Source organism: Oryza sativa, chromosome 1 (genome assembly GCF_034140825.1).
Source record: "Oryza sativa Japonica Group chromosome 1, ASM3414082v1".
Lineage (NCBI taxonomy): Eukaryota > Viridiplantae > Streptophyta > Magnoliopsida > Poales > Poaceae > Oryza > Oryza sativa.
This window is the reverse complement of record NC_089035.1, coordinates 31,178,634-31,417,083: the sequence shown is the minus strand read 5'-3', so window position 1 is coordinate 31,417,083 and position 238,450 is coordinate 31,178,634. Positions and strand designations below refer to the sequence as shown.

Here is a 238,450-nt window from a genome sequence, read left to right as displayed (position 1 = left end):
GGTTAAATTGGACAATAAGTGGATGATTGCATGATAGTAAATAACTAATTAAGTGTACTAGACAGCCAATTTAGCGATCGATTCGGCCGAGATTTACTACACTGAAGTAGTAATCTAATCGGATATGATATATTTTAATAATATAAATTTATATATGTGCCTTATTTAATATTAGATTGCTATATTTTAATATGAAAGTAGTAGTGTTTTCTCTCAAAGATTAAGAACCAAGAAAAACACTAGGATGCCACTTATTAAATGATGAGGAGTGGTTTAGAAGTGTGAGTATAGTTAGAGCAAGTTTAATATAGTTAACTACTAGTTACAAATCATATATAACTAATTTAATAGTCAATTCGTATAATAGTTATCTATAAATATATATATATACTACACTATTAATATATGGTCTTACCTTTTAGACACACAGCGTCTTGAAGTCCATGCATACTACATATGGCTATAAATTTGTAGCACACTTCTCTTCTCTTTTCTCTTCTCCACATGTACTTATAGCGGACTTATAGATTTGCTATTGTACTTGCTTTTAAGAGTAAGTTTGATAGTAGAGCTCACTCCTAACTATTAGTCCATATTAAAGCCAACATATATAATAATTAATTATAAGATTGGTTTTAGTTTTTCTTTTTTTTAAGGAAAAGCACCGTAGGGGAAGCCTTCATAGTTAAATAATCTTACTAAAAATTATCACTTGTGCATTTAATATATTTGTTTTGGAGTACGTATGTGTAGAGCTAGCTTTTGCATGAGAGTCAACACGTTTCTTTTTTGTTTTTTCTCTTCTTACATAAGCTTATAGTGGCTTATGTCGACGTCTGATGTCGCGGTTCTGGTATTTACATGGTATAGGGATCATCGGTGCTAGGGTATACGCGAGACTGAGGTAAAAGAGACGGAGACAGGGATTTTTATACAGGTTCGGGCCCCTGAACGGTCAAGTAATAACCCTACATCCTATTGGCCGAAGCCGGTATTGCTCTTATTCATGATAATCACACCAGTACAATATTTGGGATAGCCTATCTAACTGTTGTCGACATGGCGGTCTGACGATCTGACTCGTAGTCGACAACAGGGTAGCCTTCTACCTCGAATCCGTGCCCGGCGAGATCAGAGATAGCGCTTTCGTCTCTCCTGACAGGATCCGGAGACACCGTAGGGTACTAGCCGTGCTTATCCCTGAAGTCGATATCCGGCGGCGTGTCTTGGCGTATGTAGGCTTCTATGTTATGGCTTCTATGTCGATTGTGTTGGGTGTTGATTTAGGTGCTCGTGTGTTGATTGTCCGTGTCTATGTTCTCTCCCCTCTCCTCCTAGGGGGCCTTGTATTTATACCCATAGGTGTCCCCTTGTCCAAGTAGAATTAAGGAAACCAATATGGATACAATCCGAGCAGTTCTTGTCGTTTCCATGTAGAACTCAGGTTATCTTTCCTTATCCGGAACTCCCTCCATATCTGAAGTCAGTTTCCGTATAAGACATGGTATATGGTGGGTTCTGTCGAGATGTAGTCGCCTACTATTAGATATGTGGTATCCATAACCCTGACAGCTTATATCCTTCCTCTCTGAGAAACGCCCAGAGATCTTCCGACATGTGTAGAGCTATCTCTTGCATGAGAGCAAATATTTTTTTGGGTTGTTTTTTGTTTTTTATCTTTACATAAAATTTTTAATTTTTTCTCTTTTATTTGTGTTATATTAGGTCATTCCCTAATATTCACGTTTTTTTATAGTAAAGTCCATCACCGTTCCCTAAACTTGTAACAATGTGTCATCCTGGTCCCTAAACTCGCAAATCGACCATTCAGGTCCTCAAACTTGTTCGATTGTGTCATCTCGGTCCCTAAACTTGCAGATCACTCGTTTAGGTCCTCCAACTTATTCAGTTGTGTCACCCCGGTCCTTAAACAGGACGGTATAAAAACTTTATATCAAAAAATAATTCATAACGTTTTCACGTGAACTCTAATGATGACAAACTTTATGTCAAAATTGTAGCCCTCGACGCGACCTACAACTTTGTAGTTGAAAAGTTTTTGAATTAAAACTGTTTAGGGTCCCAAAATATTGTTGCATGTTTCTAGATTTTGATATTTTAATTTTAAAATTACATTTTGGGACAAAAAATGACTTAAAATAAAAAAATTCAACTACAAAGTTGTAGATCGTGTCGAGGGCTACAAGTTTGATATAAAGTTTATCTTCATTAGAGTTCACATGAAAAAGTTATGAATTATTTTTAAATATAAATTCTTTGGACCGTCCTACTTGACCCAGATGATATTTAAATCCAAGTTTAGGGACCAGGGTGACACAACTGAACAAATTGGAGGACCTAAACGAGTGGTCTGCAAGTTTAGGGACCGGGATGACACAGTCGAACAAGTTTGAGGAACTAAACGGTCGATTTGCGAGTTTAGGGACCAGGATGACACAACGGTACAAGTTTAGGGACCGGTGATGGATTTTACTCTTTTTTTTATTATCCTTACTCTAGGAGTAAAAGTAGATAAAAAAAATTAAATCATAGGTGGTTGGTGGAGAGAATATACTCTACCATCTTTATATTTTTAGAGAGAGTTTTAAACACTGGAAGTTATTATAATTCGGGAAAGAGAAAGTACACGGTAGTTAGGCTTGACTGCCATTATTTTCCCTCAAAGTATTTGAACAGTAATTTTGAAGAACTTTTGATGATAAATATATTTAGAAGAACTTTTTATGATAGCATCACTTCCTAAAATCCTATAATATTCAATCGCGACCCTTCTAGGATGATAAGTAAGGAGGAATGCGTTTTTACAACATTGCACCTTCTTGTTGAAATATATATGTCTGTGTCACTGTGTAGTTGCAAGCAATTTTTTGATACATGTACAATATGTTCTAGCTACTCCCTCTGTTTCACAATGTAAGTCATTCTAATATTTTCCACATTCATATTAATATTAATAAATTTAGACATATATATCTATATAGATTCATTAACATCTATATTAATGTAGAAAATACTAGAATGACTTAAATTGTGAAACGGAAGAATTACAACTTTAACCCGTCATGGCAGAAGTAGTTCAATAATCGGCCTGGAAAATGTATACTGCTGTAACTTTTTGAAGGCGAATATACTACTGTTACTATTTATCGGTCATATACCGGTTATTATTTTCGAAGGCCAGTATACTTACGAGTCCCAACTTCCAAACCTCTCGTGTAAGTGTGCGAGTGTTTTTGTCTACATTAACACGAGGTTAGGCAAGTCAAACCCTATAAGATAGTACTACCTGTAACAAAGATTCAATTGGAGTTTTGGTCAATGTCAATCAATTCAAGCTGGCCACTGTTAATTTACTCCACAATGCTAATCACAGTAGATTATAATCCCACAAGCATGTTGTAGTAGTTTTTTTTTTCTCTCCATAAGTTCACTTGCATAGGAGCATTACTACTTTCGCGACCGTACGGCATGGTGCGGTCTTAGAGCATTAATAGCTGTCGGCTCCATAATGTCTATAGTCAATTTAATAGCGAATTCATATAATAGTTACTAATAAACATATACTATATAATTAATATCTGGTCTCACCTATCATATACACATGTCTTGTAGTCTGTGCTGCAGCTGGTTACAAATCTGTAGTCCGATGCTCTTCTCTCTCATTTTTTATCTTCTCGAAATGTGTTTATAGCTAACTTATAGTCCGCTATTGTACTAGGCTATAAACCAGTTATAAACATATTTTGAAGAGATAAAGGAAGAAAAAGAAGAGCAACGGGCTACAGATTTATAGCCAAATGCAGCACGGGCTCCAAGACGTAATATGTGCATGACAGGTGGGACCAAATATTACTAGTATAGTAAACAATTATTATATAAATTGATTATTATATTGGCTATAAAAGATTTAGAGCTTGTAGTGAGCTATACTATTAAACTTTCTCTTATGGATCACTGTGCGTTTTCCACTTTCAGTATGTCCGGTGTGATTCGTCTCGTTATTGCGTTGTTCTTGCCCAAGAGGCACGCTTGGGGCTGAAATGGACGGTCTAATTAAAGTCTAATCCTACCGAATTCAAGCGACAAATCATCCACACGGCGCTGCTCTTTTTTTTTCCGCCGTCCAGTACACCATCACACCGTGCCGTGCGTCTCGGGGCACGCTGTGACGTGCACCCCTGCAGGCGAGTCTTCTGTCCGACTCTCCCTCCCTCTCTCGTGCTTGCAATCGTACTGCATCCATAATATAAAATCCATTATATTATGGGACGGAGAAGTACATACTACAGAAAACTCAGCCGACCTACAGAAGCTGCTTGAAGCAGTAACTTTTTCTGAATCATAGATTTCCTAAATAATCCAGCTTTTCGTTCAGATTTTGAGAAGTTGTAGTTGTAGAATCAGAAAATAAACTAAAAGTTAAAAGTTGGGTATTAATCAATAGTTTCTTATAATCTTAAGCTCTCAAAACATGCCCATAATATATCATGTGATCATAATTTATCTTATAAATGTCAATGGAATACTCTAAAAAATCATCTCCCCTAAATTAGAAAAATCATAAAAAATAAAGTAAAATTTTCAAAACTACATATCAATAAAATTATTTCAAAACTACATTACTTATAATCAATTTTGCTAACAAAATTATCATAAAACAAAAAGTATCATAAAACAATAGGTTTAGCACCAATTTAATCATAAAACTACAATGATTATCCCAAAATTATGGATTTAGTACTAAAATTATTATAGAACTACACATTTAGAAGCAAGTATCATAAAACTATAGGTTTACTAACAAAATTATCCCAAAACAATAAGTTTAGCATCAATTCAATCATAAAACTATAATGATTATAGCTCAAATATAATAGTAGTGCTAGAGATGTAAACTCTATAAACTATAGTTGTGTGCTAACTTTAGTATTAAATATGTAGATCTATAATAGTTGGCTTTAAATATGTAGTTTTATAGTTTTGTCATAAGTTTAGTGCTAAAATTATTGTTTTGTGATACAACGTTTTAAAACTGTAGTTTTAGATACTTTGGTTAAAATACCTATACTTTTATGAAATTTACTATAAAAACTATGAGAAAAGGCAAACACATATAACCATCGATTTTCATAAAATCGATGAACCCAATTAGATTATAAAAGCAAGTTTAATAGTATAGCTAACTACTAGCTCCAAATCATCTATAGCCAATGCAATAGCTAATTTATACAAAATAGTTGCTTACTATACTATTAATGCCTGGTCCTACCTGTCATACACACGTTACGTTTTGGAGTCCCTGCTATAGCCCACTGCTTTTCTCTCTCTTTCTTTATCTTTTTAAAATATGTTTATAGCTGGCTTATATCATACATGCTCTAAATAGTTTTATAAAGAAACACCCTGCTAGTTCTCCAATCTAGCGTACGCATGTACAATAGCTCTAGCAGCACACCGTCTTCCCATTAACCAACCAACATATTTTTTTTCTTAAAAAAAATACCGACTAATCTCTCCACTCCATGCTTGTCTACAAGGGCGGAACTGGGCCTAGGACAACTTGGGCCCGGGCCCTACTTGTGAAAAAAGATTTTAGTACCTATACCTTGTGATTTTTTTCGATTTTTCCATACATTCCTGGACTAGCCCCATCCATATGCAGGCCGGCCCTACACTCGGCCTTCCAAAAAAGGCCGGCGTGCCTCCGCTCTTCGTCTCCACCGAACAGCTCACGAAATAGCAAAACGCCGAAGCCCATTAGCCCACTAACCAGTGAAAACCCTAGCCTGCTTGACTGACTGAATCGTGCTCTCTGGCTCTCTCCGTATCTCGGTCTCTCTCCGACTCCGCAGCGGCATAGCTCTCTCTGACTCTCTCCGACTCTCCCTGCAAGCGGCGTGCGGCGCTCGATAGGGTGGCGGCCGGCGGGGAGGTGCGAGGCGGCGTGCGGCAGCGGGGGCGCAGCTGCACGAGGCGACAGCCTGCAGGCAACAGGCGTGCGGTCCGTGCGGGCGTGCGGTGGCAGTGGCGGTCGTGCGGGAGTGGAAGGTCAATAATTTTTTGTTCTCTTTCTTCTTCCTTTCTCACTTCTCAAATCTGAAATCTCAAACCTATAGCTTTAGTACATCATATTACTCAATTAGATTTGGTTTGAATTAGTAGATGAAGAGAAGTAGGACAATATAGTTCAGTCCTCAAATGAATCCACCCCGGCAACTTAGGAAACGGAAGAAACCAATGACTCCATCCCAGTGCCTAATTCAGTAGAAACCATGGCTAGTAACAATGAGCAAGATTGTATTGTGCTTAAACCAAATGTGGTTGTTGCCTAATTTTAGTTTACTCTTGTTTTTTTTCCATCCTGTACTATACTTTGCCGCACATTTGTCATGGCAAGTTTTAGCTTAATTTGGGCCCTAGGCGTACGAAGATCTTGGTTTCGTCACTGCTTGTCTATACGTACTGAAAAGAAAAGAACAACCTCACTTCCCTCCGTGCTTGCAATTGCATATGTGTGTACATATGCGTACTGCAAACCAACCAAAGTTGACCTAAAATATATCACGTCGAGCACAGTCTACCTTTAAAATATCATCAAAATACTCAATAAAAATCCTCTCACCTAAATTAGATTAATCCTAAAAACTTTGAAAAAAACATATATCCATATGTTTTCATTTAAATCGATGACTCCCGTTAAATTGTATTAGATTTATATATATAAAAAAACATACCCTGCTAACTCTCTCTCTAGCTTACATGAGTACCATGGCACCAACAACGCACCCTCTTCCCAACCAAGAGATTAGATTTAAAAAAACAGACAATGCCGTCTAATCTCTCCACTCCATACTTAGAAAACAACATCGCTTCCCTCCCATGCTTGCAATTGCACACGTACGTACGTGGTACTGCAAATGAAACAAAGGCAACCTATAATATATTGTTATCAACCTATAATATGTCGCGTGGAGCATAATCTTACCTTTTAGATGTCATAAAAATACTCAATAGATCCTCTCCCCTAAATTAGAAAAATCTTAAAAAAAATTCCGGGAAAAGGAAAAGCATGTAACCATGGTTTTCATTTAAATCAATAAACCCCGTTAGATTATATTAGATTTATAAAGAAAGATACCATGCTAATTCTCCTCTCTAATTTACGATGGCACTAGAAACACACTCTTTTCCCAACCAATCGATTAGATTTATATAGAAAAACAATCTTGTCTAATCTCTATGTCCCATGCTTGCGTACATACGTACTGAAAGAAAATAAAAACACAACCTCGCTCCCCTCCTATGCTAGCAATTGCATACTTACTTATGTACATCCGTACTATAAACGAAACAAAGTCTACCTATAATAATGTCGTGTAGAGCACAATCTCACCTTTTAAATGTTATCGAAATACTCAATAAAAACCCTCTCCCCTAAATTAGAAAAATCCTAAAACTTTTTTAGAAAAAGCAAAGCATGTAACCATCGAATTTGATTTTTTTCAATGAACCCCATTAGATAATATTAAATTTATAAATAAACAAACCATGCTAATTCTCCTCTCTAGCTTACGTACGTACGACAACACTAGTAGCTGAGTAGGGCCCAAGCCAGCGGCGGAGCCAGTGTGGGGGCGAAGGGGGCTCAAGCCCCCACTACCCCGCTGGACTCCATGGAGTTTGTGAGGGAGGAGAAGAGGGTAAAGAGGGAGAGGAAGAAGAAAAGGGGGGGGGGGGAGCCCCCCCCTCTCCTCCAAACCTAGCTCCACCAGTGGCCCAAGCAGGAGGGCGGTCTTAGCAAGCTGGCAACTTGGTGGTGATGGTGAAGCCAATGTGCATCGTGCTAGTCTGCAGGGGCACACCACGTCGATATATATCAGAGGTTGGGATTCATGGTATAAAAAGAAAAAAGAGGCGAGCCGATGCAGGTGCCCTGATGGCCCATGGGTGTGACTGGGAGGAGCTTGAGTAGGTATATGAGTGCAAGGAGGACATCCATGCTTGAACTCGGACTTCATGGTATTAGAGAAGAAAGCCTCGACAATTACAGCTTCACTTGGTGCATGATCATGTCAAATCTCAATGGCGTCATCCCATTAGGTGAAAAAAGTGGAGTTGCACAATATTTTTTGTACTGATTTAAACAAAAAGTGAGACATCGAAACTTGCCACATACAGAGTGGAGATAATATAGATGCAATTTTCTCTATTCAAAGGCACCCAAATTTCAAAATAATATATAATAATAAGTACTCTATTCGTCTCATAATGTAAGGCACACGTACTTTTAAGGAAAGTCAACATTTGTACCATATATATGTTTAGTCTCATGTACCATATCATTATATTCAAATTTAAAAGTAATTTTATAATATGTTAAATTTGTATTTTCCGATGATGTATTATAAGAGAAATTAATGGTTATAGTATAGCATTGAAAACCCGATAAATTCATAGATTATTCTATAATCCAAATTCATGGCCTATTTTACAGCATAGGCATAGCTACATTTTTACGATTATAATGAGGTTATTAGTAACAAAAATTTATAGACCTATTTCACGGTGTAGATTGTTATAAGAATAACAATTAATGATGCCCGCACATGTATGTGGGGTTCCTTCCTAGTTTCTTATAAAACTCATCTAATTTTTCTCTATTCCAATAAATGGTTTGTTGGATAATGAAGCTTAAGAAGACACCCAAAGTTTGACATATCCTACTTTTCATAATAGGAAGTACTAGGTATCACAAATTAACATTCCATTTCATTTTGTTTCATATTTTGAAAATAAAGCTTTTGCAATTCCATAACTTATTTCCCCTCTGGTGGTCTAATAGGTTTTTTCACGGTGCCTCGTCAAGAACCGAAACAATATTTATAATTTAATAGAAAACTAGGAAGTGGTATCAGTTCAATTGGATCCATGGCAGTAATATGCTAAACATATCGTTCTTTTGAGAAGCACCTTTGGTGTGGTTCAGATCTAGGGATGCATGGTTTTCTACAAGGGTTTAATTCCTGATGGCTTTACTTTAAATATGATGTTTATATTCATGGTTGGTGCAGACTCTAAAAGTTTATTTAAAAATATATTTTTTTTTGCCAAGTATAAGCCATATGTATCAAGACTTCTTTTTTTTCTGTATGTCAAGACATTATTCTTGAATTGGTTGTCTGCTAAGACAACACTTCGTCAAAATTTTTAAGCTTGATACTAATAGAAGTTCTGAAACTGTCACATAGCTAGCTAGCTAGGTTCTGAAGTATGAAGCTTAGTTAAAATTACTGCACAGTTTGAAAATATAACTTCTCTAATGGCATTTTAAAGCTGAGTTTAAAAGTGACGATTGTATTGCATACATTCTGTCCAAAAGACCCATCAAGAGCACCATTTCCAATACTTCGTACGCAAGAGAACAATATTCCCCATATCCATCCACGTAACATAACTTTTTCCTGAACTCAGTTCCCTGTCAATGAGCTTTACGCGATTCCTTCCATAAAATAGAACTGATTGAATCTTTACTCCCCTTTTCGCTCATTAGTTCCTTTAACTATGATCCAACAGCATACGAACAATCATGCATGCATGTATTGCTGCATGTGCAAAGTACCCCAGGCAGCAGAAGAGGGAGAGAATGCAGCATGCAGGTTGCAGGAGAGAGAGAGGATTAATTAGCAGCAAACAGCAAGTAGAACAAACTAAAGGAGAGAACAAAAGGTGGCGGATGGGCCGGTTTGTCTAGCTATTCGTCATGGCCGGAAGCAGGCTACCGCGTAGCGTGGTAGCCTAGTAGGCAGGACCTCCCGCGTAATAATATAGACAAATGCACCGCCCGGTCGGTCGGTGGAGGCGAGGTGCGTACGTGACGACCCGGTCGACGGCTACAGATTACAGAATACACATGATTGACACTGTAGCTTACGAAACGCCGAAACTACTTTGGGGAGTAGCTAACTTTTGAGAGTACGAAGAAAAAGAACCCAACTTCTGGTTTTTATTTTATTTTTTGGACTCTAAGAGGCTATTCAGATTGATGCAATTTTCAACCATACCATTTTTTCTTTAACAAAGTTAAAAAAAATCCACGTTTAGTTTATTGCCAAATTTAGTAAATATATAAGAAATTCTGCCAAAATTTCTTGTCAAAATTTGGTAAAATTTATTTTGGTTACAATCTAAACATGCCCCAAGTTTAAATGTAGAATGTACGAGGAGCTTCTAGCCGTTAGAGATTAATTAGCTACCAAAAGCTCCCCCAACAAGCGCTATATCATTTACCCTTCAACTTATAAGATGCGGCATAATTTAAATTTTAAAACCTAGTTTTAATTTAGAGTTGTTTTTTTTATCATAGTTTATTTTTCATCATTTGCTTTTAAATTATTAGGAATATGAAAGTTTTATAAAAAAATATTTTTAGTTATTGATTGGGCTTATAATCAGCGTAAGCAAAACGATGATCGGAAAGGCACACGATTGCCTGGGAATATGCTAGTGCCAAACAAATTGGGGTTAGCAACTAGCAAGCACAAGCTGACAAGCATGAGCACGGTTCTAGCTATGGTTAAAACGGAGAAGCAGCAGCCAATTAACCGAGAATGCACGCCAGCGCGAGACCGCGTCAGGGCGGGGGACAAACCGCCGAGGAAATCCAGCATTTCCGACCATTTTGGGCGTGGGGTGTTCCACTCTCGCGGTGTCACGCGCAGGAGGCTTGGCTAACCCCAACCCAACCACCGGCGGGCGGGCTGGGCGAGGCGACGGCTTGGATAGTGGAATCCGGCAATGCAGGCGGACAAACGGTGAGGTCAACCCCCAACATTATCGAGCACTCGTTCACGTATCATTTGCTCATGAGCGTCGTCAGCCATGCCCACGGGATTCTTTGCCCGCGCTAGCTCGCGCGCAGGCACCACGTTCTACCCACGCGTACCCAGTAATATCTTTATTGTTTTCTTGGCCACGGAGGCATGGACAGTTGGACACCATCGCACGGTGCCGAAACCATGGGCTTGTGGCTACCTGGAAACCGTGCCTGGCAACGATATGATCTTGGAACAATGGACAAGATATAAGAAGGCTTGCTTTTCTGAGAAGAAAAATTATATATTGGCCAACTTCAGTCTCGTTCATGCTAGATACCACTATCTTTATATGATCTCTTTTGGGTGGAGTTAGAGCACTGTTAATTAATGGTGCGTGACATCATCTACACATCGATCCATGCATTCAATTTTCATACTCCATACTAGTTTATTAAGTCGCTCATTTGCATGACTATAACCATCATGTTATGATGGTGTTGAAGAAAATATATTAATGGTAATATGAAATTAATAATTAATTAGTTATTCAAAACGTATAAAACATGTGAATTTGTTCGAAACCTAATTAGTTGATATAAATTAAATTAATCACATGAATATACACTTTATAGATACGCAATTTAAGTATTCTTAGGGTTAGGAATACTTATGTTTAATTAAATCTATATAATTTAGAGTACTATGTTTACACATTTTACTTTGTAATTATTTGAATTTGAAGGCATATTTGTAATATAAATATAAGCAAATGATTGATTTGTACATTATACTACAATTTACTAGTATATAACTAAGTGCAAAAATAAAATCACATCTCCTCTCTACACCAAGCTCCATGCATCTATATATAATTACTTAATCTCTTTATATATACTGTGCTTTGATTAGAGTAAGCAATTATATCTCTATTTATATATTATAATACCTTTCTACCATCTCAAACATGTAGTTATTCTTGCCTGCTAGAAGGGTCTGGAACACCCTGTGTTTTTCACTACACTTCAGTTTTTTTTCTATTAATAGTTAAAGTTAAAAATATTTGACTTGTCACTATGCTAAAAATGTTTATATTTTAGAACGGATGAAGTATTTATTTGATGATGTGGAATATTCTAGTTGTATGTTGGATTTCACTTTTTATTAGTTAGGATTAGATACACAGTAGTATTTCGAGGATGTAGACCATGTTGGTAGATATGAAACCGATCTCATTGGAGGACTGTTATATCTGAACTATAGAACATAAGCCGCTCGAATTCTTTACGAGAAGTTTTATGGGTGCGTAAAAAGGTACTGCGTATGCACCGGTATCTTCACTTTAAAGTGATCATTTAACAAATGATCGGTAACTTGAAACATCTATTTGGACAAATTCCATTATAATTAAGTTATAGACATGTGTCCTCATCTCACGGAACTCTGTTTAGCCATGTTCAAAACATGTCATTATACATATATATATGTTTATGTTTCTAAGCTCTAATATAGAACCCAACAGCTCGATCGATCGTCGAATGGAAAGGATCTGACATTTTATTTTTCGGAATTGCTAAACTTCAGTCGACAGAACACCTACTTCCAAATCTTGCAAAATTTTGTTCACTAGATGTGCTTCGTGATTCGTGCTCCAGTTACTTCTTCTCCAACTCCGACGAACTCCTCTCCTTCTCTGGCGCGGGCGACAACCCAAATTCTGGCGTAGGCCGACGAATTAGGGTCCTGGGGTGGGTGAGGTGGGAGGGGTAGGAGGGGGATAGGGGGGGGAAGAAGGGGGAGTTCGCTGGGCTTAGAGGGATGGTCATTGGAGACGGCGGCCCGGCGGTGGGAGGCGGAACAGGCGGGCGGTGAGGCGCCGGTGGCGGCGCCGAAGCCGCGGGGATGGAGGCAGGCGGTGGGCCGGTGTTGGTGGCGGGGGCATAGCGAGCTTGTGTCTTGTGGTGGCCGACGGTGGCGGATCTGGTGGCGAGGAGTTGCTAGAGACGAGGAAGACGACGGGACGGGAGCATCTATCTCGCCTTCTATGGCTCGAGGAGGGAGGGGGGAGGGGGAGGGGGGGCTCGCCGGCACCGTCACACCTTCCAGCCAGCCGGCGAGGCTGGGTGGTGGCGGCGCGCGCTAGGAGAGCGGCGGCGTGAGGAGGAATCGGAAGAGGAGGTGGTGTTTTAGAGTTTGGTTGCCTGCATGAATATTAAATCAATCGGATGGTTTAAAATTTGCAAGATTTATAAGGGGGTTTTCTGTCAAATGATCTGTAGACAATCCCTTTATTTTTACATTCTTTTAGCTAACGGATTTTAGATTATCATGGGCACACTTTCTAAGCTATTGAACAGTACTATTTTTGCAAAAAAAAAAACATCAGCATTAATCTGTCAATTCATCCTTTTCGCCAGCATTTCAAAAAACCCTATAAACTTTATATTTTTTCCTCGAATATTTGTTACAAATTCAGTTTCATTCATCGTCCTAATTAAAATGCAGCTATGCAAAAGAAGAGGGCCATTTAGAAATGAAGTTGACTAGCTCAGCGTGCCGCAAAGAAAATACACAAATTTCATCTCTCTCTTTCTCTCACCGGCAAATCGGCAATAGAAAATCGAACGTTTCGATCCGCCGTTTACCCTGGAAATTAAGTATGCAGTCAAATTAAAACAGATGCGCCGATCTGTAGGAACACATTCCAGCCCATCCCCAAAAGAAATGTCTTTGCGCGTTCTGACGTGATCCATGTTGATGTCCTGCCTGCTTAAACTAGTGACCATATGCATATGATAGCTTGAAAAAGTCAGCAGCTCAGCACTGCCCAGTGTGTGTACTCTGGGGGAAGAAGCCAACCAGGCAAAATTAAGGAGATCCAGTGTTAAGGTCGTCACTCGTCAGACGTCAGGCCAAATTGGACGCTCCAAGCACAGAATCTGCTTAAACTAGTGATAAAATGCAGTCTTACATGGTTACTACCTGCATGCATATTGCAAGCTGCCAACCTGCAGCCAGTTGCAGCAGCGAATTTTAGGTCGCACTCGCGGCCGGGACTGGAGCTCCACCTCCACGTTGCGTGTATGATATGTGCGTGTGCGTGGCGAGCCGCGCGCTGACCCGGCCGCCGGACGATCGATCCATCCATCAGCGACTGCGAGTCTGCGACTCCGCGAGCATGTGTACTGGTGCCTGGTGGTAGCTGGTAGCTAGCGGCGTAGCTTGGCTAGATGCAGCCACCAACTGTTAGGAACCCATGGGCTTCCTAAGGAGCAGCCGGCCCAGACTATTGATGAAGCCCAAGACCATATTCCAAGTAAAGCCTAAGAAAAAAAATTATAAAAGCAGCATAGTACTGGAAGGAGGGGCAGGAAGAGTCGAAGAGAATCCCAGAAGCTCGGCCTGGAGCCCTGGACAGCACAAGCTGTTATGAAAATAGAAGCACAACGGAGACACGAATTTTACGTGGAAAACCCTTACGGAAAAAAACCACGGGCGCCGACCGGCAATGATCATTATATAGGAATTGGATACAAACGCATGGGATATATTGGGCTGTCGCACCCTCCCCGTGCGGCTTACAAGGGATATATATAGGAGAAGACTAGGAGTCCTAATAGGAAACTAATCCTATAAAGTAGAGTCTTATTAGATAACTAATCCAAATATATTGTAGGCCTAAAATTCGGATCACATATTTAACAATCTCCACCTTGAGACGAATTTTCCTTGTAGCATAAAAATCTTCAACCTCTAAACAACCTCATGATGATAAAATCAATGTGCGTCAAATAGTCACTTGGACTATAATCCATAACACCCTTAATCCAGAAGAGGTAGACCATACTTCAAACTCGCCATTGGGAACAAATCCTGAATCTACTGGTATGACATTGTGGAACCCAGCAGAGACGCGAAACTGATGCACAAACTTCAAACTCGCCATGAGAATAAAATCCTAAATCTGTTGGCATTAATTTCTGGAATCCAAACAGAAACGCGAAAAATTATTGTGCACAAAACGAAGTACTTAGATCCCCTGATAACCTCCTGGTATGTTAGGTACAATGGAAGCAAAATTCGCCGGACAATTTGATCACCTTGTGATCTAGACAGGAGCGAGGCTCCCTCTCGACGACTTGAATGTGTTGCCTTTTTTTTTCTCTCCGGTGCACAGCAATACTTGCTTCTCCTCCTCGATGGCTACGCCAACTTGCATCTTCACTTGCCATAACGAGAATATTGCATCTCAATCCAGGAGCGGTAGATTAAACTTCAAACTCGTCTTGGGAATAAAATCCTGAATCTGCTGGTACAATTTATCAAACCCTAACAGAAACGCGAAACACTCTGGGTGCATAAAACGAAGTTGATCTCCGTGCAGAACCTACTGGTAGACTGGCTTGTGAATATAGCAATTTGGAACGTGAATTTGTGTTCCCCTGAACAGAACCAAAACAATGCAAGGCTTAAATCCCTGGTGCGAAGGGCGTGTGCACATAACAATTCCAACGTGAAATTTAATTCACATTAATAGAACCGAGAAGGCTGCTGAAGGCTTGGACTTTTCTCCTTCCTCGGGATGCGTGCGGAATAGATCAATGGCTTCAACCCTGCTGCTGCTCCTGATTTCTCCTGCATTGCTTGATGGACGTGATTCAGGGGCTGTTTGGTTTTCAGGACTTATTCCAAGTCCCTGTCACATCGGATGTTTGGACACTAATTTGGAGTATTAAACATACACTAATTACAAAACCCATTCCATAAGCTTGGACTAATTCGCGAGACAGATCTTTTGAGTCTAATTAAGCCATGATTTTGACAATGTGATGCTACAGTAAACTTTTGATAATTATGGATTAATTAGGCTTAAAAAAAATCGTCTCGCGGATTAGCTCTTATTTATGAAATTAGTTTTTTTATTAGTTTATATTTAATACTCTAAATTAGCGTCCAAACATCCGATATGACATGGGCTAAAAAGTTTTAACCCCATCTAAACACCCCCTGATCGATGTGTTGGAGCACCTGCTTAAATCGATCTGGTCGACACCACTTTACCGGTGATTCAATCTCACCGAATTGATTTCTGCGACGATGACGACGCGTTGCTGCTGCGGCCGATTCTCCGTGACGTGCGCTGCTGCTCCTTCCCCGGCGGCGTCGACGACGAGGCCAATCCGATCGATATATACTCCGATCCGAAAAATCACACCGGTGGCTGTGTGACGTAGATCGATCTCCAATGTTCTGATACCACTTGTTATAAAAATAGATGCACAACGGAGACACGAATTTTACGTGGAAAACCTTTACGGGAAAAAACCACGGGCTCCGATCGACAATGATCACTGTAGAGGAATTAGATACAAACGTAGGTGATACATTGGGCTGTCGCACCCTCCCCGTGCGGCTTACAAGGGATATATATAGGAGAAAACTAGGAGTCCTAATAGGAAACTAATCCTATAAAGTAGAGTCCTATTAGATAACCAATCCAAATATATTGTGGGCCCAAAATTCGGATCAAATATTTAACACAAGCAAACGGCGGTGGCGACCACAGCGACTTGGGTCCGGGCTTGGATCCTTGTCGAATACCTGTTTTCTTTTTCCACCTCTCTATTTTCTAACTGCTAGAACTTTTCTATCCACTTGTATCCTTGCCATCTCCATCCCACCCTCAATTGTTGCACTAGATATTGTTGTTTGAAAATATTGTGAATCGGGTTGTTAACACCAACCTGCGCTCTGCAAGACTGCAACTGCAACCACCACCATGTTAAGTCAGCGGCAGCGAGCTGAGTGCTAAGATGGGACCGACCGGCGGAGGGATGCGGGCCGGCTGGGTGGGCCGCCGTGAGTTTTTTGTGGAATAAGTTTGAGTCACATCCCTAAAAACCGGGTAGAACACATCCCTCATAATTTAAAACCGATGCAAGTGTAGTCCTAAAGCAGAATCAAAGGCGGTTTTGGGTGATGTGACGTTAACATGGCACAATAAGCAAAAATAAAATAAATAAATGAAACAACAATCTTCTTTCTTATCCCCCGTCACTTTGTTTTATTTGGTGGAGACTGGATGCAAACGGACAAAATGATAACAAAGAAGATTGATGTTTCACTTATATGTAGGTTTCATGTTTTTTTATTATTGTTTTGCTTATTGAGCCACGCCAGCATCACTTCACCCAAAATCGTTTTCAATAATGTTTGTCTCGGTTTTGTGTTTTCGTGATGTGATTTAAATTCGAGTACTCGACGTCAAGGTAAGGGATCTAATGTGGACTTACTCCGTTTTTTTGTTGGGAGTTTGTTTGTGATCGAGAAGTAAAAGCCCAAGCACGTGTTAATCCTGGGCAGCTGAGCTCCTGGCACTGAACAGCCCCTCCTTTTGGGATTCGATTTTGGCCTTTTATAATGTCCATGCTTTTCTGGGCCTGTTTGGCAAGTTGGTTATGACGACTGCGGCTGCGGTGTGGTTGGCACTGTTGGTGTCGGCTGAGCCCCAGCCACAAAACATGCAGCCAAATATATCCCATATAATTATATACTGATTGGAGGGCAAAGCAAATGACATGGAAGGAAAATGAAGGGTTCTGGATGATACTCCTATATAAAGTATTTTCTCTTCATAAGTGCTGGGGCGCAAATATACACGTATTTTCCTCCTGGGTTATTTTGCTCGCTGCTTATTACTATGTTACTGTTTGTGCATAGACAGTACATGAGTTGGGATCCTCTATATCACAGGTTGTAATGTAGAGGATCTATAATATCCAGCATTACGGGAAATGGAGACCGTCCGATAACTGTCAGATGGATCAAATCGTACGCTACAATAAATCTTCTATGGTACTCAACAATGTTCTACAATATTTTCGTTACTGCTGCTATAGTGGATCAATATTGTTCATTGCATTGATTTAATATGCTCCTTACATGAATAGAGCACCTTTGTATTACTGCGGACTATCCGGATCCACGGTTCATTCTTAGATGAATTCTTTAATTAGGCTCCATCTATGACAGAGGTTTTTTTTCCCATTTTCATGCAAGACTTAAAATGTCTCTATCTCTATTCAGCCTATCACGTAGTATCAAGATTATGACAAAAGAAGCCACCATATTTGGCATTAAGTCATAAATATACTACGGATTAACAAGGAAAAAATATATAAATATCGATGAATTTGCATCGTCTCATTATACTTATAATGGCTTGTCAGCTAAAAAATATAAGGGTAAAACTTTTATATATGCATCCTTAGTAATTAAAAATCAAATACTGACAAATAAGTTATGATAAGAAAACACTAAAATCAACTTAAAATTAAGTTTTTTTTTTCTATCTTTGTAAGCTAGATGATGAAGGGTAAACCTTAGACTCATTTGGTTCAGTGTCAAATTTTGCCCTATCAATATTTATTTTGATAGTGTCAAAACCTTGACAAGTTTTAATGCATTAAAATTGGTGGCATAGAGTTTATTATAGTGTGGACAAAATTTAGTTATGAACAAAACATGTATAAGATACCATTGGAGTTGCCAATAATTTAGCATGGGAAAATTAATCTCAATCCAAACATGCCCTTTATAATTACATTAGAAAAAATACCAGTGCATTGCAACGGGTGAATGCTATTTTAATTTTATTATTATTATATGTTTTAGTTAAAGTGAAATTCACTGTGGGAATTCGTTTGGATATATTATTTTTAGAAAATCATGAAATGTAGTTAGGAGATTGATCATATCAAGTTAGCATGCGGGTTTTTTTAAAGAAATTTCTTTTACGACTACTTCTGTATTTTCAAAAGCGAACGAACTAAAGAACTGACTCAAATACGGATACGTGTTTCCAAAAATGAACAAAGTTAAAAACCGTCTCGTACATAGATGACGTTCCAAAATATCGATAAAAATATCTTCAATTTTTATAATAGTAGAGATATGAACTAAAATTTTATTTATATATGGGTTGCTCTGTTAAGCGTATAGTAATACGCGACGTGAGCCGTCTGATGACTCTACGTCTATGGGTGAAGACACATGATATAAGAGCCTGTTTGAATATTTGATTGTTGCTTAGCAGTGCTCCAATTCAATTTGCCATAGCGTGGCATGACAAATAAATTATGGCCAATAATTTGTTTGGCAACATGTGTGGTAATATTTGGTTGGAGAATGAGTATATGACATGTAATCCCAAGAAGTAAAAAAGTGTAGTTTGTCACGACTAAAATAAGCAACTAAACACTAAGCTAATAAACCGTGACATGTCTAACATGTGGTGTGGCAATATGTGAAACTCAACCAAACAACTCCTAAATCTCTCGAGGGCTCCACTGGTCTAAGGGGTGGGGGAACCCAGCTACTCCCTCCGTCCCATAGAAAACCAAACTATACCGGATGTGACACATATTATTATTACGAATATAGATATACATCGGTTCAGATTCATAATACTATCCACAAAATTTGCTACAGGACACCTAAAAGTTATGTCTGATAGACATGGAAAAAACATGTCATAGTTAAAAGACATCCTAAAAATTGGTGATTTGTTAGAGGACACTTTTGACTCAATTGAAAAGAGAAATTCTTTAGAAAGACAAAAATGCTCGTAGAATCACATGCTTCAAACACAACGTAAGAGTAAAAAATTTAAAACTATGCAACTCTAAATTTACCATCACCTTAAGTACATCACTAGTATACACCTTTCGTCCCCAAAAAATTCAATCCTATCTATGAACCTGGACACACACGTGTCCAGATTCATAGCTAGAGTGTCTTTTTTTGGACAGAAAAGTACATCATATTTCATCTTCACTCTAATCTCAGCTCAAATCTTTTGACCATATAGGCAATCTCGTCTTTTTCAGCCAAAGTGTCCTACAACAAATTGCTACTAATTTTGTAGAGTGTCTTTTAACCGTGATACTTTTTACGATATCTATCAGCAAATTACACAGAATTTGAATATCCTAGAGTAAATTTTGCCTACTATATGTCATATTCAATTCGTTTGATGGAGGAGTATGTTAGCTCGTTTCTACTGTCTACTAGATTGGGCATAATTTTGAGGTGCCTATAAATCGGGCGTCTTTTTTTTTACTTGTTTTTTTAAAATCGGGCGCTGTTCTACCAAGTAGATCGGAATTGTTTCACTAAGTAGATAAAAAAAATGTTCCAATCGTTTAAAAAGCTGAAACACAACCAAATCACCTTATGGAACATTTTGCTACAACGTATAAACAAATGGTTTCCAGAAAATCGAGTGTTGTTTCACCATATATAAAAATAATGTTTCAGTAAATAGCGAAAGGATGTTTCAATTCACTGCAACATTTGGTCTATAAATAGTGAAACATCAGGAGTACACTTGCTTGAATATTGTTGGTGAAATAAAAATTGAAATGGATTTCCTTAATATAGTGTTTCCGTAATATGTGGGTGATTTGTTTCAACGGCGCATGTGGTGGGGATGGCCCAATCGCTGGCATTTTCCGCATCATTTACTATGTTTTGTGAGATTATTTTTTGTTAGTGATATTGATACATAAATGCATGAGTTATCTTGCCTTTATAGTAATAATTGATCTCTAGTTTAAATCTTTTCTTATATAGGTACACTAAATTATTACTACTATATGATTTGTAGAAAAATTTCATACTGCAATAATGTTCCGCCCTGACGCCCTCCCTCTTCCACCTCCGTCCTCTTCCACCGCCGGCCTCTCCTCCCCCACCCCTTCTCCGCCGCCGTCCCCTCCTCGAGCGACGTCGCCATCCCCTCCTCGACTCCTCGTCGCCGGAAGCCTCACCGACCTCTCCTCCCTCCGTTGTCCGTTCCTCGTCCTCACTGGAAGGGTCATATTGAAATTCTATACCAGCCTGACGCATTTATTATCGCGTGAAATTCGGAACCTTCCAAATTCCACCCCTTTTAACCTGACCCCCCTTCATTAACAGTTTAACTTTTTCACCCTGGCTGCATTTTACTGTGCGTGACTGGCGACGTCTCGAATTCCCCGACATCCATGTCTCCATCCCCACTACTCGCCATCCTCCTCACAAAACCCTCCTCTGTTCGCTCGATCGCCGGAAGCCTCCGCCGTGCGCCGCCGCGTGCCGGCGTCGATGGCCATGTCCGATGGGGCGATCCCCCTCGGCTGTAAACGGGCGATGGCCGCCAAATCCCAACCGGCGGAGGCGGCGGAGCTCGTGGGCTCATCCTCTCCGGCCGTGACGCCGCCGCCGCCTCCGACGGAGACGCGGGCCTCCGACGATGGCGATTCGGAGGGCGATGACGAGGCTGCGACCGACTTTGAGAGAATCACCGATCACCAGCTGCAGGAGTCGATCAAGCGGACGCGCCACTCGCTGGGGCTGTGCGCCAGGCTGCGTGACGGCGGTGTGAAGTTTTTGAGGAGAATCCGCCGCATGGAGAAGGAGCTTGATCGCCGCCGGGCCGCCGGGCTAAGGAAGGTGAGTGAAATGTGGGTTTTTAGCAATCGTTCTGGGTGGAGAAGGGAGGCTGAAGGTTTTTGGAACTATGTGTATCGCCTTTTTTTTATTATTATTTCTTCTAGGTTTCATGACCCGTGGATTTTTTTTTCTTGCGAGGCTATTGCTGTGTTTGGTTCACACCAAAATTAGAATTTTGATTGAAATTAGAACCATGTGACGGAAAATTTGGAAGTTTATGTGTGTAGAAAAGTTTTGATGTGATGGAAAAGTTGGAAGTATGAAGAAAAATATTGCAGCTAAACACGGCCTATGTGTGGGTTAGGAATTTTGAGGAATGAAGGAGCGTGCAGATTTATGATGTGTCATAAATTTATCTCGGATTTTAGATTTAGTGAGGTTCTGGGTAAAAATGAATTGTTTTCTACTACTACTGATTACTGAAAAAAAAAGTTCTCTTTGTTTAGAATGGGAAGAGTACGGCTAGCACGTTAATAAACGTATAAATTGAAATCCTATAAATGTCGAGCACTATGCTCCGAACCATTTCCATGAATTGTTACAGTCTGCTGCTAAATTAATTTGCTAGGATATTTGATCATATAGAAATGGGTGTTGCGGAGCCCGGTTATTTTAGCTGCCGACCCATGTTTATTTTTCTTTTCTGACTGGTACTTCTACTGGCTTTCAGTAATGAATTTCTGAATTTAAAAATTGATAGTTGTTAATAACTTTATGTGATGTGCAATGGAAGGGGTTGTCAAATAATTGTCAAATATAGGATGCCTTATATCGTGGGATGGAGGGAGATTATTCAATAGCGTTGATGAGTTCATGAGGGCCACTATATAAGTTGTCAAATAGTTACTCCCTCCTTTTCACAATGTAATGACTTACATCGTGAAACGGAGGAAGTATTTGTTAACGACTTGCAGATTTTCTCTCTTCTCTTTTGTATTCAATTAGAGAAATCATATAATTTTTGGCTTTTGACCTTGAGAAGCCAGAAGCGCCAAGTGATTAAGAATTAGTTCAATTTGTTCCTTGGAAAATTTTGCACAGCATCATTTCTTTGTAATGTGAGCTATTGTGTTTACAACAGGGATGGACAATACAGTAACAAGTAAAAAAAAGGAAACATTTTTCCACACTATTCTTTTCTTTCCTGTTGACAATATAGTAACAAGTAAAAAAAAAGAAACATTTTTCCACACTATTCTTTTCTTTCCTGTTCCCTAGAGTGCTATCACCCTAATGTATCATATTCATAAGCATATTTTGTCCATGTCCTGGGTTAAGTTTTTTTTCTTAAATTATTGTAGGGTGTCATAACTTGGAGGCCGACAGTGAAATCTCCTAGCCAGGATGATTCCCATGCCTTTAGTAAGCACTACATATTCATTTGTTGTTTATGCATAATCACATATCATTAGTCACGATTCACGGAATACACATCCTGATCTGCTTTCTTTTACTTATCAATCAGTTTGATTATTTATGGTCTTAGATGATAAATGTTGAAATCAGCACATAGCTTCGTCGTGAGTCTGATCTAGATGTATTGCACACAGAGAAATTAAGATTCATAGCAGTACGTAGGAGTTAAATGGTATTAAATTTCAAAACGAAGGTAGGAATTCTCATTGTAGAGCTCATGGAAAAGCTCCACTGGACAATGTACAGATGTATATCTTCCTACTGCCTCTTGAGGGAGAGCATAGGTGTTTCAGACTCTAGGCACTTAATTATTGAGACAGTTTCTGTGCATGATCAGCAAGCCACCCACTGAACCAAATGCATGAACTTCTGGCTTACTTTGTTTGGTCAATGACACGAGTTGCACATCACTGTTGGAGACTTGGATCTTATCTTTGTGTACCTGACTGTTAATCCTCTTTTGTAGAGGATGGTGACAAGCTCAACTGGGTAAATACTTCTAGCAAACACCACCAAAATGTACCTATTACTCCTACAACGAATTATGGACAGGTGTGCCTTTTTTATGTCCCTTTTTCTAATGGCACATTTTTTTGTGATTAAAATCTACGTGATATTGTGAATACTCTTCCTTGTTATATGCAGGCTGAGGATTCAGCATTTTTCAAAGAACTAAGTTATTTTGGCCGAGAAAAACACGCAAGCCTTAAGAAAGTTGAGCAAAGCTCAAGAACTACAGTGAGTCATCAACCGAAAAATCATGCAGTTTGTCCAAAGCGAGCTGATGATAAACAATTGCACATGGACAATAAGATTATTGTCAACAAAAGGAAGTTAGGTTCGAAGAGCTGTCTCAGAAAAAGACCGAAAAACAACTCTTTTGATTCAAACGGCATGTATGATAAACTACATACAAAAGATGTCACTTTGGGGAGATCAACTAAGAGGTATGCACTCCTTTTTGTTGATCTACTTGAATTTATTCCTTTTTCCTTTTTCTACTTTTAGTATGCCACCCCTTGTTTAGTAATCCATTTGCGTTGCTTTTCCAACTGCAGACTTTTTACATTGTCCTTGATGTACATCATTACAACTTATGCTGCGGTTTAGATTGTTGCATCTTTCATATTGTTGGTCATTTTGCAAATAACAAATTTTCTATCTGTTTGCTCCCATGGTTCCTGTCAGCTGCACAATTTTTGTTCCCATCTAGCAGGAAATTACTGAAAGATGTTGAAAACACTGTTTTCTCAAACTAACTATATCTCTATTGTCTAATACACACATGAAACTCTTGATAGAAATAATTTGCTATTCTTTCCATGTGCATGTCTTATGCTTTGATTCAGTAGATGACTAGATGTTGAGACTTTGTTTTGTCTGTCTTCGATGGGTATTGTCACTGGAGACTTCAACGTTACAGTCCATCTAGCTACACTAGTAGGCACATTAAGTGCATTCATATCTAATAATGTTTTATATTTTGTATTGTGCACGGTTTGTATTAACTGCTATTCGCCTAGTCAGGCAAATAGTTTGGCAGTGGTACTGTAAGTTATTACCTTACTTTCCTTGGTTTCCTCATAGCCAGTGATTTCAATCGGCTTGATGGAGTTTATAAAAGTATGACAGTAAGCCTGTCTTATCTTTTCTAATTTTTAGGAAGAATGAAATTGCATCTTGATAGTTCTTTGATCTATATCTTGTAGTGTCTGAAACCAATAAATGTAGTTATTGCTAACCATCTTTATTCTCATGAAGCTATATCATCTCAATTATTTAAAGCCAAGCCGCCTAGCTACTAAGCACCTCATGTTTTACATTTTGTCATGCAAATTTCCCCCAGTTCAAACCGATTTATGTTTCTCATACCGAAAATGGTTCTGATGTGCAGGTGGGAGCATACTAAGAATCACATCACTGAGTTCAGGGGCCTATTTGATTCTAAAGAAAGAAATAAAAAGAAGGTGAGCCACGGTGACGGTTATTATTACATTTTTTTCTTACATTGTTATGGTACTTTCCCATTTGTTCCATGTTAAATCTGTTATGTTGACATTGGATGTGATGATTCGTTCTACACGCCAGTCCCTCTTCCAACTGTTCACATAAAAATGTCCCATGTCAACATATGAAGTCCTAATCCTCTCCTTGGATATCTGATCCCCCCCCTCCCCCGGCAACCTACATGCACATACAAATCATATCTAATTTGGAAATACACATTGATTTCTCTTACAACATTATGTTTGTAACGAAATAACCATGATCACATGTAAATGCTTTCAAACATGAATCTAACAGTTCCAGGACTCATCATTGGTCATTAATCACCAAATTTGAATCTTGAAATACACATGAGACATATAAAAATCAACAGAGGGAGTACTCAACATGATCCAGTACAAATAATCAATTTCTTCTGCAGAGCCTCGGTACACTGCCAGTACAAACAAAAATTGCAACATGCACATTTGACTTAATAAGTTGTAGTCGTATTATTTTGTGCAAACAGGTTCTCTGTTATTTTACCTACCATTTTTATTTTATTGAACAAGAATTCAATGTTCTTAGATCCTTGAGGTTAATAAAATAAAATTAAAACCCTAGACATATCACATCTTGGGCACCAACTCATGTACGATTGATTGGAATTTAATTTTCTAAGATGATCTCCAAGATTTCCAGTGATGCAACGATTCTACATCATCACTAATTTTGTTGATATTGTCTATTCAAATTGTTGACACAAATAATTGCTCCATGCGTATTTCAATTATGTTCTTATATGTTTTTAGGATGTGGTTCTCTTGGATGATGAAGATATGGAACCTGCTAAATCAATTAATGTTGAAATGGCTCATAAATGGTAAGGCAATAGTGATGATGTCTTTTGCCTATTAAAGTTTCTTTGCCATTAATTTTTTAGACATGATCAATTATAGATATTATTTCATTAATCAAATCACACTTGTGTAGGGATGAGTCAAAGATTTACTATCCTTCAAGGTGAGAATCATGTATTGTCATTGAGGTACCGGGAGGAGAGAGAGATTTCTCCCTTCTAAGCTGATATCTTTGCTTCTGTCAACAGGACTGATCTCGAAACTTTTGAGCTGATCTGCTCTGATATAGAATGCCTTGAGCCTGAAGAATATTTGAAATCACCTGTTATAAACTTTTATATGCAGTAAGTAATATTTTTCTGCTCTGCAATCACTTTATCTCCATGTTCAACCTACAAGTGATTGCATAGGTCCCTGTAGCTGTTAAAAATAAATCTTCATGGATGTGATTGAGCTGCATTTATTTTAAGGTTTCAGTTCATTTCTAATATTGCTTGGACTAGTCAACTTTGAATTGCTACTTTAATGGTTCTGAGTATTATGTTAGAATAGAAAAGTATGCTTGCTCATGTATTCACAATATTAGTGGTCCTTATTGCTCATGAATGCATTGTCTGAGGCTGAAAGGAATATTTGGTGTGCAAAGGTGCAAAATTGTGTCCAGTAGACTGGTTCATGACTTGTCAATATATCTCACTTTTGCTATGGGGTGTATCATTGTAGATTTGTCAAAATTCAGTACTTTGTTGTAGGCTTGAACTGTCCACTCTGATTATGGTCATTTCAGGTACCTCAGGAAATCTAGAACATGTGGAGACTTGTACATTTTCAATACATATTTCTATAGCAAACTTGAAGAAGTACTATCCAGGATGGTATGCTCTTTAATCTTTCTGTGATATATTTGTGATGTTCAACACCACTTATCAATACCCTTCTGTGACCCGAATTTATACTTCAATTGGTGCATGAGTTTACATACCACATAAACACTTGTGAATTTCTTGGTATGGTGCGATGTGTTCTGCTGTTGAGCAGTTATGTCATAGTGTCGTTTAGTTCATATTTGTGTTATCTTGCCTTATAAATATAGAAGCTTCAATCTATTAATATTGTTAAGAGAGGGTGAAAAGGAGTCACCACATTATCTAATGGTCTGGTGCATGTTGAGCCTGGACGTATATTGTAGGATGAAGGGAGTAGTGAGCAAAATATTGAATATATTCACACAAATCATGTTGACCAAACAATTAACTTCTTTAATCATTATCTTCAGACATGAATCACGTTGACTGCACAATTTATTTCTTTGTTCATACTCTAGAGACATGGCTTTTCCTAATTGCCAAATAAAATCCTACTTTGAGTTTTGGATATATTGCATAATCACCATTTAGGTCCTTACTATATCTTTTAGGGGACGTTGAATGGGAAACTTGCAAATATTATGGGTTTATGTTCAATTTAATTGCTGTTTGTTACCTTTTGCATGGAGTACTAAAGTAATACCTTACCTTTACTCTTTTACATGCTGGGATTATCTCTTCTTCACCTGCAATGCTAATACCTTCCACTGCTGACTGATTACCTTTTCTAGGGTGACCATGATGATTCACAATTCAGCAAGTTAAGGAGGTGGTGGAAACATATAGATATATTTAGACAACCGTACATAATTCTGCCTATTCATGGAGAGTGAGTTTTTTCTTCTCTGGATAATACTTAGATGAAGCAGAATTTTTTTTTCCCATCTGCTCCTTAGGCAAATGGTTAGCACTTTACATGAGGTTATTTTATGGTTTGTAAGCAATATTCTGATGTATCTAGTTATCATATATGATGTTAATTAGCTTTTTTGTTGTAAATTAGGATGCACTGGAGCTTGATAATTATCTGCATGCCTGCAAAAGAAACAGAATCTGGGCCGATAATACTTCACTTGGACTCTCTAGGACTCCATTCCAGTCGTGAAGTTTTTTATGTTATTGAGAGGTACACAGTCACTCTTGATACATGCTAAGCATTTGGTTTTGATCCCAATCTTATAGGATTAGATAATTGATCCAGGACTGATGCCTGCCGTGCACTTTTCCTGTTGTTATTTTGTAGTTCTAAGTTTCCTACTATTAACCTACTTCAGCCTTCTCCATGAATTTCATTGCAGCTTCCTCATAGCAGAATGGCAACATCTACAGAATGATTCTTCTTATACTATCCCCTTTTCAGGGAGAATATGGAATCATCTATCAAAAAATATAAACAAGGAAAAAGTTCAGGTAAAAAACCTAGTTTTCTAGCAAATATTTGTTCAGAGGACAGCGGTTTGTTGTTTTACAATAATTGCTCTTTAGTCTTTACTGTGTTTCCTGATGTACTCACTCCGTCCCAAAATATAAGCATTTCTAGCTATGAATTTAGACTACTATATATCCAGATTTATAACTAAAAGTTATATTCTGGGACAGAGGTGGTGGTTTTCTAATGGTTGCTTGGCTGCCTTCTATTTTCACATATCCAGGTGCCAAGTCAGCGTAATAAGTATGACTGTGGTATCTTTATGCTTCATTACATTGAGAGGTTTATTCAAGAGGCACCAGAGAGGCTGACAAGAGAGAACCTTTGCATGGTATGTATCAATTTTCCTCCACTATCTTCAGACATGTCTTGAGTCCTGACAATTATGCTCTTGCTGGGTCTTAGTTTGGACGGAAATGGTTCGATCCCAAGGAAACTTCTGGGCTGCGGGACAGAATTCGGGCACTAATGTTTGATGCATTTGAGAGTGCTCGGATGGATGATGAATCGTCGCAGTCCGAGTCACATTCTGATGATCAATCTGGAGATGAAGATAAAGACAGGGATGGAGTCATGGTTGTGGTGATTGACTAACGATGGATGAATGGCACCTAGCTTTACATTATGTGATGGTACAGTTTCAGGCTTTCAGCAATATCGGCTCTCAAATGTCACGCTGTTTATTAGCTGAAAAATGTCTGTGCTGCTCTGGAGACTGTACTAGAAAAGGATGCGCCAGTGGTGCTTAGCGATGCAATTATAAAGTACTACACAACGCACATTTCTTGTAGCCTGGTAGTTTATGGGGTTTCAAGATGAAAGTTTAGCGTTTAGGAGATGTACTTTTGTGCATATTGATAGGAGGGGGATCGAAACCCCGTGCCTAAACGCCTTCTGTACATATGCCCCCCCCCCCCCCCCCTCCTAAACGCCTCAGTGCCTCACATTCTGACTGCATTTTTTTTTCTTGGCTTGATTTTGCAGACATAGCGTGTTTGGTGGAGGAAATTATTAGGGGGATGGGAGTTTGAGAGGTAGGGATTGTTAAGTCTATTCTTTGGTTGAAGGACGTGGAAGTTTTAGGAGAGTTTGGAAAGAAGAGAGTGAACTTCCATCTTTTCAATACCTTCGTAGGGGCATAACTGGATGGGGAATTCCCTTCTATCATCACTTAAAATTCAACTCCCATCCATACTTCACATGATTTCACTTAAAATTCAATTCCCATTCATATTCCCCGTGATTCTCATCTCTATTACCAAACCCATAAAACCAATCCCTTCACTAACTCCCTTTGCACACACCGTTTGATATGTTACCTTAAGGCGTCTTTTTCACCAAATAATACCAAATGTAAAATACCACTGGCAGGAGCATGGTGCATGTCACAATTACATGCCAAGCAAGTTTGCATCAACAGAAAAACTGACATGGTGTAGACTTTGCATTGCTGCTAGGCAATTGGCGTCATATACTCAAGGATACTGTAATCCTATGGCGTCATAAACAAAGATTCTTTTTTGAGGGGTCAAATTGGACGCAAAATGCCGTTAATCAACAGAAACAGGTAAATGCATAATATGTTGCAAAGTTGTGATGAATATGATCGCTTGGACAATCATCTGGCACATGAGGCCATCATAAGTTTTAAGCAGAGAAAAAATTTAGTACAGATTCCATCAGCAAAAATCCCGGGTATTATAGTCCACAAGTCTTGTAACTAATGTTATTGGAACCTGCTGGGGGAAAGGCTAACAGAAAAGTTTCTTGTGTGGTGACCAAAACACCACTCCTGTTATAGAGGTGTTGCAAACCCTGTGATAGCACACCAGGAAAAAAAAACACAACGGGTTAGAACAAAAACAACAGTATCAGATGGCAAAGAAAAGGGGTGCATGACAACATTAGACTGAGACAGACATAAGCAGGTGCTGTGTACCGAAGCTAATATAAGTGGTTTGGTCCAGAACAAAATTTTCTGCTAGCAAGCATATAAAAGACAGGGCTTACAGCAAGTCAGACAGGGGCTTACATAGTTGCACATGTTTCCAGCAGAAATAGTACTGAGAATTCAAGATACTCATACTATAGCATATAGTCCTATAAGATAAAATTGTGCAAGGCTTATGTAAGTGGCGAAATGTACTTAGGAGGACAATCAAGTAAGTGGCGAAATGTGAGAATGCACTGATAACTGTTCTCCAAAAGGAGAACTCTGTCATGAAATGCTCACCAACTGAAAACAAAGACCTTTCTGGTGCTTGAATGAAGATAAAACTTATTCAAGGCATGACAAATATAATGTTGGAAACCTCTGCTTAATCAAATGTTTTTATTGCAAGTAAAAGCAATAGCTGAAGCAAACATTTATCCGAATATATTATGCAATATAAAAAAAGACACGAATATTAGGAAATGGCCTAATATCAAATAATTAGAAGGGGTGAGGCTTCGAACCCAGGTCGTCTAGCCCACCACCTTGTGGAGCTAGCTGGAAGATCCTTGGGCATTTCTCTATACTATGCAATATACACCATGACTTATATTCATTAGAGTTGAAATACACACATGCATTCATAATCCAATTATGACAGCATATGACAGAAACGATGGTGGCATCACTGCATCAGTAACTAAAGATAGGAAAATATGTAAAAGTTGAACTACAATCTTTGACCCAATCTATCAAATAGATCACATAACAGGAGGCAGCAAATTGAACATATCAATTCGAAATTCTATAGATTAGCACATTACACATTCCAGCCAATACAAGAGTTCTGCCTCAGGCATAACCGGATGGTAGTATTATACCACTTTGGCTAATGTGGATTTAAGATGATGGATGGGTGCACCAAAATCAAACCCAACTGAAGGGAACAACATCATGTAATTTTTCAGTTCCTAAATGGACATCATTTTTTCTGATCTAATCCATTACAGCTCCTCTAACAATTTAGCACTGAGATTAAATTAGAAAACGAAGTTGCGCATGTTTACCTTCTGAGAGCCAACCCCAAGATCCGGGCTTAAGCCCGAGCATGGAGGTGAGCAAAGCCGACGCAGTGGCGCTGTGCAGCGGCATCAACCCATGCGCGCCGCCGAGCGCCTCCACCGGGACCCTGCATCGACGACCGCGCCGAATCTGAGCAAACCAAACCGTCCTAGGGGACTGACGGGGAACTAATCGACGGAATAGTAATACCTCGAGATCGCGGGGCGCCGGCGAGTGGAGCGAGGCAGAGAGAAGGCCGCGAGCTCAGGGGAACGAGCCGCCGCCGCAGCCGGCGCCGGCTGGGAGAAGGCCCTGGAAGAGGAAGCCGAGCGCAGCCCCGCGAGGGCCCGCCGCGCGCCGCCAGCCGCCGTCGCCATGGCTGGTTTGGAGTTTGGACGGGGCTCTAAACCTCTCTTGCCCTTCTTGGGCTTTCCTTGCTTGCGGATTGACGCTGGGTTCAGGTTATGTGGACTGGGTCTACAGGAGTAGCTGTGGACTACAGTGTCTATGTATTCTCTCATCTTTGAAGAATGAAACGAATAGAGAAATGTTTTGAGTTTCAATTAAACTCTTCGAAACATTTCATCAATCGGATTTGGTTCAACAGCTCATTCAGTCAACATTTATATTTTCGTTCGCATATTGTGAGATTAAATCCATCCTAAGGAAGTGTTTGAGAGAAGGGGAAAGGGAAAGATCGAGAAAATAAGTAAAACAAGATGATTTATTAGCGCATGATTAATTAAGTATTATAATTTAAAAATGGATTAATATAAGTTTTAAAACAACTTTTGCAATCTAAAAGTATGTGTGCGAAAAATGACGTAGACATTTTCTCTCCGTTTATTCCTTTCTATCATATCCTCCATCCACGAAATAGCGTGTGGTGAGAGAAAATGTAGCTCTAGAGGATACGCCATCCAAGCATGCAAAGATATCACATGCGCTATCCTAGAGAGATCCTTGCGCCATCCCACAACTGGCATCCCCATCCAGTTCTTTTCCCCTCCCCCCCCCCAATCGGGATCAATCCATGGAGGGTGAAGGTAGAGCGGAGAGAGGATGCACCAGTGGCCACCTTCGCTGGCCACTCCCGCCGTCGGCCACCTGTGCCCGCCGCCGCCACTTCACCCAGCTCGCTCGTGTCGCTCCTCCGCCAATGCAGCCCCATAGCCCGGCCGCTCGCTCTGTTGCTTCACCCGTGCCGCCCCTCTGCCCAACGCCGCCCCTCCACCCGCGTCGTCCCACTAGTCAGCCCTCCTCATCCTCCCCGCCCTCTCGGCAGTGGACATAGAAGAGAGAAAGAGAAAAGGTGAGGAAGTTTTTTTTAAGAGTGGTGAAAGGTGAGGAAGTTAATATAAATGCATGGTAGTTGAAAGATATCAATAAAATATAGGATATTGGCATATGGATGATCGTTTGGAATTTGTTGAGTGAAAAGTAATATGGAGTAGAAATCGTTTTAGATGACCATCTAAATTGGAATATGGAGGATAAAATTTGGATAAACTGCTAGGATGCTCTAAGGCCCATTCAATTCAGATTTTGGTTGCGGGGTTTTCATAAGTATGCTTTTTAAACTACTAAACCGATTTTAAGAAAATTTTCTATATAAAAGTTTTTTTAAAAGTAAACAAATCTATTTTTAAATTTATAATAATTAATATTTAATTATTTGTTCGCTAATTATAAGCTTCTCTCATAAGCCATGGGCTCATGATCCCAAACCCCACTATATAGAACGGGGCCAATTAGCTATTGAAGGTAGATTGCGCATCTAAAGTAATGAAAGAAACAATATTTCTTGAAAGGACATTGGGCCACGTAAGGTGAAAAACAATGACCATTGGATGAATGTTTCGATGAAAGATGGCCGTCTGATCATTAACATACATGCGGTAAAAAAATGCACTAGCCACTTCCCTCCGGATCCTTCTATGTCTCCCCTCAGACATGTGGCAAGCAAGGAAAAATTACTCCATGAAAAATAGAAAATGGGCTATTGGTTTGCATGGCAATTAATTGGCATAATTTAATGGACTGCACTAAGATCAATTTTGAGACATCAAATAAGTAAAATAAACATGAGCGGTTGTTGTGAAAAAATATATAGGAATACATATTACGGTAGTACTGTATGTAACTTATGGACTACTTTAACAATAAGGAAAAAGACCACTATAATTATAAGGAAAAAAACAATCTTAAGATATTTTAACAAAAATGGCATCTTACACGCGACTCTGAGTAGTGAAAGGATTAATCTTTCTCACCACCACAATTTGCCACGTCATCAAAATAATCAGAGCCGTTGGATGCAACATGTATTCAATAGATAACGTCGGATCTAGAGCGAGGATGGGACAGTAAAAGATGACTCATGTCAAGGTTCAGGATTCAGGAGTCTTCGGAAAGGATCTAGAGAAAGGAAGCAGACCTATAGTCAAATGGACAAAAAAAAAAGTCACGTACTAAGCTTCCTGGTATTAGATATAGACCATAGCTATTGGGATTACACATGATGTAATTAGATCAGCAAGGAAGTTAGTCAATTTAAGTGTTTTTAAGGCATTAGCTTGACACTGGTTATTTTATGATTGAGAGTAAAATATTTGAAAATATGAAAAAAAAACTATTGCAATGCAATAACATGATTAACAAAAATAGAATAGGACATATAAACAAAGATAAAAGATAGGAGGATCAAAATTATATTGAATAAAAGAAGAAACATATACATTCAAGCAAATTATGATTCAAGTGGAAAAACATGATTAAATTTGTAATCTGAATGCCCATTGAAAATTACCTACGGTAACAGATAATTTATATGCGAGTTTCTAAATTATGAAAGATTCACGCAATTACCACTCTAGACTGATTGCTTTTCTTAATACCACTTTCAATCATTTACCAAATAGAAAAAATGGTTTTAAGATATTAAACATGTCAACAGATGTATATTAATATTATTTCTCAATCATTTACAAACAAAAAAAATTGAAAACCCATTCATAATACATTCATGGCATTGTGGTACATTTCTTTCAATTGATTATAAATAACCTTAAACATGTGATTCTTTTGTAAAATTTATATACAATAAGTACAAAATTACCTATAAACAAACTCTTAGCTTTGGGGTTTGCAATAAGGTGAGTATAGTAAAAATAAATTTACTATAACAAATAAACTGGTAGGTTATACTAAATGTTGTAAAATTTATTCAACATATGAATGTAAAATTGACGGTAAATATAGAGGGTGTCATGGTCCTTCTTCTTAGTGGCATATGCCATAGTCCATGGATAGAGATTTAAAGAAGTCATGATGGTCGCGCAACGCGTGACAATGTGGCTAGTAGTAAATTGAAGCCGGTTGGAGCCTAGTAACTCTTCTGCTTCCTTCAGAAGTTTTGAAGCCAGTCTTTCTCCACCCAATGATATGCTTGGGCAGTCAGCTACTACTCCTTTTACCTATACACAGATATATCAAACCTCGAGAAAATGCTTTGATCCGAACAAGAGCGTAGACATACCAGCACCAACTCCACTTCCAGGATGGTACATGATTAAAAGTACACAATACAAAACCAAACGAAATTTATGTGTATAGTAATCTCCATCTCATACAACTAAAATCAAAAGTAGCATGTTTCAAAAAGAAAAATCAAAAGTAGCAGTTGTCGAATAACGCAGCTTGGACGTTCAGTGAAATAAAATCAAAAGTAGCAGTTGTCGAATAACGAACATTGGACGTTCAGTGAACTAATGAGTATATGAACCGATCAGAATGCTGTGTTTTCAGCTAAAGCACACACCAGTGTTATTTTTCCTGACAATTGGGATCAGCACAAAAGCATGTTTATAGAACCATTTTGCAGTGACACATACAGCGAATTTAGATGGCCTCCTAGAGAAGAAGTGCCACTGAAAGGCAGCATGTAAGATTGTTCAAGTTCAAACGCTTGATTTCCTGAATAATAAATCACCAAAAGAAAAGCAAAAGAGAATGAGCATTCAAAGAAAAAGCATACATGTGCCTGACATGAAACTAGTGGCTAGCTAAGTGTTAGGCAACAGCCTACCTTCTGGATTTACACAACCTATTGTGGTTTTGTACCTCAAAATTGAACAATGTAGGTTTGCTATATTGTGTTTACCAATAGTCTTTGCAAGAGCATACACCATTCTCAAAATGGTGAAATCTCTTTGCATCCCTTGCAATGATCAAACGACCAACGAGTTTAGAGATTATCTTCAAAGCTGTATGACAATCTCCACATGAGCGTAGATTCTTTATAACCCGAATAGGTGACCGAGCAGCACTAGTTATAAGACCATAACTGACAGCTAGCCTCTCACTATGAGCTAGTAAAGCATCCTCTTTAGTTTCTTGATCAACATCATGAAGCACAAATCGAGTATCTGCAATATAGCCAGCCTCTTTCATATGAGCTGCTAAGTATCTCAGCTCTTCATAGATCTTAAGATGTTCAGGATGGGACCTATCTCCTGCTCTGTATTCATGAACTTTGCTCCTAGCTTCAACAGCATTAGCCTTTTTTCTTTCTTTCTCCTTTGCAAGTTCTGAAGCATCAACAGGGAAAAGACCAATTTTAGACTGGTCATTTAGCCTAGAAGAATCCAATCGCTCTACAATTTGAGCACAGCGATTTCCTAGCTCCAAAAAGCCATTTAGTCGACACATATTCATCAAACTTTCCCAGACATCAATGCTCGGTTCCACAGGCATTTGTTCAACAAATTCACAAGCTTCATCAATATAGCCAGACTGCCCAAGCATATTAACAATGCTGACATAATGTTCCATGGTGGGAGTTACACCAAAGTCCTTTTGCATTGATTCAAAATGCAACATCCCCTCATCAACAGAACCCAAAATTCCACATGCCAAGAAAACATGTGTGAACATGGTTGAATCTGGCTTATTACCTGTCTGCTTAAACTGATCAAAAAAATCAGTTGCTTCGTCACCAAGACCATTATACACAAAACCTGAGATTATAGTGTTCCATGATGCCAAATTACGTTGAGCTATAGTATTGAATAGCTTCTTCGCATCTTCCATTGACCCACATTTAGCATACATCTCCAAAATTTTGTTGTTAATATCTGTGTCAACAGCAAGTGCTGATTGAGATATTTGATTATGTATTTTTCTTGCTTCTGCAAGAGAAGTTGCATCACCACATGCTTGCATCAATTTAAAATATTGAGGAGCATGCACTACAGTTCCTTCTTCCTGTAGCAAAGCCAGAAGTTCCACAGCTTCTTTTACTTTGCCATCTTCACATAACTTATCCATCTCTTCAACAGTAACTTTGGATTCTCCACTGGTTACATCAGATGCTCCAGAAGGTAACCCATCAATTGACGGGCTATCAGTTAGTGGATTGCGGTATATGCCATCTTGATACAGTGCAGGTGCATGAGTATTGTGTTGCACAGATCTGTTTACATTCATGGGTTGCCCTGGAAAATTACCTTGTGCATCAATTTTGCTACTGACGTAAGGGCTCTGAGGTGCATGTGAAACATTATGTCCAATACCACCATTGTAGCCTTGCTGAAAATTTGCAGCATGTTCCTTATTGAATCTACTTGGATTTGGATATTCTGAGGTAGAACCAGGCCTATTTGCATAATTGCCAGCAGATCTTTGATCAACTTCCTGTTGTTGAAAGACTTGCTGATCATTTCCAGTTGATTCTTGATATGATTGTCCTGAAGGGCCATATCCATACTGCCTACTATCATATGCCTGCTGGTTATTTTGGGTGTTGTAGCCAGATCTGTATGTGTCAGATCCATGATAATGATGCCCTGTACCATATCCAGAAACGCCACTATTATTACCTTGTCTGCGGCTATACTGGGAATTTGGTAGATCCCCATTAGCGATTTGCTGGTTGTATGTAGTACCACCACCATAAGGTTGCTTGTCATTGTATCCAGGTGCTTCATAATTCACTCTTGCACTAGTATATGGCTCATTACGATTCGCAAATCCATATGGTCCACCTGTTTGGGAAGGCTGCGCAGAATTGCTTCTGTACTGTGCATTGGCACTGCCATAGGGTTGCCTGTCATTATATCCAGATGCTCCATTATTCACCCTTGCACTACTGTACGGCTCATGACGATTTGGAAACTCCGGTTGCCCAGGATTGCGTCTGTAATTAGCATTGACACTTCCATCACCACTCACACCTCTAATTCTATCAGCTCCTACAGAGGAATCAGTTGAAGGGAGATTTGCCTGAACTTGGTGGCTGAGACTATCAGTTCGATGGGGCTCCCTGTAGTTCCCATCATTACGTGCTCCCCATTCGCGGTGATAGTCCCCATCGATCTGTTCTGATGCGAAATTGCCAGCGCCTCGATGTGGAACCAAAGGCCACAGACAACCTCTGTCAGCTGGAAGACTGCAGCACAGTAGTCAATGGAGAAAGTGAATTTACAGGAAAGAAACACACGATCATCAGGTTATCAACTTGGAAATCCAGAGAGTAAAACGAGTTTGTTCAGCTTTGTGGAGCTATGTATTCTGGACTTGTAAGTCGGGATTGATTATTGAACGAGTGGGAACATTTCAGCATAAAAAAGGAACAACAACTATCAAGTACCCTGTATCTGCGTTCGGCGCATGAGTGCCACAGCTTCCATTTCAAACCATGATTGGCCTCCATGAACAAGTAAGAAAAGGACAATTTCTTTCCTAAAAAAAAATCTCTCTCTAGAGAAAGGACTGCAAATCTGTGGCTTCGCTTCTAGCCTTCTAGCACAGAAGATCACAAGTTCTCTGAGAGAACTAAGACTAAACCAAACGAACGCTATTGAATACCCAAGATTGATGCAAGGAAACAGTGACTCGCCGTAGGGCTTAGTGGGGCGACGGTGCGGTACCTGGGCGGCGAATCCACGCGACGGACGGGCGAAGCGAGCGCGCCGCGAGGCGAGTAACGGGCAGCTAGGAGGGCCCTGCGTGCTCCAACCATGGCGGCCATCTCTCTCCTCCTCCTTCCTCCCTCCGACCTCGGCGCGCTCCTCCTCTCCTCCCCCTTCTCCGGCGGCTCCCTCCCCTAAAAACCTCGCGACGATGCGGCGGCCGTTCGTTCTCCAGTCCAGCCGCCAAGCAGAAGGAGCGACTGCCTCTCCTCGGCCGCGTTTTGCGTACGTGGCTGCACTTGAGTCGTCCGATGGGAATAGGCCCAAATAGGCAAAGGCCCAATGGGCCTTCTGGTTGTTGGCTTGACCGCTTTCCCCGTCTTCCGGGGCCCACAAGAGCACCGCGGCCACGGCTGCTGCCTCTCCGGCTCGCACATGGTTCGCCGCCTTTCGGTGAGATCCCCGCGGCTGCAGCGAGCTCGCAGGCCGCCGCCTTCCGCGCCGCCGACCACCGCGCCCATGGACCCCCCCTCGCCGCCGCCGCCGCCGCCATATCCTCCTGCTGCTGCTGAGGGCGGTCCGGCAGCGGATAGCCAGGCCGCTGAGCTGCCCCGGCTGACTGTGACGCAGGTGGAGCAGATGAAGGTGGAGGCGAAGGTGGGCGAAATCTACCGCGTCCTCTTCGGCAACGCGCCCAACGCCAATTCCCTCATGTAAGCGAACCCTTCGAGAGCGCTGTCGCTATCACTTTGCTTTAGTTACTCGCAGTGTTTGTGCATGTAGAGTGCTGTGGCGGATTGGGATGCGAGAGATGTGCTAGATGGGTGCGGGTATCATATCGTTGTTGCTAAATTTTAGCTTGACTTAGTTCCGTAATTAGTTCATCCTTATCAATTACACAGTGTAGATATAGCCTGGTTATGTTGTTCACAGTCACAGAAGCTTAATGTTACCAGTTAGGTTGAGAATTTAATGTTCCCCACCTCCTTATTACGAGATTTGGTTGTATGTTTACTGCTTCAGGTTAGAGCTGTGGCGTGAGCAGCATGTTGAGTATTTGACGAGAGGGCTGAAACATCTTGGACCAAGCTTCCATGTGCTCGATGCCAAGTAATGGTTCTCCGGTATTGAATTATATAGCAGAATATGGTTTTAAAATGAGATTATGCGAAGTTGATGTATATATTTGGTTTTAAAATTATGTTCTAGTCGACCTTGGCTGTGCTACTGGATTATTCATGCACTTGCTCTGTTGGATGAAATACCTGACGATGTTGAGGATGATATTGTGGACTTCTTATCTCGATGTCAGGTTTGTTAAACTGCTGGTATTATATAAAAAAATGTTACTCTTACTACATAAATATGCATTAGTTACCACTCTTCATGCGTCTGTAAAGAAACCAACTCAACAAGTCAATTTTTCAGTACTTTGTTCTTTCCTTTACTGAGGTGATAACAAAGTTCAATCGAAGAAATAGTTCCACTAGATTTCTAAGGTCTTGTGGAATTTTTAAAGTCTCAAGCTGGGTGTCTGAATGAATCTTCTGAACCCACATGTAACTTTTCATGCATATCAAGGATAGCACAACTATCTTTGTTCTGCTCCACTTAGTTAGTTCATGTTATCCCTTTCCTTTCTCATAAAGTGTTCGGTACAACATGAATTTGCTTATGGATACATAGCAAATAACTGAAGATATTGATTTGCACATACATGTGATTCTGAAGATTTCATTGCCATTATTATCATGATTCTTTCAGGACAAAGATGGTGGTTATGGCGGAGGACCTGGACAGGTTTTCTCTTAACCTCAAACTTTTGGGTTCCAAACTTGTGGCTGGGTAATATAGCTTTGAGTTGGTTAACATTTCACATTAGTTGTCGTTATCTTAGGCAATACAAAACTTCAACAAACCATGTGAACACTGATCTTTTGCTTCAAATGACTAGATGGGCCAGTCTAGGCTACTCAACATCTACCCTAACTAAATTGACCATCTCAAACAAGTTCGATGTGATGAAATATCTGAAGATCAATTTATCTTTGGGTATTTGATGGCCTAAAGTGTTTATATAACTACAGGTTCTCATTTTGATGGCAAAGTTAGTGCTTTGACTTGTGTTATCCAACTCGTGCAAACTTTAGAATAGTCAATCTTGACTGTTCTTTGATCTTCCTAATTTGAGTTCAGTTTTACGAACTCACTCGATAAGGTTAATTTAGTATGAGGCGAATTTTTTGATGTCAATTTCACTTCTTTGTGCTAGTTGCCTCATCTCGCTACAACTTATGCTGCTGTAAATACACTTGTAACTATAGGGAGTGAAAGGGCACTATCATCGGTAAACAGGTAATTCTTATGGCACTATGTTGACTAAATATGCTTCCATCTGTATCATATGGTTAACAATTTCTACGGTGTAAATCAGGGACAACCTGTACAAGTTCATGCTTCGGATGAAAGATACATCGGGAGCTTTCAGGTGTGCATTTTCTCAAGTAGTAAACAGTGGGGAGAAAATAGTTTCTTTCCATGTCGAGTTCCTTACACCTTATATCTGCCACTCATTTTATTATCCTTTGACCAGAATGCATGATGGTGGTGAAATAGATGTTCGTGCTAGCTATACTGCAATATCGGTGAGTTTCTTTGCTCCCTTAGTATTTTCTTTGCAATTCTTTGATTTTTTTTTCTTGTTTTGTTAGGTTGCCAGCCTTGTGAACATTCTTGATGGTGAACTAGCAAAAGGTGTTGGAAATTACATAACAAGGTTTGCTTTGGCTCTTGTCATTGTCAATTTTCCAGCTGTAAAATATAGAATGGCTGGTTAGTTCCTAAACTAAATGCCTCCAGGTGTCAAACCTATGAAGGTGGCATTGCTGGGGAACCGTATGCTGAAGCTCATGGTGGGTATGTTTCAACGGAGGATCTCTGTTTTTTTTTATTTTTCCTGTATGTATCTATTTGGATCTTTTAAGTAATAGTTGCTTTGGTTTGACAAGGTACACTTTTTGTGGGCTGGCTACGATGATCCTGCTTAACGAAGTGGACAAACTTGATTTGGCTAGCTTGATTGTAAGGAAACCTCTGTTGATTGATTCAGTTCTCTTTCTATTCCAACTTGTGTAGCGCTACTTCTAATTTCCATGGGTTTAGTGGTAGGCAATGTGAACTTTTAAGACCATGGTATTTGGATGTGGTCCTTCGGTTTCTAGTTGTACAATGCTGAGTAGATGTATTAGAAAACACCATATAGACACTAATAGTAGTTTGTGGCTGTCACAGCATTTACTTATTATAACACTGATAATTGCTTTGTGGATTATCTTCACAATTAAGGGCTGGGTGGCATTTCGCCAAGGAGTGGAATGTGGATTTCAAGGACGAACTAATAAATTGGTTGATGGTTGCTACTCCTTTTGGCAGGTTAATGCCATACCTGTTTTTTTTTTCCTGGCATCCTCCACTCTATCTGACAAACTTCTGGTGTATGACCAGGGAGCTGCTCTTGCTTTAACACAAAAACTAATGACAGTTGTTGATGAGCAATTAAAATCATCATATTCCAGCAAAAGGCCTCCAGGAGATGATGCTTGTGGTACGAGCTCTTCTACTGGTAAGAAACATCAATATGTTTCTCATGGAGAACTGAAATCTTCAGCTTAATGTTTATTTTAAAATTATATTGCTTCAAATATCTGGTGACACGCTTCATAGCGTGTGACCGCGCTTGTTCTGTTTGATTTGCTTGTGGGGATTAAGTGCAATTGTGCAAATATTACTTTTTACATATTTTATACCTTTCATTCTTCATCAACTAGGTTATCGTACTAGCTTCTTGTTGTATATGATGTTGGGTTGTTTATCCCCATGATCTTATATTTGGTTTTTTTTGGCAGAAGCAGCATATTATGCTAAGTTTGGATTTGATTTTATAGAGAAGAGCAACCAAATAGGCCCACTGTTCCACAACATCGCGCTGCAGCAATACATCCTGCTTTGCGCACAGGTAATAAAAGAACATCTAATTTCATGCTTAGCTGGATTTGTAGAAAATTTCTTGCTGTAACTTGGAAATTCTCTAGTGTTTACTTGACACTTGAATGGTAAATCTGATTCGTGTTCCAAATCACGCAGGTGCTGGATGGAGGGTTGAGGGATAAGCCTGGGAAGAACAGAGATCACTACCACTCGTGCTACTGCCTGAGTGGTCTGTCAGTTAGCCAGTACAGCGCCATGGTTGATTCTGATGCGTGCCCCTTGCCGCAGCACGTGCTTGGTCCTTACTCAAACTTGCTAGAGCCGATCCATCCGCTCTACAATGTTGTACTAGACAAATACCATACGGCCTATGAGTTCTTTTCAAGCTAGTGATACAACTGTCTAGGACATGTATGATATGTATGAGCTCTACAATGTTGCGCCTTACAAGTTACAACTGTCTAAGACATGTATGATATTTCATTCTTTTTTACACTGACTGAACGGCCCCAGATACCAAAAGTCCATATAAACTCGCAAACTGGCATTTGTTAATCTGGAATTACGCTTGTGTACATTAGCAAGGGCTCTTGGCCTTGGAGTTGGAGGCCACATCTCAATTATCTTGGTTACTGATGGGCCAATTGCTGACTTTTCCTAATCGGAGGTCCGAACATCACCATAATTCTAGCAAGAATCGTACTAGTCTACTACCCCTAAAATATTACTTCCTCCATATTTTAATGTATGATGTTGTTGAATTTTTAATCAACGTTTGACCATTTATTTTATTTAAAAAATTTATGTAATTATCATTTATTTTATTGTGGCTTGATTTATCATCAAATATTCTTTAAGTATGACATAAATATTTTTATATTTGCACAAAAAATTTGAATAAGACGAATGGTCAAACGTTGTTCGAAAAGTCAACGGTGTCATACATTAAAATACGGAGGGGATACTTCTTTCATAACTAAAAGTTAATATATAACTTCTTTCATAACTAAAAGTTGATATATGTTGATATATTCTTATGAAAATTGGTATATTTTGGAGGTAGTAAGAAATTCATGCTTAAATACTTATCCCTGTGAGACTGAAAAACTGTCATTGGGAACTTAATATGCATCAAGAAACTTCCATTGTTAGAAAGTTTGAAAGGCTATACTGATGTTAGATAGGGAAAGTATTTTTATCTCTCGAGGAAATATTCCCTTCATTTCTTACATGCCACCTAAATAGCCATAAAAATATTTAAAAAATTAACAACGTAGATTAATATGAAATATATTACTCTACAAACATAAAAGTTCAAATTATTCAGCTTTTACAAGTTGTAAAAGAATAACAAATATATTTGCGAGTGTACGTTAACTATTTTTAGTTAAATTTGTTCTTTGTATTACAACTAATAGAAGTCAAATTTAACCTTGCATATTTATGTAGTAATATATCTTGTATTATTAACCTATGTTGCTATTTTTTATAAAGAATTATGACTATCTACTTGATTTGCAAGAAACGAGGGGATGTTTATCTCCATATTACATATCCATCTGTATTGTAATCGCGAAAGACAAGCGAGAGAGTTATAGACTCATTGGCAAATACTAGTACTATGAAAAGAAAAGCATATAGCATGGATGACACCCAAAATGTGAACATAACATGCATGTTTGTACAACCATGTCTCACCACCACAAAGATCAAAGCACACGAAACGTGAGATGTTTTCTTGAAGAGTCAAGGTAAACAACACGACTTTAATAGGAATTTCACTCCCTTGAAAAGTTTTAGTTTGGGTTTTCCCCAAACCAAAAAAAAAGAGAATGGAAGAATTCTTCTTATTCATAAAAAAGGAATCCTAGAATTATGTTTGCATAAGGTATCCTACCCCATACAATCAAATATAAAATAGGGTATGGGACTATTAATGGCTTTGAAAATGCGAAATAGTTGATGAGAGAAGTTGCTGAGAAAAGAAACAAGAAAGTGGAATAAAATCCAATCTTAGTCATATATTTTCGAATGAGGATCCCCTGACTTTGTGCAGTTTGCAGTTGTGCCACTGACATGTGGCCCACACATGTCAGTGGCACAACTGCAAACTGCACAAAGTCAGGGGATCTGTTTCCTATATTTTCTATCTCTTCTTGTTCAAACATAAAGGTAAAGGAGAGAATTTGGGCTCTTAAAATCCAATCTTAGTCATATATTTTCTCTCTCTTCTTGTTCAAACATAAAGGAAAAGGAGAGAATTTGGGCTGAGCAAAAATATCTCTCTTATCCATTTGGAGCATAGGGATCGATTTATAAGAATTGAATGGATTTGTTTTTTTATGTTATTTTGTGAAGGAATATAGAATGATACAATTGATTGGGAACTATGCCTAGATACAGTATAAATAAAAATTTCATTGATAATACCTTCTCAATTGTCTAATATTTTATTGCTAATAATTCCGGAGAGTCAAGGTAAAGGACACGACTAGTAGTAATGTTGTTGGTAACCACAAAGATCAAAGCACACTAAACATGACACGATTTCTTAAAGAGTCAAGGTAAACGACACGACTTCTTGAAGAATCTAAGGTAAAGGACACGACTAGCAGTAATATTGTTGGCAGGTGGCATGCATGATGCATGGCACCGGCAGGCAACGGCGGCGGCGCTACTCGTAGTCGTCGTACAGACTCCGGCCGACCTCGAACGAGGCGAAGGCGTCGGCGCACGCGTACATCACCTGGTCCAGCGTCAGCTGCCTTGAGTCCCAGGCGCTCACCCGCACGTGGTGCGGCTTCTCCATCCACACGTCCATCACCTCCCACACCAACCCCTGCAGCCCGGTGCTCCGCAGCGCCGGCTTCCCGATCGTCTGCGCGGCGAGGTAGCGCAGGTCCACCGCGTTCTCCACCTCCAGGTCGTAATGCTCCCTCAGCTTGTCCACGTCGTCGTGGATCCCGACGCCGACGAAGGTGAAGCGGCCGTCGCCGAGGAAGTCGCCCAGCTGGTCCGGGACGTAGTCGGCGTGGATGATCTGGAAGACGAGGCAGCGGCGGCCGACGCAGATCTGGAGCACGGCGACGGGGCCCAGAGCGCAAAAGCCGCTTGCTGGGTTCCACTCGACGTCGAGCCCGACGATGAGGTGGTCGAGGCGGCGGTGGTGGATGCGGACGATCTCGTCCAGCCACTCCTCGACCTCCTCGCCGGAGTCCGTCACCGTCGTGTAGATTTTGTCCTCGTCGAACGCCACCGTGTAGGTGCCATCGCCGAAGTCGTTCACGATCGAGGTCGACAAATCTCTCTCTGCTTTTGGAGTTTTGAGGTTTAAACCTTCGAATTGGCCAAGATCAGATTGGCGATTCACTTCAGGGGTTTATATCGTGTGATTAATCCACACAGTCCGCAATTCCGCATAGATGACGATTGTGTTAATTTGTTCGCTGCGAACGAACGGCTGAGATTTGGTTGAGAGCGCTGACGTGTGCTTATCGGCGTCCGAGATATCTCTCTCGACGAGGATGGGATGACACGAAAAATACGCATTTTTTAGCGAGGTAAAGATAGAGCAGTTTTAAAGCACCAGAGTAATTTTCTCGTAGACTATCACTGATCACCGAGAGCCCACAAGTGTTTGGCCCGCTTGTCAGATACTGCGTAGCAAGGGATCCTGTGTCGCGGCGAACCTCCAAAACGGATGAAATGCGAAACCACCGGATAAAGGCAAAACATATATTCACAATCCTACCGTAGGATAGAAGTCACTGGTTCAATAGGACGACCGTGTGGTTCCGCTCGGGAGAGATCTTGCTTCGTGAACTATTTGGGCGCCCGGGATTCTCGGACAATTCTACGATTCAACGGGCCATCTAGTCAGTGATGTTATCCACGGTACCCGTCTGGAGTTTTTCATGTGCGACTCGTGATGTTTCACTATGTATGAATCAAATGTTTCAATAAATTTTTATACTATTTAATAATTTTATCTTGATGGACACGTGGTTTGTTGATGTACACGGGGTTCAAGTGTTGCAATGACTTTAAATTGTTTGCTGCATATGTTGAACCAAATTGTTTCATCTAGCGATTTGACTGTGTTTCACTTTTTTTAAGAATTGAAACATTCTTTCGCTATTTGCTGAAACATTGTTTTTTTATAGGGTGAAACAACGTCTGGTTTTTTTGGAACCGTTGTTTCATACGTTGTAGCAAAATGTTTCATAAGGTGATTTGGTTGCGCTTCAGTTTTTTTAAAAAAATTGAAACATTTTCGAACTACTTAGTGAAACATTAACGATCTACTTGGTGAAATAACGCCCGATTTTTGAAAAAAAAAATCGAGCGTCCGATTTATAGGCACCTCGAGATTTTCTTTAGAAAAAGAGTAGCATTGATTAGGATGACATAAATCTATACCCAAACGCATGGTTAAATTCAATCTACAATTACATAAACAAAAGTTGTACCAGTGTGCAACGCAAATAGAATTTGTGTTTATATCATCACAAAAGTTGTAAGTTAAATTTAGATTTGCATGTTTGTGCAGTTGTTTATATCATCACATCTTATCTAATTTTATAAAACATTTACATAATTATTAAGTTATATGCAAACAATGGGTGCATGCATCTAGGTGTATCACTACTGCACAAACAATTTTTGCGTATGCCCTTTATTTAAAGGCAGTCGAGCTAAAATAATGTCCGTATGTAAAAAAAAAGTTGGGTGGTGTTTGGTTATGGGCCACATGCGAAAATCTATTTTCACAGGTGGGCTTCTTGAGACGGCCCACAAGTGTGGGTTTCTCTCTTCTATGTGCATTTCGCGCAGTGTCACGTGTCCTCACCTTTTTCTCTCTTATCCCCTTTTCTGTCCTCACCTTTTTCTCTTTTATCCCCTTTTCTCTCCTCTCTATCCCTGCTTTTTTTTTCCTCCACCTCCTCTCTCTCCCCAATCATTTTAGGACACATTTTTCTCTCTTATCCCCTTTTCTCTCCTCTCTATCCCTGCTCTTTTTTTTTCACCTCCTCTCTCCCCAATCATTTTTCTACGATCACCACTCCTTTTCCTCTACCCTCCTCTCTCCCCCTTCCACTCCTGTCCAGCCTCCTCGAGCTTGGGGATAGACGGCAGGTGGGGGTGCGCTTGGGCGACGGCAGGAGTGAAGGCGAGGGCGACAGATGCGAAGGTAGTGGATTTGGGCCATCCTCAAGAAGGGCAGATCCATGGACTGTGGATCCGAGTGTCACCTTCTGAAGGGGCGGATCCGCCACCATCAGTCTTGGAGGAGCGGCAACTACTAGGGTGGATCCGTCGGGGATGGTGGACTAGGCACAGACTCATCAGTGGCGGTGGCCGCAAAGGGGATCTACCACCATCAGTCCCGGAGAGGGCGATAACTACTAGGGTGGATCCGTCGGGGATGGTGGACTAGGCATAGACTAATAAGTGGCGGTGGCCGCAAGGGGATCCACCACCATCAGTCCCGGAGGGGCGATAACTACTAGGGTGAATCCGTCGGGGATGGTGGACCTGGCACAGACTCATCAGTAGCGGTGGCCGCAAGGGCGGATCCATCGATGATGGTGACCTCAAGGGGCCGTAGAGGTTTATGCCCCGTAGAGGCTCAAAATCCGCAGCCGCCGACCGTAGAGAAATGACGACAATGATGGGATCATACTATGACAAGACGATGGGAATGGGAGCTAGGGTTTTTTTTTTTTTTTTTGCTAACAGGAGGCATAATGAGTCATTGACGAAAATTTTGTTTTTGCACACATCTAGGGACAAGCAGGTACATAAATAAAAATATAACAATTTCCGCATACATATATAGGGACAAGCGTGCCCGCCTGTGAAAATGCCTTTTGGCCTAATGTTAGTGTATATTATCACAACCTTCATGCGGGATCTATCTAGAAGTCATCATCATGCAAATATACTACGCATTGCACACAAGGATGAAAACGGTTTGGAAAGTTGTCATTATGCAAATATGCTACCTCCGTCCCAAATTAGTAGTCGCTTTGATTTTTTTCTTGTAACATTTGACCATTCATTTTATTTGAAAAATTAGTACAAAATAAAAAGGGAGAAGTCATACTTAAAATAGTTTTGATAATAAATCAAATTACAAACAAAATAAATAATAATTCTATAATTTTTTGAATAAGATGAAAGATCAAAAGTAACAAACAAAAACTCAAAGTGACAAGTATTCTGCGACGGAGGTAGTAGTGCGCATTGCACACAGGATGAAAACGGTTTGGAAAGTTTTCGATTTTCAAACTTGTTTTCGTATAAACCAAAAGTATCTGTCAAATTTTTTTCGGAAAGTTTTGAAAACGGATGAATTCGGAATGTTTTTTTTCTAAAAAATGAGAACGAATACGGTAATTCAAGGAATGCTGCATGTATCTGTACACGTCTAACCACCACAGGTCGATCCACAGCAAGTTTAACCAAAAAAAAAAATCAAAGCATGTGAAGCGTGAGATGAGATGACCTCTCAAAGACACAAAACAGTAAACGACACTTAGTGGCAGATGGCATCCATTGACACCGGCGGCGGTGCTAGTCGTAGTCGTAGTACAGACTCCGGCCAACCTCGAACGAGGCGAAGGCGTCCGCGCACGCGTACATCACCTGCTCCGGCGTCAGATTCCAAGAGTCCCAGGCGCTCACCCGCACGTGGTAAGGCTTGGGCGCCCACACGCCCATCACCTCTCGCACCAACCCCTGCAGCCCGGCGCTCCGCAGCGCCGGCTTCCCGATCGTCTGCGCGGCGAGGTAGCGAAGGTCCACCACGTTCTCCACCTCCAGCCCGTGATGGCTCCTCAGCTTGGCCACGTCGTCGTGGATCCCGACGCCGACGAAGGTGAAGCGGCCGTCGGCGAGGAAGTCGAACAGCGAGTCCGGGACGTAGTCCGCGTGGAGGATCTGGAAGATGAGGCAGCGGCGGCCGACGCAGATCTGGAGCACGGCGACGGGGCCCGGCCCGTGATAGTAGGTGGCGGGGCGCCACTCGACGTCGAGCCCGACGACGAGGTAGTTGAGGCGGCGGCGGTGGATGCGGAGGATCTCGTCCAGCCAATCGTCGACGTCATCGCCGGAGTAAGTCACCGTCGTGTGGATGTAGTCCTCGTCGAACGCCACCGTGTAGGTGCCGTCGCCGAAGTCGTCCACGATCGAAGTCGCCATCTCCTCCCTTCTCTCTTCAATCTCCTCTGCTTTGGAGTGTCGAGGTTTTAATAAACCATCGAGTTGGAGATCAGATTTGACGATGCGTTTCAGGGGTTTATATCAGGGTGATACATACACTACACGTACGATGACGATTGACGTACGAGTAGACGACGATCGTGTTTGTTCGCCGCCGTACGGACGGCTGAGATTTCGTTGGTGTGCGTATCAACGGCCTTGATATCCCTCAGATGACGGGGAAGATAACATGGTAAAGTACCGCATTTTTAGCAAGGCAAGATGACATGGTAACTTCCACCAAGATAGCGCTTGGATTGGGCATTTGGGCGAGATCATGGGACGTGGCCGTTTTGGACGCCCGAGAAGACGGACCATATGCCGCGTTTCCCACGTACGGCCCCGCCATATCAATGATGATTTTGTTTTTCGTCTAGCCTTCTCTTTTATGAAAGAATTTTTTTGTTCGCCTAGCTAATTAACTTGGCTGTCCCGTGGCCGTGACTAGCTTCAACGCATACCACTCTGCAAAAATACTTCCTCCGTTTCAAGTTAATTATAAGATATTTTAATTTTAGTCAAAGTCAAGTTCCTTCAAAGTTTCGTCAAATTTATAGAAAAAACAGTAATATTTTTGACCCAAGATAAACCTATTATAAAATATATTTAATAATTAATTTAATAAAATTAATTTGGTAATGTAAATATTATACTATATTTGTCTATAAACTTAGTCAAACTTGAAGCAGTTTGACTTTGATCAAAGCCAACTCATCTTATAACCTGAAACAGAGGGGTACATTTCTACTCGTACAAGATCCCTGGCGTGCACGAATAATGTAATATTTGAAAGGAGAAAAAAAAGATAAGATTAAGAAGATATAAAAAAAGAGGTGAGCTATTAGCATATGGTTAATTGAATATTAATTATTTAAACTTGAAAATAAATTAATATTAATAAGGATTTTTCAATTTATTTTTTAAAAAAATCTCGACAAACGTGACAAGAGATTTAGGCCTGGTTTAGTTCCAACTTTTTCTTCAAACTTTCAACTTTTCGATCATATTAAGGGTCCGTTTGGCACAGCTCCAACTCCAGCTCCACCTCTCCTAGAGCTGGAGCTCAGCCAAACAGTTTCAGCTCCAGCTAAAATGAGAGCGGAGCTGAGTGGAACTCTCTCACAAAATAAACTAGAGAGGTGGAGCTAGGTTTAGGTAGCTTCACAACTCCACTCTAGACTCAACTCCTGAAGCTAAATTTGGGAGTTGGAGCTCTACAAAATATGCCCTAAAACTTCCCTACACACATAAACTTCTTTTTTTTTCTTCAAATTTTCAATTTTATTCAAACTTCTAATTTTGGCGTGGAACTAAACACGGCCTTATACTCTCTATCAACTCCAAAAGAATGCATAAGCGACTGTTTGGATGGTTGCTTCACCTTCCAAAACTTTTAAACCAAAAGTATGGCATATGGCGTAGTTTTTCTAGCACCAATTGCAGATAGATAGGTAGCCAAACTTGTGCTTGTGGGTCATTTTGGCGAGAAGATGAGCTGGCAAATAGTACACTTGTCTTGTAAAGATTCTCTTCCATAAAAGTTCATGTCATGTACTCCAACTATCTCAGGCTATATGACGTTTTAACTTTGGTCAAAGTCAAATTGTTTAAATTTTGATCAAGTTTGTAGAGAAAAATAGTAACATTTTGAACACAAGAAATTTATTATAAAAATATATTCAATTATTAATTTAATGAAACTAATTTAATATTATAAATATTACTATATTTGTTTATAAACTTAGTCCGACTTTAAACAGTTTAATTTTGACTAAAGTCAATACGTTTTATAAGGAGTACTACATATGGAAATTGAACTGATCATTGTGAAAACAATCCTCTAATTAAAGTCCATGTAAAATACACGGTATTGGTTTAGCACGTTGATAAACGTGCTGGTGATACGTCCCAGATGGCCTGGTCAGGTAGCTAGTTTGATCGAGTCGCTTTCTTCCCTGAATTTTGCGAGCTTGGAGAGCTCGTCGACGGCATCCACGAGGTGGTCCAGCCGCGCCACGAACTCGAGCAGCAGCGACGCGAACGTGGCCAGCGACAGCGCCGCCGTGCTCTCCAGCGCGCGCACCCTCACCATCATCGCCGCGTATCCGCCGCCGGCCTCCGCCTCCTCCAGCTCGTCCGCCTCCCGCGACGGCCACGACAGCCTCTGCCGCCGCGCGCTCTCGCGCAGCCGCGAGCACGAGCGCTCGAGGCCGCCGCCGCTCGTGATCTCCTCCGCCACGGAGCCGGACGAGACGAGGAGGTGCGAGTTGAGCTCCAGCGCGAGCTGGAGGCGGTAGGCGGAGCCGTGCACGCTCTTGAGAAGGCTCAGCCTCTCGGCGCTGCGCGTCATGCCGTCGACGTCGCCGCCAAGGACACGGACGAGCTCGGCCGCCTGCGCCGTCGCGTCCTCGATCTCCGCACGGAACGCCTCCCTGACTCCGTCCGGCGCCTGCACCGAAGAAACAAACAGAATCTGACACCGATCGGCGGCGAGCTGTGTGCACTTGTGCGCTAAGCCATTGCATTGCTTCGGAACAGGATCGAGAAGAAATTAACTGGCCTGTATCTCGGAGTGCAGGCAGCCGTGCATGGCGACGACCTCGTAGGCGCAGTGGCGCAGCACGGCTCCGACGCGGGCGTAGTGCGACCACGGGAAGGAGAAGGAGCGGAACCGGCCGTGCGGCGGCTCCCATCTCGCCGATCTCGCCTGCGTACGCCCGCCATTACACGTTCAAGTCAAAGCTACGTAGTGTGTGTGACCGTGTGGTGTACAGTATATACACAGGCAAGCACGCGCGTATGGCAATCTTACCAAGGATTCGATCCTAGCGGATGCGTTCAGGATGGCGCGGCATTTCTCAATTGCTGGTTCGCCGCCGTCGACGGCCGTTTCGTCGCCTGACAGATAGCTCCTGACGCAGTCTGACAGATCAACGAGTGGATTCGTCAGACGGTGTGCTTTGTGGCGTCTTTCGCATTGCAATCGTGCAAAGGAGGATTGATTGATTGGTGTGTGTGTGTGTGTGTGTGTGTGTGTGTGAGAGAGAGAGAGAGAGAGAGAGAGAGAGAGAGAGAGAGAGAGAGAGAGAGAGAGAGAGAGAGAGAGAGAGAGAGAGAAGGAGTGATTTATTGCACCGTGGAGCGAGTCGGCGACGGCGGCGAAGCTGGCGACGAGCTCGCGGTGGAGCTGCTCGCCGGCCCACGCCGGGAAGATGAGCACGTTGACGAGGAGCGCCAGCACGGCGCCGATGGCGATGGCGTAAAGCCGGTCGAGGCCGGCGGCGACGGGCTCGCCGACGCGGTAGACCGACACCATGATGAGGCAGTAGGTGAAGAGGATCACCCGGAAGCCGTACTCATACGGCGCCAGCGCCGGCAGCTGCTTCACGAACGACGTCACGGCCCCTGCGACCGAAAAGCCAAGCCACATCACATGTTTTGTCGTGCGCCACATAGATAATGTGTTACTACCTCTATATTTCAGGTTATAAAACTTTTTAGTATTGATCATATTCATATAGATGTTAATTAATCTATGTACACATATATGTCTAAATTCATTAACATATATATAAATATAGACAATGCTAGAAAGTCTTATAACATGAACGGAGAAAGTACTAGTGTTTCGCCTTAATTTGCAACTTACCAACTAGGAAGATGCTTAGGCCAATCACGTACGGCTCGGCGACACTGCCGCATCTGAGCGAAATCCAGATCACCGCGATAGCAACAACTCCGGCCACCATGCTCCCCACGGCCCGGTTAAACCCTCGGTTGAAACTGGCGCCTGCAAGAACAGAAATCTAAACAGTTGGAATTAGAATTTCGCGGCATATGTATATCGATTAATTAGCGTAGAAATTAAACTAACAGTAGCTGCTACTTGTATGTGTACGGACCAACGGTGTACTCGAACATGATGCCGACGGTGAGGATGGACCAGATGATGTTGGTGCCGAACAGCCTGAAGGGCTCGCCGACGAGCACCAGCAGCGACGCCAGGAGCATCGCGAGGCCGGCCTTGAGGGCGAACGCCACCCTGCCGGCGTCCTCGCTGGCGAAAGCCCACGCCGCCGCGGCGGCCGCCCGGGCGCACCGAGGGAAGCCGCCACCGCAGCAGCTCGCTTCGGTCATCGCCTCGGGCCTCTTGGCGAAGCCCGGGAGCACGGCGTTCGGCGACAGTGTCACGTCGACGGTGACACCGCCCACGGCGCTGTCGCCCCTGCTCATTGTCACCGTGCGTACGTACACGGCGAATATGTCGTTTGATCAACAAGAGGAAACTAAGGCGGTTGCTACACTTGTGTTGTGTCCCTATTGTGTACAAGACTACTTTGTGATAATGGAAGTTATATTTATAGGTGGTAATGCGTGGCAACGCGCATGGGATAGATTGGGAATGTAGCAAAAGGATCATTCGGGAGTAATAATTGATGTGGAAGTTCATTCGGAGATGCGCTAGGCTTAATAATTCTCAGGCGCTCTAGACTTTTGCAGTGAAACTAAGGGTTTCTTCCTCCGTTTCCGTTCGAGCATGTGCCATCGTCGAGAATTTGAACCCGATGAGATGAGTAGATTACCGGCAGCAAGATGCCAGGAACATATTCTGCACGTTCAGGGACTTGGAATGTGGCCTTGGTTGTCTGATGGCCCCGACCCACTAGCAAAGGACTTATGGCTCGAGGAGCCAGGGACAAGAACCAGCATATCTCCCACTTCACATATTTCCATGGAAAAAATTGTGTGCTCAGGAAACATGATGACAATGGTCATGGACAAACATTTGACGCTGGTGGCAAATTGACAATTATGCCACCACTAGGCTCCTGCTGACGTAACAGTGCAGACAATCTAACACGTTATCTTCTCACGCATAGCTTAGTTGTGGAGCGAAAACTTTTCAGGATTGCATCAGAACAAGAATGGCCAAATTAGACAATATTCCAAGAAACCAAGTCCTTCACATAGAGCTCTCCCGCCGCTCTCACGCGGGCGGCTCGGGAGCGAAACCCTAGCCGCCCGCGCCGCCCCCTCCCAACGCCTCCAGCCACCTCGCCGCCTCCAGAACCCGCCGCCGGAAACCGTGCGGCCGGCCGGAAAGGCGGCGGCGGGGAAAACGTACCGGCGGCGGAGCATCCCCTCGGCGTGGGAGGCAGCGCGACGCACGCACGGCGGAAGGCGGCGGCCGGAGCGGCCGGTGGGGCGGATCCGGTCGTGCTGGACGCGGATCCGGCCTCCCCGGGGAGGATCTGGCCCCCCGGTGGCCAGATCGGGAGAGGGGCGGCGGCGGCGCGGCAAGACGGTGGGCGGCCTCGAGCTCGCGGCGACGGCGACGCGACAAGTCGGTGGGCGGCCCGAGCTCGTGGCGACGGCGGCGCGGCAAGACGGCGGGCGGCCTCGAGCTCCCGACAACGGCGGCGCGGCAAGACGGCGGGCGACCTCGTGCTTGCGGTGATGGCGGCGCGACCTCGAGCTCACGGCAGTGGGGGCGCGACTCGGCGGAACAGCTTGTGGCGGCGGCGGCCGCGACAGCGCGGCAGCGCGGCGCGGAGGAGCAGCCCGGCCGGCATGCAGCGGAGGCTGACCGGCCAGACGGCTGTTGGCGACGGCGGCGCGGTCGTGCCCGCCGTGGTGCTCGTGGCAGTTGGCGGCGGCGGCGGCTGGCAACAGCGGCGGAGGACATGGCGGCGGCGTCGAGCTGGCTGCTTGGTGGCGGAGGATGACGGCGCAGCGGTTTGCGGAGGCGGAGGCTGGCGTCGGTGGCAGCGGCGACGGCGGCCGTGGCTGTGGACAGTGGCGACGTTGGCGGATGCGGGTCGCTAGCGAGGTGGCTGGGCGTTCGGCAGCAGCGGCTGCGGTGGCGGTGGCGGTGACCGTGTCTGCGATCACCGGAGGCATGGCGGACTCGGATGGCTAGCCGAGGGCGTGGCAGACGGTTGCTTTTGGCCGGCACGACATCGTTTGGTGGAGGGGTCGGAGACCGGCTTGGCGCAGAGAGGCGCAGCCGATGGCAACGGAGGCCGGCTCGGCGCGAGAGGCGCGGGCGGCGGAGATGGATGCCGGCTTGGCGCGAGAGGTGCGGCCGATGGAGGGAGGTCGGAATGACGCGAGAGGCGCGTCCGGTGGAGGAGGTCGGTTTGGCGCGAGTGGCGCGGCCGGCGGTGGAGGAGGCGACCTAGGTGTGAGGAGGAGCTGCCGGTAGGAGTGGCGCGGTCTTTGGCGCACGAAGACTGTCCGACGGGGGACGCCGGTGCAGGGGTTCCACATGTCGGTAGAGCTTGTGTGGTGGTGGAGCATCGGTGTGTCAGCCGTGGATTCGCATGTGGTGAGCGGCGGGTGAAAACCTAGTCTGGCCTCGGCCGAACCGACAACGATGGTTCATTCCCCCTCTTGAGGGCGTTGTCGTGCTGTCTCACCCCTCAAGGGTGGTTGCCGGGCGAAAGCCCAGTCTTGGCTTCTTTGAGCTCCGACGGACGGCGGCGGCGGTTTGTCGCTTCTCTTCTTGAAGACGTTGTTTTGGCATCCCCTAGGGGGGCGATCTCGCCTGTGTTCCTTTGTTGGTCTAGTGGCGGTCGGTCACGCTTAGCGACAGCCGTTCTGGTGCTAGCCTTCTCCTGGGTTTATGTGTTGACGATGTCGGTGTGTGGGTGGTGGTTTTTTTCCTTTTTTCTGGTTACGACACTTCAGGGTTGTAATCTTGTAATTTTTTCCTGCTCTATCAATAGAACTTCGCATTCAAGTCGTTCAAAAAAAAAAGAATGGCCAAATTGGCCGTCCCTGCAGGCTCACGCCCCATGATCAAAGGACGCAAGTGGATCGGCTCACACCCCATGTATCCATCAACCCATGGTCCCTTACTAGCTACTTCATTTGATCAACAAATTTTCTACTTCTACTTCGTAAATGGAAGAAAAATGCAATTTCATTAGAATGGCATTGCACCAATCCAACTCTGCTCACAAACGCAACCTTAAATACTACGTTTTATATCCCGAAAGCAAGCATCACATGGAAGAAGCTTGAGAACACTCGTGGTCGTGCGAGGCATTAAACATTAATTCAATCCCGACCGTGAGTCCGTGACACCGCCAACTTGCTGATTCTGCCCGAGCATTAGCTGCTTTCGCAGAACAGAAGGGATGATCGTTTGATATGAACTCAGTCGCATAACGATCACCACGTGTCCGTGTCTGCTCGAGAATAGAACCAAGGCCTCGAAATGATTGCACAGGCACAACAATTTTTTACATACCGTGTCCCCAAATATAAGAGATTTTGACTGTTAGAAAGATTCTCACTAATAAGTACTGTTACTGTTATGAAAGAAGATAGTACTCCTACCTATTATAGATTTCAGTCATGCAGCGATTGCCCCATCGCACAAAAACTAGCGCCTTCTGCGAACGCAGGAAACGGCAAACGCAGAGTATTGGTCTACTACATTTCCACTTCAGAAAAAAACTAGATATTTGCAGCTTCGCCAAAGTATTCTTCAGGAACGTGAAACTTCAGACCAATGGCCTGCAATTGAAAATATCACCGTCAGCTGCTTTTACCCCAAATCAAGACGCGTCAAGAAAACAAAAAAAAACAACTAAACCAATAACATACCAAAGGAAAATGGTGGAACCAAAATTAAAAATAGAAGAGTTTCATATCATTACAGGAGCTCAATGCTTACTTGCTTCATCCCATTCCCACAATGTACCCTACAGATGTGCATTGCATATGCAAAAATAATCTATTTTTCTTGGAAACTAATCCATGTTATCTAGAATAATTACCCGCATCTAAATCCCAAATAACCAGATCTAAATCCCAAATAGAGTTGTAGAAAAAATATCGGGATCCAAAAGAAACTTAGCTCAACTCAAGCTCAAATTGATCAAGTATCCCAAGCTCGTACCAACTCTCAGTCCTCAAATAAGCCAAGCCCAAGCTATTCATCTAAAGCATGGAGGCATATTCCAAAGCTCAAGCCAAATTCCAGTGCTTAACGGTTGTCTGGACAGCACAAACGCCATTTCCCCATAGCCCAAAACCACAAGCAAATTCTTGTATATGTTTTACTCTCGTAATGAAATAAAGCACAATTCTCCTGTGTTTTCAAGGGGAAAAAAACATGAGCAAATTTCTAGCCCAGCCAAAAGGCCCAATGTAAGTGGCACAGACTGACACTGCATTCCTAATCAATCCCAAGGCACACCTAGATTTGATCACACTCCAGCTCCTTGTTTTTCAAAGAGACAAAACTAAAGCCACAGACCTTGGTGGGCTGCTCAGTCCCGCCAATATTGTCAGTTTGTGCCATTTACCCGTATCTGCCTATATCCCAGATCAGACTCCCTTCCGAACCACGCGCCAACAAATAGCAATCACTATAATTGTTTTAAGAGATCTTTTACGGTCATTGAGAGGTGGACTATCTCAATACCTGCTAAGGACCCTAAAATTCATGTTGAAATTGTCTATTGTGAACTGGGCAAATAAATGTTCATGGACTGCTCAAGGGGCAGCTCCACCAATACCTTAGCGAATTCTTTATCTGCATCACTATGATCATTCTCTCTCCCAGCGGCATCACCAACATAGAAAGATCTGAAATAACATGGCAATTATCAAAAGGGCAGCTTATATAATGCACACAAAACAGACTAAAACAGCAGATTGTGTTTAGTGTTTTTTTGCACCAATAAAACTGAACTAAACCAAAAGGCTATAATCTATGAGACAAATTGTGCAATTGTAGACATATTGGATCAGTACTCATGTCCAGGGCTTGATCAAGCCCAATATGTGGATATTACAATACCATGGAGCCCTTATTATTTCCATAGGATTAGCAGCAACTCGGATCCTACAGATCCTAGTATGGAGTTGCATATGCTGAGCAACTTGAGAAAGTGTAAAGCTATTATGTTAGGTGGTAAATATTACACAATTTGCAACAATATTTCCATGTATATATATGTCACATGGACACCCTTGTCAATGACATCAACAAATATATAACGTATATGTAAGTTCTATACCCTGTCAACTAAAACAACAGGGATGTGACAGCAAAGAAAATCAAATCAACGTCCTGTTTCCTATCTGCAACACCCACTGGGTTCCTTCACTCGTAAGCTAAGATCTATCACTTCTACGCTAGCTTATATGGAACACACAGGACAGCATCTGCTTAAAGAATAGGACACACACAACTTAGCTGTAGCCATAAGCGCAAACAGATAGAAGCACCTATTCTAAGACACACGCAGCTCAATAAAAAAAATAATAAAACATGTGTCTCAGTCAATGACTGTACGTACAAAATCCACCTGTGGCCCAACCACAAGTGTGCACAGCATACAGAGAGTAAAGGAATGCCAACGTTAGCGCACTGAAGCTTCAACCGACCTTACAAACCAGCTCAAAATAGTAAATCTGAAATAATCTAAAATAGAGTGGTTACTTACTTGTCCATGTCAACTGTAACTCCCGAATTGAAATGCTCTCTCATCAACCACCACATTCCAGTGTTTGGTTTTCGAAATGGATCATCTGGAAAGGTTTTTCCTTTCCCTAAACCACATGCTATGAAAACCTGCAGGTGCAAACAAAATTAAATATTTGAAAGGAAACTATAAGAGAAGGGGGCATACTCCAAATGATAAGTCTTTGGCAATTAAGAGATTTTATACAACAAGACCAGACCAGGCTTTTACAAGATTGAAAGACCAAAACAAGTCATGTATCGTAATTATCAAAAACTCCCCAAAAAATGTCAAGCAAGAATTTACAAGGTACCATGTTATGTGTCATGAAAAAGAGCATTTTACAACATTTAATTGATTGAGCAATAAACAAAGGCCCGGTTCAGTTACCAGGACTATCATTATAGATAGTATATTTCTTCAGTTTATGATTGTTAAAAATATACAGAAATTCCAGATACATAATGCATTTGAACAAATGTGTAGCATACCTGAATAGGGACTTTTACACGTTCAATGAACTTGTCAAGACGCCCAATTTTGGAGTCAACAGCTTGCTGCCGCTTTTTGTTCCATCGTTCAATGTTCGACTCATTGGTGAATATGACCTGACAACACCAAATAAAATAAGTTGGCAGTATGATTTTACATAGCCTACTGGATTCCAGAGAAAATAGAGCAATAATTAACTAATTAAGTTAAGTGATTAGTTACTCTCTCTAGTCACATATACTTGTCGTTTTGGACAGCACGGTCTCCAAAATACAACTTTGACCACTTATTGTGTTGGAGTATATTCGTAAAACCCAACAGAGCTATGTTTTTATGGTAGCACTTTTCGAGGCTTACTTATATAAATGGTTTCGATGTATCCAATCTAGATACTTAAAAATATATCGGTACATAAAATTTCAGAGAGAGAGAGAAGGCATGTTCAAAGTGACAAGTACTTGTGACCAGAGAGAGTTTCTTATAACTGTTCTGAGGTTCTTAAGAACATTCTATGTGCATACTTAATTCGATGCAACGTACAGAGAGACGTGATGGAACTACAGTTATAGGCCCAAAAGAACTTGTAAAGACTAAAAAGCAACTAACCAATTTATAGCCATCATTGTACAGGATTTGCAGCTTTTCTGGAATCGATTCATACAGTAAAGACCACTTGTCTGCACCAACACTGCACTTGAAGTAGGTTGGAGCTTAACGATTGCATTCTTAAAAAAAGCAACAACATGTATAAGAGGTAATATCGTGCATCATGAACTCATGTGTAACAAGTCAATATTCTGGGAAAATACTATCCCATAAGTTATCTCTAAATCTGGCAATTGTTATGCTCAAGTTCATCAAAAGGTCCAGCATAAAACTTTTCAGGACTCGCATGTAGTGAATACTTCCTTATGCTAATTGATACCTTTGCTTGTAAAGGAAAAAAAAACTCCATTGTTGGCCATAAAAAATGGTAAGATTACTTTAATGTGGATTGGACTACTTATGTCATGCTTCTTTACAGCTATAGAAGAACTAAGACAAAACTAACAAATAGATCACATAATATCACAAAGCCCTAACACAAAACTGCTCGATCAATTCATAAATTCTAACCAAATACCATCCATACAGCTACAGCATAGTAACTCAAAAGCATATAGTACTATTTAGTAAGTCAAATTAAATGTGCCTTTCTAGGGTGTTCAAGCAGGTGTTTGATGAGATAGTCTACTCATTAGTTGCATATGCAGTGTGTTCCCCTGCAACTGGCCAAAGCATAAGACAAATATGTTCACTCCATGTGGTTCTGAACAGTCTGCTCATTTCGTTTCTTAATTGCCCAAGTGCCCTTACAACAAAGTTATGAAAAATAGATATAGCACACAGAAGAAGCATGCAGGCTACTCTTATAACAAAATAAATATCATATTTCCGAAAAACAAAATGTGTATGTATACATACATCCTCACTGAGGTTTTGGCGAGGCATCCATCAAAATCAAATGCAGCAATCTTAGCTGAAGACTGAAGGCCATCATCCTGAACATTAGAATTGCAAGTTATCCAGCTATACTCTTATTAAAAAAAAAAGGCAATGGTGATGGCAGTGAATCTGCCACCCACCAACTCTATTGTATATCTTTTACCAACTAATTCTTTCATGTACTTTAATATTATAAAATAGTCCTTCTGCATGGGTATATTATGCAAACACGTCTACAGGGTAGAATTGTTCTTAAAAACCTCAGAATTGATTTGCTCCAAACAATAATAGCATGTCTATAATTTATATTTATCCGTAGCAAAGCACGGGTATAGCTAGTCTTCTGTGTGCATGGTTTAATTCATATAATAATTAGAAAATGAGGCTCAAGAACTGCTCCTTTCTTTTATAAATTTTGCTTAACACACCTGCTCACGAAATATAACTGTATTGAAAACCTTCCAATGCGCTGGAAGGGTAGCATCCTGCATCCACACATGACAGGAAAATGGAGATGTAGCATTTCAGTATAACAAAATGATAAACATAGGAAGCAGAGTGACTTGATAAGAACAATGGTATAAGAATACCTTATAATTTTGCTTTATATCAGAAACCGAAAAGGGTATCACTGGACCAGCTCTTTTGTCCCCTGCCAGCATCTGATAGGGAAAACAATACAAGATCTATAAATAATCATGCATGTTCAGCTTTGGAATCAAGCAAGACATTAAGGGGTTGTGTTATGGTTAAATAACATTCTTAGTACAGATATTTTGTCTTCTCTCTCCTTTCACGTTTCCCACTTACCACTCACAGGAGAGTAGTAGGGTCATGAATCAAGATCATTATGGGTAAACACCGCCAGAGGATAGCAGCATCGACTACTAGGAATGAGGAAAGGACTTAGATTGGGATGATAAACATTGTGTGTGGGTGGGGGTGGGGGTAGCTTAGACTAATTCTTCTTCGTTGCTTAAATCAATAGAGAAACATTCTCATCCTTGTATAGATGGATGGTATGACTTGACCCTTAAACTTAAGTAACTAACTAATTCTAGTTTATTATTATCTCCTAACACACTGCTACAGTACACACCGCTGTTTATTAGTCAGATGTTGTATCCATGGACCTCAGTCTCTCGGCTCAATGCCCATGAGGCCATGATATAGAGAGTAGAGATCTACAGGTTGGGGAAATGAATGGCAAATGTATAAACTATAGAGACAATTGTTACAGTCAATCATTGAAAGAACTCTCAAGGTAAAAGGATCGGCATTCAACATATCAAAGCCATGACTGCCAGCATTAACATGATGAAAATGCAAGTTGGATGCTAACAAATAATAAATGATGATACCTCTGCCTTATAAACAGACTATTCAAACAACAACAACAATTAAATGTCAGTAAGCAAAACTTTCAGGGAAACAAAGAACTAGAAATGTGCCATCTCTACAGACATTATAAGGGTTTAGGTATGGCTTCCAAAACTGAAAGAATACATGATTTCATCACCTTAACACCTTCGATATTATTTCCAGTGCCCTTAGAGTCTTCCATGCTGTGAACCTAGAAGGATCAAGGGTATAAAAGTTTGTATGTCATCACAAAGTTGAACTTGATGCTGGAGTGAACTGTAAGATGCTCATGTCTAATCAAAAGCTAACCACTTCCTTCTTCAGATTCTGTTCATTCAATTGATCAGTCACATTGCCATCTCTCTTACAATTCTGCAAATGAATATGGTGGATCAAAGTAAGTATTTCCTCCGGGTCGATAATACTTGTCGTTTTGGGAAAGGACACAGTCTCCAATAAACAACTTTGACCACTATTTTTTATTAGAATATATATAAAAACATCAATAAATATATTATTTTATTTAAGTACTTTTTAAGACACTACATATATGGTCACCTTATTTTTAAGACAAATATTTTAGATATTATTTATAGTCAATATTTTAAAAGTTTGATGATAACTTTGTCCAAAAAGACAAGTATTGTCAACCTAGAGGGAGTTCCACCAACTGAAAACTTGTTAGAAAGCAGTTAAGCAACAGTAACATTTAATAGAACACTTTCACAAACAACATAAAAAAAGCTTGTACTTCCTTTGTTCAGAAACAAATTAGCGACCTCTTTTCCTAATTTACAAGAGCTACAAACTGATGAGAAGAAAATTTCTAGGAATTCATATTGCCGCTTAATTTAAACTAGTTGTATGAGTGAGCAAATTGTTACCTCCAACTCCCGCAACTTATCACGGTCTTGATTCTGCGCCCACCCTCCAAAACCACAGTTAGTTTCCACAGAGAAGAAATAAAAGTATGAAACAGCTGAAAAAAAATCGAAGACCAAACCTCGATAGAATCAAACCCCTTAAGGTTCTCCACAGGGAATGCTGGGTAAGTTGATGAAGGGAAGCAGGCAATATGGTACCATTTTGTACTGTCAAAACCACGGGGATCACGAATAGAGGCGCCAAGACGGAGGGCACCTGCCGCAATACTCTCACTGCAACCCTTGCAGGTGGAGCGGCCAGACTTGGCATACTCAACTGAGATACTAACATTTTCTGCCACTCCTGGGCTGGCTTTTACTTTCTTTGGGCTTGACTCTTCAGTTGTCCCTACTGCAGTATGGTCTCTCTTACACGTCTGAAAATGAATAGTTTGGAATATTAAAGAGAAATAACCCAGTTGTATCCAAACTTTTGTAAAGATATCATTTGGTTTACTAATCCAAAATATGCATATGGCTTGCTAATCCAAAATAACTCCAAATGTAGCATTTTGGACAACAATCCAGATTACTTAAATTAATTTTCACCATAAGTTTATCAAGTATACTGAACATTACTCAAATGTACCATTACAAAAATTGAACAATATCATTTGGCAATCTACATTCCACTAGCATATAGTCATCCATCTGGTAGTCATAAAATATCGACCAGAAGCAGATTTGGCCACCTAACTGATAAGCCGTTTCAACAGGTAAGGAACAAATATCTGGTAGTCATAAAATATCGACCAGAAGCAGATTTGGCCACCTAACTGATAAGCCGTTTCAACAGGTAAGGAACAAATTACCTTGTTTAGCTCACGCACCTCCTCGCGATCCTCCTCCTGCACTCCCCCCAAAATCAACATATTAGCACCCGTAGGAAGCAAATGTAAACCGACTCAGAGCCCAAACCTTGATGGAGTCGAACCCCTTGACCTTCTCGACGGGGTCAATCGGGTGCGACGAGGAGGGGAAGCAAGCGACGTGGTACCACTTGGTGCTGTCGAAGCCGCGGGGGTCGCGGGCGGAGGCGCCCAGGCGGAGCGCGCCCTTGGCGATGCCCTCGCTGCATACTTTGCAGGAGGACCGACCGGACTTGGCGTACTCGACGGAGATGGTCGCCTTCGCGGCGGCGGACGCCGCCGGTGCGGTGGACATGGGGCCGCCGCGGGCGATGCGTGGGCGAGCGGCGGTAGAGACGAGGGGGCGGCTCGGGAGAGTTGGGCTCCTCCACCGGAGGAAGTAGACGAATGAGCGACGAGGAGCGGCCAGTGGCTACTAGGGTTTTGTGCCGTGGGGCGGGAATCGACGCCGCGACGGGAGTAGCGAGGGCACACGGCGCGGGAAGCAAAGAGGAGGATGGTGGGGCGGTGCGGTAGGGGGTGGGGGCGCGAGCCGCGGTGGTGGCTTCCTGCTTCGCTGCCGGCGTGGTGTTCTGGACTGCTGCTGGTGTTCGACGGTTTGTGGTGGGCTTAATAGCAGGCCAAATTTAAGGCCCATTAAGCTACTGCCTAATTCTGTGGCGTCGAAAAGTCACTAATTAAAGGCTTGTTCGGTTTGGAGTAAAAGTAAAGAGCTTTTCTTGCATAATGATTATAAAGATTAATTTCTATGGATGTTATTTAGTTTATACAAATAAAGTATAGAAAAACATAGAAAAATTTTCGTCCATTTAAACTTCTCGGGAATAATTGATGTGGATTGATGTGTACATACGTTCATATTTCTCCACTTTCATATTCCTACCTGTTGAAATTCCTTCAAATTGAATAAAGCCCAAAACCTTTTTTTTCCTACATGCTGCAGTGATTACTAGACTCTCCAAATATCCATTTGGTCAGCTTGTCAAATATTTACAGAATTAAATATGTCTTTCACTACAATAGACTCGCCATTGCACTCTCCAACCTGACAATCAGTCCTACTTGTCACTCTCTCTTTACTTCTTCCTCCCTCTATCCTTCCCCTCGCCACCATTTTCCCTCTCCACCCAACAGCAGCAGGCAGTGTGGGCAACAATAATGATGAGGTGCCAAGATGAGGAAGGGATTGGCGTGGGCTAGGCGTGTTGATGCTGCCATTGATGGAAATCGACGCAAGGAAGAGGAGGAAGAGGCAGCGATGCACACACGCACCAGCGACAGAGATGCAGACAATGGCGGTGCAGAGGAGGTCAGGGAAAGATGGTGGTGGTGACGAGTGGATAGGGGAAGGGTGGTGTCAGGCGACACCGACGACTTTCGGCAAAACCTATAGCAAAACTGTTTATGTATATGTTATAACACCATGATCTAAACATAAACATAATTAGTATACTATAACACCGATAGACATGTTATGACATCAACTAATCAATTTTTAGAATCCGTCGCTGCATGTCCGTTTCTTTTTTCTCGTGCATATGCTACTCACGGTAGCAACCACAGGTTACTGAACTCAAAGATCGCCTCCCCTTGCCAGTTCCAAGTCCTCTCGAGCCTAACAGTAACGTTGCCCTGTTCACTTATGGCCATTGATCAACACGTAACGACCAGGGGCGGATCCAGAAAAAAATAGTAGTGGGGGCTGAACAAATTACGCCAGCATAAATCGAAACATGTCTCACATGTAAATTGGCTAAATGTCAGTTCAAGGTACACATTGAATTAATGATATGTCGAGAATTTTGTCCATACCAAACCAATATCGAATAGATGACGTGTCACACCCAATCGTCTATTATTCTTCATGAGTAGTAATTTATACAAAGAAAAAGGCAAATTAACGAATAATCGAAACATACTTATTTTGGATTCAAATAATTTAGAGATTTAGGGAGGAATGGAGGCATAGAGCATACCACTAATTTCTGTTGAGGTACTAACATCTGACGCGCTTTCATATCTTCAAATTGTTGGATGATTTTTTCATCCGATTGAAAAAACCCTGACTTGGGTTTCTTTGGCTAACTTAAACACTCATTACTGGATGGAGGATCACTTTACTGGATGGAGGATCACTGCCATTTGTGTTGCTTAAACTAAAATAATACGTGAGCAATGTTCTTTTTGACATGTTGACAATCTAAAAATGTATAGAAAATAATTATAAGTTTCAAGCACAAGTGCACAACCTCATTAAGACACAATTTTAGACTATCTATTAGTATTAGAGGTTACTAGTTTACCGATTTCTAACTTCAAATCTTCAATCACAGTCACAGTAGGCTGCGACTGCGTCGTTGACTCGTTGCTGCCTTGCCGGCCACTGTGCCGCTGACCTGCTGCCTGCCTGCCTCAGCGCCTTGCGCCCTCGCGGCACCTCGCCAGCGAGCGGCTCGCCACCTTCCCGGCGGCGTGGCGGCGCAGGCGCTGGAGTGCTGGACCACCGCCTCCGCCTGGCCTGCCTCCTGTCTGGCCCATCGCCGGCTCACTGGATGCCGCCACGGCACCTTGCCGCTCGGCGCTCGCCAGCTTGCAGCTCACCGGAGGTCGCCACCTGCTCCGGGCATGCACTGGACCACCGAGGCACCGCCTGGCACGCCTCCCGTCTGGCCCCTCGCCGGACGCCACCGCCTGCTCGGCCGCCGCCCGCCGCCCGCGCCTATTCGCCTAGGGTTAGGGATTTAGGAGAGGAGGAGGTGGCCAGTGGGATTGGGGAATTGGGGAGGCGGGAGGCCGGGAGGGGGAGTAGCCAAATGGGCCGGCTGGAATCTGCCACCGTGGGCCTTTGCTTGGAGTGGGCTAGACAAAACTTGAAGACTGCGCTCGTGGTCGTGGGCTGCTCTTCGAAACAAGCCCAAATCGCGAAATAACATCGTCTTCAACCTCCAGCCTTCCCTCCAGCCAACCTGACGAAGCTCCAGCCACCACATCTCGTGAAAAATTTTAGTGGGGGCTTAGGGGGGTCTCCATAGACCCTGGGGCGGTAGTGGGGTCTCAAGACCCCCCCGCCCCCATGGCAAATCCGCCCCTGGTAACGACACAGGCATGCCGATGATGCATCCCCTCCCGTAAAAGAACAGAAGAAGAGCATATGCACCCCTTTGATAAGAAAACGGCCCCGGCTGCTGCAGGTGGCCCGTCGCCGTCGGTCAAAGCACTTTATGTTGCTTCCTCAAGCTCCCTATAACAGCCTAAGGCAGTGGTCTAAAAGAGAAAAACAATGACTTCTCTGAACGCGATCATCAAATAATCAAATGGATTAACGATCGGGCGTCGCGTGAGCGAGCAGGAGAAGACTGTCATGACTCATGAGAGCATCCTCACCGCCATGCTAATACAAATGTGCATAATATTATCCGTGTGGTGCGGGACGACGCGGCATTCTCTTGTTTTGGGAGCTTATCCGGATAAGTGACAGCTGGATTTTTTTACCTTTTTGAAAACTTATTCTATAGATAGATTATTGAAAAAAAAAGCTAATTGGTCTTTTTTTGCCAGAGTGGCTGGAGAGTGTCAGACATGCTGGTGCCCGCCCCTTCTCCAATATGGTTGGCACTCTCCTGGCACGTTAGCATCGGCTTGTCCCCGTGGTGCCACGGTGGCACGTGGACGATGCCAGTCACTCTAGCGCAACAAAAAGAGTCATTCCAAGAATTAGTGGTTGATGTGACATGAGTAGCACCCTAAGGTCTTGAGTTCAAATCTCTGTATGAGCGAATTTTAGATTGGGTTATTTGAGGGCTAAGTTTCTCATTTGATAGGTTAAGTTCCTAATTTAAAAAGATTACATATATCCTGTTGAATGTAAAAGGTCGGGTAAAAAATACCCTTCTCTAAAAAAAATTAGTTTTTTCAGGGATCTATTTGTATAATAAGTTTTTAAAAGAACTAAAATATAAAAAATCCATGTAAGTGAAGGGAGCCGAGCTCAATCAAATCACTCGGGGCTGTGGATTATGTGAGGGGAGAATGATCGGGACGGAGTCACTTCAGTGTTGTCGCTTGCAATGCTCTGGTAAAAGATCGTTTCGTTAGCCGTAGGCTTGCGTTGCTCGTAAGCTTCGACTTGGGCGTACGGCGTGCTGATTTTCAGTAACTGGCCGTCTGTCATGATCCATCGGTTTCTACTTTTCTAGCGATAAGTAAAACATTGTGTGTCAGTGTGTCTGTATATGCTCCGAATGTTATGCTTTCTTTTTTTTAGAACCGAGTCATGATCCACATGTTTATTTAGCTCAAAGCCAAAAGAGAAACCTGAACCGGCGATCCGGAAACAGAGTTCCGTTCTGAATTTCTGGTGAGTCATCTGCTGAAGCACGCACAAACTTCTGACAGACTGAAGAAATCCATGTCATTGGCATGTCGCCCCTGCCATCGCAATCTCTGCAACCCCACAATAGTTCCCATCTGTGGCCTTCCCTTTTTAAAATTCCTCCACTCTCCAGCGAGGCAGCGAATACGTATGCATCTGCTCCACTCCACACTCGCGCGCACGGCATGCTTGACGACGCTCCACAAAACCCCCCATCTTGGCCATTTGCCCCTTGCACACTGCACGGCTGCAGCGCCATGGATCACTCCAACTCGCCTCCCGTCCCTGACATTGGCAGCTTCTCCTACAGCTGGCCGACTAACAAGCCGCTCGCGCGCGCCGACGACGACACGCACGCGCGGGGATGCAGCTTCGACTTCTCGCCGCCGTCGTTCGAGTGCTCCAAGCAAGCCGCGGCGATGGCCCACGCCGACCAGATGTTCCGCGACGGCCTTCTCCTCCCACTGCGAGCCGTACGGCGTCAGGGAGGCGGCGGCGGCGGCGACGACGACGGCGGCGGCGGCGACGTCAGCGGCGCCCCCAAGCGGGACGCTATCCCGGTGCTCCTGCGGCCGCGCTATGTGGACTCGGCCCAGAGGATCACGACGACGATCCCCGCGAGCAAGCGCCACCTGCTGCCCCGGCTGGCGTCGCCAAGTTCCCCGCGTTCGTCTCTCCGCGTTGCGGCGGCTCCGGGGTGGTCGCCGAGCTCCGTCCTCGGACTCGGGGCGAGCAACAAGCTCAGGCTGCCGTCCTTGGGGAGGAGGTGCGGCCGCGTGCTGCCGAGGCGGCTCTCGTGCAAGTGTCTGACGTTCCTGGAACCGCTATATCAGAAGATGGCGAGCTGCTGTGTCGGGAGAAGGATCACGACGAGGCACGCTTATGGCCGTGCCGCCGCCGATGAGTCCCGCAATATTAAGGTGTGCGAGGATGCAATCAGGGACGCTATTCTGCACTGCAAAACATCACTCTAGATGATCACGCAGGGGGCACCTGGAATGCACGCAGGCTAGAGCTTGGGCCTTTTGGGCTGGAGCTTGCAATGTGTTACTATTGATCTTTATGCTTTGCCGTAGATAAGATTTGAAATCTTTTTTTTAATGGAATCAGCACGAGATTGTGCTTTTTCATTAAATATATAGCAAGAGAAAAATATAGCCCTAATTAAGATGGTATACTATACAAAGTACGGAATAAGCTCTCTAAGACACTTAACGCCTGCCAAGGCCCACATGCTAGCCTCTTTTTTTTTATCTTTGCAAGGAGGTGTGAAATTACGACCTCCTTATGCTCAAATATCCGCAGGTTTCGCTCCTTCCAAACTTCAAAGTCCCTTCTTGGGAACACTAAACACAGAGGCCGGTATTTCCCACCGTTCTTTGACCGATTGAGCTGCCCCCCAATGTCAGGGTTCCAGCTGATGAAAGCCTACCCACGTCGCTACGAGGCTCCAAATCCTTTTCGTGTATTTGCACTCAGCGATGAGGTGCAGAGCCGTTTCATCCTCTCCCTAGCACCTCCCGTTATTCTGCCCACCCCTGGTCGCAAGCCAATCAGAGGTCCAAACCCTGTTCTGTATGATAAGCCAAGCATGGAGTTTGCATTTTCTAGCTGCCCAGACTTTCCAAATCAACGAGTCAAATGTTGTATTAGGCGCGCTAATACACTGTGCTTTGTAGGCTGACGAAGCCTAGTACTACCCATGAGGAGTGAACTTCCATGAGATTTGGTCAAGCTCTTCTTCATCTAACTGCACATCACAAACTGTAGTCCATAGGGCCTCCAGTTGCTCCACAAGGGCCACTGTGATTACTGGGTTTGCTTCCAACGATAGATCTCCTACCCAGGCATAGTTCTCCTTTCCTTGGAGCATGGTCTTTTTCCTCTTCCCAGAGATTGCGTAGACTAGAGGCATGTGGTCATTTGGTCTTCTCCCATCTATCCATGTGGAGTCACGAATAGGCTCTTATCTACTTCATCCTAGGGGGTCTCGAAGCCAACCCATGGCTTGTTTGGGTCCTTCTATTCGTGCCACAGCCAACGTAGTCACAGAGCTCTCGTGAATTTTTCCAAGTTCAGGACCCCAAGACCTCCTTAAATTGACTTTGCATTTTCCTCCTGTGATGTCACCCGTGCCGGTCCAAAGGAAACGTCACCGCAAGATTTGAAATCTTTAGCATGACAATGAGACACTAAAATGTGTTTCCGCAAAGTTGCATGCACGGATATAAGATGACGTCTTCTTCGTTAAACAACAAATATTTTGATCATATTATCATAATATCACAAAACTATCTATACTATTATAAAAAACAATAGTGGTAGTTCCGTCACTATTTTTTACCTTTTGTAAATGTGTACTTTATATTTTCTAATATTATTTATACAATAGTATAATATTTCTATGACATCTTACTATAGATTTAAAAAATATAAAACACAATTACAGTTTAAGACTAAGTAGAGTTAAAAACATATTCAAGTTTATAATTAAATTGACGTCAAACTTATAGTTTTGTGATAACTTTATTACTAAATTCATGATACTCCACCTTAAATTTGGTTATGATGAATTTGGTGTCAAATTTATAGCTTATGATACATCATTTTAAATCTATAGCTTCACAATAATTTAGCAAAAATATCTTTATTTTGTAAAATGTACTCATCAAACTATCAAAACGTTCCAGCTGCTAATACAAAAATACAAAAATCATTGTTATAGCTCATGGCCTATTTGTCCAACAAGGGTAGCATAATCACCTTTCTTTTAACCAAAGTCAAGATGGATAGTGTACTGTTTCTGGCAAGGGAAGAAAATAAACAAGTACGCCACGCCCTCCGTTAAAAAAAATAAAATAATCTTCTGATAAGAGTAAAATACACCAGCGGTCCTTAACCTTGTTGTGAGGTTTCACTTAGGTCCACGAACTTGTAAAACGCACGTTGAGGTCACTAAACTTGGTTTATTGTATTATCCCGGTCCAAAATCTCATTTGACTGTGGTCTTGCCAACGTGGCACGCCACGCGGACGATGACATGAAATTTTTTTCTCCCTTCTTCTCTTTTTTTTCTCCCTTCTTCCTTTTTTTTTCTCTCCGGTGGCCGCTGCACCGCGAGCGCGCGACAGGAGGGAGGACAGTGGCGCTGATGGGAGGGAGGGAGACGGCGGCGATTCGGGGAGGAGGACGGTGACGCTAACGAGAGGGAGGGGCCGCCGACGCGTGCAACCCGGCCTGCCGCGCTCGGCCCCGTCGTCGCCGCTCGCTGGGGGGGGCGACCTCGGGAGGACCAGGCGTCAGTGACGGCACCGCCGGCCTGCTGCACGCGCTCCACTTCTCGCAGCAGAGGGCGACGCCGGGGATGCTGCCGGTGGTGGCCGCAGGGCTGGACGGCGTGCGGCAGCCGTCGGTAATGGAGATGGTGACCGCCGTGCTCGCCCGACAAGTCCTGGGCGACGACGCCGAAGCAACAAGGACCACCGGCTCCAACGAGATTCGGGCCAGAGAGAGAGGTAGAAGAAGGCGGTGCGTCGAAGGGATCCTCGCTGATGAAGGGATCATCGTAGGTGACCCATGAGCTTCACCTGGAGCTCCTCGATCCCACCGTCGAAGGGATCCTCGCTGATGATGACCTGCTTGGTGGCGGCGGCGTCGGCGCCACCCCTACGGAGAGACGACGAGCGTTGACAATCGCGTGTGGCGGCGTCCCCACCCGCCGGTAACACTACCACCAGGAGCACCGGCGGCAGCAAGCGGTGCGCGTGAATTGGCGGCGGTGGCTGCCCCCACGGCTCGAGGTGGTGCATCAATATCGCAGCGGGCGGCTTCGCCCGCGGATCTGCCGCTGCCGCCATGGCAGAGAGAGAGAGAGAAGGAGAGGAGATTTTGAGGCCACAGCGGGTCCAAAAAAAGAGGGAGAAAAAAAATTCCATGTCATCGTCCATGTGGCGTGCCACGTAGGCAAGGCCACGGTCAAACACGGCTTTGGATCGGGATGATACAATAAACCATGTTTAGGGTTCTCGATGTGCACTTTGCAAGTTCGTGGACCTAAGTGAAACCTCCTGACAAGTTTAAGGACCGCTGGTGCATTTTACTCTTATGATAACTAATGCGAAACCTCCTGACAGGTTTAAGGACCGCTGGTGCATTTTACTCTTCTGATAACTAATGCTTGTACAGATTCATCCTCGGAACATTCATCTGTAAAAGTTGTTTTTCGGGGACAAAGAGAATATGAAGTGATACTGCAGTAAAATTTCATTGTAACAATAACACTTCCACAGTTATTAGGACCGGACCGGACCGGTGATCGAACCGGAAAAAACCGGTGATACTGCAGTAAAATTTCATTGTAACAATAACACTTTACACTTCCACCCATCATGACAGGCTAACGGATCAACCCGACACGCTTGAAATATATTGAGTAAATTTCACAAAACTACAGATTTAAGAGCTTATTTCACATAACTACATATTCAATGTCTTTGTTATCACAAAATTACATGTACTTTGCACAATATATCACAAAAGTACGGATTTAAGAACTTGTTTCACAAAACTACGGATTTAGTGAATTCGTTTATCATAGAACTACAGGTTTAGTGTCTTCATTTATCACAAAACTACAAATTTAAATTGTAGTTTTGTGATAAATGAAGACACTAAACCTGTAGTTCTGTGATAAACGAATTCACTAAATCCGTAGTTTTGTGAAACAAGTTCTTAAATCCGTAATTTTGTGATATATTGTGCAAAGTACATGTAATTTTGTGATAATGAAAACATTGAATATGTAGTTCTGTGAAATAAGTTCTTAAATCTATAGTTTTGCGATAGATCATGTAAAGTATATGAGTTTTATGAAATTTACTCAAATATATTTGATCATCAAACGAAGCGAGCAGCATAGTTATGCCCGGGCAACCCAGAATAACTGCTAGCAATCGATATTTTTTTACATGTTAGGCTATTCCCAACCTAAGACACTAGACATAGTTTTTATAAACTTCACATCATCAACAAACTAGTACTAGATACTACTCTTTCAATGTAAACATCGCTATTCCATACTTCAATTTAATGCTACTTATCTCACATGATATCTTGGATATTGTATAGAAACCATTTCGCATGCAAGACATGGTGTCACGCCCGAAAATTCACTAGTAATTTCCGAACTTATTTGTGCATAAAATCCTCGTCCAGGAATCAGCCGAGGTACACAAACTGACAATTTAATATATAGATTCATCAAATTAACTAAAACGATAAATACTTACTTAAGAGGCACTTAGTCCTCACCATGAAGAAAACTGCAGCGGAAAATAAAATCTAACGAAGCTCCGGCTCCACTCCCACAGGCAGCTCAACTGGGGTATAAGCCAAACGTCTTCTCCTTCTGGATCCTTTTTCTTCAACTGAGGTTGATTGATTATTGCAAGGTGAGCATATGACATACTCAGCAAGCCACACAGCAAATATGCAAGTGCACAAGGATACCAAAGGATGGCATAATATAGGCTCATTTGCAAAAGCAGCTTTTAGCAAAACATTTAAGAGAAGTAAAACAGTGGAGTAATTAATCAGAAATTTTAATCAACACTGAACAACACACCCATGCTGCACAGGCCCAACCATCCTGAACAACCATACCCGGCTGTACAAATCTAACTCCAAACCAGGAGCTAAGCAAATTATTACCAGGTATAACATCCATAATTATTGTGAGAGGTGTGAGACTAATCACGAAAAACATTGCTCAACCCGCCCATAATCGCGGGCACGGCTATTCGAATAGTTTTACTCTGGCCAGAGGTGTACCACTGTACCCACAAGACACAGCCCCACAACATGTCACCATGTGCCTCAATACCACCACGGTACCTTGGAAAGGAGCTGTGACAATACCCCTTGCACAACACAATCCACCACAGCGCACCTTTCCTGGATCATAATCACCCCCTTATAAACAAGGCATGGACTCCCCAGCGACCCCCGTGGGCTTATCTCTGCCACTTCTCAGTCTGGTGCTCCGCAATGAATCATGCTATACAAAAGGTAAAGCCGTTGCCCACGCTGGCTTGTGGTTGGCACGGTTAATGTTTCACAACAGTAGCTCGCGAACCGGTCCTTAATTGTCATGAGCACGACTCTCAAAACCATGTGCTCACAACCCACCATTATCAAGTTTTAGTTGGCAAGTAATTAATTTACCAATCACGATTGACCATCGTGAACTATCATTAAATCATCATTAAGTAATAGTGAATCATAAGTTATCCCAATAATGTGCTAATGTTTCTAAGCATGGCTAAGCAATCATATCTAATATCTAGCTGAACCAATATATACATAGTCCAACTAGTCAAGTTATAATATCCCAAGGTATCAAGGAATAGAATAATCAATGCAAACAGGCCATAACAAAGGAATAGATTCACACCACCCAATGACATTCGAAAATAAATGCACAGTTGAAATAAATAGAGAATTTAAATATAGGATCAACATGCTCAAAGGATTGTGTTTAGGATCTGTGTGACTTGCCTTGCAATAATCGGTCTTCAATTAATCTTCTTGAACACTTCTGACGCACTCGCGAACCTTCGCAACGACGGAAACGACAAGCTAACACGCAAAACAAGGAAAAGACTAATAAAAACCAAATAAACAATACATAAAAAGTAAACAAACAAGTAGATCATAATTTTAGATGAATTATGAGACTTGAACGGCCTCATTCTGACTTCAAATGAATTTATTATGAATTTTACTATATTAAATCTAATTAAAGCCCATTTAAAAAGAATTAAATAAATTTAATTCAATTTATGGATAATTTTAATATGTAGATCTTTATTTTATACAACTTTTGCAACTTGAACCACATTAAACTGAGTTACAATGAATTAGTTATGAATTTTCAAAGATTAAATCGGATTAAAGCATTTATATGGATTTTAATTGAATTATGACGCAATAATGAATTATTTTTGAAAAGGAAAAGGAGGATTATTGCGTCATCAAAGGCGGTCCGGGTGCACGGGACGGTCTAAGGAAACGAACGGCCGAGATCGATTCTATCCAAAACGGGCGGCCGAGATCCATCGGTCCACGACCGGGCCACGGGGAACGGCAACGATGACGTCAGCGATGACGTCAGCACCGGCGGCGGTTCGGCAACGCATGCTCGCCGGCGAACGACGGCGCGACGACGCAAACGGAGGACACCAACGGGTAGAGGGCGACGCGGCGAACTCACCGGTGACCAAAACAACGGCGGAAGAGCAACGGACGGCGCCGACGACGAGGAAGAAGCGGCGACGGTCTTCGGCTTGACGATGACGGCGATGCTCCGGCGGTCTTCAGCGACGGCGAAGGGGCGGACGAGGACGGCGACGCGACGGCGACCACGATGGCGACCTTCCCGAGCGACGGCGACGACTGGAACAACGGCGAAGCACGGCTGGAGCGACGGCGACGACGACGGCACGAGGTTACACGGTGCTAGGGCGCTACCGACGGCAAGAGACGAAGGCGAGGGTGGCGACGGGTAGCGGCGGGCTTGGGGATCCTTTTATAGGGGTTGGAAGGCTGTGGCGAAGGCCCACGGCGACCGGCGACGAGAAGGAAAGGTTAGGGTTCGGAGGAGAGAGACCGATCCGAATCGAACTCGAATCCACGGATTTCCAAAGCGATTTAGAGGATGATTCCAAAAGAGAAAAGGTAGAGGAAATCTCGGGAAACATTTCCCCTCAAACGATTTCACCGGAAACGAAAAGGATCGACCGGATTGGAAAGTGGCGGCGGCTAGGGTTTCGGCCGGCAGCGGCGCGAGGAGGAAGACGGGCCTGACAGGTGGGGCCCACCTGTCAGCGACAGCGAGAGAGAGAGAGGAGAGCGGCGGCTCGGTTGCGGACTGGGCCGACTTGGGCCGGGGAGAGAGAGAAGGTTTTGGGCCGACTTTCGGCCCAAAGCCAAAAGGTGGATTTAAAAACATTTTTCTGTTTAAATTATTCATGAAATGCAATTCCATTGATTAAAAATACTTCCTTGGCTCAAATAAATCCCAGAAAAATCTAGGAATTATAGAATTAAGCAAAGTATTTAACAAAATTTTATCTAGCCCAATTTTATATTGAGATTTAACAAATTAAAATTAGATCTTCTCTTTTAAGATCATTTCTAATTATTCCTTTTAAACAACAATTTATAATTTAAGGATTTTTAAACAAGAAAAGCTCTTAACAATTATAATTAGATCATTATTGATCAAATAATTACTGAACTGTTTTTTGTATCATTTAGGAATTGAGCTCTGAAAAATCCGAGAAAATTTCAGAGAGTTGACTTAATCATGGAGAATTTAATAAAAATTAAATCCATCCATGCTTTATATTTGGGAAATTTTATTTCCCACATTTAACTTCACTTGTAAATTAAAGATCATTTAATATAAATTCTAATAATAATTTATTAAATAATTTATAAATCCTGAAACAAAAATCAGGATGTGACACATGGTTTCCTCTCTTTCCTCATTTATTCACTTGCCATCTCATTTTTTATTCTAGGTGACAGCTTATTTAATACTACTATGAACATCATTCTAGTTATTGGGTTGAGAATGCCCTTATCGAAGGAGGATAGTAGCCGTCGCTGTTCCTTCGTGTCGGTCTATTTCATTTTCTTGTTTTCAAATGAGATAGGCATATATTTGTAGTGCCCCTATTTCTTTTTCCAATGACATAAGCATATTTATTGTATCACACATTAAGACTTGAAATAAATAAGTTTGCCTTTTATTTTACAGTTCTAAATTAAATTGTTAACTAGCCCTTTCGTTTTACCGTGCTAAATTAAATTATTGACTAGAAACTGAGCAGTCGATTCAATTCTCGTTAGCTTGGTGACAAAACAAATACTAGGGAGAGTAGTTTTGAAGGGTGATAAAATATTCCCCTGCCAATAGTAATGCGGTTTCGCTATAAATCTTGCGACAGATTTCTTGTTACATATCATTCGATTTTTGGACCGTTTGATTGCATCAAGATTCGTGCTCACACGGGTGAGGTGGGAAAATAAAAGGTGAGTGTTCACGTGTAGGCGTGGAGTCGACCGCACGATCTCTTGTTGCCCAAGAGAAGGCATTTTACCAACTGAGCAAGCAACCAAATGTTATGTTATCTTTGTATCCAAATAACAAACTTACATACTAGTTACATATTAATTACAGTGTAATTACGAAAATTACAGTGTAACTTTTTAATGCATATGATTAATTACAGTGTAACTATACTAAAATTATACTAAAACAGTGCAAGTTTTTAATTCATATGTTGATGATATTTTTCTTTTTTTATTAAACCTCTTTAGACTTATAACTGTCAGATTGGACCCGTTGTTACGATTAAGCTAGCCCGTGGGGCACATCCATATGTTGAAAAATCCGAGTGAGATGGATGAAAAAAACATTCGAATGTTTGCTAGGCAATATTCCAACAAAACCTAATGAGATACACAGAAAGACCAGGAATACTCTCCCGAGTCCTGACGGCTCCCATCGCGAAGGACCCAAAATAGCTTCCCAGCCCAAAAACCAGTAGAGATTAGACAAGAACAGAGTTTACAAAACCAGTTTACAAAACCGTATAGTTATCACGCACGATAACCTTTTCGGTTTTCAAAACCAAAACCATAGTATACCTTACGGTAGCCGGACAGTATTCGCGTTTACCAGCATGCACAAAAGAAAGCGGTTTCCACGCCTGCATTATTCTTTATAACACTAGCACTCAAAAGTTCCTAAACGGCTTGAAAAGAGGAATTTAATCCACATATCAGAAGATCACAAATGATGCTAAGCTTCAAACCCAGATAGTATCAAGCGACAAAATGGGCTTTTTTATATCAATCATAACAACCGCACAAAATGCAAATGCAAAACTGGCCAACTTCAATTCATATGTTATAAGGAAAAACAACAGTTTCTCATCATAACAACGGCTGGGAATGGCCACAGAAGGCATTGACTCGTAATTGGAAGTACCACATTGACTATAATATCAAAATCTTATAGTAGGCATAATATGGAATCCCAAAAGAAACCAAACAATTAAGCCCATCAAGGTTAATTTTTGAGCTGCTTCATCCTAGAATATCAACCAGAGCCCTCAGCCCATGGATTAAAATGCTTTGAAATACAGACAATCATTCAAGCATTGTACGGCATGGCATAATGTATTTCTGAAGGTTATAATGTTAGAGTTTTCAACTTTATCGAATAACCCTCTGCTGGGACCTTCACTTTCAAGTTAATTCCAACATGACCTCTCTGAAGACGGACCAGATTACCAGATTTCATATCAGCAAACAAAGTAATACCATAATACATCCCACTAGCCTAAAACCGGTAAAAAACATAAAGCCATGAAACAATATATCACAAGGTTCACTTGGGGCATTGATAGTACCATAATACTTCTAGCATCCAGATATAGTAACTATGCTTAAAGTTGAACATGAAAGGGGGGAAAAGATCAGCAGATTTGAGCCAGCATTGCTCAACTCCACAAAAGATTGCACGCCACAACCATCTGCCACCACATAACAACTATCAGCCATGCTAGAAGGCTAGAACTGCCCATGCAAGTATATATTATCAACTAGACACACACACAAGGACTCATAACCATCCTCCAAAATAAAAGTCGAGCAATAGTGATTAACACGGCTGCTGATTCATTGCAGGTACCTTCTACTAATCTAGTGCTTCTTATCTTTCAAAGGACCCTTGGGAATCTTCGATAGGCATTTCTCTTCAAAGAGGGCATAGTACTTCTTAAATTCAATCTCAGCCTTCTCACCAAAAGCATCAACCTTGTCCTCATACTTCTCATACAGTACTGGCACAGTGTAGAGCGCCACAAAAACTGCATTCAGCCCCAAAAAAAGGTTGTTATAAACTTGTATCAAATAGTTTGCCAAACTTAAGCTTCGCAGCACTGGTATCATTACCTATGTAGAACAAAGTCAAAAAGTTACAGCTGCTACCAAGAACTGACAGAATCCAGAGTCCAGCGATCACCTGATGATAGAAAGATAACAAGGCACATCAGCAGGCAATCAACAAGTGCCTAATGTTATGCATCACCGAGGATAAAGAGTCAGTTAACATACAATGAGGAACTTCTTCAGATCACGGCCATGACCAATCTCCCTCAAGGTTGCAAAACCTCTATTGATCTCATATCTCAGAGAAAGGGCAATGTTTACTGTCAAGTCCTCTGGAATTTTCACCTCAGGAATGTTTGGAGGGGACCTAAAAAATCAGTATAATAAGTTATGGCCACATACATGATAAGGAAAAACTTGACAACAGGGCACCACAAATACCAGCTGCGGGTCTAAAGCGCATCAGAGTCAAAGTACTACAGAAGCTCACTTGTGGATGAAAGTGGAGGCATTGGACCAGAGGAAGAGGACAGCCAGGGAGAGAATGAGGCAGTGGCACACCAAGGTGAGGAGGTGGTACTCCATGATCTCGAAGAGTAGCCAGATGGCCGTGGCTCCGGCGAGCACCCCACCGGAGATCTTCTTGTTCCTCCATAGCACGAGATCAGCAGCTGCAAGCACGCATTTATGTACAAACAATCAATCAAATAACTCCAAACACCAGAATAAACAGATAGGTGAGTAAATATTCCAGATCTATTTCAAGATCGGGATCAAACAAAATCTTATTTAGGGTTTAAGAGTAACGACAAGCTGCGCCGCCGTTTCACCACATCACTAATCAAATCAAATCGAACAAAGCAAATCTTGAGGTTTTAGTAGAGTCTGGAGATATAGATCCCCAAATCTCGGATTTAAACACTTATTTGCATCGCATATAGCTGCTAAATAGGTGAAGTAACAGTCGCAGGTAGAACAAGCGAGCCAAAAAAAAAAAGCGATCGGATCGGATCTACAGCAAAATAGAAGCGATGCTTTCGAATCCAAGCTACCAAGCAAGGGGCTTACGCTTGCCGCCGCCGAGGACGGAGTGGACGGGCCTCTCGCGGCCGAAGAGGCGGTAGATCTTGGCCTTCATGGCCGCCGCCGCCGACGACGAGGAGGAACCCTTCTTGTCGTCGTCCGAGTCCGAGGAAGACGACGAGGAGTCGCCGTGCAGCTTCTCGGAGAGCTTCTCCATCACCGACTGCTCCTCCTTGTGCTCAGCCATGCTGCTCCTCCTCCTCCCCCCTCTTCTTCTTCTTCTTCTTCTTCTTCTCCCCTCACTCTTCGCTTCCAAGAAATCACCCAAGCTTTTTCTCCGTGGCTTCAAACAGAGAGAGTTTGCTCCGACGAAAGTATCGGGTGCGTGTAGCCAGGCAAAGGTCGCTTTATACGGCGCGTGATGCGATCTCAACCGTCCGTTTGAACGCAGACGCCGCGGAGGATATTTGAGCCCAAACCCGTCTGAAATCTAACGGACGGGTTTACTACTTTTTGTCAGCGTGGCAGGTATACCCCGGCGCTTACCCCCATGGCTTAACGGCGAATCAATGCCGCGAGTACGGGGTAGGGCCCACATGCCAGTGACAAGGGTGGGATTAATGGTAGACGGTGGAGGGTACTACTACTTCGTGGTTAAGTTCAACGACGTGGACAGGAAGACGTCGTCATCGCGGGCACGTCGTTGCGGGCCCACGAGTAAAGGAGATGGTGGAGATCGCGAGGACGGCGTGGTTCGTCTGACGACACGTGCCGTCCGATGGGTTCTGCTCCGGCATCCGTCGGTGGACAGCGGTCAGGAGACGGTAGCCGAAGGGAAAAGGAGGAGATGGTCTCGTCTTGGTCCGAAGTTTCTAGACGCGCATGAAACTTTGAATTGGACAAGCCAAACACACAAACAAAGGGTTGCTGGCTTTTGTTTTTTTTATAACTGTTGCTGGCTATACTTGCTAGCTAAGGTGCTTGCTTGGCTGTGTTGGCAATAGCCAGTTCCCAACCCTAAACAGTATTTACGAAAAACGGAGTGATATATTAGCACGTGATTAATTAAATATTTGCTACTTTAAGAAAAATGGATCAATATGATTTTTTAAGCAACTTTCGTATATAAACTTTTTAAAAAAAACGCATTGTTTAGCAGTTTGAAAAACATGTGCGCGGAAAACGAGGGTGGAGAAAACTGGCTACCGAACACGGCCTTAGGGGGTTGGACTAAAGTTTTGGAGAGAGGGACTAAACTTTAGTCCCTCACTCCCAAACACTCCCTTAATTGAGCAAATTCTCGATTCGTTAATTCTCCTAAAAATAAAATAGCCAGAAAAACCTTTATTTTGAACATATACCTTCTTCCCAGCGACAATATATGTTCCTAAGAAAAATCAATTTTTGCTATTCATTTGTCGACAAAATTTCTCTCAAAAATTTATCAAATATAAATATAGTGCGATCAACCTTATAGAGATGCCCATTAAGAGTAGGGTGTACGTATGTATAATTATATAGATGGGTAATTAAACACCTGCATTTGTATTGTATTTTAAAAAGGAAAATTTCCGATTTATCATGGTCATATGGTCAGAGACGTTTTACACTCTAGTCCCCCTGTCCATAAAAATTCAAATCTTGAAGATATGAATATGGATATAGTGTATATCCATATTCATCCACAAGATTTGTTTTTTATGCTTAGTCCAAATTCATCCCTATAATTTTCTTTTTTATAGCACAGAGGGAGTACTCTCCGAATAATTTACATAATTCTATGCAAAACGTCCGTGGCGTTAACCGTACTGGATATAGAGCTCTAAAACACCTTGAAATATCCTTAAACAAAGTTTTGTTTCCACACCAAACTTTCGACCCCCATATAAGGATTTTTGTTTTATACTAGTATCAACATCTATTTGTACTCATCACGAAAAACATGTTTGTACTTCCTAGTGCAAACTTCATATGCACATCACTCTAGTGAAAAACGCAATGTTTTGAACGCATACGCTCCATATGTATTTTTTTTAAAAAAAAAAGAAAAAAAACTACAATGTTCTGAATGGGCTAACCATTAGGCTCAATTGTAAGTCTTTATCCGGCCTGGAAGATTTCGACAGTCATACCTACCTCCAATTCTCCATGTGGGCCTTGGACCCTTGTACACCACATGTCCACATCAGCTACTGGACGTCCATACACAGCCCATCCACATATCGACACGTCCCGATGTTAAATTTGTGTATGGAATTCATAGACGTAGGTTGGTCGTGTTGGAATTAATAAATGGGGTAAGGCCTTAATTCTTTGAAAAATCACAGAAGCTCACCTCATGGGATGACATGCATATGGAGTTTAGTATCACCTTACTTATTCTAGGAGAGAGGGACCTCCTTAAAAGGGAGGATGTCCTCCTAGCCACTTGAAGCATGTGTGGTGGAGAGAAGAGGGGGAACACGCGCGTGCTCGCCTCGCCTGGCAGGCGTGCATCGAATGGTCCGCAAAATTGGCTCCTCACCCTTGCGCAAATGCAGCCTCCTTTTGCAGTTTTGTTTTGCTGCAGAAAAATTCGGATTTGTTTTGTTTTTGGAAACATTCCGAAAAATCCGGTGCGTGAAAATGGCGTGGAGACCGGATAAGTTACGCGCGACTTATCCGGTTCGGTTACGCGGAGTGGGGATTGTGCGGGCACCCTAATCAAGCGACCTATCTCTATATAAACCGAGCCGCCGCTTCTACACACACAAAATCAATCTACGGTTTGCCTCCTCCTATGTGCTGCACCGTCGCTCATAGACTACTCCATCCCGCTCGCCGGCGTGCACCTGCGAGATGGAGAGCAGGTCTCCGGAACCTCTGCCTTCGACGTCCTGCACCGGGAGAAGGCGGCAATAAGACTTTTGAGAAGCGCTTCGCGCGACTGCTCCCTGTTCGTCCGCGACGGCTCGCCTTCCTCTCCGCTCGCGTGCTGTGCAAATCTCCGTCGACGCCCGCAACCACGAGTAGTTCCTGCTGAGCAACCGGTCTTTCTGCCACCTCGGTACGTGTTCGACATGTTGCGCATATTTTATCTGTTTATATTTTACTGCTTAGTTTACATGTGTAGTGTAGATCTAATGATGCATTCAATCTATTTTACGTCTGCAATGTTATGATTTATTTATGAAATAAATTAAATTATCATGTGCTTATAATTTCAACAGGTCGATCGGTTGCTAAATCTGCAATAAACACATCTAGCACTTGCGTGCGGATTCCACTTCTCGCGTCGGCGACCAAAGCAGAGATGAGAAAAGGGGAACGGTTTATAAAGTACACATGTTCGCATCTAGTATCACACAATCGAAGAACCGGAGAACAATCATATCGTGCTTCAGCAAGAACAACGACAGCAAGAGCCTCGCAGAAAAAGAACAAGGGGACAAGAAGTAAGCCAGCAATTGGGATACACAGGTTACTAGGTTACTCACAGGTAAAGCCGTAATAAGTGGAGAGAGCCGACCCCCTCCGAGTTGTGGCGACGGAGACCCCGGTACATGGGCCATGGCGGAGGAAGGAAAGGAGCACCTCTGGGGCGGAGAAGAGCGGAGTGAGCTAATACTCGACCACGAGCTGAGCAACTGACGAAAGGCACGAAGGTGAGGCGTCAGGCGTCGAGCCAAAGAGAACACAAGATATACTGGGAACATGGGAATATGCTGCTTCGATGTGCCGATGCTCTAGCGGGCGATTCTGATGGCCGCCAGGGATATCCTATCATCGAATAAAATTTAAAAATTTAGAAATGTTGAGCGCAACAAAGTCGTTGTAGTATAGTGGTGAGTATTCCCGCCTGTCACGCGGGTGACCCGGGTTCGATCCCCGGCAACGGCGTAATAATTTACCTTTTTTGTCCACCTTTTTTTTGTCCAATATCTTTGTAATCCAACTCCTCCAATCATTTTGATGAAGCTTTAGGAACAGAATACTTGTAATCAACTCCTCCAGCCATTTTGAAGAAATGAAGCTTTATAAGATGCCTCACACAAGTAATTTTATTTTTTCCCCTAATATCCCTAGTAATCCAGCTTGAGATAGGAGGAAAAACAGCTCTCTTCCAGTCAATCATTTTGAAGCTTTTGGAAATCAGTTGAGATCCTCTGCGCTGCTGCATATTGCTCTGCAAGTGAGGAGTGTTACCCACTTACCTGTGAAGCACTGCAGAGGACATGTGTCCTTTGGAAATGCCTCAAATCAAATGAGTGCTTTGCTTAGCACAAATAGTCCTTTAGACGGTCGTCAGAAATAGAATTCGAGTTGGGACAAAAGCGGTGACGGAAATTTACAACCAACAGCGCATCGTTGTATAAAATATACCATTTTCGATTTTAGCTGTCCATAAAATTTGTTTTTTTCTAAAATTTCTTTCAGTGCCGTATTACAACCATCACTAAATAATTAAATTGGTAAATATAAAACCCTCAACCGGCCGATAATTGTTTCAGAATAAATGATATTGTTTAATTGTTTTCTCCTCTACTAAGCTGGAACAATGGGAGAGACCATTCTAAAGGCTTATTCGGTTTGAAGAAAAAGAAAAGGATTTGGATTCCTAAGAATTATTCCTACAAGCAGTATTCAGTTTGTAGGAATGATGTATAGAGAAACCAAATGAATTTTTTACTTTCCCTCCAAGTTGTAATAAAGAGAAAACATAGAAAAATTTCCATCCACTCAAATCTTATGAAAAAATTCTATTTATTGATATGTGCATACCTTCATATTCCTCCACTTTTCCTATACCTAGGAGCTGAAGTTCCTCTAAACTGAAGTTCTAAGGGTGTGTTCGGACCCAAGGGTTCCCAACACCTCTCCATCGTTTTCCGCGTACACGCTTTTCAAACTGCTAAACGGTGTGTTTTTTGCAAAAAGTTTCTATACAAAAATTGCTTAAAAAATCATATTGATTCATTTTTGAAAAAAAATTAGCTAATTTCTAATTAATCACGCGTTAATGGACCGCTCCGTTTTCCGTGCGAAGAAGATTTGTTCCCAACCTCCCCCAGCAAACACAGCCTAAGAGTGTGTTCATTCACCATCTTTCCCAACTTCTACTCTCTCATTTTAGTGAGGCTTTCAACTAGAAATCTCCCCTACTCCCTGACCTGCCAAATAAAATCGGGGAGAGACCACTAATTTTTCTAGTAGTAAGGCCTCAAGCTAGAGATCTCGTACTCAATTCGAATGGGCTAGATGAACTTGCTATGTAAGCGAAAAATGAAAGGATATGGGAATTTAACTGTTCGTTTATGCGTGTTTTTTTTCTCGTGACTCGTAAATGGTAAAAATGGTACAATTGTTAGCATCTTTTATGCATGTTTCTTCCTCGTGACTCATGAGTGATAACGATGGTAGCTAGATGATTAGCGCGAAAAGCAGTCGGAGTAGTCGGTTCACCAAGTAGTCAACGCAATATATGAAGGACATTGATATATGAAGGCGTAATTATATGGCGGTTTCATAAAAAGTAGAGATACATAGACATGCATATAAAGTATACATGCACCTGTTAACATCAAACTTGATAGCAAACCAAACACAATATATTTATTATTTTGGCAGTGCCAAAATTTATTACTCTAGTTCACAACAAACTGATGCCATTTTCCACCATACCATTTTTGGGTGAAGTTGCCAAAAAAAATATATACGTTTAGTTTGTTGCCAAATTTAGTAGATACATAAGAAATCCTGCCAAAATTTTGGCAATATTGTCATCTTGTCAAAATTTTAACATCGCCAAAATTTGATAAGGTTTATTTTGACTACAATCTAAACATGCCCCAAATATGATATAAGGTACTACCTGACCAAGCCAAAAGGCTGTTGTTGCCAATGCCTCGAGTAGTCAAAAGATATACGGACAACTATGCATAGACGGGTCCATCCTAAAAAAGCCAACCTAACATGAAATGTGACTCCTATACAATAAATCTGAGTCACGTTTCCTTCTAAGTTGTTTTTTTTACGGAGGGAGTATGTTTTCATTATGATTTAGGGCTTATTCGGAATAAAATAGAAAAACGTAGGAGTAGAAAAAAACACGAGAATATGATAAGATTTGCATGTGTACAGAGAGAATTGGAAAATAAAGGGATTTTTTGTTTTTTGTGCACAAGATTTTTACAAAGAGAATAGGTCAGGGTGGATTTTTTTTCATGTGAAAACATAAGTAGAGAATAGTGTTCCTCTTAAGAATCAAGGTAGCCAATCCTTTGAAAAGAATGAGTACCCCTCCATCTTTAAAAAAAAATCAAACCCTATATTAGAATGATTCAAATCTAGGGTATAATTTTTGTTTGACAGAGTAGCTAATTTAAAGGAAACCCTCCATTTATTCTTCGCATCTCCTGGAGATAAAGATGAAGATTAAGTGTTTCACGTAAAACGAGGTGGTAATAACATGTGATTAATTGAGTTTTAATTATTACAAACTTAAAAAATGGATAAATATGATATTTTAGAACAACTTTCTATAGTTTTCACACGAAATGTATCGTTTAGCACTTTAAAAAATATGCCATTTTAATAAAAAGTTTATCATCTAATTTTTCGATTAGAAAGGGTAAGGGTCATAATTTTTCGATTTATATATGTGGAGTGTGTGCTACAAGAGACGCTTGGGGTGTGTGTGAGTACGCTGGAGCGTGCGTACATCTTCCGTGCAATTGAAAAGGAGACAATGAAAGCAAGGCCTTGTATAGTTCCTAAATTTTTTTCCCACAAACATCACATATAATCTTTGAATATATATATAGAGCATTAAATATAGATAAAATAAAAAACTAATTGCACAGTTTGTATAGAAATCGCAAGACGAATCTTTTAAATCTAATTAGTCCATGATTAGTCATAAGCGCTACAGTAATTCACATATGCTAATGATAGATTAATTAGACTTAATAAATTCGTCTCACGGTTTACAGACGAGTCATGAAATTAGTTTTTTAATTTGTGTCCAAAAATCCCTTCCGACATCCAATCTAATACCAAATACTTTCTTTTCGCGAACTACACCAGAACCAAATACGTCTAATCCAACCGTGAGACAGGCCGTACTCCCCCCGTCGCTGGCGAGAGCTTGCCGTAGTCGGAAGGGAGGGGGCATGGAAAAGTCCACGATGATTACGTCCTGTCCTTCAGGACAGATCGTTCGAAACCAACGGCGCGCTGTTGCAAGTCCATCATCGAACGATCGACCCGTCCATCTCGGAGAAGGAACAACACCTCCAAAGACAGGCCATCTTCCGACGAATTGACCCCCTCCCCGCTCTTTCCAGAGGGCCGGGGGTAGCTAGCGGCGGGCGTAGCGCCAATTCGCAAACGTCAAACGAGTGAGATCCCACGTCGCAGCAAAAGCAAAATGAGTCCCTTTCTTTCCCTTTCCCTCCACCCTCGCGTCGTACTCGCGTCGTTCTCTTCTCCTTCCCTTCCCAGCAAAGCCGAGCCGCCGAGCAGGGCAGAGCAGAGCAAAACCCCCCATATCTCCCCGCCATTACTCCCCTCCCGTCCCGTCCCCGAGCGGAAATAAATGCAGCCGCTGGCGCCGCCCACCCACCAGTCCACCACCACCAGATCCAAGCCCCCGCGACGAGGCGAGGTGGGAGAGGGGGCAGAGGCAGAGCGAGATGAGCGTGGGGCGGAAAAATTCACCACGCCACCATACGCATTTACTCCGCTTCCGCCCCTACCCCCACGCGGCCTCGCCTCCGCCCAATGCCATTCCGCCGCTTCCCCGCTGAGAGATCGATCCCCACCGCGCCGCCGCCGCCGCAGCCGCAGCCGCAGCCGTCGCCATGTCCTCCTCATCCTCTTCGCTGCTCTCCTCGCTCGCCACGCTCGGCCTCGGGTACTCGATCGCCATCGCGCTGGGATTCCTCGTCCTGCTCGCGTCGCTCCTCCTCGCGTCATACTTCTGCTTCCGCCGCGGGGGCGGCGGCGGGCACTTCTCCGGCGTGCTCACCCCGAGCTCCAGCTCCAGCCACCTCTCCATCACCGTCCCGCGCGTGCTCTTCGTCGCGGAGGGGTCCGAGTCCCCCGACGCCTACTCCTCGGGCGTCGCGGCCGCGTCGTCCCCCGTGGGGCTCGACCCCGCGGCCATCGCGTCGTACCCGAAGGTCCCCTTCTACAGCGGCGCCGGCGCGGACGCCGACGCCATGTGCTCGATCTGCCTCAGCGAGTACGCGGACGGGGAGATGCTGCGCGTGATGCCCGACTGCAGGCACAGGTTCCACGTCTGCTGCCTCGACGCCTGGCTGCGCCGGAACGCGTCGTGCCCCGTGTGCAGGTCCTCGCCCATCCCCACGCCGGTGGCCACGCCGCTGGCGACGCCGCTGTCGGAGCTCGTCCCGCTCTCGCAGTACGCCGCCGATCGGAGGCGCAGCAGGTGACGGACACATTGGTGCAATTCGGTGCTCTTAAAAACTGGAGTACTACTATATTGCTCTTCTTTTTTTTATCCTTTTACGTTTATTAAGGATGTAAAGTTTATGTATTGCTTGATTGGTCAGGCGGGCTTTAGGGGAGGTTTGACTGTAGGGGGTTGTGCTTAGGTTATTTAGAGAAGGTAATTGTTTGTTTGATATTACTATATTACTTCGAGCAAATTTTGTCATCTAGAAGTACATGTCTTGAGTAAGGAATAGTTGTACATACATTGTGTTTGTTTCTGTGGCAGAGTTCCTCATGATATTCTAATGTATAATTTCCGTTGCTAGAGAATCATTTGCTGGATTAGAAATTAGAGAATTTGTTGCACAGCTTTGCTGTATTTTTTTTATGCCATGATGAGCTGTTTGTGAAGTTATGGGCTTTAATTGTTAGATTGGTGGCAGCATCAATATCTGATGATTACTTATGAATTTCATTGTTGCACCAGTTTTTCTTACTGCCACACTGTAATAAGGACAGCATTAGAAAATTTTCTGCATTTCATGTTGGCATTTGGTGTGTTAAGTAGTTGTACACCATACCTGCAAGTACATTACTATAACTAGCAAGCTCAGTGACATAATTCTTCATTAAAACTATTTATCAGTGTAGGAATTTTATGGGTCCCAATTTCCCAAAGACTTTTATCACTCTATGGTAGATGAGCTGGACCGTCGATGCCCAACAATTAAATGAAATGTTGATTGCTACATCAGAATTCAGTTCTCATAGTTCCCTAACTTGTTTGGCTGTGCAAACATATGGTTATGTGGTTTTTTTCAAGGTCATATGATCATGTTGCTATATATTTGCAATCATTTTTTTATTAAAAGGTCACAAAAGTTTATTTGTGTACGCCAACTCTTTCCCTCAGTTTACTATGTAGCAGTACCACATTTTAAAGCTTCTATCTAGATGTTCCTGTCTTGGTAATGATATCTACAGTGGTGGGGTCCTGGAAAGAGGAGTTTAGATATATAGACACTGTCAAAGTTTATAAAATGAACTTGATACTTGGGGGTCTACTGCTAATTAGTTATTAGTTCATAACTGAAGATTTGGAATATCTAACCATATAAAGTGAAACCAATGCAAATCATGAAGTGCCTGCTGACCATATATCTCTTCCCTCATATTAATCAGATTAAAATAGAAGTCATTTTGTGTAAATGTTAACCTACTGTGCTTGTTGTTTCTCTCCATGCAATAAATATGAAGTGTGATCTTTTTGGTACAAAACCAATTGATCCTTGCTATCCCCATCTCATATTGTACTTCTGTTGGCTAGCCAACATTTCTAGGTGCCATTAGAGGTACTCCACACGGTTTGCAGAAATTCCTAGCAAATTAAAACGGTGAAGAAAAACTTGAGTGTCTTTGTGGGGGTAGGCACAGGAAAACAATAATAATACATGGGAATGGAAACTATAAATCTAATATACCACATGCAAAATATTTGTGAAACTTTTGCTTTTCTTATTAGTGATGGACTACCTTGTGCAATCTTGCTATTCCTTGTAAGGTACAGTAGATTATTTAAGCTACTTTCTGCTGATTTTGATATCTAACAAGCTTCAGGATTGAAATCCTGTGGTAGATGGTTAGGAACTTAGGTGTTGTCCTTGATTCCCTAATTCAACTTTTGCAATCATTCCTTTTGACAATATGTTTGTCACTGTGAGCTATGAGGTGAATGTTTAGCATTCTTCTTTTATGGTCTTATGGCGAGGAAGTGTTGTAGCTTCATTTCTTCATTATATTCCTTTTTTGGCAAGGACTTCTTCTATTATTCTTGTGGGCTCGTGGTTACTGCAGTTATTTTTTGATTGATACCTCTTGCATTTTTTCCCTCAATACAACTTATGTTATATTTGTAACAGTACTTGATATTTTGATAACTGAATCATAACAAACTAAACCAGTATATATCCGACGGCTCCTATTTTTTAGAATGACGTGTGCCAATGAGATGTTGAGAAAGCTTACTGTTTCATTACTTTAGATTCTTGAGGCAATGTCTATTGGGATTTGAACCCTTGAACATAAGGGATCTATCTCCTGATCCGTATGTATGGTGCCGTTACAGTGACTTACGGCTCTCAGTTGTAATACGTACTGTTTAGTTGTAATCTGCAAACTTCCCTGGGCGTAAGAGAGAGTTCTAAGTATTGTAATCTGCACACTTCTATAGGCTACTATACTTGCCTATCTTCATCTATGGGTCTGCTCATGTTGATCTGTGAGTCGGTACGTTACATCTTCCGTACCCAAATTAATGAATTATGAGAGCGAAAGGTTACCTGCTTCAAGATTTGTGATAATACTATATAGTCTCCAGGCCTTGTGCTGTGGTACATGCTTGTACCAGAATACCGGATGGAATTATATTTGCTTTTGAAGGGTTGCAGGGCCAGCCAAGCCAAAAGCGTCGGTCAGTCAGTCTGAACTCTGAAGCCTGTAGCTTGTGTACACCGTTTCTTTTTGCTACTACTCCATTTGTCACTGATGCCACACTTGCCCCTTTTCTTTTCCAATGCTGCAGCCGCTTGAAATGAACTGTGCTGAATCGGCATTCGGCAAGCGACGGTGGAGCACGGGTGCATCGTGACGAGGATGACACTATCACGCCGGTGAGCACTGAGCAGGGTGACGATGTCGGCGATTCGTAGTACAGGCGTACTGCTACCGTATCCATCTACTGCTGCTTCCGGAATACGCGTCTGCCAGTTCCATCATGTGCGGCTTGGCTGGCTCCCACGCGGAGCTGGAAACGGTCGGCAGGAGGGGACAATGAGCTGGGTGGTTGCCGGTCGGGGGTGTGTACACTGTGCGCTGTACAAGTATACAGAGCTGCAGCAATTGCACGGCGTGGATTTTTCTTTAGTAATAAGAGAGCAAACTAGGAAATTTATAAGAGCAGTTGGGGTTGGGCCCTCAGCTAACACTGCGGTATTATAGCGTAGCCAAGTCGGGTAACTGTACGCGTAATAATGTCTTCTTTTTTTTTTGGAAAGACAGATACAGATGATATGGTAGTACTGCTAGTAGCTGCCACGGTGCAGTAGCGTTGTACTGGATTGGTACTTCACGCCCGACGAGCAAAGCTGCGACCATGGTAATGGTGCGGAGGATCGCGCTCCTCTGATGTAAAGTTAGCGGGACGTGCGCCACTTACGTTTGGGCCCAACCTTTATGGGTCCCACATGTCAGCGACAATGTCCTTCTGACGTTATGTTAGAGCAGACTCATCCCGATGCGGATTGAGATACTTTAACTTACTTCGTTTTAACTTGTGTCACTCTATCTAAGGGCATATACAACGATCCACTCTGCTATGTAGTCTCAAGCCTTTATGTCGGAGCTCAGCCGAGTTGGCAGCCAGTCGTGTGGTTCCACAGGACGTAACTGTGCTTGTAGAGGAAACAATTTCCTCTCCGTTCTTTAGTTCGGGAGGTGCAAAACCACTACTCGGGACCACGCATTGGGGGAGAACCGTAGCCTCGTGACGTGCTTAGGGAAAAGGAGAGGTCAAGGAGAACTTGCTGTGGTGATCGTCGCCGCCACCGAGGTCGCGTTGCCGCTCCATGTCGCCGATGAGGTCGTGTCGCCGCTCCAAGTCGCCACCGCTAAGGTCACCGCCGTTCACCACCGTCGCAGATCTAGCGAGGTCACCCTCGGATTCAGCTAGCTTGTGGCCAGATCCGCCGCTGCCAGTGGCCCCTCGACTGTCGCGAGAAGGGGGCGGGAGGGTAGAGGCCGACAGATGCGGCTAGATCTGCCGCCGTCGCCCAAAGAGAAGGAGAAAGGGAGAGCGACACGTCGGACGAAGAGGAGGAAAAGGGGAGAGCCGCCCTCAAAGCTCGCTGCGGTGGATGGGGAGGAGGATAATGGCGGTAGAAAAGGGAGGACTATGTAGCGGTGGATGGAGAGAGGGAGAGGCGGAGTACCTGATGGGGAGAGGCAACGCCAATTTGGTGGCGAAAGAGGAGGCGACGACGGCGAGACTCAGAGTCGGGGATTGGGTTCGGTGGCCGGTGGGGAATTGGGGAAGAGAGGAAGTGGGGTAGGTGAGAAAAAAAGAAAAGGAGGAGAGAATGATATTGGGTCCTTGTGTAGTTCAAGGGTATCTATCTATTTCTTTTTGTTGTTATAAGGTCCAAAATATAAAATTTCTAATTGATTCAATAACTAAGGACTGACGCATAAATAACCAGGAGCCGATAAAAAAAATATACTCGATAGTGATCTCCATTGTAGATTGTGTGACTTTCATGTGGTCTTATCCTATTTGGCACGTTGATACTATTGGTACAAGTGGCCTTCATTGTATATGCCCTAATGGGTTCACATATCAGTAACTTAAAATTAGAGAAAAATAAGTTAGAGGATTCTCGTCACTAACAATTTTGTGCAGCGATTATTTCTACACCCCCTCCTACCCTTGCGTCCTTGTCTCTTTTTCTGTACGAGTAAAGTGTGTGACATTCTTCAGCTCCCGTGAAGTGTCCGTGACTTGTATTTTGACCTTTTTTTTATTTTTATTTTGCGTTGGTAGTTCTTCTTTGACCTTCTGAGAAGTGTGACTGAGAAGGGGAAAATAAGTTATTAGACCTTCCGGCAGTCCAGGCTAATTTGAATACGGCCCATAAACCGGCCCAGTCTCAAGTGAAGTACCAAATGTCCAAGGTGCTAGTCCTTCGACCTTACAGAATGCAGACTTCCATTTCGTTGTGAACAATACTCTTAAAATTTTAAGAAGCCCATCGGTTTTCTTTTTTTTTTTTTGAAGAGAAGGCAAGAAGACGGAAAAAGTACACCGAAGGTCCCTCAACTTGTCATCGAGTTACAAAATCGTCCCTCAACCGCAAAACCAGATATCCGGCATCCCTTAACTAATCGAAACCGGTCACAAATTCACAATAGATCCCTCAGTGATTTTGACCCGGTTTTATCCTACGTGACGGCTAAGTCAGCGTGGGATCCACGTGGACCCCATATGTCAGGATGCCACGTCATCCCTCCCCTGCCTCTTCTCTTCCTCGGTTCCTCCTCTCTCTCTTCTCTCTTTTTTTCCGGCGAGAGAATGCCGCGGAAGCAGAGCACTAGCACCACGCCGATGGCCGAAGCTGGAGGAGCTCCTGCGGCTGCCCGCCTCGGTCAAGCGATTTGGAAGGGATGGAGGAGGCGACGGGCGCTGGAGATGTGGGGCCGTCTGATGGTGCTCCGCTGCCGGTGGTGAAGACGACGACATAAGGCGGGAATGCGGCGGCGGCGGCGGCGGCGGCGGAAGGAGCTCCTCCAGCTCCGGCCGGTGAAGCATCTAGGCCCCCGTTGTTAGTTTTGGTAATTAATGACAAGCACTAATTATGGACTAACCGTTGTCTTTGAGCTATATATTTTAAGTTAGGTCCACGCCATATGTGCGCATGAATGATTATCGATGGATTAAAATTGACGGCGCAAAGCAAAGAGAAAGAAGAAGGTAAAACTAGTGCTTTAATTTAGAATTGATCGAGGTGTAGGACGATCAAATTTGCTAGTTTATTTTTTAGTTTCACCGTACTATTAAGAGGGGTAATGACCTAGCAAAGAGATGATTTTAATTGCCACATTAGGTCATTATGCATTTAGACTTGTGCTCGCTTTTCATCACACACACACAATCACTTGGGATTTCACTAGGTTCGGCCTGACCAGGGGCGGTCAGACCGGCCACACAGTGGCGGTCTGACCAGCGTGCCCTGGCCGGTTTGACCGGCGCATAAGGCCGGTCTGACCGGCGGCACATGCGCGGTCAGACCAGCCCCCTGGAGGCCGGGATGGTGCTGCTAGGGATGGCCGATACAGAGCCGAGGGAGCCATATTCGGTCAGACCGAGCCGATGGCGGTCTGACCGAGCCAAGGCTGGTCTGACCGGCCACTCAACCTCGGTCTGACCGGCCAGGCCGATGGGGCCCTCTGACAGCGCTACAACGGCTAGTTTTCTAGCCGTTGCAGAGTAGCACGGTCTGACCGGCCACATACCTCCGGTCAGACCGGCAGAGCACAAAGTTGGGGGATTTCGCCCCCAACGGCTAGTTTTGGTTGGTGGGAGTATAAATACTCCCCCTCCAGTAGCAAGGGGGCTCTCTTGGCATCCAATTCAATTGCATACACCCCTTGCACCTCTCTCACACCCACTTGAGCTTTGTGTTCATCCATCTAGTGTGTTAGAGGGTTGATTAGCCAAGAGTCAAGTGCGTTGCTTCCATTTGTAGAGCTAGTGTGGCACTTGATTGATCATCTCCACGCCGGGTCATTGCTTGTTACTCTTGGAGGTTGCCGCCTCCTAGACGGCTTGTGGAGGAGTTGCCCGGTGACCTCTCCGAGAAGATTGTGGAGGAGGCCCGTCGCCGGTTTGTGAGTGGTTTGGAGTTCACCACCTTCGGAGTGAAGGAAGAACTACCCTAGTGATCGAGGCTTGGGTAGTCCTCTCTGTGGGCCGGCTCCCGCCTTGCCCACCCCTTGACGAAGGGGGCGTGCGGTGGCTTCGTGGTTGAGCGGTGGAGTTGGGCTCGCCTCAACGGGGAGTAGGAAACCGGCGAGTTTCTGAACCTCGGTGAAAAATCTCTTGTCTCCTTGTCTCATTTACTTGTTGCATTTACATTTGTGCAATTTACATTTCTAGAGACATACTAGAGATCTTTTCACCCTAGGTTTGCTAAACATTGACATAGGAGTGTGATTTACTTTCCTAGTGATATAATTGAGCCACTATCACCCTAGGTTTGCAAAACATAACTTAGTTACTTAGTTAGAGTTGACCCTCACCAAGCCTAGCAACTTAGTTTAGTTTTGATTAGGTGTCATTTAGTTTTAAATCGCCTATTCACCCCCTCTCTAGTCGACATCTCGATCCTACAGCCGGCCACCGGCGTGGTGCTCGTACCCGCACGCACCACCTGCACACATACCATCCGCGGTTAATCCCATCGACCATCGAACACCATCCCATGGCCATGCATGCATATGCTGATATGCACTTGTTCCAACATTATATATTCCATTAGATTGTGTCTTGCATTATGCATGATGATGCATTGCCGATTTACCGTGCAATGGTTGACACAATGCGATTCTAGAGGAAATGGAGTAGACGACGGCGACGTACCCATGGTGCCGGAGCCGTCGGCGCCGCCGTACAACGTGGCGGTGCCCGGGAACCAGTCCGACCTCGCCGGTGCAATGCAGAGTGCAAGAATGGCGAGCAGGTGCTGGACAATGTTCCCGACATGATCTAGTCCTGTAGCTAGCTTGGTCTCCTGTGCAGGTAGATGGGTCATGTATAGTCCGATGGGGAATAAAACACATTAAGGTTTGCGTCCAAACTTGCCGACTAAGAGCTCGTGGCGAATGCCCTTGGTGAAGGTGGCGATGATGACGTCATCGGTGATGTGGGAGATCTTGTTGCGTTGCTCGGAAAAACGTCGGATGTAATCTCGGACGGATTCTCCGGACTTCTGGACAACGTTATAGAGATCGAACTGAGTACCAGGGCATTCAAAGATGCCCTGGAAATTGGCGATGAAGTGGTCGCGAAGTTCCGCCCAAGATCCGATTGTGCCACGGGGTAGCTCGTGGAGCCAGGACTGGGCATAATCCGCTAATGCTACGGGCAGATAGTTTGCCATAGCTTTGCTGTCTCCTCCTGCTGCGCGAATTGCAAGACCGTAGACGGTGAGCCAAGACTCAGGGTTAGTGGTGCCGTCATACTTCTCGATTCCAGTCGGCTTGAAGCCGGCCGGCCAATCCACTCGACGCAGGTCGCTTGTGAAGGCAGCAATTCCATCCACATCGTTGTCGTAACGATCTGGTGAATGGGGGACGTAGCCTCTTTGCCGTGCGGCGCTGGTTGATAGTTTCGCGAAGATCGACGGGGCGCCTGCGATGTGGGGAGCGAGGTCGTTCAACCCGACGCTCCCTGTGTCGTTCGGGAGGCGAGTGAACAGATCGCTCGTCGTGACCCCTGCTCCTGCGACTGGATCCCGCGCCGACGACGCTGAGGCTTGGTTGGTGATAGTCTTGAGATCGAAGAGGGGGAACTCGGCTGCCAGTCGGCGTGCGGACGCTTGCAGAGTTAACCGGGACCGAGGCGGTGATCATGGTCTTGATCTGGTTCAAGATGTTGACGACGTGATTGGCTTGATTGAGTGCGTCTTCCTTGAGGAGGGTGTCGAGGAGGGTGATCGCTGCAACCGCGTTCTTTTGAGGGGTGCGAAAAACCGTCGTTCCCTCGACGTCTTGCTGCCCGATAAGTTCTCGTGCTAGTCGCCTGGCATCCAAGGCGTGCTGTCGCCGGTCCTCAGCCTCTTTTGCAGCCCGTTCGCGTTCCTGTTGCTCACGCTGCAGCCGTTCTCGCTCTTGTGCTTGGCGCTCCTCTTCCAGTCGGCGTCGTTCGGCTTCCTGTTGCACGCGTTGTTCTTCTACTTCTCGGGCTTTACGCTGTTCTTCCATCTCGTTGTCAGCCATGAAAATGCCAAAGTAGAGAGGCGTGTAGTTATCTTCAAAGTCTTCGTCGAAGTCGTCGAGGTTGCGGTAGTCGTAGCGGTAGCCGAAGTAGTCGTACTCAATGATCTCCGTTGGCCGTGAGTCGACGCCGGGGGAGCTGAGGTAGCCATCCAGTTGTTCCGTCGAAACCGTGCCGAGAGGATGGAGTATGATGCCGACTTCCCTGGAGCTAGGCTGGATCGGGGCCGAGGCCGGATCCGGCCTAGTCCTACGGGGAGAAGACGCCCTTGTGGTGAAGACAGCAGCCAAATCGTCGGGGAGTTTCATCAGGATTGGCGGATAGGCCCCATCGTCTTGATCGGGCCGTGTTAGAGTAGATTGGATCTCGTCCGAGTGGTTTGAAGCCAACTCGGGGGAGATGATCTTGGGGTAGATCTCGGCCAAGTTCGGGATACCGAACGGGGCGGAGATCTGGCCTCTTCCCGACTGGTTCGAATCCGAGTCGAGGAGAGAAATCTTGCCGAAGTCGTTGGTGATGAAGTCGAGGCTGCCGAACCAGAACGCCTGCCGGGAGGGAAGACGAAGTCGTCAACGCCGGAAACGAAACCCATCGCACTAGTCTGCGAAGAATTTGACGCTCCCCCTACCTGGTGCGCCATTATGTTTCTCAGAAGACCGGTGACAGCTGTATCGATGAATGGCGGGTGCAGGAAGCAGAGCACGAGCACCACCACCACGCTGGTGGCCGGAGCTAGCTGGAGGAGCTCCTGCGGCTTCCCGCCTCCGGTCAAGCGAGCTGGGAGGGATGGAGGAGGCGACGGGCGCCGAAGATGTAGCGCCGTCTAATGGTGCTCCGCCACCGGTGGTGAAGACGACGACGGAAGGCGGGAATGCAGCGGCGGCAGAAGGAGGATGAGGACCGGAGCTGTCGTCACTCCTTGCGACGATAAGGATGGCCTCGAGTCCGCCGAGAGCGGCGGCAAGGCTCGTGAGTCCACCTCTGCGCCCATTGCCGCAGCGCCCGGCCCGCCGCCGCTCGTCGCCGGCCTCCCAGCTCCTCCCCCACCGCCCGCGCGCCGCTCCTCCCCTGTCGCCCGCTGCCGCCACATTCCCGCCTTCCGTCGTCGTCTTCACCACCGCCGGAGCACCATCAACGGCGCCACATCTCCGGCACCCGTCGCCTCCTCCATCCTTCCCAGTTCGCTTGATTGGAGGCGAGCAGCCGCAGGAGCTCCTCCAGCTCCGGCCACCGGCGTGGTGCTCATGCTCCGCTTCCGCAGCATTCTCTCGCCGGAAAAAGAACCAAGGAAAGTAAGAGAGAGAGAGGAGGAACCAAGGAAGAGAAGATGGAGGGGAGAGATGACGTGGCATCCTGACATGTGGGGCCCACGTGGGTCCCACGCTGACTCAGTTGTCACGTAGGATAAAATCGGGGTCAAAACCACCGAGGGATCTATTGTGACTGGTTTTGATTAGCTAAGGGACACCGGATATCTGGTTTTGCGGTTGAGGGATGATTTTGTAACTCGATGACAAGTTCAGGGACCTTCGGTGTACTTTTTCCCAAGAAGATTGCCTTATATGGCACAATTCAGTTTTCAGCCCAATATGAATTTGGCACATAAATGAACGGGCCCATGTCTACGGGTGCGACACCAGAGAATTGGCAGTTAACTGGAAATTCCACCTGTACAGTGAGCACCGAAAAAATTAGAGAAGATTTAAAGCAAAGATCACAGACATTGAAATCGAATTCAAAGGAGGATCATCTGGCATAGTTGGGACTTGGGATTTGTTAGATGCTAGCATGCAGCGGGGGCATCGCTCCGTTTCAGAGTGAATAACTAGCAGAAGGCGAGCTATATAGAGCTGGATGCATCATCGGATCTTAAAAAATAAAAACCAGTTTCGGTTTATAATCCAACGTGGTGCCAAGCAAGCACACACGGAAGCAAGTGTGATTGTTAACCAACCAAATCTGCCAAGACAGAGATGATGCATTCTGGGTAACATCAGAAAAGGTTGTATAGATGCAAAACAATGGTTGTTAGCCTCTGTTATAGCCTACCGAACTTTCCAGTGTAACGAACTGGAGTGGTTGGTTCGTGATCATCCTATCTATAAACCGTTGTATGAAGATATAATTAATTAAGTTGCTCGTTTTTGCCATTTGAACTCATATAATAATAACTCAAAAAGTCAATCACACAAGAATCCAAGTTTAATTAATACAGAAAAAAAACCCCAAGTAATTAAATCTAAGTGACACGAAAATATCAGCCCACCAAGAGATTATAATTATAGAACACGATCGATGGATCCCCAAATCCCATCTCGCGAGCGAGCGAGCGATCAGCTGACGCTGGCGACACAGTTCGTGCTCTTGCTCTGCACGGTGGACAGGGCGCTGACCTCCAGCGTGATGGAGCAGTTCATCTTGATGTCGAGGTTCCTCTTGTAGATCCCCAGCACGTTCACCCTCCCGCTGATCTCCGTGTAGCTGGTGAGGTTGTAGCCCTGGCCGAAGATGAGGTCGGTGGCGTTGACGTTGGGGGAGATGCGGTCGGCGAGCACGTCGAGCGTGACGTTCATCCGCACGGTGCTGTCGGCGCCGACCTCGCCTTCGGGCGCGTACGCCACGCCGACGGTCTCCCCGGCGTAGTAGAAGTCCGTCTCGCTGCGGTCGAACCGGAACGACGCCACGTTGGGGTTCCGGAGGGAGACGTCGGCGTTGAGCGTGGCGTTCACGGACACCGGGTGCCTCGACGTGCCGAGGTCGCCGTCGAGGCCCTCCAGCGTGACGCGGTTCATGGTCAGCTCCGGGTCCTTCACCTTGAACACCGTGAGCGCCAGCACCAGGATGACGATGCCGACGACGACCGCCGAGGTGACGCAGCAGCCGCCGCACCAGATCACGCAGCGCCGCCTGCGGAGGTACTGCGGGGAGCGCGGGCGCTTGTTGGCGGCGGTGTCCCCCGCCGCCGCCGCCGCCGCGCGGGCGGCCTCCTCGTCGTCGTTGGCCGCCGGGTGGACGGACGGCGACGGGAGCGCGAGCGGCCTCGCCGGCTCGTTCTTCTCGGCCTCGCCGTACGGCCCGACGGTCGCCATGGCGCGGAAGCAAGCTTAGCTTAGCTTAGCTGATCTCAGGTAGTCAGGTGGGCGATGGCGCGCGGCGATGCTGGTTGATTCGTTTGGCGCCGCGTGTGGCGGTGGTCTTATACGGTGGATTTTTACGCCTGGTCTTTGTGGGCGGGCTAAGCTACGGTGCGTGTGGCGCGCGCGGTCGTGACGGAGCGGAGCGAGCAAACACGGGCGAATGCTTGACCTCGCCATCCGTGGGTTGCTGCTTAATAAAATTGGGGGTTTCGGCTGACACAAATTGACTTGCGGACTTCCAGGTCATCACTCTTGCAGTCTCGTTCGAACCTTTTTGCAAACACGATTTGTAGAAAACCAGTGGAGTTAGCGATACATACACGTCAGGTAGGGCACTAGCATATGGCTAAAAAAATACTTTTGTATTTATCTCCGTGCGAGCGAGGTTATATAAGTTTGCAATCTATGGTTACTCTTTTTGTTCAAGTGTTTGGTGCTGCTTTTTTTTTTAAGATAAATGATTTAGCTCTGCTTGGCGTAACGGAAATCAGAATTACCATTTGGTGTCTGGCTGGTAAATCTCCATGGAGCGATACGTACTAGAAGGTTGCGTTTAACAGTGACACCTGACACGTACTATGTTCTGCACGACGAAATTTGTGAACCGACAAGGTGAAGGGGACATGGGTGTAGCCCGCAGGGTAAACTGCGAGGCTGTTTGGTCGCAGAAAGGATGCGCTTTTCGTCAACAAACCCCAATTAGGAGGCTTATTTGTTTGACCTTAAGCACTTGACTTGGTACACTCTTATGAGCTATTTTGCTCTTCATGCTCCCATAATACGTACGCAATTTTTATCTGGTGTAATCTCCCAATCTCGTAGGCTCTCACAGAAGCCGGATCATTTTAGGTAGTCCCTTTTATAAATGATCATATTTCTTAACTCCCAAATCTCAGTGCGCGATACTCCGATAATATACGCATTTTCTTTCTCTAGCGTAATCTCCTCAATCTCAACTCGGGACAAGCCTTAACACTGCTGACTGCTGTACGCCGTTTTTCCCCCTACGGGCACATGGATGCTTTTTATTGAGCAGTGCAAGGTTACATGATTTATTCTCTGGCTCCACATTTCCACAGCTTAATTGTTGTGCTAGTCGGTCTGTAGGATGAGATTTATGTCGTGTAATCTTCAAACACGACGGGAAGGTAATATTAATCAGTCAATTTTCCGACTTAATTCTTTATAGATAGCAAAGATCATAAAATAATACTTTTAAATCCATTGACCCAACTTGTAGGGTATCAGGTAATCTTCAAACACGACGGGAAGGTAATATTATCAGTCAATTTTCCGACTTAATTCTTTATAGATAGCAAAGGTCATAAAATAATACTTTTTAAATTCCTTTACCCAACTTGTAGGGCATCAGGAGATCATATAAATTATGTTTCACATCGTGGTGATACAATCATACAAACATAAATAAATGGATATATGCAAATAATCGCGTCAACTAGAATCAACTTATCCCCTTTTCCTCATATCAACTAGCAGGGCATCAGATATTGAAACTGAATTCTCCGATGGACTTGCTTAAAGTTTTGACGCCATAACATATGTCTGCTCATCATGTTTGTCAGGAAGCCAGGGTGATAGTGCATCTACCAGCCTTTTGATGTCATCCAAGGAATGAGAAGCGCTTAGAGTTATTCGCAACCTGGCAAGAGATTGATGGAAACCAAAACATTTAAGCTTGGTTGATACAAGTCCTAGCTCGTTTACAATATTGATCAAAATAGGACTCATACAGTACAACAAAACCTAGCAGGGATACCATCTACAGAGAGCACAGTGCCGTAGTACAAGAAACCATATTAACTAAAGCAATGTATACCCTGAGCTCTACTTCAATTACTCAGTTTATGATCCCTAATCAACACCGGTTGTGATTTTTTTTTCTTTTTGTATAAATTGACACAGGGATGGAAAATGACAGGAAAAGAAATACTACAACCTGCACGAGTTTTGTGGTACTGTGGGTGGTCGAATTGGTGTAACATGAAATCCAGATCTTAGCATATGCCTGAAGATTTATACGAAAAGATTAGAAACTTTAAACAAATAAGACTAGCAATATACAAAAATGGAAGAAATGAGAACCTGCCAGCCCTAAGTGCTGCTTCTTCGCTTCCAACTACTATGGAAATTATGGGACTAGTTAAGTCGAGTTTGGTCAAAGAAGCAAAATACTGCACATGCCTCCAGATCACTGATCTCCGCCATCTCTCCTTCTTTGAGACATGGAGAGCAGCTGAAATAATTAGAAAAGATTTCAGTTACTTAACCATACCATACTCTACAATGAACTATTATCTTAATGATATGCACAGGTGTTTTTATTGAAATCTTCATTCTTACTAAGCGACTAATGTGAAATTAATATGGTAGCAATGCTTATGCCTTTTACCCTCAAATGAAATGTTGGTGCTATAATTTAATATTCGATGTGAGTATTACCATACACAGAGGCAACTACTGGAACTGGCAAAGCAGTTGAAAATATGAATGAGCGGCCACGCGATTGAATTAGCCTCTTCCATCGGTTGCTGCACAACAAATTTCAAATAATTGCTCATTAAGTCAGAAACTATCACAGGAGATTCTGCACCCAAAGTACAAAGAAGCGATGTGATGTTGAGCGTTCACAATCTATGTGGACAATACATTTTGACTGTGTATAAGGTTAAATATTTGCATGACAAGTTATAACCCAGTTACCCAGATGACGTCAGCAAAGAGCATGGTTGCAAAGCTCTCATAAATCAGAATGGCAACAGATACAGGTGTATCAAAGTGTTTGGAATTAAAAGATACACTCTGATCCAATGATCCAAGCGTATGCTCCCACACTCCTATTGGCTTTGATAATTTGATGGGCACATTGCTCAGTTCATATGTTTGCAGTAATATCTGTCCAACTGTCTCAGATATTCTGTGCATATGCACTCCTTTATTTGTAAGAACTAAGAACACATGCTTCACTCCCGGAGTATATATATATATATATATATATATATATATATATATATATATATATATATATATATATATATATATATATATATATATATATATATATAATACAATTATGCCAGCTCTTTCCTTGGTATATAATATGGATATGGCATGATAATAGATTACCTGCAAACTATAAAACCACCCTGGCAGCCAGCAGCCTTACTTAGGGTACCAACGCTTATGTCAATGTCATTTTCGCATCCAAACAGCTCGGGTGCACCACCACCATTCTCGCCACAAACAAGTGTTCCATGTGCCTTCAAAACAAAAATTGCAATATAACTTGATCACTATCAAGGCCTATAAAAATCTACTTGAGAGGAGATAAAATACTAACATCGTCGATGACCAACAAAAACCCATACTTTCTGCGTAATTTGACAAGTTCTGGTAATGGAGCAAAATCACCATCCATGCTAAACAGGCTGCATTTTTTATCAACAAAAATTAGCTTCAGAGTTCAGAATTTGATACTCTGATACTATGCACATGCAGACAAGTCAATTTACTTGGAAACGTTACTTGCCTATCTGTGACAACAACTTTCTTTTCAATTGAGCAACTGGACCTGCACATGTATTCATTGATATGGTTAATAGATAAATCAGTTGGTTGCTAATTTATGTATGTTATGGCAGGAAAGTGAAAAGCATACAGTAGGAAATCAAGATGATGCATGTCACAGTGCTTGTAGACAAATGCTACTACTTCTTGCTGTCGCTCAACAAGGCGAATTCCATCAATGATAGAAGCATGGTTGAGAGCATCCGAGAAAACTGCAATTCTCTCACCCTCTGCAGGTTTTCTCCCAACAGACAAAATAGAGCTCACACTTCCCAGAGCAGTCATCACAGCCATGTTGGCAGAAAATCCTGTTGGGCAAAGAAGGCAATCCTGTAGAAGAACTCTGTAGTAAGGATGCATAGCTTAAAAAATGATGGTCACTTCATATAATTTCTGCAAACACAGGTGTTCACGTAAAATAAAATATGATACTGGACCTCCTTTTTCTTCAACTCTGCCAAAGATTCCTCCACCAATTTGTGATAAGTAGTATAGCCACATATCAAGGCAGAGCCCCTAGGTCCCATGCCGTACTCTTGAGCTGCCTAGCAAAGAGACATGATGTTAGTAAAATCAAACAGAAATTATTTTCTTAAATATAGAAAATCAAACAGTAATGCAGTATGCAAGAAACTCGATAGACCAAACGATGGCTAGAGGTACAGAATTAGCACACCTTCACTGCAGCCTTGCGGATTGCCGGATGGGAGCTGAGGCCCATGTAATCATTCCCGGAGAATAGAATGAGTTTCTCATCCACCTCCTCTTCTTGGCCAGTCGCTTCACCACCTAATCAAACCAAACTTTGCCATGAGCAAAGTCACTGAAAACCCAAATTCACAACGAAACAAACCAATATTTTTCTTGGAAATACGCAAAAGACTTGAGTATCTCTGTATTAAAGATGAACAAACTATATTTCGATGGAAGAGGTAAATTCATGAGCAATTTGCCTTTTGGAGGTCTTGAGCCCACGAATAATACTAAGTTACACGGAATTAGTAGTAGAAAGGGGTGAAAAGGGAGCTGAATTTTGACATGCATCCCTGCAGGGAAGTAGTAGAAGAAAAAACAGTTGGCAAGTACCTTCGGCGAGCCATTGGTGGAGGGTTGCGCGATCGAGCTGGATCTCGACGGCGGCGCGGTCCCATGGGCCAGGGCCGGCGAAGGTTTCAGGCGGCGCTGGAGGTGGCGCGAGGGCGATGGGACGCGTGGCTCGCAGGAGGTTCCTCGACGCCAGCCTTGCAAGCGCGGCGTCCACGAGCGCGTCCCACTGTGCCATTCCGTCGAACAGGAGGCGGGCGCTGCTTGCGCGGGCGGGACGGAGAAGCCGAGGCGAGGCCGCGACGCAAATGGTGCGGTCACGCACACCGAAGTGGACGCACACGGAGTAAATATAGCCTTACCCAGCAAATTTCCCGCCTTCGTCACCGGGAGACGGAAATGGTTCCCGCCTTCGTAGCTGGAAGACGTAAATAGTTAGACCACCTGAAAAGAAAAAGGAATTAATGAAGCCGAAAGAATCACAAGGCAAGTGACCAACCAGTGACCACACCGCAACTGAGATCTCTCTTCCAAAGGACGATGAAAGTGAGAGCTCCTGAGTCCTGAGCTAATGGAGTCCAAGCCCAGCCGCAACGTCGTGCTATACGCCGCCATGGGCGCGGGTCACCTGCTCCCCATGGTCGAGCTCGCCAAGCTCTTCCTCACCCGCGGCCTCGACGTCACCATCGCCGTCCCGGCCACCCCCGGATCGGGCACCACGGGATCCCCCACCATCGCCGGCATCGCCGCCTCCAACCCCTCCATCACCTTCCACCACCTCCCGCCGCCGCCGTCCTGCGCCGACCCCGATCCGAACCCCCTCTTGCTCATGCTCGACGTGCTCCGCCGGTCGGTGCCCTCCCTCGCGTCGCTCCTCCGATCGATCCCCTCCGTCGCGGCGCTTGTCCTCGACATATTCTGCGCCGAGGCAGTCGACGCCGCGGCGGCGCTCCACGTCCCCGCCTACATATACTTCACCTCGGCCGCGGGCGCCTTTGCCGCCTCCCTAGGCCTGATGCACCACTACTCCACGACTACCACCAACCTCAGAGACATGGGCAAGGCGCTCCTCCGTTTCCCCGGCGTCCCGCCGATACCGGCATCGGACATGCCGTCCCTCGTGCAGGACAGAGAGGGTCGGTTTTACAAGGCGCGGGTCAAGCTGTACGCGCGCGCCATGGAGGCGAGCGGCGTGCTGCTCAACACGTACGAGTGGCTTGAAGCGAGGGCCATGGGTGCGCTCCGGGAGGGAGCTTGCTCCCCGGACCGCCCCACCCCGCCGGTGTACTGCGTCGGTCCGCTGGTGGCGTCAGGCGAGGAGGAGGGAGGAGGGGTGCGGCACGCGTGCCTCGCGTGGCTGGACGCGCAGCCGGCGCGGAGCGTGGTGTTCCTCTGCTTCGGCAGCATGGGCTCCTTCTCGGCGGCGCAGCTGAAGGAGATAGCGCGCGGGCTCGAGAGCTCCGGCCACCGGTTCCTGTGGGTGGTGCGGAGCCCGCGTCAGGATCCGGCCAATCTGCTCGAGCATCTGCCGGAGCCAGACCTGGCGGCGCTGCTCCCCGAGGGGTTCTTGGAGAGGACGGCGGACAAAGGAATGGTGGTCAAGTCATGGGCGCCGCAGGCCAAGGTGCTACGCCACGCGGCGACGGCCGCGTTCGTCACGCACTGCGGGTGGAACTCGACGCTGGAGGGGATCACGGCGGGGGTGCCGCTGCTGTGCTGGCCGCTGTACGCGGAGCAGAGGATGAACAAGGTGTTCATCGTGGAGGAGATGAAGGTGGGCGTGGTGATCGATGGCTACGACGAGGAGATGGTGAGCGCGGAGGAGGTGGAGGCGAAGGTGAGGCTGGTGATGGAGTCGGAGGAAGGGGGGAAGCTACTGGAGAGGCTGGCCGTGGCGAGGGCGAAGGCCGTGGAGGCGCTCGCGGAAGAAGGGCCCTCGCGTGTGGCGTTTGACGAGTTTATCGATCGTTTGGTGACGTCCGAGTGATCAATCACTCATCGTTCGGCATTTGGGCGCTTAGCTTACCTTGTTTCCTAGAGGACCTGAGAAGATGATGCGGTTCGTGTTAGCGGACGACCGTGTTGGACTTGCACTCTGTGTGCTCCTGCGCCTTCTGCCCCGTTCATTCACAAATAAAAAAAGTTAGTATCTGTGTTCGCTAAATTACTTGATGAAGGTTGATTCTAGACTCCAGATTTGATGCTATGAGTTCCGACACGAGCGCCATCCTTGATGAACACATATATCCGCCCATGCCGTGCTGCCTTCCCTCTGCATTTGAGACCAACGGCAAACTTTGCCGTTGCTTTCCTGTAGGCCACCTATCGTGGATCAAGGGCCGCACAGCTTGGCCTCACCAGTGATTAATTAGCACCTAATCAATAGACCATGTGTCAAACAAAATCAGCGGCGGCGGAGTGCGCGGTAGAACAAAATAGATCAACTGCTTTAACTGAACAATATGAACAAGAGCCTTGGTAAATCATCTATCTATTATCTATTATATTATTAAAGAAATAGAAAAAGGAGCCTCTACATTCGCTCTCGTGGCCTAGAAATTCTCACATTAATCAGAGAAAAAGAAAAAAAAAGTAATAGCTGAAATTCGGAATTAAAAAATAAGGAATATTAGAAGAGAAGACTAGAGTCCATATAGAAATACAATTTAGAAATAGCTTAAATTCGGAATTAAAAAATAAGAAATATTAGAAGAGGAGACTAGAGTCCATATAGAAATACAATTAGAAAATAACTGAAATTCGGAATTAAAAATAAGGAATATTAGAAGTAGAAGTATAGAGTCCATATAGAAATACAATTAGGAAATAATAGAAATTCGGAATTAAAAATAAGGAATATTAGAAGTAGAGTATAGAATCCATATGGAAATACAATAAATAAAAAAATAGAAATTCGGAATTAAAAATAAGGAATATTAGAAGAGGAGACTAAAATCCATATAGAAATACAATTAGGAAATAACTGAAATTCGGAATTAAAAATAAGAAATATTAGAAGTAAATTCGGAATTAAAAATAAGGAATATTAGAAGTAGAGTATAGAGTCCATATAGAAATACAAATACAATTAAGAAAAAAAATAGAAATTCAGAATTAAAAAAATAAGGAATATTAGAAGTAGAGTATAGAGTCCATATAGGAATTTAAAACTAACTAAGATTCGGAATAAAAAAGAGCCTCCATGTTCGCTCTTATGACCTAGAAATTCTCACATTAATCGGAGAAAAATAAAAAGCAGAGTCCATACAGAAATACAATTTAGAAATAGCTGAAATTCGGAATTATAAAATAAGGAATAATAGAAGAGGAGACTAGAGTCCATATAGAAATACAATTTAGAAATAGTTGAAATTCATAATTAAAAAATAAGGAATATTAGAAGAGGAGACTAGAGTCCATATAGAAATACAATTATGAAATAACTGAAATTTGGAATTTAAAATAAGGAATATTAGAAGTAGAGTATATAGTCCATATAGAAATGCAATTAGGAAATAATTGAAATTCGGAATTAAAAATAAGGAATATTAGTATAGAGTTCATATAGAAATACAATTAAGAAAAAAAAATAGAAATTCGGAATTAAAAATAAGGAATATTAGAAATAGAGTATAGAGTCCATATAGAAATTTAAAACTAACTAAAATTCGGAATAAACATAATAAAATTAAAAGTAGTGTTTAGAGTCCGTATAAAAATACAATTTACAAATAACTAAAATTCAAAATTAAGGAAAACATGGGAAGAAGAGTTTAAAGTCAATATAGGAATACAATTTAGAAGTAACTGAAATTTGAAATTAAAAATAAAAGAATATTGAAAGATGAGTCTAGAGTCCACATAGAAATACAATTAGAAAAAATAAAAATTCAGAATTAAAAAAATTAAAAGACGAGTCTAGAGTCCATATAGGAACATATATAATTTACAAATAACTAAATTTTGATATTAAAAATAATTAATAACTAACACGTATATAAAATACAATATGAATATTATACATTAGTAGTTTCGTAAAGTTACTACAAAATTTAAAATTATGTTGTCATTGTAATATATTTTAATAATATAATGAGAAAACATATATGCTATTATATGAGAGAAAATATAATGATACTAGCTACGCAATCTGCGCGGGCCACCATGCTAGTTATAATATTTAAGGAATAGAAAAAGGAGCCTCCACGTTCGCTCTCATGGCCTAGAAATTCCCAGATTAATCGGAGAAAAAGAAAAAACAGAGTCCATATAGAAATACAATTTAGAAATAGCTGAAATTTGGAATTAAAAAATAAGAAATATTAGAAGAGGAGACTAGAGTCCATATAGAAATACAATTTAGAAATAGTTGAAATTCGGAATTAAAAAATAAAGAATATTAGAAGAGGAGACTAGAGTACATATAGGAATTTAAAACTAACTAAAATTCGGAATAAACATAACAAAATTAAAAGTAGTGTTTAGAGTCCGTATAATTTACAAATAACTAAAATTTGAAATTAAGAAAAACATGGGAAGAAAAGTTTAAAGTTAGTATAGGAATACAATTTAGAAGTAACTGAAATTTGAAATTTAAAATTAAAGAATATTGAAAGATGAGTTTAGTGTCCACGTAGAAATACAATTAGAAATAATAAAAATTCAGAATTAAAAAAATATATTAAAAGATGAGTCTAGAGTCCATATAGGAATATATATAATTTACAAATAATTTCAATTTGATATTAAAAATAATTAATAACTAACACGTATATAAAATACAATATGAATATTACACATTAGTAGTTTCGTAAAGTTATTGCAAAATTTAAAATTATGTTGTCATTTTAATATATTTGAATAATACAATCAGAAATTATATGAGAGAAAATATAATGATGTTAGGTGCGCAATCTGCGCGAGCCACTATGCTAGTTTTTATATAAAAGAAGCTAGTAAAGGCATAGGAGTACTACTATCAAAATATGAACAACATCATAGGTAGCGAATATGTCTAGATAAAAGATAAAATTATAGGCTTAAAAAGAATAAAAGTGGAAGGTACAATATGGTGACAGATCAAATAAAGATAATTTGTCTTACATCATTTATCTGATATGACCGCAATCAAGATTATTTGGCTGCTCCATCGATGAAGGAAGAGATAAGTTCACTTTAGGTCTCTCAACTTGTCGCCGAATCTGAAATTCGTCTCTAGACCAAAATACCAGATATAATGATTCCTTCAATTTACAAAACCGGATCTTCGGAGGTCCTAGGCAGTATTATACCCGGTTTTCGGTGATGTGACAAGCCAAGTCAGGGTGGGGCCCACATATCAGTGGCCAGTATTTTCTTCCTCCTCTCTCTCTCCACCTTCTCTTCTCCTCTCTTTCCAATCCACAGGGCGTGCCTGACGGGGAGGACGGCGTGACGGGCGGAGGTGGCTCAGCAGCGGAGGATCCCCCCTCCCGCCGTCACCACTTTGATTGGCAGGATGGCCGACGATCAGACCGTCGGCGGCTGTGGCTCGTCCGGTGGCAAGGGCTCGTCCCACACGTCGTCACGACATCATCAATTTTCGCAACCTTGTCAACCGGATGGCAGAGAGGGGGAGACGGGGAAGCTGAGGGCGGCAGAGAGTCCCCGGCCTATCTGCCCCCTTCTTCGACCGACCTCCCCACCGATCGTCGAGCTTGGTGGAGCCCGAGCCCATGGCAGCAACCGTCGGCGACGTTGCTTGGACTGCTTGAGGTACGGCCTAGCCCATTGAAGACAGAGGCAGTGGCGGTGGCGTGGTGGTCACTTGTGTCTGTGCCTGTGGCGGTGAGCGATGGCGGCATCACGGTTGTTGACATGGGGTTGGTGGATGTGCACGTCGTTGTGGGCTTCTCGTGTTTGGTGATGTCTGGCTCGTCGGCGGGGACGAACTCACGGAGGAGCAGGAGGCTAAGTGATGGCTCTGGCTCTAGCTCCGGCGGGTCTGGCCCCTGGTGGGAGGCGATGCAGCGGCTTGGGCTCGGACAACGACACCCACCTACGAACTCCGCCATTGGTGTCGATGGGGCTTCGACGCCACCATAGGAGACATCCCTAGAGATCTTGTCAGCGCCGTCTCCTCTCCCTATCTATTGTTGTCATGAGTAGTGCTCCCTATCGTCATCGCTGGCTCCTTCGCTGGCCCTGCCATGGCAGTGGCAGCTTGAGCAGCGAAGCGAATCAGAGGTCGGAGGAGGAATATGGTGGCCGTCAACGTAGAAGATGATGACGGTGGCGGCGGGGAGGGGGGGTCAAGGGTATGGCATAGGAGTAGGCAGCGGTGGTAGGGTCGTTAAAGGGGATGAGGTAGCGTTCCTCACGCCCGCGAGCAGTGTTGGCGCCGCCTTCATCTCCACCCCTTCCCTAGCCGACGATGGGAATGGACGAGAGAGATAGGGAGAGAGAGAGGAGGTTGGAGGTGGAGAGAGATCTAACATGTGGGTCCCACTCACCATGTTGGCCAAAACTGTGTCCTATACTGCTTGGGAAGTTTAGTACACCGGTTTTGCTTACTGAGGGACTCGCTGTATTGTTGCGGGTTGAGGATGACATTCAAACTCGGCCACTTGAGGAACCGAAAATGAACTTATTTCCACTATTAGTAACCCCAGCAAACTCGGCGGCCCGTCTAATCCCAGACGAGCCCACGTACAAGACAAGCGCGTGGGTGGTGCAGGCAGGCGTCGTGGAGCACATGATTTACACATATCGTGGTCCATTCTCGGCAGACGTCAGATTTCTGAATGTTTTCGATGCCGTTGCCTCTCACTGCCTTACACATACATCAGTGCGAACTGGTGCTCTCACCAAAAAATGAAAAAGGGAAATTGGTCCAGTCGAGACTCGAGACACATTACAGGGCTGTTTGGTTCACATACTAACATTGTCTAGACTTGCCATACTTTCTTAGCTAAATTTCCCAAAGGTGAGGCCATCAAAATCCAAGCCATACTCTAGCCACCAAAATGAAACCATGCCACACTTTTTAGAGTCACTTACATGTGGGACCTAGATTACAAAAGAGGAATCTTACCACACTTGTGGGAGCTAACCAAACACTCACCTCACATGGTCAAACTTGCCTAACCTCAAGTGTGGCAAAGTGTGGTAACTTATGGCCATCAACCAAACAGCCTCTACAACTTACAAGAGCCATCAGAACTATGGCTCAGATGGCTTTGGAACGAATGGGTGGCGCCAGAAAAACCTTGGGCGTGGACTGCGCTGCCATGCAACTAGTTAGATAGATACCTCTTCGTGGCCGCAACAACAATAATGGTGGGCAATGGCAAAACTGCACGTTTTTGAGCTCGAAATGGCTGGAAGATCAAACTCTGCAACAGATTGCCCCGAATATTTTCATGGCCTCTAGAAGGAAGAACAGAACAGTGAACGATGCCATAACAGAAAACAATTGGATCCGAGACATTGAAATATCTCGTATCACGGAGGCGAGCCACCTCCAACAGTATGTCTGCCTCTGGACAATGATCAGAGACATGAGGCCGCTAAACGAAAATCAAGACAACATTTGATGGAACCTCACATCAAACGGGCAGTACTCTACAAAATCGGCCTATAGACTCTAGTTCCTTGGGGCTGCGCGATCCGTCTTCAACCAATCAATCTGGAAGGCCTGGGCGCCATCAAAGTGCAAATTCTTCTCCTGGTTGGTCACTCAAAACAGGGTATGGATGGCAGACAGACTGGAGAAAAGAGGATGGCAAAACCAAAAGATCTGCCCACTCTGCTGCACGGTGGATGAATCGGCCCTACACCTTGTTGGTATTTAATACGGTCACAGACAAAATCCGCAAGCGCACGGATATACCGATGTAGCACTTCCCCTATGGAGTATTCCAAGGGTATCGAATCCAAGAGAACGTGTGTGGTCAAATCTTCCTCCGGTTCATCCAAGGACACCAAGCAAAAGATAGGCCAGGATAGAGAGGATTTACTAGTGAGAAACAATGTCTAGGGAAAGCTTAATTTTAATCCTAATGCAATACTTCAGGCACTGGCAACCCGATGTTCCCAGATGTCACTCTACTACGTACCCGGACAGGGAGAACTTAAGTGATCTCGAGGGCTGTCACCACCTCTACACCTACCTCAAACGTACTGTGGGATACACAGCAATTATTGAATAATAATTACCTAAACACCACGTCTAAGGAATTACTATCTACTTTAGTGTTTATAACTACCAAAGCAATCACTATATTTTAGTTGATTATAGTGAACAATAATCCCGTATGCTATTTAGGAACTAACCAAGAGATAATTCTCACAAGATAAATCTAAATTACTCAAGAAGAATATTATATTGAATTCAGAGTAATAAACAGAATAAAAGAAATAGGAGAAGATTACCGACAACTCCGGAATTCTTCCGACTCCTTCTACTCTACTCTCTTCCTATTCTAGTATACAATATAGTACAATAGAGTCTCTTATAATTCAGCTCAAGCTTGGAAGTGTGTGTGAGAGTGAATTAAGTGAGGTCCTTTTATAGGGCAGTTATGACGATTGTGAGAAGGGGAAATATCCGAACTGCCCTGCAACCGTCATTGGGAGAACATCTGGAACGTCCACACCAAACCCCAGGATCAACGGCGATCAGGGGGGTTCGGCTGAACCTGGGCTGGGCCCTCCTGGCCTGGCCTTCGGTCGGTGGACTCCCTGGACCTTCCTCTATCCATTTCTTGGAGTTTTGGGTTGATTCACTAATGTTTTGATGAAGTTCACAACCCATCCTTGTATAGATACATATTTCTCCTCACTTTAGTCTAGATTTTCTCCGAATATCGGGGTTTATCATCTGCTTACAAATATACACCAACACTTGTGGAATATGTGAGATTAAGCACCTATTACTATGTTGGATGTTTTATTATCTGAACTTTATGCAGATGTTAGCGGTATGAGATTGGCTTTTAATAACCGCCAACACACCTCCTGGCCAAATGTAGACTAACAAAGAGAATATGGGCAGAAATCCAGAGATGGACAGGCACCGACCTTCAGATGGGCAATTGGGAAACTTGTCACTCGGTTGGGCAGTGGTGGACTCTCGTAACGGAATCCCCAAACACCCCCCGCAAGCCTCTCAGGACTATGATTATCCTAGTCTCATGGGAAATCTGGTGTGAACACAATGCAAGAATTTTCCGAAACTCTGCGTCACCAACGTCCTCAATCCTATCAAAGAACAAGGAGGAAGGAAGAGCATGGGTCAAAACGGGGGCAACAATCCTACAGGAGCTTGAAATTTTGGGAGATATCACTTAACTTCTTAACCCCCTTTTTTTTTTGCGGGCTAGTCGTTTTTCTTCAGCTAACCCTGTATATACCCTGTATAATTTTCTCCTACTCTATTAATATATACAAGACAAAGCTTTTGCCTTTCTTCAGAAAAACAACTTACAAGAGCCCAATACAGTCTCTAGTCTATACTGACAGAAATGAAACTTAATTACCATAGTCCCTAGCTCCAGTGTGATGATTTGTCAGTTGCTGGCCTCCGTTGACAGAAGTGTTGCAGAACGACTACGTCAACAGATCGCTCAAATCCTCTCAGTTCCATCTCACAACATTTGAGGCAATAAGAAGATATAGAAGCATATATTCCGTCCCAAACAATCTATCTATTAACTTATTAAACGAATAAAAAAGGAGCCTCCACGTTGACTCTCACGGCCTAGAAATTCTCATATTAATCAGATAAAAAGAAAAACAGAGTCCATATAAAAATACAATTTAGAAATAGTTGAATTTCGGAATTAAAAAATAAGGAATATTGGAAGAGGAGACTAGAGTCCATATAGAAATACAATTTATAAATAACTGAAATTCGGAATTAAAAAATAAAGAATATTAGAAGAAGAGTATAGAGTTTATATAGAAATACAATTAATAAATAATAGAAATTCGGAATTAAAAATAAGGAATATTAGAAGCAGAGTCAATATAGAAATACAATTAAGAAATAATAGAAACTCGGAATTAAAAATAAGTAATATTAGAAGTAGAGTATAGAGTCCATATAGGAATTTAAAATTAACTAAAATTCGGAATAAACATAATAAAATTAAAAGTAGAGTTTAGAGTCTGTATAAAAAATAAAATTTACAAATAACTAAAAATCGAATTAAAAAAACATGAGAAGAAGAGTCTAAAGTCAATATAAGAATACAATTTAGAAGTAACTAAAATTCGAAATTAAAAGTTAAAGAATATTTAAAGATGAGTTTATAGTCCACATAGAAATACAATTTTTAATAATAAAAATTCAGAAGTAAAAATAAATAATATTGGAAGAAGAACGTAGAGTCTATATAGAAATACAATTTACAGATAACGAAAATTCGGTATTATAAAAAAATATTGAAAGACGAGTTTAGAGTCGAATATAATTTACAGATAACTAAAAATTGATATTAAAAATACTACATCCGTCCCAAATTAGTTATCGCTTTGACTTTTTCCTTGCAACGTTTGACCATTCGTCTTATTTGAAAAATTAATGCAAATATAGAAAATGATAAGTCATACTTAAAATACTTTTGATAATAAATCAAATCACAAACAAAATAAATACTAATTTTATAATTTTTTAAATAAGACGAATGTCAATAGTTACAAACAAAAACTTAAAGCGACAAGTATTTTGGGACGGAGATAGTAATTAATAACTAAAATGTATATAAAATACAATATTCATATTACACATTAGTAGTTTCGTAAAGTTAGTACAAAATTTGAAATTATGGTGTCATTTTAATATATTTGAAAAATACATTGAGAAAATATATATGCTATTATATGAGAGAAAATATAATGATGCTAGCCGCGCAATCTGCGCGGACCACCATGCTAGTTACACCATAGAATGATAGAAATATACAATGAATACAAGATGTATGACTTAAACTCTCTCTTTGTTATCAACGATTCAAGCGTATAATGATAGATTGATAGGCACCCTTGTCACTCTATTTATTTATCTCTAATATCGATTTGGATTTACCCGCAATAAAGGAATTTATCAGTCGAAATAAAATTCCGTATCGAGAAGAAGGCACGGAAATGCTGTTTGGTGATCTCTTGCCCTGGGGAGGGGTAGCTGGGGAGGGGGTAGCGATCATATTCGCTCCCCACCTCCCCCTCCCTCCCTCTACCTGTTTTCTTTTTTGGCACCGCATTACTTTCCTATTTTAGTAAATTTATGCACCTAAAGTTTATACACCTCAAGTTTACACATCTAAAGTTTAGAGACCAAAATTTTATATATCCGATTCCAATTTAAATTTGAATTCAAATATTTTTTTATATAATATTTCTATACATCTAAAGTTTATACACCTAAAGTTTATACACCCGTTTCAAATTTGAATTTGAATTATATCCAATTCAAATTTGAATTTGAATTCAAATATCCTATTCAAATTTGAATTTGAATTCAAATATTTTTCATATATAGTCTTTCTATACATCTAAAGTTTATACACCTAAAGTTTATAGACCTAAAGTTTATATACCCGATTCAAATTTGAATTTGAATTCAAATATTTTCTATATACATCTAAAGTTTATACACCTAAAGTTTTTAGATCCAAAGTTTATAAGTTTATACACCGGGAGATAGCTTGAGCATATGGGTGCGGTTGAAAGGAGAGCGTGGGAATCTGGGTTTTATTCTCTGACCCCATTAACAACCGTTGGATTAGAGCAAGTTTAATAGTATAGCCCACTACTGGCTCTAATTTATCTATAGTCAATCTAATAGCCAATTCATACTATAGTTAATTACTATAATATTAATATATGATCCCACATGTCATACACACATTACGTCTTGGAGTCCGTGTTGCAGCTGGCTACAGATTTATAGCCCGCCGCTCTTCTCTCTATTCTTTTATCTCATTAAAATATGTTTGCAGCTGGCTAATAGTCTGCTATTGTATCTTCTCTTAAACGTGTGGTTAAGATTTAACATTTTTATACTGTGATGCCTGTCACGACCGGAAATAACCCAACAGGCGTTCCTTACGTGCGTGTATTATTCCTTGTCCCAGGAGGCAAGGTACACCAAAAGTTGATACAATTCAGAGTTTAACAAGCGGAAGCATAAATAGATAATTTATTACATGGGCGGCGAAGGCCCAGCACACAAGAAGACAAACGAAAAACAGCGGAAGACTAGGGCGACGACCACAGGCGCTTGACAGCAAGCACGAGCTAGACACCAAAGCCTTCATCTTCCAGGAACTCCTCTTCTGGGTTTGGAAAAATTGAGCAAGACTGAGTACAACCACCGTACTCAACAAGACACACCCACAAGTGCAGAATAAATGCAAGAGAGTACAAGGGAGCCATAATATAGGGGGTTAGGGTTTGCAGTAAATAGCATTGAAAGTCACTTAGTTGCTCAAAGCTACTTTGTAAATACGATCCTAGAGCTATGCAATATTATTAATCAAGGCCGTGAACCCACACGAACCTGCCTTAACCTAAGGCCTACGATGATTCAGACCGAACTAGCAACCCGACCTTGGGTCCTAGCTCGTCCCAAGCCAACCCAGGCCAACCATTCCACATTTTAGTTGTTAAGCAGGTTTTAAGAATTAAAACACTAACTTGGGTACATTGCTCGGCTTGCCCATAACCGAGGGCGCGGCTATTCGAATAGATTATACTCTGATCAGAGGTGTATATCTTTACCCACAAGACACATCTTCCTCACGTGTAACCACGTGCCACATACCACCACGGCATACGGACAAAAGACGTGACATAGTTTCCAACCCATCCTAGCCATAGACAAGAGTACCGACCCAACCCCACCTACGGCCGGAACCTCCCGGACAGGTAGGCAGGACTGAGCCCCTAGCAGCAGGACACCAGCCCTGTGCCATGACATCTCGACTACCGGGCCGCAGCTCGTGTAGCCTTCATTTTCCCTAGAGATGTCCATCGACCCCCGACTTCGTCCATCTCCATCCGTGTACTTTTGTTTATAACCAGACTGAGCCACAAACTAAGCCTTACCCACTAGACATGTGGAATTACGGTAGTGCTTTGCAACAGAGGCCCGAAGACCGGTCCTTATATGGCCGAGGTGCTACTATCAAAACCATGCACCCCGAGCCCAGCCTAAAACCATTTTGAGGATTTGGAATAGAGGGGGAGGTGTGAATCCAATTCCACAATAATCCAACCATTCCATAGTGTCCAGGTGATATGAATATTCCCAAAGTCTAGAGTTGTAAAACCACATAATGTTGCCTATTTAATCTAGCGAAGCATCTACCTAAATTCATACTAGTGGTACCATGAATAGAGTATCCACTAGTTGGGGTTTTGTTTATTCTAGGGTGAACAAGGTAATAATAACAATAGCAATAATAATAAGGTCATAACAAAGGTAAATAGGCATGGCTAAATAAAACAGTGATAACACGGGAATTTAAATAAAGCGATAATGCAATAATTTAAATCAAAATAATTTTATAAACTGGGATTCAATATGTTCAAGGATGATGTGACTTGCCTTGCTCGCTTTCCCAAACGTCGGCTTCAACCTCCACGTAGAGCGGATCTTCCGAAGTTGTAGCGTCTACACGACCAACGGAAAGGAAAAAAGCTTTTACTCTAATAAACTCCATATAACAAGCAGGAACAAAGCACAAAAATGAGTTCTCGACTTCTTAAGGAAAAATTAGAGACTTGAACGGTCCAATTCCGAGTTCAAATGGCCAAGTTATGGCCATTTGAAGTTTATATGCTCTTTAAATGAATATTTACGAATTTCTTCATTTAAATTTTAATTTAAAAAGGATTTATTGCATCAGCCGAGGGGAGGAGGGCGTGCTGACCGGGTCCACGGGAGTGGGGCCCACACGGTAGCCTCACGGTCCACGGTGGACCGGGTGCACCCGGGCTCACACTGGCCGGCGCCGTGGGCCCCACGTGTCAGCCGCACCTGAGGGCGCGAGCGGCTGACGGCCAGGCCCCACGCGGCAGCCACTCGGCGCGCCCGAAGGCGGCTACGTCGACGCGGCCGGCGGGAGGCGGCGCGCCCGCGCCCCTATGGTCGCCGGCAGCGGCCATAGGCACGGCGGAGCGGCGGCCGAGAGAGGGGAGGAAAAGGGGGAAACGAGGCGGCGGTCCACAGCTCACCCTAGGTCGACGGCAACGACGAAAAAGGCGGCCGGAGCGGAGGAAGGCGGCGGCGCGGCTCGGGTCGACGGGGACGGCGGCGCTCCGGCGGTCAGCGAGCTCGACGAGGGGGTGGACGGGGACGACGACGGTGCGGCGAAGCCGGAGGAGGCGACGCCGGGGCGGGAAACGGTCCCGGCGAGCGGAGAGAGCCGGCCAAAGGTCGTCGGCGACAGAGGAGAGAGAGGGCGACGGTGCGAGCTCGATTCCAGCGAGGAGACGGCGCGGCAAAGGTGGAAACGGGTGAGGTGCGGGGAGGGTTTAAATAGGGTTGGAAGGGGGAGAGGGCGGCCGGGGAAGGAAGGAAACCGGCCGGGAGGTCCGGCCGCCATCAATGGCGCCAACGAGATTTGCGGGAACAAATCCGCCCGTTTGAATGCGAGAGAGAGAGAGGAAAAAATGGGGAGAAAGGGAGAGGGGATCACGGGGAGTAATTCCCCCCTATTGATTTCACGCGGGGACGACGGGAGGCGGTGGGATTCGCGGCGGCGGCGGCGCTAGGCGCGGGCGAGGCGGCGGGAGCGGCGGGAGGAACGAGATGACGGGTGGGCCCCACCCGTCAGCGAGGGTGGCAGGCGGGCCCGCCCGTTAGCGGCGTGCGCGCGGGGAGGGGCCGAGTGGGCCACGGGGAAAGAGGAGAGAGGGGGAGGGAAGTGGGCCGAGCCGGCCCAAGAGAGGGAGGGAGGGTTTTTAGGGTTTTTCTTTTTATAAAACCTTTTCAACTTTGTTTATTTCTTAATAATTATTATTTGTGCTCTGAAAATTCCACTAAAATTTATTTACACATTTTAGGCTTTTAGGAAATATACAAAAATCCTCTAAGCCTTATTTGACTTTTACTTTGCATATTTTAATTTTTGGAGGCTTTCACACGAATTTTAATTATTCTAGTCATAATTTAAAGGATATATTTCAGGGTCGTTTTGGGACGTCACAACGCCCCACGATAAAAGTGGAGAAAAAGGAGGGGCTGTATAAAACCTATACATATGTTTTAGACGGGTGCAGACCCCTTGGAGTTGGTTCCAAATCCCGAGCAAGCCTTTTTCTCCTAATTAGACATTTTTATCTATTGTACAAACCATCACAATTAGACATTTTTTAAGCCAGCAAATATAAAACCACAAACAATCGATACACATTGTATATTCGTTCGCACAATATTAAGTACGGACAAAAATCCATAAATTCCACAATTACAAATTAGATAAGAAAATAAATGATTAAACATGACATGGCATAGCCAAGCCCACGCAAATGGTGGCGGTCGAACATTCAGCTGCTCTCCCTTCCACCTACCACTGGCACCCCTCTCCCCCTTCATTGCTCTCCCTACCACCCACCACCGATGCTGCACTTCCTCCCTATCTATGCCGCTCTCTCTCCTCCCCCAACTGTCGGTGTGGTCTCCCTCCACCTTGGGGCGTCGGTGCCGCCCCTCTTCTTGTAGAGCTTGTAAGTCACTAGATCTGATCTTGAAGGCGATGGCAATAGCTCAACGTTGGCAATGACAGCAACTTGATGTTGGCAGTGGCGGCGGCCACTCCTCACCGCCGAGCTTGCCAGATCCGATCTGAGCTCATCGGATCTGGCCTCGGGAGACGGCGACGGCGACGGCTCGACGGTGGCAGCGGGTAAAGTTTAGGATGGGGCCAGCTCAATGGGGCATGACCACCCCAACGTTGTTTCGACCGTCGCCGTGTGCCTTCCACCTGACCATCTGACAATTTATGACGAGGTTCGCGTGTCCAAATGACATTTCATGTTCTACGCTGGGGCACAACACACGTCGACCTGGCTCGGAATCTCTGAGCTTGCACGAACGTTAACCTACGACGCTGCGAATGGCCTTACATGGCAGTGTCACACTTTGGTTATAAAAAATTCTCATTTTCTTATTGGAAAGATAATATTCTGCAAAAAGCTTATTGTATCACATATTCTACCTCGGGCAATTTCACCGGAAAAGTGAACATGAATAATGAAAAAAAATCATCCTGAATGATAATTAACGAGAAGTTTTCACTTGTTAATTTTCACCAGCAGAAAAGGTATTACTAAGAGCAAGTTTAATAATATAGCCAACTACTATCTTCAAATTATATATAACCAATCTAATAGATAATTCATACAATAGTTAACTACAAATATATACTACAACATTAATAATTGATCCCGCATGTCATACACACATAGCGTTTTGGAATCCGTGCTGCAGTTGGATACAAATCCGCTTCTCTTCACTCCTCCACGTATGCTTATAGCTGACTTACAGTTTGTTATTGTACCTGTTCTAACATCATCTCAAGCGAGTACATTAAGATGATGTAAGCGGGTTATAAATGTTGTCACATCATATTTATACTTATATAGAAGAAATATGATAGGATAGAGGGGAAAAACATGCTACAGATTTATAGCCACTATAGCATGAGCTCCAATAAAACATGTAAGAGAGAAATACGAGTCATATATTAATGATTAGTATGTAGTATATAGTTAACTATTCTAGAGTATTAAGTTAATTAGTTATAGATGATATGTTAAGTTTTAGAGCTACAGTAGTTAGAGAGGTACTTCATTCGTCCTACTTCCTCCGTTTCATAATATAAGTCATTCTACCATTTTCCACATTCATATCGATGTTAATGAATCTAGATAGATATATATGTTTAGATTCATTAACATCGATATGAATGTGAAAAATGTTAGAATGACTTACATTGTGAAACGGAGGGAGTATAATATAAGAGATTTTGGGTGAATGTGACACACCCTAATACCATGAATCTAGATAACTTAACTTTGTCTAAATATATTGTATTAGATTATCTAGTAGTATGTATCACATTCATCTAAAATTTTTTATATTATGGGATGGACGGAGTAGCTAACTACTCTCTCGTGATGATCTACCTCTCTCTCGTCAGTCGCCTCTCGGAAAAAACCGCCGTTTTTCTGTGTGCAATACTAGAGCTCATGACCAGCGCGCACCGCCTTGTCAGCCTGTGTTTCCCGGTTTTGGACTTTGGCCTGGTCGTTCCGTCATGCATGGCATCATCACTCATCGATATACGTGAAATCGTGAACGCTCAACAGCCGTGCGTACAAACGCCCAGCTATACGGCGAAAACAGCGTGACCATTGTATGTCCGGCATGTGCTACACGGCTTTTGGTGTTATGCGCGACAGATGTAAGCCAACCGTCGGATCCAGCAATCGACGGTCGGGATAACTTCCTGCAGCTAGCTAATTCGGGAGACACCCACGTGCTGTTGCTGTGCTGTCTGCCTGTCTCGTGCGGCCGCCGGCCTGTGGCGTTTTGGGCTTTTCGCTGGCACAAAACCAGGAGCCACTGATTCCGTGGGCATTTTCACACGATTTTGCTATCCCGCAGTCCGCGCGCGCACCCGTTTCCTCCAACGACTGATCTGCTGCGAGAAGCGTGGCCATGGCCATGGTGGAGAAGACGGTGCTGCTCTACCCTTGCCCTGCGGTGGGCCATCTCAACCCCATGGTGCAGCTCGCCGAGGCCCTCGTCCGCCGCGGTGTCTCCGTCACCCTCGCCGTCGCCGACCCGCCTGACAAGGGCGCTGTGCTGGCCGGCGCGATCGCCCGCATCGCCGCCGTGTGCCCCTCCATCGGTGTCCGCCTCCTTCCCATCCCGTCCTGCGAGGGCAAGACGTACTCCCACCCCGTCATGTGGATCGTCGACGCGCTCCGCCTCGCCAACCCCGTGCTCCGGGAGCTCCTGCGCTCGTTCCCTGCTGCCGTCGACGCTCTCGTGGTCGACATGTTCTGCATCGACGCGCTCGACGTCGCCGCCGAGCTCGCCGTCCCGGCCTACATGTTCTACCCGTCTGCGGCCAGCGACCTAGCGATCTACCTCCAGGTTCCGCATGTCGCCCGCTCGGCTCCATCCTCTTTCAAGGACATGGCCGACACGGTGCTGAGCTTCTCCGGCGTGCCGACGATTCGCGCGCTGGACATGCCGGACACCATGCAAGACAGGGAGAGCGACGTGGGCACGACCCGGATTCACCACTGCTCCCGGATGGCTGAAGCGAGAGGCATTCTGGTGAACAGCTTCGATTGGTTGGAGACGAGGGCCCTGAAAGCGATCCGCGGCGGCCTCTGCCTGCCGTCCGGCCGCTCGGTGCCCGCGATCTACTGCGTTGGGCCGCTGGTCGATGGGGGCAAGCTCAAGGAGAACGACGCGCGGCACGAGTGCCTCGAGTGGCTGGACCGCCAACCGAAGCAGAGCGTGGTGTTCCTCTGCTTCGGGAGCAGGGGCACTTTCTCGGTGTCGCAGCTGAGCGAGATGGCTCGGGGGATAGAGAACTCCGGACACAGATTCCTGTGGGCTGTGCGTAGCAACCTCGGCGAGGTGGACTTGGAGGCGTTGTTTCCGGAAGGGTTCTTGGAGAGGACCCAAGGCAGGGGATTCGTCGTGAAGAACTGGGCGCCGCAGTCGGCGGTGCTGCAGCACGGCGCCGTCGGCGCGTTCGTGACGCACTGCGGGTGGAACTCGTCGCTGGAGGCGATCATGTCCGGCGTGCCGATGATCTGCTGGCCGCTGTACGCGGAGCAGAGGCTGAACAAAGCGCACCTGGTGGAGGAGATGAAGCTTGGGGTGTTGGTGGAGGGCTACGACGGCGAGCTTGTTAAGGCCGACGAGCTGGAGACCAAGGTTCGGCTGGTGATGGAGTCGGAGGAAGGGAAGAGGCTTAGGGAGAGGTCGGCGATGGCCAAGGAGATGGCTGCTGATGCCGTCAAAGATGGGGGTTCGTCTGACATGGCGTTCGCCGAATTCCTGAACAATTTGGGGACGAACAACGTGAAAAGCGGCCCGAGAGATACACCCGTGCATGACTGAAACACTGTAGCCGAGTTGGTTTTAGCAGGACCGAGAATAATGTTCTTCAGTATATTTAGATTTCGTCAGATTTTAGAGTTGTTCATGTCGTGATGTGGCCGAATCTGTATGAGACTACGGTGCAACTATGCTAGCGCATCTCATGCAAAGTCCGGGCATCCTTACAGAGAACACACTAATTTATTTCCCAGTTTTTTCTCCCTCATGCAACTATACTTTAGGTTGATACTTGAGAATTTGAACTTTGAAGCACCTTGCATTTATCATCTAAAAATACTAATCATAAATAAATTTCAAATAAAACAGACGGCCGAACTGACGGTCAAATTAGTATTTTTATTTTTATATTCATGCAAGACTTATTTTTTTTATAAATTTTTTAAATAAGATGGACGATCAAATGTTAGACAGACACAGAAACCCACAACTGCACTTAAAATAGGACAGAGGAGCATTTTTTAACCTGAGCCACCAAACTGTTGGTGTTATACATGGAATAATTAACTATTTGCCACTCTTACAAGTGATTCTAAAGGAATTTTCAATGTCCTCACAAAAAAAATGAATTGTCAATTGACCCATATATTATAGACATATGAGGACTCACATATTATAGACAGCAAGCAACAAATCCTTAATTGCCATATCTTAAATGTAGTAAATAGTTAAATGTCCCGTTACACAACCCAAAAAGTAACAATTATCTACATACTCCCTCCATCCAAAAAAACCAATCTATGAGCGGATGTGTCCCCTCCCAATATATCAAATCTGGATAACGTTATGTCTAGATTCGTTGTAATAGGTGTAGGAGAGAATGTGTCCAGATTCGTTGTACTAGGTGTAGGAGGGGATGTGTCCCATCCCAGTATATCGAGTCTGGACAACCTTATGTCCAGATTCGTTGTATTAGGTGTTCTCTTCTAGACTGGTTTTCATTGTATTAGGTGTTCTCTTCTAGGTTGGTTTTTTTGGACGGAGGGAGTAAATCGGTTGTATGGAGAAAAACTAACATGCTCAGAATCTGACAACAAAACCAAGGACAACAAAAGACACCAAAGCTACACGCTTACAGGGGGTGGTTTAGGAAAATAATCTCGCAAAATCTTAGCCTCCACACATGCTCCATAGATTGACCGTTTTCTAGATCTTGAGGATGTCAAAGATTCTAGAATTATCATGTCTTGACCGTGAATGCTGGTTTGGACAATATTTTGATTGTTACATTCAAATTTTGATAAACAAAATATTAGTTGGGTTTATTTTGCAACAAAGTAAAAACAGAAGTGCTATTAAGTGCACGTGCGGTAGAAACATGTAAGTAGCAGATTGATCCCACCGGCCACCGCGTCCCATCGCCTCCAACTATGTTTAATGACCCGCTACACCAATTGACACGGCAAACCCTAAACCCTTCGATCTTCCACCGTCGCCGCTGCTCCTGCAGCGTATGCTTACGAATTCCCCCTTGATTATTCGCCCTCGCAGTCGTCCTCATGGAGGTCTCCGTCGACCGGAGCCTCGTGACCTCGTCTTCCTCGCGGAGCCGAGCGGAGCGGTGGACCGAGCAGCGACGACACTGATGGAGTGGCGGCGGGATGGCCAGATCCGGCCTGGGCTCACCGGATCCGGCCTTGGGCGGCGATGGCGGCGGCTCGCTGGATCTCCCCTCTCTCCTGAGTTTGCCGACGCCAAATCCATTATTCCCTTCTCCTCGCTAGCGTTGGCTACGCATCGAGCTCCCCGGGGGGGGGGGGGGGGAGGGGGGGGCCAGATCGACCTCCACCGCTGCCGTCCCTTTCGCCTCAACCTCGAGCTCCTCTCCTTCTCCGTTGCTTTCCTCATCGAGCCTGCGAGCTTCAACGGCGAGGACAGCGCCCAGTCGCCCTCCTCCCATGGGTGACGAGCTCGGCGGCATGGAGCACGAGGATGACGACGCATCTGTCTCCTCTCCTCTCTCTCCCTCCATCCCTCCCTTGGCGGTATGGAGCACTAGTATGGGCCACACCTGCAAAAACTGACGAGGAACCAATGGCATACTTTGGCTACGCGGTCATGGCAAATATTTGGTTCCCTCTACTCAGGCCGGATGCCACATAAGCGCATTGTGAATGGTCATAGTAGATACAACGTTTCCGTGAAAATAAGATTTGAACTAATACATCTGGATTGGTGAGATCGTGGTGAATGGGGTGGGGTTTTTTTTTCAGTTTTTTCCTATGATGTAAAATTTGGGAAGTTTCTTTATTTAAGTGGGATGGTTATGTTGAACTATATTGTACTACCCCGTCCAAAAAAAAAGACAAACCCTAGTTAGGATTGGGTTTTTTTGGACGGAGGGGGTAGGCAACACTGGTTCTTGATTTTATCCTTGTCCAAATATTATGGAAACTAGGTTGTATCATTGATTTATTCAGGTTTGTAGATTCGGATTTAATTTGTAAATACTACTCCCTCCGTCAAATGATGCCGAATGGCCAATAAGATGCACAATGATCTCCAGCGGTTGAAAAAAAAAGGAAATGTACTTCAATGTCTCAGATTGACCGAACTGTTAATTCCCAACTGTTACAAATGCCCATGGTTCTTTAATATTTGTTTCCCGGTGGTGTACCTGATCCAGCTCACCAGTTCAGTTAAATGAATAATGAAGTAGTGCATACATAATTGAAGGTGTAATGTTGTTGATTTCCTAATACTCTATGTTTATTACCTAAAATGTCTGTTCTGAAGATGCATATGCCTGAAATGTCTTCAATATTCTTGCTAGACTACATGTTTGAAATGTTTGTTCTGAAGATGCATATGCCTGAAATGCTTTCACAACATACGCTGCGTGCCTGCGTGTGTATTACCGTTGTAGGGTTAGCACCGACAAATTTTAAAATGAGTTAGTGGAAGATGCACCTTTTTTTTTCCGTAAATACGTGAGTGGAAGATGTATATATTTTTTTGCGTGCGTCTTCTGAGGCTTTGGCTAACCTTAAATTTGTTAGTGGGATGGGGCAGATGGAGAGATTGTGGCCCGAGCAAAACTGAGACAATCTGGAGTGTACGTTGCTTCATCCAATGGTCTGGCTTATTTAAGATGACGTGGCTGCACCCCAACACAAGAAAATCAAGATTGATGTGGTTTCACCCCAACACAAGAAAATCATATTAAGGGCTTGTTTACTTTGCTACTATTTTTAACCTTATCTTTTTTAGTAAAGTTCCAAAAAAATGGTTACATTTAGTTTGTTGCTAAATTTTAGTAAGTACATATGAAATCTTACCAAAATTTAGCAACCTTACTATAGTGTAGGGATGAGATGACGTGGCTTCACCACAACACAAGAAAATCACATTAAAGACGTAGTATATAGAAATAGAATGAATTGTATAAGTATAAAAAAATAGAATACTATTTTAAAGACGTAGTACATTTAAAGGGTGTATTTAGTTCCCACGCTAAAATTAGAAGTTTGAAGAAAAAAGTTAGAAGTTTATGTGTGGAAAAGTTAAAAGTTTGAAGAAAAAGTTAGGATATGCGGGGTTTATTTTTTTAATATCTGCCTCCAAAGTTTCAAAGGAAAGCATGGTCTGGCACATTTTGTTATTAGAAAACATCATCTCATCACTAGGAATCAAATAATAGGATATAGCTCGTGGTTCCAACTTTGCCGGCTGCCGATGACTGCCAACAACTCGGCCGTCGGCAACATAGATTCCCATTTATATCCCCTTGTAGTACTCCATAAACACGCAGAAAACACGAGCCATAATCGAGCAATGAGGAGCAGGGTCGTGCTGTACACATGGATGGTCCGGGGGCACCTCCACCCCATGACGCAGCTCGCCGATCGCATCGCCAACCATGGCGTCCCCGTCACGGTCGCCGTCGCCGACGTTCCGTCGTCAGGCGAGTCCCGTAAGACCGTTGCCCGCCTCTCCGCCTACTACCCTTCCGTCTCCTTCCAGCTGCTACCACCGGCGGCACCGGCCCGTTCCGGCGCCGACACGGCCGACCCTGACGCTGACCCCTTCATCACCCTCCTCGCCGACCTCCGCGCCACCAACGCCGCGCTCACCGCCTTCGTCCGCTCCCTCCCGTCCGTGGAGGCCCTCGTCATCGACTTCTTCTGTGCGTATGGGCTCGACGCCGCCGCGGAGCTCGGCGTCCCGGCCTACCTGTTCTTCGTCTCCTGCGCTTCGGCCCTTGCTTCCTACCTGCACATCCCCGTCATGCGATCCGCCGTGTCCTTCGGGCAGATGGGGCGCTCCTTGCTGCGCATCCCGGGAGTCCATCCGATTCCGGCGTCCGACTTGCCGGAAGTGCTCCTGCTCGACCGCGACAAGGACCAGTACAAGGCAACCATCGCTTTCTTCGAGCAGCTGGCCAAAGCGAAGAGCGTACTGGTGAACACGTTCGAGTGGCTGGAGCCCCGCGCCGTGAAGGCAATACGAGACGGGATCCCCCGCCCTGGCGAGCCCGCGCCGAGATTATTCTGCGTCGGCCCATTGGTCGGCGAAGAGCGCGGAGGCGAAGAGGAGAAGCAGGAGTGCCTAAGGTGGCTGGACGCGCAGCCGCCGCGGAGCGTGGTCTTCCTCTGCTTCGGGAGCGCGAGCTCGGTGCCGGCGGAGCAGCTGAAGGAGATCGCCGTGGGGCTGGAGAGGAGCAAGCACTCGTTCCTCTGGGCCGTGCGCGCGCCGGTCGCGGCGGACGCGGACTCGACGAAACGGCTTGAGGGCCGCGGCGAGGCGGCGCTGGAGTCGCTGCTCCCGGAGGGGTTCTTGGACAGGACATGGGGGCGCGGGCTGGTGCTGCCGTCGTGGGCGCCGCAGGTGGAGGTGCTGCGACACCCGGCGACCGGCGCGTTTGTGACGCACTGCGGGTGGAACTCGACGCTGGAGGCCGTCACGGCAGGGGTGCCTATGGTTTGCTGGCCGATGTACGCGGAGCAGAGGATGAACAAGGTGTTCGTCGTGGAGGAGATGAAGCTTGGGGTGGTGATGGATGGCTATGACGACGACGGGGTGGTGAAGGCGGAGGAGGTGGAGACCAAGGTGAGGCTGGTGATGGAGTCAGAGCAAGGGAAGCAGATCAGGGAGAGGATGGCGTTGGCGAAACAGATGGCCACTCGCGCGATGGAGATCGGCGGATCGTCGACGGCGTCATTCACTGACTTTCTTGGCGGCCTGAAGATAGCGATGGACAAGGACAATTGATTTGGTCAACAAAAAATCGCGAAGCGATATGGAGTACTCCTTTTCTTTATTTTAGGGGATGTACAGCTTAAAAACATCGATGTCTGATCTTTGTATTTTTCAATTAAACAATAATACAAATATAAATCTTATTCTTATCTTATATCTATATCTATAAATATAAATATTTGGATTTTTCCGGTCGTAACAAGTCAGACGAAGGCTGCCTTCGTCCCTCGCGGTGCGCCTTCGACCGCAGCCCCCGAATCCTCATCCCTCCAATCCCTCTCAGAATCGGATACAAGGGAATCAACTCCCAAAATCAAATCAAATCCCGGATACAAGGGAATCAATTCCCAAAATCACAACCAAATGCGGGGATTTTTCGTCCGCCCCCTGCCCCCAAGAAAAATCCCAGTCGAAATTCATCCAAAACACACATGAAACATTCCATCAATAACACACATAACAAAACATTCAACCAAGAACACATGAACCTCCACCGCCACCATGCACAGAGAGAGAGAGACGACGCCGCGGCATCTCCCGCCCCCGCCGGACCACAGCCGCCTTGTCACACCCGGAAGTTCTCCTCCTAAGCCAAAAATTGAATTAATAAATGACCCCAAGAAAATGCCGGTGCAAATCAAGAGAAAACCCTAAGAAAGTAATGCAAATAATAATCGGATTTGGCATGTGGAATTTTTCTTGAGTTCTACATGTCGAAATTCACTAACAGGATTTTTAGTGGAATTTTCAGAGCCTTAGAAATAATTTTAACCAATTAAAATTGAGCAAGAAATATTTTAATTCCAGGGAAAATCCTTTTCTCTTTTTCTTTTTTTCTTTTTCCCTTCCCCTTCCGAATGGGCCGCCGGCCCATTCTCTCCTTTTCTCTCCCTCCTCCCTGTTGGGCCGGCCGCAGGCCGAGGCCCAGCTAGGCCGCCCCCGCCTCCCTCCTCTCCCGGGGTCGCCGACAGGTGGGGCCCACCTGTCGGGTCCTTCCCCAACCTCCCGCCGTCCGCGCCGGCCGCCGCGCCCGCAACCGCCGCCGCCGCGCCCGCAACCGCCGCCGCCGCGCCCACGCCTCCGCCTCCCCCGGGCCACGTCGCCCACGTCCGCGCGTGCGCCGCATCTCCCGCGCCCACTCCCCTCTCTCTCCCGCCCGCGCCCGCGCCCCAGATGGCCGGGATTCGATTTTCGAATCCCGCCTCTCTCTCCTCCCCCACTTCCCCACGTTGGCCGGCGCGATCCCGCCTCTCCCGGCCATGTCCGGCCCTCCCCTCCCCTATTTAAGCTTCCCCGTCTCTCCCTCTCGCTTTTTCTCCATTTCGCCGAACTCTCCCGAGCTCCCCATCGCTCTCGCGCCATGCAACCACCCGCCGCCGCCGTTTCGCTACTCCAGCCGCTGCTAGCCGCCGCTAGGGTCGCCACCGCACCGCGCCGTCGCCGCCGTCGGGTTCGTGAGGCCGAACTCCACCCCGGCCGCCCCTTCCCCGTCGAGTTTCATCGCCGGAATTCGCATCCCCTCGCGCTCCGGTGAGTTCAACCCCTACCGCCGCTTTCGGCCATGAATACCGGTCGCCGTGGTTCATCTCCCTCCCTCTAATATCTCTCTTCTCCTTCCTTAGGGCACCCCGAATCCCGTCCGCCGTTGCCGTCGTCCTTCCGTGGCTTGCCGTCGCCGTTCGCCGTTGTCTTCCTCCGCGCCGGCCACCCTCGGTGAGGTTTCCCCTCCCATCTATTCCCCTCCCTCTCCTTCCTAGCCGCCGCTCAGCGCTGCCGCCTTCGCGTCGCCTTTGCGCCGTCGCCTCCGCCGCCGGTGGCCGTCGCCGGCAACGCGTTCGCGCGCGCGCCGTCGCAGTCGCCGTGGCCGCTTGGCCGGCCTTGAGCCGAGCCGGGTCGCCGCCGCCCGTCCGATCGACCCCGAGGGCGATCTGGGCCGTCGATTCCGTGAACCGGCGGTGGACCACCCGCGTGGTCCCGGTCCATGGTGAACCGCCCTCCCCCTTGAGTCGCTGACCGGTGGGTCCCGCGTGCCGGCGCCCCTTCCTCCCTCTCCCGAGCCGCTGACCGGTGGGTCCCGCATGTCAGCGCCGCGCCTCCTCCCCCGTGCTGACGTCAGCCCTGGGATTTATTGCGCAATAAATGATTTAAGATTTTTCTTTTATAGTAATAAACACAGTGAATCTTCTAAAATTCATAACTAATTCATCCGAGCTCCGTTTAAACCCATTCAAGTCTCAGTAAATCAAGAAAAATGTGTAGAATCCATTAAAAATGGTTTTGTTCCCTGTTTCAGTAGTCTTATAGCCTGTTTGCAATGTTTGCTTTGTATGTCGCTAGATTCCGGTTCCTCTGACGCTCCGGTGTACTTCGAAATAGTCGCCGAGGTTCCTCCAGCAGCAGAGCAAGGCAAGTCATGCTTGTCACTTGAACATGTTGATCCTATATTGCAAATGCTCTATTGTTTTCTTTCAAATATTGCATTGTTTTATAATGTTACTATGGGATGTTTACCTATTATCATAGCCATGCTATTGTTATACCATGCCTCTTTGTTAGCTTGGGTTACAACATGACTAGAGATTGGACTAGGGATTGCTTAGCCATGCTTAGTTCAACTAGTGCACAATGGGGAAAATCCTATTAATGTTTAGACTGTTGGTTCTAATGGTGTTGTTGGATTAGTGCCACCGCTTTGGTGTTGGTTAATTAAAATGAATCACATGGTGGGCTGTGGGTGTATGGTTTTGCTGGTCGCACCCATGTCAATTAAGGACCGGTTCGCGGGATGCCCTGGAAGAACTTATCGTACTTACCACAAGCCAGCGTGGGCAACGGCTGGGCTTGTAGCGTAGCTTTCCTCTAGCCGACGCATCCAAGCAAGGGTGGGCGTGATGGAGTTTGGATGGGCCCTGCGACGGCCTATGCGGCTTCCGGATTCACCTAGGCACGAGAGGGGACTGCCCGCTGCCTTGCGAGGAGTGGGGGTGAAACCTGAGGTGTGGTGTGCTTGGTTAGAGGGGGTTATGCGAAGGGTCCTGTCACGGCCTCTTTCCGGTATGTCGTGGTGGCATGCCGGCGCACGGAAACGTGTCGTGGGGCTGTGTCTTGTGGGTACAGTTGTACACCTCTGATCAGAGTAAAACTATTCGAATAGCCGTGCCCGCGGTTATGGGTGGTCAACCAGATTCACCGTGATTAGTCTCACCCTAGTGTAATCTTTTGAATTTGGATAGTTTAGGTGGATGGTTGGGCCTGTCGCAACGTGGGATAGCGTTGGACAGTGGATGATTTATATTAATTAATTATTACAACTGTTTAAATCTTTCAACTTCTGTTTAAAAATGCTCGCTTTATGCAAATGAACCACTCTAGCTCTCCTTTGATAATTCCCTGCATCATACCCCTATTCCGGTATGACTTGCTGAGTACAGTGGGTAGTACTCAGTTTTGCTCTATTTTTCCCAACCCCAGAGCAAGGGTATGTGTCAGATGAAGGTTTCTCCGAGGAGTAGGCTTCGTCCGTGCCGTTGAGGATGCCTGTGGAGTGGTGTTCCCGCTGCAGTTCTAGTCAAGGCTTAGCTCCTGTTGTCTTTCGTTTTTCTGCTGCATTTATGTAAGACTTTTATGATGTTTGTAAGACGTGGATCTGAATGTCAATATTGTCGTTTGTGTACCCCGGCCGGTCCTGGACGAGGATTTTAATGCACATTCTGCTTGGAATTCTATTCGGGAATTTCTGGGCATGACACGCCTCCATGCCACCGGATCTGGCGGAGGCGAGGTTCGGCCCGCCGCCCCTCCCGCCGCCGCCCGGCCGCAGCCGCCGGATCTGGTGGAGGCGAGGCCCGGCCGCCCGCCTACACGCGGTCCGACCCACTACCTCCATGACGTCTACCGCCACCGCCGCCGCACCTCCCCACCATGAACAGAGAGAGAGAGAGAGACGACGCCGCCGCCTCTCCCGCCCCGCCGGACCGCAGCCGCCTCCATGCCGCCGGATCTGGCAGAGGCGAGGTCCGGCCGACGTCAGCCGCCACCGCCGCCGCACCTCCCCACCATGAACAGAGAGAGAGAGAGAGAGAAAGAGACCCCGCCGCCGCCTCTCCCGCCCCGCCGAACCGCAGCGGCCTCCATGCCGCCGGATCTGGAGGAGGCGAGGTCCGGCCGACGTCCGCCGCCACTGCCACCGCACCTCCCCACCATGAACACACACAGAGAGAGAGAGACGACGACGTCGCCTCTCCTACCCCGTCGGACCGCAGCCGTGCCTCTATGCCGCCGGATCTGGCGGAGGCGAGGTCCGGCCCGCCGCCCCTCTTGCCTCCGCCGGGCCACAGCCACCTCCATGCCGCCCCTCCCGCTGCCGCCGCAGAGAGAGAGAGGGGGGAGAAGTGGAGAGAGAGTGGGAGGAGAAGTGGTCTGCTCGCCGGAGGGAAACGGCCGGCCGGCTAGGAGAGGGGGGTGGATTGGGAGGGAAGTAGCCGGCCGGCCGGCTGAGAGAGGGGGCGGAGGGGGAGGGAAGTGGGGGGAGGGGGCGGAGGGGTGGAGGGCTGGGCGAGAATGGGGAGGGGGCGGCGACTGGATGGATCTAGATAGATCCTTATCTACTCGCGTGGGCCCCGCCAACTCGACCGACTCGGCTCGATTGTTAGGGTTTTATCATTAAAGATATTTTTAGTATGATTTATACTTTTGCTTATTTACACAATTGAATAAAATGAATATTTAAATATTATCTAAAAATTGAAATCATCACAATCCAATTAAAAACAAAATCACAGTCCAAATATAAATCGAAATCAAAGAACATCAAAAATATTAACACAAGATAAGGCCATCACGTGCTGCTTCTCGCCACCTCGCTGCAATGGAGGTTGCGAACTCGGGGGGGGGGGGGGGGGGGGCTAGATTCTGAACCGATGACCGACGCTACGGCGGGGATCCGATGTGCCAACGCGCCACCAAGAAGCTTCGTCGCCGCTGCTCAGTGGGGAAGGCCGCTGCCGTCATCGCCTGTTGGAATAGTCGCCGCCGGCGCCATTGCTTTACGAGAAAGAAAGAGAGAGAGAGAGAGATCGTGTTAGGGGATCGAGAGAGAGAGAGAGAGATTTTAGGGTTAGGGTTAGGGTTACGGGTATTTATCTAGGTTAGGATCAATCGAGACCGTTCATCAGATCGGACGGTCCATGCTCCTCCCACGTCGGGCCGGGCGACGTTTTAGGTCGCCGCGCTATTGGGCCAACCTATGGGGCCGACCGCACGTGGGAAGCACAGAAGACCGCTCTATTGGGTCGGGCTTAAATCAGTTTTTTCTCTCTTATTGATTTTAAGTATTTTTATAATTTTCAGAAATAGCATTAATACCATTTTAATTGTTTATGACTGTTTATTTTCAAAAAAATATTCTTTTTTATTTTGAATTTCAATTCTTTTTTTAAAATTGTATTCATATATGCACTCTACCCTCTTTTGGAGAATATTCTAGACTTCTCATCCAGTATAATTTATAATTTCTATTATTTCTAAATTTTATTTCTATATGAACTCTAAACCCATCTTTCAATATTTCTTATATTTTTAATTCCAAATTTCATTTGTTTTTCTAAATCTTTCCCGTTGCAACGCACGGGAATTTTTTCTTAAAAAAATATACTAACTCCAACTAAATAATCTATTTTTATCTGCATGTGCATTGTTCGTCCATCCATTTTTTCCCATAAACATCATGTATATTCCACAAATATAAAGCATATTATTTATCTAAAAACAAACAATTCTTTTTACCATATTAGATGTCTAAACCAGTCACTGTACACACTTCGTAATCACCCGGTACAACGCACGGATACTTTTGCTAGTAACTACTTAAAAAATCCATAATTTTCTAATCGTCACCACTCTTTTTTGTCCGCAAGTCCGAGAATCCCGTATCACATTTTCTATTTTTGTTTCGTCCGTCGTTGCTCATGTCGTCGCGCGCATCATCACGTGTTAGGCATGCAACTTCCGGTTTCCTTAGGGCGTTAATTCACGAACCAGGAAAAAATGGTGTTTGATTTAGAAAGGAAAAATACACGACCAAAAAATTTCGCCACTTGACATATGTATATGAAAATTTTAAAGTAATTGAACTGAACATATCCGAACAACAACTCCTAGGCGATTCAAAATTTAAGATCTTAAACTCCAATAATATGGTGATTGGAAGCGGTAAAAATAGGAAAAAAAATAAACGAAATTGAGGGGGAAAACCTAAAGCAAATAACAAGATTAAATAGGATCCAAGATTAGAAAAATTAGCAGCAAACCTAAATCAAAACGTTAGAACACCGCTTAGCTCCTCCTACTTCTTCGAGGAATGGGAACGATGTGGGACGATGTTCCAAATGTGGATGGATCATGTCCCGACATAAGGAGGTAAGAAGAAGGAAAATCTGAAAAGGGTTAGCTTTAGGAATGGAGAATGCACCGAGATTGGTACCGCAACGGATGAGCGATGTTGTTGCTCCCTCCTTCCTCATTGCTGTTGCGCCTGAGAGCATGGAGCGGTGCCACCACCGTCCCGCTGAGGATGGGGGAGCGTGGCCGTGGTCGTGCCACGCGGGGGGGGGGGGGGGATGGGGTGAGGGGTTGGGGGAGTGTAGTCGTCGTCACGCCGAGGGCTTTGGGGGAGCATCGTCGATACCATTTGGCCGAGGGGCTTGGGGAGCACCGTCACTGCCGTTGTGCCTGGAAGCGTCATCGCTTTCATCACCATTTGAGTGGCTGAGAACAACTGGATTCTTTCCATCGATCAGATGAGACGGGTGTGTTTGGATAATGGAAAATGAGAGGTGGGATTGGGATTGATAAATGAATGAACCGCCTGCTTGGTTGGAGGGAGTTTTTAGGAGGGATTGGGAGTTTAGAGGGATGAGGCTATTAAGTGTTTTGTTTGGTTGGGAGACATGAGAATTTTGGTGGATGGGGATGGGGAATTGAGGAAGTAACTCTCTCCTTTTCAATACCTGGGTAGGGGCAGGTATTTGGGAGGGAATTCCTCCTTTACTTTGTCTAAGCAAATCTCATCCATCCGTTTTTATTAATGATCTAATCTCCAACTAAACTCCCTATCAACTTCCATCACCTGTACTAAACAAGATATTGGGATTAAAAATCAAATTCTCATCTTAATCTCATCATCAATTCCCTCGTGTAGGCCTGTTTGGTTGGTGACCTGAGCACCACGCCTGAAGAATTTGCACGCCTGAGAGGCATCCAACAAACTCATGGGTTCTACCTGACCAGGCAGCCTGACGAGTTGCTTGTTTGGTTTGCTGTTGCTGCCTGAGTAGATGATTACTGCTAACTCAAGTATTAGACGGGAAGAAAAAAATCTCGAGAAAATGGCTTGGTGTCTCAGGAAAAATCTCACAAAATCCATATGCTACCTAGCTTTCCATTAATAAATCAATCACCTATACGAGGAAAATAATCTCCAAATCGCTTCTTTCCCCCCAAAAAAGAAAAATCCCCAAATCCAAACATCCAGCAAATTGCACGCATACAAACAACAAAGTCACAACAATGATCCGCAAAAATCAGCAGCATCAGGCATCAGCGGAAGCTTCACTCTAAGCTGGATCTGGCAAAGGGGATCGCGCGAAGCTTCACACAAACTCAACCAAGGCGGGGACTTCGCTCGACGACGACCACGGCAGGGGCTTCGCTTGCCGGCGGTGGAGGCTTCGCGCGACGGGCTTCACGCAGTGGCGGCAGGGGCAGCCTCGTGCGATGGCGGCAGGAGCTCCGCACGGTGATGGGCTAATGGCTATGTACAGTTGAGATTTTGATGGTAAGCACGCATTTGTTGCGCCTGGAGCCTACGGTCGCCTGACTCAGGCTAATTGCATGCCTGTATCCGTCAGGCCAGGCTAGTGGAGAATAGTCTCACGGTAGCAACCAAACAAACCTATATTTGGTCAGGCTTGTCTAAGGCCAGACATGCTTCTCTCAGGGTAGCAACCAAACAGGCTCTTAAACTCCCAATCCCTTTCCCTCAAGTTACCAAACAAACCGGAAGGGTTAGGATTAAATGAAAGATGTAGAATAAATGGTTAGGATTTAAATGTCTTTTTTGGGTGGGAAATTATTTCCCTATCCCATTAGCCAGTACTGCCTGAGTGTATAAGGATTCATTTTTTTTCATTTTAGCCCTTTGACTTTGTGAATATTACAATAAGTTCCTTTTTAATTGTTTTCCCACGATGAGACGTGAGTAGATAAGTTTCATATTCTTTTAGTTTAGCCCTGTAACTTTTTTAATATTACGATAAGTTCCTTTTATATTGATTTTTTATATAAGCCCCCAAACTTTATATATATATATATATATAGGGAATATTCAGTACCGTTTGCATAACAATGGCTTTCTAAATTCTACTAATGGAACGTGTTTCGTCCTTCGAACAAATGTTTTAGGTCTGATACTTGCAGCTCGTTAGTGCGCCAACAGAGAGGGATTCTATACCATTATACCACTTATTACGCAGTTGAATTCTATTTTTTTTTACATATAGAAGTGATTTAAGATTTTGAGTCTTGACTACATCTATCCATCTATGTCTACCTACACGAAAGTTGACACTAGAAGATTCCGCATCAATCAGACAAGCCTAGCATTAACACTTACGTCAGTCATAGGTATTTGATGTTCAACCAATATTCGGTTAAACTTAGAAAAATCTGATAATCAATTTTATAATAAAATAAGTTCATAAAATCTAATTAATTTATTATATTACAATAGTACATTTTGATGCAGCTGTAGATATACCATATATTTTGTTTGAAAACTTAGAATTAGAGAAATTATTAATGGTTGGATTTCAATAATTCGACCTTGTCCTAACATCGAATATTTATGATAAGAGGGAGTAGAAGAGACCCTGTTAGTTACAAATTTATTATTGTTATTTTGAAATGGATTAATAAGATAATAAATTGATAGTTCAAAACATGGACAACTTTATATTTATTATAAGATAATAAAATGTTATTCTCTAATAAAATACCAGTTTTTGGTGACGTTCTCTAATCATGGTACATTTTTGCAATGACCATCAGCAAATTACATAAACTATAGTGAACTTTAAGTTTGCACATATGAGAGACTAGGCGATATATCTTGATATTCATGTACTAAGGCGGAGGCTCAAATTCAGTGGACATGTCCCACTACAAAGGAATTTTATCGACAAAGCTAGCTTGATAGTACTAATTTTAAATCATATGAATTTAAATTGTTTATTATTAGACACTTAAAAATAAAATATAGGTGTAGTAAGTGTAATATAAACATGCCACATGGGTTTTGGAATAGGACAACAACGTTTGAATTCTACACTAGCCGGAAAGTTGGAATTCCAAAACCCGTATCGTGGTAATATCATGGAATATTCCAAAACATGGAATAGTACCACGATAGCAACATTATACTGGTCCAAAGTTCATAATTCCAGCAGGTGTCCTGTTCACAGTCGTTGTCATCCTATTCCAAAACCCATGTGTACTGTCTATATTACACTTACTACATCTATACTTTATTTTTAAGTGTCTAATAATAAACAACTGTCCATAGTCCAAAATGTATATGACGTTTGGAAGGTGACATGCTGGAATTTTGGACTTTGGACTTTCCGCTAGCTAGTATACTGGTACATAAGAGTACAAACTACTACTATTACTATTACTATCAGTTTGTAAGTGAAAATCACGATCACAATATGTACTACACCTACTAAGCCGTAACACATATTAGCAATCCAAAAGTATTTTTAAGGTAAAACTTATATATTTTATATGTCTTCTAAAGGCACCCACAATGTAAGTAAAAAGTAGTCCTTATAGATCCATATGAGTACCTTTACTATTGTAAGAAGTGGCATTAAAGATCACCCATATGAATTAAAATGTATTATCTCTCATCTTTCTTCTCTCTGCGTGAGAAAACCATGGCACTTGGATGTGATTTTTTTAGATGTGGGTTCTACCTTGATGTCAAGTACTATCTTTATACATTGTGACAATTGGAATAACAAATTCTCATATATATCTACTTAGTCTATATACATTATTGATTCCCTAAGCGACTTAAAAGCCAAATCTTGAAAATAAACCATGAAAAAAATACATTCAAATCAACTCTAAAAACTAGTAAGGTGAGGAGCAAATGGTGGAGTATTACTTTTGAAGAGCTCGATTCCTCAAAGTTACATCATAGAGTCTCTGTGTACAACATAAGGAGTGAATAAGTAAATCTTTTTGCTTAATTTAGACTAGTCTTATTACTCCATCTGTCCCATTTTAAAACACAACCAGTTTCTGTATCCAACTTTAATCGTTTGTTTTATTTAAAAAATTTTTGAAAAAAAATAAAAAATATAAGTTACGCATAATGTAATATTTATTTTTTATCATTTAATAACAATAAACATACTAATCATAAAAAAATTTAAATAAGACGATGATCAAAGTTAGACAGAGAAACTCATGACTGCATTTAAAATGAGACGGAGGGAGTACTAAACATCTGCAGTTTGGGCTAGTGGCCCTGCACATCATTTCCCAAAAATCTTCTTCCTTTTTGGTCCTTATTACCAGCCTCTCAGTTTTTCCACGCTACTGGTGATGACTCTTCTCCTCCGCCACATGGAGATATTTAACTATTTGTAGATTTTGGGCGAAGCAGGCAATGGCGGAGCTCAATAGCACAGGGCTCCACGGCTTGAACGGTACTGCCTCAAGGTATGAAGGGAGCTAGAAAAACGAGGATACGGAGTAATACCGAAGAGATGGCACGTCTCAGCCGGCGGCACGCTACTGCAGAGCCTACCGGAGTAGCAGAATCCGATGGTACCATCCGCCCGCCCATCCCCACGCGCGCGTCGCGAGCTCGATCTCTTCTTGTGCCAACTGCCAACCATGTGGCTAGCGTATTGCAGACATCATGGCGAAAGGTGGGTTAGTTGTACCGGCAAAGGCATCTTGTGGGCGTTGCGAGATGAGCAATTGCCGAGTTGACGATGCAAACAAGCATGAACATACGCTGCTCATTGCCAAGGACCAACTTGGTCAGGTTGTTACCATCTCCTCCCAATTCATAAATCCATAACAGCTAGCATAGACACAAAGGCTTAATTGATGGTTGAATTCTACTCATGCTCCTTTGGATGGAGGAGCAGCACGCGGCTGCCCTCACTGACTCTCCAAGTTCGCCAAGAGAAGAAAGAGCAAGGAGAGGACTAAAGTGGTGTTTAGTTCACGCCAAAATTAGTAGTTTGGTTGAAATTGGAACGATGTGATGCAAAAGTTGAAAGTTTGTGTGTGTAGAAAAGTTTTGATGTGATGAAAAAGTTAGAAGTTTGAAAAAAAAGTTTGCAACTAAACAAGGCCTAACACTAGTGGAGAAACCATCTTTGATCGGTCGACCCAAATCTACAATAGTCCCGGTTTCATTAAAAACCGGGACTAAAAACGATTTTTAGTCCCGGTTTATAAGAACAACAGGACTAGATGATCTTTATTCCCGGTTTGTGTTACCAACCGGGACTAAAAATCATCTTTAGTCCAACCTACCAACCGGGACTAAAGATGATTTTTAGTCCCGGTTGGTTCAATGTCAGACCGTGTCAGGCGCCTAGGATCTTTAGTCCCGGTTGGTGTTCCGGGACTAAAGATCTAACTTTAGTCCCGGTTGGTGTTACTAACCGGGAATAAAAATCAACACATACTATATAATCCCTATTACTTATCCTCTTCTCTCATCCACGCAACAAACTCTACCTCTTTCTTTCTTTCTTCCTCTCTAACTCCTGCCTTATCTCTTTCTTCCTTCCTCTCTTTTTTTTTTGGATCGAGCGAGATCGAGGGCCGGCCGGGCGGCGGGCGGCGCGGCCAACATGGCGGCGGGCGGCGCGGTGGCGACGCGCAGGGCCGCGCGCGGGGCGGCGGCCGGTGCGGTGGCCAGCGCGGCGGCGCGGAGGGCCGCAGGGCGACGCGGAGGGCGGCGCGGCGGTGGCCGGCTGGCGCGGAGAGGAGGCGACAGCGGCCGGCCGAGCAGCGCCTATGTGGTTTTTTTCTCTTTTTTTTAGAATTTGTGATTTATTGCATGATTCTGTGATGTATTTGATTTGTGTGCGATGTGAACTTGTGATGTATTTGCAATGAATTTTGTAGAACTTGTGATGTAATTTGATTTGTGTAATTTTTTTAGGATTTGCGATGTATTTGATTTATGTGTATAAGTAACTTAAACATTTGTGATGTGGATTTGGGATGTTAATTTGATTTGGGATTTGGGGATATGCATGCCACTTGATTCGGGAGAAAATAAAAAAGAAAAAAAAAAGGAAAGAGGACCATCTGTACTGCTGTTATTCCCTCTTTAGTCCCGGTTGGTAACTCCAACCGGGACTAAAGATAGGGATCTTTAGTCCCGGTTATTTCACCAGGGACTAAAGATCGCTATCTTTAGTTCCGGATTCGTAGTTCCGGTTGGACAACCAGGATTAAAGGGGGTTACAAACCGGGACTAAAAAGCACTTCTCCACCCGTGTAAGCAGAAACCTTTTGCAAGCTTACCCGGTTAAATGTTGAAAATATTGTGTTACCTCTAGTCTAAGCTACAACATTGATAAAAATAAATGATCCAGCATGCAATTCACTCCAACTTAAATATTCTACAAGGATTTTTACTACTCTGGCGGAAATATACTATAGTATGACCTGGTATGTTTATTTTGGACCAAACGGTGCAGAAGGCTAGCCCGTTAACATTACTGTTCATCTCCCTATCCGTCTCCTTTCAGTCACTTTTCCACTGGCTTACGAGTTCTAACAACGTCATTTTGGACTCACCTTTGTCACTTGGCGCCTCTTTCACCTCTCGCATGGCCGCCAAAGTCCGCTCCCGGAGCTCTCTTCCACCGTCAGAATCCATGAGCCACCTCGCCTTCTCCTGAATCTCCTCCGCCGTAACGATTCCTTTGTCATAGCCTTCCACCCCCACGGCCAAACGCATCTCTTCCACCAAGAACACCTTGTTCATCCTCTGCTCCGCGTACAACGGCCATGCCAGCATGGGCACCCCCGCTGTGACCGCCTCCAACACCGAGTTCCATCCACAGTGTGACACGAACCCGCCCACCGCACCGTGCTCCAGCACCTCGCGTTGCGGTGAACACGATATGACCACGAGCCCCCTTCCCTTGGTCCGGCGTAGGAAGCCTTCCGGGAAGATGAGCGCGTCGAGGTCAGGCCCGGTTACGTGCTCCAAGCCAGGCGGGGGACGCACCACCCACAGGAACCGGTGGCCGCTCGTCTCTAGGCCGACGGCCACCTGCTTGATCTGCTCCACGCTGAACACGCCCAAGCTGCCGAAACAGAGGAACAACACGCTGGCCTTGGGCTGCGCGTCAAGCCAGGCGAGGCACTCGTGGCGCTCTGTACTGTCCTCCTCCCGCGGCTTTATCAGTGGCCCTATGCAGTGCAGCGGCGGCGTTCGACGCCCTGGGAACGTGCAGAGACCGGCGACGATGGCGTCGGCCGCGCGCCGCTCGAGGGAGTGGCAGCTATTTACCATAACACCGTGCGAGTTGCACACCTGTTCGGACAAGGCGAGGAAGTGCCTGCTGCTCACGCTGTCGCGGTCTAACTGAGACATGGGGAGGTGATCTGCCGGTATCGGTGGGATACCCGGCGCGTGCACGAGGTCACCACTGAGATCTCTGAAGCTCATGGTATTCTCCTCTTGGATGACTGGAAGGTACAGCAGAAAAGCGAGGCTAGCGATGCAAGTGGTGAGGAAGAAGTACGTCGGGATGCGGAGCTCGGCGCCAACGTCGAGGGCGCTGTAGCAGAAGAAGTCGATGATGAGGACGGCCGGGGAGGTGGACCGGAGGAAGTCACATAGATCGGGGCCGGAAGCCCGTGCAAACTCGAAGACCCGAGCGAGACACGTAATCATCAGCGGGCACGTTGCAGGGGAGCGTGGGTTGCGGGAGGCGGTGGAAGGAGAGCTCTGGGTTGGTGGCGGCGGCGTCCGCTAGGAAAGACGCGGTAGCAGCGGCGCCCCCGTCGTCCTGGCCGCCGAGGACGATGGTGACATCGATGCCGTGCGGCACGAGCAGCTTGCCGAGCTCCACCGTGGAGACCAGGTGGCCGATCATCCCCGGCGGCGGGTAGATGACAGCCAGCTTCTTCGGACTCATTTCGGGATAAGAGCGTGGACTCCGCGACTGCGATGAGAGGCTGCAGTCTCCTCACTAGTCCATCACTCAGCGGCTCAGCGCACTTAATTTCAGCTTAGTGTTTTTTTTATATAAAATCTATTTAGAGAGGCCTCTCAATTTTGCCTTATCTAGCCACGCCTAAACATGGAGAAATCTAGCTACTACATGGTACTACATGCATGCTTTTTTAATATACATGTACGTCCTTTTCCTCTTCAAACAAAGTTTTCTCTCAAATTACCTATCCGATCTACCATCCGATTACACCATTGTGTTCGTTACAATTAAATCTTCACAACAAGATCTTACATGAATATATTACGATGAAAAATATTTATATTTGTAAATTACTTAAGTTACTTTTATCATATATATATATATATATATATACACACACACACATAGTTACTTTTAGAGTTGACTAAATTACTTCTTAGACATATAAAAGTAAATTTAATAGAGTTTAAAAGTAATTTACATATATATATTATAAAAGTAACTTAAAACAAAACGGAAGTAATTTTGTTTGGACGTTAGAAGTAAATTCGTTTTAGGGATAAAAATATGAATTTATTTAGAAATTAAATTTAATTAGCACAGATCAACACACATAAGTTTAACAATTTTTTAAAAGTAACTTCAATATTAATTGGAAGTAACTTTTGCATAGTTCAAAAGTAACTATCTATAAATCTGTTTAATTATCGATTTTTTTTTTCTTTCATTTTTATTTTTCATGTAGAATGAGAAAAGAAGATACTATTGTATTTTTCAAGTTGAAAGAAGATACTAGATGGAGTACAAACTAGCTACCACTAGCTGTGTAGTTACATCCAATTAAAAAAGACATTCATTTTTGTTATAAGTTACTTCTATAATATATGTAAATTACTTTTAGGCTTCATGAATTTACTTTTACATGTCTAAGAAGTTATTTAGTGAAATCTAAAAGTAATTTAGATATATTATAAAAGTAATTTATAATTTTTTATCAGAATATAATCATGTGAGATCTTGTTATAAAGATTTAATTGTTACAAACACAACGGTGTAATCGGATCGTAGATCGGATGAGTAGTTTAAGAGAAAATTGTATTTGAAGTATAAGTGGATAATGTCTCTCATAGATAGAGTGGTAGCTGGTTTAGACAAACTAGTTACCACTAGCAATGTAATCACGTTCTTTTTTTTAATACTCGCGTGTCGCGTGTGCTTCACTCGAATTGGAACCTCAACTGTTACAGTCTGCTCTCGGTTCCCAACTCCTCTCTTTTATTTTCCACGCGCATGCTTTTTAAACTAATAAACGGTACGTTTTTTAAAAAATTTTCTATACGAAAATTGTTTAAAAAATCAAATTAATTTATTTTTTTTAAAAAAAATTAGCTAATACTTAATTAATCATGCGCTAATGGTATGCTCCATTTTCCGTGCGAAGAAAATGGCTTCCCAACCCCAAATTACAAACACAGCTAAACCAATCTAATACTGAGGCCATGTTTAGTTCCTCCTCCATTTTTTTTTACCTACACGGACGCACATTTAAAATATTAAACGTAGACTAATAACAAAACAAATTATAGATTTCGTCTGTAAACTGCGAGACGAATTTATTAAGCCTAATTAATCCTTCATTAGCAAATATTTACTGTAGCACTACATTGTCAAATCATGGCGTAATTAGGCTCAAAAGATTCATCTCGTAATTTACATGCAAACTGTGTAATTAGTTTTTTGTTAACCTTTAATGTTCCATGCATATATATATCCTAACATTTGATATGATGAAATTTTTGGAAGTTTGAACGAACTAAACACACCCCACCTGAATGTGATTTATTTTAGTATTATAAATCTGAACATACATCTATTCAGATTTATCATACTAGAATATTCCATATGCAATTCTAGATATTCGTTTTTTTTATCAGAGATGGCAACTAGACCGACTGGCCTAGGAATGAACTTCTCTGGTCCATGAATCGATTGCCCAAGGAATGAACTGGGTCTGGTCCATGATTCGTTTGGCCAATAGTAAATGACTATTATTGTTTCGACAAAAAAAATAAATGACTATTATAACGCGGCCACGTGACTGATGGGGTCTGGAGGAAGACACGGCACATGAGAGAAACAAGCGTTCTGTTCTGTAATTACACGTATGAAAATGGAAGAGTCAACTGGCAGTTGTGGACTCGTGGTGCAGCATATGACACGTGATTATTTACTATTTCGGATTTTACCTAATCTCGTGTTGTGTCCTTTGTGATCTTTTCTTTAAAATATTTTCATTATTTATCTTAAATTTAGTTATTTCTAAATTGTATTTCTACTTAAACTCTTATTTCTATTTTTCTAATTCCAGAATTTACTTATTATTTAAACTTTTAGTTAATATCGTATTGTGTTTTACATGGACAGTTGTTTCAATATTTCTTGTTTATTATTCTGAATTTTAGTTAACTTTAAATTGTATTTCTATAAAAATTCTTATTTTCTTTTTCTAATTTTAGAATCTTTTTATTTTAAATTTTAGTTAATCTTGGGTTGTATTCTAGATTGTATCATGTTTCAATATTCTTTTTTTATTTCGAATTTTAGTCATTTTCTAAATTGTATTTCTAGTTGGACCCTTCTTTTTATTTTTTTATTAATTTTGGGATCTTTTTTATTTTTATTTTAAATTTCAATTAATCTCGTATTATGTTCTACATGTTGACAAACTATACCGCGTACTGGACTTGAACGGTACGGGAATTATTGGAACTATGGTGTACACAAGATTGCAGTAATAGAGATGGGGGATATGGATTTTTATATAGGTTCGGACATCTTAACTGATAGGTAATAACCCTAATCCTATTGGTCGAAGCCAGTGTTTCCTTTATATATCAGTATCACATAAGTACAATACTTGAGATGACCTAATCCAATCTCTATCGGCTTGGCAACATGGAGCTTTCATACGTAATCGACGGGTAGTATAGTATTCTCCCTCGAATATGAACTCGGCGAGATTGGAGTTATCTCTAGATTCCTCATGCCAGTCCCTGTGGCTCCTACATTAGGTTTGGTTAGATCTGTATTGGCTTGTGTTGGTCTCTCCCCTCTTCCTAGAGGGTCTAGTATTTATACCTCCCCTTTTCAAATAGAACTACGAAGACAAGTACAGATACAATATATCTGAGCAGTCTTTGTAGTGTCCGAATAAAACTCTGCTTTTCCTTCCTTGTCCGGAATAACTTTCATAATTGAGACATGATTCCGTATAAAACTTGATATATGGTGGGTCCCGCCAAGTCTAATCCAAGATTATTGGGTCTGTCTTATTTATAACGCTAACACTACATTAGACATTTTTAATTATTCCTTATATTTTATTCTAAATTTTAGTTATTTCTAAATTGTAATCTTACTTGAACTATATTTTTTTATTAATGTGGGAACTTTCAACCTCAACAACAAACGTGGTGTCCACTTTCAAGTTTGTTTTAATAATACCATAGATAGATAAATGATATAACATGCAACTCACTCTAATTTAAATGTGCCACTATACTCTACCATACCTATTGTATTGAATTTTACCACCCTCGTAGAAAAGAAAGCTAAAGCGAACTACTGTAACATGTAACATATGACCTGGTCTGTTCATTTTAAATCAATTGGTGGAGAAGGCTAGCCCATGAACACCACTGTTCATATCTGCATCCTTCTCTCTTTCATAAGCTTTTCTGCTGACTTATGAGTTATTGTAGTTTTTCCACTGACTTGTGAGTTGTAACAACGCTATTTTGAACTCTCCTTTGTCACTTAACGCCTCTTTCACCTCCCACATGGCTGCCAAACTCCGCTCTCGGAGCTCTCTTCCACCGTTTGAATCCATGATCCACCTCGCCTTCTCCTGAATCTCCTCTGCTGTAACGACCCCTTTATCATACCCTTCCACCGCCACGGCCAAGCGCATCTCTTCTACCAAGAACACCTTGTTCATCCTCTGCTCCGCGTACAACGGCCATGCCAGCATGGGCACTCCCGCTGTGAGCGCCTCCAGCATCGAGTTCCATCCACAGTGTGTCACGAACCCGCCCACCGCGCTATGCTCCAGCACCTTGCGTTGCGGTGCCCACGACATGACCACGAGCCCCCTTCCCTTGGTCCGGCGAAGGAAGCCTTCCGGGAAGGGGGCTTTTTCCACGCGCATGCTTTTTAAACTAATAAACGATACGTTTTTTACAAAAATTTTCTATACGAATGTTGTTTTTAAAAAAATCAAATTAATTCATTTTTGAAAAAAAATTAGCTAATACTTAATTAATCACGCGCTAATGGTATGCTCCATTTTCCGTGCGAAGAAGATGGCTTCCCAACCCCAAATTACAATCACAGCTGAACCAATCTAATACTGAGGCCATGTTTAGTTCCTCCTCCATTTTTTTACATATACGAACGCACATTTAAAATATTAAACGTAGACTAATAACAAAACAAATTATAGATTTCGCCTGTAAACTGCGAGACGAATTTATTAAGCCTAATTAATCCGTCATTAGCAAATATTTACTGTAGCATCACATTGTCAAATCATGATGGAATTAGGCTCAAAAGATTCATCTCGCAATTTATATGCAAACTATGTAATTGTTTTTTTCGTTAACATTTAATGCTTCATGCATGTGTCCAAACATTTGATATGACGAAATTTTGGAAATTTGAAGGGAACTAAACACACTTGAATGTGATTTATTTTAGAACTATAAATCTGAACATATATTTATTCAGATTCATTATAATAGAATATGCCTTATGCAATTCTAGATATTCGTTTTTTTTAACAGAGGTGGCAACTAGACCGACTGGCCTAGGAATGAACTTCTCTGCTCCGTGAATCGATTGCCCAAGGAATGAACTGGGTCTGGTCCATTAATCGTTTGGTCAATAGTAAATGACTATTATTGTTTCGACAAAAAAATAAATGACTATTATGACGCGGCCACGTGACTGAAGACACGGCACATGAGAGAAACAAGCGTTCTGTTCTGTAATTACACGTATGAAAATGGAAGAGTCAACTAACAACTGGCAGTTGTGGACTCGTGGTGCAGCATAGGACACGTGATTATTTACTATTTCGGATTTTACCTAATCTCGTGTTGTGTCCTTTATGATCTTTTCTTTAAAATATTTTCATTATTTATCTTAAATTTAGTTATTTCTAAATTGTATTTCTACTTAAACTCTTATTTCTATTTTTCTAATTCCAGAATTTATTTATTTATTAAACTTTTAGTTAATATCGTCTTGTGTTTTACATGGACGGTTGTTTCAATATTTGTTGCCTATTATTCTGAATTTTATTTAACTTTAAATTGTATTTCTATGAAAATTCTTGTTTTTCTTTTTCTAATTTTATAATCTTTTTATTTTAAAATTTAGTTAATCTCAGGTTGTATTCTAGATTGTATCATGTTTCAATATTCTTTTTTGGGGCTGCTATATAACGGTATCCTGTTTTCGAACGGGATGATCCACGTTTCAGGTATTAGACGATTCTATACACGTTTCAGGTGATACCTGCAAGTATCATGTGATACTTATCAGGTATCATGCGATTTTCTACCACATATCGCGTGATACTCGCGAGGTATCATGTGAAACCTGTCAGCTATGAGATGATTTCAACCACGTATCGCGTGATACTCACGAGGTATCATGCGATACCTGTCATGTATCAGACAATTTTTACCATGAATCACGTGATACCCGCGAGGTATCAGACGATTTCTACCATGTATCACGTGATACTTGCGAGGTATCGGATGATACCTATCAGGTATCAGGTGATTCCTACTAGATATAGTTGGGCATCCCGTTGGGGGAGGACCACCCCGAGGACGGCGACGGCGGCGGCAGAGGACGAGCGCGGCGGTAGCGGGGACGGGCGCGGCGGCAGTGGGGGATGGGCGTGGCGGCGGCGGCGGCGGCGACGGCGGCGGTGGCGGCGACGACGGCGGCGTCAACAGGGGATGGACGCCGCGGCGGCGGTGGCGGGGGACAGCGACGGCGTCGACGGGGGACAGGCATGGCGGCGGCGGAGGAGGAGGCGACTGGGACGGGCGCCGCAGCGAAGGGGGGACGGCGACGGCGGCAAGTGAGTGTATGGATAAGAATCGCGTGTGGAGAGGAGCTATCCCGTTGGGGGACGGTATCCCGTCCCCTAGCATTGTCGTTCTTTTTTTTATTTCGAATTTTAGTCATTTTCTAAATTGTATTTCTAGTTGAACCCTTCTTTTTATTTTTTTTATTAATTTTGGGATCTTTTTTATTTTTATTTCAATTTTCAATTAATCTCGTATTATGTTCTATATGTTGACAAACTATACCCGCATACTGGACTTGTACAGTACGGGGATCGTTGGAACTATGGTATACGCAAGATTACAGTAATAGAGATGGGGGATATGGATTTTTATATAGGTTCGGACACCTTAACTGATAGGTAATAGCCCTAATCCTATTGGCCGAAGCCGGTGTTTTCTTTATATACCAGTATCACATGAGTATAATACTTGGGATGACCTAATCTAATCTCTATCGGCTTGGCGACATGGAGCTCTCATACGTAATCGACGGGTAGTATAGTATTCTTCCTCGAATATAAACTCGGCGAGATTGGAGTTATCTCTAGATTCCTCATGTCAGTCCCTGTGGCTCCTACATTAGGTTTGGCTAGATCTGTATTGGCTTGTGTTGGTCTCTCCCCTCTTCCTAGAGGGTCTTGTATTTATACCTCTCCTTTTCAAATAGAACTACGGAGACAAGTACATATACAATATATCCGAGTAGTATTTGTAGTGCCCGAATGAAACTCTACTTTTCCTTTCTTATCTGGAATAACTTTCATAATTGAGACATGATTCCGTATAAAACTTGATATATGGTGGGTCCCGCCAAGTCTAACCCAAGATTATTGGGTCTGCCTTATTTATAATGCTAACACTACATTAGATATTTTTAATCATTCCTAATATTTTATTCTAAATTTTAGTTATTTCTAAATTGTAATCTTACTTGAACTATATTTTTTTTAATTAATGTGGGAACTTTCAACCTCCACAACAAACGTGGTGTCCACTTTCAAGTTTGTTTTAATAATATCATAGATAGATAAATGATATAACATGCAACTCACTCTAATTTAAATGTGCCACTATACTCTACCATACATACCGTATTGAATTTTACCACCCTGATAGAAAAGAATGCTATAGCGAACTACTGTAGCATATGACCTGGTTTGTTCATTTTACATGGGTAATTTGGAACCATGCCATTATAATTTTTTAAAGTTTGAGATATGCCATCGGTATCTCAATGATATATAGGACCCACACGAGTCAATGACATGTGGATCAGGATGACATATGTCAAATTTTATAAAATTATAATGGCATGGTTACAATTTTCCCTTAAATCAAATGGTGGAGAAGGCTAGCCCATGAACACCACTGTTCATATCTCCATCCTTCTCTCTCAGAAGCTTTTCTGCTGACTTATGAGTTATTGTAGTTTTTCCACTGACTTGTGAGTTGTAACAACGCTATTTTGAACTCTCCTTTGTCACTTAACGCCTCTTTCACCTCCCGCATGGCTGCCAAAGTCCGCTCTCGGAGCTCTCTTCCACCGTCCGAATCCATAATCCACCTCGCCTTCTCCTGAATCTCCTCTGCTGTAACGACCCCTTTGTCATACCCTTCCACCGCCACGGCCAAGCGCATCTCTTCCACCAAGAACACCTTGTTCATCCTCTGCTCCGCGTATAACGGCCATGCCAGCATGGGCACCCCCGCTGTGACCGCCTCTAACACCGAGTTCCATCCACAGTGTGTCACGAACCCACCCACCGCACCATGCTCCAGCACCTCGCGTTGCGGTGCCCACGACATGACCACGAGCCCCCTTCCCTTGGTCCGGCGAAGGAAGCCTTCCGGGAAGATGAGGGCTTCGAGGTCGGGCCCGGTAACGTGCTCGAAGCCAGGCGGGCGACGCACCACCCACAGGAACCGGTGGCCGCTCGTCTCCAGGCCGACGGCCACCTGCTTGATCTGCTCCACGCTGAACACGCCCATGCTGCCGAAACAGAGGAACAACACGCTGTCCTTGGGCTGCGCGTCCAGCCAGGCGAGGCACTCATGGCGCTCTGCGCTGTCGTCCTCCCGCGGCTTTATCAGTGGCCCTATGCAGTGCAACGGCGGCGTTCGACGCCCTGGGAATGTGCAGAGGCCGGCGACGACGGCGTCAGCGGCGCGCCGCTCGAGGGACCGGCAGCTGTTCACCATAACACCGTGCGCGTTGCACACCTGTTCGGACAAGGCGAGGAAGTGATTGCTGCTCATGCTGTCGCGGTCGAACTGAGACCTGGGGAGGTGGTCGGCTGGTATCGGCGGGATCCCCGGCGCGTGCACGAGGTCACCACCGAGATCTCTGAAGCTCAGGGTATTCTCCCCCTGGACGACGGGAAGGTACAGCATGAAAGCGACGCTGGCGATGCAAGTGGTGAGGAAGAAGTAGGTCGGAATGCCGAGCTCGGCGCCGATGTTCAGGGCGCTGTAGCAGAAGAAGTCGATGATGAGGACGGCCGGGGAGGTGGACCGGAGAAAGTCACGTAGATCAGGGCCGGAAGAGCGTGCGAACTCGAAGATCCGAGACACGTAATCATCGGCGGGCACGTCGCATTGGAGCGTGGGTTGAGGGAGGCGATGGAAGGAGAGCTCCGGGTTGGCGGCCGCGGCTTCCGCCAGGAAAGACGTGGTAGCAGTAGCAGCGGCCTCCTTTTCGTCATGACCACCGAGGACGATGGTGATGTCGAGGCCTTGCGCCGCGAGCAGCTTTCCGAGCTCCACCGTGGAGACCAAGTGGCTGATCATCCCCGGCGGCGGGTAGATGACAGCCAGCTTCTTCGGACTCATTTCGGAACAGGGGATGGGACTCCGCGACTGTGATGAGAGGCTGCAGTCTGATGCGCTCATGGAATTGGGAAAAGCTTGTCAGCTTGCGTTGACTCTCCTCACGGCTCAGGCGCTCAGCGCAGTGTGCTGCTTAACGATAGCGTAGTGTGTTTCCTCTTGTAGTCTCATGTGCTTCACTCCGAACCGCAAACGTTACCTAACCTGGCAATCTGCCATCAAGACCGACTGGCGGCCTAGGAAATGACCTACCCTGCACTAAAAGAAAAAACATTTTTTCAGACGGTCAAAAGCAATTTTTATAGGCGGAGGAGAGGACCGCCTGCAGACTGACGACAGTGAAAATCATCCATTTTTGCAAGCGGGCGAATGGCCCGCTTGCGAAAATCCAATAAAAAAAATCGCCTCCCCCGGCCTCCCTCCGGCCGGATCTGGGAGGGGATGCCGGGGAGCCGCCGCCGCCGCACCGGGAGAGGGCCGCCGCAGGAGGGGAGACGCCCACGTTGCAGCCGCCGCCGCTGCCCTCCCCCGGCCTCCCTTCGGCCGGATCTGGGAGGGAGGAGGGAGGCCGGGGAGCCGCTGCCGCCGCACCGGGGCGCCGCCGCGTCCGCACGCGCCACCGCCGCCGCCCTCCCGCGGCCTACCTTCGGCCGGATCTGGGAGGGAGGAGGGAGGCCGGGGAGCCGCTGCCGCCGCACCGGGGCGCCGCCGCGTCCGCACGCGCCACCGCCGCCGCCCTCCCGCGGCCTACCTCCGGCCGGATCTGGGAGGGGAGGCCGGGGAGCCGCCGCCACCGCACCGGGTCGCCGCCGCGTCCGCATGCGCCACCGCCGCCGCCCTCCCGCGGCCTCCCTCCGGCCGGATCTGGGAGGGGAGGCCGGGGAACCACGTAGCCGCAGCCGTAGCCGCCCTCCCCCGGCTTCCCTCCGGCCGGATCTGGGAGGGGAGGCCAGGGAGCCGCCGCCGTCGCCACACCGGGTCGCCGCCGCGTCCGCGGCCGCCTCCGCCGCCGGTGGAGGGAGGGAGGGGAGGGGATGGGGTGCTGAAAAGCCGGTGGTGGAGGGAGAGAGAGTTGAGAAGATAGAAATGAGTGGTGGGGAGGGGGTTGGAGCAATAGATAAGGATCAAAGTTTTTTTTCGGTAGGTACGATTTTTGCAGGATTTTCGCAGACGGACAACGAATTTCACCCCGATTTATATTTTTGTTGGCGGTCATTTGACTCCCAGGCTCATGTCCGCCTGCGAAAAAAAGACTCCTACGTTAGAAAAAAAATACTTTTTTAGTAGTGCTGGTACGTGAATTAAGGCCGGGAAATGACTATTATGACGCGGCCGCGTGATTGTATCGCTGTCTGGAGGACGACATGGTAGAGGGGAGAAACATGCATGCCTGTGCTACATGAAATGAGGCAGTTATGGACTTGTGGTGCAGTCTTTGACACGTGATAATTAACAAGTGTCCTTTGTCCACCGTTGTTAAATCGAGATGGAGGAAATCGAAATAGCGGTGGACTCCAGTTTTACGATATCTCCAACCAGAAACTATCAATTAGTTTTCATATTTGCCATGTCACATAGATATTATGTGTAGAAATTATATATCCAATGGATAGTGTTTTCAAATTAATTTTCATCTAGTTACCTCTTTTCTCTCTTCTTTTATCTATTTATTCCTTTATTTTCTTTCTTAATTCTTGTGTAGATATGGTTTCTTCTTGTTTTTTTTTTACCCATCTTCTCATTAACTTTCTTGCCATTGTAACAATGTATTTAATGTTATGGACACTAGATGACATGGAGAACTGGGGATGTCGCCCTTAGTCCTTTACGGTAGTAGAGACAAGGAGAATCGAAACATACGCCAATGGCAGCAGCATCGGTGTCGACATCATGTTATTACACTTTAACTATCATTAACTCAGGATTACCCGCAAATATTTTTTAATTAAATTGCACCTAACGTTACAACAATGTATTCCTTCCAAGATAAATCCAACTATAGAGATGAATATGGACACGAGTAGTAGATAGGGGTAATCTATTAAATTAAGAATTTTACTATAAATGCAATAACTTAGCAAATAGACATGTTTTAGTTAAAAGAAAAAACTTAACAACTTAATATTTGGTACAAGAATTTGGCTAGATATGTGTTGTTCTTGTTAACAAGTACTAAGTGAGATTTTTCACGATGTCAATATACCATCACATCACACAGAAATCATATGGATATTAATCCATTACAATATCTATCTATCTATCTATTATATTGTTAAAACAACCTTGAAAGAAGTCACTACGTTTACTGTGGAGGCTAGAAATTACCACATTAATCAGAAAAAAAAGGAAAATATACACCATTGAATTATGATATATTGATAGATCTATAATTTAACCATTGTGATTGATTGGACAAATATAAGTAAGAGTCCTACTCAAACTCTGTGAAAAAAAACTGTGCAGCAAAAAAAAAGTCCAAGTTCTATTCAGACTCTCAAGTCCCAACCGGACAACACTGACATCTAACACGTTCTTTTTTAAAAAATCAGAGAAGCTCAGTAAAACAAAAAAAAAAAATCAATCCTCCTGCTTGGCAGTCTGCCAAATATTATATACGGACATAAAAAAAAGAAAAAAAATCTGCTCCAATTCATGGTGGACATACGTTATCTTTACTATTATAAAAATTGAATATGTTTTTGCCGAGATTTTGGTACGTCATTCGTGTCTGAGTTAGTTTCTAACCTCTACCATTATAAAAATTGAAGATGTTTTTACCGGTACTTTGGTATGTCATCCGTGTTTGAGTCGATTTTTTAATTTTATGTTATCTACTAAAATTTACGTTGTCTGTTAAAAAGAAAAAAAAATGTGTCTGACTCAAAAGCGATTAAAAACAACCTTCTGTCGTCACTCGTCAGTAAAAATAGAAAAAAAAACATCTAGAGTCCGACTTCGGTAAAAAGTCTCGCCACTTGTATTTTTCCGACTTTTTGCATGCGAAAGAGTTTTTTTTTTCGCACGCATTTAGGCTCTTGGTTTTTTTTATCCGTTTTTTAATCCGATCGCGCCTCCCGGGCACTTTTGTTTTTTTTGTCAATTTTTTATCACCGGTTTTTTCTCCCGTGCGATTTTTGTTTTTCTCATCTGGTTTTTTAATCCGATCATTCGCCGCACGCCTCCCGAGTTGAACCCTGGCGCCGTGCCGCCACCATATCGATTGTGCGTTTTCTCCTCCAATTTGATTGCAAAAATCGATTCCTCGTTCCTCCCTCATCATTTTCTCCATTATTTTCCCTTTCGATTCGGTTTTAATTTATCGGATTTAATCTCCTTTAACAATTGCTGATGATGACGGCGATCTTCCCCGATCATTTTTAGCCCGAGTTTTGCACTCTGATTTTAGAAAAAAAATGAAAAGAGGAGATCGTGGATAAAAAAACCTCAACCAATTTTGGGTGATCGAGAAAGATTCGGCCGGATTTCCGGATTTGATGGGGAAACAAAGAGTTTTACACTCTGATTTTGGAAAAAACGGGAAGAGAAGATCGAGTGGATTAAAAACCCTCGATCAATTTTGGGTGATCGAGAAAGATTCGACCAGATTTGATGGGGGAGATTTGCTCCGGCAACCGTACGGCCACGGGACTAGCAACCGTACTGCCACGCCACGGGACTATCTTCGGGAGACTGGCCTAAGGCTAAAATGGAAGGAAGGCTATTGACCCTAAACCCATGAAAAATTTTCATTAACTTTTTCAATTATAATGTATATAGCGATCCCAAAACGCATGGGCATTTTTTCTAGTAATTATTAAGATTGATCATTGCCCAGAAATAAGTACCGGGCAAATCCTACTCACAAGTGGTAAAAATACTAGAAAAATATAAAATAAAACCCAAGAACAAAACATGAATCTATCTATTTGAACTCCCTATCGGGCAAAGACTGACAACTGACAAGCTCTTCTTTTTAATAGTATCTAGTTATTTTTAAAAAAACATATTAATTGTATTCAAGTATGAATACAATTTACAAATAACTGAAATTTCAAATAAAAAATAAAGTAAATTACGAAATTATAAAAATAAAAATAAAAGTTCAAATAGGAATAAATTTATAAATAATTGAAATCTGAAATAAAAATTATCACATTAATTGAAGGAAAAAATAAAGTTTAAGTAGGAATACATTTTTTAAAAAATAACTGAAGTTCAAAATAAAAATAAGAAATTAAATCATAGTCTATCTAGAACATAACATGAGATTAATTAAATTCGAAATAAAATAAAAAATAAAAATTCAAAATAGAAAAAAAATATAAAAGTTCAAGTACGAATACAACTAAAAATAACTAAATGAGAATAAAAAATATTGAAAGAAAACTACTACGATATAGAATAAAAGATAAAATAAATTCTATTGTATTATAAGAGGACAAGACGAAGCTGGCAAAGTATATGGGCACCGACGGCTAGCGAGACTTCTATAAACTATAGAAAGAAAACCAAAGAATAATCATGTTCAATTTTTAAAATCCCAATAACAATGAAGAGTTCTAATAGGAATAGAACTTAGAAATAATTAAAATTCGAAATAGAAAATAATGCATATTGAAAGAATAGTCTAGATAGGGTACAACACGAGATTAATTAATTAGACCCCGATGATAATCATATTTGATTTAAAAATCTCAATGACATTAAAGAGGGGAGACAGCGGGCAAGCCGTAGAGGAGTCCAGTGACAAAGCAGCTGATGGTTTGGCAGGACTTCTAGAAAGTAAAAAATGAACCCAAATGGTTTGATTTTAAAATTTTCAATAACAATAAAGAGAGAAGGCAGCGGACGGACCATAGAGGAGTATAGTGACGCGTTTGACGGGACTTCTAAAAATAATAAAAATGAAACTCAACGAAACAACAAACAATAAAAACTATAAAAACTACAATGTCCAATTTTTAAAGATCCTGACTTCTAAAAAGTAAAAAAAAAAGACAATGATAATCATGTTCGATTTTATATATTAACGACAATAAAGAGGGGAGGCAGCGGGTGAGCCATAGAGGAATACAGTGGTAAAGTCGCTAACGGTTTGGTGAGACTTCTAGAAAGTAAAAAAATGAACTCAAACTATAATTATATTCGATTTTTAAAATCCCAACGACAATAAAGAGTAGACAGCGGACGAGCCATAGAGGAGCATAGTGGCAGCGTTTAACGAGACTTCTAAGAATTAAAAATAAACCAACGAAGCAGTGAACTCTAAAAACTAAAATGTTCATTTTTAAAGATTCCAAGGAGAATGAATAGAAATAGTAGTAGATCAAGCAAGCAAATAAAGAAGGGTGACAGGAGTAAGGGGTATCAACTGGTATGACTTTTAAAATCTATAAAAGTAGAAACACGGGGATGATAAGGTTTGGCCTTTGAAAATCTTAACACAAAAGATAGCTATTGGAAATTTTTAAGTAAAAAATAAATAATTTTGTATGGGTGCTAGCCACGCAATTGCCAAGACACCCAACTAGTTGAATTTAATTAATCTATAATAATTATGTTGCTTGTCAAATTTTTATCATTGGTTTGGATATTTTTCTTCACCTTCTTAAATCTTACCAAATTTTCTAGTAAATAGTAAAATTTAATTTATTTTTAATTACTACAATGATAAAACAAATTAAATATGTTTTAGTAAATTTGCAAAACTATATGGAAAAAATAGGAACTTAAAAACTAAATGTGTATAGAAAAAAACTCAAAATAACTAAGTTGTTGCAACACATCATAACTTACTATATCAAAATCACGCACACCTTACAAATTTTTGCATCTGTATGTTCACTAATTAAATTATTCTACTATATTGCACTCACTTGTTAAGTTGTTGTACTAGTACGCTCACTTTTTAAGTTCTTGCAGTAAATTACATCCGCATATTAAGTTGTTGTATCACAAATATAATTTACTCCGGAAAATGCTATAGAACGGTATCCCGTTCGGACGGATGATACATATGAGGTATCATATCCTGATACATAACCGGTATCAGGTGATACTTAGCATTCCCCTTTACTCTTTATTTTAAATCTTATAGATTTTGCACCGTTAGATCCGTGCCGAAATTAGTGCCTAGGCTCCTTGTCCTCCAACTCCGATGAGTTCCTTCTATTCTTCGACGTCAACGCCCTAACTTTGGCAAAGGACATACATGTTACGGTTTAGGATTGGGGTTAGGGTAGGAGGAGGAGGAGAGAGGAAGAGGGAGGTTTTGCAGTGGCCTAGATGGATGGTCGTGGGTGGTGCAGAACCAAATGGTGGGCGAAGTGGACATGAACGGGTGGTGAGGTTTCCCTTACTATTTAGAGGAGGGTTATCGCACCCCCGCGGTAAGGCTGTTACTGTGGTAACCATGTGAATTCGTCGGCAAACATTTGAATTCAAAATTTGGCGGTTTCACAGTTTGATAGCGGTTATCACACGGTTTAACGCGGTAACAGTGATATTTATACGGTAACCGTGAGTTGTGTTGCTAAACAAAACAATGCTAAAAAAATCACTTAAATGTGTGTAGATATTAGGGATAATTAGAAAAATATATATAGGATACTTGTAAACCTAACTTTTGGATGTCAAAACACAAAAAATGGGGCTTAGGAGATATTTTCTCCTCTATTGGGCCTCAATGGACCGGTTGCAGATGCAACTTAAGGCCCAATTTTTTTTTTCTTTTTCCCATTTTCTTAACTATCATCAATTTTTCCCTCAAATTTGATTTTATCTTACTCTTTTTCATAAAATTTCTTCACCATCTACCATAAAAATCAAGAACTATGTTCACGATTTTTTTTTTGGAAATTTTGAATTTGGTCAAAATTCTTCAAACTCTATTGCAGGTAACTATTACCGTACCCCGCGGTAATCGCGCAGTTACCGGTGGTAAGGAAAACCATGGTAACGAGGTGTTAGAGTCGTATGGTCGGTGTCAGTAGCAAGGACAAAGAAGTGCAACTGGTTAGGAGGCAATGGTGATGATGTATTTGATGACAGGAAGACGACGTGGATAAATGTTGGATAGTATAGGGAGGAGAGGAATATTGTGAATATTTGACACGTTGTATTGAGCCTCGGGGACCGATGTATATAGGAGTACATGTATTGGATCTTAAGTAAACCCAGAAAGTCAGAGAGATAGAGATGGAAACTAAACCTATCCTACCATAACAAACCGGATACGATACGATCTTATCCATATACTCTAACATCCCCCCGCGGTCTAAGCGTGAGCAGCGCAGACACTTGGACTGGAGAAGAAACTAGCAAGAATGCTTAATACGGATGATAGCCCTTTGTGCCATAGTCGACGTAGCCAAAGCGAAGGATGTGAGGGACCCGTGGTCAATGAAGCCTGCGTAAAGTAGCCATGATGGATGTAGCCAAAGTCGAGGTTGTCGAGCCGCAGGGCGCGCATGGGGTGCCGTAGAGTGGTCGTGGATGCACGGGAGGGCGTCATGGACCAAGGTGCGCGAGGACGCGCTAGAGACAATGACGGTGACACTATCGTGACAGTCGTTGAGGAAGATGACGCTGAAGAGCCGATATAGTCGAACCGTGAAGGATGAGATGTCATGCCGGGTTTGCCAGACCCGGGGACAACTTGGGATGAACGCTCGTGCCGGTGTTGCCAATACCGTGTGGGCGAGGCAGGAGACCACCATGAATCATAAGCCAATGTCGGAGGAGACTAGCAGAGAAGGCCTCCGGGATGGTCGCGGCGTGAGAACGGAGTAGAGGGAGAATTGCCGGAGCAGCATGCGGTTGTCGGAGAAGAGCATAGTGTAGTCGAGAAAGATACGGCGATGTTGGCAATAAGGCATGCTGGACGAAGACAAAATAGTGGAACCAACGGCCTGAACGGCGACGTCAGTAGCCATGTAGAGGTAGCTAGACCACCAGCCTAGAGAGGCGACGGTGGCAACTTGGAGACGCGGCGGCAATGCTCAAAGTAGACAAAGAACCCGACAGCTAAAGATGACCGATGTAGAAGATGAGGGTGTTCAAGCGCGAACAGCGATGAAGAGGACGAAAGCGGTGAAGCGGCGGTCCGAGAGGACAACACAGCTGCAGCTCCATGTCGATGCAGCAGCGAGAAGTCCACCGGTGATGTAGCCATGCTGAGGAGGGTGTCTCAACACTGCAACAACTAGTGGAGGTGTGGACCACAGGCAGCGGCATGCGGCCCGAGAGGGCGACGCAGTGGCAACCCGAAGCTTGATGACGTAGATGCGTAGTCGAAGACGATCGGCGGCAAGGTGTCATCGTAGCCGGGCGCTTGAACAGGTGATCAAGCCGATGATGCGCAGGACAGGACGACGAAGTGGAAACCGAGTCGATGTCGATGTTGGAGACATGCAGATGCCGACGAGGCGACGGGGGACGCAAACCCAATCTCTGATCGGGGAAAAACACACACACAGATACAAGCGGTAGCACACAGTAGCAGCAGACCACGCCAAAACGACACAAATACCACCGAAACTCCATGGCCCAACCTCACCAGTCCACCCCTGCAGCCACATGGGAAGAGGAGATAGGGGAGAGGCAGAGGACAGCGGGCGTGGAGAGGGACGACGGCCTTGACGAGGACTGGCGGGGTCGGGGGCGTCGTGAGGAGCGGTGCGGCATTGGGACCCAGTGGTCGGCGGGCGATAGGCTCCATGGGGTGACGCGTAGGACGGCTTCGGCGGTGGATGGGGAGCCGGAGGTAGGGCCTTGGCCTGGCGGCCGCGTCGGAGGCGGCGCACGGAGGGAACGACGACCTCGGCTGCCCACCGGCGATGAGATCCCCCAGGTGACGACGTCCCAAGCGGCGGAGACGAGTCCGACCCAATGCCGCGCCGACGACGAGGACCCGCGGTGGAGAGGAACCGGAGGGAGGTAGTGGTGGTGGCCGGTGCCGGCGGGGTCGAGCCCCATCCCTCCGGCGGCGACGTTCAGATCGGGAGCCGGGAAGCGACGCCGACCGTGAACCCTGGCACGGTGAAGAGGCGGGCGATGAGGTCACGAGCGTCAGCGTCGGTGGGGCCGCACAAGCCGTCGGCGCCGCCGCAGCGGGAACCGAGGCGGGCGGCGAGGTCCTTGGCGAGGAGGCGGGCGACGGGTGGGGTCCCAGATCCCGACGGCGTCGGCGAGGCCGGGGCTGAGGACAACGGCAGCCTAGGTCTCTGCGTGGCGGGGGGTCCTGGGTGGCGGGGCAATGCCGACGAAGAGCCGGAGCAGGCCGGGGGTTGGCCGTGGGGCGCCGCTGGCCTCGACGAGGTGCTTGTGGCGGCGGCCACCGAGTGCAAACCGATTTGCTACTGAAGCTGCTTGACGATGACGACTCGACGAAAAACGGTCGTGAAGTTCGATATCTTCAAGACAACGACGACAGCGACGAGGAAGAAAACAGAAAAACGGGTGGCTGCCCTCGGGAGCGTGATCGCCTCCCAGAGGCGACGGCAGCAGAAGCGGTGAACGGCAGCTGTATGTCGCCCGCTCCGATATCATGTTGGATAATATAGGAAGAAGAGGAATTGTATAAATATTTGACACGTTGTATTAAGCCTTAAGTCCGGTATATATGAGTACATGGATTAGATTTAAATTAAAATTAGAGAGACAGAGGTGGAAACTAATTATATTCTACCATAACAAACCATACAATTAGATTTTATCCATATACTCTGATAATAAAGACAAGGGATAAATATCATCGCGGCCATTCTAGTACGTTGCTTTATTAACAACAAATAAGGTACACAAGTAGTTCTTAAATGATTATCGTTGAAAGGGCCCCCGGTCCCCAGGCAAATAAAGAGCATCTGAGAATTTTCGTCACTTGTGGCCAAGATGCTGGGCATCTGCAAATTTTCGTCAGTTAGTTCTGGACAAGATTCTCCACATCGGACAGGAACTGGACGAACGCAGCGTGCGACGAGCCCCCTTCCTCCAGCGCCGCCTCTGCCTCCTTCTTCCGCGCAGCCGAACGAGCCCTGAGCTGCTTCCCTTCCTCCGACTCCATCACCAGCCTCACCTTGGCCTCCAACTCCTCCGCTTTGACAAAGTCCGAGTTGTACCCGTCCAGCTCCACCCCGACGCCCATCTCCGCCGTCATGAACACCTTGTTCATCTTCTGCTCCGCGTACTGCGGCCAGCACAGCATCGGCACCCCCGCCGTGATGCCCTCCAGCGCCGAGTTCCACCCGCAGTGCGTCACGAACGCGCCGGTCGCCCGGTGGCGGAGCACGTCCACCTGCGGCGCCCACGTCGTGACGATGAAGCCACGGTCCTTGGTACGCTCCACGAACCCATCCGGGAAGAGCGCGTCGAGGTCCGGCGCCGCGCGTTGCTCGAAGTACTTCTTCAAGCCTTCGGTGGTTGTCGGCGGCGTGCGCACGACCCACATGAACCGTTGCCTGGAGTTCTCCAAGCCGACGGCGATCTCCTTGAGCTGCTCCGCGGAGAACACGCCCTTGCTCCCGAAGCAGAGGAACACGACGCTGTGCTCCGGCTGAGCGTCGAGCCAGACGAGGCACTCGTGCCTCTCGGCCGCCTCCTCCGCGCCGCCGCCGACCAAAGGCCCGACGCAGTAGATCGGAGGCAGCACCTTGCCTGGGACGCAGAGCGGGTCGTCCCTGAGCGCCTGAGCCGCCCGGCTCTCCAACGATTCGAACGAGTTCACCAGGACGCCCATGGTTTCCGTGTTGCGCTCCCAGCGGTTCACCATGGCCTTGCACAACTCGTCCTCCGGATGCTCGAGCAATTCCTTGACGAGATGAGACGCCGGCATCGGCGAAACACCGAGGAAATCAAGCGGCGTGTCGCCAAGCTCCTTCAGGCCCGTCTCCCTACCGGCAAGAAACGGTGGGAGCTGGGTCAAGACGGACAGCACCGAGACGCCCGAGGCGAAGAACGTGTACACCGGCACGCCGAGCTTTGCGCACACGTCGATGGCGTCGACGCAGAACATGTCGATGACGAGGGAGTGCAGGCGCTGTCGAGGGATGGAGAGGAGGAAGCTCTCGAGCCGCTCGTTGTACTGGCGCAGGAGCTGGATGACGAGGAGGAACGGGTGCTTGCCGAAGCTGGCGAAGTCGGGGGCGGGGAGTGGCGGGAGGACGTGGAAGGAGACGGAAGGGTTGGAGGCGACGAGGCGCTCGACGGCGAGGGCGCCGGAGTCGGACGACTTGAAGGGCGGCTCCAGCAGCACCATGGTGACGTCGTGCCCGTGCTTGACGAAGACCTTGGCGAGCTCCAGCATGGGGACGACGTGGCCGACGCCGCCGCCGGGGTACAGGACGACGGTTTGCTTCATGACGCCCAAATGGCCGGAGGTGTGTGCAACACTGGAACAGAAAGTAATGGTTGGAGGTGTGTCAACTTCAGATGTCGCGAGTCGTGACTTCAGTTTGGCTGGAAGGCTGGAACAGAAAGTAATGGTTGTGGTACTTAAATAGGCGTCATGCCTTGCCGGGGAAGCAGTGGACTTACTTCGAGTCGCGGGAATCAAAGTATCCCTCCGTCCAACGGTATTTCAAGTTTTTGTTTACAAGTTTAACCATTCGTTTTATTTAATTTTTTTTTTGCAAATATAAAAAATAAAAAGTTGTACTTAAAATACTGTAGATAATAAAGTAAGTCATAAATAAAATAAATAATAATTTTAAAAAATTTTGAATAAGACGAATGGTCATATGTTACAAGTAAAATCTTAAAATCCCTTATATTTTAGGAGAGATGGAGTACTAATTAAAAGTCAAGTGCGGAGATACGTGTGGAGATCTGCCTCGGATGAAGCTTGATTAGATTGTGATACCTTGTGGAAGAAGACCACACTTGTGACAACGAGTGGCAGATCGAATGGCGGTGCGGTGGGAATGCGTACTGTAGGAGTTTAGTACTCTGTCGGAGTATTTATCTTGTCCGGCTGATGCCTCTGTCGGACATTTACTGCTACCCGGCTCTTATTGCTGCTTTAACGTGGGGGTGTGTTTAGTTCACGCTATTATTAGAAGTTTAATTGAGGGTATATTTAGTTCACGTTAAAATTAGAAGTTTGTTTAAAATTGGAACGATGTGACGGAAAAGTTGGAAGTTTATGTGTGTCGATGTGACGGAAAAGTTGGAAGTTTATATGTGTAGGAAAGTTTTGATGTGATGGAAAAATTGGAAGTTTGAAGAAAAAGTTTAGAACTAAACACGGCCTGAAATTGGAACGATGTGACGGAAAAGTTAGAAGTTTGTATGTTTAGGAAAGTTTTGATGTGATGGAAAAGTTAGAAGTTTGAAGAAAAAGTTGGTAACTAAACCAGACCGTGGTGCCAATGTCCTCATTTATCTAAGGCTGTGTTTAGTTCACACCAAAATTGGAAGTTTTGTTGAAATTGAAACGATATGACAGAAAAGTTGAAAATTTGTGTCTCTAGAAAAGTTTTAGTGTGATGGAAAAGTTGAAAGTTTGAAGAATTATTTTGGAACTAAACACGCGTAAGATTTTCTACACCTAGAATCGTACTCCCTCGTTCCTAAAATAAATTAACCTATTATGAAACATGATATATTTATAAATCTGAATATTCCATCCAGATTCATAATACATGTTAAAGATATGTCATATCTTATAATAGATTAATTTATTTCGGAACAAATAAAGAATCTACATAGTACTCCCTCCATTTAAGGATATAAGATGTTTAGTTTAACTAAATTTATAGACAGAAATAGTACTTCCTTCGTTTCATATTATAAAACTTTCTAGTATTGCCCATATTCATATGGAGTAGATGTTAATGAATCTAGGAGTAGATGTTAATGATGCCTAGATTCATTAACATCTACTCCATATGAATATGGGCAATACTAGAAAGTCTTATAACCTGAAACGGAGGTAGTAATATTTTCGACCCAAGATAAATTTATTATAAAAATATATTTAATTATTAATTTAATAAAACTATTTTGGTAAAGTAAATATTATTATTATATTTGTCTAAAAACTTAGTCAAACTTGAAGCAGTTTGATTTTGATCAAAGTCAAAACATCTTATAACCTAAAATAGATGGAGTATCCATTATTTATATGTGCTTGCTCCCTTACTAGACGAACCTACCGTGTGTTCATGTGTTGCTGCGGGTATAATCGTGGGGTTTAAGATTATGCTTTTATTGACATAGGTGTGTTTAGTTCACGCTAAAAATGGAAGTTTGGTTGAAATTGGAACGATGTGACGGAAAAGTTAGAAGTTTGTGTGTGTAGGAAAGTTTTGATGTGATGGAAAAGTTGGAAGTTTGAAGAAAAAGTTTGGAACTAAACTCGGTCATGCTCACAAAATTGTCTATTTCCACATTTAGGCTGCGTTCGGGAGTGCTAGTTCCCAACCCCTCTCTCTCGTTTTCCGCACGCACGCTTTTTAAAACTGCTAAACGGCACGTTTTTTTTACAAAAAGTTTCTATACTTAAGTTGCTTAAAAAATCATATTAATCTATTTTTGAAAAAAATTAGCTAAACCTCAATTAATCACGTGTTAAACGTTGCTTCGTTCTGCGTGTCGGGGAGTGAGGGTTCCCGAACATAGCCTTATTAGAAGATTTAGGCCCCCTTTGAATCACAGGAATAAAAAAACGGAGGAATAGGAAAAACATAGGATTCTGATAGGAATACAAGTGGAAAACAAAGGATTACAAAACACAGGAAAAACATAGGAGGAATGACCGTTTAATTGAGCCACAGAAAAAACAAAGGAATTTGAGGAGAGATAAAGACTCAAAGGATTCTTAACATGAGGTTCTACCTCATATTAAATTTCCTCCAAAACTTACATAGAAAGAGGCATTCCATAGGAATTTCATATAATTTCATAGAATTCATTCCTCTGATTCAAGAGGCTATTCACAGGGGGGGAGGGCTTACATTGCAGCCACTTAAACTGAGTCTGAAAGATAAAAAGGAGGATCTATGAACCAATACACGTGTTCTTTATTTGCACCATATATCTTTCCTCACTCTTTCCCCTCCATATCTGTTCTATGATTTTTCTACGAAGAATTATTTCCCTTCTCTCATCCGCATGTTAGTACCATTGCTACTTTTCTTCACCGCAGCCGACTCCCGACTCCCGAGCTTTTACCCTCCCGACTCCCGAGCTTTTACCGTGCTTAAAAGCTTAGTCTTTGTTTGGTTTGAAGGGATTAAAGAAAAATAATTTCACATCATAATATATGTGGAATAAATCCTCTTTAATCCTCTCTTCTAAGGATTAACTGAATATGGCTTGAAGAAAGTATTTCTTGAACATTGTCCATCCAACAGGATCTTGAGAGGGGAAATGTTCATGGCCGCAGCCACCGGTCACTTGCCATGAGGATATGTACAGAGGTAGAGTCAGATATGAGCTCTACATTATCTAGAGACTAGCATCCTACAACAGTTAGAGACAATATAGTCTCTAATCATTAATGTATCAAAATACTTTTTCTTACTCTTCTTTACTTTCTTTCATCACCATGCAACAAAATCTGCTCTAATAAATGCTAAGAGTCGACTCTGAGCCGTTGTCATGTATAACAAACATACTCCTTTCTCTTTCTTCCATGTCATCAAATTTACTTGCATGGCAATAGAGAGACCACTAATAAAAACCGTTGTACTTGCATGGCAAATTTACTTGTTGTCTTCCTCATCATGGTGGAGACTCAAATTTTAGTGATTTAGAGATTTCGGTTTGGAATTCATATAGAAACCAATTGCTAGTTTTTCTATTTTATTATTTCTTAACTTCAATTAATCAAGTGAACTCTTCATTAAATATTAGTTATTTATTATGTATTTGCAAACAATGATTTAGGGGTGCAAGTGGGTTTACCCGCGAACCCGCTTATAGGTAAAAATAGTGCGTAACCCGCCGGTTTGACTAACGGATTAACTATGAATTTGATTTATAGATAGGTTTATAGATCGATTCACTTGTATATTTAGATGCGGCAAGCCGGGCCACGACGCGAAAACCCATAAATTATTATTTATTTAAACTCGCGGGTCGGCCTGCTTGCATCCCTACAATGATTCACGACTGCCTTTGGGAAACCAAGCAATGATGTCCGTCCATTGCTGCATATGTTGATCTAGGATGAGTCTCCCTTCGGTACTATTCTCTGACGTGAGTCCTGACATATAGATTCTTTGATGTGGGTTCCACATGTCAGCTACTCAAAGTGAAAGGATAGTATTGTAGAGGATTTGTTTCCGTTGATTTGTGCATTCTGCGCGTGCACGGTGCTTGCTTTCAATCTTCTTTTATATTGTTTAATTTTTAAATCCAAATTTAGCCATTTATAATATTTTTTTCTATATAGGCTCTTTTGTTCACTTTACACAATTATAATATGGATTAGATATTTTCTCCGATCAATATGATAATTTTTAGATGCTTTTTTCTCTGGCATGCCAATGTGTGTAGGGAATCCACATAACATTTTCTTTTTTTTTTGACTATTTTCTTTCCTATTTTGGATGTGTACATTTTGAAGTCGAGCACACATGATCTCAGTAAAAGTAATATATGAGCCCTAAAAATGTATACAACTTTATGTGTAAAAGCTTTATATATAGGAACACGCTTATACATACATAGAAATATCTGGTATATAAAACTTCACAAATATAAATTTTCGACATAGAAACTTATACCTAGAAACATTTGGTATAGAATCTTTATACATATATTTGACATAGAAATTCTATACATATAAACATTCCATATAGAAACTTTACACACATAAATGTTTAAATTAAATAAAGAAGAAAAGAATACACAAACACTTAATTAGGCCACATGTTTAGCCTAAATTAGATTTAGACCCAACACATGCTAGAAAAAAGGTAGCAAATCAACCCCACAAAGGAAATTTCCTTGTGTCCAATCTATGAAAGTCACAAACAGGTTTCGATTTAACTTGGAAATTGCTAAAATAGAAAGTGCTGATAAAACACCTCCCAAGTAGCCAAGCAGGGATAGATCCAACATGGGCGTTGTGGGGACTCAAGTCCCCTCTGCCCCACTAGATCACTATTGATAGAAGGAGATCCGAAGGGGGAAACAGAGTATGAGGTAAAATCATCTCCAACAGTCTCTCCATCTAACTCTCTAAGTTAAATTTTAGCAACTTTAGTAGAAAATAGCACTCCAACAGACTTTTTACTCGGATGGACAAGTTAAATGACTGGCCAAACTCCTCTCCCAACTAGCCAAATTTGGCTATCCAAACAGACTAGCCAAACATGGGCCCCACCATCTCTCTCCTCTCTCACGCCCATCCGTGGGACACGTCGCTCCCTCTCCATCGTCGTCCCCAACTCCGCCCGTGCCAGCCATCGCGCCGCGCGAGGCCGAGGTGGGGGAAGCGACAGCGGATGGGAGGAAGGAGGCCGAGGTAGGGGAGGCGGCGGCGGATGGGAGGAAGGCGGCCTCTCCTCGCCGGCGATGGGGAGCCCCCTCCTCCTCCTCCCTGCGTGTCGCTGTCACCGAGGTGGGGGAGGCGGCGGCGGATGGGAGGAAGGCAGCCGCTTCTCACTGGCCTTCCTCGCTCCTCCTTCGTCGGCGATAGGGAGCCCCCTCCTCCTCCCCGCGCGTCGCTGTCGCTGCCGGAGGAAGGAGGCCGAGGTGGGGGAGGCGGCGGCGGATGTGAGGAAGGCGGCCACTCCTCGCCGGCGATGGGGAGCCCCCTCCTCCTCCTCCCCGCACGTCGCTGTCGCCGCCACCGGCTTCCCATCCACCGAGCACAACACCGAGAGAGGGGGAGAGAAAGAGTAAAGTCTGACTTGTGGGTCCTGTTGTCATAGACTCCAAGTAGAGAGTGTAGATAGAGATGCTGTTGGAGTAACCTACAAGTTTGACTCTTCAAATCAATTAGAGAGTTGGCTATATAGGTGTTTAGAGAGTCAGATTTGGGTAGTCTGTTGAGATGCTCTAAAGAGGAAGAATGGGAGGGGCTGAAGGAGAAAGCAGCATATGAGCTGTCCTATAATGTTTTTATGGATCCGCTCGTGCTCCAAGGAAAAAAGAAAAGGAACCTGATAAAATCAATCCGCGCTCAGGCACACATACATCCACGCGTTAGCCTTTTAAGTTCGTTTAAACATACTCCCTCCGTCTCAAAATATAAACATTTTTAGAGTTTGCCATGATCTTCGAGATGTTACTTTGACCAACAATATATTTTTATAAAAACAAGATGTTTTAAATAAAAAGAGTTACATATCACTTGTTTAATGATAAATCTAGTAATATCAATTTTATATGATTGATCTTTTTTTATTTTTTTCTCCAGCCAGCGAGCGTAAGAATGGAGCGAGCGAGCATGCTTAATAATCAAAGTTAAAAATGTTTAACTTATCACTATGCTAAAAATATTTATATTTTGAAATGGAGAGAGTAAACAATAGACACTACACAGTACACACACTTACATGGATGACTATGCCGAATGTCCACCGATAACAGTGTACTCTTACATGGATGACCATGCTCAGTGCCCACCGATATCTCGTGTTATCAGAAAGAACATCCATTATCCAATCCTAAGAGAACCATACAGTACTCAAATTATGTTGCTCACAGTCGCAGGTAAACACAGTGCCCGACAAATTACCATGGCTCGAAATCATGCACTAACCATGCCTCTGGAGACCTGCAGCGGCAGGTCCTCGAGGAACTTGAAAAACGCGGCATGAGACGAGCCCCCTTCCTTGATCGCCTGGGCCGCCGCATCCTTCACCGCGGCCGCGCGCTGCCTGAGCGCCTGGCCGCCCTCGGACTCCATCACCCACCTGACCTTCGCCTCCACCTCCTCCGCCACCACCACCTCCTCGTCGTAGCCCCTCATCTCCACGCCAAGCTTCATCTCCTCCACGACGAACACCTTGTTCAGCCTCTGCTCCGCGTACAGCGGCCAGCACAGCAGCGGCAGCCCCGCCGTGATCCCCTCAAGCGTCGAGTTCCACCCGCAATGCGTCACGAACGCGCCGGTCGCCCTGTGGCGGAGCACCTCCACCTGCGGCGCCCATAGCTTCACCACGAGCCCTCTCCCCCTTGTCGCCTCCATGAACCCGGCCGGCAGGAGCGCGTCGAGGTCTGGCTCCGCCAGCGGCTCGAACACGTTCTTTTCGTCGATGCGCGGGCTCCGCACGACCCAGAGGAACCTCTTCTCCGACTTCTGCAGGCCAATGGCGATCTCCTCGAGCTGCTTCTTGCAGAACCTTCCCAAGCTCCCGAACGAGAGGAACACCACGCTGTTGTCCGGCTGCGCGTCCAGCCACCGGAGGCAGTCGTGATCCTTGTCGCTGCCACCGCCACCCGAGACGATTGGCCCGATGGAGTAGACCGTCGGCGTGGCACGGCCGGGGACGCAGAGCCCGTCCTCCAGAGCGCGCAACGCGCGCGTCTCCAGCGACTCGAATGTATTGACAAGAATTCCTCTCGACTCTGGATGCCGACGGAACATCAGTAAGATAAGCCTGGATGCTTCGTTGTCACTGAGAATATCTGATGGTAACTCTGAAGCTTTGAACGGAGGACAGCCCGGGATGTGGATCATGGAGTCACCGAGCTCCCCGAAGCTTGTGTTGATGCTATCTCGCATGCTGGTTAGGTGGAGGAAGACGGCGAGGTCGCTGGCGGCCGAGGTGAAGAAAACGTAGACCGGTAACCTGAGCTCGGAGGCGACGTCGAGAGCGTCCGTGCAGAACATGTCGACGATGAGCGCGTCCACGGAGGGCAGCGAGCAGAGGAAGTCGCGGAGCGGCGCGTTCATGGCGTTGAGGAACCCGAGCATACCGACGATCGGGGACGCGGACTTGCCGTCGGAGCCGGAGCCCACGGGCGCGGGCGGTGGCGGCGGCGGCGGCAGCACGTGGAAGTTGATGGCGGGGTTGCACTCCGCGAAGCGCGCGACAGCGGCGGAGAAATCGGGAGAGTCGAGTGGCGGCTTGACGGCTGCCACGGTGACCGCGAGGCCGTGGCGGAGGAACACCTTGGCCAGCTCAACCATCGGCACCAGGTGGCCGACGCCGAGGCCGGGATACAGCACCACGGTTCTCTCCATGGCGTGGCGTGACTCCAACGCGGCGCCGCGCGCTCAGTCTCCGGGTGACACGCCCGCGAGGCCGGGGGCGCGGCCGGGATGTGGTGTGGCGGAGATTCGAGTGCCAAACTGCCAATCGAGATCTTGAGGATGGAAGGCGCGATCTTATCCCCGAGCGACATAAACGTGGTGTTGGTTACGAACTGACGACTGGCTACGTATGTGCGAGTATCAATGCATGTTTGGCTACGGGAGCCTGTTGGACTCAAACGACTCGACACCACATACGGAACGAATGACCACATACGGAACGAACGAACCAGCTCACGGGAGCCTTTCCAACGACGCTAAGGCTATTGACAGTGCGTCTCGAATTTTTGCTCAGCCTGGAGTGCCACGTGGGATGAAGCTCCTACAAATCAACTCATCCCACAGTGCAGTTACTACTAATGGGTCCCACCACCAAACACTTTTTCCATCCCTCCTCTCTCGCACTCCCTTTACCTTTTCTCTCACTCCTTTTACCCTTTCCAAATCCACCCCCACACGGCCACACCAACCGGCGCCCCTCTCTGACGACGGACATGGCCGGAGCTCCGGTGGCGGTAGACATGGAGCTCGGGCGGCAGAGGTCGTGGAGGTCGCCACCTGACCTCGTCTTCCTCGAGGACGACGGGTGGGAGCACGGTCGTCCTCGCGGAGGTCGCCGCCGACCGGACTCGGGCGGAGTGGCGGCTCAAGCAGCGTCGGCTGGGTAGCCAGATCCGGTCTCCACCGCGGCCATCCACCTTCCACGGATCGACCTCGAGCTCAAGCAACGGCGGCTCAAGCAGCGGCGGCCGGGCAGCCAGATCCGGCTCAAGCAGCGTCAGCCGCGCTGACATGAACAGTCGGCGACGGCGGGCTTGGCCACGTCTCCTCTCGCGTGTCCCCGCCGCCTCGTCCGCGTCTTCCTCGCGCGCCGCCGCCGCCGCCTCGTCCACGTGGCGACGGCTCGTCGGGGCGCGGCGCAAGGATGGCCGTGGTCATGGCTTCGTCACCGCCGGCGTGGTCGTCGCCGCGCTGCCCTCCTCGCCTGCGCCGACGAGTCCCTCCCCCTTCTCTCTCTGTCCTGCTTTCGCCATGGGTGTGGATGTGATTCTCTGATTTCTCTGTGAAAAAGCTGTTTTCCACTGACGAGGTACTCGGAGCCAAACGCGAATCTGGTTGAGCCATGGGCCCCACCTCCTTTTCCCCTCGACGTATGTAATCTGGCTAGTTGGAGAGTTGAGGCCAAAATGCCATGTAGCTGGTGACTTGATGGAATGGGACAGACATTGCTACTTGAATGGCGTGCCTGGAATGGATTGCTGGAAGACTCCAAAGGACTCGCATTTGGTCCTGGCAGGCTGGCAACATCGTACTTCCTCCGTCCCACGAAGGTTTTTTTTAAATATTTGTGTCCTATCGCCTATCTTACTTAAAAAAAATATAAAATGCTATTTATATTTATCATCTAATAATAACAAAATATTAATCATAGAAAATTATTAAATAAGACAAAGAGTTAAATATTCTATAAAAACTGAAAAATGAAATCTTCGTGTGGGACGAAGCGAGTAGCAAACATGCAGAGGGATTTCTGTTCGAGAGGATATCTTCTCATTTTATAGAGGACAATAACAAAAACTATAAAATCATATTTTTTTATAGAAAAGATAGGGGGATAGAGCAATGTATATTTTATTGAACATGCATACTCAAATTTAACTGGTAGAGATAGAAAAGAAGTATTAACACGACGGTGTGAATTTGATGTTCACGATTGAATTTAGCATTTTGGTGCTTTCTTTTCATCATTCAATGACTGAAATTTAGTCTGGCATATTAATCATCCATCTATATTTGTCCTTCCATCTACAAATTGACGCTAGGGAAAGTCTGCAGATCTGCTTAAAATCAATCTCTCTTGGCTCTAAAATTTATCCGTGAACCGAAATACCAGATATAGCGCGCCCTTCAACTCCTTAAACCAATGCAAACTTAATTCCAATGCGGTTTGGATGATGGTTTCGGCTGGCGTGACATCTACATGGTTGGTTTGACTGGATCTTCATCCCACGTGGCACTTGCAATCTAAAAAATGGTGGGACCCACATGTCAGTGAGTGTCTAGTTATAGTTAAAAATAAAAAAAATCACAGTGGGGCCCACTTTGAGGCGGAGGCGCCCTGCAGCCCCAGAGGTGCTGCTGACACAGCAGCGAGGGTAGGGTGTAGTGAAGCGAGGCGCTAGGCAGGAGAGGTGGTGGTAGAGGAAGGAGGACGAGACGAGGAGGTTGGGGCACAACGGCGAGGAGGAATAGGAGGTGCACGACGGGCTATCGTCGTGTGGCGTCCTTCTCCTCCCGAGCTGCCAATTGCTAGCCTTGGAGACAACCTCCTCGCTCTGCCCATCCACCCACCATCACGTCACCGCCCATCGGTCCTGCTCGCCGCCAGCATCCCCACTATCCCGACCAGGGCACCACCACGCTTAGCCACGGCGGCCCCCAATGATCCCTTCTCGTGCCACCTCTCTAACGCTCCCCACCGCCATTGCGACCGGCCGCCTTGCCACGCTGGCATTCTCCCCGAACACATTAGCGAGAAAGGGGAATCGGAGAAGAGTTGAAGAGAATGAGGAGAAGAAGCAAGAAAGGAGAAAATAAAAGGAAAAAATAGAAGGAAAGAAAACAAAAATAAGATGGGACCCATTGTACTTTTTTATTTTAATCGGATAATCATTGACATGTGGGTCCCACCATTTTTATGATTGTAAGTGCCACATCAACGCTACACGGGACGAGGATTCGGTAAAAAAATAGCCATGTTAGCCGAAACTGTTATCCAAACCGCCTTGAGATCAAGTTTGCACTGGGTTTAAAAGTTGATAAACGTGTTATATATATGATATTTCTGTTTAGGGATAAAATTCAGACTGTGTCAAGTTGAGAGATCTAAAGTGAACTTGTTCCTTGGAAGAAAGGCCTTATCAGTTTTGCATGTCAGCTGCCAGAGAATTTTTTTCGTTTTTAGATTTTTTTTTAATATTTACAGAAATAATCTATCGACCAAAAAAAATTACAGAAATAGCCCCTGCCGCCCTAATGGTGGGCGGCAAGCTGACGTGGCAGACGGTGGGTCGACCGCGCCGTCTGCCGCCGTCGGCCAAAATTGCGATTAGGCCCTTGCCGCCCATACAGAGGGCGGCAAGGGGCTAATTGCAATTTTGGCCGCCCATAAAGAGCTTGCGACCGTACTTTTTCATCTGGGTCCCTTGCCACCCCAATAGAGGGCGGCAAGGGACCCAGATGAAAAAAGTACGGCCAAAAGATTTTTCTATGTTATGTTAATAATAAATAAAGAAGTATTTATTGGTAAAACTTGTTAATATTGTTATAAAAATGTATTGAAGTTGGTTGTTGCGCAATTTCATATGTTAAGTGAGGTATTATTTTGTACCTTATTCGACGTATTAGTACTCGGATAATTTATATAGGCCTATCGCAGTCTGGGTCATAGAAACATTATATGGACTTAAACAAGGAGAATTATGTACAAGGAGAAAATCATGAGATTAATTATGTACAACAAGAGTACAGGCTATTTAAATATAGCAAACGTTACTAATGGTACATAACGATGACGTGCAATTTAACATATATGTAGAGTTCAATAATATAACATAACATTACGTGTCGAAGTCCGACATACATCAGCATACCTAAAGACGTTAGGCGCCTTAGTCCGACGTTACATCACGAGACCTAAAGACATGACATGCCGAAGTCTGACATTACACGACGAAACATAAACACATCAATAAGTTCGAAACAAATTACAAGCAAATCCACATGCCGACATAGAACATAAGAACTACACCACGTAGCCAGACGTGGCACGACGACGCCTAGGACGTGGTCGAGTGGAGGTAGTGCCTTCACCCGTAGGGCGAGCTCCATCTGCTGCTGATCCTGATAGTCCTGCCTCCGCCGCACTTGGTTTCTCCTTGTCTTTAGGACAATGCTTGTAGGTGTGCCCATGTTCATCGCATTTGCTGCAACGCTTCACCCTGCCAGCCTCCGACTCGTCCATATCGTTGCGGATGCGACGAGTCCTCCTCCTTCCAGCCTTGCCTCGGAGCTTCGATGGGTCAGGAATATTGAGTACTTCATCGTTAGTCTCTGTGAACTCCCCAGCTATGCCGAACCCATAAATCTCGCCGCTCCATGTATGATATATTGCTTGCTTACTGAAGTACTGTGACACATAACATCCCGCCTTCCCCCAGGCCGGGCCCACACATATACTGCATCTGTGTAACGTCCCGCCTTCACCCAGGCCGGGACTGCCCTCACAGACCAACACATGTCTTTTCTGCACACTTTGTCCTCACTCATGTGCACCCGGGAAGAATTTCCCGGTCGGTCACCCATCCCAAATTGCTCCAGGCCAAGCACGCTTAACCCTGGAGTTCTTTGGAGATTGGCTTCCGGAAAAGAAGTTGCAACTTGTTGATATGAATATTCTATTAATCCTATTAAGCCCTAGGCCGGGATGTTACAATCTGGTATGCCACACTCCGCTGCGGCAGCAATGACATGGCTGCATGGCCTGTGGAGCAGCTTCGGCTTTGCACAAGAGCAATGACATGTGCCGTCGGCTTTGAGAACACACTCCTGCTTCACTCTCTTGCGGTAGATACCCCTGCCTGCCTTATCTTGAGATAGTATCTCAAACCTGTGCTGTTGAGTACCTTGCACTATAGCTCGATGTTTCATGGCCTTTTTACGCAACTCCTCTAGCTTTTTCTGCATGAAAGCTCCAAACAAAATGCTGTTGTTCGGCATAGAGGGAAGAACTGCCTGGAACCAATCCCTAAAATACCTGCATGTCCCATGTAAAATGAACTCCACTATGCCAACTAGTGGCAGTTCACGGACACCGCGCATCACCCAGTTGTAAACTTCTGCCAAATTTGTTGTCATTATTCCATATCTAGCACCACCTGTGTCATACGCCTTGGCCCATTTCTCTTTTGGTTCATGCAGAATCCACTGAGAAAATTTCCGAATCTCCAATCCAGTTCTTCTAACCAATGTTGGACTATCCGTTGGGAGAGGTCCAAGAGCTTGAGGAGGGTCAGCAACGGCGGTCGATGGAGCCGCTGCACGCTGATCACTGCATTTGGCTGTCAACTCATCTAATCTCTTCCAAAGCTCATTGAATTTTTTCTCCTGGTTCTGATTGCACAGCCTCTTGAACATGTTCATGAGCTCCTTGTTCTTGAATTGCTTGAAGAAATTAGCTCCCATATGACGCATGCACCACCTACTCTGTACATCTTCCCAAACACCGGGGTATCCTCGTTCCATACTCCCAAACTGCAACTCTTCTATCGCTCGCAGAATGCCAGCGTGCCTATCATGTATCAGGCACACATTTGGCCTCATACCAACAACTTTTGTTTTAACCAATTTCAGGAACCAGTACCAGCTGTCGGTATTCTCACTCTCAACAAAAGCAAATGCCAAGGGCAATACCTGATTGTTCCCATCTACCCCTATTGCTGTTAGTATCTGGCCCCGATACTTTCCTGTCAAGAATGTCCCATCAATGCAGAGAACAGGACGACAGTTCACGAATGCCATCTTGCATGCATGTGGAGCTAAGAACGCCCTTTGCAGCACACTCTTGCTAGGATGTTCAATTGAGGGGAATTTCTTCAATTCATAAGAGCTCCCAGGGTTTCTTTCCTCGATAACACCAAGCAGGCGTGGCAAATTGTCATACGAGGCTTCGTAAGTTCCAAATCTCATCTCTATTATTTTCTGTTTGGCCCTCCAGGCCTTGGCATAGCTAATAGTATACTTGTATGTCTCTTCGATGTGTCGGATTATTGACCTTGGTTCATATGTGAGATTATCGATGACATGCGCATACATCTCAGATGCAACAAATGCACAAGTAATGTTCATGTGGTATTTCTGAACACCAGGTAGAAAACATGTATGCTTGGTAACGACTGACACTGTCCAATAATCCTTCCATTTCCCCTTATACGCGTGCACTCTCCAGGGACAACCATCTTTTTCCTTAACACACCGAACTTCATATTGCGACCGGTTCGACTTGGCAACCCTAAACACTCTATGAAGTGACACTGCAAAATGTTTTACCGCCTCCTTCATATCTTCTGCTCTACTATAAATCGCTCCCTGAATAACCTCATTTTCTTTGTACTCCCATCTCACACTATCCTCTTCAGAGACGATCAGCCCAGAAAAATCCTCACTAGCCTATTCTGCTGGATTAATATCCGTCTCATCATCTGACGAATCACCTTCCTCTACACGCTCGTTGTCAGAATCCTCCTTCTCCATTTCATCCACAATGGCACCGACAGTCTCCCCCTCGTCGGCCACTCCACCTGGTTGAATGCCCACTGGAGCTACTACGCCCCCGTCCAATCGTGCGTTGACCTCCTCCACAGAAGTCTCGTTTACTTCAGCACTTGGTCCCTCGCCATCATCCATGTTCATCTGCACACCTGGATCCTTCAGGTGAACAAACGGAACCAAAGCTAGAGGCCACCCGCGTTGCAATGCATTTTCCAAATACCATCTCCACACTCGAGAGTTTTGAACTGGCATTAGTTCCCAATAAAAACCCTCAATTGCCCGACTTACTATAACATTGATTGTTATGTCACTTGTCTGTGGATCAACTCTCAAGCCCCTCATTAACCATCCTTTTATAGAAGGTACACTCCTCTCAGCCGGTCTATCAATTCCCCTTTCTGATACAATAAAATCTGACAGATCTACCCCAGTTGGCCCGTAACGGACGTTTCCTGGTCCATGGTAAACTTGGAATATTTGTTTGTTCGACATATCTGTCAACGAAATAACTAGATCATATTACTCTTTCATGCAATAAACATCTACAACGTAATATCTTCTTGTGTAAGCCAATGCAACGGTAATGTATTGATTCCAAACTAGCAGATCTACGTAGTTACCGATATCTACAATACGCACTTCTAGATTAGTACAACTAAAACCCTAAAAATATAATGCATTTATTCAAACAAATTTTTAAAGAATACACACTATTTAACTCAATAGTCACATATAGGATCTATGAATATTACCTGAAATCGGCGTCTGAATCCGGCAGGGCTTCGCCCCTTCTTCTCTTCTCCTCCCCTCTCTTCTTTTTTTTTCACTGGAATTGAGGAGAGAAGAATGAGGGCTGGGGGCTGGGCAGCAGGCCTTTTATAGGCAGCGAGGCATGCCGTCCGGCCAGAGGGCGGCAAGGGGCCGCCTGCAAAATAGCCGGCCCGACTGGCTTTTTGCATTCGGGCCCCTTGCCGCCCCACCAGAGGGCGGCAAGGGTTTTCCTGCAAAAAAACCCTCCCTCCGTCATCGCCCGTTCCTCCCCCGTTTGCCACGTCAGCTTGCCGCCCCAGAGGTGGGCGGCAGGGTCTATTTTTGTAATTTTTTTGGCCAATAGATTATTTCTGTAAATATTTTTTAAAAAAAATCTAAAACCGAAAAAAATTCGCTTCCAGACCGCCACCAAAAGTGACCCATCGCACCTCATAGCCCCATGGGCGTGTCCACACAGCCACCGCGTCACCGTCACGCCCCTATTGGCTATATACCAATTGCGTCCGCACTTTACCCCCCAGGCCCCAGCCGCCGCACCACCCTCATCTTCTCCGGCTCTCCGCGCCACAGTAGCGTCGTCACCGGACTCACCGCTCAGCGCCACGGCGCCGGTCCGTACTGCTTCCTCTTCGTGCTGAGGCGGAGCACCACGGCAGCCATGTACGCCGTCTCATCTTGCCCTATCTCGTGTCCTGTGATTCTCTACTCTTTTTTTTGCCGGATCGGCGGAAGAAACGCCATCTAAATTTCATTAAAATTGGAAGAAAATACATGAACCTCGACATTAAACTGTCCAGTCAAGGCGAGAAGCCTTGAAAACAAAGCAAAAGGAAAAAATATGTACATAGGCAGAAGCTCTAAAGTCTATTCCTCGCTAAACTTAAAAGCTTCTCCAGACCATCATTTCCTCTTTGATGTCTGCAACCAACAGCTCCACAGATTTCTCTTTTTGGTCAAAACCTCGAGCATTCCGTTCCTTCCAAACACGCCAGCAAACCAGCATGAAGAAGGAATAAAATGTGCTCCTGTAGCTGGACCGACAACAGGCACGCACTTGCTGCCACCAGCAGGGCCGAAGCCAGGATAAATGATCGCCGGGGTCTACTAACTAATGATACTAACAATAGACTATAGCTTGTAATAATCTAAGATCCCGCTCTTTTTTCCAAGAAAAGTTTGATGAAGATTAAGATTTTCGTGGCACACTTTTCAAACTGCTAAACGGTGTGTTTCGTGTGAAAACTTTCTGTATGAAAGTTGCTCTAAAATACCATACTAATCTATTTTTCAAGTTTGTAATAATTAAAACTCAATCAATCATATGTTAATATCACCTTGTTTTGCGTAAAAAACTTAATCTTCATATCATCTTCAGGAGAAAAGAACACCAGACTATATATAAGATGGTACAAAATCAATTATGGCATATTTTTTTTTAAAAAAAAGTCTTGGTTCGGTAGCGGTTACTTACAAAATCTTGTCTACGCCTCCAAATTCATCGCAATGGAGGAATACTGGAATATTACATCAACGCAGGGGAATTTGTGGAGACGGCTGCCAGCCTTGTGGGCTCACATCCAAACGTTGTCTCATTATGTGGGCTGGGCTGGCATATAATGCATACGAGCTAGCTTAGCTATTTTCTGTTTTGTTGTGTCATTCTTTGTTATTAATCACAATTGCCTTTAACTAATCAATCTATCGGGGTCTAATGGTATTCTACGATTTTGCTAGATATTTGTCATTAAATTTCTCTCCTAATATTTGTCGTTTTTCTGACCATAGGATTTGCGCTATGATTCGTGCGCATGCGGGGGTGGGGATGCAGCTGCGTCACGTGTAATCAGACCGCGCCTGTAGTCAAATGTGGGCCATCCCTCTCAAATTTCGGGCTCCACGCTTTTCTGTCTGTACTCCGTAGCCGTTGTTTTTCCTCAGCTCTCTTCTCGCTCTCTTTCCTTCTCTCTTTTTTTCTTTTCTCTTCATTGTTTTCTCCGGAGAGAGAGAGAGAGAGAGAGAGAGAGTCATCTCGCCGGTGAGTGAGAGCTGGCTTGCCGGCGCGCGCGAGAGAGAGGGCTTGCCGGCGCGCGAGAGAGAGGTAGGTCGCCGTGGTGATTCAGCTCGCCGGAGAGTTTTCTGCTGATTTTTCTCTCCTTGTCTCCTATTTGTTTGCATCATTAGTTGATTTTTTTTTCAATCTTATTCCGGCTAGGTTTTGATGCTTCAGGTAGCTCTTAATGTTTGGATCTGATGCTTGTTTAACTGTTTTAGATTTTGGAATCGGTAGTTTTGGTTTAGTCCCCTGATCTGTTGATTTCTATGTCATGGAACCTGAACACGCGGAGCACTTCCGTCCTGCCCTTGTTTTGATTAGTCCCCTGATCCGTTGATTTCTATGTCATGCCGATGAGATTGCCTAGCTGTTGATTTTTTATTTTGTTAAGTTCCAGGTGAGTAGTGCTCTGATCTGTTTATTTATAGGTAAAGCTACACACTATTTGAAATTTTCTAGGTCTGATCTGTTTTTTAAGTACATCTGCTTTGTGTGATTTGGGAATAGAATAAATTGTAACCACCGAACTAGCCATCGGTGGAAACGATGGCTGGATTTTTTTTTTTTGGTCTTGTCACTGAGCTCGATTTTGTGTCTGGTAGATGGGGATTTTTTTTTGTGTGATTTGCATTTTTCGGAGTAAATTGGACATGCTTTTGGCAGATTTACAGGTTTGCTAGCATCTTTTTCCCCCTCTGTTTTGTTCTGTCCTGTACAGGGGATTTTGTTTTTTCCCTCTGTTCTTAACATGCACGTCTCCTTCTGTGTTTGTTAACAATAAATTGTAAATGTGTCCACCTTAGAATAACAAAAGCTTTTATCATGTTCTTTGTTTTATGAAACAAAGCAGTGTCAATTATACACCTAAATCTTGTTTGAATGGATCACCTGGTTAAGTTGCAAGCACCTTTAGAGCTCCATTCATTGTGTCCTATACGATAGAACCAATGAAGATCCCTTCTACAATACAATCTTGATTGAGCAACCCTGTGCAGGCTGCAGCAAGCTTACATCTAAACTGTGCGTTGATTAAAGATATATGTTGTGTTCAATTTGCAAAACAAGGTGATGTATGATTTCCATGTGCTTCTGTTACAATTCCCTTCTGTTATTGTTCTATATAAAGTTTAGATGTACTTTCCTTCATCATTCAGAACATCAGCAGCATGCATGCTTGCATATTTTTTATTCTTTATTATGAATGAACCATTGCAATATTGTACTTACTTGGTAAAGATTGATAGTTGTATACACTAGTTACGTGAAGCTTGCCATTTTGCTAGCCCCACACCCATATACTTTCTCCTGGAAAATTAATACAGCAAAAGTTACAGTTGTAAAAAGTCCATATGCACTATAGTTACAGTTGTAACTTTTGTAGTTTCTCACTGTAACTGAATGTAGGTACTTAGATTATTTTTATTTACTACATGTGTCATGACTAATTTTTTATATATAAATTTGTGCTAGATGAAATTTTCTACGAAGATCAGATATGATGCATAATAATAGGTAAGCATGATATTCTAACCTTCAACTGTCCTTGTTACTTGAGCCTTTGTTCTATCAACCCCTACATGTAATTTAACACAAGTATGGTTGGTGTATGTAATTGAAAGCATTAGAATCATGTTGTAGACTACCTAACTTAAATATTTTGTGTTTTATGCAGTATGAAATTATAGTAATTCTAACTTAAAACATACTTACAGTGCAACTCATCACCATTTACAGTGCAGTTACAGTCGAAATATACCTCACTTACAGTTGTAATTTCTGTTATACCTCACTGTAACTGACTGTTGGTAGTTAGATTTTGTAATTGATTGACATTGGTTTATTACTGATTTGTGTGAAAACTAGGACACTTGTTGTTTGGGAACCCTAGGGACTCCTTTTGTCAGTTGTGCATGCAAAAGTTAGAATATGTGTGAGTTTGCGCTGCTTCCCCTTGTGTTGTAGGTTTTTTTCCAATCAATGCTGTGTAGGGTCATCATCCATTTTTGAATTAGTTATATGTTTTTACTGAAATTAGCTAGGCTTCTTGCGTCATTGCAAGTGTGAGGCCACTTCATTTATGTTGCCTGTTAGTGTATGCAACCAACATTAACTTTCTTTTCTTTGTCTTTGCGTAGATTCTGCTTGATTTTTGCATAACAAGTGTCGCCTGGACATAACTCTTATGTGTCTATTAATTCCTTTCATTCAAACAGAAAAGGAGAACTTGTGCCTTTTATGGTTTATTAGTGTTTTTTTATTTCTTTTGTAACGTTTAGATGTTTTCTCTTAGGAAAATACCCCAGAAAAAAATATCTCTTGAGGCATTTGAATGGCTGATCTAAATCTGTATTTAATGCCCTCTTCTTACATCTGGTGATTTAGTTAAGTTTTCAAATGGTATTTTTAGTTATGAATTTTGTTTATCAGATGAAGTCAATACTTTAGGTTTCATGTAGTCTTAAAACACACTTACAGTACAACTCATCATCACTTATAGTGCAGTTACAGCGGAAATATACCTCACTTACAGTTGTAATTTATGTTATCTCTCACTGTAACTAACTGTTGGTAATTAGATTGTAACTTTTTTTATATTGGTTTTATCAATGAATTGTGTGAAAACTGAGGGACTTGTAGTTTGAGGAACCCTAGGCATCTTCATTTTCTTAGGCACAAACTTGTAGTTTGAGGAACCCTAGGCACAAACTTGTTTTTGCTAGTTAGTAATGTAGGCCAAGTTTTGTACCGTTATTTTCTATTATCTGTGTTGCCTTGTGTTTCATGCAGCACCATTCATCACTAGTATAACTTAGATCATACTTACAGTTCAACTCATCACCACTTACAGTCTAGTTACAGTGGAAATATACCTTAGTTACATATGTAATTCTTATTATTTTTTTCTTGTAACTAACTTAGCTATTGGTAGCTAGATATTCATTTTTTCTTGTAATTGAACTTGTCACGGTGGAATGTCTATGTTGAATCTGGGGAGGCTGATGCCCTGCTAGATGGGCATTTTTATAGTTATTATGAATTTTTAGTTCAGAGTTAATTTTGGCATAAAGGATTATATGATTTCAGTTCTTTGGTTCACAAAGAAAATTTCGTGCACAAAGAAAATCCCCATTTTTGCAGATATCTCGTTGTATATCCTAGCTGTTTACTGATGCACTGTTTTCTACAATCGTGACATGTGCTGTTCAGGCAGAAGCTGAGTTTCATGGTGGCATTTCAAGCTCAACATATGAGATGTGCTCATTTGATCAAATCGGTTGTTAAAGGTATTAGAGAAAATATCACTGATTGATACATGTTTTCTCTGCAGTGATTTCTGCAGTGAAAATATTACTGTTGAATCTGTTTTCTACACTAGTATAGAGTTTTTTTTGGTTTGTTTTTGTATGGTTCCGACCATTTGTATTGTGTCAAAGTTTTGAATGATAATTTCGTGTCTAATTTCTATTGGGCTCTGTGTTTTGGGCTTGTTTTTCAGCCTAATTGTTGTTTATTTTTGTTTCCTAAGGCCCAGACGGTAAAAAGTTTGTTTGTAGTCATTTTTTTCTATGCATTGGATCTAGATCTAAAGGCTGGAAAAATGTGGGTGATTTTGCCCCAAAAATCTGTCGACAAACAGATATGCAGTTCCGGTATTCTATACCGGGGTCATGGCTGGTAAGATAAACGGGGTATACGATGGTTGTGGAAAATCGTCGGGGTCTACTGACCCCAACGCTTTGCTGTAGCTTCGCCCCTGGCCACCAGACGCCCAGTTCTTCCCCATTGCGCCCAGGTAAATCAAAACTGATTCTCAGCCATGTTCTCAGCAGAGACCAGACCCTGTTAGTGTAGAGACATCGGGTGAAAAGATGGTTGCAATCTTCAGGTGCCTCGCAGCTCATTTCGTCGTGAACTGAATGCAGTATATGTCGGTATATGCTTATACGGGCACATTACGATCCTCAGTTTCTTTTCCCGGTCAGCACTGACTCACAAATCACAGGAATGAACAGAGCCGAAATGATGTGGTTGGTGCGCGGTGCGCCCAACCTGGAGCCAATAAAACTGCCAATGCACTGTATAAATTACAGATTACAAACACTCAATTCGAGTATACCTTTCCCTTTTCACTTTTTTTTTCTCGTTTTCTGTTATGTATAAATACAAAAGTAAAACGTGCTTCTGGCCTTAGCCAGACACTCAGCTGCATGAATAATATACAGTTAATTAGCCTTGTGACCTTCCTATGTGCTATACCATCCTACTTATAATCTCAACTAAAATCAGAAGAAGCTCAAGGTCTTCAAGTGAGCTCTGTACATTCATGACTGCATAAGACATGCTGCAAAAGCCATGATGGACATCGCACAAATTTATATGATTATCCCAAATCACTCTTGTTGTTGCTCCTTTTATTGATTGGTAGCAAGAACTGTTGGGCTAACTATATGCTTGCTTCCTCACCTTGCTATCTCCTGTCCATTATAATGAAGAATATACGAAGACAAAAATGCTATACACATAACATAATCTATCCTTGTTTCCCCTCAAGTATTTACTTGATTTCAGAAATGCTCCTTATGGAATTCGAACTTCGTTGTGCATTTCCCGTTGAATTCATGGCAAAGTTTGCTTAGTTCTTGTGCCAGGACTGGAGCTCCACAGTAGAATACACCTGTATGCAACACAAATAAGTACTCAAACCATATATAATGTGTCTACGATATCACTATATTAACTATATAGATCAAATGTTGATGAGTAACTCAGCCCGAGGTGGTAACTTGTTTACAGATCTGCTCATTTACAACAGAGCTGAAAGTGTAGAAGGCGTGGAATTTCAAGTTTTCCCCTTTCCCATTTTTTATTATATATCATTGGAAGTTTTGCGTTTCTTTTATGTAGTACTCAGTACATCTAATAAGTTATATATGCAGAGTTAGGTAGTAGGCATGAATGACCAAAGGAAATCAAGATAAAGATTAGTTAGACTTGAAGCATGTAAACTAACCTATTTTGGCATATGGATGCTTGGAGGAAATTTTAGAAAGGACCTTTCTCCAATTTGGTCGTGCAAAATGTGTCCGGACCTGAAAAACAAGTGCAGTGACAATTAAATGGACAAGGCAAATGTGATTTCTATTAACTTTGAGTTCTTTACGATAATAACCAGTGAGGTGAAAAACTTAATATCAAACAAAACAGCTTTACAGCATCCGTGTGGAGATGTTAAACGTCCTGCCAATACTTACTTTTGTCCCAGAGACAATATCAACTCCATTCTTGGCATGGTTCAGAGCTTGGAGCATGGTGATGAGTGCTGACCTGGCATCCCCCTCCTCATAGACGCTTGTTAGGTAGTTGTGCATCTCAATGATATTCTAGCATGAATCAAAGGCAACCGTAACTACAAGTTCACAAGGAAATGCATGGCAAATTTCTGAAGACAAACAAACTGCACTGGAAAAAAAACAATTGGTCTATTTACCCTTTGATCCAAGTCAGCAATTTCATTCATGACTCCTTTGAACCAATCAAAAGAGCCTTGCTCACGTGTCACCCAGTAAAAGTAAGCATTTGTGGTCTTCAAGATCTTCTTTGGTCTTGAGGTAATCGTCATAAGTGTGCCCAGATCAACATGTGGCTTATTCCGACCCATTGGTGGATAAAGATCAGTAGAAGCATCCTGCAAATACGGAGAAACAGAGGACACCGAAAACATAAGGCACAGCTAAAAACGTAAATGGTTACTATACTACACAAAGAAGATAAGCATGATAAGGAAAAGAGTAATATTTTATTTACTTGCAATACTAGGAAGACAACTGCAGAAAACATACCTCCTCTTCCTCCATTTTGATGATGTTATTCAGAAGATCTTTTAATATGCTAATAAAGGGTGTCGCACCAATTCCTAATCCAACAAGTAATAAAACATCATACTTGCTGTAATCCTGAGCAGGAGAACCATACGGTCCATCAATCAGAAGCTTGGGTAAGCTGCATAGCCAAAAGGACAAAATTATAAATGTTAGTGCACACAAAGTACAAAATTTTGTTGTGGTAAACATAGGGAGTGTTCATACATTTTCTTAGTTGTCTCATCTGCCCTAAGAAGGCCGCTTTTACCACCCGCTGGGGGCTCACAAGCTGCAGCAAATACTCTCTTGAGTTCTCGTGTCCAATCACCAAGTTGTCGAACATGAATGCTGAGGTAGTCATCCCCAGGTGCTGAAGTAATTGAGAAGGGATGCCTACAAGAGACAATAAATGTTAATGTTAGATTAATTGCCCTGAGTTTGCCTTTCGTACATATGCACTACACATGAAAATTAGAAGTAATCTATCTTAGCAATGTTATCCAGTGTACATAATTCAATTAAATTTCAGCTGAAAAGCACCAAGTACCATTCAAAGGGAGACACTGCTGGACATTGAACAAACATATATTGTCCACTCTTGTAACGGAACGTGGGAGGCTTGGACATTTGCAGTGTCAAAACATTACCTGGATATATGGCCACCTGCTAAGAAAGTTACTGAATTAGTACAAGGCACAAAGTATCAATGCTCAATTTTGTAATGTCTTTGGATTGACCTTCAATAGCCGGACAGAATAACTGCCAGACCTGAAGAACCTTAGAATCCTCTCCCCTACATACAAGCAAACAGGCACTGAAAGATACATCCATGTCTGCATTGAAATAAAAGCATGAGGACATTAGAAATTCGAATTATCTTAGACCAATGAATGAAGATAAATTCAAAAATATCTTACCGTTCTTCTGTACCAGACATGAATAAGGTATAGACACTCTCCATGAACAATGAGCGCGATATACACAATGATGAACAGATGATGAGAATACCAAAAGGCATTGAAGCCAGTCAGTTTGTCAAATGGCCTTGGAAGCTTAACCAAGCTACGGCGGAACCACCGGGTTGCTAGAGTAAAAGCAATTATCATGCATACAACCATGATTACCCCAGTGATGCCCTCCACTCCTTTGACCAATGTAAAATATGTTGGCTTTATTTCCCCAAAATACTGGCCCAAAGGAGCATACTTCTCATCTGATGATTTTATTAACCGTGGAAAATCGCATACAAGGTGGTTCCCTGCATGGAGGATTATACCAACCACAATTGCTGCTGCAATAGTCTGCCGTTACAACAAAAACACAAGTTGTTAGTTTCTTTTTCGAGTTTGTCAGCAGAAGAATGTTCAATATATCTACTTATATTATAAATTTTTCAGTTGTGTCATGACCCTATTACTTGTGCTTGTATCTCAAATGCAGCATCTACATTCTAGAGTACTGGGTCAAGGTCTAAATTCATTGATTTCAATACAGATCACTGTGCTAGATTGTATCAAGGGGATAACAGAGGCAATGACAGACTATTTGCTAACCTTGTGGAAGTTGATGTTGTCATCAAAAGGTAGTGCCCGTGCAGCCCTTGTACTTCGCAACCAAGTAATGGTGTTACGGCATACTGGCAGGAGGATAATTGCCATATTCAGCTTTAGGGTTTCAGCAGCTCCTTTTGCTGTTGTGACACAGTAGCCCATCACATCAAAGACATATCGGTTACGATACTGCATGAATTTCCAGGTGAACAGTCCAGCCATTATCCCAATCCACAATGCAAGCACCCATAAACGTTTCCAGTTGTCCTCGAAATAGTAGCTTAAAGAGGTGCTTATTTTGCGGATTGAACTCTTCTTCCTTAGCCCTGCAAGATTCTGGCTCAGTGCTTGGCTTGTGTAACTAAGGGCCTGACTATAGTTCATATAGGTATCTTTCTGCAACAGAAGTGTCTCCAATTGCCATAGCTGTAACACAAACAAAAAAAAAAACAGTGTATTTTTCAGAAGTCATGTCATTCACATTTCATTGATGCAAAACTATAAGCACATTTAGTTGATTTGAGGATAATATTCTATGAACAAAACATAAGCTACTCTCTCAAAACTGGTTCCTAAAGAAAGAAATTGTACTATGAAGGTCCATAAGCTCAACCACTGGGCCACTATACATGTACTACACATGGAGGATACTGAATACATAGCACAAGACCGCCTAAATTAATATATATAGTGTTCTGTGATATTAAAATGGAATTGCTAGAAAACTTCCACAAGTTCTTTTGCCTCCAAAACTTTCGGATTTGTAGCCATCGGATTGCCTCGAGATTTGTGCATGAAGGGAAAAAATTGCTAGAAAGAAATTTGCGCACATGTCACGTGTAATATTCCGGTGCTAACCAATCAAACCATAGTTAAATACAAGTTTTATATAAGTTATATCATAGTTACAGTATAGTTACAATGCAGTTATAGTATAGTTACAATGTAGTTACACTTCGATTATACTATAGTTACATGTGAAAGTTTTTCACTCAAAAAAACTTGCGGCAGTTTTTTAGATACTCCCTATTAAAAATGAAAGTTGGTCCCTTCCTGTAACATACCCAAGCCTATAAACCTGAGAACTAAATTTAATTTAAATGCATCATGTGGTTGTGGAGTGATTTTAATTGTTTTTGGATCTTAATCATCTCATCATCACATGCATCTTGATAGGCCTAGAGTCACAAAAACAATTAATCTGGTAATTATATGCATCCAAAAATTCCACAAAAATTCTCAAAAATACCTTGATATGTCAGAAATCAACCCACAAATTTTCAGAGTTTTTCAGTAAGGTTTGCTAACTTGTTGATCTACTTTAATCTCTCCAAAATCCTGAAAAAAAAAACTGCTTAGCAGATTCAAACTTGCTCTCTCTGTAAAATTTATTTCAAAACCTCTTTTTGAAGTTTGGTTTCAGCCAAAGTCTTCTACTAACTTTCTTCTAACACCCTGAGGAGTGGCATACCCTGGATCACTCTCTAACCCTTTCTTCTCTCCCTCCAAAAATCCAATCAGCTGCTAACTGCACTGTCAACTGCTGCTAACCAACACTGTCAACACATGTTCATCACTCCATCAAACCTAAACCAGAGACTTCTAACCCAACCCACTTCAGCACATTTACTCTCCACATCACCCCTGACCAAGAGGATATCTAGCCAGATTTCTTGCTGCTCAAAATCCACCTTGAATCCCCTCCAAAGATCCTTGGCAGGTAACCCTCATTGACTTAGCCTCCAAGGCTATTTTCGAATTTCTTTCACTGACAGTGGGCCCCACAACCCCCGGGACCCACATGACAGCCTCCCACTCTCCCCTCACAGCATCCACCGTTCCTCATGCCCAATAAATGCCCAAGGAACACAATGAGTGCACCAGCCACCTCTCTCTCTCTCACTCCCCCACTCCACTCTTCCTTATTTCCCAAGCCAAAGCACCAGAAGCAACAGCTCGCTCCCCACATCGCGTTCCAAGTCCAAGAAAACACACCCCACGCACAGAATGCCCAGAGCTCGGCCATCTTCCCCGGCTCCGGCGACTTAGCCGTCGTCGCCGTGCATCCCCGGTGAGTCCCTCTCTCTTTCCTCCTATGGAACGTGACCTACGCATCACGCCGAGCTCACCCGTACCCCTTTTGCCCTAGGACCAATCTGTCGAGCACGTGGTGGGCGTCACCGTCCTCGCCGCCGGCCACCCGAACCGCCGACGCCGCTCCGGCCGCCGTTCCTCACCACCGAAGCAACACCAAGCTCCGGTGAGTTTCCGCCGGATTCCTCGCGCATGCACCCTCTGTGGCTCATCTCTAACACCCCCGTACTCTCGAAGTTACAGTTCGCGCCTTGAGTCGACCCGGCGACGTCGACGCCGGAGTTTTGCCGCCGTTGGCCATCAACCACCGTCTCCGCCGCTCCCTGGACCTCGCTGCCTCCGTTTCTCTGCTTGGTGAGCACCCTGGTACCATATGAGAGCACATGCACTAACCCTTTGCACTAACCAAGCCTCTGCATGCACATACATGGGCATACCGAGACACACCACCGCTGTAGCTCATGTTCTATGGGCTACAGACCACCATTTCCCTCACCAGCACCACTCACGGATGCGCAAGAACGTTCTCTACATTTTCTCTTTTGTGCTCGAACCGATTCGATCCACTGATCGCCGCCGGTGAGCCGTAGACCGAGCTCAGCCATGGCTGCTCCCGATGTGAGATAGCTGGGGACTTCATTTCTTGAATTTGATCGACTCTAGGGTCCAATCTGAAAACTGCCATGACTCATATTACTATAGCAGGACCTTGATGGAAATAAACAAAAGAATAGAGACTCTTAATAAAGTTTGCTGTCCAGGTGGCAGAAGAAGTGCGGGATGATTCCCCCAACTTCCGAGGGCCTCTCTGCAAATCTTCTTTCACTGACCTGTGGACCCGGCTGGAATGCAATTTCAAATTTTGATTTCTATTTTGGTTTAAAGCAGAGAATGAGCAGAACTTCTAAAATTTGTAGAAAATTCATTTTAACTTCAAAAATTGTGAAACCAGTTTTGTTAGATCCATAAAGCTGTGAAATATTTTACAAAAATATAAAAATGGGTACTTTCTGTACAAACTTTTCCTTTATTTTTGTTTTGCCATAATGTTGCCTAGAACTTGTTAAATCCATAACGAATTGAATATAGCTCTAAAAATTGTGAAACCACTTCTGTTAACTTTCTAAAATCATGCTCTATAACTTTGTAAAAGGAATTTTGTTCACTTCTGTACAAAAATGTTGCTTAATAAAACTTAGCCCTTTTAAACCTTTTTAATTGTAAAATGCATATCTCTGTAAATAAAAAGTGACAAAATAAAAATTCCTTCACCAGAGACCACCTGAGACCAGCACACACTCACTGCATAAATTTCATGCATTTTCATGCATTTTGGTTTTTATGCATTTTTGTATTTATCGTATACACGTATTTTGTATAGAGGAAGAATACGTCGAAGAAGAAGAGGGTGAGTTTGTTGACGACCAGGCTCAGGAGTTTGCAGACGAAGGAAAGTTTGCCCCTCCTTTGACCACATTGATCCTATGTTCTATTGGGCTAAATGATTCTATTGCAAACATGCATACGTTAGCTAGTATTAATTTTGGTAAAAAAAATATTATATAAATGTGGGAATGGTAGATATGACCTAATTGCTGCATAATCCACCTTGAAATATTGAACCCTTGCTGGTTGTAACCATAGAGTGCTTTTGAATACAATTATTGTGTTCTTTGGGATTATACTATGCTTATATTGCTGCTATATGCTTATATTTGGTTACCGCCTTGCAAATTACTCGTTTTGATAAATGTTATATGTGAAAATGGTTATTTTGATGTTGCTGGACAGAAATTTAAGTGTGTGAGTATTGTGAACTGAAAATGGAAATAACTTGTTTTTAGACTTGGGCGGCGAGTGTACATAGGGTGGTAGTTGTACACCGATAGGGGGAGCGTTCGCCCGGGTCGATTAAGGACCCCACTCTATGTCACCAACTAATGAAAACAGTACAAACCACATGTGCTAAGTATGGGCTGGCCTCAACCTATTAAGTTGTTTAGAGTTTAGCCTTGCATCTTGGTAGGCCGAAGGGTATGGGTTACCGGGTTTTGGTAACTTATCGGAACTTCCTATGGTTCGTGATATGATGAAATTGATTAATGATATGTGGTATGTGATGACTTGAGGGGTAGATGTGTATTATTTATTCATTCACATTACAAGTTTTACTTACTCTATACTATTGTTATAAAATTCCGTTGCGAAACATGTTGTGAACTAAAATTGGCATTTATGCAAATTAACCTATACACAGCTTATCCTTGAATATGGCCAACATGTAGTATGCTAGGATTGTTTCCGACTTGCCAATACATTAATTTGATTAATGTACTGATTTCTTGCTTTTTTTTACTTGTTTATGCTCAGACCGCGCTGCAGGTAATGACTGTTTGGATGAGGAGTTTGATGCAGCTTGTGATGTTGCAGATTTCCAGGATGGTTCTAACTAGGGATTTACCCTAGTCGGTTTGCCTATGGGCTTTTGGGTAGCACGCTTACCGCATGAACCAATATTTATGGCTTGTCGCCAAGTACTACTTAGAACCTTATTAAGACTATTTATGCTTATTGCTTAGAACCAATTATTATTTGGATATCATGCTTGAGATGATTTATGTGAGACTATGTTGCATTCCTGGGCGACTAGTCCCACATGAGGATGGGTTTGAAATGGTTGAGATAACCGGGGAATATGCCTCTGTTGAGATCGAGTCTCTGGGGTATGTTTTTTGTCGCCACCATCGAGTGGTTGACGGGCATATGACGTAGATGACTGGTGTGGCTATTCCAACAGTTGTGTCTTCTATTTCATATCCGATGGCTTAGAGCCTATGTAGTGCACTCTTCAAGACATGTCGGGGTCTGCGATGAGGTTGGATGGTTACCGTATTTATTTGGGCTTTATTTGAGAACCCATCCATCCAGATATTTCGCGCTGACATGCCTCGGAGCGTTGCACCACCTAGGCTTTGGGACGTCCTCACACTTCCATTAGCTCAACAAATTGTTTGCAAGAAACACATGAGCATGTCAACAACAGCACATCAATTTTCACCATCCAATACATAATAATATCAAGATTATATAACAACAGAATTATGCTGCAATGGCAAAAAATAAAATGTTGCACTACTAGTAGAGATCATTGTAAAACACCTCCTTTTTTATATATGAAAGGACTTTCATGTAAAAAGTTGTGCAGTCATACCAGATGCAGTACATGGTACTTGTGATTTGTGAATAGATGCAACGCTTCTCATCAAGAAGATATCAAACATTTTCTTCAGATGTATATAATTCATAGTTCAATAATTTATTTAAGAGAAACTCGAATTTACAGTTTGCTGCTTTACTAATATTGGCAAATGTGTCCTGAAATTACCCTATGAAATATGTACATGAACTTTCTCAAGCTTAACTAACCATTTTGGACAAACAAATATTAAATCAGTGTTGACTCAAATGAAACAATTGTGTCAACTAGTTATCTCTTGCTATCTTTTGAAAAAGAAGCGTCAACTTATCGAACATGTAAAGTTAATTTACTTCAAATACTATGAGGGTAAAAAAAGTACGAGACAAGTTAACACTACACGGCGATCTAATTGGTACGGTTGCACAAAAATATGAATCCCCACCAAACTGAAGTTGTAGCTATCCCACTGCTAGAAAAGGTGGGACTTGAATCACCTGGTGAACTAAAACCATAACAAATGAGGCCTAACATGGATCATGGATGGCAATCACCAAAGCCACTGGCTGCATGGTCCAGATAAACACCCTTGATCGACATTCCTACTAGTACATGAGCGCATGGGTTAATCCTGGTTCCTAAATCCCTAGTACTTGCTACCCTGCTTATTAGTTACTACATCAGCTTCCCTACCCTTGCACCCGGGCAAGGCAGAGCAATGCACGACCAAGAGCCATGGAACCGTGATGGAACATTTCTGGCATTGTAAATGATTCCTTTGTAAATGGTGCGGCAACAAGCTGTGGGCAGCAAGGATGGCATTGAATTAGGCAGGGGAGCGAAGCGAAACTGTTCCCAAACTGAAATGGATGCTACACAGCTACACTGGTCTACGTCTGCTCAACAACTTCGATATAAATGATGATGGGTGGGCAAGAAGTTTGTGGGGTACCAGCATCATCTTTTTGTTATGAATGATGCGTCCCTTTGCAAGTAGTTGGCCTTGACGCTGTGACGGACAAATTTTTGTTTAATTATCATAACAAGCGCGCTTGGCCGGTTGGGGGACACCCATCACCGGAGCAATGTGACAGATAAAATAGAACTGCACGAAGTCATCAATTAGGCTCTACTGGTACTACCCCACTACAGCACTACCATCCCAAAACAGACAGCTTCAGTCAACTATTCCTAAAGGTTTGGTGGAAGTAAATAGTGTGGGTTTACAGTGCATGAGTACAACTATTACAGATATAAGCGCATTATGAGGGTTTACACCAGCTTAACTGCTTAAGAACATCGAGCTTACCTCAATGTAGCCGAGCCCTTCAGGATCAAGCTCCTCCATGATCAAAGCGGCGTACTCTTCTGCTTGCTCCTTAAGCCTCGACAGTTTATTGGCAGACGCGCTCAACATAATAATCTGCGCGTAGGTGAAAGGAGAAACACGAGCTGAGTCAACATGATCCAACATCTTCCAAACCTCAAGAAAGCAACCCAGAGCAGCCAAAAAAACCCCTACCAACTCAATTTGCTCCGCAGCACTGTTAGTGACATCAGTGAGAGGCAAAAAATTAGCGAATCGTTTTTTTTTTAAAAGGCTACTTTATAACTCATCTTGTCAACGCATCGTTTGAGCTGATCAGAGAGCATTAGGGCAAGTACTATGGGCATCCAAGCACAAGCCCTAAGATGCCACATGGGACTAAATAGTGAGGTGGAGGAGAGAACAAGGATGAGAGAGAAATAGTCACCTCTCATACAAGGGATATTGGGGATATTGGGGATAAACTTCAATAAACATGTGAGAGTATTAGAGATATTGGGGATTGTGTAGTAGAGGTAATCTATTATACATATCACCTCTTAATTTAATTATATATGTCATGCATGAAATTGGATGTGGTGGCCACCTCTACTATAAAACTTGCCCTTAGTGGGTTTGACAGAAATGCCCCTCACCTACTGCCGCTTCACAGGGCTTCTGTAAGCCACGAAGCCCACCGGATTACCGAAACTGCCCTCACACGTTCTAGAAAGGGTACCCCTTTTCGGCTTTTCCTAAAAGTTAAAGAAAATGAGTGTCCCAAAACTGGCAGGTAGGAGTTGGTGTCGCCGTGATGCTTTCCCCGCCGGTTTCGCTCACCGACTCCGATTGGAAGCCAAGCATTTTTTCTTCTTTTCTCGTACCTTTGTACTGCATGCCTCTCTCCTTTCCCTGCGTAGTACGCTTCTGATCTAAAATGTCCTCTCTTATCGGATTGTTACGTGTTAATTAAGAACTGTTCTTCCCTCTAATCAGAATTAAGAAGTAATCCTATCCGGTAAGGTTGCGAATCGCGACTTAGATGTGTGCATATTTTGGAGGGAGAAAACAAATATTGGTGTGGCCCAAGCAAGGCGAGGACAGCTCAATCGACCAAATATACAACTACGGTTGTCAAAACGGTCTAAATTATTCGATTTGATATCCTGAAATAGCAAATTTAAAAAGAATGGAGAAAAAAAGCACAGAAGAACTCGTACTGCTGGACCACCAAGCGTAGGAACAGCATAGACATGGGCGTGGATTATGTTTTGCTCACCTCTTTCACCTCCGCCTCCGTAATCCGGCCGTCCGCGTTCTTATCCACCCTGGTAAAAATGCAGACGAAAATCGCCACAAAATTTAGCAGAGTTGATACTCTGTTTATCTAGTAGTACTGGTAATAATGGCAAAATTGCAGAGATAGTGGATTGGGTAGCTAATTACATTTCGAAGAAGATTTGGAGACGGGAGTCGAAGCTGTTATCGGTGATCTGCTGCCAGATCTCGCGGAGTTCATCCTTGTTAATCGTGTCCACCTTCATCTGTCGTCGCCGGCTCAGCGTGTCGAACAGCTCGAGCGCGAACTCCTTCGATTCCGTCATCCCTGCACGACGACAATGTCGCGGATGCTGCGTGAGAAAGCAATTCGGTGGGGGGAAAAATGGTGGTGGTGGGCGATCGGTGGGTAGGGATACCGATGCATTCGGCGAAGTCGGAGCGGGAGAGGTAGCCGTCGCGGGCGAGGCGGTCGAAGTTGGCCTGCACCTCCATCCAGGCGTTGTTGGCCTTGTTGCTGCTGATGAAGCGGAGGCCGCGGAGCGCCTTGTGGGCGCCGGAGCGTGTGCGGTCGAGCTGCGCGCGCTGCCGCCGCGCGGCGCGGGCGGCGAGCGCGGACTCGAGGCCCGACGGCGCCTGCGCTTCGCTGCGGCTGTGGCTGCGGCCGAACCGCTTGGTCAGGTCCTGCGAGAACTGCCGCGCCCGGGCCATGGCCTCCGCCTTGAGCTCCTGCGAGAACTGCAGCAGCCGGTGCGACGAGCTCCTCCGGATCGACGGCGACCTCGACCGCGACGACGACGACGACGGGCCACCCGTGAGCTCCCCCCGCGCCGACGCCGCCCCCGCCCCCGCCCCCACCCCCGCCGCCGCCGCCGCCGCGGGCTCGACGCTCCGAAGCACAATGGTGTCGTCGTCCTGCAGGTCGAGCGTGACCTCGACCAGCTCCTCCCCGTCGTCGGAGCTCCGGTCGTCGGACCCGCGCGGCGACGAGCCCGTGCTCAGCGACCGCGGTGTCGTCCCCGCCGAGCCCCATCGCTGGGGTCCCGAGGAGGCGCCGCCCCTCATCACCGCCGCCGCCGCCGGGCCAACCTCTCCAGCTCGCGTGATGGGCCAAATGCTCGCCGGCCGCGGGCTGGATGGATGTGGAATCTCTGGGAAAAGGCGCCCTCGCGACGCGTCGGAGCGGGAGAGGAGACGAGCCGAGCCGAGGAAAGAGGAAGAGCAGCGGGAGAGCAATATATGGGTGACAGACAGGTCGACCAAAAGCACAAACAATATACAAAATTAACAAAAGTGAGTTGAGTTAAGTTGAGTACGCTTAGCTTAAGTACTGGGATTAGGCTCGCATAAACCTTAGTTGGGGGAGAAAGGGAAGTCGAGTGCTGGAGAAAATGACAACCGCCTTTTTTTTTCTCTCTCTCTCTCTTTTCTGCTTCGATTCGTTCATACAACAAATCTCATTTACAAGTACGCTTCTATCTAGCGGTAGACCGGTAGTTTCTTTTTTCTTCTTTTGTCTTTTTTTCTCTTTCTACCTGCATTATAACCCACTAGATTTTTTTAGTCACGCAGTAAGTTACAATTATACCCTTCAAGGTGGCACAATAAAATATGCCCCAATATTACTTTCTTAATAAAATAAAATATATAGAAAACGATCAATTTACTCTGTCAAACCAATTTATTTAATCACTTTATCTCAAAACTATTTTTAGCTCATTTTATCCTCTAAACTATTAAAAATGATTCACTTTACTTCTTAATAATATTCTCTTTTTTTTACTTTTTATACGGGGGCGTACTTTAAGCTGAAACTTTTTTAGACCCGTAAATAGCATGATTATCAAAGTTTAAAAATATTTTTAAATTTTATCATGGTTGTTTGCTCGAACTTTAAAATCTTGATGTTTTAAATTGGCCTCAGGTACCTCCAAGCTCCAACCTACGTAAATAGTGAGAAAAAAATCTAAAAAAAATGTGTAGGCATAAGTTGTAACACATCTATTACCATACCAAAAGTCTAATACTAAAAAATATAATTTACTTAGAGAGAGAAAAGAGAGATATATCACATTAGAGAGTAAATTGAACCGTTTTTAATAATTCAGTGTGTAAAATAAGTTTTAAAATAGTTTATGGTGTTAAGTGTTTCGGTGAAATAGTTTCCTGGGTGTAAAAGGGACTTTTTTCAATAAGATATCATGATATATTAGTTATATTGTGAATATATGTCCCCAAACATAATTTATGGTACAAAACATTGCTCGTTCACCAAATTTCAGACGTCAACAACAAAAACATAACAAGGTATTGTACGAAACAATCTCAATACACAATTAGTGCAGTATTGTTTAGAAGGATTAAACTACACTGCTACAACTTAGGCCACCAACTGATTATCAAAAACCTGATTCTCAAGTGCATGGGTCCAGTGGCGTAGCCGTAATTTTCTCAAGCCTAGAGCCTATCCAGCATAATTTACATAATTTATCTTTATTTTTCATATTTTGAAGTTTTCAAATGTAAATTTTAATGAATATTTAGGCTTATTAGCTTATCAGACACTGTTTCCGCCACTACATGGGTCCCTTTTCATCTGCTTGTTAGCTTATCAGACACTAAAGAAAAAAGAATTTTGAAACTTAATAGTGAACTTCATTTTGTATTTTTATCATCATGGTATATTTTTCAGCATCAGCTTTTAAACCACATTACGTGGATATAAACATTTTACAACCCATAATATTTTTTGTCGTTTCATTTTTTTTTTCACAGCTTATCAACCATATCTATACTTATCTATAAACTAGTCATCCAAATTTTACTTATACGTAATATCCAACTCTCCCGAACAATACATCGACACATTGTTTTTAAAGATAGATGCAATAAGTTGATATAATTTTCGATATGGGTACCTTTTTTTTTCTTTCTATCTACCCCTCCTTGTACAACCTAGCTTGTTAATACACGTTGTGTCTTTCCAACCATACACAAAAACTAATATTTTTTCCTTAAAAAACAACAATATATACTTGGGGTAGAGCAAGCGTAGAAGGCAGTAAAACGCGTATGTTAGGGGTGTAGTTTGGGCCTCTTGGGCCACATATAAACAACAGTTATGTCGTTGTAGCCGAGTCAACTGCTGCCCTTCTCCTAACACTTGATCGTTGGCTCTGCCTGCGTCGTAGGGGAACCGGTTGTTAATGTGTGCTGCCAGAAAAGTTCACAAATCAAACATTCTTAGCATAAACCCATTGGCTCCAATTGAAGGTTTTTTCCTCAAGGAAACCACTCCATGTATCGTGTTTGATGTGTACCACTTCACCTACCAGATCGACGGAAACTTAGATGAGTGTACGTAGGATCTAGGGGATCATACGTGTCTCGTGTACCGGAAGATTATCAACACAGCATTCTGTCGCCAAGTTGAAGGAAGCCGTCGTCACTGGAGAAAGATGGGTTTAATTTGGCTCGAAAGGCAAGGAACAATTTAAGGTGCATGTTTTAGCCATACTAGCTTAGCTTGCAGTGTCGACCTGCCTTTGAGACAATATGAGAGCGAAAAGACATGGCACCAACGCCGTGTTCAGGGCAGCCGTCGCTTTGTTTCGTGCGCACACGTGCATATCGATCCTACTTACCTGCTCGGTGTGCGTACGTACGGCAGTAGCTTAGCTTCTAGATGGATCAAACAGTAGTACGTATTCGTGTCAATTGCCAAGCCATATATATGCAGCTTTTCCGTTGATTGATCTCAGTGGATGGGGCCAATTGAAGAACCCGAATAAGGCACGTTTAGTACGATGATCAACATCCAACAACGACCCATTTTTGTGTCTCTGTTTTATATTTTATATATAAGTTGTTTCGACTATTTTTAGTTAAACTTTTCTAAATTGAACTAAAATTATAGAGAAATTTAACAATATTTTCAATATTAAATTAGTTTTATTAAAATTAACATTTATTATCGTTTTATATGGTTTGATAATATGTTTGTTATATGTTAGAAAAGTTGCTATATTTTTTTATAAACTTAGTTAAATGTAAAAAAAAGTTAATAAAAAAGTCAAAACGATTATAATATGAAACAAACGAAGTAAACAAAGTACTTCATACATTTCATATTATAAGACATTTTAGCACTGTCCACATTCATATAGATGTTAATGAATCTAAGTTGTGTTTAGTTCCACGTTAAAATTGAAAGTTTAACTAAAATTGAAAGTTTAAAGAAAAAAGTTTGAAAGTTTATGTGTGAAGAAAAGTTTTGATGTGATGGAAAAGCTGGAAGTTTGAAGAAAAAGTTGGGAACAACTCAGCTCTAGACAAATGTATATGAATGTGGGCAGTGTTAGATTCATATGAAACGGAGGAAGTAGTATATGCAGAGTGATTAAATCAGTTAATTGCTAATTAAGCTGTAATGATGCAGCAGTATTATATCTAATCGCCTCATGCGTGCAGACGCAGTGCACCGATCGTGTGTATATATTACTGTATATGCCGTACGTAGCTGGAGAACAGCACGTACGGTGCAAAATTGTGCTTGCATGGCGCGGACGTGACAAAGAAATATATATATACTGGTCGCTTATTGACCGTTGACTGCATGCACATGTCCATTAAAAACTAAAAATGTAGTAATACTAAAAAAAACTGTCAAATGTGCATCTATATGTACGGTGATGAAGTTGCTTTCACGTACGTGCGGAGAAAATGTATCTTTTTCAATTTTCAGCGCGGCGAACTCGTCCAAGTTAAACCAAAACGAATTTCTATTGAAGAAATGCATGTCATATATTCATATTGTTAGCGGTACTACTCTGCTCAACGCCTCAACTAACTGTTCAAAGTTTGGGGGATTGGGGAACATTGGCCACTTAAAATATTAAGCTGACTTTATAAGGAATTTTATATGATACTATTCCCATTTAATTCCGGAATTTGCTTACAAGTACTAGCATATTTTGGCCAATTTATTCTAGCATGCATCACATTGAACCAATCCAATCAGTGAATGAAGAGTTGGTAGCAAACTATGTGCGCATCAATAACTAATTCTCGACGAAAATGAGCGGGCACTGGCTGGCATGGTGAACCGCTGGTTCCCCCGGATTGACGAGTTCAATTAGGTTAACTACTCAGCTTCAAATCTAGCTATAACAAAAAAAAAAAGGAATGGAACAAAATCCCAACCGATTCCCAGGGGAAAATAAAATGGAATCGCAACCTACTCCAAACCTTAAAGCCAGCTCGAATCGAGAAAAATCCAAACGCAAACAACAGTCCTTATCTCCAGCCGAAAGGGAAGAAAGAACTGAAGAACCGACTGGACCATGCCTCCGTTGCTATGCGACAGTGCGACACCATGAAATCCAAGCAGGGGGAATGATTGATTGATCTGGACCTGGAATCTCCTCATGTGTGATGACTGATATGTCCGTGTGTTCCTCAGGTTAATAACAATCAGCACTGCAGCCTTGGGCACGAGTGTACTTCAACCAATTCTTGTCGGCAACAGTATTATTGTGTAATCCTAAATAGCAATGTCAAATGCAATTGCTTTTTAAAAAAATATTATTCATAAATATAAACAGTATAAACATTACAGATTGTTTAGCCAAATATTAAGTTTGAGAGGAAAAGATACCTTCAATCTCCTCATTTGTTAAATTTTAAATTTTGAATTGCTTAGATTCCAAGCACTTGGTTGGCTGGATTACAGTGCAAAATACTTGGATTCCTCATGTATTGTGGCCAATGTCCCCAAAAAATGTTTATATTATGTGTAAAGTTTAAATCCTAAAAATTGATTATATCTAGGAATATAGGGATCGTAGTTACTTTTGGTTTTTAGGAGGTATAATGACTTAAAATGTTCTACATCTATTTTTCAATATAGGACGATGTTAACTTTTTGACACACGTTTGATTATTCATTCTATTTATTTTTTTTACAAACCAAAATAATATAAGTCATACTTAAAGAACTTTTAATGATAAATTAAATTATAATTATATAAATAATAATTATTATTTTTAATAAAACAAATGATAAATATATTTTTAAAAGTTAACGATGTTACGTATTTTTAAAAAAGTTTAAGTAGCAGCAGCCGCACTGCAGCGGACCAGCGGTAGACGTTGGCACGGACCAGTGACCAGCCGACGTGAGTCCAGCTGCAATGGATGGCTGGAGAGTGGAGACGGAGTGGACGCGCATCTTGTGTGATGGACAAGGGTGACACCGGGAGGGCATATGGCGAGCGCGCGCGAGGGGGTTAGCAAGCAAAGCAACTCTGCTTTTGCATTTGCGGCTCTGAAGAAAATCGGCGACACCTGTTGCTCATCTCGGCACCTCTCCTCTGGCAGGTTTGGTGTCCATGATAATCCAAGGATCTTACGTGATACTGACCATAAGGCCCAGCATCACATGATCCTTTTTTGTACGCAAAGTGTGTGCATGCCATGAGCTCGTACAGTGCACCCATCGATCGATCATCAGCTTTGATATAAAAGGGATATTATTGGTACTAGTGGCCACAGCATTACAGATTTACAGGGTCTTTTGAATGAGTGATTGGTCTGGAGCTGGTTGACTAAAGAGGCTAAGGTTGATTCCATCATTAGAGTACTGCACAGGAACAGGAATGGCGATGCATGAGCGTTTGATTTGCAGTTCAGTAGTAGTAGAAGCAGCAGTATCTTCTAAGTCAAAAGTCAGCTCAAGAATAGAAGTATATAGAATTGCACCAGGCAGATGATTTACGGCATATTTCAGGCTCAGATCAATAAACAATCTTCTCTTGCCTTCTTTAGCGAAGCACGTCATGCTGATTACTGTCGTAGGTCAAATCAGACAGAGTTAACTAGTACTCATTTAAATGAAGGAATGCAATATAATTTTTTTTTGATCAAGAGGCGTGAAAGCCTCCCATTTCCATTACTAGAAATGATAGAGTTTACAGAGAGTTCAGAACAAAGTTAAGTAGCAGACACAAAGCCCACATTTTGTCGGGCTGAAAACAGGACAACACTCAGCAAGGTTTCTAAGAGAACCTGAAAACATCCTCCCAAAACAACATTCACCCAGGTGAAACTAAGCTAACTATCAGACTAAAGAAGAGCCTAAAGGAGCTCCAAGCCCCAGATCATTTTTTCGTTTTCCTGCATATCCAAGTGTTGTCAACAGCAGCCAATTCTTCTTGCCCCAGGCCTCCATCCAAACTTGGAGCAGAAGATATCATTTGCCACCTGTCTTAAGAGCTTGGCACCCAAGAGCAGCCTTCTTCGATCGGCCTCCGCCTTCTGCAAAATAGCCCAGGAGTCCATCCAATGACAGACCGAAAAAATAACATCAGTAGGATCATTTGGCAATTTTTTGTCAAAACAGGCTTTGTTTCTTGTTTTCCAAATGGCCCAAATTATAGCTGCCACACCAACAACAATCAAGTTCTTCATTTTTTTTCCCCAAATGCAGAGATCCAAGAGCCAAAGAGATGGTTGCTGTCTGACACAGGATTTATATCAAAAGCACAGTAGACAGTGTTCCAGATTAATTTGGCAATGGGACATTCAAAAAAGAGGTGCTGGATAGTCTCACTTTTGTCACAAAACTGGCAGTTTAAACTACCCTTCCTCCACCCTCCCTTGAACATATTGTCTTTAGTTAAGATTCTTCCCCTGAGCAAGAGCCAGAGAAAAACTTTAATTTTCAGGGGGATTTTGTAATTCCAAACCTTTTTCAGAGGTGAGCTGGCCTGTTGAACACACAGAGCCCTGTAAAAAGATTTCACAGAAAAGGTTCCATGTTTTGTCAGAGTCCAGCTATGTTTATCTTTAGCCCCTTCCTGAAAGTCCAACTCCCCAAATTTCGATTTGATCTTGTTCCAGTCATGTAGCTTATCCCCATATAAGGATCTTCTGAATTTGATCACCTCCCAGCCTTTCTCTTTTATCTTGGCTAAGGTAATGTGTTTAGAAAAAGTGATATTATACAGGGCAGGGTACTAGATGTTCAGGGGTCTGCCCCCTAACCAACTGTCTTCCCAAAACAAAATAGATTTCCCATCTCCAAGTTTCTTAGTACACAAAGAGTAGAACTTATCTTTTATTTCCATCAGCCCCTGCCAAAAATGTGAGTCACTAGGTTTGTTTTTTGTAATTGACATTGGTTTCTTCCTTGAGTATTTGTTTTTTAAAATATCTTGCCACCAACCCTCCTCGTAATTGACATTGGTTTCTTCCTTGAGTATTTGTTTTTTAAAATATCTTGCCACCAACCCTCCTCATTTTCGAGTTTCCAGATCCATTTCCCAAGTAGGGCTTTGTTCATAAGGTCTAAATCTAGGACTCCCAAACCACCCTGGTCCTTTGGAGAACAGATCACAGGCCACTGACCTTGGTGATACTTTCTAATCCCCTAATCCTCCTGCCAGAGCAACCTTCTTCTAAAGAAATCCATTCTCTCTTTCACCCCAGTGGGAAGTCTGTAAAATGATATCATGTATAAAGGTACATTGCTAAGGCTGGAATTGATCAGGATCAATCTCCCCCCAATGGATTGGAATCTGCCCTGCCAGCAGCCTAACTTATGTTCCATTTTGTTTTCAGCTACCTTCCAATCTTTTTTTAATATCCTTTTTTTATCAATGGGAACTCCCAAATATCTCATAGGCAAAGCACCTATGTTGCAAGTGAAGAGTTGACCATACAGATTTTGTTTCTTTCTTGCCTCACCAAAACAGAAAACCTCACTTTTGTTAAAGTTAATTTTAAGTCCAGACAACTGTTCAAAAAGGCAAAGGATATATTTCAAATTTCTAGCATGTTCTAAGTTGTCTGAAAGCAGGAAAATAGTGTCATCAGCGTATTGTAAAATGGAAACCCTATTGTCATCATCAGTTCCCAGACCTTCTAAAAGGGAACTGATAGATTCAGTAGTGAAAAACTGAATCTGTTCACCTCTCCGGCATATGGCTCAGTTTACTGTTAGATACTAGTCCTGCCCATGTATAACAATAGTCAAAATGGATGTTTTCAGAGTAAAAATGGTGGGGAAAGAATGATCAAGTTGGCTATCTGACGATCAGAAAAGCCAAAGGGAGTGATGAATAAAGCAAAATCTGTACTAATTGACTAAGCTGCCATACATGTGTACCCGTCTGACTTTGCAACGAAAAGTAGGAAAGGCCATGAATAAAGCTAAATATGCATTGTAAACTCGACTACAACGCAATATGCTAGATCGTCATAAGATCCTATTTATACATTCTTGAAAAGTTGGCTTTTTCTGAGAGCAGGTAATGATCTGACAGCACGGATTCTTTCATATTTGTCATTGTAATTACAGTTTGGGAAACACGGAAAACTTCTTTCGACGAGATGAACACTTGTTCCAATTTCTTTTGTACGATTTGAATGAGATCTAAGAAGAGGAAAAAAGAAAGGCAAACATGGTTGAAAGGAGAGAAAAATCAAAAGGTAATACATGTTGTCAATAGAGTATAATTGCTTTGGAAGGCAGCTATAGCTAACTTGCACATGAAGAAGCAAATTTTTCCCAGAAAAGATCTCTGACAGCCAATCTAACTACATAAATGTTTCATTGAAATACAACCTCTGTTATTTTTCTAATAAAATGGTACCCTTTCAAAGTATCAATGCATTCTACGTGGATTCCTTTGACGAGTTTTGCACGTCACTTTCTCTATGATCTCACGATTTCCCCTTAGTTCCAGGGATACCTTATTAGTCAATAAAATGAATAAGCTACCTGCCCCTTTTCTCATCCAGCCTTTTCAGGAACGACCTGCCCTAAAGAAACACAAAAAATATTGCAACTAGTTGGGGCTTTGAGAGATGAAAATTTGACAAAACATGGATGACTTCAAAGGCCGAGTCCAAGGCTAATTAAGCTGCGTATCCAAACTCCCTCGAAGAAGCGATCACAATCGAACAACGCAAGGGAGAAGATCAACCACCCTCAAGTAAGAAAATGAAATGCTACAGCGAATTCTAAAGGAGATGCCTGGTTCTTCCTGAAATGTCAATTTTGTCATGTCATCGACCTACCACCTAACACTAGACTAACCTCAGATGTTCAGTGAACTCATTGTCTACTAGGCCTGGTGATTTGATAATTAACCTAGGATAAGGCACGAGTGGACCGAGACAAATTGACAGTGCAGTACAATAAATGAAGAATTACAGGGCTGATTTGTAACGCGTCTCACCAAGGCCGAGCAAAAGCATCAAGAAGTAAAATAGGTGTCAACTACTCTACTTAATGAATAACACCAAATGACTTTTTTTGAAAGATCAACACCAAATAACTTCATAACATGTGATCTTGAACTGGACGGTACAGAGAGAACAGTACTATGAAAACTCGAAAAGCAACATTCGAAGCAAGACTGCAAAAAAATGTGGAACATATTGCTGCAACGCTCGAACGTTTGAGCTGTGCTTCTAGAGGAAAGGTGATGCAGCGAGGGCACCAACTATTAGTAGGTCGCAACCTGCAAAGTCAGGAGCAAAAAGGTCAAATCTCTCTTTGTCAAGCCTCTCGAGTAGACGTGCTCAGATGAGCATGACCATTATTTTTCCAGAGATGGCCACCAGTCTCAAAGACTCCATGACAAGCAGGTCCTCTCTGCACCAAGAGATCATCATCTTAAGCTTACATCCTTGATTGTAACCTTGGGTTGGTATATTCAATGAAATGATTCGGTGGTAAAACTTTCTGCAGGTTGAAACAGTGATCACTTCTCTGCAGGTAGCTGAAAGTTTCAAAATGTATCTTTCAAAAGGATGTAGATCCCATTATGCTGAACAGTCCGTTCCTTCACTATAAAGTTGTCGAGCTACAATATCCAAAAGTGAAGAACCTGGCTACGACCCTATTGCCTGCTGTACACCAATGGAAGGAATATCGATACTCCAATGGAACATCGATGGAATGACGGGAACATCTTTGACAACTTTGCTTCATGCAAATGCTTCCGTGGGAAGCTTGTTGATGTATTGTCCTCAGATACTAGATTCTTCACGAATGTTCTGTGTCGTTCACCTACTGATGTCTCCGTCATAAAACTGCAAGTTCATAGCAATCCCAACTGAAAACATCCAAGCACTCTAGTGAAAACTTGTTATCTAAGCAGTGTCGTGTGAACATCGGAGCTTTCAGAGGCAGCACATCTGACAGCGAATTGGTTCCACGTTCACAGCGCGTCAAAAAGATAGTGTCAAGGGAGCAAATACGATTTTATAGATAGCAATATAAACTACAAGAATGTATCTTGTAAAATGTCTTAATCAAAAACAAAGGAAATAAAAATCATATCTTAGGATGAATGGTAGGACAAGAGGAGCACGAATAAAGCGAACAGAGAATTCCATCCAAAGCTCACACAATCTTCGGTTCCAGTTCAGACATTAATAAGGTCCTTTTCTATAACCTGTAAAGAAGATGAAAAATTGAGTTTTTCAGAAATGCATTGTTGATAATGCAACCACGAACTGCTACTTTATTCTCCCAGTTGATAAATACTACTCTACTATGCTAGTGCAATCCAGCGAAGAGAAAATAGAGACCCAAAGCGCAACAGCTGCATGGCTTTGGTTGCTCCAATGAACAAACCGTGTTCACACTTGCATGGAGACAAAAGTGATGTGCGCATTGCTGTGCATTTCGTTATAGACTTGGAAAGGGAACCAACATAATCTTTGTGCAGAAGTAAATTCCTCGAACCAAGAATATATGTCTTTGCTTTCTTCTTTCTGTTCAGAAAAAAAGGATAGCTCTAGGCCAAGTGGCCAACACCAAAAAGTTTGCCTACAATTTATGTACACACCGTAGCATTGTGACTTCTATCCGTAGGTTAGAAATCATTGGCCAGATGACATATCCTCGAAAAATGTCTTAGTGCAAGTTTGATCTGAACCAAACTGGCATGGCATAAAACATCTATTAGCTAGTCCTGATAGCTAATCAATCCACTGGTAAGCAACATGCATCAGAAACATAGTGCTTATTTTCTGGATAAGCCAACTATTGCTATATTTTTCTTTTTAAAAAAATGGAGTCTACTTTAGCAGAACTTGAAGCTCAGCACAAAATATGTATCAGATAATCTGAATCCAATAATGCACATATATACACTTTATAAGGATAAAAAAGGTGCTCCTAAAAAAAGGAGGATGAAAAGGATAGCTCTCACCTCTCAGGAACACACAGTTATTCCAATACATTATGAAAAGTAAAAGCCGAAATGGACTATGAATAATTAACTTGAGATTTGGAGGATTGAAGAATTAGAGCTTCTGATCCGAATCAATATAAATGTAGTTTGCTAGACCGATTTGCATGAGTGGTAGGAAACCTGAATCAGAATAAGGGTAATGCATTAGGCGATGAACTTACTGTGATTGAGCTGGAAGGTATCATTATCCTTTAAGTGGGGAAGTGGGGAACTTTGACTGTCATCCTAAAGGAATTGTCTGAGCACTATTCTTTTCTGTTCTTCTGAAAATCAAAGCATTGTAGAAGTATATATGCATTTTGAAGCACAGTTGCTTTGTTAACTACAAATCCTCCAAAGTAATTTCAAATAATTACGCAGAAATAATAAGAAACCAAACTTGCAAAGTTTGATAGGCAGCATGGCCACCATTATAAGGGAACAAGTAATGACAAAGTCATGACTCTTTGCATATATTATGACCAAATCCATAGTACTGTTGCTGAAATTGTCAACAGTAAAGGAATAACACTCTCCATAAGACTAACAGAAAGGGGCCAGATAAACAATAATGCAATTAGATGTTTCCTGCTACAGAGAACATCACACAAAATAACATAAATATTTAATATAGGTAAGGGAGAATTACATGAGTCACCTTTGAGCTAAAAGACAATAATAGTAGTAACTTTCAGTTGCAACGGCCATCATGAGTGCAGTGTGCGACTGAACATAATCATTTCACAGGATGGCTGCTAGACCCTCCTTTTTAACAGGCGGCCTGTTCCCTGGAAATGCACTGCGGGATACATCAACAAGTGCCTTGAAGCTGTAGGGCTCATGCATAGAAAGCTCTGAGAGCACCTTCCGGTTGAGCTGGATGTTCTCCTTCATCAATCCATGCATGAAATTTCCATAGTTCACCTGGTAGTCAAATGCAAGAAAAGAGCTACTTAAACTCCAAGATGTAAGTCTAGTAGTGTTATCTTGAATTGTTTGTTTTGAAAGGCTCAAGCACAGGATGGAACGGCGTATGATTAGATCTTTCCTAGCAACTACCAATGATATTTCCTTTTTGACAGCTTGAGTGCAATGGATACATACCCCATGCAATCGTGTACCAGCATTGATACGCTCTATCCAAAGGGATCGCATATCCCTCTTCTTGTTATGTCTATCCCTGTAGGAATATTGCAAGGCTTTCTCAACCCTCTCCCTTGCTATCCTTATGCAATTTTTCGCCCTGCCTCTAAATCCCTTTGCCAACTTGAAAATCTTGCCCTTGTTCATTTTCTAATAATAGAAGATTCACCCAGAAGCCTTTTCTCCCTTCCTGAGATGTGAAATAAAAGTTAGAAGTATAGATATTTCCTTCGTCCCAAAATATAAGGCATCCAAATTTTCAGGAAAATCAATGGTTGTAACATTAATTAAACTATAAACTAACAATATATATGTTCAGCATCACGGATGTGATGTCATAAGATATGTATTTAAAAGTACTTCCATATGTTGTTCATGATATATTATGAAGGAAATTAATGGTTGAAGCATAGTGTTGGAGATTGTAAAAGTCTAATGTGCCTTGTATTTTGGGACCTAAGAAGTAATGCATAGCTAGAAGCAATATTCAAGTAGGGCTCTCCTGTTCTCGAAAAAATAACCACAACTCTAGAAGCAAGCTCATGTCCCCTTATCCTACACTAGAAAACGAACATTGAACGAATTGTACAATCACACAAATTCATTTATGAACTGCGGTCATGCACTGCAGGAAACTAATACTATTAATCGAATTGACAGAGCTAACAGAAATAAGCTACTGTAAGAATTAAGATAGAGAACTATGGCACATCCAGAACCCTGCTAAAACAGCACTGAGTATGAACTCGCGCAAATCACACTGGATCATATATTGAAATTAAGAGGAGAGAATGAAATTAACAGGGACAATGACAACACATAAGAATCACAAATTAAAATTGAGTAATAGCGAACAGATTTTTTTTTGGTTGTGGGGGGGGGGGTGAGAAGAATACTGAATAGAAATCGATCGAGAACAAGGGGAACAGAGGAAATGGGGGTCCGAAGAAGATCAACATGAGTCGCCGATGTTACAGAAGTATAGAAATCGAGAACGGTGAAGGGATTGCCGAGGGTGCAACAGTGCAAAGTCCCCATCGATCCACTCGGCGGCAGTCCAGGGGACGTGGGGGAGGTTTCAACGTAGGGGCGCTGCAGAATGGTGGCCTCGAGCGAGTAAGGCCCGACCTCGCCGCCGCCGGAGTTGTGAGAGGACAGAGGAAGGGCGGATCGGTGGATGGAGCCGCCTCCGGCGATTGGGGTAAAAAAAGAAAAACAAAGGAAAGGGGAGCAACGGAGAAGTGCGTACCCGACCGTCGAAGAGTCACTGCGTCTGCGTGGTGGACCGGCCGCCGGGTGGCTGCTGCTCGCCGGAACGAGGCGGCAAGGCTAAGGCGAGGCGGCGGCGGCGGCGGATGCTCGTGCTGTGTGCCTGTGAATCGTAGGCTTTTTCTCCTCCACGTCCTTAGTGGGCTCATTTATGGACTGGGCTTTTTCTCTACTTGTTGGGCCTTATTCTCTGCGTTCTTAGTAGGCTCAAATGGACTGGGATCAGCAAAGGAATGGCCTTATTCTCTTCTTGGTCCCAGTTTACTGAATTACTGTGAGCAAGCGTGGCCAGCTTGAGCTTTCTCATGAGAAATAAAAAGCTGCATAGCTTGAAACTAAAATACCCATACTGTTATCATGAGCTGATAGTAATACGCAATGTTTGAAATAAATAACAGCGACATATTTTAACTTTCCGGGGGCATTATTTGTGTCACATATACAATATATGCGTAAGCTTAGCGTACATATGAAAATATACAAGGATACACGTACAGGGAGTACGTATATACAGTATGACGACATACATGATCAACTAGCAGTATATTGTACTGTATTGACGGGAGACGGGGGAGGTAGGCCACATTGTTCTCCTTTTCTTCCCCCCAAGCTAAACAGAGAGTTTAATTTGTTGCAGGTATATATGTACACGTGAATGTGTGTTATTGTGTTTGTGTAGTAACTTGAAAGATCGATCATTTCAGAGTTTGAGACCGACCGAGACCGATCGATATGGGTCGTTAATTAGAACTGGGAGAGGAACTGGAGCTGCTTGAGGATGGGGGTGAGGGCCTCCATGAGCTTCTCGCAGGGGTGGTTGTGCACGCCCTCGTACGTAGTCACCACGATGCTCGTGTCCTTGGCGAGCCGCTGCACTTGCTTCTTCACGTTGCACGTGTGGTGCGTGCACCGGTAGTAGCTCCTGCATATATGTTGTAATACGTGCACTTATGCGACAGGAAATGAGTATATATAAAGGAAAAGTCCATTTTTATCCCTTAAGACATCTACTTATATATTACATGTCCTCTACATAGTTACGAAAAACTATATAGAAATTTGACAATACACATATATCAATATATGTGATATACTAGTTCACAAATAAAGTTCAAATTCAACTTATATATATTAAAAAAGAACAACAAATATGACTATAAATAGTACATGTTATTTTTTTTATATATAATAGAAATAGATTATATATCTAGCCTTTGCCGTTGGCTAGCTAGTTAGAGCTTAATCTGTTTATTTTGTTTCTAGTTGTATAGATTAATTTTTAACTTGCATGTTTGTAAGGTAAGATATATATCACATATTGATATACTTCATCAAGTATTTTTATTCTTTTTAACAATTTGGAGGACATGCAATATTTTCACGTAAAAAAGAAGAGGGTATTCAGGGACAAATATATATACATCTCTGTCTTGTACTACCCAGTTATTAATCGCCAAGGACTTTTTTTTTCTTGTTTTTTAAACAAACCGCGCGCACAGAGTTGTTTGATATCGTTGAACCCACGAAATAACCGTTTGCTACAACATTTGACTATGAATGCGCCACACATGCCTGCACTGTAATCATCGTGCATATGTATTCAGGTATGTTTGCTGTGGGGTGAGAATGAAATGAACTGTCCATGGACCATGGTCTTATATATATGCATGTTCAAAATATATATTGTAGTTTTTCCTTGAATATGTCCCGTCGTTTTTTTAATAACACTTGATAGTGTGTAACACATATATATGTAAATTGTGAAATCTACTCATACACGCATAGGCACATGGCAATTTGCATAATTATATCAAATATGTAGTTTTTTCTACGCCACTATCAACAGTGAATAGGCTCTTGAGAGGCTCCCAATTTGCTATATATAGTGTAACAGTGCCCGCCATCGCCCCTCCCCTACGGTTCACGCTAATTATATAATCCAGCAAGCTTAGCCAATCATAGTCATCAGTGTCCTATCGCGTTATCGCCTTTCTCAAGTTCTCACTCGCTAGCTCCCTAACACACCCCACACCCCCTCCCCTTCCACACGCTGCTACCTTGTTATATAAATGTGTAAGTTCATAACAAATTACAATGTCATTATCGTGGTTTTACAAAAAGTAGATTTTATTAAATATATTCTAGAACTAACAAACTATAATTTTGTTTGAATCTCAACAATATGTAACGGGGTGGTAGGAGGTAGATTCCAGTCAATGCGCTTCTTAATTTTCTTTTCTTTTCTTTTTTTTTGCATTGCTGGTTGATATAGTAGAGATGAACGCATGTAGAAAAATATGAAATGTCATTTATTCAGAGCGATGGCCTTCTTGGATTTTTAATTTCACTGAAATCAATATTCATTGAAACATAGTTCAAACATTCCTAATTTTAAAATTTCTTGAATTTACATTGAAAATATTAATTTGATCCTTAACATTTTAAAATATGAATTGTACATTTCATAATGTCTGATTTCCTTATGTTACAATTCTAACTTTTATTTTATTAATTAACATTAAATTGACATCCTAAAGTGTAAATTAACTATTAGGCCATAACTTTGTTATATTTTGCAATTTCATTCAAATTTTGTAAGTTCTTAAGAAACAACATTTATATCACTATGAATGTATATATACTTATTTTAATATAGAAGGACATGAAATTACCAAAACCCCAAGGGCAATATATACAAAGTCATTTTAGGGACCGTTGTGTGACCAAGCAAACATATGAGAGAGGGGATCCTAAATTCCAAGATATTGACTTTTAAAATCCGTTCTAATTCTAAGTTGGAAGCATGGAAAATACAAAATTCTACCTAAAATTTCTTTGTAGTTAAATTAATTAAAATGCATATTTTTTCATTGATGTTCCTAAAAATTAAAGTTCAGACATTAATTTTTATTCATTTAAAAATCGTGAACATTGGATGAAACTGGTTCATCATCTAGATAGTTGAAGCTTTCAGATCATTAATTGTTTGAGTTGACCTTTTTTTTTAGAATGGTGATTTTGTTGAATATGAATTCTTTTTGCGAGGAATATAAAGTCTTATGTTTCCAAAAGCTTGACGTTGTGGGCAGTTATTAGAATATAAATAAACTTGGATTTAATAACGAGATAAGTTATGTGTTGTCACTATAGGCGAAGAGAGATTTGGCGAACAAGAACAGAACGTAGCTCTCCTAACACAACCTGCGTATATAACCCGACCGAGCTATATATCCAAACATAACAGGCACGTCATGCAGCCATGCATGTTGGCTCATGCATTAGTTAGCTAGGGAGCGTTGAACCTCCCAGCTGTTCTTAATCCACGGTCAAAATTACATGCCCAAACGTATATATTATATATAGATTCAATTTTCAAGTTTTGATTTTGAATTACATGTTGTAAATAATTTAAATTTAAACGAAATCTCAACACTCTCAGCGCATGCAATCAGACAACAATAAGTTAGAATTGTTATTAGCATGAATTAACCTAGCCGGTCGAAATCGAAAATATGTAGAGAGATCGAAGAACTTAATTAGCCGATCGAACCTGGGGTGCTTGCTGTTCTTGACGGCCTTCTGCCCGTACTTCCTCCATCGGTAGCCGTCGTCCAGGATGTCGTTGTCGCTCCTCGTCTGGAACGCGAACCGCGGCCGGCTCGCCTTCTTCTTCGTCCCCGACGGCCTCCCCGCCCCGCCCTTCGCCATCACCTGCTTCTCCTTGTTACCTGCCCCGCTGCTCTCGGCCGCCTGCAGATCGCCGTGATCGTTCTCCCCGCTGTACTGATCCGCCTGCGCCGCCGCCGCCGGTTGCTGCTGCTCCAGCACCGGAGGCGGTACCTGCAGGCACGTCTGCAGGAGCGACTGCCAGTCCAAGGACGTCATCGCCGGCAGCATCATCGGCACCGCCGTCGTCGCCGCTAGCTGAGGGCCATCGACCAGGCCATCGGGATGCAGGTTATTACTACACGGCGGCTGCTCGAGCACCTCGAGTGGGCCGTGCTGGTGACCATCCGACGTCGTCGCCGATGCCGCCGGCGCGACGGCGAGCGGCGGCGGTGACGGCACCGCGAAGTAGGGGAAGTGAGGGAGCGCTTCGTCGTCGTGATCATCTCCCTGGAGCTGGAGGTTCTCCATATCTCGATCGGCGCAGGTTCAGGCGGCCGGACGTGCGCCACGTTACCGGCGATTTTATACCTGGTGAATCGATCGAACAGCTGGAGTGCGCGTGTGGAATAAGACGCTAGAAGCCAAGGGGAAGTTGGGCAAGCGTGCACGCTCAAAGCCAAGGGAAAAGATTACAAATCAGACAGAGAGATGGAGATTGGAGAGAGGGCGAGAGATAGAGCACAACCAGATCACAACCACCCTGTATCTAAGGTCGCTCACCTGCCCGTCGTCTCGTCCCTCAACGAGTCATAGAAATTTTAACTTCGCCGATCCATGCATGCATGCATGGATGGAAGCTTGTGGGATACGTTGTTGCATATTGTCCCCTCTCTGTTAATTAGCCTTGTCTGATGTCTCCATGATAATATATATACTACTCGTGGATTAATAAGAGAGCTATCGCCTCGACCGTTTCAGATAGGTTTGGAGACGAAGTCAAAAGGTGTTCCTGTCTGTAAAAGTTACAGTACGTATACGTACGTACTCTACTGGTACGTAAAGTTAACTAGGAAAAGTTCTGATTCACGGCAGGACGGCACGGTTCGTTCTAGATCGTTTCTTCTCTTGGGTCGTCTTTTGCAGTTTTTAGCTGATGAATGATGACCGGTCGAGCGCTTGCAGGTTGAATGGCCGATGGAGGCGGTCGATGCAATGGTAGCTTTGCGTTTGGTGGGGTCAGGTGCATGCACACGTTCGTGCAAAATGCCAGCACTCAGCAGCAGGTTAATTAATATATCCAACTGTTCATGCAAATTTATTTACGAGCTAGAGATTATACGTGCATCGTCGATATTTACTATTACCTCTGTTTCAGGTTATAAGACTTTTTAACATTATCCATATTTATATAATTATTAATGAATCTAGATACAATTTGTTAGAAAGTCTTATAACCTGAAACGGAAAAAGTAGAAATTAATCTGGTCTCTACATTAAATTAATCGTGATTTTTATATTCAGTATGAAGAATAAATGCGTACTCCCTAATTACGACGAGAAGCTTAACGCAGAAACAACCTCTCGATCGACGATGATGTCAGACATGGATATTCATCATCGATCTTTAATTTAGGATCGACGTCGTCTATCATCGATCATCATCGTGGACAGCGATTGATCCATATATAACCACGCAGCTTGTCCGACACTTCGTTGCTAGGCATATAAATTAACGCAGATTACGTGTCGCAATTCGATCGCCACTAATTAATTAAAGGCGCTTCCTCGTTACGCGACGTTTCCGATCGACACATATATATACACACGCATATACATATACATACATACACACACTAGCATAGATGTCTGTTCGTTGCTATGGGTGTTTAAATTATATGACTACTACTTTTATGCATTGTGTTTTTTTAGATGGTGGAAAGCAGATGTCCTATAATGAGATTAATTTTACGTGAATTTATAATCTATCTTCGTCAGAAAATAAATCCATATAATAAAAACATCAAGCTAAAATTCTCACTAGTTCCATTTAGCTAGAATTGAATTAATGAATTGTCATAATTTTTTTTCATAATTTTTCAGCAACATTAAACAGATGGGGTGGCGATGGTGGTACCTCGACGGCGACCAAACTCATGTCGCTCGTGTCTCTGGCGAGGTCCGACGCCAGGCCAAAGTCGATTGAGAGTGCATGCGATGAATCATGCCATGTATGGCTGAAGATCGAAACCGATGAGACCATGATTCAGGTGGCTGAAATTTTGCTGGATTTGGGTTTTTTTTCTTTCATAAATTATTGTATTTGGGATCTAATTCAAGGAAATTTTGTAACCAACCTTTGTATGTTGTATATGCAAGCTCTCGTAGTATAACACAAACAGTTGTATATAACCAAATTGTTTAATTTTAGTACCATATATGTAAAATCCCCATCATAACCGATTTGACACAGACTCGGGATGATTTTTGTGTGTTGGACTTGGAATGTTGCGGACGAAAAAAATTAGGTGACGACGAACGAATTTTTTTTTAATCCATATGTGTTTTTTATTATATAATATTATAGGTATAGATTTACAACAACTGAAAATCGAATACATCTTTGTTATTTTTTTCTACAACCTTCTCTAAGAAAAGGAAGCCTAAGATCTCCTTGCTAGCTAGCCATTATTTGCATCAGAAAAATAGGAGTCCAGTCGTGATTTGCATGCGTGTCAAATCTATTATCCACGTGAAGTAAAAGAAGAATCTATCCACATGCAAAGATAAATGTTAGTCCATCTTGACTTTTTAAAGTCTTTCATCGCTGGCCCTTGTTCTGGATGGAAAGCCAAGTCTCAATGTGAGTCGCGTAGAAGTCATAAAGTTCCTTCTTCTCCTGTTCCCCTTCCCTTGCTACAGTAACTCTCCCAAATCCCTCCCCTCCAGCCCCTCTTCCCCTTCGATTCCGGTGGTTCGCCTCCGGCGAGGGCTAGAGTAGGGGTCCGGCCACCTTCCCCCCTACTAGCATAGTGTGGTCAGATGTCTCCTGTAGTTAGGGTTTGTCCCTTGTTGGTTGCTTTTACCGGTGAGTCCCCTGTGCTGATGTGGTCGGCGACGGCGACGGTTGGCGGCGGTGGAAGTGCGAGATCCGAAGCTCTGTGGTCGATTCGACGGATGAAGATGGCTCCTTGCGGTGGTGCCGGTTGCGTTGCCGTCTTAGGCCGGGAGGTCACCGCCCTGCTCCTTGCGATGTGGTCGACGACGGCGACGGTTGGCAGCGGTAGAGGCGCGAGATCTGAAGCCCTGTGGTCGTTTCAACGGAGGGAGGTGGCTCCTCGTGGCGGTGCCAGCTGTGATGCCTTCTTCGTCTAGGAGGTCACTGTCCTGCTCCTTGCGACGGTTGCGGCGGCTCCTTGTGGCTCCCGTCGGCCAGGTTTGCTGTTGCTCGGCGCGCGCAGCTCGTGGTGCGCGTTGACTTCCCGCCGGCTTTGTGGCAGTGGTTTCTCTGGTGCATGTGCTTTCAATGCAAAGGTTTCCATCAAAGATTTGCAGGATTTCACTTCCCCTCCCCCATACGTCACTCCTAGAAGACATCAGTTCGTTTGCCACCATTCGAGTTCTTCAGTGGTTTTAGGGATCCGGATTTGGGCTCCTTCTTCCTATGTCTTTCCTCTAGCTTGTTCCATGCAAGGTTTGTTGTTCGAGTTGAGCTCACGCTCCTCAGATTTAATGATGAACTCCGTGGACATCTTAAGCTTGCTGAGTCCGGGGATGCTCACTCCAAAATCTACGGCTCAGCAGCAGACCTCCATTTGTGCCGTCATCGTGGAGGCAACCGGATGGGGATTCCGGTTTGTCAAGCGTTGTGCACGCCGAAGGAGGCCCAAGGTTGCATTCGTTGCGGCATTGCCGCAGCTCCCTGTTGATGTGCACCTTCTCTGCTGTGTGGTTTCTATATGAAGTTGGTGGCCTTAGTGCAGTTTCCCGTTTCTTTGGAAACGGATGGCATTATGCTTTCTCTTTAACCTTTTAGCAATGTACTGAGATTTATTCCCGTGAACTTTGTCGTTTTATATTAATGGATGTTTAAGTTTCAAAAAAAAAGTGAGTCGCGTAACTCGCATTGCCTTGCAATTGAATGGATATTTACAATGTCAAAAGTGGACAAAAAAAAAAAGAGATAGGAGGACGGCATGATAACTAATGATGCAGACAGATAAGAATTAGACTTGAATACAGACAACTTACCAAACCACCAGCAAAAATATCTTCAATTTTTATAATAGTAGAGATAGAGATATATGAAAATTGCATACACAGAAAAACTCGTGATGATATTCTCATGCAACTACATATGCATTTTTTTCACAACGAACGTATAAGATATCGGGCAGCCCTAATGGGCGATCGATCGCCCAGCCAATGGGGGTAGCGATCAGATTCGCTACCCCCCTCCCCCCTCCCTCCCTCCACCTGGTTTCCTTTTTTGGCACCTTATTACTTTTCTATTTTAATAAATTTATACACCTAAAGTTTATATACCTCAAGTTTACACATCTAAAGTTTAGAGACCAAAAGTTTATATATCCGATTCAAATTTGAATTTGAATTCAAATATTTTTTTATATATAGTATTTCTATACATCTAAAGTTTATAGACCTAAAGTTTATATATCCGATTCAAATTTGAATTTGAATTCAAATATTTTTCATATATAGTATTTCTATACATCTAAAGTTTATAGACATAAAGTTTATAGACCTAAAGTTTATATACCCGACTCAAATTTGAATTTGAATTTGAATTAAAATATTTTCTATATATAGTATTTCTATACATCTAAAGTTTATAGGCCTAAAGTTTATAGACCTAAAGTTTATAAGTCAAAAGTTTACATCCCCGATTCAAATTTGAATTTGAATTCAAATTTTTTATACATAGTATTTCTATACATAAATTTTTCTAACTTTTTGTTTTTTTAAAATTTTTTTGTGGTTTACTGTAGTATGAAGAGAAGGGAGCGGGTGGGTGATCGCCGAGCGAACGGGGGAGCGATCACCCGCCCATTAGCATTCCCGTAAGATATCTGACTCGCTACGCAGTTTATTTTTTTTGTGCATTTATGGCCAGCTTTCAAAGTTGCACACTTGCAATATGAGTACAGAACTGCTGAAAGCCTCGATTACATAGGCCAACACCATGTGACTGGTATAGCTGGTTTCACAACCTGTACTAGGTGGTGTTTGAGTAGTCCCTTCCACTCAAACACCACCCTAGTACTCCATATGAACATCTTGAAGAAAGTAAAAAATATGAATAAATAATCCTACCTATTCATACCCTTTATTTCCCTTCTTATGATTTCCTAAATATAAAAATAAAAAAACTCAAAGATGAGACGTGACATTTGGGCTGTAGGCTATTACGCAAGACAGAGCCCAACTCCATTGAAACGGAGCGGCCTAAATCAAAGCCCTAGGCTCTCCCAGGTTCTTCTTTTTCCCCCCAACACGATACGCCGTGCCCCTAAACGAGCTGAACTGAGTTAGCCTAAACAAACGAGCAAGCTTGATATCCAGCCATTTTCCTCACCTCTTCGTCGAGAAATTTAACAATATGCCACTCACAGAGGTGGCTTTAACATAATACCACCTTTAGAATGTCATTATTAAAATGCTACTCAATAGAGACAGCTTCTTAATAAAATACCAACTTTAAACTGTTTTAAGGCTTTTTTTTTTACATTTTTCACCAGGGCTTTGCTCGCGAAATGACCGAAATATCCCTTAGTATCGTTTAGATCAGAACAATGCGTTTTTCCTCTCTTTCTCACTACTTCTTCTCGGCGCGCTAGGGGCCGACGCCGCCACCGCCGCCCCAGCGCCGCCCCGTTCGCGCGAGCCCGCCCGGCCGCCGCTGCCGAGAGGAGCTAGGCGACGACACCGTCACACCGTCCCCGGTTGGCCGCCGCTGCTGTCGCCCGTCCGCGCGCGGCCGAGAGGAGCTAGGGAACGACCGCTGCCACCGCCGCCCCGTCTGCACGCCCCCGGCCGGCCGCCGCTGCGTCGCCCGTCCGCGCGCGCGTGCCCGGCCGCCGCCCCGTCTGCACACCCCCCGGCCAGCCGCCGCTGCCGTCGCCCGTCCGCGCGCGGCCCGACTTCCTCTCGGCTGCGCTAGGGGCCGACGCCGCCGCCTCCGCCGCGCCGTCCGCGCGCCACCACTCCAGCGCCAACGCCGGGAAGGAGTCGTCACAGCCGCCTGGGAAGGACACAGGGGTATTTTTGGTATTCTATTAAGGAGGAACATCTATTGAGTCGCATTTTTATAACGACATCTTATAGGGTGGCATTTGGCATATTGTTAAATTTCTCCCTCCTCGCCGCGCCGCTGCGCCTGGTTCCACAAGGTGTCAAGGTCTACGCCCATGGCGGCGACTCCGGCGGCGGACAGCCGCCTCCTCGTCATATACGCCTCGGAGACTGGGAACGCTATGGACGCCGCCGAACGGGTCGGCCGCCAGGCCGAGCGCGGCGGCTGCCCGGCCGTCGACGTCCTCCCCATGGACAGCTTCGACCCCGTAAGCTTCAAACCCTTGAATCCCCAGGGCCACGGTCCTCTCGCCTGACCTCTTGTGATCACAGCTCGACTTGATGCGCATGCTTGTTTTTTTTTTTTCAGAGTTGCCTTCCGAGCGAGAGGTTCGTGGTCTTCGTCGTGTCCACCACGGGGCAGGGTGATCCCCCGGATTCCATGAAGGTATTGGGGATGTGATCCGTTTGGTTTGGTAGGATCTACGTTTCCGATCTGCTAATTGGGTTTTGATTCAGTTGCTTTTGGGCGTGGCAGGGGTTTTGGAGGTACCTTCTTAAGAAGAATTTGGGTGCTAGGTGGCTTGAAGGGGTCAGATATGCTGTGTTTGGGCTCGGAGATTCAGGCTATCAGAAGTACAATGTGAGTCTTATAGCTTAATTATTAGCTTGCTATTGCTGCTGTAGTTTACTATTTTTAGGTATTGTTAGGCAATTATTATTAAGGCCTAGTTTGGAATGTTTGAAATTTTCCTAGTTCCTGTGGCTCTGGGGATTGAACTATTTCCTATGATTCCTTTTCTTCCAAATATGCTTGTGAAGCACAGTGCAGGATAAATGTTATAGCAGCAGTTGATGCCTTTCTCAAATTTTTGGGATCTTGTGAGTATGATTTTGGGAAACCTATTTGTACCTTAGCGATGACTTGTTGCTATGGTAACTGCTTGTAGTGTAATAATACCAAAGGTTTAGAAGTTCCTTTGAGTTACTACAATAGCTTGAGTAAAGCATTTGAAAGCTTGCTGAGGGCTATGGCCTATTTAGTTTGTCATTCTGTACTCTAAATATTACTTCTGTTGCATGTTCCACCATGCTGATATAGTGGCATCTTTTGTTTCCATCAAAATTTATCAAAGCAAATCCAGGCTAGTCCTACAAATGTTTGTTTTTCACAAATCATAATTATTATGGCTTGGAAACTTGTCAAGGGTTCCTGTTTCTGTTCTCTTCACTGATGTTCATCTGCTGCAGTTTGCTGCAAAAAAGCTCGATAAAAGGCTTTTACACCTTGGTGCAGAACCAATCATACAGGTAGGCTTGGGAGATGATCAACACCCTTCAGGGTATGTTTTAATTCCGTTACTTCTTCATTTGCTGTTGTTTCCATACCCGACATGCAAGTCCTGAAGAAGTTAGGTGCCAAACATTTTCCTGGTTGCCAAAATTTGTGCATTCTCCTTTTCTCTTCTCAAACGATTCCTCAAGTTTACTAAACAATTCTTTTGTTGCTGTTTACCAGATATGAAGGAGCTCTAGATCCCTGGTTGCTGTCTTTGTGGGAATCACTGAATCAAACAACTCCATCGCTGTTACCAAGAATGTATGATATCATTAATCCAGATTTGAGTGTCTTAGGAGATGCAAAAGTCGAAGTCATCTATCACTCTTCTGACGAGGCTCAACAAGATTCTAACCTTTTGGGTATGAAGTGACAATCTTTTAATATTTGGTGACTGCAAACAACAGGGTAATATTTCTTTTAAAATTCTAACATCCTGTTTATTCATCAGATTTCAAGAATTTAATTCAGAGAGCGCGCTCAATGTCCCCTTCTCTACAGTTCTATAATAATGACAAAGAACCACATTACATGTTACAGATGGTACGTTCTGTATCCTTTCCAAGAGCTAAAATTTGAGTCACCTTTCATGTTATTTTTGTCATCCATATTTCGATTAATGGTAACTCATTTATAATCTGATACTCTGTATTGAGGTTAAGCTTACTATGCAGTTCTGATTATAGCTATACAGTCATCTCAGGGTATACTCTGCACTTGCACACAACATACTGTCGTATGCCGTGTAAAGGGTAGAAGTTGTAACCCATAATTCAAATATTATATAAGTTCTATTGAACCAAACTGGCACTGACACTTAAAGTTCAATAGTAAACTTACTGGTGACTGCTGAGACACATTTTACGGATCTACTTTTCTATTTGTGCTGAACATATGCTTTCTGTAGTATAAAGGATTATGCTGTTGTTTGTTCTAACTTCTGAGACACCTAGACTAATTGCCCATTGTGGGGATGTCCTACCTGTTGCAGCATTATTGAATAGATTTGATGATGTAAAAATTGTTTTGTGCACTTGTGATTTGGTAGTTTTACCTTTATATGCTTAGTTTTTTGTTGTTGGTTGATGAGGTTGCTAAACTTTTTTAGGTATCAAATCGGTGTTTGACTAAGGAAAATTCTGACAGAGACGTGCGCCACTTTGAACTGGAAAATCCATCTTCTGTATGTTCTTTGTACCATTTATGATGTATTACCACAATCACTTTGTTAGGTGTAATATAGACAGATTGAAATTGTCTCCTTTTTTTTTTCATGTTAGGGCATCACTTATCAAGTTGGCGACGCGCTAGAAATTCTACCAAGTCAGAGTCCATCAGCTGTTGACTCTTTCATTGAACGCTGTAAATTGGATCCAGATTGTTACATAACGGTATGGGGATCTGTATTGTGGTTTCCGTTATATCATGTGGAATAATTACTTCTACCTTTGTGATTTTCTCTGCCACATATGCAACTTTATTTAGTATTGTCATACTTTTACTGTATGATTTCAAATTGGGAGCTTGGCGCTTACTGTTTACTGGGAAAAAAAATGAAATACTAACAGGATTTTCATGTTACTAGCAAGCAATCATCCATGTAGTCATTTTTTAAAAACAAAAAACATGTTGTTCTTGATTTTATCCCCCAAAGAATGTCGAGACATTTAGTTATTTCTTTGATATCTTCTCAATCAGTACCAACCTGTTATAGTTATGTAGCTAACTAGAGAGGATATTTTTCCTTTTGGTCTGCCCAGGTTCGAGCCAAGGACAGGGTTAAAATTTCCAAAGGTTCACTTTTGAAAGATCGTATCAAGTTAAAAACCTTTGTTGCTTTGACAATGGATGTCGCATCAGCTTCCCCTCGGCGATATTTCTTTGAGGCAAGACATCATCCTTAATGCCTTGTTTATGCAACAGCTTTTTTGTTTTTTTTATTTCTTATTGATTCTTGTGATATCCTGATGCCTACAAGGAAGTCTAATGTTTTGCTGTAGGTCATGAGCTTTTTTGCAACGGCTGAACATGAAAAGGAAAAGCTTCAGTATTTTGCATCTCCGGAAGGAAGAGATGACCTTTATCAGTACAATCAAAAGGAGGGCCGAACTATTCTAGAAGTAAGCAATGCATTTACTGAAGATTTTTCCTAATAATGTTCGTGCAGTACATGCCTCAGCTTTTTAGCTGATACATGACAATAGGCCTTCGTCCTTTTAACTCTTCATGGTTCAACTCTGACATGTGTTTTTTTTTTTTGCTGCTTTTAGGTATTGGATGATTTTCCCTCTGTACAAATGCCTTTTGAATGGTTGGTGCAACTAACGCCTCCATTAAAGAAAAGAGCCTTTTCCATATCATCATCTCCATTAGCAAAACCAAATCAAATACACTTGACTGTTAGCATAGTGTCATGGCGTACTCCTTTCAAAAGGATGCGGCGGGGTCTCTGCTCTTCATGGCTGGCTGGGCTAAATCCAAATGAAGGTATTCCTCGCTTCTACTTAATTACATAGAGACCTCTATGCGTGTGTTTTCTTCTGTTCTTTTTTTAGGTTGATTGCTCCTCATTTTGCGTGCCATAGTATTCTATTCAATTAATCCTAACTCCAGCTCTGCACACTGCCATGATAAAAACGGGTTACAAGTCATTCAATCCTTTCTTACAGTATGTTATTATGCAGAAAATCTTATACCATGTTGGGTACACCACGGTTCTTTGCCTCCTCCACATCCATCGACTCCACTTATTCTTATTGGACCAGGAACTGGATGTGCACCATTCTGTGCATTTGTTGCGGAAAGGGCTGCACAGAGTACATCAGAAGCAACAGCACCCATTCTATTCTTCTTTGGCTGTAGAAATCAAGAAAATGATTTTCTATACAAGGACTTCTGGTATGCTCATGCCCATGACCAGGGGGTATTGTCCTCGAAAAATGGCGGTGGTTTCTTTGTTGCCTTTTCTAGAGATCAGCCTCAAAAAGTCTATGTGCAGCACAGGATAAGGGAGCAGAGTGCAAGAGTGTGGAATTTACTAAAGTCTGGGGCTGCAATATACATTGCAGGCTCGTCTACCAAAATGCCAGCTGATGTTACAGCTGCACTGGAAGAAGTTATCTGTCAAGAAACCGGTTGTTCAGAAGAGGAAGCCTCGATATGGCTCAGGAAACTAGAAAGGAACGGCAAATTTCACACTGAGACCTGGTCATAGTTATGGTAGTTTCTAATCAAAATGGCTTAAAAATGTACGCATCGTCAGGTTTCCACAAATGTGTGGCAAATAACAAACAGAATTTTGGTGTAGATCAGTGTTGTTAAAATTGGAGAGGTATATTCACGTCCACATTCATAAATGAAAAATAATTCCTGGACAAAACAATTATAATGGGAAGACATAGCACGTCGGTTTAACCCCTTCACTTCCGGCTGGATGATGAAGATTTTGGAATGAGGATGAAGAGATATGGTTTTGATTTTGGATACTCTTGATGAATGATGACACAAGAAGAGAACATTTCATTAGAATTCAGGTGAGAGCATCACACACCAGCTCATGATGCATTTGATACCTCTGTATACCTTCGTTTCCATGCAGTTTCTGTTGGACTTCTAAGGATGCAGACTGTTGACACCGGTTGATAGGGATTCTTTAGTTCTTGCTACAATATGGTTAATATTCATTTCAACAATCATTTTGCATAGCGAAATGTTGCTAGTATTGTTGTTTGTCTTGTGGTTGTGAATTTAGACCCTACCTGCCATCTAAAGTATTATCCTCAACCTTAAGCAGACTGTTGATTTGACTTTCCATGGTGATGTGAGATTTATTTGGTTAGTACTGGAGCTAGATGGCGCCGTGGCGAGAGCCACCTAGGCTGTGGTTAGTTCACGCCAAAATTGAAAGTTTGGTTGAAATTGAAATAATGTGACGAAAAAATTGGAAGTTTGTGTGTGTAGGAAAGTTTTGATGTGATAGAAAAGTTGGAAGTTTGAAGAAAAACTTTGGAACTAAACATGGCCCTAGTTCAGTTCAGTTGGTCTAGTTTGCTACCCAAATGTTTATGCAGGTAACACCAACAAGGAGATAAGAGAAGTAAAATACCAGTGTTTAGTTCCTCCAAAAAAATTTTTTACGTATACGGACGCATATTTAAAGTATTAAATGTTTACTGTAGTACCATATTATCAAATCATGGTGTAATTAGACTCAAAAGATTCGTCTTGCAATTTACATGCCGGAATTTTTGGTGTAGTAAATATTTATTGTAGTACCACATTATTAAATGTTTTTTTTTCACATTTAATACTCCATGCATGTGTCCAAACATTTGATGTGCTGGAATTTTTGGAAGTTTGAAGGAACTAAACACAACAGCCTATGTTTATTATTGCATTCACAGCAGCCTATGTTTATTATTGCATTCACATACTGAACTATGTCGAACAACTAATCCCCTGTGTGCCGGTTTTAGAGTTTCCGGCACCGAGGGACACTATGGAAACTATTTCCTATTTGTTGTACTGTATTAGTGTCCCTCGTGCAATCCTTGTTAACAAAACGAAATCAAACACATTTGACTGTTTGCATTGCCATTAGAATTTAGGTGAGAGCACTGTACTACCATCTTCAGTCTTGGGGTCTTTGCCCTGCTTGATTGAGTTTCCTTAGGAATGATCGAACGGAGCTAGATGGCACTGATAAAGAGATAAGTAAATACTTGTCTGTTTATTGCACCCGCATACTAAAACTATACATCAAACAGCAAGCCCACCCGTATCATCTACTAGCAGGCTGGCGATGCTGGCAACACCATCCAAATAACAAAGAACCAAATTGCGTGCATACAAATATGTAAGATAGTAAGACACCATACAGTATAGCATCTGCATGGAGCCTAGCTAGATTCTAGAGCATAAGCAACCAACTCGATCAGGCGCCAAGATTGGCAGCCGATCATCAGCTAGCCGCTGCGTGTCCAGACGACGTGGTCCTGCGGCAGGAAGTGGCAGACCGGCACCGTGCCTGGCTTCACCTTGAGCACCTGGAACGCGACGTGCTTCGGGTTCCACCCGGCCGTGTCGGCGTGGCACACCGCGACGGCCTCCACGCCCGTGCCGTCCCTGCCGGCCATCGACACCGCGTACGCCCGCGTCGCCCGCGTCAGGTGGCACGCGAACACGGCGTACGCGTACGGCTCCGCGTGGCAGGCGACGAGCTGGTCCTGGTCGCCGCCGGCCGCCGCGCGCTTCACCGCCGTCACGGTGTACTCCTGCTCCGGCGACCCTTCCTTCCCGACCACGGTCGACGCGGCCCTCACGTGGCTGGTCCCGAGGCTCGACGTGGCGAAGTCGACCATGGACTCGAGCGACGTGGCGCACGCCTTCCTCTCGCCCTGCGCCGGCGGCGCCTCGCAGTCGCGCAGCGTCTGCGCCATCTCCGCCGCCTCGACGGAGCCCGGCTTCACGGAGAAGCGGCTGAGGATCTCCGGGACCTTCTCGGAGGAGAACGGCATGGCGTCGGCCTCGCTCCTGGGGAGGAACTTCTCTCCGGCGGTGGTGGCCGTGAAATGTACGGCCATCGTCTTCCCGGGGTGGAGGTCCTTCTCCAAGAAGAAGAGCGCCACGTTGGGGTCGTCGTGCAGCTGCGTCTCCGTTGCGGCGTAGTTGTAGATGAAAGGTGCGACGTTGACGTGGACAGGCTTGCCCCGGGGCTTCACGTTGACGCCGACGCCGCCCTTCCCGACGCCGACGGTGGTGCCCCCGGGCTTGCCGTAGCCTGGCTGCACGTTCACGCCGACGCCGCCCTTACCGACGCCGACGGTGGTGCCGCCGGGCTTGCCGTACCCAGGCTGCACGTTCACGCCCACGCCTCCTTTCCCGACGCCGACGCTGGTGCCTCCGGGCTTGCCATAGCCAGGCTTGACGTTGACTCCCACGCCGCCCTTCCCGACGCCGACCGTGGTGCCGCCGGGCTTGCCGTAACCAGGCTTCACGTTCACGCCGACGCCACCCTTGCCTACATCAACGGTTGTGCCGCCGGGCTTGCCGTGCCCCGCGTCGACATGGACGCCGCCCCCGCCGACGTTCACCGACGTGCCTCCGCCTGTATAGTAGGCAATCAAGGAGAAGAGAGTTCGTTAATAAGTTGATCAAAGTAATCTGTATCCAGAGTGTGGAGGATGGATTCAAATCCCTCTGTGGACATCCACCCGTTTCTTGCATGCCACCTAAATGATTATGATAAAATTCTAAAAAATTTCACAAAATAGGTTAATATGTAATATAGCACTTCACAAAATTCGACTTCTACAAGCTGTAGCAAAAATAACAAATCAAACTCTAACTAGTATACATATATTCACAGTCAAATTTGTTATTTTTGTCACAACTTGTAAAAGTCGAATTTGAACTTGCATGTTTGTGAAGTGTTATATTACATATTAACCTATCATGTCAATTTTTGTGAAAATTTTTTACAACCATTTAGATGGCATGCAAGAAACGGGTGGACGTCCACCCGAGTGTTTAAAACAGTTTCCCCCGGAGTGTATCAAAGCTGTTAGCTTAATCACCTGCAGTGCTGAGAAGCTGAGAGAGCGAGCTCGGGATGGGAGAGTTGGGAAGAGCTGATTTCCAGTATTGCTCCGGAGTCCGAGCGGCATGGCTTCCTACTGAAGCGATCTGTATGCAAATTTACAGGTTACTACAGTTTCAACGTGTTTCAGATCAGTACTCCAGCTTGAATAATACTATACTGATTTTGCTGAGTCTATCAAACGTGAAGCTCAATGGCCATCTCTCAGTTGCTCGATACATTCAGAAAGTGACCAGCTATGCAAATAGTACAGCAAAATCAGAGTAGCTTTGCACCTTGCTGGGTGAACTCGACCTGTCAATGTGCTATATACGTGCAAACCTTCTCATGTAACCGACTACAGCACCAACTGGCTTTCCACAAAAGTTCCTCTTTTTTTTATAACACAAAAAGTTACTTTTAGGTATGAGCATATACCAGTATAATACATGCTGAGAGTTTGAAACAGAAAAATGCTGTGACTGAGCTGAATCTTTGCATTTGCAACTGGCATGTGGCATGCAACACATAACAGCCATCAAAACAGGGCAGAACAGAGCATTTCCTTACAAAAATAACACCGCCTATGCATGTACTCCAAGAGGGTCGGAGATGATGAGAAAAATAAATAAATAAATAAATAAACAGACGAGCTGCCTGATAATGAGGAACTGACCAACAGGAAGCCAAGGAGGCAGGCGAGGAGCCTATCCATGGAGACGCCAATGAGCAAAACCTGACGAGGCAAAGATTGAGCTGCGCTTGGAACGATGCAGGTGATGGGCCTTTGCAACCAACACAGATCCGGGTTTATTTATAGAACCGGGACAGGGAGTAGCTAGGGAGTTGGGGGAATTAAATTGGCACAAGCCGATGAATTAATCGCGCTGAGCAATACAGCAGCACTAGCGCCACTGCTATGCCTGTAACAGTACAAGTAACCAGTGTGTTTACTCTGCTCCTAGCTAGAGATCGCTGTGTTGCTGAATGCTGACACGCGGAGATCACCGGAGATGGTACACCTAACAGTTACCGGTGCTAGCTACAGAGACTCCAACGCAGCCACAATTGGCTCAACCGTCCCTGCCTCAGCTGAGCTCGCGTTATTGAATGCCGCCCGCCGGCCATCGCCGTCGCCGTCGCCGTCCCATGCCGATGCCGGTATGCCGCATTGCCAACGCGTGGATCTCCTCCGGTTGACGGTTGCACGGTGAACTCATATCTCCGATCCTTCTAGTGTATAAGAACGCAAGCAATCACCGGACCAATCCATGGACCATATCGAACAGATGAACACCATAATTAAGCGTCCATCTCTGGTGGTTGTAGGATGTAGTTTCAGGGCACATATTGTCCATAGAAGTTATTAAATCTAGCCATGCTGGCCGGCATGTACCCGTGCACGTTGTACGGGCTAGATCAAGCGAGTGCGTGTATCAAATGGCGCAACCTAATTAGCTAAACAGTCCTGCGATGACAGAGCAATGCTGTTTGCGACTTTGCGTGCATGTAGCAAGCCTGAATGGCCACTAATGGAGTGTGGAAAACTGGGCAGCTCGTCTCACTTTCGGTTGGGAGTTGGCTGGAGACATGCGCAGGAACTTGAAGAACAAGAGCTGAATTTCCCCTGCCATACGTCGCGCACCCACCACCTTTCCGCCGCCGGATCATGAATTTGACTCATGGTTGGCGAAGGATTCTTTCTCCAGATATATTTCATGGTTCTACTAACCTAGGGTTTAAGCAAATGGATCAGAAGTACGCTGCTGTTTCCTAAGAACACTGTTGAGACTGTTAGTTAATGCACAAAACACTGCTCAGCTGTCATTAGTTAGGGTCAATTACTTGTTATGCATACCCATGTTCTGATGTTCAGATGCTCTTAACTGCTTTCTCCCATGGTGCAGCGCAATGCCACCGTACCAAGCCTGAAAGTGATCGAGATCGAGACTTTTACCTTCCTACTCTCCCCTGCAGGTACTTAGTTTCCAGAACCATCCCCTCAAATGAGCTACTAGTACTTTGTAGTATGCTTAATGTAATGCGATCTGGATGACTAAACTCTACCTGCTTGTGTACGGTCCTTTTGCAACGTTGCAAATGCTTCCTAGTTTATGACATACACTGTGCTGATCCATTGAAAGTAGCAACCAATCGAGCTGCACCGACACTAGAAAGAAATGGTGAGTTACGTAGTGAAGCGATCTGATCATCTGATCCAGTAGTATGTTTTGGTCGCAAACAGATTATCATGACTGACGGTGAGTTGGTGACGATGGAAGATTTCACCCAAAGAGAGAAAGAATGTACCATTGTTCTGGCCAGTAACCACCGAGAGTTGGTTAACGCGCCATGCCGCAATATCAGATTCTTTCCAAACTCCAGAGGCATTAAACCACTGGTTGCACTGCTTGTCTGAAAGACCGACAAATCTTCAAAGACTGCCTGATGAATGATATGGCATCTGAATGCATGCCGTCGATCATAAATACTCCATCCATCTCAAAATATAAATTTTTTTGGGTGGACAAGTCATATCTTAATACTACGAATCTAAAGATGCTATTATTTAGATTCATAGTTATAGCATGTATCTCATTTACCTAAGAATACTTGCCGTCGATCATAAATACTTCATCCGTTCCAAAATATAAATTTTATTGGGTGGAGGAGTCATATCTTAATACTATAAATCTGAATATCTTATTATCCAGATTTTTATTATCCAGATTTATAGTTCTAGCATGTGTCTCATCCACCTAAGATTTCTTATATCTGGGAATGGAGGAAATACATTACCACATTGCCATGTGCCAATAAGGAAGAAACAACATGTACTAAACACAAAAAGGAAATGGGATTAAATCGGATTTCTTATTTTTGCTGCATCGTTATTTTTCACCGGAGCCGTGTTTTACCATCGATTTGGCTATTCTTCGCATCCACGACGAGACGTTAAACTGGCGGTAAGCCAGTACGGCTCTCCTTAATTACGTCGTGGAGGTTGGACGTTGGTTGGTAGTACGACGTTACGTGCGAGTGACTGCGAAGCCATCCTTAATTTGCCACGGAAAACACCTTTTCTAGATGCGATGGTTAACTAAACTACTCGATCGTTAATTATGTTTTTGCGAAATAAGTTTCAACAATTAATTCTGGTGTGCGTGTCGGAACTATACAAAGATAGTTGAACAAAGCTGGCACAGTGGCCATCCAAATGATTCCGGACTCGCAGCAATGGCCCCATGAGCACCAGCATGGACACTATTCGCAGTACTCGAAGGAGTAATTTGGCCGTTGCACCTAACCTAACAGTCATCTTGTTCATGGCGGGAGGTGAGATCGCCCTGCGGCCCTGCCACATTTTTTGCAGTTGCTTTACTTGCGTACAAACCTTCTTCACTTCTTGTAGTGGGGAAAATTGGAGAAGATCTCTGCAACACCTAGGAAAGATTGAGCACCGGACAGATTGATCGCCAAATGATACTTGCTCATTAAAGTAGCAGCAGGACAATGATCGCCTTGTGGTGGAATGGAGAATTATTCAGATTCGGATTAATAGACCCAACTTTTGGATTAAAACAGGGCTTGATGGGGTGCATCCTTGTAGCTGAAGCTTTGCTCCATTGGATGTTTTTTTTACTTCTTCATGTTGGGCTTTATGTATTTGTCAGGTGGTAAGAGAGCTATAGTGTGAATCTATTCCGTTCAAAAAAAAATTCCGTTCAAAAAATAGTGTGAATCTATAGTTCGTAGCCCTTCCCTGTATGTGTTCTGTTCGTCTGTTCCTATGGAGCCAATATCTGCAGAAAAGCTCGTTCGCAAAAAATATATCTGCAGAAAAGCACTGCATCGGCATTCTGTCGGCACTCGGCACCCATGTTTCTCAGTTGGGCCGAGGAGCGTACCTTTCAATAAGACCCAGGCCTACATTGGATTTAGCCCAATGTAGTCGCTTTCGTTTTGAGAGATTCCCAATTGGAAAAAGTACACCTAAGGTCCCTCAACTTGTCATCGAGTTACAAAATTATCCCCGAACCACAAAACCAGGTCCCTTCGGTGGTTTTGATCCCGGTTTTGTCATACGTGGCGGCTGAGTAAGTGTGGAACCCATGTAGGGCCCCACATGTCAGGACGCCACGTAAGCACACTCTCTATTCCCCTTCCGCTCACTTCCTCACTCTCTCTCTCTCTCTCTCACTTCTCCTCTGCAGGATCACGGCCGGTAGGGGAGGAGTGCCGGCGGCTGGCGGAGGAGGAGGTCCGGCGCGGCAGGTGCGGCGGGCGCGAACGGCGGCCAACAGGGGAGGAGGGCCGGCGCGACGGGCACGGCCGGCGGCCGGCAGGGGAGGAGCCCCTGGCCTGGCGCGTGCGGCGGGGGCGTCTGGTGGCCGGCAGGGGAGGAGGGTCGCGCGCGGCGGGCGCAGCTGGCGGCCGGCAGGGGGGAGCGCAGCGGAGAGGAGGGCCGGCGCGACGGACGGCGGGGAAGGAGCGGGGATGGGCTAACAATGGGCGGGGAGAGGAGCGGAGGTGGAGACGGACGTGGTTGCGGCGTCACCGGCGACGGTCTCTTCCTCACCTTCGCCTCGCGTCGTCTCGCTCTCCGCTCTACTCGACGGGAGGCGACTCCAGCGGTCGCCCGCGCGTCCTCCTAAACCTAGCGGCGTTGGCCCTCGTTGGCGGCGGCGACACTAGCTGGCGAAGACGAGCGGGGAGAGAAGCAGCGGCCGACGGAGAGGAGCTTGGCGTTGGTGGTGGCGGCCGTCGGCTAGACCCAGCGAGCGCCGTCCTCTGCCAGGAACGCGTAGCGGCGAGACCGGACGTCGAGCCCGGTGGGCTTGTCCGAGAGGTCGAGCTCGACACCCATGGCGTGCGCAAGCTCCCCGTTGCCGTCGGAAAGGAGGAGCACCTCATCACGGCGGCATCATCCGAGACTTTGCAGACTCGCCGGCCTCCTCACTTCACCCCGTCGGCCTCCTCCCCACCTGCCGGTTGCGGTGGCGGTGGCGGTGGCGGTGGGGGCGGCGTGGGGGAAGGCCCTCCTGGTCTGGTGCTCCCGCGCTGTCGCTTCCTCTCATCTTCTTCTCCATGACCACTATAAATACACAATACACCTTGCCATGCACACTCCCAGGCCTAGCACACAGCAAGCAGCAGTAGCAGCAGCAAGCTCGAGCTAGCTACAAGTACAAGCTAGCAGCCTAGCAAAGCTCGATCGATAGCAATGGCGGCGAAGATGGTGCTTGTTCGGGCGGTGAGCCTCCACACCGTGGCCATGGCGGCGAGCGCCTGCGGCTCCGACTGCTCGCCGGCGCCGAGGTCGACGCCGACGCCCAGTACCGGGTCATCGTCGAGCCCACGCGACGCGCTGAAGCTGCGTGTGTGCGCCAACGTGCTCGGCCTCTGCTGCTCCCTGCTGCTCGCTGCTCGACGGCCTTCTCCCGCGTCGCAGCCGCCGCCCGCCGCCCGCCGCCTCCTCCTCTCACGCCTCGCCCCGGCGGCCTCCTCCCCAGCTGCCGGCCGGCTCGCCCAGAGAAGAGAAGAGTGAGAGAGAGAGGAGGAGGAAGAAAGGAGAGTCGGAGAGGAGGGGAGAGAGAGAGGATGATGACGTGGCATACTGACACGTGGGGTCTATGTGGGTCCCACGCTGACTCAGCCGTCACGTTGGATAAAATCGGGTCAAAACCACCGAAGGATCTAAAGTGAGCAGTTTTGATTAGTTAAGGGACGCCAGATATCTGGTTTTGTGGTTAAGGGACGATTTTGAATCTCGATGATAAGTTGAGGGACCTTTGGTGTACTTTTTCCTTCCCAATTTGCTCTTTTCGCCGGGCCATTCCAGAGTTTCCCAAACCACCGGAGCCGGGGTCACCGCGCCCCGACAGTAAGCACGGTTAACGCGCGGTAACCGTGGTAAACCATACGAAACCGTGTAAATTTTATCAAAAATTTAAATTTATTTGAATTTAAGGAGGTTACCGTGATTTCCTTTTAATGTACCCCGTGGTAAGCGCGGTAACCACAATAACCGCGCGGTTACCAGCGGTTTAGTAAACCCGCCATTCCCAATTTGCTCTCACATAGAGAATGCCCATCTCTGTCACTGGTCGCTGAAAAAGAACCAGTTTTTAGTAAACGAATCCAATTCATCTTTTTCCCCAACTCTCTCTCCAAGAGTCCAAATCTGGTTCCGTGAAAATATCTACAAAAAAGGATATTACAGGTTGAATGTCACGAGCACATGTTACCATGTTGAAAGTGGATGGCACCAAAGGTCGGTAATGGACGGGATGAGTTCGAGGCTTCGAGCAGGGGGGTGTTGGTCTTGTCATCGGTGGACATTAGTAGCCAAACCGAAAGGAAGGATACGAATTAACCACGCGAATAAGTTAGGTTGTTTCAGATCAGTTATTTCGAAGATGGAATTGACAGACCGCCACCAATGTTTCAAGCTTGGTGGTTTCTTCATGGTACATGGTACTAACTTCAAGGAGACAAATCAACAAACTGTGATTTCTATTGTGATGAAAACATTGGATTAGTAGCATATTCTGGGTAGTACTTAAGACTGTTCGATGCAAATTTCGGGGTAGTACTTAAGACTGTTCGATGCAAATTCAAGGGTCTAAACTAATTCTATGTATAATACTGTTCACACGTAGACGTATTGTAGCATCAGATCTTAATTGTTCATTGAAAAATAGATGGCTACGATTGTGTGCTATCTCTAACGTGCAATCGTAGTTAAGACTCTACTGGATCTCGCAGCCATCCATTTTTTAATTGAACGGTTATAAGTCCTGACGCTTCAGTTCTACTATTGCTAGTTTGCTACAGTACCTTCATAGGCATCGCAGAGAGGATTAAGAGCCTAGCTTGAAAGAAGAGAGTGGTCTACTGTCCTGAGCATAAGCCTAACATCTCTCTCTCAGAAGTCGTAAGCACGATACATTGAACAAAATAGGCGTTATTAGCCCCTCGATAGTCGATATATACACACAAATCCAACGATAGCTACTTAGCCAAACTCTCCTATTATGCTTAAGTACACTAACTTAACAGTAGGCAACTAAACCGAGGCGAAGTTACACTGTTGTTATATATACAACGGGGGACTGCGTACGTGTACACCTATCTGGCCCTGTTGCGGCTAGTAGAACACTTGGCCAAGAACAGAGAACGGGAACGGCACGGTGCCTCTGCTCTGCGCCATCTCGGCCGCGTCGCCGCCGGTCGCCACGCCGCCGCGCCCCGTGTCGGCCCCGATCCGCCGCCTCTTGCAGGGATCGGACCCGTTGTTGCCGGCCGCGGCCAGCTCCTCCTTCTTGGCGAGCATGGCGCGCAGCACGACGCCCGGTTCGTCGGCGAGCTTGGCGAGGAACGCCATCATCTGGCCCGGGCGGCTCTCGGCGGCGCGCAGCCTCTGGTCCATGGCCTGGAGCTCCTCCTCCATGCCCCTCTGCTCCTCCCGCAGCCGCTGCACCGCCTCGATGGTGCCCCGCACCTCCTCCCCTTCCTCGCACAGCTCCCTGCACCCCGGCGCCGCCCCGCCCTTCTTCTTCTTGCGCACGATCCGCGGCAGCAGCTGCGCCTGCCCCCGCAGGAACGACTCGTGCGCGAACTCCCACCTGTCCGGATCCACCTTGCGGAATCCCTGAGAGAGAAGACAGCAGCAACGGAAAGAGTTACAACCATGACGACACACGAAGCCACACACAGAGCTATGCACAGATGGCAGAAGCAGAGGAGGCGCATATACATACGTAGGTGTTGAGCTGCCGGACGAAGCTGGCGAAGTTGCGGTGCTTGAAGTAGGAGGGGAGGAGGAAGTCGGAGAAGGCGGCGGGGTCGAGCACGAGGAACGTGTTGCCGGCGCCTCCCCAGCGCACGACGGCGTTCGTCGACGGGTCGCTCACCATGTGGAACGTCTTCGCCACGAACGGCGCGACGGCGCCTGGGCCCCCGTCGCCGGCGGCCTGGAGCTGGTGGACCTTGCACTCGCCGCCCATCATAGTGCCACAACCGATCGTGTAATTCGCAAGTATCCTCCCGGTTCGGTCGTGGCAGCGCGCCCGCGGAACAGGATAAGAAAAAAGCGCTCGCTTTTTCCTCGCTAAGATTTGTTCCGTTCGTCGGTGGGGGCAAGGGAGGGAGTGAGCGCGCAAGATATTTCCGCCCGGGGCGGTGAGGCCTATATAGCGGTTTCGATAGATATATCTCACGTAGGCTCGGTGCGCGCGCGTGCCGACCTTATCGGGGTCGCGTCGCGGTGGTGGCGGCACGGGCTTGGGCCGCGAGCGCTCGGGCAGGTGGGATGGGAGGGAGTGCCCGCTTGGGGGCTCGATCGGGCAAACGGCGGCAACAAATGGAGGCATCCGATTTGCCCCGTGACGTGGTGACGGTGGTGCCTGCTGATTTTGCGAGGATTCGGGCTTGTCGCATACGGGCCACGTGTGGCGGCACACGGGCGTAAAGCGTCGCGCTGTCTCCCGCGGCATGGCATCTCCGTTAGGGAAGCTCGCCTCTTTTTTTTTTTTCTTGCTTTTCCTATTTTGGCTTGCGACTTGATATCGTTGTTATTGGACAGGACAGAAGATCGGTCATATAAATCTCGGTGTTCGGATCACATCCGATCTTTTCTGGTGTTCTCCTCCTCCGTATGAGAGCAGTATGTTTCCTTTGCAATTTACAGTCCATGTAATGCCCCTGAAACAAATAATTTTATGGATGAATTTTATAGGATTTAAACTTTATATTTTTTATATACTACAAAAAAATATCCCTGCTTTACAACAGATAAGACATTTTTTAATCAATATATGTTATATTTCCTTCTTAGTTTTAGGTCGAAAGCACATCTTTCCTTGTTTTCCAGCATCAACCTAGTATGCTACCACCCTCTGCTCGGCCCAGCTCACAAGTGGAGCTATGGGTCTAGCTCGCAGTCTTTAACCTCTGCCATGCCCCTACGATGCCGGAGCCCGGAGCCAATTCTCCCCCATCAAATTCGGCCAAATCTTTCTCGATCTTCTAAAATTGGTTAGGGCTTTTGATCACTCAATCTCCTCTTTTCGTTTTCCTCAAAATTGGAGTGAACAAAATTCAAGATAAAAACGGTCTGGCCGGTCATTATTGGCGACGATAAAGATTAAATCCGGCGAATTAAAACCGAATTGAAAAGGAAAATTATTGGAAAATTATGAGGAAGAAGTGATGAATCAATTTTTTAATCAATTGAAGGAGAAAACGCAAGAGGAGACATATCGACGTGGCGGTGGTGCTATGTAGCGCCCGTTCCGTCGTGGCGCTTAGCGGGAAAATTATCTCTTAAAAACCCTAATTGCGAAATTTGTTTCTTTGCTTGTTGTCTAGTGTCCGTGCCATCTCAAGATCTCAATCCCCGATCTATCGTCGAGTTCAATTCCGAATCCAAATCCTTCCAATCAAATTCCTCCGCAAAAGTCTATTTTGCCTCCCCCGAGGTCGATGGGCCGAATCTCGCTCGGCCCATCTTCCCCTCTTCCCCGGCCCCCTCTCTCCCCGGGCGCTCTCTCTCTCTCTCTCTCTCTCTCGCGCGCGCGCTCTCCCATCTCTCCCCTCCCCCGCTCAGCCTCGCCCGCACGCCGCGCGCGCGTGCGCGTAAGCCGCCGCCCCGAGCGCCTCTCTCCCCGCTCCCCCGCTCAGCCTCGCCCGCACGCCGCGCGCGCGTGCGCGTAAGCAGACGCGCCGAGCGCCCCCTCCCTTTCCCCTCGCTCTGCCGCGCCTGCAGCCGCGCAGCCGCTCGTCCTCGCGAGCCAGCGTGTGCGCGCCCGCGCGGACGCCGCCCGTTGCTTCCCGCGCGTGCGTGCCGTGGTGGCCGACCGCCCGGTCGCCGCCGCCGTCAGCCTCTGCACGCGCCTGTCGCCAGTGTCACCGCTCCGCTCCAAACCGCCCCGCCGTCATCACCGTCGTCATCGCCCGGCCCCCGCCCCTCCGCGCGCAAGC

General features: G+C 44.0%; 27 protein-coding genes, 2 long non-coding RNA genes, 2 other non-coding genes and 1 pseudogene across 44 annotated transcripts; 12 read left to right on the top strand and 20 right to left on the bottom strand.

Annotated features, from left to right (window-relative positions):
- The first annotated feature begins 20,886 nt into the window (after positions 1-20,886).
- Positions 20,887-28,784, top strand: LOC4327883 (ubiquitin-like-specific protease 1D). The gene is made up of 14 exons (XM_015779601.3): positions 20,887-21,326; positions 22,628-22,688; positions 23,209-23,294; positions 23,388-23,689; positions 24,637-24,709; positions 25,541-25,611; positions 25,722-25,751; positions 25,837-25,932; positions 26,376-26,463; positions 27,186-27,283; positions 27,458-27,580; positions 27,753-27,864; positions 28,107-28,214; positions 28,289-28,784. Exons 1-14 carry the CDS (start codon positions 20,979-20,981, stop codon positions 28,475-28,477), a joined length of 1,785 nt encoding a protein of 594 aa, XP_015635087.1. The 5' UTR covers positions 20,887-20,978; the 3' UTR covers positions 28,478-28,784.
- Positions 28,785-29,433: 649 nt separating this feature from the next.
- Positions 29,434-31,314, bottom strand: LOC4327882 (protein NUCLEAR FUSION DEFECTIVE 6, mitochondrial). Its single transcript, XM_015774448.3, has 3 exons — positions 31,089-31,314; positions 30,884-31,005; positions 29,434-29,698 (listed from the first exon to the last, which is right to left on the bottom strand). Exons 1-3 carry the CDS (start codon positions 31,253-31,255, stop codon positions 29,679-29,681), a joined length of 309 nt encoding a protein of 102 aa, XP_015629934.1. The 5' UTR covers positions 31,256-31,314; the 3' UTR covers positions 29,434-29,678.
- A 3,411-nt stretch (positions 31,315-34,725) lies between these two features.
- On the bottom strand, positions 34,726-38,061 carry LOC4327881 (pentatricopeptide repeat-containing protein At4g32450, mitochondrial). 2 transcript variants are annotated; one of them, XR_001542720.3, is made up of 3 exons: positions 37,808-38,061; positions 34,966-37,326; positions 34,726-34,853 (listed from the first exon to the last, which is right to left on the bottom strand). XR_001542720.3 is itself a non-coding variant. In XM_015766955.3 (2 exons), exons 1-2 carry the CDS (start codon positions 37,906-37,908, stop codon positions 35,037-35,039), a joined length of 2,391 nt encoding a protein of 796 aa, XP_015622441.1. In that variant the 5' UTR covers positions 37,909-38,061; the 3' UTR covers positions 34,726-35,036. The 2 variants fall into 2 exon arrangements, 1 of the variants encoding a protein (XP_015622441.1); XM_015766955.3 differs by having other exon boundaries at positions 34,726-37,326.
- A 55-nt stretch (positions 38,062-38,116) lies between these two features.
- LOC4327880 (protein farnesyltransferase subunit beta) lies at positions 38,117-42,351 on the top strand. 4 transcript variants are annotated; one of them, XM_066303807.1, is made up of 14 exons: positions 38,117-38,502; positions 38,813-38,899; positions 38,999-39,101; positions 39,554-39,589; positions 40,062-40,144; positions 40,224-40,277; positions 40,383-40,434; positions 40,501-40,565; positions 40,649-40,705; positions 40,798-40,870; positions 41,135-41,221; positions 41,294-41,411; positions 41,734-41,804; positions 41,933-42,351. In XM_066303807.1, exons 1-14 carry the CDS (start codon positions 38,132-38,134, stop codon positions 42,164-42,166), a joined length of 1,491 nt encoding a protein of 496 aa, XP_066159904.1. In that variant the 5' UTR covers positions 38,117-38,131; the 3' UTR covers positions 42,167-42,351. The 4 variants fall into 4 exon arrangements, with proteins under 4 accessions (XP_066159904.1, XP_066159903.1, XP_015642051.2 ...); XM_066303806.1 differs by having other exon boundaries at positions 41,701-41,804; XM_015786565.3 differs by having other exon boundaries at positions 41,695-41,804.
- A 1,898-nt stretch (positions 42,352-44,249) lies between these two features.
- LOC4327879 (3'-5' exonuclease) lies at positions 44,250-45,152 on the bottom strand (the record flags this gene model as incomplete). Its single annotated transcript, XM_026024486.2, has 1 exon — positions 44,250-45,152. A coding segment is annotated over one exon (702 nt), but the record flags the coding sequence as incomplete, so codon positions are not given.
- Positions 45,153-47,564: 2,412 nt separating this feature from the next.
- LOC4327878 (3'-5' exonuclease) lies at positions 47,565-49,078 on the bottom strand. Its single transcript, XM_015792054.3, has one exon. The coding sequence runs from the start codon at positions 48,977-48,979 to the stop codon at positions 48,353-48,355; it is 627 nt and encodes a 208-aa protein (XP_015647540.1). The 5' UTR covers positions 48,980-49,078; the 3' UTR covers positions 47,565-48,352.
- Positions 49,079-50,857: 1,779 nt separating this feature from the next.
- Positions 50,858-52,840, bottom strand: LOC4327877 (aluminum-activated malate transporter 9). The gene is made up of 5 exons (XM_066306762.1): positions 52,689-52,840; positions 52,175-52,444; positions 51,852-51,961; positions 51,600-51,746; positions 50,858-51,488 (listed from the first exon to the last, which is right to left on the bottom strand). The coding sequence occupies exons 1-5, from the start codon at positions 52,786-52,788 to the stop codon at positions 50,961-50,963; spliced, it is 1,155 nt and encodes a 384-aa protein (XP_066162859.1). The 5' UTR covers positions 52,789-52,840; the 3' UTR covers positions 50,858-50,960.
- An 81-nt stretch (positions 52,841-52,921) lies between these two features.
- Positions 52,922-53,361, bottom strand: LOC136354918 (aluminum-activated malate transporter 1-like). The gene has a single exon (XM_066306763.1). The coding sequence runs from the start codon at positions 53,270-53,272 to the stop codon at positions 52,922-52,924; it is 351 nt and encodes a 116-aa protein (XP_066162860.1). The 5' UTR covers positions 53,273-53,361.
- A 2,882-nt stretch (positions 53,362-56,243) lies between these two features.
- Positions 56,244-64,247, bottom strand: LOC4327876 (polynucleotide 3'-phosphatase ZDP). Its single transcript, XM_015766727.3, has 14 exons — positions 63,702-64,247; positions 63,596-63,631; positions 62,864-63,160; positions 62,745-62,777; positions 62,170-62,232; positions 62,018-62,071; positions 61,089-61,160; positions 60,927-60,983; positions 60,478-60,554; positions 59,620-59,701; positions 59,013-59,129; positions 58,504-58,631; positions 57,571-57,640; positions 56,244-56,563 (listed from the first exon to the last, which is right to left on the bottom strand). Exons 1-14 carry the CDS (start codon positions 63,945-63,947, stop codon positions 56,504-56,506), a joined length of 1,392 nt encoding a protein of 463 aa, XP_015622213.1. The 5' UTR covers positions 63,948-64,247; the 3' UTR covers positions 56,244-56,503.
- Positions 64,248-68,163: 3,916 nt separating this feature from the next.
- On the top strand, positions 68,164-69,159 carry LOC4327875 (uncharacterized). Its single transcript, XM_015783696.3, has one exon. It carries the CDS (start codon positions 68,210-68,212, stop codon positions 68,996-68,998), a length of 789 nt encoding a protein of 262 aa, XP_015639182.3. The 5' UTR covers positions 68,164-68,209; the 3' UTR covers positions 68,999-69,159.
- A 9,313-nt stretch (positions 69,160-78,472) lies between these two features.
- On the bottom strand, positions 78,473-80,388 carry LOC4327874 (reticulon-like protein B1). The gene is made up of 5 exons (XM_015765855.3): positions 80,055-80,388; positions 79,477-79,657; positions 79,212-79,353; positions 79,050-79,119; positions 78,473-78,964 (listed from the first exon to the last, which is right to left on the bottom strand). Exons 1-5 carry the CDS (start codon positions 80,254-80,256, stop codon positions 78,798-78,800), a joined length of 762 nt encoding a protein of 253 aa, XP_015621341.1. The 5' UTR covers positions 80,257-80,388; the 3' UTR covers positions 78,473-78,797.
- Positions 80,389-83,816: 3,428 nt separating this feature from the next.
- Positions 83,817-83,888, top strand: TRNAD-GUC (transfer RNA aspartic acid (anticodon GUC)). Its single transcript has one exon. It is a non-coding gene; the product is annotated as a tRNA-Asp (tRNA).
- A 3,725-nt stretch (positions 83,889-87,613) lies between these two features.
- LOC136351046 (RING-H2 finger protein ATL67-like) lies at positions 87,614-88,775 on the top strand. Its single transcript, XM_066305501.1, has one exon. The coding sequence runs from the start codon at positions 87,851-87,853 to the stop codon at positions 88,442-88,444; it is 594 nt and encodes a 197-aa protein (XP_066161598.1). The 5' UTR covers positions 87,614-87,850; the 3' UTR covers positions 88,445-88,775.
- Positions 88,776-89,575: 800 nt separating this feature from the next.
- On the top strand, positions 89,576-91,556 carry LOC4327872 (uncharacterized). Its single transcript, XR_010737653.1, has 3 exons — positions 89,576-90,731; positions 90,816-90,915; positions 91,027-91,556. It is a non-coding gene; the product is annotated as an uncharacterized protein (transcript).
- A 7,559-nt stretch (positions 91,557-99,115) lies between these two features.
- LOC4327871 (late embryogenesis abundant protein At1g64065) lies at positions 99,116-100,160 on the bottom strand. The gene has a single exon (XM_015787119.3). The coding sequence runs from the start codon at positions 100,077-100,079 to the stop codon at positions 99,324-99,326; it is 756 nt and encodes a 251-aa protein (XP_015642605.1). The 5' UTR covers positions 100,080-100,160; the 3' UTR covers positions 99,116-99,323.
- A 1,245-nt stretch (positions 100,161-101,405) lies between these two features.
- Positions 101,406-105,077, bottom strand: LOC4327870 (8-amino-7-oxononanoate synthase). Of its 2 annotated transcripts, none has more exons than XM_026020805.2 (11): positions 104,799-105,077; positions 104,389-104,501; positions 104,150-104,257; positions 103,804-104,042; positions 103,675-103,716; positions 103,486-103,573; positions 103,272-103,405; positions 102,588-102,676; positions 102,231-102,381; positions 102,085-102,153; positions 101,406-101,787 (listed from the first exon to the last, which is right to left on the bottom strand). In XM_026020805.2, exons 1-11 carry the CDS (start codon positions 104,992-104,994, stop codon positions 101,664-101,666), a joined length of 1,353 nt encoding a protein of 450 aa, XP_025876590.1. In that variant the 5' UTR covers positions 104,995-105,077; the 3' UTR covers positions 101,406-101,663. The 2 variants fall into 2 exon arrangements, with proteins under 2 accessions (XP_025876590.1, XP_015632986.1); XM_015777500.2 differs by having other exon boundaries at positions 104,150-104,253.
- A 162-nt stretch (positions 105,078-105,239) lies between these two features.
- LOC4327869 (anthocyanidin 5,3-O-glucosyltransferase) lies at positions 105,240-106,920 on the top strand. The gene has a single exon (XM_015777298.3). It carries the CDS (start codon positions 105,328-105,330, stop codon positions 106,741-106,743), a length of 1,416 nt encoding a protein of 471 aa, XP_015632784.1. The 5' UTR covers positions 105,240-105,327; the 3' UTR covers positions 106,744-106,920.
- Positions 106,921-122,384: 15,464 nt separating this feature from the next.
- LOC4327868 (anthocyanidin 5,3-O-glucosyltransferase) lies at positions 122,385-124,096 on the top strand. The gene has a single exon (XM_015776992.3). The coding sequence runs from the start codon at positions 122,467-122,469 to the stop codon at positions 123,889-123,891; it is 1,425 nt and encodes a 474-aa protein (XP_015632478.1). The 5' UTR covers positions 122,385-122,466; the 3' UTR covers positions 123,892-124,096.
- Positions 124,097-127,637: 3,541 nt separating this feature from the next.
- LOC4324169 (UDP-glycosyltransferase 13) lies at positions 127,638-129,241 on the top strand. Its single transcript, XM_015770775.3, has one exon. It carries the CDS (start codon positions 127,663-127,665, stop codon positions 129,097-129,099), a length of 1,437 nt encoding a protein of 478 aa, XP_015626261.2. The 5' UTR covers positions 127,638-127,662; the 3' UTR covers positions 129,100-129,241.
- A 12,478-nt stretch (positions 129,242-141,719) lies between these two features.
- LOC4324168 (anthocyanidin 5,3-O-glucosyltransferase-like) lies at positions 141,720-143,614 on the bottom strand (annotated as a pseudogene).
- A 3,485-nt stretch (positions 143,615-147,099) lies between these two features.
- Positions 147,100-147,561, bottom strand: LOC107281084 (UDP-glycosyltransferase 13-like). The gene has a single exon (XM_015783682.3). The coding sequence runs from the start codon at positions 147,559-147,561 to the stop codon at positions 147,100-147,102; it is 462 nt and encodes a 153-aa protein (XP_015639168.1).
- Positions 147,562-150,487: 2,926 nt separating this feature from the next.
- LOC4324167 (anthocyanidin 5,3-O-glucosyltransferase) lies at positions 150,488-153,273 on the bottom strand. Its single transcript, XM_015779554.3, has 2 exons — positions 153,075-153,273; positions 150,488-152,967 (listed from the first exon to the last, which is right to left on the bottom strand). The coding sequence occupies exon 2, from the start codon at positions 152,384-152,386 to the stop codon at positions 150,911-150,913; it is 1,476 nt and encodes a 491-aa protein (XP_015635040.1). The 5' UTR covers positions 152,387-152,967; positions 153,075-153,273; the 3' UTR covers positions 150,488-150,910.
- An 8,795-nt stretch (positions 153,274-162,068) lies between these two features.
- On the bottom strand, positions 162,069-163,787 carry LOC4324166 (anthocyanidin 5,3-O-glucosyltransferase). Its single transcript, XM_015766582.3, has one exon. It carries the CDS (start codon positions 163,677-163,679, stop codon positions 162,243-162,245), a length of 1,437 nt encoding a protein of 478 aa, XP_015622068.1. The 5' UTR covers positions 163,680-163,787; the 3' UTR covers positions 162,069-162,242.
- Positions 163,788-169,760: 5,973 nt separating this feature from the next.
- On the bottom strand, positions 169,761-172,607 carry LOC4324165 (anthocyanidin 5,3-O-glucosyltransferase). Its single transcript, XM_026020796.2, has one exon. It carries the CDS (start codon positions 171,462-171,464, stop codon positions 170,025-170,027), a length of 1,440 nt encoding a protein of 479 aa, XP_025876581.1. The 5' UTR covers positions 171,465-172,607; the 3' UTR covers positions 169,761-170,024.
- Positions 172,608-180,586: 7,979 nt separating this feature from the next.
- On the top strand, positions 180,587-184,182 carry LOC112936635 (uncharacterized). Its single transcript, XR_003238940.2, has 2 exons — positions 180,587-182,199; positions 183,895-184,182. It is a non-coding gene; the product is annotated as an uncharacterized lncRNA (long non-coding RNA).
- A 611-nt stretch (positions 184,183-184,793) lies between these two features.
- LOC4324163 (respiratory burst oxidase homolog protein A) lies at positions 184,794-197,178 on the bottom strand. Its single transcript, XM_015765928.3, has 14 exons — positions 196,392-197,178; positions 196,141-196,300; positions 195,974-196,022; positions 194,698-194,811; positions 188,102-188,524; positions 187,466-187,849; positions 187,286-187,381; positions 187,096-187,211; positions 186,774-186,941; positions 186,528-186,687; positions 186,176-186,373; positions 185,940-186,068; positions 185,699-185,777; positions 184,794-185,362 (listed from the first exon to the last, which is right to left on the bottom strand). The coding sequence occupies exons 1-14, from the start codon at positions 197,035-197,037 to the stop codon at positions 185,253-185,255; spliced, it is 2,832 nt and encodes a 943-aa protein (XP_015621414.1). The 5' UTR covers positions 197,038-197,178; the 3' UTR covers positions 184,794-185,252.
- LOC107279857 (uncharacterized) lies at positions 189,981-192,815 on the top strand. Of its 3 annotated transcripts, XR_010734685.1 has the most exons (5): positions 189,981-190,169; positions 190,248-190,358; positions 190,430-190,546; positions 191,574-191,600; positions 192,563-192,815. It is a non-coding gene; the product is annotated as an uncharacterized lncRNA (long non-coding RNA). The 3 variants fall into 3 exon arrangements; XR_001542471.3 differs by lacking the exon at positions 192,563-192,815 and having other exon boundaries at positions 190,436-190,546; positions 191,574-191,690; XR_001542472.3 differs by lacking the exon at positions 192,563-192,815 and having other exon boundaries at positions 191,574-191,690.
- A 10,051-nt stretch (positions 197,179-207,229) lies between the features above and the next one.
- Positions 207,230-210,726, bottom strand: LOC4324162 (uncharacterized). Of its 4 annotated transcripts, none has more exons than XR_003238933.2 (5): positions 210,613-210,726; positions 209,325-209,553; positions 208,879-209,144; positions 208,403-208,504; positions 207,230-207,437 (listed from the first exon to the last, which is right to left on the bottom strand). XR_003238933.2 is itself a non-coding variant. In XM_015770706.3 (3 exons), exons 2-3 carry the CDS (start codon positions 209,508-209,510, stop codon positions 208,962-208,964), a joined length of 369 nt encoding a protein of 122 aa, XP_015626192.1. In that variant the 5' UTR covers positions 209,511-209,553; positions 210,613-210,726; the 3' UTR covers positions 208,667-208,961. The 4 variants fall into 4 exon arrangements, 1 of the variants encoding a protein (XP_015626192.1); XR_001543555.3 differs by lacking the exon at positions 208,403-208,504 and adding an exon at positions 208,200-208,361; XR_001543544.3 differs by lacking the exons at positions 207,230-207,437; positions 208,403-208,504 and adding an exon at positions 208,081-208,361.
- A 287-nt stretch (positions 210,727-211,013) lies between these two features.
- Positions 211,014-215,129, bottom strand: LOC4324161 (probable WRKY transcription factor 24). The gene is made up of 2 exons (XM_066303652.1): positions 214,183-215,129; positions 211,014-211,554 (listed from the first exon to the last, which is right to left on the bottom strand). Exons 1-2 carry the CDS (start codon positions 214,767-214,769, stop codon positions 211,377-211,379), a joined length of 765 nt encoding a protein of 254 aa, XP_066159749.1. The 5' UTR covers positions 214,770-215,129; the 3' UTR covers positions 211,014-211,376.
- Positions 215,130-220,593: 5,464 nt separating this feature from the next.
- Positions 220,594-225,681, top strand: LOC4324160 (NADPH-dependent diflavin oxidoreductase 1). 4 transcript variants are annotated; one of them, XM_015765887.2, is made up of 12 exons: positions 220,594-220,819; positions 220,921-220,998; positions 221,089-221,193; positions 221,802-221,861; positions 222,070-222,251; positions 222,341-222,432; positions 222,998-223,072; positions 223,170-223,280; positions 223,650-223,775; positions 223,890-224,009; positions 224,160-224,376; positions 224,574-225,681. In XM_015765887.2, the coding sequence occupies exons 3-12, from the start codon at positions 221,150-221,152 to the stop codon at positions 225,101-225,103; spliced, it is 1,557 nt and encodes a 518-aa protein (XP_015621373.1). In that variant the 5' UTR covers positions 220,594-220,819; positions 220,921-220,998; positions 221,089-221,149; the 3' UTR covers positions 225,104-225,681. The 4 variants fall into 4 exon arrangements, with proteins under 4 accessions (XP_015621373.1, XP_015621372.1, XP_066159748.1 ...); XM_015765886.2 differs by having other exon boundaries at positions 221,802-221,893; XM_066303651.1 differs by having other exon boundaries at positions 221,070-221,193; positions 221,802-221,893.
- Positions 225,682-226,463: 782 nt separating this feature from the next.
- Positions 226,464-229,255, bottom strand: LOC4324159 (BURP domain-containing protein 3-like). Its single transcript, NM_001406101.1, has 3 exons — positions 229,143-229,255; positions 228,465-228,573; positions 226,464-227,995 (listed from the first exon to the last, which is right to left on the bottom strand). Exons 1-3 carry the CDS (start codon positions 229,179-229,181, stop codon positions 226,854-226,856), a joined length of 1,290 nt encoding a protein of 429 aa, NP_001393030.1. The 5' UTR covers positions 229,182-229,255; the 3' UTR covers positions 226,464-226,853.
- Positions 229,256-235,370: 6,115 nt separating this feature from the next.
- Positions 235,371-236,629, bottom strand: LOC4324158 (heat stress transcription factor C-1b-like). Its single transcript, NM_001428061.1, has 2 exons — positions 236,230-236,629; positions 235,371-236,120 (listed from the first exon to the last, which is right to left on the bottom strand). Exons 1-2 carry the CDS (start codon positions 236,476-236,478, stop codon positions 235,617-235,619), a joined length of 753 nt encoding a protein of 250 aa, NP_001414990.1. The 5' UTR covers positions 236,479-236,629; the 3' UTR covers positions 235,371-235,616.
- Positions 236,630-238,450: the final 1,821 nt, after the last annotated feature.

Excerpts from the sequence above, each read along its gene's own strand:
- LOC4324166 (XM_015766582.3), bottom strand. The coding sequence starts at position 163,679 with ATGAAGCAAACCGTCGTCCTGTACCCCGGCGGCGGCGTCGGCCACGTC.
- LOC4324169 (XM_015770775.3), top strand. The coding sequence starts at position 127,663 with ATGAGGAGCAGGGTCGTGCTGTACACATGGATGGTCCGGGGGCACCTC.
- LOC4327874 (XM_015765855.3), bottom strand. The coding sequence starts at position 80,256 with ATGGCTGAGCACAAGGAGGAGCAGTCGGTGATGGAGAAGCTCTCCGAG. Across the intron at positions 79,658-80,054 it reads CGTCCTCGGCGGCGGCAAGC|CTGCTGATCTCGTGCTATGG; the intron begins GTAAGCCCCTTG and ends GCGTGCTTGCAG. Across the intron at positions 79,120-79,211 it reads ATCTGAAGAAGTTCCTCATT|GTGATCGCTGGACTCTGGAT; the intron begins GTATGTTAACTG and ends TTCTATCATCAG.
- LOC4324160 (XM_015765886.2), top strand. The coding sequence starts at position 220,667 with ATGGCGGCGACTCCGGCGGCGGACAGCCGCCTCCTCGTCATATACGCC. Across the intron at positions 220,820-220,920 it reads CCATGGACAGCTTCGACCCC|AGTTGCCTTCCGAGCGAGAG; the intron begins GTAAGCTTCAAA and ends TTTTTTTTTCAG. Across the intron at positions 224,377-224,573 it reads TGGGCTAAATCCAAATGAAG|AAAATCTTATACCATGTTGG; the intron begins GTATTCCTCGCT and ends GTTATTATGCAG.
- LOC4324165 (XM_026020796.2), bottom strand. The coding sequence starts at position 171,464 with ATGGAGAGAACCGTGGTGCTGTATCCCGGCCTCGGCGTCGGCCACCTG.
- LOC4327869 (XM_015777298.3), top strand. The coding sequence starts at position 105,328 with ATGGAGTCCAAGCCCAGCCGCAACGTCGTGCTATACGCCGCCATGGGC.
- LOC4327876 (XM_015766727.3), bottom strand. The coding sequence starts at position 63,947 with ATGTCCACCGCACCGGCGGCGTCCGCCGCCGCGAAGGCGACCATCTCC. Across the intron at positions 60,555-60,926 it reads CAGTTATATTTCGTGAGCAG|GATGATGGCCTTCAGTCTTC; the intron begins GTGTGTTAAGCA and ends TCTAATGTTCAG. Across the intron at positions 58,632-59,012 it reads GTGTAAAAGTCCCTATTCAG|GTTTTCATAGCATGTGGTTT; the intron begins GTATGCTACACA and ends TTGCACCTGCAG.
- LOC4324161 (XM_066303652.1), bottom strand. The coding sequence starts at position 214,769 with ATGGAGAACCTCCAGCTCCAGGGAGATGATCACGACGACGAAGCGCTC. Across the intron at positions 211,555-214,182 it reads AAGAACAGCAAGCACCCCAG|GAGCTACTACCGGTGCACGC; the intron begins GTTCGATCGGCT and ends ACATATATGCAG.
- LOC136351046 (XM_066305501.1), top strand. The coding sequence starts at position 87,851 with ATGTCCTCCTCATCCTCTTCGCTGCTCTCCTCGCTCGCCACGCTCGGC.
- LOC4324167 (XM_015779554.3), bottom strand. The coding sequence starts at position 152,386 with ATGAGCGCATCAGACTGCAGCCTCTCATCACAGTCGCGGAGTCCCATC.
- LOC4327880 (XM_015786565.3), top strand. The coding sequence starts at position 38,132 with ATGGGCCTTCTGGTTGTTGGCTTGACCGCTTTCCCCGTCTTCCGGGGC. Across the intron at positions 38,503-38,812 it reads CCCAACGCCAATTCCCTCAT|GTTAGAGCTGTGGCGTGAGC; the intron begins GTAAGCGAACCC and ends TTACTGCTTCAG. Across the intron at positions 41,412-41,694 it reads TGGTACGAGCTCTTCTACTG|AAGCAGCATATTATGCTAAG; the intron begins GTAAGAAACATC and ends TTTTTTTGGCAG.
- LOC4327883 (XM_015779601.3), top strand. The coding sequence starts at position 20,979 with ATGGCCATGTCCGATGGGGCGATCCCCCTCGGCTGTAAACGGGCGATG. Across the intron at positions 24,710-25,540 it reads AAGAAAGAAATAAAAAGAAG|GATGTGGTTCTCTTGGATGA; the intron begins GTGAGCCACGGT and ends ATATGTTTTTAG. Across the intron at positions 27,284-27,457 it reads ATTCTGCCTATTCATGGAGA|GATGCACTGGAGCTTGATAA; the intron begins GTGAGTTTTTTC and ends GTTGTAAATTAG.
- LOC4327882 (XM_015774448.3), bottom strand. The coding sequence starts at position 31,255 with ATGGCGACGGCGGCTGGCGGCGCGCGGCGGGCCCTCGCGGGGCTGCGC. Across the intron at positions 31,006-31,088 it reads CGGCGCCCCGCGATCTCGAG|GGTCCCGGTGGAGGCGCTCG; the intron begins GTATTACTATTC and ends TCGTCGATGCAG. Across the intron at positions 29,699-30,883 it reads TTGGGGTTGGCTCTCAGAAG|GGTTTGCAACACCTCTATAA; the intron begins GTAAACATGCGC and ends GTGCTATCACAG.
- LOC4327871 (XM_015787119.3), bottom strand. The coding sequence starts at position 100,079 with ATGGCGACCGTCGGGCCGTACGGCGAGGCCGAGAAGAACGAGCCGGCG.
- LOC4327868 (XM_015776992.3), top strand. The coding sequence starts at position 122,467 with ATGGCCATGGTGGAGAAGACGGTGCTGCTCTACCCTTGCCCTGCGGTG.
- LOC136354918 (XM_066306763.1), bottom strand. The coding sequence starts at position 53,272 with ATGAGCAGGGGCGACAGCGCCGTGGGCGGTGTCACCGTCGACGTGACA.
- LOC4327881 (XM_015766955.3), bottom strand. The coding sequence starts at position 37,908 with ATGGCCGCCATGGTTGGAGCACGCAGGGCCCTCCTAGCTGCCCGTTAC. Across the intron at positions 37,327-37,807 it reads CGCGTGGATTCGCCGCCCAG|TCTTCCAGCTGACAGAGGTT; the intron begins GTACCGCACCGT and ends ACTGTGCTGCAG.
- LOC4327878 (XM_015792054.3), bottom strand. The coding sequence starts at position 48,979 with ATGGCGACTTCGATCGTGGACGACTTCGGCGACGGCACCTACACGGTG.
- LOC107281084 (XM_015783682.3), bottom strand. The coding sequence starts at position 147,561 with ATGCGCGTGGAAAAAGCCCCCTTCCCGGAAGGCTTCCTTCGCCGGACC.
- LOC4327877 (XM_066306762.1), bottom strand. The coding sequence starts at position 52,788 with ATGGTGGCCGGAGTTGTTGCTATCGCGGTGATCTGGATTTCGCTCAGA. Across the intron at positions 51,747-51,851 it reads CCGCTAGGATCGAATCCTTG|GCGAGATCGGCGAGATGGGA; the intron begins GTAAGATTGCCA and ends GGGCGTACGCAG. Across the intron at positions 51,489-51,599 it reads GCCTGCACTCCGAGATACAG|GCGCCGGACGGAGTCAGGGA; the intron begins GCCAGTTAATTT and ends TCTTCGGTGCAG.
- LOC4324162 (XM_015770706.3), bottom strand. The coding sequence starts at position 209,510 with ATGAACAAGGGCAAGATTTTCAAGTTGGCAAAGGGATTTAGAGGCAGG. Across the intron at positions 209,145-209,324 it reads CTGGTACACGATTGCATGGG|GTGAACTATGGAAATTTCAT; the intron begins GTATGTATCCAT and ends TTTGACTACCAG.
- LOC4324159 (NM_001406101.1), bottom strand. The coding sequence starts at position 229,181 with ATGGATAGGCTCCTCGCCTGCCTCCTTGGCTTCCTGTTG. Across the intron at positions 228,574-229,142 it reads GCCTCCTTGGCTTCCTGTTG|ATCGCTTCAGTAGGAAGCCA; the intron begins GTCAGTTCCTCA and ends ATTTGCATACAG. Across the intron at positions 227,996-228,464 it reads TCAGCTTCTCAGCACTGCAG|GCGGAGGCACGTCGGTGAAC; the intron begins GTGATTAAGCTA and ends CCTACTATACAG.
- LOC4327875 (XM_015783696.3), top strand. The coding sequence starts at position 68,210 with ATGCTTGACGACGCTCCACAAAACCCCCCATCTTGGCCATTTGCCCCT.
- LOC4324158 (NM_001428061.1), bottom strand. The coding sequence starts at position 236,478 with ATGATGGGCGGCGAGTGCAAGGTCCACCAGCTCCAGGCCGCCGGCGAC. Across the intron at positions 236,121-236,229 it reads TCCGGCAGCTCAACACCTAC|GGATTCCGCAAGGTGGATCC; the intron begins GTATGTATATGC and ends CTTCTCTCTCAG.
- LOC4327870 (XM_026020805.2), bottom strand. The coding sequence starts at position 104,994 with ATGGCACAGTGGGACGCGCTCGTGGACGCCGCGCTTGCAAGGCTGGCG. Across the intron at positions 104,043-104,149 it reads CAGAGTTGAAGAAAAAGGAG|GATTGCCTTCTTTGCCCAAC; the intron begins GTCCAGTATCAT and ends GTTCTTCTACAG. Across the intron at positions 102,677-103,271 it reads GGTGGTTTTATAGTTTGCAG|CAACCGATGGAAGAGGCTAA; the intron begins GTAATCTATTAT and ends TTTGTTGTGCAG.
- LOC4324163 (XM_015765928.3), bottom strand. The coding sequence starts at position 197,037 with ATGAGGGGCGGCGCCTCCTCGGGACCCCAGCGATGGGGCTCGGCGGGG. Across the intron at positions 186,374-186,527 it reads TCAAAATGGAGGAAGAGGAG|GATGCTTCTACTGATCTTTA; the intron begins GTATGTTTTCTG and ends CCGTATTTGCAG. Across the intron at positions 185,363-185,698 it reads GCATCCATATGCCAAAATAG|GTGTATTCTACTGTGGAGCT; the intron begins GTTAGTTTACAT and ends TGTTGCATACAG.